The following is a 230087-nucleotide window of genomic DNA, read 5'->3' as shown; positions in this document are numbered from 1 at the left end:
AATCCATTCTATGGATCTTTCATGGTCGCTCAACAATGTTCACTCACCGCTGTGCAAGCTGATTTCCGCTGAAAGACTCTCGGCGGTACCGCCGCTCGTTCGAATACGTCATTCACAGGGTGGATTCATGCTTGTATCATGGCTAGGCGCGTGCAATCCATGGTTGCACTCGGTATACTTTTCCTCTTCATTTACTTTCACGTCTAAGGCCCGACTCGCACTACCGTGACGAGCACCGCTGTGATACCGTTGTCACGCGAAACCGGCCCTTAACGACCGCGGATCCGCCGCTTTCGAGGGTACCATTTGATGGCGATTCGAGCAATAAACATTATTTACGGCCAACTAGTTTCTCTACTAGCAAGAAACGCGAAAGGAAAGAAAAATAAAAGAAACGGAGAGATGTCTCGCCTACGTCGATCTACAGGATCTACTACGAAAGGCGTAAGCTCTTGAAAAGGATGACTCCTTTAATCCTTTGAAATAGCGTTTTCCTTAATGAAAATCATCTTCGCAGCTCTGTTTACGAGTTATTGAGGAAAAACAGGAACCAATCAGGGAGCGAGTACGATCTGCAAATTCTGACGCGATGGTGGACTACGGCTAGCACAGTGTTCTTAGCTATACTTTCTGTTATTTTTAGCTTCACCGACAATATTCATTTTACAAATCATGATTCATCTCGGCAGATCCATGGCAATAAATATTGTCCACCATAGTTAAACGCGGAGCGAGAAATTTATGTGAAGCGTATGTGTATTTCGAATATTTGTAAACTATATTTTTAAATAAAACATTTGAAATACACTTATATGTCGAAATAATTGTTCACTCCACTCCTGTGATGAAAATCGGAAATAAAAGTAGTCAAGTGAACACTTATTATGGCTTTGAGTGTATTTCAGGTATATAGATTTCTAAGTTTTATGAATACAAAATTGTGGTTCTCATAACATATTTCTTACTGTTTTTCATTTTTTAAATCCGCTTGCTTATAGTCCCGCCATTTTTTAAATCGTATCGCACGCGGGACTTTTAATTTAATTCATGTAGATATAAATATTTACGTTCTGTAAATTGTGTAATGAAAGAAACTTTATGTCTTGTAACTGTCAATTATCTTGTATGTAATTGTTTGTACTTGTGTAATTAGTAAAGATTTTGTAATGATTAAACATATAAAAAATCTGTAACAAGTACCTACATACATTTTGATAAAATGCTAGCAAATAATTTCTCCAATGTTTCGCATACTAAAATAACAAGTAAAAATATCAATTGCACAGACATTGAAATTAAAAACTAAACTCTTAGAATTACTGAAAAATAGAAAATAATAATTATCATATTACGATATTTCATTCAGTACAAATTTATTGGTTCATATAAATAAACATATAAATAAGAATAACAATTTATGAATACTATTGTAATACCTGATGCGTTAATACTTTTTGAATTTAACAGTTTATGATGAAAATTTCGATAGTTTTCATAAGGAATGTAATCAAATTTATATGTTCTGCGTAAACATTTCTTTGCATCAACTGAAATCAATAGTGATGGAAAATGTTTTTGTTAGTTAAATAATACGTTTTAAAAACAGTCTTAAATTAATTAAAAGCAGTAAGTTATACTTCCTTTGATCTTAATAAGCTAACTTGTAATATGAGCAGATCAACTGATACGTCTAATAAACTTTAAAAGAGAGAACTTTATCGAGATAAATGTATCTCAATAAGACTCTTTTTAACATTCCTACACTGCAGGCAATGTAAAACCAGAAATGTACTTTTGTGTAAAACTCATGTTTGGTCTATCCATTGACCAACACAAAATAATGACTAATGTAATCTTGATTTGAGATCTGTTATAAACAGTATAATAATTGCCTTGACACCCATGTTATATGTTTGCTTATGTCATATTTACAGAAGTGGAATGATAAATGAACATAATGAAAAATACAAAAAATTTCACACAAGCAACACTTATAAATCCAATTTTCAAACAAAAAGGAAGGGAAATTATAATACATTCAACTATACAGATATAAAACTAACAATAAAAAAAGAACACAAAATGTAATCGAAAATTATCACTTTGGTCACTAGGAATTTATCATGATCTGCATAACACTCATCTGCTTAAATGAAATCTTATAATTAAAAATCACAACATAATCGACTTATACAGTAGTAATGACTGTGAATCAAACCATACTTCATATGAAATCAATTATGGTCAAATTTACAAATGAACAATTTCGAAATCAGACTTATTGGATGTGAGTAATCATTAAATTAACTTATTATAAAATTTTACTTATGGAAGTTTTGTTAATAAAAGATAAACTTGTCTATAGTTTAAATCTTAAAAACTATTGTCACAATTTTAGTTTGATTATTAAAATTTTCGATACTGGAAGTTAAACCGCTACACATTCGTAAATAATGTTCGCAGATTTTGTCATGATATGGAGGCGTCAAACATTTAAGTGGGTTATTATATACGTCGTACATTCGCATAATAACAGAGCAGGAAAAGTCAGATACCATATTAACAAGAGTAAATGCTACCGCTTCTTCTTCATGCCTTTGCGATATCCTTTACCGAACCATCCTGGATTTTTGGGTGGTGCAATTGGAGAGTCAGTCTCAATCACCAATGTTTCCGAATCTTTTATCTGTTTACTATCAGGTTCTATTAAAAGATTATCTGTATCTCGTTGATAATAAAGACACGTGAGAGAACCCTCGTTCTCCATACAAAAAGTACAAGCTGGCTTCGGTTTTGGCATATTTATGGCCATATCCGGTATTTGTATAAACGGATAATAAAACAGTGGTGTTAATTGAGGGCACATATACATTGGTGGAAATGGTAAACCCATGGATAAAAATGGTAATGCGGTGAAAAAAGGTGCTGAATAAGAAGACATGGATTCGGTTAGTTTTTTAGGAGAGATGCAATCCTTTTCCTCTTTGGTTTCGGGTTCCATATCTTTTTGAAAGTTATCGTTCGTAATTTCAGTCAACTCTTTATGAGCAACGATAGAAGGTTCTTCCAAACAGGGCTGACTTGTTGTACATTGTTCATTACTCTTGAGTCGCACAGCGTGAAAAAATATTGGATCCTTAGCACGATTATACTGCGGTATCTCCAGCCCAAGATGAGCCATGATTCTTCTCATCACTTCGTCGCATTTTCCATTTATTTTTAAAACTGCGTTCTCGTCTTTCGGAGTCCACTGCAAGTTTACAATATACAGGGAAGGACGTTTGTTAATCGGCCTGTCCATCTGCCACAACCACGGATACTTTTTTAGAACTTTTAAACTGGAACCTAAACATAATATAACGTCCGCTTGTTTCGCTGCTCTTGTCGCACCGTTCCAATTAATCGGCCACGGGAGATTTCCTCTTTCACCGAAATGAACGATCGAGTCTTGCAAAACAGTGTTACATCTATCACAAAATCTACCAGTACCGTGTGAATACCGAGCAGTCTTTTCTGTAACATCAAACAGTCTCCAATATTCTCTATATGGTTTGCATGTCCTACAAACTTCCACATACATATTCCCATGAACTTCAGACAAAAGCGTACGAGGTATCCCACTGCGTAAATGAAGTCCGTCACAATTTTGAGACACTACGTGTTTCAAAACACGTGCCTTATACAAGGCATAAAGAGCCATATGCGTTAATGTCGGTTCTGCCAAACTTAAATCATGATTTCTGTAAACATATATTTATTAAATGAGAATATTAAGAACAATAACAAATCATTAAGAAATACAGTTGAATCTCAGTAATCAATTGATTACAGTTTAAAGCTCAAAAGCTCAATAAAACATAACAACTGAAAGATTTTAACTGTTCTTTTTAGGTTTGAGTTACTGAACTTCAACTGTATTAGTAATTCTAATGTTACCCAATATCTTTTCCTTGCTGTAAACGAGTCCAAACGCCATTGGTACCTCTATAATCAGGAATAGAAGCAGCTGTACTAATACCAGCACCAGTATAAACAGCTAACGATGATGCTCTGCTGATTGCCGCAGCCAACCGTATACACTTCTCTTCCAATATTTCTGGTGCATCTTCTACTTCCTCTAATCTGGCCTTTACCCTATGCCTTTTCTCTTGTCTAGTGAACCAGTTGAAAAGACTTAATTAGTAACACATTATGATTAATAATATACTGTTAACAAAATTTATATGAACTTTATTTATCGTGACCATTTATTTATAGTATCAATGGCTCACGTTTGACTACTAGTAACACAAAATAAATGAATACACTCATAAATGTAGATTCAATGATTTTCAAAATGGCTATACCTCAAATTAACCTCTTTTACTACGTCACTGCAGGAAAGAAGTATTCCGTTTTCTTCTGCAGTTCTGTCTGTTACACATTTTTGTAAAATTGCTGTAACCTGGAAAAATCAAACGCTGCAGTATTCTATGGGTGTTGTTTATGCTACATCAATTTTAACACCGGGAAAAATATAGAAAAATGTTGGTTAATGATCGTTTTGAAGCGATTACGATTAAGCAGTATATATTAAAATTACGTGTGTACTTTCTTAAACGTTGCCACTCGTTCATCTTTAACTTTGAATGCTTTAAGTGCAGCAGAACGCCTTCTCGATAGGAACTTCTCGTTACCAGCCTCCTCCATGTTTAATCAAAACGGCTGTAACACAGAATCGTTCGAGTGTTGCTAAAATAACACAAATGTCATAATAATGTATTATAACAGTCTGTCTCATAAATTTCAAAGAAAATTAAATTTACAGTATACATAAGATATGTGGATTGATTGATAGAATTTATTTGATTAAAACATAAAAATATTATATTCAATCCACTAAATCTTATGTATTAAATATTAAATTTATATAATCTAAAACTTAATACATAGTTTATTTCATGTTTACAATATTCCTATAATATTAATGCGATTTCATTGTAAGATTACAACTATCTTAATATTAATTTATCAGCATGACATTTATTATTTTATCAGTATAATGATTCTATTGGAAAATCGATTTTAATAGATTTATATAGAGAACTGCAAATAGTATATTCCAGTATTTAGAAAATGATTTCATGTTTGACATTAAATAATTTCGAATAAATTTTATATAAAAAAAAATTATTATAAATATATTATTAGCTTAAAAATATTGTGCCATACATTAATGCATTATATAGTTTTATCTATAATATACTATGTCATTTTACAGTAACTTAATATAGTATGTACCTAATAAAATCTAATAGTAAATAATTATACAAAAAGTTATTGAAAGCAACAATTTATACCAGCGTTTTTTTTAAGTTCGTTAGATATCGCATTAACATTGGCTAATATGTATACAGTTGTACATAATTATAAATAAGTTGCAAAAATTGAAATATAAAATATTTAATTGATAAATATTATATTTATAAGCATATTAGTAATGAAACATATTCGAGTACAAAGAATAGAACTTTTTGATAAATAGTTCCCGCCATTTCATAATTTAAATATGGTCTAAATGTTAGCATTTTCTATTGTTTGGCGTGTACCGACGACAACTCTGGACAAAATAGTGATTATATTTTTCATCTTGTATTAATTTGTAAACGATGAAAACCATTCAATTCATGGTTTCCATTTCAGACTTAATAATTCTGACTAAAATAAAAATGTATTAGACGAAATGCTTTGAAAGTTAGTCATGCCAGGTTTAGAAGAAAGTATTTTACACGATAGCAGTTCACCCACAGAGAGCCTAATGTCCGATGGAATTGTCTCTGAGCAAGTGAAAAAATTTTTATTCACCTCTCGTAAAACTCACGATAACGTAGAGTGTAACGAGAGCTTAGAGATTTATATCCCAGAGGTAATCAAATTGTTTTATACATTTTCTATTAATGGTTAAATCAGTGGTTTGTTCTATTTTCGTGTGTGCTACCGGTGTTACGTAGTTTTTGGTTATGCATCTCTGCGAAAGAAATTTTTATACTTTTTAGCAAACATTAATGTGCTAGTTTTCATACGAATTCTGTTTATAACGAGTTTTGATCAATGTGTTGCCGAAAAAATATTAATACATATTACGTTGACCTGTTAGCTCTTACATGTTTAGTTTCTTAACATATTTTTTTATTACAGTTACTTCAAGCTAGTTATAGTTTTTATACGTGGCCTTCTGCACCTGTACTTGCTTGGTTTCTTTGGGAACATAAAGAAGAACTCATCGGAAAGAGAGTTTTAGAACTTGGATCTGGTACAGCGCTTCCTGGAATTTTAGCTAGTAAATGTGGTGCTATAGTAACTTTAAGTGATTCTGCTAGTCTGCCCAGAAGTCTACAACATATAAGAAGAAGTTGTGAACTAAATGGAATTTTATCTGAAGTTCAAATTGTTGGTATAACATGGGGACTATTTTTATCTAGTTTATTTTCCCTTGGACCATTGGATTTAATTCTGGGGTCTGACTGTTTTTATGAGCCAGCTGTATTTGAAGACATAGTTGTTACAATTGCATTTTTACTAGAAAGGAACCCGCATGCAAAATTTCTCTGTACCTATCAAGAACGAAGCGCAGATTGGTCCATAGAACATTTACTGAATAAATGGCATCTTACTTGTACCCATATATCATTGGCTGGACTTGGTACAGATTCTGATGTAAATATATATGATTTAATGCAGGACCATACTATTCACTTATTAAGTATACAACGTGCAAGTTAATAAGTTTGTCATGGCTATACGATACTTACTTCATGTATCTAAAATTCCTTGGACTGTTTCTCCTTCCGAATTTGAAGCTTACTTTTCAGTGTTTGGTAAAGTAAAGAGAGCAAAAATTATATTCGACATAAATGGTATTAGCACAGGCATTGGTACTGTTGAATATTATGATAAAATTACAATGAAAACTGTACTTTCTAGACATCATGTTTTAGACAATTCTAAATTATCTGTGAGCACTGAAAAGCACCAATGGTTGTGAATTTCATTTTCTATGGACTAAAATAAAAGAAATCTTCACAATGAGTCTCGAGCAAACATTTAATAAAGCTGCAAGCTACTTGCAAACCTTAGCATCAGAATTAAATTCTACTGAACTTCTCAAATTCTATGCTTTGTATAAACAGGCGACAATTGGAGCCTGTAACATTCCACAACCTAATTGGTACCAAATGAAAGCTAGACAAAAATGGGAAGCTTGGAAAAATTTGAATGACATGAGCTGCGATGCTGCTATGATTACTTATATAGAAGAGTTGACAACATTATCTCCTAGTTGGGAGAAAGATGTAGAATCTGAACCACAGAAATGGGTTGCTGTTAGTCGTTTACTGAATGCAGAAGAACAAATAAGCGACACAGACAAAACCTTTTTGGATTGGATAAAAGAAGGCCATGAGGAAAAGGTGCAGGAAGTAGTGGAAAAAGAACAAAGACTTGTAAATCTAATGGACACAGATGGCTTGCTACCAATACATTGGGCTGCAGATCGTGGTCATCTAAGAATCATAGAACTCTTAATTAAAGAAGGAGCAAATGTGAATTCACAGGATTCTGATGGACAAACTCCGTTGCATTATGCAGCTTACTGCGGTCACGTTGACGTTGTAAAATATTTACTTTCCATTGGTGCAGAATCTATAGAAGATAACGATGGTATGAAACCCAAAGATGTTGCTGATGTTAATACATTGCCATATTTACTCAGCATGGGATAGTAACTAGCTAAATTTATTCGTAAAATCATGGTACTTTCTTGCCAAGTATCGTTGTTTTCATAAATTCTTTATTTATGTACAATTAGATTCTGTAACAGTTTTCATTACATTCACAGCCTAAGCACTCCTTAGGTAAATGCACAACTTGTCACAATGGTAATTTAAAAGATTTTGTTTACATATCATTCTGTTGTTTATCGCGGAACATAAATAATAATCTGTTAATCATAACAGAATACAGAAAGAATGCTATATTCTTTTTATAATTTTTAAATTGACAAATGCAGAATATAAAAGGTTTGTAATTTTCCTCATAACAATAAGAAATGCAAATGTATTTAAATCATTTGTAAAAATAAAACTTAAACAAAATAAACAAATATTTTTCGTATTAATTAATTGCTTATTACAAGAAACCACTTATAAGTTCGTATATGACTCGAAAAAAGTTCATAGAAGATATCTCGAAAATATTTATTTCGTTCGTCTAGATACTTGGTGATGTAAAAATTAATTAACAACTTATTCAATAAATTCGTTAATATAAAAAATATAAATAATTTAATGAATTTCAAATTTACTAGTAAACTCAGCAAAAGATGTAATTCAGTTGTAGAGATTAACAAATATAATAAAGATTTTATCGTTCTCAGTTAACGAATATAATTTTCTTTCAGTTACATTGTAACTACAAATTTAACAAATTTCATACACACTAAGTGGTTCAATCTAACTAGAACATAAAAATAGAAGTAATTTAAAATTGTAATATTGCACAACTGATTGGGATGAATTAAATTTATGTAAGATAATTTTTATCACCAAGCAAACAGACATTTAGTTACTTATGTAACATTCCTGTTATTAATAGATTTTATTTAAACTGTTTTTATGAACAGTTTTGTTTTATCTTGTAATAGATCAAGTAAAAGAAAAATTATAACATAAATGAGAGTGAAAGTATTTTTCTTTTACATAACATTTTCATTACAATACATGATTTACCATCATATGAATCTAAATCTTATTGGGAAAAGTTCATTTTCTGAAGATTGTTGTTACTAAAATTTCTAAAAATAGTTACATAATTTATTCCGATAGACATAAGTTTAATAAACATTTACTAAAAATCAATATTTCTTATTTCCTTTTCCTTTTTTTATTATTATTGAATATATGGATGGTGAATAATGTATTAAATAAAAATACCAGATCATTATATTTGGTTTAATCATTTTGCAAATTAGCCATATCTTCAATGTTGGTAAATACTGGCAATCATTTGTTGCAAAATGAATCGGACGCAAATTTATTGTATAATATTTAAAAATGGGAAAATATTACGATACTTTACAAGAATTGGCTATTTCTTTTTTACCAGAAATGATTGGCTATAAATGATTGGCTTCTCTGTATACTATTTTTTATATTAAAAACTGTAAAATTTTTTAGTTACATAATGGTATTCACTAAATTGTAATATAAACAATTAGGTGACTCTATTGTGAGCGCTAATATTGAATCTGTTAGAATCTTTACAAATAAAACAATTTACAAACTTCAATGTTTACAATTATACTTCCATGGAAAAAAGATTAAGAATTAAAATGATGACAAATACTCATCTATGTGACCCTGATACATTGAAATATGCTAGAAAAATATTACAAGAAATATGAAATCAATATCAAAATTTTAAACGTCTTCTTTCATTGAATCACCTTTTCGTTGGTTATAACATTATTTAGCAAAGATCTTGTATGTACGGACAAATCCGTACTACAAATAAATATAAATTTGCTAAAGTCTGTACCAAATAAAATGTTTCTTATTTTGTATTACACTATGAGCAGGGACGCCCTTAAAAAGTTAAAATTATCTTTTATAGTCCTTCAAACGTGTACAAATAGAAAAACAAAATTTACGAAGTAAATTCGTGCATTTGGATACATACACTGGTGGAACAAATACACAGCATAATAAGGTAGTAGTTTTGCCGTAATATATGAAGTAATTATACAAATCGTATTATCTCTTTGTTATTAATAAAAAAAAATGAAATTTTATGTGAACGAAATGATAAAGCACTTTGAATGTGAAATAACGAAAGCATTAAAATGAAATAAAATTACGTAATTTATTTAAATTTGAGTAGTGTGTGGATTGTCCGTTATGGTGTACCATGTTAATCATTCTTCTTGGTAAACTTCTATACAGATTTATATATTTTTTATCTAAGCTTACCCAAATTTCTAAAATTGCAGATTTTAATTCGGACACTATTATACTGCTTTCCACCTTCATATAATATTCGTTTGAGATTTACCCAAACATTCTCGATAATGCTTAGGTCAGACCTTGTTGAATAATTTAAAATCTTTACATTTTCCGTTTTAAAATCATTTTCTTACTATGTGAGCGATACGCACAGCTGCATTATATTGTTAAAATATATATTTTGCCCCAGCAATTCTACGAACGTAAGTCTCTATCTGTTCCTTGATTAAATTTAACTAGACAGCATTATTTATACGACATTGAATAAATTTCATTTCCTTTGCCCCTTTCTTAAATCGTGGAAATATTATTTACATTAATTATATATTATTTACATCTGGACATAACAAATCTCAGATTTTTTTAAGGGTTTCTTAAAGAGTATTTTAATGTTCTCTTTTTCGTTTAACGCTTTCCCTCACCCCATAATTCAATTTTGGGTTAAGTAGTATTGATACACTTATAAACTAAGTAATTAACAAGTGATTTCTATAAAATGGACACTGCCTTACCATTTAGTCCACACAAATTTTCATTTTTGTTTATATATAGTAAATAGATAGAACACAATTTATTTAATTTCTTCATATATTACGTCAAAACTACTACCTTATTATATTGTATACTCATTTTCCACATGTTCCAAAAATCTTGAGATGTCTTATCATTTTATCCATCATAGTCGATTGTACACTCGATCACATAATTTTAAAAGGCACTAAGAAATAGAGGAACAAACATTTTCTTTGAATTAGAACCTTATACTAAATATAATTTAAACAGTAGTTTCCTACCTTGTTAATTATGTAAAAATATAGTATTGTCATAATAGACCTTTGTCATAGAAAACCTAAGGGCGGCTCTGATCATAAGTATATAAAAAATTTCAAACTTAAATTGTATGTCTGGCTAGAGATCAATTATCAAATTACATCCTTAGTTTTATAATACTTCTTTTGTCATTATTGTGGTAGGTATAAAAACTGATAAATTGCAAAAATATTAGAGTTAAGTATGAAAATTAGATATAACTTCTTAATTTTTAAGATACAGTTAGAAATGCTTATAGATTTGAAGAACTTGAAGACAAGTTTCCTTCTTTTACTATTTCATCGGTAATAGCTTAGAAACGTAAAAAGAGACGCCCTCTACAAAAAAAATCAATTGAAAATAGTATTTTGACAGTGGTATCGATTTAATTAAAATTTTCATAATAGTCAAGATATTAAAACACCTCGACGTCCATCGAAATGAGAAAATTTACAAAACTTACATTGCAGTCATTTTCCTTAATGCCATATGTCGTCGCTTGTCATAAGAACCCTTCGATCTTTGAACGTTCGTTTACGATTATGGTAATCACATTTTATACAACTGATCTCATAGATTAGTACTTTCTTGATCCGTTTTAAGCCGCGCGGTCGGTGGAGGTGGCGGGGGTGGCTGTGGCCTTGGAGGTCTTTGATGGAACCTTGGCGAGGCCGGAACAGTTTGTTGCGGTGATTTAATAACTACTACTGTTTCAGTCTGTGTTTGAACATCAATGATATTCCCTTCGGATCTGGTCCGTACGTGTGCTTTCGTTTGTTCTGGCGCACTTAATTTTGCAGGCTTTTCCGATCGTTCACCGTACAAGGACATAGATGACGGTCGACTACCTACACTCGGGCTTCTCTGCAAGTTCGAAGCCATGTTGCCATTGTTGTCGCCCGTTGTGCAGAACACATTGCCATTGCCACGCACTTGTATTATACTGACCTGTTGTTTGTCGACTGAGTACACATGAGCTCTTTCTAATGTTAAAGGCTGTAGGTTTTATGAAAAAAGAAAACAGATTAACAGCACTGTGAAAATCATTGCTACTGTGGAAAATTACATTCACACTTTCAGCAAAATTAATATATACATTATTAACAGAATTGTTCTCCACTTTCAATATAGCTTACGTTATTGTATTTCAATAATGTAATATCCGGGCAGTGATATTTGTTGTGTCCACTGGCAGTAACTACATTTATTAAGGGTTATCTGATATGTAAAACTGAGGTCGAATAACACTCAAAATTGCCTGATACTCACCCCTGTTTCAATGTCTAAATTTTCATTACTGTGACGTGGATGTTGTCTGATAAGGCTCGGAGGTCGACATAATCCAGCAGGCCGTTCTGGTATGGCTGGTTTACTACTTCTGTCCAGCGTGCTTGTATTCGTAGAACTAGTGTTATCTGTCTTTTTTCGTAACTCAACTGGTTCCTCTATAATTTTTAACAATATTAAAATTGTAGCATGAAATGATAACTTCTTCACCGACTCTTTAACTTCTCTAAACTAAAATGTTGTAACAAAATTAGTAATTATATTTACCTGTGTTATGTATTACATTAGTTATATTTCTTGGAGCTGCGACTGATCTCCGTCTTTCTAATGTGGATGGATGTGGTTTCTCCGTGACTACTGGTTTTATCCTTTGTACTAAGGTTTCCGAATTTTCCGTTTCTGACTTATTTGATGAATTTTCAATAATGGATTTTTCTGTGTTTACGAGTGTATTCAATTTCCTTTCTGGCTTTTGTAATTCTTGATTTCTTTTTTCTACCTCAGCGTGGATATTACGTAATTCGTCTATCACTTCGTTAATGTGTTCTGGGCAATAACCTGAGGACGGTATGTCTACAGCTACGTTCGTATCATGGCTTTGTTGCTTGACTTCTGTTTCTGTATTTATGTCTTGTTTTTCTATGTTGTTATCATGTTTGATTGGTAACTCTGTATTTATCACATCTTGTTTATGAGCTTTATTCATTGTACGATTAAGGGTTGCAGTTGTCAAAGGCCTAGGCGGTTTGTCAGGTGTAGGTGGTGGTTTGTCATCGGGCTTTCTATCATGTTTGTCAGGTGTCGTGCTACTCGGTGGTATTGGAGCTGGTTTGTTTTTTCTACGAGCTGCCGGTTTAGGACTACCTTGTGGAGGACTTTCACCGTGATCACTGAGATTGCTATTCGAGACACAACGACGCATGCCCGTGATTTGATTTTCTATACCATTTATAATGCCAACGTCCAAATCACGGACAAAATCTATGTCACCAGGAAAAAACCAATTTGCGTATGTAATCAACTGATCCACTATAAGACTAGAATTATTAGCTGCACTCATATTCATTCTGAAATGACAATAGAGATTGTACAAATAGAAAATTATCAGGCTGTAAGTGATCTTACAATAACTAAAGTAGGACATCTTATACAACTGATATAGGAGGAAACTGTTCTTACACCATTGTATTGACATCCTCTTCTGGACTCCATATTAAATTTGGCGCAATAACAATAGCAATGTTTTGTGGTGACATTTTATTTATGTCTTGATTTTTCGTGAGTACAGCCAAAAATTTGATTAGGAACCGTAAATTTTCTAGATTTGCAGGAGGTAGTTTGTATAGCACCTCCCAAAGAGCTCTCAATCTTGTCTCGTTATTTGTTATCTTTACAGCTGCCATCCATTCAGGATATAATCTTTAAATTAATCAAATTTGTGCATACAATCTTATTATTTTCTCTTGTTTGTACATTTATTATACTTACTTGTATGTTAAAAGAGGCTCTGGAAGTTCTCTTAAATAGGACTTTAATGCGCCAGCAATCACATGGGGATCTTTATATTCCAGAGCAATTGGTAACGTAAGGCAGCAAGCATCTAAACTTAACTTAATTCGTCGCGACTTCGATGCAGCCCCAGCTATTCTAAAAAGGCCTTCTTCTTCCATACCCAGTTGTAATAAAGCAGATACACATAATTGGATAGGCAAAGCAATCTTTCTATTAGTCACCCTAAGGTGCTCTTCAAGTGGATAACCATAAACTGGTTTCATTCCATTGTCATCTGAAATTAGAGAAGTGTTTTAAACAAATGTACTCGAATATTATTTATTTCTGACTCTAAATATTTCCATTCTATATATTAATAAGGTAATGATATTCTTGTAAATAAAAAATAGCTTCCAAAAATTAATGAATATTGAAATATTTACTTATGTAACTTTCTAATCCTGGAATAAGATCTTCCAAACAATGAAGTGCACTTTCATGGTAAGCCCTTTGAAGTTTTACGTATTGAATAATAATATGTGCTAATTCAGTTTCCCTGGACATAAGTTGAAACATTTCTGCAGCTAACTGGTCTCTACATTGCTCAACCTTAGCTTCAGCTTCTTCTAATTCTTCTCTTAAACTATCTACCTTGGCTGCACCTGTTCCTTTTCAACAAAAATATTATTCAGAAAATTTCAACCAAAACTTTCAGATGAGTAATTGCTTTATAAATCATTTGTTACCAGCACTATGTTTGCTAGCTTGCAGATATCTTGTTCTTACACTATCCATATCCAATATTAATCGTGCTAAATTTCTTTTATGCTTTAATATATTTGGTACATCTGTATCTAAAATATGTTGTAGAGGGATTGTTACATATTGTTCAACTTTTGCTTCGTGTTCGATTATTTCATTTGCTAAAGAAATTTGTGCGCGGCCACATTCTGTAAGCGTAAAACCCATGAGGCCATCCTCACGAGCATTTTCTTGCATTGTTTGCCCTAATATGTATTCTGGGCATTTTTTCTAAAAATTAGGCACATATTAAATAAAACTTCTACATTAAGAAAATTGCAAATGTTTAATTACAATTACACAACACTGCGTCTTTTCTTTAATTACTATTTTAATTTGCATTAGAATATTTGTCTATAAAACAGTTTAGTAACAAGTTTTTATTATTAAATATTACCAGCCGCTTTTCTATACTTGCAACATCCTGTGCTGTAGCTTGATTTGGAGGATTAGCAAGTCTTTTGCTTAATCCAGTGAGAGCCAACCTAATTTGCTCAATATGTTTGTCTACAGATTGTAAATCGTCAGTCAGTACTTCTGTCTTACCAGCTCTATAAAAAAGAATGTTTGAAACAGTTTTAAAAACCAGTAAATTTACATTAAACAGAGATTCAAAGCGGTGTAAAGTCAATCCATTTTAAGATTGTCTGATTCATAAGTTATTTTGGTGTACTGTGCCTGCTATTATTGGTTGTGTATCATTAAAACTTTCATATTTAAAAATGCAAAAATGGAACTTGAAGTAGGTTTCGCTCTTATCTTTACGTTATCAAATGCTAAGATATCAAATAAATTGTTTGCTTTTCTTGCTTTACAATGTATTTCTAAATGATTTCAATGTTACCATAAACATTTTACTTTCCATGAAACATACAAAGAGGATTTTGTGAGTTGTTGAAGAAATAAACAGAACGGAAGTGTTTAAAAGAATTATTACCTAGAAAACGTTTGATCTGCGAGCTGTTTAACTCTGAAAAACTGTTTCTTCATGATTGATAAGCATTTAACACTTCTTACATAAATAAACTTCTATTTTACTCAACTATATCAGTCACGTAAACACTTGTCACTTGTTGACTTTAATGTTCACAGGTATGCATTTTTAATGCGATCATGCGACACTAAAAATATACAGGCTTGACAGAAAAAGAAGGAAGACTCCTTTGCATTACACTTCGGCAACGACAATTCGTCATAGTGTTTGTACAGTGATTTCATATCCTTTATAAGCGAGTTCCACTTCTTGAATCGGCCTATCTTGTTGTACCATTGATAAGTTACCACTTTCAAAGAACCTTTGCAAAATTTAACACCGAAATTATCAAGTTTGTAAACGTGTCAAACCGTCGCAAATTTTAGTCACGGCATTTTATACCCTTGCTTGCCAGGTGACCGTATCAAAATGTATATAAAACTGTATAAACCTTCCACACCTTACATACTCCCTCACCACGTCGATTTCTTATCGTTTCACAATTTTTTGCATTAGCTTCTTGAATTCTATCAGAGCATCCGATAACGGGATAGTCAACGACTTTTTACTGGAAATGGTACGCCATTTTCGTTCGTCTCTAAAGTTTAGAATGAATAATCATCCTCCTGGCGGCAAAACTTAAATGAACATTTCTATTGCAGATAATCAACGATTACACCAATTGAATTACCCTATTTCCTTAAAATCAATTAAATATTTTTCATATTTGTATTGTCTTAAAGATTTTTAAATGTGTCTTCTAATATAAACTACAGCAACATAAATAACTACAAACAAATTTCATTCATATATTTAATTAATTTAATAGTAAATTATTTTGCTGGATTGATATGAATCGATATTATATTTACATTAAAGGCTCTAGATTTATTAATATTTGTTCATTATATCGTACAAAGAAAGAGTTCGGTTATGCCACCTATGGAAAAGTGACAAGATTATAAATATGATTGACAGCTAACAACTCGGACAGTTTGCTGCAGATGACACTACGGGTTATGTCGATTGCATGCATATGTACATATGTATGCACATATTTTGATTTAAAAAAATGTCAAATCATAATTTCTATAAATTGTCATACTTTAGCAAATAAACTACAATACTTCGTAATCATCAATGCGCAAGAATTCCTTGTTACAATACTTTACATTTAACGGTGCATTGCATAATCAATGCATATATGTATAGATCTATGTATGATGGTGTGTGAGTACGTATAGATGTATTATGTTCCGGCGATGACTTCAAATCGTGTAACAGAAGAAAGGACAGTACACATTGTTACACACCGTAGACACGACACTATCCCTCGTGGTTTTCTTTTGCTGTCACGCAGCCACCATCTGTTAACTAAAAATATATGGTTTTCAACTGTGAAACTTCAAAACGTGTGCGCGAAAAACGACTAAAATTTTTCATTTCTTTCTCAATTTGAAATATTTTATTTAACGTGATCAATATGACTATAAATAGGAATTTTATAAATGTGATGATACTGAGTTGGGGTTTCATGTTAGTATTTACCGCATTTCAAACGATGGGAAACATTGAGGTGAGTGCGAAGGCAACGTTGACATATGCTTTTGACAAGTAAATCAGGTCAACTGTTTTAAACAGATGTATTTACTTATTTCTGTGACTTCCGCAGTAAACGTATACTTTTTAAAATTTTATTCACGTTGAATTATATACATGGACACTGACGTGCGTAGTGTGCGAAATTTAAATACAGACACGCATTGTAATCTTTTACTTTTTTCGCGACATTTCAATGTGTTTTATCACATCATCCGTGTATAGCACATACATGACGGATCTCGTCTGAACAATGTTTAGGCATGAACACTGGTTTAAAAACACGAGAAATTGGTTCAAATTTTTAATTTAAATGATTGATTGTTGCAATATATATGCCACTTTTCTATAGTAAATTTAAAAGTGTGAAAGCTCAAAGGATGATCATATAATGTTACAAATGTTGACATTTCATAGTTCCTCTGTACTCTTTGAAATTGTTAATATATTCTAATTATATCAAACAATTTTAAACAAAAAATACTATTTGTGTGTACCAATTCATTTTAAACAAAATTGTTGAATATAACTCGTATATGTAATGAGACATACAATGCATTTAATAGTATTTCAATAATTATCAAATACATATACATACTGTTGATAAATGTACCATGACAAATTATTTATTTAATTATTTTGTAAATAGAAAATATTTACCAGAGAAACTGTAAACAGCACAGAAATGTACTTTACAGCTTTCAGTTCTTAATGACAGCTTTATATGACTGATTTCAAGGTGATTCACACATAACAAATATAAAATTGATATACCTATATGATAATATTTTTAGATATTACAGAATTTCATTTATAAGTTCAAGACTATAAAAATGCAATATTTTATGTAAATGATAATATTTATACATTATTTTATTACTGTATATATCAATGCATCTTGGAATGAATATTGTTATCAAATAATCAGTTGATCATGGAATTTTTTATACTTATCTATCAGTGAAAATTTTTTATGAATTCTTTGATATGATTAATCTGTGTGCTTAAGATTCATTGGAATGTAGGGCACTAAAACTTGATCAAGGATCCATTCTTATCAGCTAAATAACAAACACTTAGAACTTCTTAAAAAATCACGTTTAAGAAAAGCTTGTGATAAATTATTATCGATCATTTTTTAAGATGTAAGATAAGAAAAAGAACTATGGTATACTTGTTTTATTGAAAAGCATATCTCACTTATTCTTTTCTAAGTCTTCACATACATATTAAATTGTGTTTATTTTCTATATAGAAAACCGTGTTGCAAAGTATTACGGATGAAGACCCAAGTTTCACTGGCAATGCCTACACGAGCTTGTCCATTATTTATGCAGTCCTCGCCACTTGCAACTGGTTAGCTCCATCGTACATCTCTATGTCAGGGCCACGAGTTGCTATAATAACTGGCGCTTGCTGTTACGTCCTTTTCATAGCATCGTTCCTGTGGCCACGAGATGAACTACTCTATAGTGCCTCCTGCATCCTTGGTCTTGGAGCTGCTTTGATATGGACAGGACATGGACAGTACCTAACAGAGAACAGCAATGCCGAAACCATGTCCAGAAATGCAGGAGTGTTCTGGGCAATCTTCCAATCGTCGATGTTCATCGGCAACCTGTTTGTGTACTTCATGTTCACAAAGCCAAAAATTGACAGCTCGACGAGGGTAATCGTTTTTAGCGTGCTAACCGGGATATCCATTGCTGGCACCTGTCTCTTGGCTACTCTGAGGAGTTCATCACAGAGGCTGGTTCTGGGTGAAGCTGAAGGGGTTTCCAGCGCTGACAGGGAACTTCAAATGACAGAGCCTGCAAGAGAAAGGCCATGGGTAGCAGCCTGGGATGCGTTTATAGATGCGTCCAGTCTTTTCTTAACGCCAAAGATGCTTATGCTGTGCTTGACTTTTGTATACACTGGTCTTGTATTAACGTTCTATTCAGGTGTTTACTCGTCAAGCATTGGATTCACCAAAGCAATTGGCGAGTCGCGTAAAAGCCTTGTAGGCCTCTCCGGAATTTTCATTGGAATCGGTGAGGTCATTGGTGGAGCCATCTTTGGTATTTTTGCATCAAAGCTGACTCGCAACTGCGGTGGGTGGTTGGTTGTAATTACGGGATTTTGTGTACATCTATTTGCTTTTATCACCATTTTCTTAAACTTGCCAAACGACTCACCGTTTATGGACACCGACGAAGTAGGGTTCATCAAACCGTCACCAACCTTGGCTATGGCTGGAAGCCTTGCATTGGGTTTTGGTGATGCTTGCTTCAACACTCAAATATACTCATTACTCGGTACTCTTTTTACGAGACAAAGTGCATCAGCCTTCGCGCTATTCAAATTTTGCCAATCTGCCGCGGCTGCAATCAGTTTTGGCTATAGCAGTAGTGTCAGCCTTTACATACAACTTCTTATATTAGCGATAACGATCGTCATCGGTACCGTTGCCTTCTGTTACGTCGAACGCGTTTCCAGAAGAGAAGCCGATAATGCCGCGACTGATACAAACCCTACTCTCGTTGAATAGAAAAAAAGTTGTCAATATGCTCAACTAATAAGTTGTAGTGATTGTAACGCTCTGTTTGCTCAACAACATTATTAGAATGTACCACTTATGTCACTTAGTTTAGCTTTTATAGTCAGCGAGATCCATTTGGGGATCTTTCTTGATGTAGATACTCTGGTCTCACATGAGCCACAATAGCGATCCTGCAACATTGAATAATTTCATTAATCACTTGCGCTACCAATAAACTCACAGTTGCGGTGTGCTGTGCGCTATAGTATAACCATGCAGTGAGTCACTTTGACGCTTTTAAGCAATGCCCCAGCGCGTTGATAGGGTCTTACATAAAGAATTTTATACGGATGTCTTATGGTGGATTTCTTCTTCTGTATGGCGGATTTCAAAACATTTTGGAATATCTACGTGAATGAACAAAAGTATCTCGACGTGCGTGGCAAGCACGTTATAGTGCAAGTGATTAAGTAATGACTACACTGAGGAGCATTTTTTGAGGAGAAAAGACTTCTGGTTGGCAATGATGATGATTTTGGATGAGCTTTTAAAAGTTTCCTCACAGATATCATTTTCTTTCTTTTTTTCATGAAGAGTGCGTTTGCGTACGTGCATTTCATGCGCTGCGTACGCCAGCCATAAATGTTTGGTCACGTGTGTGGAACTCCCCAAATGTAGTGCAATTCGCGTATACTTACTAAATCCCTTCTTAAGTTTTAGCCTATTCTTTCATTCCTTTCATACGTTTCCACGTCATATAATCGACGCTTTTATAGTTATGCTTCTCAGAGTAAAGCTTTTACTGCTACCAGATTCTGCAACATTTTTACTCTAGTTTTTGATACTATATTAAATATGATGCTGAATACGTTGTGTGTCAGAGCCTAAGCTAGTCATCTGGCAAGGGATATGATGATCAATGAGAACCTGAAAGACAGAACACAAAATAACTGTAACTTTTGAACAACAAGATTTACGAATTTTCAATAGTATAACTTGTTTTATACCTTATTGGGACATAATGTTTTAAATATTAGATTTGTTATTATTGTACATATGTTGTTGTTATTTAAGAAAAGTTATATCAAAGCATTGCCAGATCATAGCAATGATCCGTTCTTCTTGGTAACGCCGCATAATTTGTGAGATGCTCCAGAGCAGTGAAAGTTATTTTGTATTCGTTTTCACTGCCAACCGAAAGCGACGTTACGGAAGAAAAACTATATACTTTAGAAGCTGCGTCTTCGAGGATAAATTTTTATATCCACAAAAAAGGAGATTGTTCCTTCAATTATATTGGATACGCGTTAAGAACAGCATGGGATGAGTTCATATTGTTATACAAGATTTTTTATAATGAAAATTTATAATATATAATCACCGATTTTATAATCAATGTGCAATAATGTGCAACTGTACTGCAGTGAACATAAAACTTCGTGTATGGTCCGTTCAAAGAATAGGATCAGTAGATGTGAACGATTGTTAATGTTCTGTTTGCGTGTGCTGACTTGCCTCTTTGAACGGACTTTATGTAAGCATTCCTCTATACAGAATAACTATGAAAACAGTAATGAATTGTTATATATTTTTACCATTATAAAAAAATGATGTATATTTATAATTATCACTGTAAAAAAATGGATTATTTAATATTTCTTAGGATTAGCATGGAATTTGTGATTTCTATATGCCATCTAGAAATAGAATTAATTTAAAAACTATACAAAAGTCATCACGAATTGTTCTTGAGAATGTCTCTATAATCGAAATTCAAATATTTGATTTTTCAAATGACTGGCAGCAAGTAGGAATCAGTATTAATTTAATAATTCAAGCTAAATTGTTATACACATTTCAACATGTGAAAATCAACTGTTATACTCATTGTAATAAATTGTTGTAAAAGTTTTTATTGTATATATACTTGACTATACGTAAGTGAAAAGAAATATCAATATTATACAGCAATGTCATACTGATTGACACACTGATGTTGACTGTCTATTCTTATGGAAATTTCGTTGAATAAATAATTTTCTCATATGTATAAGTGCATTTAATTATATATTTCCTCACGTAAGAGATATAAAATTAAATTCTAAACGAACTACCTCGAATTAGAGAGGGACAGTAAGAGGGACAATAAGTAGTTCATAAGATTAATCCACTATTCAAATGTTACAATATCAATTATATCACTTGACAAATTTGTATTGTATTTCTGTATTTATTTGCCTCTCCTTGATTTTCATATAAATATAGAGTTATCAGTCGTCAAGTTGACATAAAGATGCTGCTCCTCTTTTAATCCAGTGAGATTCACTAACCATTGTCAAAAGTAAAATGTATAAAACAAAGTTGGATGAATGACCAGTGGTAGCTAGAACGCCACGTCTTGCGCTTGTCTTATATACCGGACAGTGATATACAGGTTTAACAACAAATTTAGCTTTTTCACCAGGCTGAAGCCATATTATTGGTAAAACATCAAACATTATTTTGGGCTTTGATTCATCTATTGTTTTTGCTTCTCTATTCCATCTAGCACCTTCTAAAAATAAGCCCTGAAGAAAAGCAGAGAAATCAGTAATGTACTCAAAACATGTATTAACATCTCTTCATCAAACCTACCTTTATATATACTCCATAGGATGGAGCAGAGCTCGCTCTATTTTCGAATGTAGTCACTTCAAATTCGAAGTCCACCCTGTCGATTGGAATTTGATTTTTACGTGCGAAGTTCTGTAAGACGCCTGTGAGGAATGATTGAGTGAAGAAGAAACCGGATATCCAGAATACATTTGGCGCATCAAAGTCTATCCAGTTTTGAAAGAATTCTAATCTCTCAATTAAATCATTTATGTAGCTTCCGAGCGGTTTTAAGGACGGATAGGACCTTTTATTCCAAGCTCCAGGCACTTTACCGATGCTCATGCTCGTGAAAACCTCTTCCAATTCCACTGACATTAGAACCAAACCTTTGATAGCTTTTTGTACGTCTACCAGGGTGCTTCTAATTACAAACAGCAAGTTGTTGAACCTGATCAGCTCCTGCCGAAGAACCGTGTTCATGCTGTTCATGTAAAGCACTGGGTACTTTTTAGCCACTTCCACAACATCAAAGGGTAATCTTATTTTGGATAGGATGTCGTCGCATAAATTGAAAACCATAGTGTCCACGTCCCGCTCGACTCCAACACCAGTGATCTGGGGTTGTGTTAGTAAAGCTCCATCGAGCAATTGCATAGACTCCTGATTATCTTTCGTTATATCTGCATTCTCGTGTAGACCATAGACCTCAGGCTGCTGATCAATTGGCAAAGTTCGAATGTATGCTATACAAGCCTGATGCTCAGTATTTAAAGGCATACGGTACATACAACTTGGCGAAAAGCAGAATCTGAAAGAAATAACAACAAATAATTAGTAGCGGGAATTGTTTAAAATCAAGATCTAGAACATCATTGTTTAAACTAACTTACTCTTGCTGAGTGATAACTGCAGAATTGTAGAATCCTTGAAGTAAGGAATTCAATAAACGTCTGTCTTTGTCATCTGTAACTCGTCCACCATAATTACATTCGCCAGTAAGATAGAGAAGCGCGTCTAAAGGTACTTTTTCATAATCATTTAAGAAGAGCTGAAGAAGTTCATCAATTAACTTGTCTTATATTATAAGATCAATTAAATTTTCTCTAAATAAATTGAAATTCTTTTTTACCTGCAATTGTAGAATACTAATTCGTAGATCCGACTCATTGAACTCATAAGGGATGTTCCAACCTAATGGTCCAAAATTACGTCTTTCTTGGACAACAGCGTGAAAGAAGCACAAAGAAAATAGAAGGTGTCTCCACTCTACTACCTTTCTGCAACTACCATAGTATTTCGGATCTGATATGGGATCATTAAGGTAACTCCTAAGTAGATTGTTCTTCAATCCTTTGGGAGGCTCATTGGTCATCTTCACGCCGTTTTGTAAAATGGAGATCGGAAAGTCTTCGGATGGATAACTAGTCAGCCACAATCTAAACTTGGCGTTCGTGTTCTCAGGCGTGATTACTTCATCACAAATTCTATCCAGATCTTTCATCCATGAAACCGCCAAATGGCAATTTTGGAGTACCACCCATTCTCCGGTTTTAATACCAACATTTATCATGTTTGCGGCTATGGGACCCTGACCTTGACCTAGAGATATTGTCATAAGATTCTTCTTGGATATCCCATAATTCTCTGCAAACCTTATAAGGCCAGCCATTGGATCGGATCCAGGGGATAAGATGAAAAGAAGTGGGGTCACATTACTGGAATCGTTGTAGGACCCTTGAAGATCAAATGGTGGAGGTTCTACAAAGGACTGTCCCATGTGGTGTATAATGAAGGACCGCACAGCAGCTACGATTTTATCTGGCCTTACACACCTAAGAATCACCAGCTTGATCAAGCCCTCAGTCACCTGATCAAATGGTTGTGGAAAAGCGTTATCCTGGGGATTAGACAAATCGTAGAAAGTTTTCCATTGGTGCGTGTTCTTTTGGAAGGAATCCTTCAGCATCTCAAGTCCTTGCAAATTTGTAGCCCTGACTACCTCAGACCAAGATCTATCAGTCAACCAAGACGAATCCGGATTAGGGAAAGGGTTATCTAATGCTACTCCACCAGTTAACAAGAACGTCCAAAGACTTTCGTCCAATTCATGGGCAGCACGCATTAGACCAACACAGAGGACAAAGGAAAATATTAACTTGTCCTTCTCGAATAAGGACCGACACACGTTCCTGTAGATGCTGGCCGTGAAGTACGTGTTCATGCTTTTTATCCGGGCAGTCAAGTCCGAGGTCTGTTCGCTATTGGCTATCGCCATGACATACAGATGGATAAACCACACTAGAGAATATTGGTACATCGGGTCGATGTTCGTCAGCTCTGAGATGCAAAAGAAGAGGACGGATCCATGCTCTGAAACGGGCATATATCCGTTACGAGCGTTATCAATCTCTATCGCAGTTTTAGCAGCTATCGTCTGCTTTGCTTGAATATCCTCTGACAGCACTTTTGAAGAGGATAGTATTTGAATCGCTGTCTCATCCTCAAGTATATTGCCCTCCGAGAGGGACAACACTTCCAGAATCTTGTTCTCTACCTCTTCCAAGATCTTCCTGTTGTTCGCACCTTCCACAATCAGCTGGTTTTTACGTTCTTCGAGAACAGGCAAGTCTTTGGCAACAACGATGCCCAGCAGCTGATCCTGCAGCCCCTGTGGCGTGATCATGAAATTCAACAAGGTCACCTTGACAACTACCTCTGGTAAGTAATGAGGATTCCGCAGTCGCGTGGTGATATAAAATTTGAAGTCGGTGTTGTATTCGATAACGTTCTCACCAAACTTCATGTACAAAACGCCACGCTCTCTATATATATTCTTTAACAGTACTGGTTCAAGTATAGCGTCGATCTCCTCCAGAATATTCTCCAACAGAACTGGTGTTCCAAGTTGTATACAAGTTTCAACCACCTTCACGTAATTCGGATCAGTAAGCTTGATAACTACTAGCTTGTTCTCCTTCTCCATGTTCTTCACCCATTTGTTCGCTTGGTTTTGCGGATCAATCAAAAGTGGCCAACGGTCTGCATTCTTCACAATTATGCCATTCTCTACAGAATAATTGTCCGCTGGGAGACCGAAGATCGTCCACGCCCTTATTTCCACTTGTTTGCCTAGTACATCAACCAAACTGAATTTGTCACTGCAAGGAATTTTGATTTTCTTGCAGGATGAATACCACTGAGCGATCAGGCTAGTTCTGTAGTCTATCGTGAAGGCTCCTAAGTAAGCTATCACCCCACAACAAAGAAGTACATCACCAATGACATTGTGGAGGCTCTGACCTAACGCGATCGCGTTTTCATTCCATCTGTTCTTTTCTCCGCTCAATCCACCCAGCAACTTCTCGGCTCTGTCAAGTTTCTGCATACAAAAGTTGATCTGGTCCTCAAGTTTTTTCTTCTCACGCATACATTCAGCAAATTCGTCGTTCAAAGCTTGCAGTTTCTGACTAACTTCCTGTAGAAGCGCTCTCTTGGCATTCAAAGCCTCCATCTGCGAAGCTAGAGCAGCTTCTGCTTCAGCCAGCATTTCCTGCTTTGGTTTCACCACTTTGATGACTCTGTCGTAAACCTCCATGGCTCGTACCCACTTGCAGAGACCCTCGCAAGCGGTCGAGACCTTCTTAATTGCTTCAGGCTGAAAGCTCCTATCGTTGATGAACTTATCGCGGATCTTTTTCATATACGCAGGCGGCACGTTATCCTTGTCGAAATTCTTCAGGCTCTCGAGGAATCTCATATCACCGAGTACTTTTATGGATGCTGGCCAGTAGTCCTCGACTGTTTGACCGGTGGCTGAATCCGTGACCTTTTCTGGCTTTACACCCTTCAGCACGCATACAGCTTCCATCACTAATCTCACGCCTGCCGGCGGACTCTTCATGGACCGTACAATAGTGATGTCCGCAGGTTTGAGGGTATCTAAAGCAGCTAAAGCGGCTTCTAGGGCTGGAGTTGCTTCGGCCAGATCGCCTTCACAATCGTCTTTGATGGCCTGAGCTGCTGCTGCAGCTTCGTTCGCTAAGGCTTCCTCAGCTGCCACCACCTCTTTTCTCGCCTCTATGTTGATCGTGTCTTGTTCTATCTTGATCATAAGTTTGTTACTTAAATCGGATTGAGCCATCAACTTCGGCTGCAGCTCCTGCAGCTCCACCTTCATTACCGCTATCTCGCCAGCTGCAAAGTCTAATTTTTCCAATCCAGTTTCATAACGATTTTGTCCCAACACTATCTCCTGAGTTTTCTGGTTATATAGCTTACCCAGCAAATTGATCAACTGAAGAAAACTGGTGGGGGTCGTATAGTACCTTCTACCTTGCGTTCTAAAATAGTCCTCGCTGGCTTTGGTAATACTTGTGTGGAATTCCTTGGAGATTTGTACACACTTTTCCCGCAGATCTTCGCCGATCTCCACGTCCTGTAAGGACATCCGAGCTACCTTCTCCAAAGCGTCCTCCGGCCAAATAGTAAACCAGTCGATAGTGCAACAGTTGATGAGGGACGGGAACATTCTGAGACGATTCCTGAATGCGTTTCCAATCGGAGACATGGTCAAGATCAGATGAAGACACTTCATAATTCTTTCTAGGAACATGCTGTAGAGTGTCATCGGCGTGGTCTCCCCTTTTTTTCCGCCGGCATCCTGGGGCAAGCTCGACATCTTGTCCATGATCTCGGCTTTCTCCTCGGAACTGTATAAATTTGGTATATCTGCCGTGTTCAGTATCATGTTTATGTCCTCCACGAATGACTCCGTTTTAATCTGATGATCGCCGAAGAGAAAACTAGTGGATTTCCCGTCGCAGCCTACGCGAAGCAAAAGATTCTTCATGTCCTCTCGCCATTCCGTAACCCCGTACGTTCTGGTCATTTCCACCTGGTATATCAGGTATTCGCATATACTGGTTGCAAGTTTAGCGCAGGAGCTTCTACCAGATCCACCGATCCCAACCAGAAGAGCATGACCGTTCTCTTGTAGAAGTATCCGTGAGATGCGAGAAATGTGGTCGATGGCATACCTAAATAAGACTAGGTTCATTTGAGTTTTGGAAAGCATGTTGTATTCTACTAAATAAAAGTCCATTTTGTTCTGTAAGTCATTCAAATCCACCACTTCATCATATACCTTGGGAATGGCATCGGGTTCAATGTAGTTGCCAAAGAAAAGATCGCGGATATGTGAACTTTTAATTACCTTCTCATTGTTTCTCAAAAATCTATCGAGCACCTTTTCCATAGGCTGCCGAAGCTGTTCGTAACAAGTGTGATTGACAATCTTAAACAGAATCTCTTCATCATTGATATCCACCAATCTATCATTGAATACCCTGTACACTTCGTGAATCCATAATCTGATGAGTTTGTCCGGATCCTGCATTCTGGTGGCGGGCACCAGAAGTATGCCCTTGATGACTCGACTGAAGTCACGCAGATTGAATGTGTAGTGACTCTTAGCTGGTGTTGGCAAGAACTTCTGAATAGCTGCGAAATACACATCCGTGGTGGCACTGACAACCATCTTCCCTAATCTTGCAACTTCAGGGAGGAATCCCTTTGCGAAATGATTCTCTAGGATCGTGGAGAAAATTTTCGAAATGGTTGCCTCCTCAAACACATCGATGCCAATTATCTGCATGTGGCGAGTTAATCTGGACGTCACTAAGTTAGAACTTCCACCTGGTGGTAACATTGCAGCGATCATGAACATGTCTACCAAGTACATCATCGTTGTATCTTTTACGTCGAACCAATGCCCATGATCTATCCATTGACGAATTAGTTCAATAGGTGGCTGGGCACCGTAAATTTCCATTTGTGGCACGCTCATGTCATCCACGAAGAGAATACATTTCTTTCCCATTGGTGGACCGAAGACACCTTTTCTTCGTCGATCTAGCTTGGACATCACCATTTCTTGAGTTTGAAAAGCAGTGGTGCAGGCACTGAAGTTTATCACATTTTCCATGTATTTGTCTCGGTTTAAGGAAACCAAGTAGTCCAAAATTACTGCAGACTTGCCGGTACCAGTTGGTCCAACAAACAAGAGAGGTATTGACCTGTATAGCAGGTTCGTTAAGAAGAAGTTTTGGATTACTACTTCGGATGTTGGTACTATCAGTTGACTGGATTTTGGCTCTGATAATAGTGTAGCCTAAAACATGAAAGTAAAGATCGTGAACGAAGATATGAAGTTAACAAGATTAAAACTTTTATTACCATTAACGTTGGGTCCATCCAAGATATCCAACTGCCATTATTTCTTTTATCGTATATCCAATCAAAAATAGTGCCTTTATCAGGAAATAGCTGCTGCTTCGATAATTTAAATGATTTTGGTCTCGGACATTCATCGTCATTACCCAATAATATTTTTCTTAAATAAACATCCAGAGACTTTCTGCTCTCACTGATCAGCGTTGAACACATGCCCCAAATCATAGTGAACAATAATATGCATTGCAGCCAGACAGTACTGACTTGCGTCTCTTCGTCCAGTAACGACGTAAATAATCTTGTGAAAGACTGAAATAATAAGTATTATTTTCATACCAACGATTGTTACCAGAATACTTACCAGAAACATGTGAAGCTCTGATACTGGTATAAACGTTTTACAGTATCTATTTACGAAGCTCAGAATCGGTTCTGTTAACCAATCCACCAATTCCACGACAAGTTCAAACTGTTCAAGGAGCAGTTTTTCTCTCAGATACTTCTTGTATGACTCAAACAGTGCATTCCAACCGAGCTGAGACGGCTCCATGTAGATCATTCCACATCGACTAACAGTAGCCGGCGAAGCATGTTCCAGATCTTCGGGTTCAAACATCATGTTCATCTTATTCGACATCGTTACGATTTCCCCAGACATCAGGCAGAGCTTTTTATTATCGTCAAGCACCGTGTTCATGCTCTCTATCCAAACGGCGTCAACAGGGCCGTCAAATACGATCCATTTACGATCAACCGAGAATGATTGGGCAAACTCTCTGAACATATTCGCTAGAACACCATCGCTCCATTCGTGGGACACCGGATCAAAGCTACCATACAGTTGGTCGAGAGTGATGGCCTTCGGGTTGATAATTTTATAAATAGTTTGGTACTCCCTCATAGCAGCCCGCCTTTTACCGGATAAATCACCTAAAGCTTCTGCTAAGCTCTGGTATGCCTTTGTTTTCCCACTAAGCGTGCGTCCAACAATCATCAAGCCATGACGCACTAGAATCATCTCATAAATCTGCACTATCTTCTCCATATACCAGGGTGTGGCTTGTAGATTTCGTTTCTCCAAGATCACCTTCACTAGTTCAATCAGCTCATCCCTGTCTGCCTGGGGTAGGTCAACGCCCGGGAATAGATCTTTATAAATACCATTGAACAAAGGAACATCCTGAGCCAAGAACTTTGGAAGATTTACGTCTATAATAGCTCGAAGGACCAGCATAGACTCGTTTTCCATTGGGTACTTTAACTTCAGATTCCCTGCAGCGACGAGAACTGTCTTCACGGCTCGCATGCCGTAGTCATAATGATTCTGCGAGCTCAGTTGCTCAGAGCAAAGTTTATACGTATGAACGATCTTCTCCGCTTGATTCTTGGCATCTATGAAACCAAAAGAGTACAACGTGATCTCGCCGATCATGGCGTAATCTGGTACCATCATAGCCACCGAACGAAACAGGACCTTCAAGTTGTCCGGAAGCTCTTGGCGACCGGCGTAACCAGGATTCATTGTTATTATAATATAACATGTAGGGTTCAACTTAAGCTCTGTGCCTTCAAACATGAACGTTTCCAGCTTCATGCTTATGGCCATTTGTATGGACAGAATCTGCTGTGCAATCACTGAAAGTACTTCCAGCTCAATTCTATTGAATTCGTCGAAACAGGCCCAAGCTCCAGATTGGGCTAGTCCTTTGAAGAATTTCCCCATCGCCTTGTAGTCCAGGCCATCTGAGCAATTAAATACCACGCATTGTTTGGCCACAGCTTTCGCTAGATCCTTAGCCGTCTCAGTTTTACCAGTTCCTGCTGGCCCCTCTGGCGAGCCACCGAAATTTAATTTCAATGCACCCATCAGTGTTCTGTAACATCTATCGGTCAACGGTGTGATCACCAACCTAGCGGTATTACCTAGATATTCAAAAGCATATGCCACGCTGGTTGTGATCATTGCAACTGTAACGGTATTGTTCAGCCAGTAGTATCGCAGCTGCGATATCCAGTCAAAGTCCATCGCGTCCTTCACTTGCTTTTCGACAAGTAACTTGACCACGTCCCGCGCATGAACGTCTATGACGATTAACGCGTTGATCGTTATCCTAGCTCCTGCGTCTAGCTTGCCTCTGACCAAGGTCACAGTCTCCTCAATTTGAGAGTTGCACGTATACAAATAGCTTTCTGTACTTTGATTATCGAATGATTCGCAAACCTCACTGGTCCAATGCACTTGGCTAGCACAGATCACTATCTGACCTGGCCAAGAAAATATCCACTCGGCCCTGGGGGTGTCGAAGTACGAGATTATGCTCTCTTCAGTAATATCGCGAAGAGAAACCACCATGAGCTTCTCAACCTGACTCAGCCACCTCTCAACCATACCTTTCGCATCTGCAGGGTATATCTTTCCGCTCAAGGGAACGTATTCCTCTTGATCAGACAACATCCCAATAATCTCTTCTTCCTTAGTGAACCGTAACTTACTGATGCCTTCAAAACATTTCTTCAAGTGCGGTTGCACCCTCTGCGGATCCTTGGTTTCGGAGAGTATTTCTAGCAATTCGTCGTTTGACAAGAAGAAAAACCTCGGGAAGAACAAACGCTTTCTCTCGAGATAGTCGTTCAAGCCCTTTTGTATCTCGTCGAGGAGCATGTTACAGAGCTTGAACTCGTTCAGCATCTTGGGCATGGCGGTTGCCTCTAACACAAGTCTATTAGCACCTACGTATTTCATGATTGCCCGCCAGATCTTGTCCATCCGCCGGAAGTTCTTCGCTTCGGTGGGCATTTGCCGCATAATGTCCTCACTGCTGAAAATCGGTTCCAAGTACATCCAAGTCGCCTGACATACCAACCACTGATCGATGATGTCCTGCATCAATAGCAGTTTATCCTCCCATTCCTGCATCTCATACTCAAACGCCTTTACGAAGGGCGAGCTGCGCATTGTCTGTGCCTTCAGAATATGGTCGTCCAATAGCACTTGTATGTCGTCTACCGCTGTTAGAATTTCCACACCTGTTTCCCGATATGCAGTCAGCTCGAAGAATATATTGCTCCATTCGTCTTTCATCTTTTGCAAGCTTTGCTGCAGCCCGTGTTCCTTCACGGCAGCGGAAGCAATCTCCTCAAGCTTGGTGATATGGACCAGCAATCCCAAGTCTATCATGTCCGACAGACTGCTGGTTTCCGTGGGCTCGATCTTTACATTCACTATTTCGCTCATCTGATCCCAGTGACGCTTCTGCATACCTGGTGTACAAATAATCTGTAGAACGGGAAGCAGTTGTTTAAACTTCTCTACCTTGCCGCGGACGGTATCCACAACTCGTCTAGCACCAGGTACGTCCGTCAGAATACGTGCCAATCTGTACAATGTCCGCCAAATGTTTTCTACGTCATCTGTGATCACATCAGCGTTCAATCCCTCAAATGGACCGTAGTACCACTTGTCGTAGTTCACGTGGAAACTTAACGTGGTGTGCCAGACAGTGTCTAATGTATTCACAAGGTTTGCCATCGCCGGCAGCGTCATATACGGACTCAATTCCATGTCCAAAAGGGATTCCTCTTCATTGATTTCCTCAGCTTCCTTTTTGATTGCCTCCATCCCGGCGGAGAGATGCTCCACCTCTTTAACTGCGTCCTCCATTTCAGACATTGACAGCATTGGAGGATCTTTCCGTTTGAACTGGTCAATACTATTCTCCATGCTCTTGATCGTATGTTCGAAAGTCTCTTTTCTTATGCGCAGCACCTCTTCCAGGAACTCCCTTCTCATGTTCAGTCTAGAATTCGCTAATTCCATCACCGTGTCCATTTCCTTTGGCCAGGTGATGGCGCGGGAACTTAGTTGGATGTCTTCCGTTGTCGGAGGTTGATAGTCAAATAGGAACAACAGTAATTCGATGGAACGAGCCAGTTGTCTTTTTAAGTTGAACAAGGTCGAGTCTCGGCTTTCGCATAGGTAATTGTAAAGTTCGACCACTTCGCGTGTCTTCTCAGGCATCTTTGAGATGATCTCTGCTATCGTATCGAAGGTGGTACATAGATCACGGTTATTGGCCCGTAGTTCGTCGGCGAAGTAGTCGCAGATCTGACTGCGAAGATCATGCAGTATTCTCCTCAAGGTGTCATTGACCAATGAACAATCAATCTCGATCATATTCAGAGGGATCTGAAAGAATCTAGTATTTATAGCGCAATTTCTCCCATGAAAAATTGCTCTTACCTTAGAACGAAATAAGGTTATCTCATTTCGGAGATTATCGTAGTCCTTTATTCGATTCTCGAATTCACGCAAAAATGGAAATGGATCTATTGCAAAGAAATTGTCCAAATTTTGTTTAGCTTGCCCGTCCAAGAGGTACAGCAAATCATTGTAACACTTCAAGTAAAGTCCTGGTCCTGTGGCATGCTCATTGAGGACATATAGTGTATCGGCTATTATTTTCGAAACCTACAACACCAAAAGTTAATGTTTTTAGTTATTGAAGTTTAAGTCATATGGAGCTTTCAATAAATACATTATTCTTACCTCCTCCTCGTATCTCGATACAGGGAACAAATAATCGCGACACTCTAGTTCAGGAAATAGAAGAGTTTCGATTTTTGGAACATATGCTGCTACTCTAAGGATGTTATCGATACATTGTAAGATCATTGATTGTACTTCCAGAATATTTGGTTTACAATGCAAAAATGGAGTGCCAAGTTCTGGTTCAATTATTACAGTTATGAAGGGTGGTCTGGAAGATACCTAAATATTATTTGGAAAATATATGAGGTCTATGAGAAGTGGAAAGGTTTTCTACTTGCAAAACATCAGGTCCTCATAATCACCCTTAAAGTAGTTTCCATTGCTGTATTCTATAAAAAATTCTTTGATATGCTCCAACGTTTTCATTACTATCATCCGTAATTGGTTAGATAGTAGGGTGTTCACACTTAAAAAATAATTTTGTATCATCACAGTAGAGGTTTTATGGTGTTCTTCTACCAGACAAGACCAGATGTGCTTCTTTTCTAGAAAAATTTCAGCGATATTTGCCAACCATTCTTTTGTGAGTTTATTCATTGTTTCATTGCATAATGAGTTTACTCTGCCCTCTAATTCAAAAGCCAAGATAGGAAAGTCCCCTAGATCTTGAAGTTTTAGTATCATCATATCTTGATACCTGATAAAGTAATCATTAAATATGTTTACTAGATGCTTTTCATACCATTATTTAACTTAAAACATTATCCGTACATAGATTTTAAAAAGTATAAAACTATAAAATACTAACTATAAGATCTTATCTTACTTGGAGAAATAAAGATCTTGAATATCTTTGAGTATTTCATTTCCAATGAACAAATTGTACTGCATATGATGTTCAGCAATTAATTTAGACATATGCCAAGGAACAGGTGCTCGTATTGTAATAAGTGGATACTCAATAGGAGATTTGTCAAAGCGTAATCTTCTTCTTTCAGAGGTATCCAAGAGAATGCAATCAGCAATAGTATATTGGAGACGTTGTTTGTAATCTTCAATAATCTCCGATTTTAAAAATTCTAGTAATTCGTTGAAACTAAAGAAGATCTCTCATTAACGAAATAGTATCAACACATGTAGTCTCAAAATAATTTAGAGCTTACTCTTCCCGTTTCCGCAATTTACCAGTAATATATTTCTTTGCCTCTTCAAAGTTACTATAATCATAACTGTCTAATTCTGGAAACATATTTCCACGACTACTCAAAACAATTATTTCATTATCTTCTACTTCTGCATATCTCCTCTGTTCCTCATTAATTTCTTTTAATAAACTATCTATTTGGTCCTCTATTGACCTTGGCATTTCAGCCTCATATTGTTGGAAATTCTACAATTTTCAATAATCAATAAAATATTTGCAAATTCGTATTTATACAAATAGAGAACATATTTTACCTCCATTTTTGATGAGATCTTTTGCTTAGCATCTTTGAACTTCTTAATCTTACCAACCCTTTTAAATATTTTAGAAACCTGTTTCTCAACATAATTTGAAGGCACCCAAGTACCATCAGCTAGATCTTCCAAACTAATAATATTATTTGGTAGATGATGCACATATTTCTTTACAGGTCCTTGTATCTCATCTTTATACTTTCTCTGAAACTCCAACGGAGGATATGCAAGTTTTTGTCCAAACACCTCAGGATTTGCTTTAAACTGCTCTTTATCTTTCAATAATCTCTTATTATGAAGTTGGTACACAGTTGATGTAAATATGTTACCAAAATCTTCTGATAATTTTATATATCTATTTAAATGTTCTTTGGATGTGATTTTTGACCAAGAATGACCTGGTAATGTCTGCTTTCCAGCATGCTGTTGGCACAATGACCAGTCAATAGATTCAACAGATTTGACTGCTGGTACCCATGGTATTTGAGTAAAATCATTTTTAAACTTTTTTTTGTTCATTGTCCTAGAATCAATATTAAGATGTACATATACTAATTACAACATTTATTATGTTATACTGTGTATAACATAACACATAGACATAGTATAGATATACTAGGCATAGTATACATATACTATGTCTAGAACACAACAATTTCTTTGGATATAAATTTTAGCATAGTTGTTAAATTTTCAAGTATTTGGATTTTACTACTGAAAAGTGTATACATATTTACTATCATCATAGATCATTTTCTGATATTTCCCACTTTCCATATAAAAACTTTATAATCATAATTTTAAAAAGTAATTGTAGATTATTATCTATATATGTTATTTATATATACAAATTTTGTTACCATTACAAATGGTTTTACATTTTGAATTTTAAATCCTTTACATAACTATAAGCAATTCAAACTTATACGTCATTAACATTACCTTCATTTAAAATTGCACTAAATTGTTAAAATAGAAAGTTGAAGTGAAAAGTGTAGTAATAATAAACAATGACGTTGCCATGACGATACTTAATAGCAAAACGAGAAGATCATATGTGACTAATTATATTCCCTTCATAAGTCTAAAGTAAAAGTGCACATCGAAAGCGTGTAACAATTTTGTTAAATCGAATTAAATACATTTCTTACCTGAAGGATGCTTCACGATTTTCGGTGACTGCACATTAAGTTGTAAATTGTTTTTAAAATATGCAATTTACTTGTTCGAATGGTTGTCCCGTTTCTTTGCATCGTCTCCATTTCTTCTCAATCAAAAGTATTATTTTTACAAGTAATTAAACAAAACTCGTGGTAACAATGTTCTTCTGCGAGGCGGGATAATTCAAAAGAACACTTTTTTCTACAATGTATATATGTATGTATTTACTATTATGTACAGTGGGGGAAACTATGGGAAATTCAGGAAACCATGTATGTATAGTGTTACGTTATCACGTTTCATGAGCGACGCGAACATAGTCACTAGTTTATATTACGACCGCGCTATTAAACTATACGCTTTCAATTAATGGCGACAGGAGGGAAGTTCGAATGTAAATACAGATTTATATTGTATATTTATATAGAGATACAGTATCGGCCGAGGGGAATAACTGAGAATATGTAAGGAGATAATGAGAGAGTTCCCACGAAATTCTTCGTTGAGCCTTTTTTTATCTAGTGAGACTAATCGAGGAATGTAGAGAAAGTCACGTAGCCTCTTGTAAGACCCTCTCCAATTTCACATGAACTAGACGAGTCACAAAAGAAAACTCTGACCTCTCTCTCTCTCTCTTACTCAATCCTCGAGCCGAAATCTTCGCGCACGGCACACCCCCACAATGTTCGTTTCGGCGGGCTTTTTACCCCTGCGCGCTCGACTCTCGCGCATCTCCATCCGCACGCGCACCGTCGAACCACCAATCACCACCAATCTGCAACCGGAAGACGGGTCATCCGACGAATCAGCACCCACCTAGTGGATCCCAATTTTCCTATTGGACAAGGAAGGAAAAAGAAGAAGGAACGCAGGAACAAAACTCGATTCCTCGGGAAAATACGCGGCTTTATTTTTTGGAGCCTTGGAGATAACATCTTTATCCAGGAAATAAAGTTTTAAAGACGGTTTCTGTGTAACTAGTTAATTTTTACAAGTCCTACACAAGCAGAACACTTTTGTGTTTCACGGGCATCCGAACCAGCCAAACTTCCTTAAATCCCACCCAAAGCTACGCAACACGTGTGTGCGCACTGAACCACGGTTGAGAATAATCCCACAAAGTCATAACAGCCAAAGCTATCTTTTGAAAACGGACAGAACTAATTTGTGCTCCCAATATATGATTCAGTACATTGTCAATCATTTCGAAATTCAAGAACGTGCCTTTAAATGTAACACAGTGCCTCTAACGGTCGCTTGGACTACTACGCATTTTGAATTCTTTTTCCGTTTAAATCGTAACAGAAGAATGTGTCGTGTTTAGGATAGAGCACAAACTTTTATACGGTTTAATTGATGTGTCAAAAATCAGTGCTGCTAATATAAAGGAAACATGCTCAATTCACGAGTTGCGAAGAAAGAGAAATCACAAAACATACAAGTCTTCGTTCGCGTCAGGTGAAAAACTATCAATCTATTTACTTGTTCAACTCCAAATATTTTTTTCAGCTGTACATGCTAAAACAATACGTACTATTTTTCTTGTAGGCCTATAAATGAAGCCGAGAAGAACAGTAAATCGTCAACAATAGTAGTTGTCCCAAATAGCAAAGAAGTAGTAGTGCATGAATTTCCAAAGGATAATTCTACAAAGAGATATAAATTTGATCATGTATTTGGACCTTCTTCAAAACAGGTATACATATAAGTTCTCTTACAATTTTGTTTTGCTCTTTCTAATGCACCATTCCATTCTTTTATATTCGTCCCTTTTTTCAATATTCATATTTAAAACCCTCATATGCTTTATTAATTATTAGATTGATGTCTACACTGCTGTTGTCAGTCCATTATTGGAGCAAGTTTTGGCTGGATATAATTGTACAGTATTCGCATATGGGCAGACTGGTACTGGAAAGACTTTTACAATGGAGGGCATCAATAAGGATCCAACTCTACATTGGCGAAGTGTAAATTGTTCATATAATAAATTTGAAATACATATTTTTATTATCATTGTTAAGGATATTTATTTCTTGCTACAATATTTATATAAATTATTTATTGTAGGATTCATCTGCTGGCATGATTCCACGGTCTTTAAGCCACTTATTTGACGAGTTACAATTATTAGAAACACAGGAGTACACAATTAGAGTTAGTTTCCTGGAATTATATAATGAGGATTTATTTGATCTTCTGTCAGTTTCGGATGATGGCTTTAAAATAAAGTATACAGTCCAAAATTATATGAATTTTTTAGTTTCATTATATATTTCAATAAACTAAGAGCTTGAATGTTTAAATAGATTGTATGAAGACACATCGAAGAAAGGTGCAGTTATTATTCATGGATTAGAAGAAATAACAATACATAGTAAAAGTGAAGTTTACAAGATTCTTGAGAAAGGATTAGAAAGAAGACAAACTGCTCCAACATTAATGAATGCTCAATCCAGGTGAATATTTTATTTTGTATACTATTTCTATACATATACTTTTTGAAATATATTATTATAAATATTAATTTATAATGCTAAAATGATTGCAGTCGATCACATACAGTATTTTCAATTACGGTACACATGAAAGAAAACAGTATCGATGGTGATGAGGTTTTGAAAACTGGTAAATTAAATTTGGTAGATCTAGCAGGTAGTGAAAATGTGGGTAGATCTGGTGCTGTTGATAGGAGGGCAAGAGAAGCTGGTAGTGTTAATCAATCGTTATTAACACTTGGTAGAGTCATAACAGCCCTTGTCGAAAGGGCACCACATATACCTTATAGGTAATACAATTCTATATTTTGTCTTTTTATAGAAGTAAAGTTATTTTTAATGCATTTATTCGTTGTTCCTACAGAGAATCTAAGCTCACAAGATTGTTACAAGAGTCATTAGGTGGACGCACAAAGACATCAATTATTGCAACCGTATCTCCTGCTTGTATAAATCATGAGGAAACCCTGTCCACGTTAGATTATGCTCGTCGAGCAAAAAATATTACCAATCGCCCCGAGATAAACCAGAAACTATCAAAAAAAGAATTTCTCAAACAATATACTTCAGAAATCGAAAGACTGCGGCGTGATTTATTGGCTACACGTGAAAGAAACGGTGTTTATCTTGCAGATGATAATTACAATAATATGGTAACATTAATCGCTCAACAAAGGAAAGAAATAGAGGACAAAATTAATCACATAAAAGCTTTGGAGAAAACTATGTATGATAAGGAGGTAATTTGGTAACTTTGTGATTACATCATTTGTACCATTCATTTTAACTTTTTTTTTTTCTTTTTCAGAAAATATATAATGAACTTGATGTACAAAATAACGCACAAATGCAAGAATTACACAATACTAAAGACAAATTAGTTAATACTGCAGAAGCTTTACAGTCGATGCATCAAAAATTAAAACTCACAGTACAAGAAAGAGACGAACAAAAATATTTACTAGAAAAACATATTAACACAGAACAAGCTTTACTATCTCAAGCTCAAGCATTGGTAAATATTGCAGATACAGCAACTGTAGATTCTCAAAAACTTCATGAAAAAATTGATCGTAAAAAGTAAGTTAATTATAAATCACATATCAATATGTTATTGCCATTATTATAGTACAAACGATAAATAAGATATAATCAAAATACGTTTTTAGATATGCAGAACAAAGGTTTGAAGATCTTGGGGAACAATTTAGAGATAGTATTCGTCACTGTTTCGAAGGTATTGAAAGTGACATCAATAAATACGGACAAAACTTAAAGAAATTTTGTACATCGATTCGAAATAATATCGGTAAACCACTAATCTATCAAGTGAAAATATTTTTTTAATAAGTATGGGCAATTTAAATGTATAACATTTTCTTAGATACTGAAACTATTATGAAGCCGGAAGCTACTGGTCCAGAGGTGCATCTAATTAAATCAGATTTAATAATTGACAATTTAAAAGGGAAGATAAATGAATCCGTATGTATTTAATGAATTTTGTAAAATTACTTTTTGTTCATATATTTTTGTGCTTAGTTATTATAGTCATTTCATATACATTTCAGTATTCAAGTTTTCAAAATTGGAAGAAAGATAAGATGTGGAGTGCAGCAGAATCGATAGACAAGGACCATAAACTTTTCAATGCCGCTTGTTTAACATCGGCAGATAAAATTAATAGAATAATTGAAACCGAAATTATTAGAAATTTGCAATTTGTAAAACAGAATGTAATAGATAAAGTAAAAGAAACTGCAACTCAGGTAAATGAAATGATAAATTCTCTTTGCAACGAAGAAAAGAATGCTTATGACAGTGTGCTTCGAAATATTGAAGTTATTAAAAAAGATGCAGATGAAATATGTAAGCAGCAAGAGTTTACGGAGAAATACCGTTCATTTGCAAAGGTATATTTTATTTTACTTTATTACATGATTTTGCGGACTTTACTGTATATTAATTTAAAATGTACTCAAATAGTATTATTTTTAAGATAATGGAGAATGTAACTTCCGAGTTCAATCTTTTAAAAAAGGATAAAAATGAACATTTTTCTATGGTAACTAGTAAATGTAATTACGTTTGTGACGTTTGTGATCAAGTAAATAATCACTCTATGGATACTTGTAGTTACAATATAAAATTAAAAAATACTCTACGAGAACAAGTACAAACCCATTTTGAAGACATTGCATGTAATGTAACTACTGTATTAGAAAAGGTAATTTCGATACAAATATTGATATCATAAGGAAGTCATGCTTAGAATGGTCATGTGTATTTTGTTTTATTGGTAGAATGAAAACCTAGCAAACACAACTGTAACAGAAGGGAAAAATATGATACACGAATTACAATCTAATATTAATGCCAGCTCTGATGTCTTGAAACAGTATAAAAATCTTATAGAATGCAATGAAGAAGAACTGCAGCAGAAAATGAATGATGATAAGAATAAAGATTTTGATTTATTGGATGTAAGTTTGTAAAAATAATGTGTGCAACAAACAGAGCAGATATGATTAAATATTCGAAACTGTGATTGTTACAGGATGCTTTTAAAATATTCGATAATGCAAATAAAAATTATGAGAGTGTGATAAAGAACGAGGAAAGCGAACTTATTAATATATGTGAAAACATATCGAGTATAACCGAAAAACTAATCACAGAATCAACAGAACGTTGCAACGGAAATATTGAACAATTGCATGCAGCTGCTAGGGAAGTTAATCAATTCTTTGATGTCGAAATACAACATGATGTACCCACAGGTAATGTATATCATCATGCATAACGCAGAAAGATTGGAATTAATCAAGATTTTTCTTGCATTTATAGGAACAACTCCTGCTAGAAAAGAATTTTCTTATCCTCGACAATTTACTGTAACATCGCCGCATGAACGAATTCTTAAAAAATTTAGGGAAACCAGAAAATTAGTTGAGACATCAGAAGACGACGTAAGTAATCATTTGTGTTACTAAAGGCATCTTAACACTTCATTATCTTTATACGTATATCTATAGGATGACTTGGATGGTGAAATAACACTAAAACAAATTGCAAACTCGACCGCTATATCTGACGTTACGTTGATATCGTTAACACTAGACAATACAAGATATTCTACATCCTCAACGAACAGTGAATTATTATCGAAGAATTCCAACTCGTGCAATTCTTTAGACTCCAATGAACATTCCAGATCAACATTAAATATATCAGAAGTGCCCGTCCAATCTCACTTTTTATCTGTACCAACAAATTTAAATTGTAAGTATTCGATTATGCTGCCTAATGTTTTATGTTCCAATTATCAATGAATGAGTCTTGTAAAATTAAAAAATGTATAACGTTAAGCTCATTTAACGTTAAACTAAAACACATGTTTGTTTTCTACAGATTTACAGAGTGAAGATGAGGAGAATCGTAGTTATAATTCTCTTCCTTATCAAAAAATAGAAGATACACAACCATTGAAACCTAAAAAGATAAATTGAACAACATTAAAAGAATCAAACATATATTTCTCTTTTCTTGAAATTTTTCAAGAATTCGATGCTCAAGAATATTCAAATATTAAACTTAATCTACTACTATTTGTCGTATCTACTTCGTAGATTTAAAAGAAATTCATGAATTCGTGAACGCTTTCTTCTGTGTTATGCGCTCTCTTCATTCATTTATTCAGAGTTATCTCTGTGCTAACAGCCTCATACTTTATAATCATTTGCATTCTAACAAAAACATATAAAATTTAAATCATTATTTGTGCAAGATCATGTTTTATTGCGGACTCTATATTTTATCAATACAATTTTCTATTAATGTACAAAACAGTGTAAATAATAACTATTGTGTATGGATTTTATAATTAAATTGTAACAAAAAATATAGGTGGTATTTAAGTAAAGAATTACAAATCTATGTCATGTGTACAGTTCTGTTACTACTATATATAAGTTAATATTTCATTTATTATTCATATATATACAATTAGTACAATTAAATTTACGTTACAATAGTCGCTTCATAAGCAATGAAATTTAGGGTTCTGGAAGAGTAAGGTTTTCTACACTTATCGAATTACTTTTTCACATGAAAAATATACAGGGTAAGTCTTTTATATCAATTGAGTTGATTATTTTAAACATTTTTAAGGGTGCCTGAAGTTTTGAAAATTTATATATTGTATCAATTTATATTTACATATTACATATATTGATTCTTTAAAATATTTTGTGTATTGAAATATCGCACGTTAGAATTTAACTCTCCAATTCCCAATCTAAAAGTGATTATGCCGGACACTTTCGATTTGACCCATATCATGTCAATTATGTTACTACTTTAACACGTTGACGCCGGCGCCGATATTCGCGATTTTCTCTGCGAGTCGGCGCCCGAAATTTACAAAAATTAAATAATTATGTTAAGTTTATAATATTGAATTTCTGTGTTTTTACTATTGAATATCTGTTTATAATGTTCAGATAAAATAACATAAACCTATTTTTGTAGTATCTATTTTGTGAAATGCAAGCAAAATAAACAAATGTACGCAACCCACGGGTCTGACACATATGACCCACCCGGTGGGTCAAGCCGTCGTCAACGTGTTAGTCCTGTCAAAAAACATAGAAAAGCAGAAATGATTTAGCTTGGCTGGGTGAGAGTTAAAACTTTTCATAAACATTGTATGTACCATAATAGTTATGCAGAATATGGCAAAGAATGAACGGATGGACAAATGTATGCTATTCTATTAATAAAAATAAAATTTGAGTGTAAGACATTATAATAATATAACAACTTTTACCCGTTGCAGAAAGAATGCGCGCGCATACAGTTCTACAATGGTGTGAGTGAAGAGCGTTCCTAATTCTCCTATAAAGGGCTTCTACTTATCGAGCGGTTACAGTAGTTATGTGAGTTCACGTCAAATGATCAAACAGGTTGGTTCAACTACATACTCAAGTTTTTTTATAAAGTATATATTATTAAATTATGTTAGCATAAAGTGCAATACAATAGATTTCTTATATTATAGAAAAAAAGTTATTTTAAGAGTCAGTAAATATATGAAAATGGAATTTAGTCATCCAAATACAAGCAGCATAAATGTCAAGGAACAGAAAACATATAAAAATTGGACATTGCAAGACAAACTGAAAGCAGTAAAAAAGAGGGATGCAGGTGCTTCTATAAAAGAAATAGCAGTTGAGTATAGCGTTCATGAACGGGTAGTAAGAAGGTGGATTCACGATAGGGAAATATTGGAGAAGCACAATACTTCCCCCTACTCAAAACGTGTGCGCTTATCTTCTGTTGAGAAAGTTAATGAAGCCTTAACTGTTTGGTTTTATGATGAAAAGAAAAGTAACAATCCAATCAGTGTTATACAAGTAAAAGGTATTGTCTTAGTATTTTCAATAAACACATTTAAAGTAATATTGCTTTTCATTGTTACATTATTTTGGTAGCAAAAGCCTTGGAACTTTTTAGGGAATTTGGTGGCATAGAAAAATTTAAAGCAAGTGATGGATGGTTTCGTCATTGGAAACAGAGGAACGGTATTCATTGTATAACATCTGCAGGGGAACAATTATCTTCTAATTCTGAAGCAGCTAACAAGTTTAAGAATGAAATATTAGAGTTAATAGAAACAGAAAAATTAACTTCAGATCAAATATTTAACGCCGTTGAAACTGGTCTTTATTATAAAATGATGCCAAAGGAAACTACAGATTTCAACTTCGAGCATGTATCACTGGCGTTTAAAAGGATCAAGGATAGATTGACTGTATTGATGTGCTGTAATGTTAATGGTTCATTAAAAATGCCATTACTAGTCATTGGAAGATATAAAAAACCACGAGCACTGAAAAATTTGGCACCACAATTGTTGCCTGTAACTTATACAAGTGAACAGAGTGCCTGTATGAACACCACTATTTTTGAAAGATGGTTTAAAGAAGAATTTGTACCTAGCACTTGTAGTTTTTTAAAATGGAGAGGATTACCTGAAAAAGCTATATTATTGCTCGATAATACTAAATCACATTCATTAGCAGATGTTTTATCTATTGGTGGAATTAAAGCAGTATTTTTCCCATCTAATGTGGCAACATTTATTCAACCTCTTGATCAAGGTATTATTGACACTATGAAACGGCGATATAAAGCAAAATTGTTAACATTTGTATTAAATGCTCAAACTGATGGAATGAATTTTCACAAAGCAATTAACTCATTTAATATCAGAAACGCTGTTGCTTTAATCAACGAATCTTGGAATGATATTACAGAAATAACAATTTCTAACTGTTGGAAACCATTATTAAATATGCCAATTGAGGTAGATGATAGTTCTGATCATTTCACTTCCGAACGTATTTACGAAATGTGTACAAAAATTCAACACCATGAAGATATTGAATTGGATCATATCAATGAATGGATCCATGCTGGTAGCCAATTTAATTTTACTGATGAAGAAAGTGAAATCATGGGGGATTGCAACAGTAATAAGAATGGTACGTCCAATAATAAAAATTTGAGACTTGTATTCTAGCTAGAAAGAAAACAAGATGACGTGCATGTATTATTAATACCTATGTGCGCGAGGTGTTCCTCATAGTCACTTAAAGGGTTCCTATCTATTGAGCAGCTATAATTGTTGTGCAAATGTTAAGAAACAGAGAACATATAAAAATTGGTCACTGCAAGACAAATTGGAAGCAGTAAACAAAATTGATGCAGGTGCTTCTATAAGAGCAATAGCTATTGAATATAATGTTCATGAAAGTGTCGTAAGAAAGTGGATTCGTGACAGGGAAACATTAGAAAAGCATAGTCTGTCCACTTATTCAAAACGTGTACGTCTGTCTCCTGTTGAAAAAGTAAACAAAGCGTTGACCGTTTGGTTTTATGATGAAAAGAAACGAAAGAACTCAATCAGTATTTCAGATGTGAAAGGTACATTTTAATTTTCCCTTTACAGCTTGTCATTAAATCTTTTTTGCATAGAATTGTGTAGCTTTAATTGTAAAAACTTTCCTTAGCGAAAGCTCTAGAATTGTTTAAAGAATTTGGTGGCATGGAAACCTTCAAAGCAAGTGATGGATGGTTTCGACACTGGAAACAGAAGAATGGTATCCGTTTTGTAGCAACTTCAGAGGGACACTTATCCAAAAATTCAGAAGAAGTTGATCAATTTAAGAAAGAAATAGCAAAATTAATAAAAACTGAACAAGTAACCTTAGATCAGATATTTAATGCTGATATAACTGAACTCTATTTCAAAATGATGCCAGATGAGACTTCAGTTATCAAGACAGAGCACTCATTTCCAAGGTATAACAAAATTAAGGAGAGGTTGACTTTACTAACATGCTGTAATGCTAATGGTTCATTGAAAATTCCATTATTAGTTATTGGACACTATCCCAAACCAAGAGTACGAAAAGATTTAGCATCCCGACTATCACCTGTAATTTATATAAATGAAACAAATGCCTGTTTGAGTACTACAATTTTTGAAAGATGGTTTAACCACTTCGCTCTCACGGACGTGTTTTCACGCGACGTCGATACCGTTCGTATAAGGTCACAGACGCGTTATCACGCGACGAATTGCCGCTTCCGCGGTGCCACGGACGTGTATACACGCGACACAATGCCGTTCGTGCGGTGCCACGGACGTGTAAACACGCGGGATTGACTTTGCTCCGTCTGAGGACACCGCTTATTTCTATATCGTTTCAGTTAGTTCCTGTTTAATTGTTCACGGGAGTAGACCATCATGCGGAGAATTAGAAATCGTATCGTAAGTGACAGCGATAGTGATAGCGAAAGTAGTGTAAGTGACGATAACGTTTCATTGTCCGAAAGATGGAAAAATTTAATTACTAAAAGAAAATGGAATATTCCCAGTTCTACAACAAACTTTGAACCACAAGTTTTTAGTTATACCGACATACATAGCGGTGTACTACAGTCATCCGGTATATCGGAAAACAGTTCTCCTCTTTCCATTTTTGAATTTTTCTTTTGTAAAGAACTTGTAGATCTAATTGTAGAGGAGAGTAACAAGTATATACGGCAACAAGGTTTTTCGAGATCCTATTTTCATATTTCCAATCAAGATTTGTATTGTTTTTTTGCCATTATTGTACATATGGGTATAGTTCGGTTACCGAAACTATCTATGTACTGGAATACAAATCCAATATACAATTTTGTGTTTACAAGACAAATTATGTCAAAAAAAAAGTTTTTAAATATTCTGCGATTTCTGCATTTTGCTAGTGCAGATCAGAATAATAATGAAAATCAAAAAGCAAAAAAAATACAGCCAGTGATTGACATGTTAATACACCGTTTCCAAATGGCATATCGGCCAAGACAGCACATAGCTGTTGACGAAAGTTTACTACTATGGAAAGGCAGACTTTCTTTCAAACAATATATATGTAGTAAACGTGCAAGATTCGGTTTAAAATCATTTATTTTAGCCGAATCAGAGACGGGATATGTTTATAATTTGAAATTATATAGTGGACGCGAATTAGACGGAAGAAAATCCACATTATTAGGAAAGTCTGGCGCTATCGTAATGGATTTGTCAAGAAATTTATTAAATGAAGGGCGAATCATTTATCTTGACAACTGGTATACTTCTCCAGCTTTATTTGAAAAATTATGTCAATACAAGACACATGCTTGTGGCACCGTTCGAATGAACAGAAAAGGCTTGCCGTGCGACGAAAAAGTTAAAAATATAAAAAGTTTGAACAAGAGTGAGATGTTGGTGCGTTACAATAGATTTATGGTATTTTGTGTGTGGAAAGACAAAAGACCGGTATCGGTTCTCAGCACCTTACATACCCCACAGTTGGTAACCACTGAAAAAATTGATTATAGTACAGGACAATACATTAAAAAACCAAATATAATTTTAGATTATAATATACACATGGGTGCGGTTAACTATACAGACCAAATTTTACATGGGTATGAGTCATATAGGAAAACTTTAAAATGGTATAAAAAATATTTCTTTTATCTACTAGATATCGCAATTTGTAATTCCCTTGCCATATGGAACTGTCTTCATGAAAAGAAAAAAAGTATCCATGAAGTAAAAGAAGATTTAATATTGGGATTACTGGAAAAGTACCACAATCCAAAGAAAAATTGTTATCAAAAAGGGAAAAGAAATTATTTGCATCCACTTCGTCTGCACTCCAGATGTTTCCTGAAAAAATTACCACCAACAAATACAAAAAATCATCCCATGAGGCGTTGCGTATGGTGCAAAATAAAATGTATCCGTAAAGAAACACGATACCATTGTGTAAATTGTGATGTTGCGTTATGTGCAGTTCCATGTTTCGAATTGTATCACACACAGAAACAATAAATTTAAATTATCCTGAAATCAATGTTTTTCTTTAACTATACCGTTTCCAGAATTAATAATTTTTCGAATTAAAGTACTTAATCAAATATAGAAACACGCGAGATATGTCGTGTGCAGCATCGCACGAACGGCATTGTGTCGCGTGTATACACGTCCGTGGCACCGCACGAACGGCATTGCGTCGCGTGTATACACGTCCGTGGCACCGCGGAAGCAGCAATTCGTCGCGTGATAACGCGTCTGTGACCTTATACGAACGGTATCGACGTCGCGTGAAAACACGTCCGTGAGAGCGAAGGGGTTAAAGAACAGTTTATACCTAATGTTCGGACTTTTTTAAATTCGAGAGGTTTACCGAAAAAAGCAATTATATTACTGGATAATACCAAATCACATTCATTAACAGATGTCTTAACTGTAAATGGAATTCGAGCAATTTTTTTCCCATCCAATGTGATACCAATTATTCCACCTCTTCATCAAGGCATAATCGAAGCTATAAAACGGAGATATAAAACAAAATTATTGGCATTTGTGATAAATGCCCAAGCTGAGGGAATTGAATACAATGGAGCAATACGCTCATTTAATATTAAACATGCCATTGATTTGATCAGTGAATCTTGGGATGATATCACGGAAGAAATAATTTATAATTGTTGGAAACCATTATTAAACATGCCAGTTAAGATTGATGATAGTATTGATCATTTCAATTCCGAATATATCCATGAAATATGTAAAAAGATTTCATATTATGAAAATATTACATTGGAGCAAATCAACAAGTGGATTCATGCTGATAGCCAACCAATTCTTACTGATAAAAAAATCATTGAAACCATAGAAAATCCATTCAATGATGAAATTGGTATGTATTTCTGAACAATGTACTTTGTTGTACATATTATAAAATATATACATTCAGTTATTTTCTTTACAGTAGACATGAAGAACGATCAACAAATACAAAATGAAATTTCACCTTTAAAAGCAGTGGAAAGTCTGGACTGTGTTATTTCATTTTTGAAGAAAAATGAAGAAATCTCACCCTCTGACATGGAAACATTAAAAAGGATAAAAGAAAGACTATTAAAAATGAGGAATAATATTTAATTTCAAGCATTGTGGTTTATTCAAGATTTATTATTTATGAATAGTATCTTGCAAAATTTAAGTTTTGGTATTTCACAAACATTATAAGTAGCTTTAATTTAGACTTAAAGTTTTATATTAAATTGACTGTGATATTAGAATATAAAACATTATAGATAAAATAATATATTTTGTAATATATAAATAAAGTAATTACATTTCTTTTTAATTGTCGTTATACATATTTTAACGTAATTATTTGTGTTTTAAAAAGCTGAAAAAATAATATAATGATTGGAAGAAAATATGCGCGAAAATAGTAAATTAATTACAAAGTGTAATTACATAATAATCACACATGCGATCACAGCGTTGTAATTCGATCATAGAATATGATGATATAGTAGTACGTGCTTTCATTTTGTTACAGAGGATACTTGCGAAAGCAAAATCCCGCCATTTTTCAAGAAATAATTTCTACAACGCATGCGTTTGCAAGTACATTCATTTGAATGACTTGGAACTACTTATATCTACTACGCATGCGTACACAAGTTCCAACACCATGAACACAACTTCAAAATGTACTAACATAAATTGGAATTAAATTTCTTAACATCTATAAAATAAATATATGATTCTTGTTAAATCTGTAAAAACATTTAATTATATATATGACAAAACAAAAATGCTTTCCATAAATTACCACGTTTTTTAACTTTTTTAAATATTTTTTCATCTTTAATTAATCTAGAGAAAATGACAAAAATTTGGGAACACAAGTATCACCAATCCCAACAGGAGTTTCGCTTCTAATATATGCTATAGTTTTGGTTAGTGTATTTGGGGAAATTGGAATAAAGTGGACAACTATTTCGTCTATTCGTGTATGCGCTATTGATTGTGCCATCTATGAATTCAATGTCTGTTCGTCTCTGCTACACTCACGGTTGAATTATATAGTCAATTGGTGTTTTTCAGATTTGCGATTCCAGTGTTTTGTTCGCAGTGCCTCACTTTTATCAGAATTAGTACACGCGTGTGTGTGTATAGGTTATATATCTGATGATTCTGAGATTCCCGAGAGACGTTACAGAAAATTTATTACACCTCACAACATGTCAGAAGTCGGGAATCATTTTTGTATGTTCTCCATGAAAATACGTTTGTCGCTTGCAGAATTTGAATTTACTCATTTTGTAGTGAGTACTTGTTAATAGGTAATAATTGCACATTTATTCTTGTTTTTACTTATTCCAAAGTAACTTACCGTGATCTTTCACATAATTTTAATATATTCGTAATTAGCTGATGTTCAACATTTCATTGTATTGTATACCTAATTCTACTAACCTATTGTGACAAAAAGAGACTATTTGTCTGCATTTGATGTGGTCTTACTATGCTTGCTTTGTATACGTATTTCATTCAGTTTATACGTTGACTTTCTTTTGAAAGATTTGAGAGTTTTATGTACAAATGTTTAACACATTTTGAAACAGTTATACACAAAAAAATTTAGTAATATACATAGTGGTATGTGTGTGTGCGTGTATGCGAATATTGTGTAAAATATAAAGTAGATTCAGTTAGCATTCTTTTAGTAAAAACACATGAAAGTAAACAAGAATGTTATATATTATAAATGAGAATCAAACTTCTCTATTTCAGAACATTGATAAATTAATGATAACTATATATTTTCAGAGTAATAAATTTTGTATACAACAATATTAAATACCATAAATTCTTATTATAATGTAATTTAACATATTATTCATTTTGATACGTTATTGGTATTTTACTTTATATCACATATTTTACCATAAAATATTAAGAGTAAAATTGATAGTACAAAAGTTTTCTTTTCAACTTAAATAATATTAGAAATATAGTGAAATAATTAAAAAATGATGTTATTTACTCTCATCATTCAGGAAGGAAATATTTCATTATTTGTTCACAGGATATATAAATAACAAAAATGTCAGTACATTATAAATTTAAGTCCACTTTGGACTATGACACTGTGTCCTTTGATGGATTACATATTTCTGTAGCGGATTTGAAGAAAGCTATTTTCCATCAGAAACGTATAGGAAAAAATACAGATTTTGATTTACAAATAACAAATGCGCAAACAAAAGAAGGTAAATATATCATACATGTTTTTATCACACGAAATGTTGAAGTTGACACAATGTTATATTAAATTTTTAGATTACACAGATGATAATGCCTTGATTGCAAAGAATACTAGCCTTATTGTTGCCAGAGTCCCATTGACTGTACAACAAAAACGATCATGGGATAGAAATGAAACTCCTTCATTTAGTAATTTAAAGGATGAAGCAAATCTTGGTCGAACTGTAGATCTTACACGACTTGATGGCTCTGAAGAGGACAAAATTCGTGCCATGATGACTCAGTCAACCCAAGACTACGATCCGTCAAAGTATACGAATTAACCAATAGAATTACTTATTACTTATTTTTAGTTTATTTGGTCAACTTTCCCATTATATTTTTCTTAAATTCTTTGTATTCATTTGCTAATATATAATAACAACGTTTTTCACAGTTACATGAAAATACGTGGAGCCAATCAGACTGGTGATGTGCCCGCAAATTATCGTTGTTATAAATGCCATCAACCTGGTCATTGGATAAAGAATTGTCCACTAGGAACAAATCAGGAACCCATAGAAATTAAGAAGAGCACAGGCATTCCTAGAAGTTTTATGGTTCCAGTAGAGGGACCAAGAGTTCCTGGTGCTATGATGACTCCTACTGGCCAATATGCTGTTCCAGCCATTGATCAGTAAGTTTTAATATTTCAATATTTAACAAAATCGTTATATTACCAACATTTACAATATTTTATATTTCTATAGTCAAGCGTACAAAGAAGGTAAAAAGGAGCGACCACCATTTTCACAAGATCCAGAGCCTGCCGTGGAAAAACCTGAAATTCCAGAAGATCTGTTATGCAACATTTGCAAAGATCTTCTGACTGATACAGTAATGATACCATGCTGTGGGAATTCATTTTGTGACGAATGTAATTTTTTTTTTATTTAACGATTATACTTTATCTTGTATGTTTTTATCATTTCTGTATATTGTGCGATAGGTATCCGTACATTCTTATTAGAATCTGAAGAACACGAATGTCCAGATTGCAATGAGAAAGATGTGTCACCAGAAACTCTTATACCCAACCGATTTTTACGAACTTCTGTAATGAATTTTAAGAATGAAACTGGATATGCAAAACGACAAACGTATAGACAGCCTACTCAAATAAATAGACAGGTAGATCAACAAAAAGCTGAACACATTGCAAGTCAAACATTGAATCAAAACAAACCTGTCCAAGCTTCAGTTGGAGCAAGTGCGCCTTCTCAAGAAAATACGGAATTACAATCAACAAATTTTGATTCTGCTCCTCAACAATTTCCATCTAGCACTGCGCCACAACCACAAGTTCCAAGTAAGTTACTTTCATAAGTAATTTCTATGTTTTGTATTAATGTAAAATTTCTATGTTTACGGATCAATTATTAAATTTAAATATTTATTAAGAAAATTTTTGAAATTAGAGAATATGATGATATAGCAGAGTTAAATAGAATATTCATAATTTTCCTTCAATCCAATAAATAAATGGTAAATATTTAGCAAAAATAAACTACTTATAAATATGTCTATAATTATAATACCAGTCACAAGAAATTAATTATGATGAAAACTAAAGGTCTTCTAGAATACTGTTCATTATTATTTGATGTATTTATTTATAAAAACAATAATAAACATATAAATTAATATTTTATTTAGTCACACATTTTTAAAAATCGGAGGAAGGAATTTCAATAAAAAGACAGATTAAATAAATTTTGTAACATGAATTCTTGATATAAAATCACTTTCTTTTTTTGAAGTTGCCGGGTAGACGCCGCCATTAAAGACATATACGATAAATCCGGTTTAAATGTTTTTCTCTTTATGTAGCAGTGCATATTGTGGTTATTTTATAACATTTGGATGAGTTCAATTTCCTTGCATAAACTTGTTTTGTTATATAGTGTTTAAGTTACATTTATTTTTATGAACTAGCTGATATCATCTGCACTTAACCTCAAATAGAAAGACAAAATACCAAGTTTTACAATTTTGTGAAGAGAAAGCATTGAAAATTATTTAATACAATAATATTTGTTAATAAATTCCGAGCATTATGTTAAATATTACTTGTATGTAATAGCTCTCCCTGAATCAACATCAGAATCTGATTTGCAAAGTGATTCTGTAACAAAGTTAACTACAGACGAGGAAACAGAGGTACCACCACCTCCAGGAACGGAACCTTTGCTTCCAATACCTGCTATTGGCAGTTCACCAGAAAGAGACAGAGAGAGAAGTGATCCTCCAAGCCGGGAAAAGAAAGATCGTGAGAATGAGTACTTGGGAGAAAGACAATCAAGAGAACGAAGGCGAAGTTTTAGCAGAGATGGTCACCGTGATAGGTAACACAGTTTAATTAGTAGAATTTCAACATTATTAATTTCCATGTGTTATTAAGTTTATATTGTACAATTTAGAAGTGGAGAACGTGGTCGTAGAATTGAAAATTTGCGACCATTGAGTAGAAGACGATCCTTGTCTCCTAGACATTCTCAACATAGTGATTATAGTTCTCAAGGAGCACCATTACCACATTTAATGAACCCACCTCCTTCAAAAGGTTATCAAGGACTACCCCCAGATGATGGACATTATCCTCCTAGTATGCATTATGATAGTGCCATACGTAGATCAACTGAAGATCGTCCAGGCACTCCAACAGTATGTGTAACATATTTCACATTAGCACTGTGCAATAAAATATATTGATGCAAAATGAGGTTTTATTATCATATTAGTAACACATATGTACAAATATTTCAGGTTGATGAACCACATTTACATGTGCCGACTTCTGGCAATCAACCACCTCTTTTACCGTTTCCACCAGGAGAGGATCGTATTCCACAACCAAGTTATAACCAACCACCACCTAATGTACCGCCACATAATGCACCATTACTACCAGATCCATATATGAGTCATCGGATACCAATGTATCCTCATCAACAAGGATCTCACTATGGACCTCCTCGATATGAAAGGCCTCCTTATCAACAACAAGGATACAGACCGTCGCAACCACCTAGAAACTACAATGGGCCGCCACGACCGATCAGAGGAATGCACCACAGTAAGTAATTATTTAAATTTTATGAATTTGTACAAATATATTAATTACTACTTTTCTCTTTCAGTCAGCTATCGAGGATTACAACCCCCACCACCAGGTTTAAGTAGAAATATACATAATGGCAATCCACCTGGGTGAGTTAGTAGTTTTCAAAAGAATATCATACTGGATACAGTTTCATAAATATTTCTTCTCCAGAAAGCTAAGAAAATTGTAATAAAGCAAATTGCCGAACATGATACATAATCTATATAATTTTTGGTTTTGAGTATAATTGATTTATTTACTTTTTTTAGTATAATTGACGATCCTCTAGAAGCATTTGAACGAATGCTAAGAGAGAAAGACGAACGGGATAGAAGGCTTGGAAAACATAGAAGGAGAAGCAGAACAAGATCGAGATCTCGCAGTTATACTAGATCTAGATCACGATCGTTTGGTCGTAGATCGCCATTTCCGGCTCGATTAAGTCGATCAAGAAGCCCTCCTTCGAAAAGAAGATCTTCGAGATCGCCTTTGCCTTTACGAGCACGAAGTCGCACTCCGAAACGTAGGTCAAGAAGCGGAAGTTTCTCGATTAGCAGGTACATCAAATTACCACCACATTTCGAATTCATATAAATGTGTATTGACATTCATTGCATAAAACATGTGACTTTGCAGATCTAGATCGTATTCGCGTAGTCAGTCCCCTAGATTATCTTTGTCACGAGATAGAGAAAGGGACAGAGAAAGAGATCGAGAACGCGATCGAGATCGTGATCGTGATCGTGACCGTGACCGTGACCGTGACCGTGACCGTGATCGTGAACGTGATCGAGAGCGAGATCGGGATCGAGATCGAGATCGAGAACGCGATCGTGATCGCGACCGTGATCGTGATCGTGACAGAGAAGTACTTTCTAGATATCGTTCACCAGCTAGATCTCCTCTAAGGTATGTGTATTAAACAAGACTGTTAAAAATATTTTCAAATTCGACACTAAAAATTTAATTAACTATCTAATAATTAAATCTAAATGGTTTTAGATTTCAAAGAGAGAGGGATCGTGATAGAGAACGACCGAGATCACGCGAGCCCAGGGAAGGCTATAATAGTTATTACAATGATTCGCCGGCACACGATTATCAATTTCGTGATCGAGAGCGTGATTTACCTCCTAGAGACAGGCCAATACAGAGATATCCGATAAGGAACCAACCGACACAACATAATATACCACCTTTGTTGCCGCATCTAGTCACTGGTCACCCACCGCCGCTTATGTCTTTGGGACCTCCGCCTACGGACAGGAAAGACTATTATGATTCCTACAACAGGTATTTCCGCCTCAATAGTACTTTAATTCATGTACACGCTAAGCAGACAGTCTACCGTACCTTATGCCGCTGTCCCGGTTTAAGACCAATACCGTCCGGAATCATGATATATATGTAATATGAGTGAGGTGATTAATTTTATGATGTCTGAAGACAATGTGTATGGAAATACGTTTCTTACATAGTACACGAATGTATGTATATATATGTATGAGCATACATATACATATTTATTTATAAAAATATGCAAACACATACACATGCACGCACAAAGAAATAGTTGTATAAATTGACAGTCGGATACATACTATGTTGATGTATATATATATATATATATATATATATATATGTATATATACAGTAGGTGCTTGACAAGTAGCTGCGCTAAGGCCTCAAGGAGGGCTCTTCGTTTTTCCGCTGTGATATATAGGGTGGGCCACTACATGTGATCACTGTAATCATCTCCATTATTTTTAGCGATATAAAATAAAATTGTTTGGTATCCGTGTAGGGACCCATAACGTAGTAATAATAACTTTTACCTAGTTAGAAGATCTTCAGAGGAATAGAATGTATGAGATATTTTGTACATAGTTTAAAATATCTCATGAATTATGGCTTTGTTGACTATGTGAAAAAATTGTAGTTTTATTTCAAGAACATACTTAATTTTAAAATCTCTGAAGAACCTCCATCAACAAAAAGATTGTTCTTGCTACATTGTGACTCCTTTGGTACCATAGAGTTTTTATTTCAATCATTTTGATAAAACAATATCATAGGCGTTAGATTAGAGTGCGTGCGCAAGTGTGTGTGTAACAGCTATTTATTGAACACCTATTGTATGTATATTATTTAATTATATATAAAAATAGATTGCGATACTTCAAGATTTGAGTATATTATATGAAGTATACGTTGTTAATCTCAAAATGAGTTCTGCATCGTTACTCTAATATATTTTGAAAAAGTTATGAATGTAAAGAACAGCAGATTTATACAACTATTTATGTAAGGAAAATTTCGTGCCAACGTCGATGTGATATGTTAATGGTAGTGTGCGGTGAGATTTCCTATTTCCGATCATATATCGCGTTGATACAGTTATTAGAATGTAAAAACATTTTGTCTTCCCTTCCGTGAATTTTGGTTTCATGATTTTCATGAATTATTTTATTATTTAATAATAATAATAATATATTATTACGCATTTCTAATGCAAGAAATTACCATACGTAAATAATTATGACTGTAATGGATTAATCGAAGTATCAATTATAAATTGAAAAATTGGGAATTAGTTTGTATATAATGTAACGACTGTTTTGTAGGTAAATAATTAGTTTGAAAGCAGTCATTACTTTATTTACAACTTAATTTATAAAATATTCTTCTTAAAAGAACTAAAAAATACGTAAATTAGTTATGTACTGCAAAACAATCTCACTGAAGTACAATATTAATAATCGTTGATATTATTTATTACCGTACGTTATTATCTTTCCACTTGATTATGAAAGGAAGAACATATTTATGCAAGTTAATACATGGTTGTGTGAATTGGATGTGTGTATCTTATACATATAGTATGTGTATTTTCTGTTGTATTCTTTTGCTGTATTTTTATTCAGAGACACTGCGCACATTACGGAAACATATTTCGTAAAGGATATTTTGATGGATCTTGAAAATTACTTTTAATTTGTTTGAGCAATTGATAGGTTTTTTGACTTTTACATCAAATTTAGTCTAGCAATCTTGATTATCCAGATTATATTTTACATATAAACAATAGTTTACACATTTAATAAAGTTTAAAGTAACGAAAGTATATTTTGATGATAGTGAAATCTTGGATAATCGAGATTCTAACAACATATTATTGATATATAATATTACTATACATGAATTATAAATAGGGATATATTTATTTTTTTATTAATATCTTCCCTTTCTCTGGATCGTTAGTATCTTAGATAATGTATGCAAACTGTTATTTTGCTGAAATTCCTTTAAACGTTATTTTTAGGTACTATTGTACCAGTACTATAATTAATCTTTTAATATCCCTTTCATATAAAGAATTGCTAAAAAAAAATTTCAGAGATGAACATTTCGGAAATGTTGCAATTAATGCTGACAAGGCTAGTGATATTGATCTTAAAGTAATATATGCCGTTTTAGTAACAACTCAGATTTTATGTGTAAATTGGAAAACATCTACATGAAAGGATTTAATAGTTAGTATAAAATTGTAACAAAACAGTCATTTATCTTTCATTGTATATGCACATTTAATGAGTTATAAATTAATTTTTGACCGTATAGGTAACAAAAATTTAGACAAAAAATTGGTTGCAAAAAACACGATCTCTACTTTTAAAAATCCTTTCTAGTCGCATGTTCTTCAATATAAATTCTGCTACTGTTATTAAAATTACGCTATGTTGAATGTATTGGTTTGCACTAAGGTAATTTAGAAAACTGATACAATCTAGAGTTAAACTAAGCATTGTACTGCCTGTGATAACTTATCAACCCTTATTTGCATAATTGAGCAATTAATTTGAACAATTATATGCTATATAAATTATATATACATAGATGATGATCGCATATAATTTGTTAACTCTGGTTCATAGAATAGTATCGGTAAAATTATAAGAGTTGAAAATTATTTATGAATTCTTTTATATGATCTTGTTTAAAATGTCAGAAAAAAGAAATATGTGATAGGAGTGCACATGCGAAAAGACATTTTTGTCTCGCATAGCTCAGAAAATGTTCCAGTACCTTATATCTTCTCTGTGATATTAGTATCTAAATTTTTGTCAAAAGCTAGCATATTTAGACATATTTTTCAAATTATGAACTTGAATCGTTACGTTTTATGATAAATATCGGTTTTATTTACATAAGCTCATAATATCATAATATCAAAACATAAATTACACTTCGACTCGGATCCATATGTAAACGCTGAGTCTTATACATATTTGTAGCAGCATAAGTATTTTTAATACTGTATCTCATAATATTACGTTTTCTTTTAATACCATTATAGCGGTATAATTGTATTTGCTTACAAAGAATGTAATTTCTGTGTACGCGTCACAAGGAAATATTTTTTGAAAATAACACAAGTATCTATGTTCACTTTCTTTTTTTTTAATTCGTTTTATTTCTATATTGTTGGGTGAATAATTTTATCATTTGCATGCATATAAAATATTATTTGTATGTACATAATGCTATTACGTTATGAAATATACAAATAATCAAAAAAAAAGTGAGAGAAGAAGAGAGAAGCAAGGAAAAGTGTATACAACAAGGACCTGCTCGGAGATTCTGGAAGCTACCCAGCTGATTGACAGATCTGCATGGTTTCTGAATCAGGTGAATTCAGGGCCAAATCAACATTTGTAACATAAAAAAATACATTTTCTTTTGTCTATTTTTCAGTACTTGATGTGTAAAGTGTAACAGTATACGCTTCCCAGACCAAAGAAACTATTCAAACGAAAGAGATCAAAATTTAGAATTACGTTATATACTGTATTTATTTATTTAATAGTATTTGTATGGTTTAATAACATTTTCGGTGAGTAAATCTATGTACTTTTAATATTTGAGAGAGAGTACAATCAACGTAATTACATATTTTCCATTGTATTCAGAATATAACTGAAGTTATAAATGTTGATTTATTTATTTTTCGTTTTTATGACATTATAGACAGTACATTTAATCTATTTGGTACTAAGTAATTTTATCTGTTCATCTTTTCAGCTTTAGTGTAATTTTCTCTCGCAATGGTCTCAATTTTCCATGGCAGTGTTTTAGTAAGAAAACAACAGTAGCTAAATTTTGTTCAAGGATGTCTATTTAAAAAAAAAAGTGAAAGCTGTACTTTGATCCATGTTCGAAGTATACATGTACCATTAAACATTAAAAACATGTTTTCATAAATACTTTTATAGAAACAAAGTACAGTTCTACATATTGTAAATTTGAATGAACTCAATACAAATTTATAGGATACACAGTACAATTGTATAACAAATTTTATTTTTATTTGAATTTTAGTATTTTGTACATTAAGCAACTTATTACAACATATTTATTTTGATAGTGAAAGAGTCTTCTGTAATACCTTTTTTTGGTGGGTCAACATTAATATAAACGTCCTTTTGTGAATTTTTTGTCAACAGGTATCCTGGACCATCTACGCAACGTTTTGGCAGTCCCATACGGGACACCCCTCACAAGAGATTCGACGACGTTGCTCCTCCTGGAACTGAGGGTTACTATGATCTCTCACCACCAGGGGTTGAGCATTCTGATAGATCGTCGCGCGATGATCGAGATCGTCGTTTAATAAGAGATCAAGAAGATCGTGAACACTCCCTTAAAGACCATGATGTTGAAGAGCGAGACAGACTAAGAGAGGACAGGTAATTAAATGGTTTTCACGGTAAAGTAATCTTAAATTTGTTGTAAAATAGATATTTATATTTGCTTTATATAAATTTTGTTTATTAATACTTGTCTTTTGCAGGGGACGAGAACGTGACGATCGTTTACGTGAGAGAGACGACAGAGATCGTAGAGTTTTAAATCGAGATCGAGAGGATCGTGACAGACAAGTTTTACCTAGAGATCATGATGACAGACCACGTGAGAAAGACGAACGTGACAGGAGAGAAAAAGAAAAAGAACGGGACGACAGGCATACACGTGACCGTCGTGATGATGATAGACATGTTGAGAAAAAAGATTATGACAAGGATCGGTGAGTATTTCTTTCCATGTTTATGATAGGATAGTATAGCTGAAACAAATATATGATTGGGTGCAACAACTTGTAAATTTCTGTCAAATTTATTTCACGAATATTACTCTAAAACTTGTTCAGTTACAGGGATGAAAGAGATCGTCACAGACAAGATGATAAGAACCGTAATCGTGAGAAAGACAGACGTGAACGAGATTACGAGTCCGAGAAGGACAGGGACCGACACGAACGTTATGAGAGACGATCTATAGAAAGAAAAAAGAATAGGAAGAGTCCTACGCCATACTCACAAAAGTCCAGAACAGATGCTAAAGACTTGTCGCCTGAACGTATAAAGAAAAAGGAGAAGGACCATGAAGAGAAGAACGAAGAAAAGAAAAAAGAGAAAAAGATCAAAGAGAAGAAAAAGAAGAAAGACGAAGATAAGGAAAAGAAAAAGAAAAAGAAGAAGGAGAAGAAAGCAGGTCAGAAAGAAGTAGCGAAAGACGAACCTATCAAATCATCTGAACAAGAGGATTCGCTAGCAGAAACTAGACAGGAGACTATGTCGCCTGTTAAACCTGATACTATGAAACCTATTAATGAAGAAGAAAATATTGAGACTAGAATAGAATGCATTCCTACAGAAGTTCTGATGGAGGAGTCAATTAAAGAAGAGTTTGAGGACAAGTCGTTAGCTATGAATCCAGAGCCGCCAGAATTTAACGAACCCAGTCCAGAGAGGATTGATCACACGGAATTCGGAACAAATCCTCCGAACCCCAATTTCAAGCCAATTCCGGAATTAAAATCTGAAATTAAACCTATTGATAGTCTTTACAGTGGATTAGACGATGCCGAAATAAATACTGTCATCACGGAGAAGTATTCTTTACTATCTGAGAACGAAACGGAAGAGAAAAGCACTTTACTGGAAGACAAATCACCTAAGAAGGATGAGTTTTTGGCTCCCTTGCCTGAGCTGTCCAAATGGGAGAGGGACGACACCATAGAGAAATCAGACGAGGTATGCGAGTCTTCTATAGAAAAAATACAACTAGACGAACCGAAGTCTACTAAAGTAGTTACATCGGAAGTATTAAAACGAGCAGAAAACGCGATTTTCCAGAAAGCCATCAACGCCATTAGACCCATCGAGATTAAGAAGATCAGCGAAAGTAGGAAAGTACTGTACCAGAATCCGGAGCCTAAAGTGCTCGAAGCTGAAGTCAACAGAGAGCCAAGGAAGAGCGTAAACGTGACCATAAACGTCGGACGCAACGAACGGAACGTTGAAATCACAGAACCGGTAAAGAAAGCAAAATTAGACAGAACAAAATTCAAGCCGGTTCCAGAGACCTACTCTCCCACGAGACTATCTGCTAAAGAGAGATTAGGGGAGAAAGTGGAAGAAGGTAAAGAAAGAAAGATCAGCCCTATCAAAAACTTCTTAGAGAGACGCGAGACAAAGAGTGAAACGCAATCTAGAAGTCGATCGCCTAGAAACAGAGATAAAAGAATTTCACCCCTTCTGGATAGGCGCATCGATTCCTCGTTGACATTGCCAGGTAATGAGCGAAAGGTGTTTCTCGACGACAGGAAACGGGACAACAAAGATAGAGGGGATCGTTCAAAAGACAGAAATGACTTCAGAAGTGAGCGTCACGATATGAGATCCGAGAGAGACCCGAGGATGGATTCCAGAGGCGATTTCAGGTCGAATCGAAACGATTCTAAAGGTGATCGAATGGATAAAGATAGGGAGAAGGAAAGGGATAGAGAAAGAAGAGGAAAAACGCCCACTTGCACTTTCAAAAGGAACGAGATGCCAAAGGTGGGTCTTCTGAAAGGTAAGGAGGACGAGGAAGACAGGAGAAGAGACAAAAAGTCAAAGGAAGACAAGAAGAGAAAAAAAGAGCATCGAAGCAGAAGTAAGTCCAAAGAGCATAAAAAGCGAAAGGAGAAAAAGCATAAGAAAGATAAAGAAAAGAACTTGGAGAAGAAGCAGAAGCATAAAGATAGTCTTCTGATGAAAGAGAAACCGGAGACCAGTGAGGCGAAGATAAGTTATGAAAATCCTGAGCCGCCGGTTACAGAGACCATTAAGAAACAACGAAAGAATCCGAGACTTGTTTCCGATCGCAAACGTAGCATGCTTGATGAAGCTAGCTTCGAGCCTGACTATAGCGCTTCGGACTCCGAATCTGACGGCGAAGACGGCAAAATAATATCATTACCTACCAAGAAGTTAAAACTCGACGAGCCGGATATAGAGAAGGAGATGGATTTGAAGTCTCTTAAAAAACGATCAAAATCTACAAGCAGTGAGGATTCGTCTAGTAGCTCGGACACTTCCAGCACGGATTCGGACAGTTCGGATGAATCGCATAAGAAAAAAAAGAAAAAACACAAGAAGCACAAGAAAAAGAAGTCCACCAAGAGGGAAAGCAGCTCGGATTCGGACTCGTACTCGGATTCGTCTGACACGAGCAGCGATGAAGAGAAACACAAAAAGAAATCAAAGAAATCAAAGAGTAGAAATAAACAGTCGAAGAAAAAGAAAAAGTCAAAGCACAAATGATATCGCTAGATAAACTTACTATTTTAAAATTGAATTCTGACAAGAACTTTTTCTTTGTGAATGCTTTTTAATATAAGGGATTCTCAATCAGAATTATTTAGAATTCTATGCACCGAAATACGATGATTCTCCGATGCAAAACAAAGTAGAAAATTTCTTCTCTATTTATAATACTATAACAGTGTTCAAAGTTAATTTGAAACAGTCATTATTGATTTATTACTTGCTACGAATAGTTAACACATTTTGGGAATGAAACATTTAATGAAATAACGAGTGGGTAAATAAAGTATGACGTTTAATTTCATATATTTCATTTTTTCGAAATGTTATTAAGGCCTTTACATGTAATTGTCCACATTTCAATTTCAAGAATAAAATGATGTAAGTAAATTCATTACAATAAGTGATGTATATTATAGCATTCAGTAGATAATGATATCACTAAGAAATCCGGTACAATACTTTAGAAAGTAACAGCAATTATATTTAAGATCTCCAATATCTCAGCATTATATTGTACTTTCGTAATGTACTGTCAATATGTAAAAGACGTCATAAAATAAAAAGACGAGATTCTTTTAATTTATCTTTCTTCTTGTTAAATAAAATATTGTGCACGTATAAAAGACGAACATTTAATTACGTTTCCAGCATTGTAATTAATTAAAAAAATAACTATCTTGATTTAGATTAACTTTGTCAAGAAATAATTTATCATATTCTTCACTCGTTTCTCATAGTCTTTAGTGTATCCAAAATACTGCAAAGCAATGGTAATTCTGTACCATTCTCACTTTCTGTTACTCCTAAATTCTGGGCAAGTAAAAATCTGTCCGGGGGATGCTTTGATAAGTTACATTCTGAAAAATATTATTTCTTTAAACGTCCTAGTTTATAAATATTGATTTGTATTATTGTACATTACACGGAATATATGTTTTAATACCTGATATGAAAACAGTAGAGCTGTATTTGTATCCCATCCAGTCTAAATACTCCCGTATAAGTTCATTCAAAAGTGCAATATCTTGAGTTGGCTTTGGTAATTTTTGTTTACTTCCATTACTTGAATTATCCAATATCTGTATGATCTTTGTATGCATTTCAGCTTTTATACGAGATAGTTCTCCATGGTTCATCAGTGATTCCCTTACAGCTTTAGTAATAAAACAAATCATTCTTTAAATTAAAATGACTCCTATAATATATGTAAATTATATTATCTTTTATGTAATTTATATCAACATTATAAATTATAGATTGGGACTTTAATATGTCTTCTAAGTGTTTTACTTGTCACTTGATTTATCAATAAATAAATATGTACAAGTTTATACATAAATATATATTTCATATAACTTAACTTCTACTGCATATGAAATCTATGTTATTTGAATATGTTATGTATATAAAAAATTTTGTTTTAATGTCAGCGAATACCGTTAATACAATTAAAGGGTACCGTTAATTAAATCCTTTTCCGTTGCCATTTCCTTTTAACCGATGGATGAAAGTAAAGCTAGAAAAAGGAAAAATTGTACGTCAATTTATTTTTATTATTTAAGTTTATTTAAGCCGGCATTACATACACGTATCTACAATTCAAAGCAATATTCAAATTTACAATTGTCTGAGAATATTGTGCATTGTTTATATTAAAATCTTATGTCAAAATTATTGAAAAATATGAGTTACTTCTTATTTAAAGTAACCAAATTAAAATTACATTATCCAGAATGACTCGTCATATCGTGTAAAGCTGATTAACGTTCAGGAAAAATAATACTATACGATGGCCAATTAATACAAATTAACTGAAACACGTCATGTTAATTGGATGCATAAGTTTTTTTGAACGTCGGTAAATAACGAACAGTTACGCATGAATGAAGATGCAGGTTGATCGCTCATTCATATTTGTATAAACTTTGAATTTCAAAGAAAACGCGTGGGGGGTTTTGTTACTTTTGATTAGCCATCTTATACATTTCCAGTCTATAGTTAATCTGTTGCAGCATAAGAACTATGTGGTCTGTAATTTTTCGCGTGTCATGTTAGTTTTTGCTAGTCAATTTTCGAACGAACCTTAAATTAGGGGCCGCGTGGCCTATTTTATCCCCTTTCTGCTTCCCAGTTCTCCACACCGTTGCCTGTACTTGTCCTTGCTAGAGTAACGTCTTTCTGCTAGTTTGACGTTCATTAGATAAGCAAGTTTGTTTCGTTTTCGTGTACGAGTTCAGTTTATTTCAACTATCATATCACTCGACGTCACTGTTGATTTTTTCATCTGTATGCCTTGCGTACGCTCTCATCTTTTCAAATTTTCCATGAGTAAGTTATTTATTGATTTCGATACGATACTTTGCAACGTGCTTTAATATATCCGAAAACGAATTTGATTGTAATAAATCGTTGTATAACCGTGTATATTATGAAATTTTAGTCTTTAACAGTTCAGATATTTGTAAGTGACGTTGAAATTTGTATTCTCTTGTTTGATCGTGCGATATCTTTGGTTAACAATTCTGTCATGTCAATAAAAAGTACCGATGTAACCGATCAGATAATCTTCTTGTTAAAAGCAACTTCCTTATTATTTGAGATATTAAATTCAAATGTTTACAATTTGCTTCAAGCAAACGATATAAAGAATATTTATAAAGGGACCATGTGTCATGTTGTGTGTATTTGGATTGCAGATGTTTCTATAGTCTTCCCGCAGCTGCTGGTAATGCAAATACCCTTCCTCAATTTGATATCTACAAGATGGTATTTGTCTTCAAGCTCTAATTTTAGCTGAGAGTAGAATGTGAACAATGATAGGACATTCGCGAGTGGCACATAGCATTCAATTTAATATCTTCTATGAATAAGTATGCAACGATCAGTTTATATATACTGTTTATATATCAGTGCAACGAGTTAAATGCAGTTCATTGTATTTTCAGAATTGAAAAACATTTACTTTGATGTTACAGAGTAAGACGAAATTGATTTAGTTTGGTGGTGATGCTGGGATGTGGATCTGTTTTGATCCTATAGGAAGCCGAGAAGGCTGGCGTACTTCTATTTTATTCCTTATATTCTTCTCTGGGACATATTTTGGTATTGATGCCAGCTTAACGAATGCAGCTGCATCTAATGTTCCTCATAATACTGTCACATCAGAAGTATCACTACCAATTTCAACACATCATGAAAACGACGAATGTAGGAATGTGACCACTGATAATAGAGCGGGTATGTATATTTATATGTTAAGAATGATATTTTAACACTTTATCCTTCTGCAGTGATTTAATAGTATCTTTAAAAAATCAAACATAAAACTAATGTGTGTATGTATAAAAATATGTTGCAGCTACTGGTCTATCAGTGGTCAGTCATGAATCTGGTTCTCCACATTCGCCGATAGTGCCTCCAACTTTTCTGTACGGAGTTCTTACCTGCCAACCTTATCAAGGAATTTCTGTGAACCACATCTACTTTCAACTAGCAAATGCCTTCTTCCTATTGTCACACCTTGCACCAAGTGGCATACACGGTGTACTCTATTTAAGGTGCACTCTACTCGTGGGCTGTGCCTTTCTTGCTTTGTGGGGCTGGACAATAGCTTGCTGGCTGGACGCTGCTCTCTGGAATGTTCTGTTTGTTGCCATCAACTTCGTCCATGTATGCACGCTTCTTTACAAGCTCAGGCCTATCAAGTTTCCCAGGGAAGTTGAAGAGGTAAGCTGAGAGAAGAACAAAAGAAAGATTCTTTAAATTGGTATCACAGAACGTTCTTACTTTTATCTATTATGTATACTTAATTGTGCAATTGATTTAGGCATTAATGTGAACCATGTTTGGTATTAGATGTATCGGATGGTATATTCAATTTTCTCATAAATAACACAGTCTTTCCAAGATCTACAATGAAGTGATAGACATGGACATAATGTGCACCTATTCATTAAGTTGAAATATTTTTTTTATTTTCTAATAGTGATATAAATTAAATTGTTTCCATTAAAATTGTACAAAAGTAGTGATTACTTATAACTTATAAAGTAGTGATTACTATCTACTTCTGAACATTTTTTAATGACTATATAATTATGTATCTTTTTTTCTCTAAAAATAGTTAATATAAAAAATATTTCAAAGACTAAGAATGATTGAAATAGGCACTGTGCTAGTCAATGTAATGAATACCATTACAAAATAGAAATGAGTAATTCCAGGTATTGAGTTGTCTACTTATCTTTAAAGCAACATTTGATATATGTACCTTGCAAAAAATTATACTTTATTGTCACATTTTACCATATTATTTGTAGCTTAACATTGTGTATTTTAGGTAGTATAATGTTATTATCTTAGACCTTCTAGATAGATATATTAGAAATAGTTATCATTGTAAATTGCTTGTACGTTTGGCTATTGCATCTGCATTATGCTGGAATTTTTTATATACTATCCTTTATTTGCATCTTCATACATGTAACGCGAGCAATTTCTTTATAGAATATGCTTTCTGTATTAAGATGATTGTATTTGATTAGTAAAAAATTGAACAATCAATTACCAAAAAAGTATTACAAATAAAATTGTATTATTTTAATATACATAAGTTACTCTAATACGAATGACAAATAATAATTTTGGCAGAAGTAATATGCAAAACATTCATAAGGAGTATTGTTTTTACACTAATATTTTATTTGATCTGATACTATGTAAATTTAATATATTATTTTTGTTTTTCTTCATACAGGTATATATTGCAGTGTTCCAGCCGTTAAGGGTATCACGTCAACAGTTTAAAAAAGTATTAAATTGTATGAAGGTTATACGACAGTTGAAATATCAAGAAGTTTATGCCCAAGAAAAAGTGACAAAAGTTGATTCTTTATCTTTGGTACTTTCTGGAAAGTAAGTATATGATACATAACTTCAGTCAAACTAGAATAAACATTTAAAAATTATCTTGTATGATAAACTTATTTGTTTCTAAATTACATAAGTGTTTCATTTAAATCATTTCAGATTAGTAGTATCACAAAATGGAAGAGCATTACACATTGTCTTCCCACATCAGTTCCTGGATTCTCCAGAATGGTTTGGTGTCTCCACGGACGATTACTTTCAGGTTTCTAAAATTCTTCTCTAATTTATCTGTTGAAGATATATTGTTAAAATACCTTATGAAATTTTTTCTATAGGTATCAATAACAGCTATGGTAGAATCAAGAATATTATTATGGCATAGAGACAAGTTAAAGTTAAGCATAATTAGTGATCAATTTCTGCAGGCAGTGTTTGATCATATTTTGGGAAGGGATGTAGTAAAAAAATTGATGCAGGTATATGAATTTCAATTATAAGGTTTATGTATTGATTCACTTAACAAGATATTATGTCTTTTTAAGTCGTATGCATTTGTATAAATATTATAATCGTAGGTCAGTGAAACAATGGCTGCTAGTAGTCACCAACAACAAAATGGGCAAGTAATTGGTTTGAGTGGTATTGGAGCCTTAGAAAACGATCCTGATACCAAACTTTTCGTTGTGAAAAAAACTGGTGACAGTCAAGGTATCACTGCTCTCATCAGTCGTCAACTTCAAGGTAAGTATTAATAAAGTCTTCTATAAGATAGGATTATAATCCAGAAAGGGCATTAAATATTTGTTAATTAATACCTCTATTTAAATATTTCGTTATGATAGCTACATTTATGAAAATGAAATTTTTAACACATACTTTCATAGTGAAATTTGTTCTTTAGTTTTCTATTCTTTTTTTACTTGTGTAATTATCTACGTGTCTTGGGTAGTTTTGGTAGTTGATATTGATACTTGACCAAATAAAAAAATAACATTGTAATATATGTACAATGACACATTTTAAATATGTATAACACAGTATACATATGTCATACACAATGGTTGACAATACCCATGTTTATAAAATGAATTTATCTGTATCTAAAAAATTGTTTAGTATTTACTGTTATAATAATGAGATAAGTTTTTATACACATATATGTATATATTCTGATATAATTCTACTTTTCAATTATAAGATTTTCATTAAACATGGTTCTCTAACTTATAAAAATAATACTAAAAGCTTATCTTCTGCCTATAACGGGTATTCAAAATTCCTCTCCTTCTTTCATACACAAATGTTCACATAAGTTCCCACAAAAAAACAATAGTACATACACAAAACAAACGTACAAAAAAAGAACAAACAGGAACAAGATTATTGTAAAATGGAGCTTGAAATGAAAAAGTTTAAAAAGTTAGAGGTTTTTTGATCTTCCCTAAGGAACAAACGCTTTTTCACTTTAAACATACTTTTCTTTCACAATAGTCTTGTACCACGTTTGTTTGTTTTTTATGTATTTGTATTTTTGTATTGCAGAACATTAGTATATTTTTAGTAGTTTTATTTTCCTTGTGTTTTATGCGGAAAGTTATTTGGATGTATGAATACAGAAGGGGGGAGGAACTTTGAACATCGGTTGAGGCCGAAGGTAAGTTTTTGGTATTGTATGTGAGAAAATTAGGTCAACTAATCCTAGTTATTTTTTTAAACTTTTTTAAGCACATAAGTTCATTACAGATAAGAGTCATTCTACAAATTCGAAGTTCTTTTAATGTTTGTAAAAAATACAAACAATTATTATTTCGTTTGAATTAAATAAAATGTACTTTGAATTTTATAAAGATTCTTATCCATTCAATTATCTACGTAACATATGCATGGGCATGTATTTTGCTGAATCTTAAAGGTTTTCTGTTTTATAATTATTTGCAGTGATTATAGTTTATTGTTCGTTGATATGTGTTTTCTAATTATTTTCCGATCTAATAAGATTAAAATAAATAAAAATAAACTGATATAACATTCTGAAAAAATGTTGGAGTAGCAACATGCAATAAACTATTTAAATTTTTTATCTATTGTAACTTCTAAGATATTTTAAGTTCTGTTCTAGTTATATAAACAATATTATACTTTTATCAGCGCAGTTACATTTGCACATGCTCCACTCTTTGCATGAAAACTAAGCTGTTTTGTTTGTTTTAATGAAATGTATTCCAAATATTTTTTAAATTAAATAATCACATATATGTACATAGTAAGCAAGAAACAATATAATTTTTCAAATGTTCAATGGGATTCATCTTCCAAGTTTTATACTATCAACATATATTTATTAGATAGTCCTTTATCAGGTATTTTTACATTAATATATTAAAAATACACAAAAATTTCTTTCTATTATCTTATAAGATAAACCTACACTTATAATGATAATTGTATTATGAATTCAGTATAATCGTTTAGAAGGTGTAGTTGAAAATTGTGGGTTGCATGGCAAATTCTGCATGTGTTTGCGATTTAGTAATGACACAAATAACATACATTTATATATTTGTTACTACACTCTTTATAATTGTGCATCAATTTTGATTTTGCTTTGGATAGAAGAGAGAATGCCGCTGCTGTACACGACTCAGGAAGTGCTGAACAACACTTTGCATCATATCAATCACCTACGTACACCTCCCTTAGATCCTGTGCAACACAATAATGTTCAGTCTTCCTTGTAATATCCCTGTGCCACAGGCTGTGCAATTACCCTAGCACAAATTTGTACGTGATGTATATGTATTATGTTTCTACAATGGATATCCCATATATTATACAAATATCATCGGGTAACTTCATTTGTTATTTTCTTCTGGTTATAGTATTCAGGTGAGTTGTCCTCGTGCTTACGTAATTTTGTTTTATATTTTATTCATATTAACTATTCCCAGGTTAGAATTCGATTGATACTAGACTTTTTTAAGCTCACTCTCTGTAAATCAAAATACAAATTCTGACAGCAACATGCTATCTTGTGTACATTTGCGTTTATTTCCTCTCTTTCTCAATGCTGTTTTTAAAGATTTAATCCAGTTATTGGTTTTTCTTTTGCTCATACAAATTGCTTTAGGTGTATTACAGTTGATAAATTTATATCGTGGAGAAAGAAAACTTTGCTATAATTGTACATAAACACTGTTTACGTGTTACATATACATATATCGTTATTTTAAATATCGTGACACCCATTGGATCAAATAAGTGAAAGATTGTTTGCATTGTTACTTTGCAGCAGCTGGAGATCCAAATGCATGGAGATTGGGAAGAATTGAAGAGACTGATCATGAAACTCCTGTTTAATGAAATGATTGTTAGATGAATGTCATCCTCGACAGTCAATATAAAAAAAGCAACATCGGTCTTTTTACATAACGATGAAATGTATTCGACATCATTGAAAAACATGGCATGGTATGCTATGCGTGGAACAATTCAACATTCTCTTGCCAATTAATAATTTCTCCCACAACTAGTCAAGTATTATTAATAACTGAAAAAGAAACAAACAAGAGCATTTCATCGTTTATAGAGCATAATGGTTCCATCCTAGTTTATAAAAACAACGTACGATAAAAGGAAAGATATTACTTTATGCTTCCAATGTATTATTGAATACCACCAAGTTGATTTAAGAGTAGCTGTTTCTAATTTATACTAATTTTCCTCTTGATATACGTATGTTTAGTACCAAACGAAATAAGACTTTATATGTGTAATAGAATGGAAGTTGTTCGATCGCAACGGCGTAACTTCTTTACTGAGAGAACTGTGATTTACTGGAAGTATATGGTATAGAAGAAAAAACAAACAAATTAGAGAGGCCTAAATACCTGATTGTTTCCCACACCCAGATATAGTGCCTTTTTACTTGCATTTCATTTATTAATTTTTTAAGAAAATTATATATACAATATTACCGTCTACGTCTACTAATTTACATATTCATTCAATATCTTTTAAGAAAGTTGCCGACGGTAACCATATTATATAATCTATACAATCGGTTACAAAAGTCTATGTACATTTGATAGAATTCAAATATTTGAAAACACTCAAGATTTCGCATATTTTACAAAATCATGAAAATTTGCTATATTATTAAAACTAAGTACATTATAATTAATACAATTAGTTATTATATTATTATTATCGTAGTAATATATTAAAGGTAACTTTATTTAGATTTTTATATTCTGTTTATTTATATCTCCTTGTTTCTTGATTGAAAATATTTGAAACTTGATAAGTGTATGTAGATTTTTGTGATTAACTGTATATATGTGAAAGGATGTATATACATATATGTATATACATGTAAGAATCCCAATAAACTAAATGATGATTTCTTTTATGTATAGCCTAGAATGGGACCATTTACACTGGTCTTTGTTTGAGAAGAGATGATGCAAATAACATTCATCTGTAGTACACTTTGAATATTGTTACCAGTGATATAATTGTCGAAAAATATACACTTTGAAAACATAATTACGTTAATCTGATTAAGAATCTATCTAATAATCAATATATGTATGCATTCAGAAAATCTAATGTTATACGTTGAAACGTAAAGTTACTTTAAAGAAATAATCGTACGCTTATAACAAAATGAAGTTCTGTATTTCATTGCATGGAGTAAATTAATTTTTAACTTCAGATTAAATTGAATTTCATATAAAATGGTTAAATTCTTAATAAATATTATAATATATTGTGTAGTATTTTATTCTATTGTATTATAAATATTACAATTCTTTTTTGCTTATTGCCTTTTCTACTTAAAAGAAACTGATTTTGATGTACAATACTTCTAATTTATCTACAGTTTCCGCCGGCAACTGATCGTTTCCATCATCAAAACTATTTTAAAGTAGTTTTGGAGGAATTATTATACGAATCATAATATTTCATAATATCATTGGATGATGGCGTTAAGAATAGAGAATGAAGCAGGAAGTTACGCCAAGAAGCGCAGAATGATAATAAGATTGCAACGTAAGCTACATTGATGGAATATTTATATTGATATACATTGCAGATAGAGAAATAAAAATGCATATAACTTTTAACGGTTAATAATGGTAAAATTATTGAAAATCGTTACGATAATATTGTAGTCACGATTATCATTCTCCTTTTGTTTGGAAAACAATATTAGTGTTAACTCTAATTTTACTTACCAACAGTAATCATGATTAGAATCAATTACAATTATAAATGATATGAGCAAAAAAGAAAAATCAATACGCACAGAGAAACAAATGTTTCATACTTGTGTGCAACATTTCTATGTAAATTTTTTATTTGCTTCTGAAGGAAAGCAAAATATATGGAACATAATTTTCATAATTCATAATTCACTTTGAATGGAAATATAGTGAAAGTATTACGTACTGAAATTTAATATAAAAGTCTCAGGTTTTGATGATTGGATACAGTTTTAGAAAATGAAAATATAAAGGAACAAAGAAAATCTTTGAAGGCAGTTTTGTCTAGTCTTTAGTAAAAAGCATTAAAAAAAATTTAAAATGTTGCTAATTATCTAATTCTTGCCCAGTTAAGGTTGTAATACATACTATTAAGAAGACTTTTTATATGTAAAATTATAGTTCTGAGAATATTGTATTCCAAATATTGTAACTAGTTTAAAAGTTGGATAATAAGTATTCTATCATATGTGTAAGTACATTTTATAATTTTCCTTTCTCTTTATGTTTATGATTATAAGACATGTTCAATAAGTTGCTTTGTTATATAATCAGACTGTTTTCCCATACACCACAAAATTTGGGAATAAAGCGAGAATCCTATAATTTTATTATTTTACTCTAATACTATTCATGTATGTACGAGAAGTGTAAATGTTTATTCAATGAATGTAAATTATTCGTTATTAATCTTTGTTTTTCGTTGTTTCTTATTGTTATAATCATATATGGTGTCTTTTTAGTATATAGTCAGATAACACAAAGAGATATGGATGAAGTGAAAGACATTGAATCACATTGAATACAATGATGAAAAATTTAACGATGAAAGGAATAAAGAAAGTTAGTTTTAGACAAAAACATACAAAAAATGAATCTTTGTATCTGCACCCATATCTTCCTTCTTCCATGTTTAATTATAATTGTATAAAAACATCAATTACAGAATTTATTTACTTCTATCTTTATTTTGCTACATAATATTATTTACATAAGGACACATTAAACGAAAATAAGAAGTTAGAAACAAATTAATTTTACTTTTAATAGCGTTATCGAAGGTAATCCGTAATAATACATTTGAATTGTTCCTTTTTTTATACAGATGATAGTGCGAAATTGCGCCGAATTCAAATTTTATATTTTTTTTTTCAATTACATACTTCCAGAGGTCGCCAAATTATTTACGTTATATAGCGGTTTATTTAAATTGATTACTAGAGGAAAAGTAATAATACTTATTGACAAGACTACAAAGTAGAGCTTTGTAGTCATTGTTATATTTAACATTTTCAAGTTTACATTTATAACCGAATTAATATTTATTAACAGATGAAGCCCTCTTGTGGTTATGTGTTTGCAGTAAGTCCAACAGTTCAACAAACTGTGGTGTCGTGATGGTTATTGATGGTTGATATATGTACATACAGTAGTACATACCTCACTATATTGTGCCTTGCCAGGGGCAAAGGGTTCAGAAATTTGAGGTATGGTACAGAAACTGCTTTTCTCCGATTGGTTGACGCTCCACAGCTAAACAATGCTTTCCTCACAGTTTTAGACAAAGAGAAAAAATGACGAGTGAGCAAGAGAGGACGACATTACATAATCTCAAGCGATGGATACGAAGCACCGAGCAAATGGTGCGCGAAAAGAGTGAGTTCGAAAGCAGGGATGAGTGAGACGGTCTAAGTTTCTTGTCCGTGCGGACACTCACTCATAAAGCCCGCTGCTTTCATTCTTTCTCTCTCGATCATCTCCCGTTCTGTTCTAAACTAACTGCGTAAAGCTGGGTGCGCATTAAAATGGTGGGGTTAAAAAGGTGCAATATGGTGATGTAGAAATGGCTTAATATGATGAGGCATCACTGTACATCTATATGTACATATACCTTTTCCTGTCAATATGTGAAGTAATTTATGATGCCTTATTTAAACCCATATCATACATTGACGAACTTAATAACTATTTATTGAATTGATTAATTTTATTTCGATTAATGATTCGTATTATCGTTGCATTTTACTAATCATAAATCTGAGCACAGTAACGCGTTCTTCATGCAACCGTGGTGCATCGGATAATTACTGTGTTATCAGTGTCCTCGTTGGTACTATCTAATAAAAACAGTCCACGTAGCAATGATAGAATCGACAACATGGAATTCGAAAAAGGACGAAACAGTATACAAAGCAGCAGGTTCGATACATTTACGAAAATATGGACAGTTTTTTGAACAGCTGGCGGAGAAAACGTGGAAGCCGGACTCCACGTTAGAATATTTTGTAGAAGGCCCATTGCGATTGGTATTCAAACCCGTTGAAGATGTCAGTCTTATTTTTTTAATTGAAATGGAAAATAAATTTTTGACCAAATTACTTGCTGCTGTTGCTGCCACTTGCAGAGAAATCAGACTGCTTGACATAGAAGCCAAGAGCTTCTATAAGAAACTATTTACGCATGGGGAAAGAGATATTGAGAATAATCAGAAAAGCATTACGTCTCTCCTTTCTGACTTACAAGATTTATTTGTTTTTATGAACAGGATATGGACTGTTGTACATTTGACAACAGAGCAACTGTCCAGCTTATCTGGGAATACTAATGAAGTTTATTTACCTGTGTTAATAGAACATTTCATCGATCTCTTTACAATTGCCTTAACATTGGATGAAATCATAGAGTCCCAACCATCACTATTAGAACAATGGAAGAAATATAGAATGCATGTACGTTCTATTATCCATGATCCATCACAGTTTGGTATAATGGAATCAAAACTTCACACATTCGATAAGTTGCTAAAGGACTTGCAAGAATGTTTATTAAAAAAAGGAATTTTTTCTAAAACAATTGAACGAGTTATGGATGTGAGTAAAGGTCCTATGCTGAGTGAACAAATTACTAGTTATCTAAAGAATATAATGACAGATATTGAAAACAAATCTAACAACAGCACAACATTGAGCAAAAACTGGATCAGAGTAAATATTGGTCTTGTTGTAATGATGAAATTATTCGGTACCTGTGATAAAAAATTAATTAAACGAGTACTTGAGAATAATAAGAAATTTTATGCTGTTACACTGATTGGAAATGTTATATGGATACCAAGTCAATTTTTAAGTGATTTCTTACCAAAGGAAGCTGGCAATGCTATTAGTCCACAAATTGGGGAAAAACTGTTGACCTCCAGAACACAAAGATTATCTCAGACTGTGAACAACTTAATTTATAGAGCTGTTACGTGGTCTACAGAAGTACAAGCTGTTTCAGTAAAGAATACTCTTCAAGTTTCAGACATATGGCAGAAACAGTCTTTGTTGATAGATTTAATTATTTTGTTATCCCAAATTAAGGAAACTGTATCATTCATAATGAATATGCACGCAGCACTTATCAAACCAATGAATCGTAATACCGTTCAGTTGATTTGCAGGCTAATAGAAATACAAAAGTCTTTACAGAACACATTTTACATATTGGGACCAGTCATAGTGCAATCACAGAATCAAGTATTACAGTATCTAAGTTATTACATTTTAGCCATGTTAGAAAATACACGAAAAAGTTTGGTTCAGAAAGACAAAGGCTATAGCAAAGAAAGATTGGACACTTTGTCACTTATAAGTTTGAGTATGAAATTATTAAATGGACCAGCAAGTGCAGATAGGAGATTAATAGTGAGATGTGCTTTAGCATGTGCTAGTCAGTTAACAGATACATTCAAAGAGGAAGATATGCTGAAATTAAGATTGCTATTAGATAATTATGATACTGTAGCAGAGTTGCACAATGTTATCAATGAAATTTGCGATTATTCTATATTGCTGCATCATCAGAATATAATTCCAGCTTACTTCTCTTTTGTAGCTGATAGTAATTTAAACATAAGTCATGTTATACATTTGTTTGGAGCATTTAATAGTACCATAAACGAACAAGAAGGTTCGGATTTAAAGACAAAGAGGATTCTACAGTTAAAAGAGATGTTAACGAAAAATATATTAGAACCTGTGTGCCATGAGATCGAAACAAACCTGAGACTTCATGTTCATGCACATTTAAAATTGGATTCTACGAATCCATTCAATATGGAAACAAAAGATGGTGGAAGAGTAGTACAATCTTTACCATTACCTTTGGCAAATAGTATGATATATGCTAAAAGGTTTATTGAACATTATCTTGATAATATGTTTTATAATCTTACTACAGTGGCTCTGCATGACTGGAGAACTTACCGAATGATGCATGCTCTTGCCCACTATAAATTGAATCTTAATACTGTACAGAATCATCTACCTACGCAAACCTTAGAGCAAGGTTTGGATGCATTAGAGATTATGCGAAATATTCATGTATTTGTTTCAAAATATTTATATAATTTAAATACTCAAACGTTCATCGAACATACTAGCAACAATAAGCATTTAAATACCATTGGAATTCGACATATAGCCAATTCCATTAGGACTCATGGAACTGGTATTATGAGCACAACAGTCAACTTTGTGTATCAATTTCTTCGTGTGAAGTTGCACACGTTTTCACAATTCCTTTTTGATGAGCATATAAAATCAAGACTAATGCGAGACATAAGATTTATCAAAGCTCAAAGAGAAAATGGTGCAACACCTTACACATATGAAAGAGCAGAGAAATTTCAGAAGGGAATTAGAAAGTTGGGTATGACGTCTGACGGTTTAAGTTATTTAGATCAATTTCGACAATTAATAACTCAAATTGGAAACGCATTGGGATACGTACGATTAATCAGATCGGGTGGATTACACGCAAGTTCGAACGCTATCTCATTTTTGCCGGATATTAATTCATCCACGTCTTTCGAATTAATATGCAAAGACTTAAATTACAGTACAATAACTCAAGCTGCAGCAAGGTGCTTGGAGAATGATATTGCTAGTTTGGTACAAAATTTTACCAAGGGTATACAATATTTCAAGCTTCTCGTTGACGTGTTTTCTTCTGCATTTAGGGACACTAAATCGCATCACTTACAGCAATTTTATGCGATTGTGCCTCCATTAACATTAAGCTTTGTGGATAATTCAATATCAAATAAAGAAAAAATGTTTAAAAAGAACCAGACAGGTGCAGCTTTCACTGACGACGGTTTTGCGATGGGAATCGCTTATATAAATGCTCTCTTAAATCAGTCAGCGGAATTAGACAGTTTACACTGGTTCAAAACAGTTGAGCAGCATTTAAGTACAGAGAAGCAAGGAGCAGAAAATAAAAATGATCATGGAGACGAAAAGTTACAACAAACAAGGGCATTAACGTCGAAACGCTTAAAAGAGAGAAGTGCAGAATTTCAGTTACTCTATTATAGTTTATCTGGGGCCAGAGTATTTTTTAAATAGTCTGATACATAGTAACGAAACTCAAGCGACGCTGAAAATTTGATAAAATGGGCCAGGATGTATATTAATCATGGAAATAAATTCTATTCCGCATTGTACATTATTACTATTTTAAAAAAAACATAAAATTGTGCAATACATATTACAATTGTGTGCTTTACAAAAACAGCTTTAAAACGTTTTGTACGCCATAAGTTTTATTTTATTTTTATAATCCTTTTGTAACTTGTATTATGCATTAAATGGTAATGAGTAAATAAAGATACAAGTTAATGAATCGAACAGGTTTGATTTATCAGAGGGTCACTGAAAACAATATAGTTTGCTTTTTATGTCAGTATATTTGAGCTCAATATCTTTAATTTATTTTCATGCCTGCGGCGTGTACCATTATATTTGTAAATATTCTACCTATGCTCAATTATTATATAAATGTTTCCTAGACCAACAATATTGCAATGCTTGATACTTGTCGTTAATTAAGTAATGACTAGATAAACGAACTAGAATGTATTACACTTATAATTACAACTGCGATGTAAATAAGTATTTTAAATAATATGTGCTCGCGCATTTAACGTTATTATGATGCACCAAATAATGTCGAACCAAGTTTCCTTTTTTACATTAACAGATTAAAAACATCGTCCGTAATACTCTTTTATTATAAGTAGACAAATTTTGAATTGCCAATAGGTTCAACATAAAATCACAAATTTGTTGCAGTTATTTTTCTTTTAAATATTTGCATTATATTTTTTTACTACGTTCATTCAGTATTTGTGAACATTATTTACCTTATGGATGAACAACATTTGCTAATCACTACAAATGGTAATGCCCTAAATGAAAGTAAATTACTTAACGCCTCTATAAAAAACATTCATAAAATTTTAAAAATATTATCAACATTAAAATCACTCATTTCGAAAAGTAATATTCCAGTTATAAAAAAGGAGTAAAATTCATTATTTTATGATAAATCAAATTTTTTAAAAAAAGTTTCACAAATTCTTAGTTTAACAATATAATGGCAGTAATTATTGTACTGTTACTATGTAGACTGTGTACTTATCTGTACTAAGTTATTAAAATACGAAATATTCTGCAGATTTGAATTTCTCGTATAGCGTCTATAGATATTACCTTTATAATTCGCATTTTGATCTTTCCGAGCTTGTGGGTGAAATTATATCCAAGCAGTGTAATAAATACATTATTATAATAATACATTAATTACTGCATGTGATATTACAACCAAAAACAAATTTCTAATTGTTTTCTAATTGGTACAATTTTTAAAAGCAAATTAATTTCTATGCAAGTCTGCCTTGTAGTTTCCTGTTTAAGTGCATTAATATAGATATGCTTTTTCCACATTTTTGGACGACATATGACTATAGTTACGAGTTGCTGTAGTTCTCTTTTCTTTTAAATAAAGTAAGGAATATCAATAAGACTTCTAAGATTGAGATCTAGACGACTCTTCAGGATTCAATAAGTCATCACAAGAAGCTGTTGGTGTTAGTAATTGCCTACCTCCACGTTTTTTACTGCGTGTAAATACTTTGGTAAGTTGCGCAAACTTACGTCGAGACACTATAAGTATAATTTTGTTTTATATAGTAATATGTATTATATAATGTATTATACATATAATGTTTCCATTAAGTGATCAATTTTCTCACCTTTGCCCATATGTTTTAGTCTTTCTTTAAAAAGATCTTCATCGTCATGACCAGCTTGACCATATTTTTCGAGATTCGCTCCTGGTACTTTTGAGTCTGAAGTAAAACAAAATAATTAATAATAGTTTTTTAAAAAAAGGATATCACTTTTCTAGTAATAAATAATCTAAATGATTTAAATAATGAAATAACTTTGTACAATCATAATATACCAACATTTGTAGATTATAGAGTTCACTTTGAAATAAAAAACTCAGAGATCATTTTAAATCTTAGAAATAGTTCCATTTAACCAATACAGATCTCCACAAAATAAAGGAAGTTCTGTTTGAAATATTTCTCCAAATGGAATATCTTGTTAATTACCATTTTTTTATGAATATTGCATACCACTTTCCAATGTTGACAAAAAATCTTCATTCCAACGTAATTCAGCCATAAATTCTTCATTCTGAAGGAACATAAAGATTCTTTCATCCTCCAACATGGAACTTTCTTTTGAATATGAATCATGATTGTCTTCTGGAACTTGGGTGAGTCTTAGAAATGTTTCTGGTAATGGTCCTAGTAGAGCAGGCTGCCATTTACGTATACTTTTTAAGGCTACACTTGAATCAGCTTTTGGAGACTTGGAGGTACTCGGTGATTTTTCATTTTGTTCTAATTCACTTCTAATCTTTTCATTTTCATTGTCTGTACTCATAGTAAGTAACTGATCGATTGTAGTATCCACTGCCCCTTGATTAGATCTTAACACAGCCTAAAGATTGTGTATAATATAAAATATTTTAAAACTATACATCAACAAGAATATGAGATTAAATACAATATTATTTGAACAGAGAACATTTATAAAATGATTTGTTTTACATTAAAATTATTTAATGAATTTTACCTCTATCACATCGTCATCCATTTGTGGGAACATGTTTTTAAAATCAGCCATTGCCTGGTAAAATTCCAGGGTGGTCTGCTGCTGTTGTTGTTGTTGTTGCTGCTGTTGTTGCTCCATGGCTGAGGCCATTACGTGAATTCTCATAAATTTGCTAATTACCTAAATTAGACGGTCGCATATAACTAAAAAATCCTGCAGAAATTATCACAGATATTCTAATACAATGTTAATTGGACTCACCTTAATAAGGTAATACAATTAAAATATATTAAAAACGTAAGTATACAAGTTTTCCATTACGCTGTTGTTGTTTGATTATTAAATCAATGCAACGTTACTTACAGAAAAAAATTACATTTTACTATGGTATTTCAATCGAGAAATTCTATTACGATATACCGTAATTAATGAAATTTATTATGAATCGGTAAGCTGTACGAAATATCTATGCACATAACTGATATGAAATAACATGCAACATTATTAGCACTTCACACACGCAAGAGAAGACTTGTCAGCTGTCATAGTTCGTTCATTTCAGTACAGTTTAGTGCAGTTCAATGGTTTAGTGTTCAGTCTCAGTTCTCAATTTCTCAGACTCTTCTCATTTGTGTTGTAGAACCAAACTCACTACATATGTATGTACATATATATATATATATATATATGCTTTGTCTTTGAATTCTAACAAAACCACGGCACATTATGTATTACAGAGTTGGATCTTCTGTCAAAATTTTTGATTATTAACGATTCTGAAATTTATTATCCACAAGCAGGCAGTGTTGCCGCTTTTGAAAGTTAATGTAATTGAGAGACTGATATGTAATTGTGAGAGAAAAATGTATTTACTATATGTACATGATGTCATGAACTGAACATTAGTTAAATATTATTTTTATCAGGTCAGATATGGAATTGAATGTTCTTACATATTTTGAAGCTATATGTATATATTAATTGTACGCATGCGCATATGAGTATAAACTTACATATGTATTTACGAACGTTTGCTCGCTGGAAATTGGTTACGAGAAAAAAAAGTACGAGTTTCACCTCTACAAGAATTCTGCGCATAGTGATGACATTGTTATCACTATACCTCACCAATCACAGTCATCGTTGGTCATTGCGGTCATTGACTATAACTATGATTATGCATTGATAATCATCATGAAGTTCAGTTGAATCCAGTGATGGCATATCGCATGCTATAATTTTCGTTTGATTAGCTCATTTTGGACAACTTGATTCTAGTTATTCTTACCATACTTATATCACATAAATCTAATGACGGTAACAGAGTACATAATATACATCGATTATTGCAATGTAACAATATTATAAAAATTTACAAAAATACATGTGATAATAAAATACTTATGTACATATTCGAAGAATTCCATATAGACTTACAAGTTTAAATATGAATTTTTATTACACTTTGTTCCCTTTGCTTTTTTAAATAACCTCAATTTGGATTCATTCAGTTGTTACGGTTTGAATTGTCTGGATGTAGGGAATTTGATGTGGTTCGGTTGCCCGTGGAGCGCTGAACCGCTCTGCTCGTGAAAGGTTGTAGAGAGTTGTACAACTTTGAATATTTTAAGCAAAAACTGGTACTTTATTGATAGAGCTCTATGATCTACTTTCTTTGACTGTCGAATAAAGTCTGTCCGTATTTTCCCGAGGAAAGCAAGTTTTATTCCTGCGTTCCTTCTGGTTCTTCCTTCCTTGTCCAATAGGAAAATTGGGGTCCTCTAGCTGGATGCTGATTCGTCGGATGGCTCATCTTCTGGTTGCAGATTGGTGGTGATTGGTGGTTCGGCGGTGCGCGTGCGGCTGGGAGTGCGCGACGGTCGAGCGCGCAGGGGCAAAAAGCCCGCCGAAACGAACGGAGTGGGGTATGCCGCGCGCGAAGACCTCGGTTCAAGGACAGCGTGAAAGAGAGAGAGAGAGGTCAGGGAGAGTTCCGAGAAGTCCCTAACTAACGGTTTTCGACGTGCAACACTTTAGCGGTCTGGATTTGTTACTGTGACTCGTTTAGTTTGTGCAACATTGTAGAGGGTCTTGCGAGAGCCGACGTGACATTGTCTATACTCCTCGATTAGTCTTGCTAAAGAAAGCAAAGGTTTGACGATGAACTTCGTGGGAACTCTCTCATTGTCTCTTTACATATTCTTAGTTATTCCTCTCGGGCGATACAATGTCTCTATATAAATATGCGATATAAATTCGTATATACATTCGAACTTCCCTCCTGCCGCCATAAATTGAAACGTATAGTCCGTAATATAAACAAGTGCCTATGTTCGCGTCGCTCATGAAACGTGATAACGTAACACAGTATATATTATTGTATGTATCTACATAACGTATGTACAACACGATGGAATGATAGATAGAATATTTCTGTTCTGTGTATGACACGTGGATTTGATCAAAGACAATTTGTATGTACTAAAATTTTAATAAAATGAACGGAGACTTAACAAACACATCTAATTTTACCAATTCGACAAATTTACTGAATGCGAATTTATTTAATAAAGAGTGTTCAATAAATGAAAGCAACAAGTGTTTATTTTATATGACCACTGTAAGGGTCCAATTTCTTTGCTGTACACCACTGCACAAAATTGTTATATTTGTATGTAAATTCTCATTTGTTGTTTTAAATAAATCTTTCAACTTTATTATTTATTTACGCATAAATTTTAGGATTCTGAGCAAAATGTTTGCAGAAAACAAAAAGAGATTTTAAAGCATACAGTAGATAATGATTTACTAAAGAAATATCCTGTTAAACGGTCGTATCAGCGAGCATTCTTAAAATTACTTATGAACAAGGTACAAAAATATGAATTATGTAACTATTCATGTGTGCAATTTTTTATTCATACTGCCTTTTAATTAGATTGAACAAGGGGGTGGTAAAGTTCATGATGACTTGTATACTGCATATTGTGATTTGATATCTACCCCGCAAAATGAATTAATCCATTATAGACACTTTTTCATAAACTGTAATGATTCATATGATCGTATAACACTTCAAGAGAGTACAAATATTATATCAGAAGGTACAACAGGACTATGTTGTTGGCAGGTTGTTTATTATTGGAAGGAAAAATGATTCTATTTTTATTACAAAATTGCAGTACCAATTGTAATAATATTCATTATTCATAGGGTGCACTGGAACTAGGTAAATGGTGTATCGAGAACAAACCTGAATTTCGCAACAAAGTCATTTTAGAACTTGGTTGTGGAGTTGGATTGACAGGGCTGTCTGTTATCAAAAATTGTTCTCCAAATAGATATATTTTCACAGATTGCCACAAATCAGTCTTAGAAATGGTCTGTACAAATGTAAAACTTAATTTATTAGACAATGAAAAGATTGCAGAAATAGACAGATTAGGATTACAAACAAAATATAATAATACAGACATAGAAATAGTAAAATTAAATTGGGAACATATAAATGAATATTTGAATGAACACAGGATTGTACCAGATGTAATAATTGGAGCTGATATTTTATATGAACCGTATTCTTTTAATGCATTAGTGTTGGCATTAAAGGCTTTTCTATTCTTTAACAATAGATATGCCATTATTGCAGGAACAATTCGTAATGCGGACACATTTTCACTGTTTTTACATACCCTAGGTACTTAATTTCATCCAATGAAAACTAGACATATTATGATAATACATCATAACATTAACGTTTCTGTCTTTTTTTTTCTTCAGAAATACATGATCTCTCTTATGAAGAATGCAATACACCGAAACAAACAGTAGTTATACAGGCAACAGACGGACCTATTAAAATACTAAGAATTTTCCAGAAGCGGTAGTAATAATTACAATGTAATATATTACCATAATACAATAAATAATAATAGATACTTAATAAGGATATAAGAAGTAATTATTTTATCATTCTGCGAACCATTTCATTGAACATATATGTTTCATACTAACATTCTATTATTAATAGTGTCGTGCTTATCCCATTTAATTGTAATTTTGTTTGCAGTAACTTGCATTGAGCACATTTTTTTTTTAATATAATACATTCGGTATACACTGTAAAAACGAGCAATGTTGAGTGTTTAAATAAAGAAGTGAAAATAATTCGTGCAAAAGATTTACGTTGTATTTTTGCATTTCTTATTGAGTCGCAAAAATTTCATTATTTGGAAATAAATATCAATCACTTTGGTCTAGCCTGGTAGGTTTCAGCTGTAACCTTTGTATAACATACTCTGGCATACAAAATGTTGGATTGATCCTTTTCAGTGGATAATCAGCTTTTAAAAGAGAAAGTGCAGTTAATCCAAACAAGGTGTGAAAAGGATCAGCAACATCTCCAGGACGATCACTAAAGCCTCCTGATTCTGTGTCTTGACATGCTAATATAAATTTTACCTATAAATTAATGTAAAACAGTTAATAACAAATTTACTTACAAATATTATTTGCAAATTAAATAATTATGTTGTAAAAATTTAAATTTTCTGTGAGCATTCATACCAGTTGTTCCTTATCAACCCAATGAAGTCGTCCAAGAATTGTAAGCGAAGATAGAACCCACCAAGAGTAACAAACATCGGGTAATTTTTCTGGTCTACCATTTAATCCTCCAGATGGAAGTTGCCTCTCACAAAGCCACCAACTTAATTGATCTGCATCTACTAAATTAAGGCAACCTGCAACAGTTATATTATGAGTATAATGAACGTAAAGTTGTACTAAAAACAAACTGCTACTAGAAACAGGCAATGGGAAGAATTACCAGTTATTGACAGTAAACCCACGCTACAGTAAATCATGCCAGCATGACTTTCACCACCAGGCTTTGACCCAAAACCACCATCGAAGTTCATAGATTTCATCACATATTCAACTGCCTTATTAACGTCAATGGCATCCAGTTGATTCTAAAATAATAATATTACATTTCCTCTCAATTTCATTTATATGTATAACACTATTATTCAATTTCATTTTAACAGAGTACTAACCAGAAGTGCTAAAGTTGCTACAGCACAGAAAGAAAATCTGATATCAACATCGCCCCAAATATCACCTGTAAAACTTCCATCTGGTTGTTGTCTTTCTTTCACATATTTTACAACTTTCTCTACATCAATAACATCAAGAGCATCATAGATACAGAGTATTTGTATCGCACTTAAAGTGTGAAGAATGTGAGGATCATGTTGCAAACTTGCTGCTATGCCGCCACTTTCTGTTTGACATTGAGCTATGAATTCTAAAACCTCATTGCGATTAATGTGTTCAAGTTTGCCCATAAGATCTAATGCAGTTAGACCCCAGTACATGCCAGACATTCGCATGTGTTCTGTTATGCAATACATCTGAAATAATTACATATTCTTGTACACGCATTGTCATAATAATGTTTATAATTGTCATATATTTAATGAAGTTAATATAGTAACTCAACTATCATTTTAAACATTGCAACTATGAATAATTATTTGTTCGTATTGTAAATTGCTTACGATTAATAAGTCGATTATAACTACTTACATATTCATCTTTGTCTGTGCCATATGAAAGTAAAAAATTCGCATGCTTTTCCAACAGCAAATCAGGAACTGGTGATGGAAGTTCAATGTCATGTTTTAACATTGGCTAAAAAATGAATTACACGTATATTTGAATTTTAACAACTCTGTAAATTGTTGTAATAATTACAATAAAGTATCATTATTATATTAAAATCACGAATTATAACCTCCCTGCTAAAGTGGAGTTCACATTTCGAAAGAAATCAGAATATAACTTTGATTATTAAAATTATAAATTGTATTAAATAAACATACTTGTAAAAAAAAACTGAAAACCAAAAAGTTCTTATATTTATGTTAAATTAATAAATGAGTTTACGACCTATGATAAATAATAACCTATACTATAGTTAGTCTTAAAGTGTTCTTTCTCTTACCATATTACAATAAAGATTTTAAAAAATGCCAGGTCACTATGTTTTACTAAGCCAGATACATTTAAAAAATTTGCAAAATTGTTCACACTCCTCGAGTTTTCTATATAAATTTTCAAGCAACATATAAATGATCAATGCTTATCTAACCTTAAAACTTTAATCATGTCCTAGGTTAACACCCCTTGTGACAGGTGGCAGAAGGCGCAAGCGTTTAAGAATGATATATACACATTCTTTAATGGTTTTTAATACTTTTAATATAATACATTAATTTGTGAGATGATAAAAATTATAAATATTTTATTATTTTCGTTTCTGTCTTTAGTTAAAATTTTTAATTGAATCATTTTAAAAGAAAATAGAAATTTTACTATATGATATTAAAATTTGATTAGTCTTATATAAACGCAATGATAATAAAACTAAATAATTGATATAGAAAAACGTAATTTATTTATTATTTCGTGTTCATTTCTTTCCCACATTTGTTACACCCAGGAACTTGAATATTTACTGGAACAAAATAAAAAAATTATTACAACGTTTCATATTAAAATAATGTAGATTTTAACAGCATTTTTATTAGAAAAATTACATTTTCAAAACTGTTTAATGTAAAAGTTGTACCTAAATTAATATTTAGCTGGATATAGACTCATCATCCTGGTTTTCATTCACGTCTTCTTCATCAGAGTTTGTATTCCTGATATCTTGTTCATTCTGTTCATCTTGTTCATCCTGATTAGACAGTTCCTCCCAATTTTCATCGGATTCACTCTCTAAATCTTCATCTTCGATTCCACCATCTTCTTCCGAAGAATCTGTTTAAATTCACTTTTATTAAATTTAGTTGAACGACTGGGGAAAACAAGTTTGAGGTTTTAAAAAGATCGAATTGCAATTTATTAATTTTACGTGAACTTTCAGAAAATACGTTGGATAATATTAGTGTTAGATTATCAAATTGCATTTCAAGGTGGAATTTTCTATACAAACCTGAATCTTGATACACAAAACAAGTTTCTTCTTCTTTATTTTGTTCTGCAACCGTTTGTGAAATCTGGCCAGTGATAAGGGAAACACGACCCTTTAGCTTCGAAATGTCTGTCAGGAGTGCCAGTTTTGCATCGATTAAACTTAGAATCGGTCCAAACGATTGCATGAGATCTGCTTGCGATAGTAAATGACCCGCATGAGCCACCAACAATGCTTCCAGCCATCTCACAGCCATTTTACTTCTATAATGGTTCAATAATGAAAATAAATAAATATTTATAAAATCAATTATTATTTGATTTGTTATTAGTTTAACTAGAACATATACAGAAATAATAAGAGAACTAATTAACAGGTGAAAATCTTACGCGAAAGTTTTACCCTGGAGCAAGATGGTTAGTTCTTTAATTAGTGGACCAATTGCCTGTACTGGTAATTTGGCTATAGTATTCCTAATAATAGATTCGTTTTTTGTAACGAATACAGTGCTCAAAATAGTCTTATCTTTACTATTTAATCCTTGAAGCAAAAGTTGTGCCCTATTACTACCTGAACTGGTACTTTTTCCTACATTACTGGGTTCAGTATTTAGGCTTAGGTTTTCCAATCTGTCTTTTAACAACAACTGCGATCCAGAATTGCTTCTATTTCTTTTTGGAGCAGTCTCGATTAATCCTGTGTATGAAACAACGTATAATAACACAATTAAATAATAATGCTATAAAAATGGAAGACAGATATTCACCTGGTGCAAGGTATTCTACATTATCTTCAATTATAGTAGCTTTAATCTTGGAAATTTCCTCCTTCTTCTCTTTAGTTTTTTTATTTTCAGAACGCACCAAACATTGTACTTTCTCAGAGAAATCTGGGATCACCCTCTCAAACATGGGATTAAGATATGCACCATATGCCAAGAGTAGTTTTTGGTCATCCATTAACTTCGCATCTAAGATAGGAATTTGTTGGACACTATCTTTTTGACTTATGTCAGAAGCTACTGCAATACTCAAGCTAGGTTTCAGTGGCTTTGCACGACCGTTTTGTTGGCATTGAAACAGGTGTGCCTGGCCTGACCTAGTTACTACCAATACAATCACCTGAGACTCCTTAGATATGTTTACAGAGACACTTACTGCATCATCTTGTAGGGCTAAGTTTGCCACAGCTGTTCTATCAGTTTTGTTCTGGAAATATTATATGATTTATTATACTCATCACGCGAACTGAAATTGTTAATTGGTAAATGAAAACGCATCTCTTACTTCATCTAAAGCCCAAACGCTAAGGCAACCATCGCCACAAGCACCACTAATTACATAATTACTTCCAGATGGTGTTTTTACAATAGAAAGACATGTCACTTGATTAGCATGGCCTGTAAATGTTTTTATTAACTGTTTTGAAGCTAGATCCCACCACTTGACTACTCTTTCCCCTGACAATATGCTTTTTCCATCCTCTGAAACTGCCAGGGACGTTGTCTTTCCCTTTCCAGATTTCCATTTGCATTTCACTCCATTTTCTTTAAGGTTCCAGTGAATAATGTGATGATCGTCTGCTGCACTGAACAGACCAACATTCTCAGACCAGGTCAAAGCTGTAACTGTACCACTGTGACCTTCCAATTGATTAGTAACTAACGATGAGGCTGTGTCATAAAGAGTAATTTTTCCATTTGTAGATCCCATAGCAATAACACCTTTGGGAGCTGACTCCTCTGAAATTGACTTCCTTCTGCGCTTTTTCCATGGTGAAGGCTAGAAAATTACATAAAAATGTTTATTATTTAGTGTGTACTATTGGGAAAGGGAAATAATAAATTAAAGTTCTATTTAACTGGAAATCTAAGAACATAAAATAGTCAGCTTACTGAAGTTCTCTAATAAAAGAGTGTTATTTTAAAATGATTGAAAGTACGAAAATGACCAGAGATATTGCGAATAATAAATGTGTTAATGATTTCCTAAATACTTATACCAAAACATGGTTTTAGATATTATTTCTTGAGATATTCACAGTATATTACAAACCACATTTGCTAGATAACCTACGAATCTGTTATGAAAAGCTTTTAATTTATGCAAGAAAAAGAACATGTTGATCTTTGTAATCAAACTCGTAAAGACTTTTAATTTATGTATGCTGGTAGGGTACGCAAATGAAAGGAATAATAAGCTGACACTTTAAATAAATGTGAAATAAAAAAGCACATGGCTCACCGTGGTATTTGTTGACGAAGAGTTGACATAAAGCCAAGTCAAAACACAACAGGGAGAAGAGAGATGGAAATTAGAAATATATTCTTGTTTCAAGCGACTAGTGAATGTGTCCCAAATTTTTAACTTCCCGTCATTTCCACAATTAGCGAAATATTCACCATCGAAAGAAAAAGCGGAACAATTAACGGCGGCCGCCATGCTTGAACCGTGGGTGCTATGAGGTGAAGTTGTGAACATGTATGTGAATCTGTAAGAATATGTATATAACTTCAATTCATATTTAAAATTACACGAATTAGAGTAAATCCTTATAAAATTGTTAAGCTATTTATAATAGTTATATATTATTATTATTCATGTAAATAATATAGCAACAATTCTCTCTTTGGGGTAATAGGAATTAATTTTCGCTATTAAATAATTTAGTAGGAAAGTGGCATGATAATATTAGCGATATAATCGTCAATTAACAAAAAGCATTATATTCGCTCCAGAATATTTTTAAAATATTATATTGAATTCCTTTCAATATCATTTATAATGAAATGCATGTGGTGTCATCTAGTAGATGATGCAGTATTATTAGTAGTAGTAGCTTCAATATTACATTGTAGATGATGCCATAGATATGTTTGAACTGTACTGGTGGAGATAAATTCTACTTTGTTGACAACGCTAGATCTTTATTTTATCAATTAATTACACGTATGTATGTATTTATAACAGGAATTATATATACAAAGTTTATTTTTTAATTCTAAAATTAGTAAATGTAGTTCTGTGATAAGATTGAGAAGACTATTTGATTTGCTTACTGCGTTGAAATTGAATTTTATTATTGTTGCATATTCTAATCTGTTTTTACAGCAAATCCATTTTTCAGTAAGAAAAAGATTTCAGCTACAAATACATGAACCCTAGAACGTGAAACTCAAGAGAAAGATATAATATAAATCTGTTCTTTTATAATTTGATCACAAATTACCCAAAACTGTAAAAGAAATAAATATTTGGATTAAAATGAAACTTAGAATACGGGTAAATTGATTGCATGTACGTGTTGTATTAAATTTTATAGTGAAATCCTACTATAAGAATATCATAGGGAAATAATATAAGAAAAATCTCTAGGTTCTTGCTACATAAATTTCTGAGACGTATGTTTTCTTATAGAATCGTACGCGTTTCTGTTTGTACATACAACATACACCATACAAATCAGATTGTAGTCACTATACGTAGTGTCTACGTTTACATATGTGTATGTATACGTATTACTCAAATACTCGATAAAGGGTTTTGTTTACCAATTACTCCGGCAACCGAAGGAAATTATAATGAGTGACGATGATCGAGACATCGACATTGAGAGCGATGTAAGTCCATAAAAGTGCCCTTTCAATGAGTCTTATTAAAGACGTCGTTTTTCAGGAAGGTGACGACTCCGACTCTAGACAGAGGCATTCGAATAACACCCAATATTATTCTCAAGTAAGACCCCTGATTATTCTCGATTTCGTTACTACTTTCTTATTTTGTGTTTTTGATTGCAAATCGATCGCTAATATAAGCTTAATCGATCTGTAAAGTGTCAGATTTAAATATTTTTGAGGTTAGTTTGACGTCTTCTATCTAAACAACCACAGAGCACAGAAAAAATTTATTATCCGTGCATTGAATAAATGAATTTCATTTAACTATAATTTAAGAATTTAATGAATTTGCGATTAATTTACAAGTGTAACCTCTATGTTCTTCAAGCTATCTGTACATACATGAAGTTGTTTGTAAACAAACTGAGAATTTAAGAACAAAGCTAAGGAGACTGTTGTCGAACTGATAACTTGGGTTGCATTGTTCTTTTTTATGCAATATACATGTATCAAACTGTATTCTGTCATAATTTTTGTTTTACTAATTAATTTTTTTACAAAAAGGTTAAATCTTACACAATGCTATTGAAGTTCAATACTTGTCTTGGTAAAAAGAATATTAATCAATATTGAGATGTAATATACTGTAATGTAGTGTTTCATAAGAATCTTTTCTTCTACTTTTAGGCAGAAAAACGAGCACACCATAATGCATTAGAACGTAAGCGTAGAGATCATATTAAGGATAGTTTCTCAAGTTTACGAGATTCTGTACCAGCGTTACAGAGTGAGAAGGTTGTAAGTAGAGCACAAATACTGAAAAAGGCTGCTGAATATATACAATTCATGCGCCGTAAGAATTCATCTCATCAACAAGACATAGATGACCTGAAAAGACAAAACAGTCTTCTAGAGTCCCAAAGTAAATATTTTATTTTTATTGTCAAAACTATCGAGTACCCAATAGAACTGAATGCAAAACCTATTGAATTTTGTATCAACTGGATTGTTTACAGTTCGAGCTCTGGAGAAAGCAAAAATTACAGGCAACTTCGCAGCTGAAACTTGCGAAGTTACAAAGTCAGAAGGTGTACCAATGTCAGGATATAACGATACAGAATCTGAGTCTTCAGACAGTGAAGCAAGCAGAACCATACGCCAATCAAAAAAGCTGAAAGTTGGAGGTCTCCATCATTGACCAATGGTTTGACCCAAGCTTTGTTGTCTTAAAAACTTATTTTCTCATGACAACCGAATTCTATATAAATATTTATTCCCCCTGCCCCTATAAAAAGATTATGAAACACAAGGACATTTGTTCACTGAAAATCGAAGGGTAGATCAATGTTTCAGTGAAGTATTGAATGTCTTAGAGCCAGTGTACAAAAGCGTACAAAGTATAGGTAGCGTTATGCTTATTCAAAGATTGATATAAAAGAAGAATACATTTGTGAATCACACTTTGGGACAGCCTTTTAAAGTATTGAATTTATAAATTTGTAGAACGTTTAGCATTGGTTTGTCGAGACCGATTAATCATTTCCTAGAATTACTATTGTATAATAATATTATCAGATTCTGTTATATTTTAGATTATTGGTAATATAATGTTATTTTTGTAATTCCGTTTCAAGTGACTGTATCGATTCCATAATATTCCGACGGTTACTATATTCAAAGAAAGCTTCTTAGTTTATCTTTTACAGTTATACATTCGACTACATAACTAGTGTTTGTCACAAATCTTTCAACATAATAATTATTTCGTCGACTAAAAATATGTGCTCAATTGCAATACGAAATTTTTGAATTTATTTTATCGTTTAAATAAGAGTTTAATTATATTAATAAAAATTTTAATATTATTGTAAGAATAATAAAAATTTAAAAAAGGGTTTACGTAGTTATTTTCACTTGTGTTCATCCTAACGAATGATAAAAAATAATATATAATTTCAAGTATCCATAAAATATCTAATTTTTACTATTTTTGATTAAATTAATGATATGATTAAATATATTAAGGAATCTTGATATAGTAATAAATATTTGAACATACGTAATTTTGTTACATTTTTACGCCAGTTCGTTGAATAGCTGACAGTTGACGAAGCTCTTAAAATGATATTTTCGTTTGAATCGTTTTAGGATTATTATGTACTTATTCTAGCGCTAGTGTCAATGCGCATGCATCAATAAATTTGAATTCTGAGCTAGTATTTCGTACATCGTTTTAATAAAATTAATTAAAACATGAAAACTGATGTAGCAATTTGTCTATTTTCTGAATTTTCTATTAATACGATCCACATACTTTAGCTATCTCGGTCTGTTTGCACTTATTTGTTTTAACAAAACCAGTAGTTCGTTTTGTAGGTATTGTGCGCGTGAGATCATCGAATTTGTTGTCTGGTAATGTAATGTTGTATTTTGGCAATCTAATCTCACTATCATACCGTCTAATTGGCGATCGAAAAATGTACACATAATCATGGTATTCCGCGAATACGCCAAACGCTGTAATCTTTTAATGAAATATTAAACGTTTACATAGCTACTGATAGGAAGATTTTAATTCGAAAAAATAGAAACTTACTCGAGTAAGAAGATTTACTTCTTTTAAGTATTTCAGTAGCTCGGTTAACCATAAGTCGAATTGCTTAATAAAATCCACATTAGAAATACTACCAGTTGTAGTAAATATTCTTTCTGGTGGTTTTAAATGACTAGCTTTGTAATCGTGCACTTTTTTTCTTAAATTATTTGTCCCAATTCTTGACTTTGTAAGAAAATCAGCGAACTCGGACATTGCCATAAGTAAATCAGCTTCCTGAAGGGTGCCCATGTATCCTGATCTGGGCATTTCACTTTTCAAAATTTCGACAGTAACTAATTATATAACAGTTTGAATTAAAAGATAGCTTTATGCAACCACCATTCGTATTTTTGTTAATTCGTTAGGTAAATTTTTCTAAATCTTAAAAAATTTACAAAATAATGATTAGACATCAGTTGTTGGTTACCATAAAAATGGTTCTTGAAACATTAATTATGATGAAATGATTGCAACTATCTTCATGTTATTGAGTACATAATTATAAATTACATTTTTTAATACTATAAAATGACACATAAAAACATTGTAAATTACATAATAATTACTCTTTTTAATTATTTGCACAAAAAAATTATAGCATAGAAAAATTTTGAATAAGAATTAATCAACTTTGACTCCGCGATAGATCATCGTAGGATGATGACAGTTTTTTAAATTAAAACTTGAAAGATAATGTTTCTGGATTTTACATATGTAAGAGTAATGACAGAAAATTGTCGAACGCTAAAAATCCATGCTTAATCTAATTAAACAATTCGTACACAAAACAATTAAATTTAAAGACAAATTGTTTGTCGACAAACCCATAAAACAATTTATGCCTAATTAAAGAATCGAATATAAAAAGTTGTAGAAACAATTATTGTCATTACAAGTTCTAATAATTCAGAAAGCAGTCTAAAATATTTTCAGGCATAAAAAGAGTTTGTAAAGTAAGCGACAAGATTTGTTACGCATTCAAATAGAGTCTGTGGAAGATATTAGAAAACATGGCGAACCATTGTAAAGCGATTAGAGTGAAATTGACCGCGGCCAATGACCCAACAATTGTACCCCTTATCAGTGAGACGATTAGAATTTATTTGAGAATTTTGTTGTCTTATTTCGCATGGTCCATAAACGTGGAAATTTACATGCTGCATGTTGGAATCTATTCACCCCGTTCACGCAAATATCTAGAAAGAGATTTACGAGCTTGTCTTCATTATGAAAGTCTCCTGTGAGCCATTATCAACGCGATAATAGGTTTAAGTCATATTTTCACGAATATTAATTATAATTTACACCAAAATTATCTTGGGGCCAATCTTTTTCGATTCACCCCAATATTTCTTTCCCCGACCGATTTCAGGCAGAAAAACACACGTTTCTATTTATAGTATTATTGCTTAATTGCACCTTTTGACTGCATTACATTTCTCTTGTAACATTATTTGTTTTTCATCCCGCTAACTACTAAACTAGATCCAATTAAAATATTATATGTAATGTTTTAATATCATATGAAATAATATTTTTAGTAGAAAATATTTATAATAACTTCCTGCGATGTGTATCAAATTAAATATTTAAAAGATAAAATATTCGAAGTGAACTATACTATAATATTAAAATGTATCAAAGTAAATATTTCTAAAACAGTATACGTTCATGTATATTGAACGAACTCTTTATAAAATTAGAATACATTAAATTAAATATTTAAAAAATGAAATATATTTGATGAACTACTTATATGATTAGAATGTATCAACGTGAATATTTATAAAATAGGATATATTCAACGAACTGTTTATGAAATAAGAATATATTAAATTAAATATTTACGAAATTAAAAGAAAGATGTGTTATACAATTAGGATGTTGTAAAGTGTATATTTACAAGTTCGGGGTGTCTCGAATTTAATTGTAATTTTGTAATGTTCTAAATTATAATTTTTAATGTTCCTGCAAAATGGTTTCAATTCAAACCAGAGGTCAATGGATAGCAAAATGTTGTAATATCGGTTGGCAAATTCCACCGTGTGGTTGACAGTGTCAACAGTCGAGCAATTTGGTTGATTACGGAAAGGCGAGGGAAGTTGATGAATCGAGAAGAATAACAAAAACAGAGATAAAACTGAGGATTCTGTATGTATATGTGTGCTTGTAATTCGATAGATTATGCGATAGTTAGACAGTATTCATAAAAATTTAGCGACATTATTAACTTTTTACTAACTTTCAGTAGTCAAAATTATTGAATATTCAATTAGAAATGATCCCCCATTCATTTTGTACATTTTTAGAGATACTAATGTGAAGGAGAATAAATGAAAGCAATTTAATTAAAAGACAATAACAGATAATAAAATCTGATCTTATTGCTATACAAAAACGTAGCCTGCAGCTTTTCTTTCCCATTCGTTGAAATGAAAATGTTACGAAATTGTGGAGTTATTCGTTCATTTCGATACTCTAGTTTTTGGAGTCTTTGATTACTGGTTGCCAGTTTTTGAAAATTAAATCAATTTCGCGATTTCTTTCAACGGTTTCTAGAGGAAGGGCATCCTCTGTTGCGTGATGTAATTAAATTCTCCTCGAATCCTTAATTGTTGAAATAAATTCAAAAGTGTCGAACGAAGTTGCCTAGTTAAAATTACGGGTTTCAGTTCCGTTTTAATATTGCTTGAACATGGACAAATGTTCATAATATCATTTTTATTCCCTTTTATTCTCTATTATTCCCGCATAGAAGAGAATATAAGAATATAATAAGTATTCATCTCTAAAGCTCTCTCGGTTGCATCGGAAAAAAAATTCAGAAAGTCGAAAACATGCACCGCAAGAGGCGAAAGAGTTAGGCAGTGTTATGCGATTGACTGTATCCCTGTAGAAGAATCGATGGCATTATAATCAGTTGTTATCGGTGAAGCAGTGTGTGCCAATAAATTGTTTTTGACCCACTGTATTTTGCAATGAACTATCAGAGAAGTACGTAACAATAAAATAATCAAACGTAATAACACACGCGACGTTCCTTCGAACGGAGTGACACGTGTACACATATATCAACATTGTTGAATGCAAGAGAGAAAGATTAGGGGGTCTCAAGCGATTGCATTATTAGAAATAAGTATAAAAGCTGCCCGTGCCGGTGGAGCCAGCGCACAACGTTCGTCTGACTTCGTGAACGACTGGCTTCGCCGAGAAAATCGAGGGGATGTTGAAGATTGCGTTGCTGTTGGCGCTTGGCGCTTTTTGCGCCGTCCAAGCATCAGGATCGGACAGTCGCACCGCCAATGTTGAGTTCCTGCAGAAACAGAAGAAAATATTCGAAATTTTGCTTTATGTCAGCCAGAATGATCTGAACGACGCCGAGTACTACAACATTGGCAGAAGTTACAATGTGGAGAGCAACATCGACATGTACAACAACAAGGTGAATTGGACATTTCAACGCCTAATTAAATTAAAATCAAACGGAAAAATAAAGCAGCAACATTTAGGATTGTTAGTAATTAATATTTAAAAGCTTTTCTTATTTGAGAGCGAAATGAAGGAACGATATTTTAAATATGTAGTAATAAACATTAATATTTCTCTCTCTCTATGCAATATATATCCGATTGTAGTTTATCGAATACATTTGTAAATTGCATTTTTTATTGAAATTCCATTATATGAAGTTTGTTTAATAAATGTGTACAGTAAATTCTTCCAAATAGTTCTCCAGCTTGGAAACAAAAATGTGAGGACAATGAGAGAAATTACTGTACATTCCACATAGCGATCGAGCAAAATGACGAACAACACGCTTTCTTTTCTTATCTAGCGAGATATTTATTGCAATTGCTAAATGTTCCTAAACATTCTTCGGCATGCTTTGTACTTTCAGGATGCTGTGAAGCAATTCATATGGTGGTACAAGCAGGGATCGTTGCTAGACAAGAACGCCCTGTTCAGCGTGTACAACCCGGAGAATGCGTACGAGATGAAACAGTTGTTCGAGATGTTCTACTCGGCAAAGGATTTCCAGACATTCTATAAAACAGCTTGTTGGGCCCGTATCAACGTGAACGATGGCGTATTCGTAGCAGCTTTCACGAGCGCGGTGTTCTACAGAAACGACTGCAAGTACATGAGACTGCCGGCTATGTACGAGATCTACCCGAATATGTACAACAACCTGTTCGTGATTCAACAGGCGCAGAACTTCAAGATGTCGAAAGGTAATGTTGATAAGCAGACTGCGGAGTTTTATGCGAAATAAAAATTGTCTGCACCGATTGAAAGATGTATGAACTAAATAGTGAGTTCGTTCTTCCTTTAATCATTTTGAAATCAAGATGTTAACATATTCAAATTCTTTAAATCTTTTTGCTATTTTAAATTTTCATATTCGATGTAAGGTGTTTCACGCAGCTGGACCTAGTCGTATCTCTTCAATGACTGAAGATTTACGTTTAAATAGAAAAGGTACTATTTAAAAATGATGCAAGTGATCTGAAAATTATTTAAATTACACCGTTTAAGTTTGTCTAACAAATCTGTTATTTATTCTGAAACGTTTGAGAACGTGAAACACCCCGAATCGTTAAAACATTATTTGACTAACAAATAATCTGTTTTCAGGCTGTGGAGCAAACTTTGGGCTCGACAACAACGATTCGTTCATGATTTACACGAATTACTCCAGCGCCTACATCCCTTATGACGAATCTGAGTACAAGATGGACTATTTCATGGAGGATCCTAGCATGAACGCATTCTACTACTACTTCCGACAGGTGTTGCCGTTCTGGTTGTCCAGCGACTACGTCGGCATGTCCAAGGAGCTGCGCGGAAATCTGTACTACTATTATCACCAGCAACTAATGGCCAAATACTATTTGGAACGTTTCTCGAACGGCCTAGGCGACGTCGATGACCTCAACTGGTACAAGCCCATCCAACCAGGATTCTTCTCTCAAATGCTCTACTCGAATGGCGTGCCTATGCCATACAGAAACCAGTATTCGGCCATTCCGTTTTACAAGAACAAGTATTTGAATGTACGTATAATACAGTGTCAAAGAGGCATTCTTTCTGGATGTTGTTACTATGGTCGAAACAGTTCTTTCACGAGTAAAATATCGATTAATATTTCAGGCTATCACCGGGTTCGAGTATCGTATTATGGAGGCCATTGACTCTGGCTTCTTGCAAGACGAACAAGGAAACAAGGTGAACATATATTCTCCGCAAGGTCTGTACTTGTTGGCCAACGTGATCGAAGGCAATTACGACTCGTGCAACAAGAAATTCTACGGAATGTACGATGCTTATGCTCGCGACATCCTCGGATTCAGCTACGACTATCAGAACAGGAACAAGATGATCCCCAGCGCCCTTCAGTGCCACTCGACCAGCATGAGGGATCCTTCCTTCTATATGCTGTACAAGAAGATCATGAACTACTTCTTCAGGTGCAGTAACGTTCATTCGATGATTCTCGTTAATATCAGTCGTTCCGAAAGTTTCCCCGAATATTTAGAACCGACACAAATCTACAAAATTGATTACAAGAATCTAAAACTAGACCGAGACGTATTTCTTGCGTCGCGAATTTTAAGCGACCTAGTAGTCCTGGCGTGTTTAAATTACTCTCCTGTTTTACATTTTAAAATCCCATTTTACGTTCCAAATCGAGGATGTTCAAATTATAAAATATTGCAATAATCTTTACAGATACAAGAAGAACCTGCCAATGTACAAACAGTCTGAATTGCAATTCCAAGGAGTGAAGATTGAGTCCGTGGACATCGACAGGCTGAACACCTACTTCGATTACTGCGACACTGTCATCAACAACGCTATTTCGGTGGAGAACTTCAACCATGGAAAATCACTGAAAATGAAGGCACGCCGTCCGTGTCTGAACTATCAGCCATTCTCTTACAAGTTCAACATAAACTCTGACAAAGAGGAGACTGCTCTCGTGAAGATCTTCTTGGGTCCTTACTTCGAGGGCGAAAGCCAAGACTATTACTATTTGCAGAAGTACTACAAATATTTCTTCGAGATGGACAGATTCACCGTGAAGCGTAAGTTTCTTTGTTTCTCCAAGAAATTACAAGTGATCTAACCGCATTTTAAACAATATCTTAGACCGTGCAACAACAATTAAACAATCGTATAACTTTGCAGTTTCCGCCGGTGCCAACAACTTGGTCAGAAAGAGCTCCGACTCGATGTTAACAATGCCGGACATGATGCCGATGGACCAGTTTATGGAGAAATTGAACAGAGCAATCAGCGGCAATGAACCCTTCAAGTACTCCGAGAGACAGTTCGGCTTCAGTTCACGTTTCACTCTTCCTAAGGGTAGTCCTAAAGGAATAAAGTACAAGATGTTCTTCTTCGTAAGCCCCTACCAAGAGAACAAACAATCCTACTACGAACTACCGTACTTCGGCAAATTTTTCTACGACGGCAAGGCTCCAGGGTTCCCGCTGGACCGTCCTCTCTACGCCTGGAACTACACCATTCCGAACATGTTCTTCAAGAACGTCATGATCTACAACACATCTAAATAGTCGGCGATGGATCAAGAATCCCCAGAACAAGCGTTTTCATTTTTGCTTTTAATCTGTGACGCGAGACTCGCTGAATAAAGAATTTGATTTTAAATTTGTTTTCAATTTTAACAAGCCTGTCGTTCATTGTCGTACAACATTTAAACCTAAATTGTCTCCATTCCTTCGGCATCATAGTACAAGAAACTGACTGACACGATGAAAGAAAACAATTGGATTAATACGAGGGAAGATACTTTTCCCAAGGTCGTTAATATTTTCCCGTGGATAAGCTTTACCTTTTACAGGATGTTCTGAAGTCCAAATGCCCTTCGAAAGTCGAAAATATAGGGTTTAGATAAGCGGAAGATTATTAAGAAACAAACAGCAAGCGTAATCGCTTTTTCTGTCCCGTAGAGACGGTATCGTAGCTTTAAACAACGACCATGAGTTTTTCTTGACGATTTGTCAAATTAAGCCATGCAATACACCCCGACGGAAGATACCGTATCGATAATTACTTATGTCTCGATAGAATGTCGTGGGGGATCATTAGTAAATGATAGGAACGTTTAAAAACAGTTTTGCGGTAATAAGAGATGGTTCGCTGAACAAAGGTGCGGCATTTTGCATAAATCATGAAATTATCGGGTATCGTTAATGAAACATATGCTAATGGAATGAAGAAAGCTTTATGTTATAATAGCGTGCGGATAGATAAAAGGTATCTGTCTCAGCTGTGATACCGTGTTTTCATGTATAATTATGTCGCTCGTATTCCAAGCGTTACCGATATTACTCTTGATTAGAAATGTATCGACACCGATGCACGTTAATCGCGACTGTGCAGAATATGTTCCCTAATCACCCTGTGTTTGTATAGAGATTAATTTCTCATCTTCGTTTTACGATCATAGCTGGACGCTTTGGAGGACTTGTTTAAAGAATTGCGTTTTTTTCAGACGAATTTCTCGACGGTGATTTTTAATTATATTTGCGATAATGTTTGAAACACTTTAGGTTACTTGATTTTTAAATACTGATTCACAGTAAATATTGTTGTGCCACTTATACTTGTATTCTGTTTCTTTCTGATTTTATAGTTCTAAGTAACATGTTCTAAGTACCATTGTATTATTAAGTATTTAATTAAATGTTACGTAACGATTACATTGCATTCATGTAATTGGTGCATGATACGTTTATATTACATAAAGATATAAATATTGATATATACGAAAGATTGTTGTGGTTCTGTTGGACTTTTATCAGTTTGTTTAAATGACCAGACTTAAATCATATTTCGTTTGACCTCGATGTCACTCGATGTCATTCGATGTCAAAATGTCAAACGGATATCGATAACCAGCTTATTTACGGCGATTTTGTTTTTACGATAAAAATGTTGCCGTTACGTAATACTGAAAACAAGGACTCTGTCGAATTAATCAATTAGATGTTTCATTATAAGTAATAGTTTCATAATATTTGTGTAACTTGCTCTTTCATTCATCAATGATATTGAAACTGCATCATCGCCGACCGCTTAGTTGGACATTTCATTATCTAGATATCGAAACTTCGAATTCTATGTTAAGAATTTTTTAGAATAAAAATTCAAAATTTAATTCACTAAAAATTAACTGTTCTTACTTAAACAAAATCGGAAGCCGTAATTTCTCTATTTAATAGACAATAATAAAAAGGGGAACAAAGAAATAATGTTTAGGTTTATTTCGTGAATGTCTTATTAACATTATGTACTAAATTAGACTGTTTAAACAAAGTAAGATCTATTTAGAAACGTAATGGATTTGCACTTTAAGACTTTTAAAATTGCGTTTATGAAATATTTATTAATCCACCGCTATATAGAAAATAGCATATGTAATAGGATGCATGAATCCACGTCACAAGTAAACCTTTGAGATTTGTGAGATATTACTGCGCTATGCTTTTATCATTAAATAATGGATTTTTACATGCTACTTTCAGTACTTGATAACAAATTTTCGAATTTTGCAAATTCACTCATAGTCCTAGGGTCCTGCTGTACCAGTATTCAAAATTTTATACAGTAGTACTTTGATTATCCGAATTCAAATATCGATAGTTGATTTCTTTACATTTTAGATAAATTATTACTAGAATAATAGAAGGTAAGAGATGAGTACAAGGATATTACACTACATTATTCTTAACTGATTACGATTATTAAACATTGGAAAGAAATTTTATTTTAACTCGGATTATTTATTTTTCTTTTTATTGAACGCTGTTTCGTAACCCAATACAATTTAAAGAAATAAATTTATATCATGCGATTTTTAATTTTGACTTTAATATTTTTACAATCTATTCAGTTTCATATCTTGTAAACAATCACGAAGAAATATTAACAGAATAGTATAGAATGATGGATCGAGGTTTGATCGAGATCGTTCGATAATTCCATCGTTATTACTTCGAATAATTAAAAATCGAAATGACTAATTCGGTCAATCAAGGTTCTGCTGTACATACACATATATGCACATTGTGTAACACAGATTAGCCAAAACGAGCAACATTTAGGGACGCCAATGATAAACGTAAAACGAAAAATCGCGGAGAAGCGATTACTTGATTACAACCGGGGAACAGGCAAATAATACCACAACTTTTTCCTCTTAAAACGATAAATCGATCAAGGTGGGGATGATTCATGGTGTATAAAAACGGCGGGGCACGTACGGATCCGCAATTCTCGACCGCGGAGTTTTACACAAACATGCTGCGACTGTGGTTATTGAGTCTGTTCGCAGTCTCGTTCATCGGGGCTGGTTGGGGCCACGAATTGTTCCAGGCCAATCAAGAATACCTGTCGAACCAGGCGAAGATCTACCAGCTCCTGTTCCGTGTAACCCACCCCGAAATCGCAAACACACGGCTTCACGAGCAAAGCGAGAAAGCCAATCCCCTGTTCTGCTATCCAAACTGCCATCAGTTCAAGGACCCGGTAAGTATCCTTTTTCTATCTCCTCAACAATGGAATCCCTTCGCTACTGGAAGAGAATCAGACCCTTGCCATTAAAATGTCTACAACTAAATTTGTCATCGCGTAACCACGCAGGCCACTGTAACCAGGGCCGTGTAATTAATTGTTGCTCGTTTCTTTGCAGAATGTCGTATGGACATTCGAGAAGCTCAGAGTGCGCGGAACTCTACCGCGAAATGTAATCTTCTCCATCTACCAAGACTCTCACCTGGCCCAATTGAAGGCCCTGACCGAGCTGTTCTTGTCTGCGGACAGCTTCGACACCTTCTACCACACCGCCGAGTGGGCAAGCGTTAATGAGAACGAGGGTCTTTTCGTTTTTGCCGTGTACACTGCTGTGATTCACAGACCGGATACCAAATACCTGAGACTGCCGCCATTGTACGAGTTGTACCCCTACGCCTTCTACAGCGCAGATGTCATCAAGGCTATCAACGACCACAAGATCTCCTATCTATTCAGTAATGGTCCTCTTTATCTATAGAAAATCTTCTTGTTATCAGACGCGCGATATCTCATTGCAGTATATTGTGCCTTTCGGAGGAACTTTTTCCTATTAATGCACGATGAGGGTTCAGAAATACGTCGCTTAAAGAACTGCCTAATGCAGAAGACTTAATTAACTATCAAAATTTATAATCTTTATAATTATTGGAGCGGAATGCCGGCTCTTCTCAAATTGTCTATTTTTTTTTTCTTTAGAAGCTGAGAATTTATCGTACATCCTTTTTCTCTGAACCTTGTAATCTGTCCGGTGTCCTGTATACGAATACGTTTTTAACTTGAAATTTTGAATTATTCCAGGCAGAACCAGACCCGAAACAGAACCGTTCGTTGTCAATTATACCGACAAGAACGTAAACAATCAGAACAATCTGGAAGACAAGTTGAACTACTTCGTCAATGATATTGGCCTGAACGCGTACTACGTGTTCCTGCGTTTGAACAACCCGTTCTGGTTGAACAGCACTCTCCTCGACAGCTCAGGTTACCGCGGTGAAGAATTCCTGTACGGTCACAGTCAATTGTTGAAGAGGTACAACCTCGAGAGGGTTGCGAACGAATTGCCGTTCGTCGAGAACTTCTTATGGACCGAACCGTTCCCCGTCGGTTACGAGCCGTCTTTGACATTCCACAATGGATTGCCGTGGCCCCAGAGGCAGCCGTACAGCAAACTCTCTAAGACTTCCTACAAAGACATCATTGTAAGTATTCGAAAATGGGTCGACAAATGTGGATAGCCATTAGCATACGTAATAATCAGTAGATAATGTGCAGTTTCTTTAGGGACAATGTCAAACAGAATTCAGTAACTTCTGCCACATTGTTTCTCAGCTTCGTGTCGAGAAATAGATAACTTCGGAAGAGGAGATACGATTATACTTATGTAGTGTTAACATCAACAGTTAATTTCACAACTATTAACATCAACTACAGTAATCGCGTACCTCTTCTTGCCAAGTTGATAATATTTTTGTTTTCAAGCTTAGTTCTCTGACAAGGATTGCTGCTTACTCAAGTTGCTGGTCCATGTTTTTATTACGTAACTGACTTGTTCATTGCAGGACATTGTAGACATTGAAGCGAGAATAAGGACCGCCATCGACTCCGGTTTCGCCCTCAACGAGCAGAACAAGTGGGTCAACGTTTACAACTTGACACACGGTTTGAACACCCTTGGAAACCTGATCGAAGGTAACGTAGACTCCATCAACAAGAACGTTTACGGCAGCATTGATAAGCTCAGTAGAAAGATCTTGGGACGCGGCAAAATACCGGTGACCGACACCACCGTCATCCCCAGCGCTTTGGAAACATTCACTGGCTGTTTGAGGGATCCCGCATTCTACAGAATCCTCGTCAAAATTAACGACCTCTACGAAAGGTAATCTCATCTGTGAAACCATCGATTCATTCTAAATCAGATCCGTGCAGTTTCAAGTCTGATTAGGCCTGATGCTGAGAATCGTAGGGGAATCATTGAAATTAATGGTTACAGATACAAGCTCCGCCAAAATGGCTACAGCAAGGGCGAGACCTTGACTCCATTCAAGTACGAGGATAAGCACCACAAAAAGGTCGAAGCAGCACAGCATTTGACACTCAAGAGCGTCAACGTTACCGAGTTGATCACATTCTTTGACGTATACGAGTCATCCGTTATTATCAACAATCCATTATTTAAAACCGTCAAGATTGCGCAAAACCGTCTGAACCACAACAACTTCAAGTTCTCTATCAAGGTTTCCAGCGAGGTACAGACCAAGGCAGTCGTTAAGATTTTCCTGGGACCGAAAACCGACGTGTACAACAATCCCATCGAGCTGCCACGTGACTACAATTACTTCTATGAAATCGACAACTGGCTAGTCGCTCGTAAGTTTCGAACAATCCTTGAATCGTGATCGAAAAATATTTTTCGTAGCTATTTATTAATTCTATATTTGTCATATTATGTAATAGGACAATTTGTAAAGAGGAGATACGATCGTTCGAACCTAGCGGCTCGTTCTTATACACGTATCAGCTCTTTCAAAGTTGTCCAATTTTTGTTTATAAGTTGAGACACAATTTGAGAGAATTTATTGCGAACACTCTTCGTCGTGCTGTTCCGCTAGCTTTCAGTGGGTTTCATTCTGCTTCCTTGCACCAACTCTTTGAATAGGATGCTTTTTAGAGTCATCGTATACAGGGTCTTCCAAAATTCACTTACAATTGGGAAATAAGAGGTCCTTACGGTGATCTTAAACAACTTCATCCTTAGTGCGAATGCAATCCGCGGTTTTGTTTACGAGTTATCAACGAGAAAACATTTACCAATGTGAGACGAGATCATCTGACGCGAGGCGGCCGAGCCAATGAGCGGAACTGTCCGTGCGGATTCGTCCGCTTATTGACTCGGCTGCCTCGCGCCAGTCGAGCTCGCCTCTCATTGGTCATTCTTTTTTGTTAATAACTCGTAAACGAGGCCGGAAATTGCGTTTGCGTTACAGAAAAAGTTGTTTCAAATGACCTCAGGAACCCCCATATTCTGATCGTAAGTGACTTTTGGAACACCCCGTATTCTTACTACCGCGGCTACGTTAGATACGCTGACATATTTGATTGTATAACATTCGAACACATTTTCCACAGTGCAAAGAGGAAACAACTACATCGAACACTACAGCAACGACAGCTCCTTCTACTACCCCGACTTTGAGCCAAGCGATGTTTACTACAGAAAAGTATTATCCACGGATACTCCCTTGTACCTCGAGAAGAGGATCGCTGGTTTCCCACAAAGATTACTGTTGCCGAAGGGTGACGTTGCCGGAAAACAGTACCAACTGTTCGTGTACATCAACCCAATTAACGAAGAAGACGAAGTCACGTACCATTCCAGAGTGTTCGGTAGCACCCTGTTCGACAAGTACTCGTTAGGTTTCCCTCTGGACAAGCTTCTCAGTGGATGGACACAGAAACAACAACAGAACTGGATCTTGCAGGACGTGACCATCTACCACTGTGGCGAAACTCCCCTCGACAAACACCATCCAAATTGCCAGTTGCCGCATTATAAGCGACATTTAATTAGTAGCGATACCTATTGAATATGATTTTATATGTTTCTAGGGGTTCTACTTAATTTTTGACTGTTTATGATACAATTATTTCGTTATATTCTACGAGTTAAACGGTACTTTTAAATTATGGTACAATAAACGACACGATTTGGCGTCTTCTTGTTAATAAAACAAAATTTAGTTCGACAATGATACTATGTAGTTACTTATTGCTGGTCCAGCCTGATGTTATTTTCGACACGTTATATGCGGGACAGATATTAAATATTTACCTTTCCAAAAATTCACTTTCATTGGTTTTATATCCGAATGAAATATTGAAGACCGAAGATTCTAGAACAGAATCTTGGCTAATTTCATACCGCGGTTTTTCATTGGTTTTATTTCTATTTAATTTGTTGTAATACGCGCAGCGTCTTTCTTATCCTGCGCATTGAAATATCTTCGTTATCGTTTGCTGATACAAACAAATCTGTTAGGGAAACTTTGTCTGGTTCAAAGCTAAGAGTATTATGATTTACGTTCTTCTCTTTTTGGTCTTTTCTGAAGGTCATTTTTGTTCAATTATTATAAGTCATCGTTGTGTTCTGTACTGCGGCGCACATCAAGACGAATTTAACTACTGCTGATACAGTGACCTTTAAGTGACCTTAAATGAAAAAGATTCAATGATTTCTCGACGTGACAAGATGTTGTGGAATAATTTTGATAAGAAAACTTGAATTTACACGTGCCAAGTATCCTCCAATGGAATAAAACTATGCAATTTATTTGTTATGCTACTTTAGAGGATGTAGTTTACAATTTTGATGTTACCGCAAGTGGTACATGGTTCGAACACAATGGAACGAAATATTGTTTGCCACTTTTCGTTTAACAATTGAGAAAGTCTCGATTATGGTACTCACCGTAGACAACGGTCTACGTAGATTATGTAATAGCGTTTAGATCCTCGAATTCTTCTTTAAACAGTTGTTGCGTAACGGAAGAAATGAATGAAGCATGAAATGCTATTTCTTTGCGTGTAATAAACAACGGTTTCTCCCCAATTTCTTCATGCGTCATTCACGGTTATACCATGACGATTATGGGAAAATTTTAAATAAATTGCAATCGCAATTTCTAGGTCGTCGACAATTGTAAATATCATTTGAACAATTAAATGAAGCATAGTATGAAATGTTTGAACGGAACAGTGTAAATAAATTAATTAAAAATAAAGTATGAAAATAAAAATAAATTATTGAAACAATTAAACGAAATTACGGGACGCGTGGTGAAAAATATAAAGTGTAAGATACGAAGATAATTAAAGAGAATACAATATTTGTATGATTAAACTGGAGTAAATTTTGAAATACTCGAGCGATTAAAACAAGTATAAGATATTTGAGCAGTTGCAAAAATTAAGTATGAAATATTCGAGCTACTAAAAGAAGTAGGCGTGAAACGTGTGACGAATTAAAATAGACACGATGTTAAATATTTAAACAATTAAAAGCAGTATAGACATGACTAAATATGGCTGTAAAACACTCGAGTGTACAAATTACATCGCCAGCAGTTTCTAGCAAACTGGTTTGGTTCACTGAACAGAAATTTCGTAATTATTTATTGAAATTTTCTCATTATTATTTTGCGGCTCATTACCAGAACTTTTCAGCAAATCAGTTGCAGCCAGCGATGACGTTCCCACGACTGCACATTGCGCATCCCGCGTTGTATATACCAAGAATGGCCCAAAAAATGCAAGTGAACGTACTATACCGGGTGATTCGACCGCGTAGAGGACTATCGTCAGAGATATTAGACCGCAAATAAACAGAAAAAAACTGCTATGAATGTTTACAAAAATTTGTGGTTGCTTCAATAAAGCATCGCAAACAAACTATTATCTTTAATAAGGAGTTGATCGAAGCACGATTAATTCCTTCACGAAAGTTTCTCGAACGAAGTTTCCAAATTGAAACAAGGATATTTGGAAAGTGTTGACACAAACTTACAAATGTTAATTTTCAAAATGTTACAAGTCCATAAGAAAGACATTTTTATGTTTAACGATACAATAGCGAACACTAAATATTATTAAATGAAGTTCGATATTTTTAATGTATGCAACGATAGATAAGAATTTAAAGGAACAAAATTACAAAACTGGCAGTTAATTTACAATCGGGTATAAAAGGATTTAAGATAATTGAACAAAATTGTGCCGTATTCTCGAATGTATTGTTACTCGCTACTTTAATCTATTTTTCAAATCGATCGCAATTGTTACTCTAAATTAGTTACTGGCGCAACGGATGTAATTCGGAGCACCCTGTATAAGTCGTATATAAAGATGAGCTGGATGCTGTTGTCCTATTCTTCGGAGGACAGTCGCGAAGGTTCCGCTCGATACCCTTCAAATTTCGTTCGGTGCGAAAGTGTACACGTGCACAATATCGGTGACAGAGAACTATAAAAAAAAAACCCTAACCAACTGAATGAAACACAGTTTCTACGCAACAATAAAATGTGATTGGTTTCGCATAACTATTACTCATACGTGACGCTGAAGAATCTCTGGTATCTCTCGAATCGACTGTGATCATTTATTATTCCAATAAAATGAAGCCCGGTTGTTCGAAACATTTCGCTAACAAGGTCAGTATTGTATTAACAACGCGTATCATTCCTAGGAGCTCGACTTCTATGAATAAATACTTTTCTTAAGAACTTTTCTTAAGAATTCGGCACTTTCAGATAAGTATAATGTCAGTGTCGTCCTAATTTTAAAACATTAAATTTCATTTTGTAAATTTCAATTATAATTTTTCGGACAGTCTACTTTTTTAATTCGAATTTCGCTATAATATTTTCTGTAATGTTCAGTTGTTTGTATTAAAGTTTGGATGTTTCATTTTTACGATATCAAAGAAGCGACGAGGTGAATATATTGTTTACGCCGAAATAAATAATATCAATTTCAGCAATCATAGGTTCAATAGAAGCTTCACCAACAGTTTTAATGAGTTTCAAATAACGCGTGGACAATGTTAAATTTTCAAAATTTGACTACCTTTTGCAATGAAATGCATAACATCCGCGGTCTGTTAATAAATATTATGTATTAAAGATTGAGCGGTAAACGTTCTGGTTAAGGCTAACAGTTGCAAAACTATTGAACGAATGCATCTGATCTTTCTCTAAATGCACTGATCACTTTTTATATTGCACGACCATTTAAGATCGCTCGTTGAAAGTACGATTGCCTAATATAGTGGTTTGCAATTAAAGTAGGAGACATCAACATCTGTCTCCGTGTACACCGCAATTTTTTAAACTGCTTCATTCGTTCTCCGTTGCGAGTGGAAGCGCATTGCGCGCATAGGGTTGCCTCATCACTCTGCAGAATTAGCATGGCACGCAAACGGTTCAAAGTTACTTAAATCTTCAAATTACAATACTTGATTATTAACATTGTGAATTATTCTACGAATTTGAGATCCATATTTTGTTGAAAATTCCGATCGGAGTTCTACCGGATTTATATCGAATTTATCGTGATACTATTATAAAAAAATCGACAGGTATTTATAGTTAAACAAAATCACATTATCGCGAACCACCATGTGCTCGAGAACCGCTGATCCAGCTTCATCTGTGTTAGTGAAGAATTTATACTGGCACTCCCATGCAGCTCGAGCTGCAACACATTGTGCAACGAGTATCTGGTACACGCATGCGCGATAGATCGAGCTTTCGCGTTAACTTTGCTTCTGTATCGAACAATAAGATTCGAGGATTATTAAAAATCCATCATAAAAAGATTCCAAATATTCTGCTATCAATTTTTCGTTAACGATCTGATAAAACTTTTATTCATTTATTTGTGAAAGCTTCAAACGAAACGGCTTCTATAGTGCAATAACAGTATTGTTACACATTTATATTTTTCTAATTGGATAATTTTATAACTAACTTTTCATAACTAGATCTACAATTGTTTACGTAATTTTCATTTGAGACTAACAATTCTTTTTTTGGTGTTTAGATGGTAATTCTTTGCTGCTTCATGGACACTATCATCGCCGGTGTTCTACAAAAGTAAGGCCACAATAATTCACAAAGCTCAGCATCTAAATTTACAAAAAAAAACCTATGAACGTTAATAAATGATTGCGACAAAAAATATTTACAAATCAACGTCATGACTGTAAAAAAGAACTATCCATTTATTTTAATTCCGTTGGTATTTGAATTTCAGCAGATTCCCCTGCGCTCCAATCGATGCGATTCCCGTGGATGGAGCTGCAGTTCCCGTAGCCTGTACACTTCAAACCGGAAACAAGGCTCCTCTGCCAACTTATGTGAAAGTAGCCACGCCAATTTCTTACAGGCTACTTCCAAAAACCTCATCGTTGGTTTATATCGCGCCCGCCATCTTTAAAACAGCGTCCGCCGTCGTCGCAAGGGACACGAAAAGCGAGAAGGAAGTCGAGTATTCGGTAAATTGCACAAATCATTTCTCAAAACATTGTAAAACTCTATATCGGTATTTTTATAAATTGTTTTACGCATTACTTATTTACTTCTGAATGAATAAAAATATTTTTAAAGGCTTCCTTTAGCTTGCGGCACCGCCATTTTGAATTTATCTCGACAACTGACTGCTTAGAATCTTCGAACATTTATTTCAAGACTAATTTCTGGGTTTCCCGGAGTTAATTATTTATTCGTCATCTTCAGAATATCTATGATATGTTGTAATAGAATAGTTTTAATAATTATTACGACTGTTATAATGTTTTTAGTTTCAAATGTCCGCCATTTTCGTAATTTCAAGAGAAATTATAACATATCTTGCCTAAGGTTGCACAAATTTAATAATTAACGAACACTATAGTTTCTATAAAATTTTATTTATTGGTGTGTACTTCGAACGAGTATAAACAACCACATTTATCTGCAGGCTTACCCGAAATATTCGTTCAACTATGGTGTCCTAGACGGCTACACAGGTGATTCGAAGTCTGCGTGGGAGGAAAGAGATGGTGACACGGTAAAAGGGGAATATTCGGTTGTCGAAGCTGATGGATCGATTAGGACAGTTACTTATACGGCGGACAATCATAATGGATTCAATGCAGTCGTCACTAGGAACGAGCCGCCGAAAAATTTGAAACCGGAAGCAAACTTGAAGACGTTCTTGCCAGCCGCGCTTCTTCCCCGTCCCCGCGGAATCAATTAATGATTATCTATTTATCCTTTGAACAAAAAACTGCGGCTAAAAAATTAGAGGATCACGTTAAACTTTAAAAGAATCAAAAACTGTTTCCTTATAACAACCTTTTATTAACAAAAACATTATTGTAACACTATTTTCTTCAATAATTTTCAGTTCTCATTTCATAAATTATTTTTTTAGTATTAATTTAACATCAACAACACATTGTGATAAAAATAGAAAAATTACGTAACACAAAACAATGTACAATAGTAAATATCAAAATATATTTTTATTTATTGCTTTAATGCTTCTTTTCTATTCAATAACATTTCAGTGGGAGAGAGGATAGAGTAAACAAGTGAATGCGTTAAATTAGTTTATATATTAACATAAAAATATTATATTCTTCAGTACATATCTTTCATTTTTAACGTGATTCCCTAATTTTTTTAGGCAGTATGTAGTCCCTGTTAGTAGAGTTTAGTGGTTCGTTTACGTTGTATTAACATTATTGAACATACATATTTAGGCGATTTACAGCCATAATTAAAATTATTTCGTCGCCCAAAGTCATTGAATCCGCTGCCATTGCGTTTCGTTCTGACCGCCATTTTGTTTCACAAAAGCCAACAGATATTTTTATTACTTTTTACAATGACAAGTTATGTTAATAATTTCATTCGAAATAAATTATCTTTGGTCCAAGCCAAATTGCTTCTTTTTCCTGTTTCTAAATTTATTCATAAATCCTGTTTTTTCTTGTTAAGAATATTCAATTTACGATATCAGAACTGAAATTAAAAAAGCTAATGAATAACAAGAAAGCTCAATAAGCATTCGATTACTCCCGAATAATTTATTTATAACACTATAAACACTCGAATATGCTAGTTACAAAAAAATATTTTTTCGAATTTTTATAGATTTTTTCTTAAAATTTCGATCTTTTTAGGTTGAATAGTAATATGAAAAAACATACATAATACTACTTAACATTCAGGACACGATAATTGGGCAAAGATTTATTTTGAAAGATTCTAAAAATGTTTGAGAATCAAACGATTTCAATGGTTATAATAACAAAGAAATGTTGAAAATCTAACGTTAGTTCTTTGTGCAATCAAATGTTTCGTCTTAATTGTACACTACAACTACAATTACGATACTGTATTTGCATGTGTATGAGTGTGTATTACAAAATGATTATTAAAAAATATCAAAAGCGGTGTCTCTTGTACTCACATTTGTTACTTATAAAATACCACGAATTATAACCGTTTGAAAAAAAACAGGCTGTCTATGTATGAAACGCTAAAAGAAACGCTAAAAAGTACAAGAGACAAGAATTAAAAAAATATCAGGTCGTGACCTGCACTATTTTTCAATCTTAAACCTAACAAATACTGTTCGTCTGACTATAAAACCAAAGAAAATCCTTCGTCTTTCATTTTGATTTTCATTGTTTTCAATTCCAATTCGATTTCACACTGTGCCACAATCGCTGCACTATGAACAAACCCCACTTCATAATAGAGACCAGAAAAATAATTTTATTTTCAAACCGAAAGCTCAACATCCAGCAAAGAAGTTAGAAACTTTAATTCATGTTACTGCCTTTCAAATTCATCCTACTAAATTGCATCTGTTCCCGGTATCAGTTTCTAGAAAAATAATATATCTCCCGCATGATAATTAATCAACAATAAACAATGAAAATAATTTTACATTAATCGTTTCTCATTTTTAAAATAAGATTTTATGAATTTACTTTGCGATGTTGCCAATTCGATACCAAAGAACAAACGAAGTTAAGAAAATAAGGATGGTAACCACAGACCAAATTCTTGTCCGTCCATCTCTCTCAACCAGAAGATCAAAGTATCTTCTTAAGAGCTCAAGCAAAGATGAAATATTTATATTTAGCATATATAAACCAATTTAAATAGCTACAGAAGGTGTTGAAACACTCGTTTACTGGATACGGAGCCTCAAAGGTTCTCAAATTCCTCCATTTCCGGTCCACCGATCCCACATCGCACCACTTACTCTGGTTATCCTCTATTCAAAAGCGTCGTCGACGCTTCTCACAGTTCAGTACAAGTTCAAAATTCGTAGTGCATTTATTATAAAATAGAGTGTGATTTCGGTACATCGATAAAACCGTGTGAGCAAAATGAAACTGTGATTCACAGAAGAGAATGTTCGTTCGATTCGCGGCGAAAACCGTCGAAAGAAGATGCCGGCAATGCGGGGTTCTACCTATTCCTAGATCGTTTATTGCTATTCTTTTTCGCGCTATTCGCGGCTTTGCTTTTCGCTGCTTCTTTTCCTGTGTTCTCTTTCAGGGAGGCGTGCTCGAGGCTACCGTTGCTCGCGTGGCCGTTCGCGAACTGTCCCGACATCTCGTTGGAAGATGATAGTGACCCGTTTTGGTTATACTGCCCGGTCAGGGAGTGGTTCTTTCCCGAGGACTCCTTGTTCCCATTGCTGGTGGCTGTGTTCCCGCTGGTCCCATGGGAATTCACCAGGCTGCAATTGTCCTCGCTACCGCTGTTCCCGATCTGTGACTCCGATTCGCTGTACCGGTCAACTGCAAGCAGGTTGAACATAGGAGAATCGGGATCCTTGGTCGACTCGAGGCTCAGTTTCAAGGAAACACCGCTTTCCAAAGGCGATACGGTCTCAGGCATGATAGCAATTTGCAATTTCACTAAGTGTTCGCGGTTCTTTTAGACCTGGAACTTAATTTTGACATCGCTCTGGCCCCATTGGACAAAAACAGCGAATACTTTATGAGCGTTTACTAGTTTTTTAATATTCGCGTTGCAGAGAATAATAATTATAGGTCACCCGATACCCGTTTGGTGTCGAAGACCACCTGTGCCAGAGATGGAACTTGTATACAACTCATATTTACTGTAAACATAAGCATTCTTTGATTTAAACTAATTTTATAATAAGGGAAATTTTCTCCAATTCTTTCTAACACGAAATGACAGTCTACTTAAATTGAATCAAATTATTCTTTACAACATTGTATATCTATTGTAATTTAATTTTTGCTGAAACTCATATTAAATAACACTCAGTTGAATACGATATATTATCGTATTATAACCAAATGTACTGCAAAAACATGCTTTAAGTAAGAAAACCATCATGTAAATATATTTAGAGTTCGGAGTTGCTATAGAAAGTAAAATAATACTGCTCATCTAACCCTCACTACACTTTCAACAGATTTATAAAGAAAAAGCAAAGTTTTCTATCGACATTCGCGTACAGCAAAGCAATGTAGCAGATAGAGACTGTAAACTAAAGAATAATAAATGATAAAACTACGAAAGAAATAGGAAATGGATTTGAATTTTATTCATAATCAAGATACAGAAAAAAAGATGAATATAGATGAAAAACAGACAAAGGAAATCAATTTTGTGAAGTTCTACCTGAAGACTACAAGAAAAGACGTGAACGAAACAGATTAATTGAAAAAAAATAGATAGGTAATAAGTAAAAATTTATTTATAACTTAAATACAGAAGAAAATAAAAGTTGTATAGTCAAATTCAAAGTAATGGTACGAAAACAATCCTTCAAACGTTTAATCATTAATTTATCTATCTAAGTTGCATAACAATCCAGCTTTATTACTATTTTCTTGTTTATGGAAGACAGTATGGTCGATACAATAAAAAGAAAAAGGAATACAATCAAGGACAAACTTAACAACTAAAAAGAATCACTTTCGAGGATAGGATAAAAAGAAAAGTTGGAAGGGATGGTAGGATGAAAAATAAAGATGTACTCATTTTTCGCATTGAAAAATTAACTATCTCAGGAATATCCATTGAGGTCCTTACTTTTTTCCTGTGTATTTTCCACAAGTCCGCTAACCGCCTGCAAAAATACAATCTTCATAATTTATATAAATTGTGTATCTTTTCACTATTTACAGAATAATGTTCCATTTAAAATAAAGTGAACATTTATGTATTATCGGCGTTTTACATATTTTAATCTTTTATATATCGAAATTAAGAAACGTGTAAATATTTTTTTATTTTTCCACTTTCCAGACATGCAAGATGCAAAGAAATATACATGTGTTTAATTGTTTAAATATTTACAGTCGGTCACATATGTATTATTTTTTTATGCATTCCTACTGCAATGGCTTTTGCATTATAACATTGCATTTTCATATTTTAATTTTAGTACTTCTTATGATTAGTGATATACAATATAATAATCTGTATTAGTTTTTAAATCCATTGAAAGCTGTTAAAAACGTTGGAGTGTTGACTTCATTAAATAACATTCCAAAATAGAACGCTAAGTACTCACAGCCATGGACGTGATAGAAGATTTTGAGAAAAGCCTTTCAGCTTCTTTGAACTTCCTGTTACGCTTGTCTGCTTTGCTGTTAGTGTTTTTATTGCTTGCTAAATATCTGTCCCAACCACGTATTATGTTGCCATATAATTGTGTATCTTCCAAATAACTACCCTCGAATGCATAGATTTGACGTTCTAAGTTGGCAAGGGTATCCTATAAAATTAGAAAACTTTTTCACTATATAAAATATAATTAATTGACAAAGTGAAATCAATCTCAGTCATCATAATGATTAAATATTACAATTTACAACCATAAATATTATTTCTTTTCATTCATATTTAAGTGACCTCAGACTATTGATATTTAATATCCTTACCTAGCAGAAATTATTTATTATAGCAATTACATTATTCGTAAAATTATATTTTACATGAAATATTATTGCAATCATGATTGCTTTCAGTATCCATTACCAAATATTTGTCATTTCTGAACCCATAAGTAAAATCAATTACACTTTCTTGGTCAATATCAATGATCAAAACAAACTAACAAGGTTATAAAATATCTTGAAATGTCAATAAATCTTTTTTAACATATTTCACATTTTCATTTGAAAATCTTTCTATTGCATGAAAGTGGGAAGTAACAGGTTGAAGAATTGAGGTCAATATAAAAGGAGACTAATAAGAAAAACATTACCAGAAGGTTATGTTAATGTAACCTTAAAAATTCTGTGATGATCGAAAGTGCGCGTAAAAATTTTAATGTCGTGTGAAAATAATTGATAATTCGGAATAATTGTTAACTCCTCACGTAAGGTATTCAATTATTTAGCGAATTAGAGATACGATTTACATGAAGGAAAGAGAATTGAAAAAACAGACCAATTTGACAGTTTGGCAATACTCACAGCTATTTCTGCTTTTCGTTTCACTAACTCCGCAAGTTCCGCCCGTAAATCGACGGAAGACTTTGTCGACATTGTTTATTTATATATATTTCTATAACACTAACAATAACTTGTACAATTTTGCTCGAAAACTGATTTCTTTATTCTTGAGAGACACCAGATTTCGTTTTACAATGAAAACTGTCCAGAGTGCCCTGAAGTTGGAACTAATTGAAGTTAGACACACAAAACATTAATATTAAAATCAGGAAGTAATTTTACTGTAATCATTTTTACATAAAACTGTTAAAAATCTCTATCTTTATAAAAATTCTATCACCGGTAACAATATATCGAGAAATATAATTGAATGTTTCGATTAAATTCTTTACAACGACTGTTACAAACAATTCTAAAATTGTGCAATTGATTGTATTAATTAATACAATTTATAAAATTTTGATCAATCGTGTAATATAAATATTATCAATAGTTAATATATTTCATTGTGATTTATTTTAAATATAATCAGAATGCTGGTATTTGATTCATTTAGTTTTATTTATCGTATGCTGTTTTATATAATAAAAGTCAAACATGATTTATAGATAATTGATAAATTAAATAGTACTTTATGCTACTAAGAACATATTCGCGAACAAAATTACTAATTAGTATTTCTACTTTTGGACAGATTTTAATTATCTTCCGCCATTTTGTCGGATACCGATAGCGCCATCTTATCATTTTTTACTCAACTATTACCCCTGATATTATACAAATCTCTGAATCTCCTTGTCAGGCACATAATCATTTTTTCGAAATGTATGTATATGTACATAGATAAAGAATATTCAATAATTTTAAAGCTCGATTAACATAACAACTCAAATATAGCGAATTTCCTATCTTGGTGTACAAAATTAAATTTTCCAATAATTTTATGTTGTAAAGAATTACTATAAAAGAATTTTGTTATAGGGTTTTATACATTTTTATTTTATAACTAACAGTGTTAGAAATATTTTCCTTAACGATATGTGAACCAGATCTTTAGTTATACAAGGACAATATATAAGAATATAAATTAAAGAAATTCTATTAAATTTATAATTTAAAAAAATTAGAAATTATAAAAATTCTAGTGTAAACGTTAAAAAGCTATTATGAAATTCCTTTCTTTCTACCTATATCGGTTACCATAACCGTGGAGCGATAATAACACATAATGGTAGCTGTCGGTAAGCTTCGTGATGCAAACAATGACAGTAACATCTCGAAAAAAAGGAATATTGTAACAATTAATAGTTAAACAATCGTTACATGTAAGTTGAACGTGTAAGAAATTTATAACTTCACTCCATCACTTGATCCAATTCATTTTAATTCAACGTTAAACGTGAAAATTGCTACAAAGAAAATAAAATTTCAAAATTAATAATTCCTTCGTTATATAACATTCGTTATTTTAATATTTTCTTTTTGATACTATCAATGTTATAATATGGAGTAATAATAGCATTATTCGGAACAGAAAGCTAAAACAGGAAAATTATTTAAACGGGAAGATAGAATAATAAAAGCAAAAAACAATTAGACAATAAAATTGAAAAAGTAAGTGTCAATCATTCTTCTTTTAATTACTTTAACGCAATTCTTTTCAACTCCAATTCGATCGTAAAATCGAGGAAGAAATAAATTCTTAAATATAGAAGATCGAGGTTGTAAATTAAGTAGATCTATACAGAAAGATAAAATAATGTTCGAAATGTTAGAAACATAATGCTAAATTACAAAATAGGGAACAGTAAGTATTTACTAAGTTATTAGAAGATCAATCTAGATCAAGGATAAATCATTCCACAAGATAAGACAAGGCGATACAAAATTGAAAATAAAAAGAACTAGAAACTGGAGAACCGACTTCCGGTTTGATTTTCGTTCCGCGAATATTAAAATAGGCCAACACAGGCGTTGCTGCACTAAATTGCAAATTTCACTGTTATGTGTCCTCGAGTTTTTCATCGGCGTTCGGTTTTTTCTATTTCCAGGGCCGCCGTTCAAGAAAACGAGTAAGAGAGAGAGAGAGAAACAAAGACAGAGAGAGAGAGAGAGAGAAAGAGAGGGAAAGTGTGCAATTTCTCCCCTCCTGAAGGAAAAGACGTCTTTGTAACCCTTCGCGGCAATATATGAATGAACACGTGTCTCCAGTTACTCAGTCTTTCCATGAAGATCATTATTGTTTAGAAGCCGAGCTACCAATTGGGCGTCAATCAATTAAAAGCAATGATTCGTAAAAAGGACGGTCGACTGTTTGATAGAGAATATAATCATGTGAGTTTCAAATAATTCCATAATTTTTGTGCGTGCTTAACCAGTTCCAAATAATCCTCCCATCTCCACTTATTGTTTAGCTGATTCCAAATAATTCTCCCATCTTCATGCAATATTCAGATTGTGTTAACTTGAACAATTTATCTTGAATTACAATTATTTTTAGATACTTTCTAAAAAAAAGTCTTTCTTAGAAACTTTCTATTCGAGTATGCATTTTCGAGTGTATTTTATTTGAGCAACAAAAATATTTTATTTTCATTTTTCTTTAAATCTGACGATGTTTTGGACTTTATGTTTTGATTAACAAATTTTGTTCTATAGTAACTAATACAATTCGTTTAAAATAACTCCTTCATAGTAAATGTTAAAATTTCTTGTGTTGCAATGTACTTTAACTTGATAGCGATACTATAATCAACACATTAGAAATTATTGTAAAACAGTAATAATAATAGTTAATAATTAATTAATCATGTGATAACAAAGCAACGAAATTGTTTAGTTGATAATATCGTTACATCTGAGTTTCGTTAACTTTCTTGTTACAATTTATGTTCATTCAATTTTTCACCTTTTTGTATTAAAGTCGAGAGAAATATTCGAAGAAAACCTACATGTGTAGATGTGTACGTGAACAAATTAAATGGTCAATTCTCGGTCAACGAAACTCCTTTTTCGAAACGCGGCTAAAATACGCTCGTTTCGTTCTCATGAAACTAGATCACGGATTATTATCAGTCTCGTGTTCCCATTTTCTTTTCTCATCTAACAAGAACAATTATGCACTGCTACGCATGTGAAGCAATTGACAAAAAGTTTCTCCGAAACGTTTTCGTCACGATATTGTAACAAAAATAGGATCAAAACTGTAGATTTTCTAGTAAACGTGATTTTAGAACAACAGGAAAGAAAATGTAACTTTAAATAATATTTATTTATTATAATGATATATTTGTTCTTGATCCAACGTATTATTAATTCAATTCAAGTAATGCGAAACGAATAATTTATTTTCCAAGTTGTTCAAACCAATATAAATATTCTTTTTATTTAATTATATACTGGGTGGTTCTATTTAACTCGTTGAGCGCGGCGCCGATATTGCCGTCCTTACGGCTGCGCCGGCAGCGAGCGAGCGTTCTGCGAATTCACATTGTCGGCCACCAACACACGGGCCCCGCCTTACGCGCACTGGTGCCCGTGATCGCGAAAAAAAAGAAAAAAGAAAAAAGAAAAAAGAGAAAGAAGAGAAAAGAAAAATCCAAAGATACAAAAAGCGCTCAAAATTATTTGAGCGCTAGATAAACGGAAAGACCAAGAAAGTTGTGATATGTGTAAATCCAAGACACATTTTTGTTTACAATGCTTTAATAAATCTCATTGAAACTACATTTGACTACATTTATTTTTTATTTTCAATACTGTCGGTCCCCAGGGACCGACGTCGCGGTCAACGTGTTAAATAACGAAATGGCTGACAATAAGAGACACATGTTTGTAAAGGTGGTCGCATACTTACAGGCGCCATCATTAGCCTTCATTGATGAAAATTACTAAAGTATTTGTTGCAATTATCGAGCCGAGTAAATTCAATTGTTATAAATAATTTTTGAAACAATATAAAATAGTTATATTACGATAATTTACCAGCTTAATAATAAATTAAAAGAAATTTAATGATTTAATAAAAAAATTTCTGTTTATTCTTTTATTGAACTTTCGTTGAAAAGTCTACTTTTAACTTTACTAATAATATAATTATATAAATAATATAAATATACCACTAAAATATATGATATACCATAAGCTCATTTTTCAAATTTTCAAATTTTTGTCGGAGACGTTTTAATTTGCAATACTTTCGATAACAAATTTTATTTCAATTTCTCTATTACTGTACAAGTAAATGCATAATGAATTGACATGGAAAACAAAGAAAATAAATGATGAATTACGAATTCAGAGATTTCGAGATTTGAAATAAGTCGAGATTTATTGACGTATGGTTTTTAGAAAAATCATGGAATCTTTAACCGAGACACCCTGTACGTTTTATGTTTCCGATTAACGTTTAATAAATAGTACAGAGGGTCCAGCAACATTTGTATTACGTTCCATATCGCATCTATCAGCCCACGATTTCCTTGTTGTTGGCATTCGAGGAATCTCATGGAATTTTTCGATCCCACTGCCGAGCTCGTTTAACTTTCGTTTAACTTTCTCGCTCGACAGTGCCTCGGATCTTCACCAGTCGAGTGCGAGCCATGTGTCCGAGTAGTATACTTTCTTTATCGTGTTTATCCAGTGTGTCATTAAGGAAAGAACTCTAAAACTACCTGGCTCCGCATCTGTTCACCTTCACGTTGAAAATAACCATTCGGTTCGCTTGAGGGAAACAAGGGAAAGCTTTCGCTTGTCTATGCTGAAACCGTTGTCAAAATTATAGTTAAGAAGCTGCAGTCGTGTGGAATTAAACTGAGAAATAAGCGTGAGAAGTAAACTGGAGGATTAAATTGAAAAATCGAAAATGTGTAGAAAGTAAATTAATAGGATCAAATTGAAAAATTCGAATCGTGTGAAAAGTAAATTATAATTGTGACGAAAAAGTAAAATTGTAATTGCGTAAAAATAAAATCGTAGATATTGTAATTGTGTCGTGTTATTTAGAAAGTCGGTAAAAGAAGTTGTATTTGCATAAAAAATTCGACTGGACTACGACGTGCAAAAATTACGTTCAACAATTATAACTGCAGAATTGTTTTCGAAATGGGCATGTACTTGAACTCGTTCGTGGAAGACCGATCCGCATGCAGGAAAAGCGATAAGGTATTATTACACGACGAGATTATGTAATTATGAGTTTAGAAGATTGTTGAGAAATTAATAGAAGCTGTAGCTTCGACGCGGCAACTGATGAATTATTATTATCATAGAACAATAACAAGTCCTCGTTTCTTCAGATTTTTGTTATTGTTTTTACTTTATGGTGCGCATATACAAATATTCAAAAATATTTTAAAAAATAGCAAACATAGCATATTTTATTTTTCATTAGATATCAAAGATCACTAGAGTTTTATTACTTCGAACACTATTTGTTAGTAATGATTGTTGTTGATTTAAAAATAAAGGGAACAAAGTTGTACTAGGCTTACTTCAGATGTTATTTATTACCAATTATTTTTGCCCATTTATATTACTAATTTTATTTATTAATTATCACTAATTTTTGTTAGCAATTCGTCAGATATTAAGGCGAATTATTCGCTTTAAAAATGATTTTATAAATGTGTGAAACACGCCGTTAGAATTTAATATTTCCAGATTAATAATTGTCGCAAAAGCAACAGAAAAATATTGTAAATTGTAGATATTTGTACCACGTGATTCCAGATCGTCGCATCGAACGTGACACAACAGCTTCATCAAGTGTCGCGTGAGAAACGAGGAGAGTCTTATGGGAGGTTCAAGGGATTCCGCGGCTGCACCGTATGGTTAACGGGACTTTCCGGTGCTGGGAAGACTTCGATCTCTTTCCAACTCGAGTACTACCTCATTTCTCAGGCGAGTTAATGACAGCCAGTAACGGACCGACAGTCGAACTCCCATCCGAATGAAACTTAACAGCTGGTCCACTCAACAGCTGATTCCAGTTTGATTCGAATAAATGTTGAGAAAAATAGTTCTCAAACATATTCGAACATTATCATTTTCACGGGAATACACCATTGTACTTGACACAGCCAAATCGTTCTATACCAGAAACATGTTCGTAACTTCCGCGGTTAACTTTCTAATGCAGGAGTCGCATCCATTTTCTAAATAATTAGACGTCTCAGGAACTCGATAGTCGACACGTTTAAATATTACAAACAAAATACGCCATTGCACTTAATCGAATCTGCGAGTAGGTTCTACCCAATTTTTATAACTGCAATAGTTAAAGCACTAAACATTTCTGAAGCTGATAGTTTCTTCTTTTCTCCTGAAGTTAGACACCTCAAGAACTGTATATCCGACAGGCACTTTCTCATAAAAAATTGATCGATCTTCAAGTGAACGGCTTCCTGGTTGCAGGGGATACCAGCGTACAGTCTGGACGGTGACAACATCCGGCAAGGATTAAACAGGAACTTAGGTTTCACGAAAGAGGATCGCGAGGAGAACGTTCGCAGAGCGGCAGAGGTTGCAAAGATGTTTTCTGACTGCGGCGTGATAACTATTTGCAGCTTTGTTTCACCGTTCGAAGATGACAGAAGATTGGCCCGAAAGATCCTCGAGGAGTACGATCTGAAGTTCTTCGAGATTTATGTGGAAGCTTCGTTGGCCATCTGCGAAGCAAGGGATGTTAAAGGATTGTACAAAAAAGCGCGGGAAGGAATGATTCGAAGTTTCACCGGAGTTGGACAGCAGTATGAAGTGCCGAGGCAGCCAGATTTGATAGTGAACACGGAGGTTCGTAATGTGGAGAAGTCGATGAGAATGGTGATTGATTTGTTGGAGAGGGAAGGAATTATTCCCAGGATTCCTAAGATTGTTGAGGAGCTTTTCGTCGCCAGTGAGAGGGCTGAAGTAGTTAAACTGGAAGCAGAGAATTTTCCGAGTATGTTTCCGTTCTTTATCATTGTAATGTTTCGTATTCTGGTTGCAGGAAAATATTTGTTGAATCGGTGTCCAATAATTGTTATAGAGAAATAATCTTCGATATTTTCAGGCATTGAAATTAATAATGTCGACTTACAATGGGTCCAAGTGCTGGCTGAGGGTTGGGCGAGTCCCTTAAAAGGTTTTATGAGAGAATATGAATATTTGCAGGTGGGAAAAGTTTGTTTGAACCACGGGCAATTGAGAATCGAAGAAGAAAAGTTCTATAATATATTGAATATTTTAGTGTCAACATTTCAAAACTCTCGAACAAAATGGTGGCGTTATTAATCAGTCGATACCTATCGTACTTCCGATCACCGTAACGGATAAGGAACGATGCAACGATGCACCAGCCTTGACTTTGAAACATCAAGGTCGTTCTGTGGCGATTCTACGGAGTCCCGAATTTTTTGCACACCGGAAGGATGAAAGGTCCTAATGCAATCTATTTAAGTTGCCAATCAATCTTTTCAGTTTTCGTAAATGGAAGCAAATGACGTTAACCGATCTAATTGTAATATAAGAATTTAATGCATCCGTATAATTTGTTTTATAATTGTAGGTGTTCCAGGGAATTTGGAACAAGCGATCCAAATCATCCGCATATTAGAATGATTCAAAACTCGGGTGATTGGCTGGTTGGCGGGGAGCTTGAAGTTTTTGAGAGAATCAGATGGAACGATGGCCTCGATGATTATAGGCTCACTCCCAACGAGATACGGAGGAAGTGCAAAGACATGGGTGCTGATGTTGTTTTCGCATTTCAATTGAGGAATCCAGTGCATAATGGCCATGCACTGTTAATGCAGGTATTTCGAAATATAATTCTGGATCGTTGCCATCAGATTAAACTGTGTCAGATTTACAAAGTCTACATATGAAAAATTCTCTGCAATGATAACCAGGACACAAGAAAGTATCTCGTGGAGGAAAGAGGCTTCAAAAAACCAGTCCTTCTGCTGCATCCGCTAGGAGGATGGACGAAGGAGGACGACGTACCATTGCCAATAAGAATAAAACAACACCAGTGTGTCTTGGAAGAAGGAGTTCTACATAAGGACACAATTCTCGCCATTTTCCCAAGTCCGATGTTGTACGCTGGACCTACTGAGGTATTAATACCAATTTGTTCCGCGATTTAATGACTTAGAAACGAGCTCAACACTATAATTGTTATTGCTATTTTTGTTATAAACAATTAATGGAGTTACGGTAAATAAATCGCTTTGTTACAGGTGCAGTGGCACGCTAAGGCAAGGATGGTGGCCGGTGCTAATTTTTATATTGTTGGGCGCGATCCTGCAGGTTTGCCTCATCCTGACAAATCCAAAACCCTGGATGGTAAAGCGAAACCATGCTACATCGATTGGAAAATCTAGATACGATTTTATGAATTAAATAAATTATGTTTGTGACGTTAGGTAACTTGTACGACCCGACACATGGATCCAAGGTATTGTCAATGGCGCCAGGTCTCCAAAATTTGGAGATAATCCCATTCAGGGTGGCGGCATATGACACAAAGTCGAAGAAAATGGCATTCTTCGAGCCCCAGCGATCTCAGGACTTCGCTTTCATATCAGGGACTAAGATGCGAGGTCAGTTACATTTGTCAAAATAAATTGAAGTTCAGAAATGAACCTAAAATATGGAGTTTCAAGGATTCAATAGAAGGACACCAATACGGTTGCCGAACGATGAATGAGTAGAACAACGTTAATCTTAATATTGGAAATAAAACTTTCAATTTAATATAAATGTACAAAATTGATATTAATATCGAATGTTTGAATTCAAGATTGACATTAATACTAAACATTGATAGACAACATGTGCATTAACAGTACATATCAACGTCGGAAAGTAACAAATCTGAAATCAGCTTCACACCAACATGGACGCTGAAGGAATTAACATTCATACCAACTGTAGAAATTCAAAATTAATATCAATATTAAATATCAATATAGAAAATACGTATGCGCAGTACACTTTGACATTAATGGGTTAAAAATAATCTACCGATATGGCCATTGAATAATAAATTAATATTATACTATTCGCACTGACATCGAAACTTAAAGCAACAATTTAATATAAATGTACAAAATCGATATGGTAGAAATCTTACAATTAAAAATATTAACGTTACGTTAAATTAATGAATTAATTACAGAATTGGCATTAGAGTAATGATGATTCAGTTAATTGTGTGAAAAATAGGAAGTTCTCTTTTTTAAAATTATTTAACGAGCAAACAAATAAATATCTAAAGTTATTCTTAATTTAAACTTAACAAATCAACATTTTTTTTATTGTAGAACTGGCAAAATCCGGAGAAAATCCGCCAGAAGGATTTATGGCGCCGCGGGCATGGCGGGTAATGGCGGACTATTACGCAGATCAACCGAAATTTTAAGTAGACACTAGACTGCAGCTCTTTATGCAAATATAAATATTTATGTAAAGTTTCTTTTACAAGATTGCACTATACTCCAACAAAAATGACAATCTTACTCAACCTACTGAAATATTTTCAGTAACAAGTAATTTCTTCGTAACATCTGCAGTCTAGTAAACATACATAGCAATTTGTAAATGATTATTTTTGTAAGCGTAAAATATTTGTATCTTGCCCGTTAATTAACACTTTACCTGTCAAAAGTGACTTTAAAAATTCTAAGAAAATTTGCCAACAAGGTCAACGAATCTATTTATACATCAATATATTATTTCAAGTTTTCACCGATACAGAATATTCATTGGAACGTGCATTGGTTCCAGTAGGTAAAGTGTTAATAACGATTATATATATATAAATAAGAATATATAATATATACATGTTATTTCTGCGAAATAAAGTCGCTAGAAACTTCATTGCAAAACAAGTTTTGTTGATAAACTAACACTATCGAACGAAAAGAATAATTGTTCGTGAGTAGATAGGCGACGGACGATGAAAATAAACCACTTCAATTTATTTCTCTTTAAATATCGATATTACGTGTGCGGATGTATATTCCATACGCACACGTTTATTGCATCGGACACGAGAATATTTCGTAACTTAGAGCATCACTGCGGGGGACATACTTTTGTATTTTTTTTCTTTTCCTATTTGTTCCATTATTTGTTCCTCCATTGTTCCTCTATGAGGCCGAATGGAGAAGAAGGTACGATGATTAGGATCTTCCAGAGATTAGACTCTCAGGATTTGGTTTCCAATGAGACTATGCCTTAAGCCGGTAGACCTAAAACAGAAACTTGTCATTAGATTATAATAGTCTCTAGATCACAAACTATCAGAAAAATGTTGCCTTCTTTGACCAGAAGTTGCTTTTTGGTTGGAAATAAAAAAGCAGATTAGCCTAACAATGTTGGATACATAAAAAGCTGATTATGTACTTTATTTGTGTACGCTTTATGTTTGAAATATGTATATATATCTAGAAATAGACGAGTTGGTTCGAAGGAATCAAAAAGAATATAGTACACCACTTAATCAACAATATGGCTGAGGTATAGTCAAGGTTATTTATGAACTCTTTCTGGAGAGAAGGTACTGACCTTCCTCCTCAGAGTCGGAGATCCGTGTGGCCTGCAGGGAACTCTGCTTGGACAGGGTTCTACCATGCGATCGTGACCTGGATGGCGGTGACTGTATGTTCCAAAGCGCTTCTAATTGGTCAAAATGTTGTGATTGGGCAAGAGCAGCTTGTTCCGGTCCCAGTCCCGACGGGCTGCTGGTTAATCCCACTTTGCTGATCTCGTCCATGGAGGTGCTCACACTGAAACGTCTCTGGAGATTCTCCACCGATGACGCTGACATTCCTGTTAAGATTGATCTCTCCAATCAATTTTCAATTTGCATAAAATATTTTTCAAACAAAATAAAATATTGACTGCTCTACCTGAAGTGAGATGGCCGTACTTCCTGCGCCAAGTGTCGCTGTCCAATGACACCTCCTTTTTCAGCAACCTCTTGGTGGGTCTCTTTGGACCCGCTGGCCTCATATCTCTAACGTCGCACCAAGGTGCAACATAGTCGGGCAATTTAACATACTGGGCCGGGGTGTTGTGCAAACAGAGTATAGGCATGCACTTGTGCTCCAGCAGGTGTAGAGCCAGTCTGGACATGTCCATGGCCACCTCGAGACCTACCACCGGCACGTGCAGCATGATGCTGCTCAGAGAACAGCCCTTCTTCGTGTCCCAAACAATCAAACTCTTGTCCTCGCTACCGGACGCTGCTAAAGTACCATCGCCCGATAATCTCACACAGGTTATGAAGCCCAGATGTCCTTTTAAGGTGTGCACATCGGCGCCGGTGTTGATGTCCCAAACGATTAGGTTCGCGTCCCTGGAACCGGACACCACGATGGCCTTGTCCAGAACGGCAACTGCTACACAGGTCACGTGGTCCGTATGGCCAACTAGGACCTGCATTCAAACTCGTGATGTCATTAATGTTATCGACTAATGTTAATTTAGTAATTTTAATTAGAGAAAAACAGAACCAAGTTAGACGGTTGTAGACTTTTGAAAATGCACCTGCGACAATTTCCCACCAGCGAGCTGCCAAACCTTTAGACTCATATCCATGGAACCTGTGATCAGAGATTGAGAGTCTGGGGTGACCACGAGGCAGGTGATATCCTGGGAATGCGACACTTGGTACTTTTCTTCCGGACCGGTCCCTAAGCTTACTATTCGTACTTGATTGTCCCCTGTATCGCATACTGCAAACCTACAATAATTTTTATTATTATCGATTAATAAAAATGTAATTATGTGGAATAAAACGATTGGTAAGTACTTCATATCGGTGGAAACCGTAATGCAACGACCGCGTCCGCTAACGGATTGGATCAAAGTGCCAGAATCAGCTGCCCAAACTCGAATGGCGCCTCCCCTGTCCGAGCTGACGATTCTTCGACCATCGAACATAGCTGTTACTGAAGTAACAGGAGCCTGATGCCGGAATGTTGCCACCATCAGACCCAAAGTTAGTCCCCAGACTCGAACAGTCTTGTCCTCGGACCCTGAAATAAATGCAAATCATTTAATCGTATACAGGTTGTACGCGTTACGTTTTGTCATCAATTTTGTAGGCATTCCCAGTAGTGAGATTCAAAATTGTTTCAAGCAGAATTTCATCGGTGTATAGTGGTCTACGTGTTACCAAATTCTTAAATCTCAAAACACGTTTCTTCACGTGTCATCGTGAGATTGTTGCTGACGTCGTGACGAACTCAACAGTGTATTGTACTATGAATAACGCGCTTACCAGATGCAACAAACAATCCAGAAGCAGAGAAAGCGATGCATGTCACGCTGGCGATGTGTCCCTCGAAAGTGGATAGCAGCTCGTGAGTGTTCAACTGCCAGAGATTCACCAGGGAATCGACACCGCCAGTAACCGCCATTGCTCCGTCCCTGGAAATGTCCAAACAAGAGATCGACGCTGTGTGGGGGTGCAGGGACTCCTGTTTTCCAGACTTTAGAGTCTTCAAGAAAGCCTCTTCGCCCCGGAAACTCCAATATGTAACTCTGTCCCCTGCCGCCGTGATTAAGAAGTCGTCCTTCTCTGTCACCTGTTCGGCGTTTCATCCGTATATTGTAAATAATGCCTGGCTTGAAAAGCTACATAGTCGACAGCGGGATCTACCTTGACAGCGGAGACATCGGCAGAGGGATTGGCAGGCAACGTTCTGGTCAGTCTACCACTGTGCATATCGAAGACAGAGACTTTGCCCTTGGCCCCGCCTACGACAGCTCTCCTGCAGTCCTTGGCCAAGCAGATGCTCTTCACGTCACCTTGATGGCCCCTCAAGGTGTGAATCTCCGTGCCGGTAGCCAGAGATCTCAGGTACAGCTTCTGGTCCTCGCAGGCGGCCAGCAGGAATAACGAATCGGCGGACACGTCCAGCATCATTACTGCCGTGGGCAAAGTTATGCTCTTCAGCAACGTGAACCTCTCCAGACACCAGAGGCAAACGGTGCAGTCCGAGGAACCGGAGACCAGGATCTCGCCGGCGGAATTCACGCGAACGGAGTTCACTGGACCTCTATGGTGGTCGACCTTGATCAGGACGTAGCCGGTCAGCAGGCTTGTGATGATGATCCTCGAGTCCTCGCCGCCGCTGCGATGAAGAAAAGAAAGATCGATGTGGATCGTGAAAGGATATTCTTCGAGCTAAGAGAAATTTAATTGTAGAAATCTATACTGGTTCAGATCTAATAGCAATGTATGTAATTCGTGTATAATTCTGAACTAAATAACGCTATTAAGTTGAGCAGTAAGTCATTGCGTTTTCTTCCTTTTCTGCCGTAGATAGCCATACAGAGAAACGTAGTAACTTATTGGCTAACATAATAGTAATGACTTTCGAACTGCATTGTCCGTACGTATAAATGTTTGGACAGATTAACAAGTAACTGAATATCAAATTGTAAACCTGACAATCACAGTGTTCTTGAGCGCAGTGGTCAAGCACAGAACGGGAGCGATATGTTCTCGGATTCTTAGCTTTAAACTGAATTCTTTCATGTCCCAAACGATGATGGAAGTGTCCTCGGAGCCTGTCAGCAAGTATTGCGAGTGTTGTGTCACAGCTAAGCATGATATTGGGTTCGAGTGGCCTAAAATAATTTTATGGACACGGTTACAACGCAGACCGGTAATTAAATATATATGATCATGGCGATTTCAGTATCAGTGTTTTGTATTTAATGGTCAAATTAGGGTGCAGACGGTTTTATTTACCTGTGAACGTGTGAACCAACTGGGCAGACATAACGTGCCAGAGTTGAGCATCCCCTTGAAAGGGCACAACGATAACGTGTTGCCCAGAGGGAGCAACCTCGACCAGTTTAACCCCCTGCGGACAAGAGAGTGTGCGAATTTGTAGGGGCAAGGGTGGCTGCAGCCATCCATTCAATGGCACTAATAGCGGTGCAGTGTAGCCGTCGCACCATGCCATCGCCGCTGTTACCATTCGGCTCACCTTGAACCAGAAACAGTTCCACATACAACAAATTTGTTTTACAAACGTTATTCTTACAAATTACAGCAAATTTTCTAAAATAAACTTGGAATCGAAAACATTCTCAGTTTGGGAATACCAAACAAGATTCTTCGAGCTTCGACTTTATTTAATGTAATCAAAAATATTTTTACAAACTATATCATGTTTGGTCTCATTTTAACCAATAAATTACAAACAATAAGTTAAAAAAAATCAGTTTTAAAATGTTCGAATTGAAAAAATTATTGAAAGTCTAGTTAAAGGAGTCGTGCCATCACGTGTTGCATTATATGCTTGACTTATTACGTTCAATTTTAACGTAGGCGTAGGAACAACGTGTATACAGTAGAAATAGCATAGGGACATTGTAGGAGAATTTTCTGTACTTGTTATAGATCGTCAATGGCAGTGTTTTTGCAGAAAGGGAACCATTTCCTACCAAGTCTCCGCAATCTTCAGCAACAGGTCTCAGCCAGCAGATGAGTTGGGCTCCCAGTTGCAGGGGATCTCTCGTCAAAATATCACTGCATTTTCTAACGGTGTAATAGACCAGTTCCAAGTCTCTCTCCAGCAAGTATCTCCGTGAATGCTCCAAAACGCACCTCAGATAGCTAACTGAAACCATTTGTACCGCAGCAAGCAGGAAATCAAAGGCGCAGACGGCCAGCTTCTTCAGTTTCTCGACGTCCCCGGCCCTCAGGAGATGCAACCAAGCCTCCTCCACGTGTCTCAAGTTGTATGCAGTGTCATTGGTCCTTGGTCTACTCTGAAACGGCGTCTTCTTTGGCGTTTCTTCTTCCGGTGACGACTTGTCGTCCTTTTCCTCAAACTCCTCTGAGAAGAAGAGGTTCGCCAGCTCGTCGTGATAGGTCTTCAGAATCTCCTGATTAGCAAAGTACCGTTTCCTTGCCAGATCTCGGATTGGATAGCGCCAGGAGAACAACAGCCTTCCGCTCATCACGCAAACCTTTAACGGTTCAAAATAGCTTTCATAAAATATGTCAGGGTGTACAATTATTTGTAAAATATTTTCAAAGAGCACCTTCAAGTAATCGCCGAACGTTCGTCTGACCAACGTCCACGTCGAGAAGTTGTATTTGCCATCTTTGAGATACAGCGGACCGTCTTCGATCGTCGGCATGATTACCTCGAGGACCTCGGTTTCAGAGAGACCATACTCCGAGGAAGCCAGGATGGCGCCGAGCCTGTCTGCAGCGCACCGACCCACCAGCCTCTCTAATTGATCGAACACACTTTCCGTATCCTGTGGATCTGCCGGCGGATCTTGAAGTTCAACCAGGATCTGAGAACTTCGGAGTCGATCCTTCTGCGTTGGCGTTAACCGCAGCATTTCTGGTGGAATGGCTGTCGTTACCACCAGATGCACCCCTAAAATACGTACAGTAATGGTACATATATTATACGTACACAGTTTCGTCTGTAGAAACATAATGATTATAACAAAAACGACTAACAATAAATTCTTTCCAATTGTTCCTCATCTTGCAAACAAAAGCGGACAATTCGGGAGGAGAGGATACGATCATTTGAACCTCGCGGCTCGTTTTTACAATTGTCGATTGTCAACAACTATAAAACAGAGTAGCGGGGCTTGAACAATCCTAAATTATATATATTTTTGTTTACAAGCTATTTTTACTGTCGATCGAATACAAAATAGGAAACACATTTAAAGAACCTAAAGCTGCCATTGTGTTTCTTGGATCTTGTTAAAATTTTGTTAAAAAACGAAATAAATGCCTGTATAGTTCCCGTAGCTAACAATAGATGCAGGCAATTTGAACTCAACATAAAAATCCTCAGTCTGGTAATAATTATGTAACAGTTGCTATTTATACAACAGTTATATGGCATGCGCATAGCTTCTCCACACAGAACGATTCTTATTTGATCGTCTCCTGTCTCACCTGCAGGTAAATTTAAAGGCAGCCACGATAGAGCAGCGATGATGTCGCATTCTAAGGGGTGCAGTCGGTGCAGGTCGTCGATCAGGATCAACAGCTGTTCCTTCAAAGGCTCCTCCTCTATTTTCCTCATGATCTGGCCGAACCAGTTGTTCAGATATAACGGGTCGAAGGAAGCATCTTTCGGCAGGGTACCGTCCAATTGGCCCGAGAGGAATCCGATATGTTGGCATAGTACTCGAAGCAGCTCTAAACTATAAGCGGACCGGGGGGTGGAGGAGCAGAGACGAACTACTGTGAAAGTCGTACAACCCAGCCAGGAACTCGTTTCCATATAAATCCTCGACAGCAGAGACGATTTTCCGGAATATTTTCCGCCCCTCACTAGTATCGGACCATGCTTCTGGGATTTACCTGTGTGCGATAGATTACGTATTATGTCAAGGGTAGTATGCCAAGGCTCGGAAATATTACATATTCCTCGCAGATAATTTTCAACTTCAGTTACTGAAAAAATATACTGAACTATTATATTCACTTCGTTGAATAAATGAAATTAAATTAGTCGGATCAGTGGAATTAGAAGCGTTCGATGTGGAATCAAGTATTTGGAATTAAGAGTATTTTAACGAGCGAGTGGAATCGGAAGCATTTAGTCAATTAAGTGGAATCAGCAGCGTTTAGTCGGACAAGTGGAATCAGAAGCATTTCGTCAAACAAATGGTATTGGAGGCGCTTGGTAAGACAAGTGGAATAAAGTGCGCTCGATCAGGCGAATGTAAAAACTGTTTCTAGTCTGGACAAGTAAAATAGTACATATCTAATCAGATAAATGGAGTGAAGTTTGTCTAGTCGAACAAACGAAGCAAAGCATATTTGATCGGACAAATAGAATAAAGTCTTCTTGCATAGGCAAGTGGAGCAAAGTTTTCCTAGTCAGACAAGCGGGACAAAGTCATTTAAAAAAAGGGGAATCAAGTCTGTTTAATCAGACAAATAGAGTAAAATTCATTTTATCAGGCAAGAGTAATCAAATCCACTTTGTTAAACAAGATTAGTAAAATCTACGTTGTCAGACGAGGAGAGTGAATTATTTAATCAGACGTCTAGAATAAAGTCTCTCTGATCAATCAAATAGAATAAAATTTTTCTAGTCAGACCAGTGAAACAAGTTTTATTTGATCAGACAAGTAAAATAAACTCTCTTCACTCAAACAAGTCGAAGATCTTTCTAGTCAGACAAGCGAAACAAAATCTATTTCCTCAGGAAATGTAAATAACATTTGCCTATCCAGTGAAATAAAACTTGCCTAACTTTTCCTATTCCAACATGCTCCTGACACATATTCGCATCCCAAACCAAGTACCATATCCCAGAAGCTAAAGTAGAAAGACGTTCGCAGAGTACCGCGCAACGGAAAGTGCTAGCCATTTCACGGATATGAAAGCCATTTTTACCGGATATTAAAAGCTCCTTAATCCGTCGTATGTGTTCGTTGGTCTCCTCGCAAGGTTTCACGTTCCTGAGAAGAGCGAGGTGCATCAGACTCTCGGCGTAAACCTCTTGTACCATTTTCTTTTTACTTTTCATCTCAGGGTCGGCCTCGATGGACGCATTAACCAGAGTCTGTACCCGGTTCACCAGCAAACGGCACACGTGGGATAGGTAGACCTTGTGCGACCTGTGGTTCGGATTAATTCCGCCGGGCTCCTGTTCTACTTCCACGTTTATTATGTTGTCCGACGGTAGATTATCCGACGCCAGAGTTTTCAATGACGCCACCGACCTTGGACTTTTCTTCCCCTTCCATGTTCGCACCACCGTTATGATCCCCTCTCGGGTTTCGTCCAACGCTGTCACATAAATTCCAAACGTCACACTGTTTAATAAGCTGCACCACACGACTCGTCATATTATTAATTACGCCGCCCCCCATAAATTAGAGACGTCGAGAAAGTTTATACAAAGCTGCGGTACACAATCAATTATATGTAGTACAATCCGCGTCGTCTCTTTGAAACTTACTACTATATCTCAAATTTCTTTAAAACCGAGTGTCCGTTGCTATGACAATCGACACAGTATGTGTGAACATCTTCGTGGAGAAGGTCAGTTTCGTTCGAGATTTCGTCCCTAAAACTTCACCGTTCTTTAAAAAGTATTTGAAATTACTTAATAACTTCTCCGTATTTGAAATTAATCGACCCTTTTCAGGGCCACACAAAATAACGCTGAAAACTTCGGACATGTGTTAATTGTTGAATAATTCGTGATCAGTGTGAAATAATAGTGCAGTGAAAGTGAAAACCTAAGTGAAAGTTAGTGTAATCTGTGCCGTTCTACATACGTGGATTACATACGTGGATTACAACATTTACAACTGCATTGGTAAGTTTTGCATTAATAACATTTGTGGAATTCATGAAATTCTTATTTGATGATCGAACGCGGCTCAGAGGCGATACGTGGCCGTGGCTCCTGTCACCGAGACGGGCTTGAGTCGTCCCTGAATCGTTCGCGCTCATGTGCGCAGCAGCACGAAAACTCGTCGGTGCGCAGCCAACTTTAATTGTTAATAACTCGTTAACAAAGCCGCGGATTGCATTTCGGCAAACGAAAAAGTTACTTGAAATAGCCTCAGCTACCCCCCATTTCCCGGAGTTACAATAATTTAGAAACACCCTGTATATATGTCTTCTAATTATGTTTCTTAATACGGTTGTGCTATACTTTTCTTTTATTATCGATTCTCTTAATTCCCTTTCACATTATTTACATACATTTGGAAATTATTATTGTTATTATTTACAATTTCGATTAGAACTTCGTATTGGATATTTCAGTAGTTTCTACTGTCGTGTTAATCGTCGCTAATGTCATAAAATTAGAGTAAAATGGATTGAAATGCGGGAAGTTCTAATTGAAACTGTAGCGAGTGAAAACTAAGCTCGCAGGAAAATGGTGATTCGTAATTGGAAAAGGTTTGAGTACGTTCAATTGAAGAAGTAGTTCTTTCAAATTGTTACTCACATAAAGCGTACTCCAACTGCCTCTCTGCAGTGCTCTTCAATATTTGTCTAATTTCCTCATTGTCACGTTTCTCTGAAACAACGGCTTCTGCAGCTTTTCTCAAAGCTTCCCTCATCGTTGGCTCTTTGCTCTGCCAACTGTCTTCTACTGTACCGTATCTGACAGAAGAAATAATGCCGCGAAATTAACAATAAATTATCAACACGAAACTAACGGCTTAAATCATAAATAAATAATAATATACTGATTCTAGTGCGGTACGTTCAAACAATAAATTAAACGTAGCAACGAACAAACAATTGTGCATAAACAATGATAAATAAAAATCGACATTGCAGTTACACGACATACAATTTTATTAAAAATTGCAGTTGCATGGCATACAATTTTATTAAAGATTGAAATTGCAGATGCATGGCATGCAATATTATTAAAAATTGCTGGAACGAACTAGTTGGTAACGAAAAACAACAATAAAATTAAGGGTGTAAAAAACGGTCGAACGAGTTTGAAAAGCGTCGAAAGAGAAACGTGAAATAGCGCAGGAAGCAGGGACCGTAAAAAAATTACGGATTTTCCAGATTACAGTTGCACCGGCATTTTATTTTTTTGTTATTACTTTCGAACGCCATTTCCATTTCCCTCATATACAACCTCGATAATAAAACTTAACTCACCTGCCAGCCTTCAGGATGTAGCAATTATTACTGTCGCGTTCGTAATATTCTTCCATCATTGAGCACTGGCTTGAAAGAATCCCATAAGTATCTTCGGTGAGCTTTGTTGGCAGCCATCCTGCATTGTATTCGTCGCCGACCAATACCTTTAACAATACGATCCGATTTTCCTGCTGTGCAAATTGTTTTAATCGTTGCTGCTTTCGAATGTTACACGTGAGATGGTACGCGTTTTATTTTTATAACAGTAATTGTGGTGTATCGTATTGCGAAATTATTAAAAAACGTAACTGAATGGTAACATTGTATTATTATTATATTATATTCAAATAATATTGCGAAATACTAATAGCAAAATTGCAGTGAAATGTTTTAAAGTGATATCGTAGAATACTATTATAAAATGATATTGTAAAGTGATATCGTAGAATACTATTATAAAATGATATTGTAAAATGATATCGTAGAATACTATTATAAAATGATATTGTAAAATAATATTGTAGGATATTGTTTTAAAATCATAAAGCAATATTGTAAAATTACGAGTAAAACTGGGAAGTAATATTGTAAAATTGTAAGTAAAACTGTCAAATAATTCTGCGAAGTAATAATTAATATTGGAAAGTAATATTGTAAAACAGTATTGTAAAATAACATCATAAAATTGTAAAAGTTCGAATAAAAGTTGAGAAACCATTACGGTTTCCGGATCGAAAATAAAAATATGAATGAAAGTGTACTAAACACTTCCTAAATTATGCTTGCGAAGTTTCCTTCGGAGTAGTCGAGTTATAAATTGAGCGATCAAGTTATCGCATACGAGACGACGCATCGTATTAACTAACTTACGACGGCATTTGCATGTTTATCAGCCGCGAACTTACCAAAAAGAAACAGCCTCTCGAATGTTGATGGGCAGCACGTATTTCATCGAGGAACTGTTCGGCTAGAAATGGATTTCGATCGGGATTCACGTTCGTTGCATAATGCATGTCCACTAATAACACCTGCGTAATGTTTCATTTGTTAAAAGCTTGCGACGAATGCGTAAATCGATAGATTATTAAACATTAAGTTTTACATCGTGCGATCGGTTTGGTCATTATCGAAGCGTTCGCGCGAGCATTTCTCGCACGACAAATAGTTCGCCGGCGGATAAAAATAGCGAAGCGAATCCGACTGCGTACAATTACTTGGAACTTTTTAATGGCAATTTTTTGTTCTCCTACCTCGATACCCATGTCGTCATACATCGATTGCAGTTCCGGCCCGACGAGTTCCAAAAATTGTTTCCTTTCCGAGGCGAACTCTGCGGAATATTTTTCCAAAATTATCATTTCACGTCGACTTCATATTTGAAATTTGACGTCGCATGCTCCGAATACTTTTTCAAACGTAGTCCGTTTTTAATACCGTGCCCGGTGTTCAAGTTCTCCAACGAAATTCCAACGAACTTCGAAGTTTAAAACATTCCTGCGCTATCAAGTATGCAAACACAGAAAATTTAATTACCAATTTGAAGTTTGTTCGTCAAAAATTCTGCCGATCAAATATCCACGAGTCCACTAAAAAATAAAGTAGTTCAACCCTTCGTATGGCCGGCAGATCACGTAAAAATTTAACGCTCTTATTAAAGTCGATGTTTCCCGTGAATCATACTCCAAGCAAGCATCTCTCGAGGACGCATTTATTGGAACTATGTTACGTGGAATTGAATTTCTCGCCGCCGGGAAAATGAAATTGAAATGAACGAACATAAGAAACGGTTGTTGCGTTCCCGATTCTTCAAATATTAATCGTCGGACAGAAAATGAGAAAATCTCAAAGGAAATGATGCTTCTTTTGTCAGTGATTCTAATAATAATAACAATAAGTTCGTCATTATTAAGTTTTTCAAATGATAGAATGATAGAAATGCATTTTGACGTTTTTCTCAAAATGTGTCATACATAATCATATAATACGATGAATATAAACGTTATAGAGTCCTGTAATTTACGACCTTATTACATAAATAAATACAAGCATACACGATAATTGATCGAAGACGATTAGATAGGTGGAACAATAAATAAACGATTAGAAGCCTTCTTAAACAATCAACAAATTAGTTTATTAAATGGCTGACAACTGTTTTTTTCATCGAACAAACGTGTTCATTACTTTTTGCTATTAACTTTATTGTTTTTGATAATTCCGCTTTATTTTTGTTAATTAATTTAAATTATTATCGCATGCCTATTTTAACAGTTTTCCTAACTTAATAGACGTTAGTCCATTCTCGAAGTTTATGTAGATAAGAACATTTCAATAACTAATTATGTACAATTTTTGAAGACTGAAAAATTTGTATTTTTTCGTAACATTTCTTCTCTGATAAAAATTTATATTAAAGAATAAAACAATTATTCATACGTGGAATATTTCAGAATTTTCAGAAAAATTTCTACAAAGTATTAATGAATTAATGTCTGTATAAACTAATTGTTATAAATTGCAAACTGAAAGTAATCATCGTTTTATGTTCGACGTTTGTTTCAAAACTGCCACTATTAAATCAGGAAAACTTGCTTATACAAACATATCTAGAGAACCATGCTATTCACACATACACTTCGATAAATAGTCCAAGCAATAGCGAAAATCGACGTCTAGAGACACATACGAAAAGATTCGACGAACACATGGCTACGCAGGCACGTGAAGATTTAAACAAACATTCATTTACAATTCCATAGTGCACGAACAGTGTATTAATTAATCATGTAAAAATAGATAGATAGAGACAGAGATAGAGATAGAGAAATATATAGATAGATAAATGGATAGACAGACAGAGAGAGAGAGAGGGGGGGGGGGGGGGGAGGGAGGGGGGAGGGGGGGGGGGGGGAGAGAAAGCGAATCAAATAGTTCAACAAATTATTTTTCTTATATCCTGTGGAGAGAAGAACCGACAATTATAAAGTAAATTACGTTTCAATGGCAGCCATGGAATAAATTAATTAAACTTCCATTAACAAACTCAAGAGGAATTCCGAATTATTAAAACGTTTATAAAACTTTAACCAATCAGTTTATATTATCATCCCAGCTAATATAATACAATATATTAAAAACAATTTCAAATATATTTCTGTTAATGTGGTTGAACATCACTTTGCTTGTTACATACAATCCCCCCCTTCCACAGACGAACAAGAGCAGAACAATTGTCAAAAATCGTGAATAATTTTAATAGCCGAACGATAGAAAAGAAATGAAAGAAAATGAAACAAATTGTGCAACGGTACACATCGATGGATCGTTTGAGAAAGCGACAGTGGTGTGTATGCAGAGAACGTGTCGTTCACAGAGGACATCTAAACACGCATACGTACACACACAGAGCGACATGTACACAACTAAGAGTATTAATAATAAACGGACAGCGGATGTTATTCCGTTAATTAAAAGCCTCGGGAGTACTTGGAATTTTAATGGAGTTTCTGTTTGTTCTGGTCACGAGGAGAGAAACTCGACTGACAAAGAGGACGAGGGTAAGAGAGAGGGGGGGGGCGAGAGAGAGAGAGAGAGAGAGAGGAGAGAGTGGATGAAAAGTTTTCGTTTTCAGGCCAATTAATTGCTGAATAAATGGATCCGCATAAACATCCGCTGGCCGGCATGATAAAAGAAGGATTAGAGGATTAGAGACCGTTCCATTCTCCAGCGATGAAAATTTTAATCAGCCTCGGCGCTGGCAAGTTTTTAGGGGGTGGTCCGCCCTTAATCACCCCCGCGATCAGCTCCACTTCCAGATTCATCCCGACGATCCTTAAGTCCTCGGCTTCAATGTAACATTCTCCCCCTCTCACGAAAATATTCTGCAGTCCGCTCTGTGTCGACATGAAATTAAACAACAACAACAACTTGTGATTAATGTTTCTCCGTCTTTGAGTTCGTTGTATCCAGTTTCGGAGAATTAAATTGCATCAACTTGAAATTAATGTTTATCCACTTCTGATTTTGTTATACTCATTTTTGGGGAAATGAAATATAGCACCAACTTGGAATTAATGTTTATCCATTTTTGATTTGGTTATATTCAATTCTGAAGTATTAAATGTCATGGTGTCAGTGGTTATTTCTGTTTGTTTGCAGTATGTAATGTAAAATAATATTATAATATTATTGATCAATATTCTAAAATGATGTTGTAAAGTTGCGGTGTTACATTGTAAGAAGATATTGTGAAATAGCAGTGCGATATTATAAAATAATATCGTAAAGTGACAGTTAATACTGCGAAGCAATATCATAAAATCGCAAAAGCTTAACCGAGAGTCAAAAAACTAATTTTCGACACACTCAAAAGTATTTCCATAGACTCTAAAGAAACGTTCGTCTCTCTGGTGGTCAGATTCGTGGTTCTGCTGAATCGATCATACTACTACTTCAATAGATATATTATAAAATTCTTAGTAGCCACGTTGTGTCTAAGAAAACTTCTAATAATAAAATCTGATCGATTTATCAATCTTAAAGTACTCTTACTATAAATAATCGAGTCAATTCTAAGAAATTCGTAACTTGACTAATCGGGTCCATAAACTCTTACTGAAATAAGCTAATCTACCTTGTAATTGATAATTCTTCTTCGACCTTTTCCTTGTTTTCTTCTTTCGATAATGTTTCTCTTCTCTTTAAATAGCAACAATAAAAACGATCTTATTTTCTCTAGATAATCTCTTTAAACATGGACCCCATGGACACAAACTATCCTATATAATTCTCTGTCTCTCTTTTTCTATATATATGTATTTCTATATATATATTTATATATCATCGCACAAGTTTTAACACCTATATATACTTTCTTAAATCTCTAATCATAATAATCGAGTTCTCGTTTCTCGGTAATGATTGTATCTCTGTGCAACAGCAATCAAAATATTTCGTTTCTCCGATGTCCGTCGTCGTCGGTGTCTCTCTCCCTTTAAAACAGCAACTATCTCTTAACATTAACAATAATTAAATCGCGACGATGACAATATACGACGATAAACAACCTCTCGTTATTATCGTTAACTTTCAATACATTTACAAACGAATCAGAGATCTCTCGTCAGGAAAAATTTGAATTTCGATCGATCCCGTCCGATTAAGTAATTAATTAGGTAACTTTGGTGAAGATTGTCCTCGCTTCCGGCCCTCTTTGTTTCCCTTCGCCTCGCTCCTATTTCTCTCGTTGTATCGTCGAGAATCTATCGTCGTCTCTTCTCATTCGCGAATTTCTTGATTTCACTTTTCCATCAGTATTGTTTCGTTAACTTGATTCATTTCTTTCTTTCTTGTTTCTTTTGGAATCGTTTTTACTTTGTACTGAATTTTTTATATTGCTGATCGACGGGGCGTTGGTCAAATAACGTAACACATCATCTTCGACGGTCGTGTTTCCAGCGAATCTTCCGCACGCGCGAACTAGGTTGTGCCCATTTTTATTAATATCCCGGTGAATCTGGAACAGAAATATTCGACAAGCTCGTTAGCGAAAATTTTAGAGCAATTTGCGAAGAGCTCTTCCTCTCTCCCTCCCTCTTTCTCTCTCTCTCTCTCTCTCTCTCTCTCTCTCTTCCTTCGGTCGAGAAACAGAATCGATTCCACGCGACAATCGTTTCCGGTGCCTGCGTGATTTCGAGCTTCTAAAAATAAATGCGATGCCGTTCTTCTGTGCACGCTCCCGCCACAAGTCATGTACCAGGAAACATTAATATCCCTTAAAAATGCTGGACAATAATTTTTTTTCAACCCGTCCAATCTACAGTTTTCAAGGACTCGTTCTTAGAACTTCGATCTGCGAGAACCATGCTTCTATATTTCGTTCGGAGAATTGATTGGTCGTTAGAGTTTAAGTCGACGAACTTTTTGGAGAACATCGGCACGTGTTTTATTTATTCGTGACGACGAACATTCGAAGATTGGTGTTCGAATATTTGACATTTGAATCTTGGACGCTTTTTATTAGTTGTAAAGTCTATTGAGATCTAAATAATTTAGGTAATTTTTGTTGACTCGGGACTTGAAGATTTAAACATTTCGGACAATTTTCGTTGCCTCTGAACTGTTGACAGTTTAAACAATTTAGGCAGATTCGATTGGCTCCAAGAGTTTTAAGATTTAAACAGAGTGTCTAATTAAAAGGGTCGACCACGCTGCAAATGATTAAAAAGCGAAATTAAAACTGTTGTCAAGAAAGCAGAGAAAGAATAAATAAAATGTTAGAAGTAACAGAATCATTTCAATTAATTATTCGAAATTGCTAAGACAATTTATTTAGAACGTGTTTCAATATTACAGTATTAATCAAATTCGTGGGAAAAATCATGATTGCTAAGAAGGGATTCAAATTATGGTTTAGACTATAGTTCAGACTAACAAACAATATAACTATAGCTGTATATATAAAGTGACCAAATTATAGTTGAATAATTCGCTCTTATTATAATAAACGAAGTGTTCAGATTATAGTTAAACACAGTGGTAAAGTTATACATAAATAAGCTATCCAAATTATAATTAATCAAAGTGAATGAAAAGAAACGTCATAAAATGAAAATGTGTATGATAAAATAAAAACGTGCATCTTAAACTAAAAACGTGGATGATAAACTAAAAACGTGGATGATAAAATAAAAATGTGTATGATAAAATAGAAATGTGCATCGTAAGATAAGAGCATACGTCATAAACAAGGGTTTACCGGGAGATACGATAGTGTGTCATAAAAGGGAGCATCGGAAGGAATTCCCTGAACATTACAAAGTGAAAGACGCGGTTTTCTATATTTGTATAAAATTGATTTTTCCACGGTATACGGAAGAGCAACGTGAATGCTCTGGCCTCTGAATAGAAATTGTAGTTGGGTGTTCGCTGTGTGTACAGTGTCAGGGCCGCTTTATTGACGTGAAATGCATTATGCAACTTTGATGCAACCCGGTTGCAGAAAATGCACTCTCCGCTCCCGGAGAACGAATTTCTCGCGATATCGATTACCTCTCAAAATTAACCCTTTGTTCTGAACAATCAGCTCTGCTCAAAGCATCCGCCGTGCTAGCCGAAATTGCTATGTTACAGTAGAGTAATTCCTGATCTGGCAGACGCGCGAAAGCCCGCGTCCAAAAATGATTAAAAATGCAACGCTTTCGAAGTCGCCCTTTGATTTTTCTCATGATACATTTTCACCGCACGCGATATACATACATTATTAGCATTTAGATCGAAGTTAGTTCGTAAATTGAAATCACTCGCGGTAAATGATTTTGTGTACTGATATTATAACATTTCTGAAATCGGATATTTCACAAGCAAATTTTTAAAATCTGCATACACAAATTGATTTTCGGTACAAGTTTAATAAAAATTTGTACGTTTTAGTCTTAGGAACAGTTACAATAAATTGAAACGTTAATAATAAAGGACAACAAACAATGTAGATGTAACGTAATATATAAATTAATTGCAAGGATATTATTTATTATCAAGTAAAGTATTAACTTGTTTCTCAATTATTTTATCCGAAAACCATCGCAACGAATTTTGTTGGGAACACAACCGCGCGTAAATATTTTAATGCTGTAATTAAATTTCGAGGATCCATTAAACCCGGCAACATTTTCAGTAAATAACAATATTTATAATTAGCGTGTAAAGGCACGATTTGGTACACCGGTAAATATAGAATATCGGAAGATCTGTGCGAGAGATAAAGATTTCACGAGCGTGCTTGATCCGAGTGGAAAAGAGGCACGTCTGTTTGTCCGATGTAGTAGAGAGTATAAATAAAAATGGCGGATCGATCTTGTTCACTGTTTAATTGAATGTCAGCTGACGCTACTGGGACATCAACTGATTCCGCTAACAAGTTCAATCCACAACGGGGAATACATTCTCGATTTCAATAATTGGAATAATTGGATTGCTTGCGCAACGATGGTCGAGAGGAAACGATGATTGAACGATCCGACGAATAACCGATTGTAAAACCGATTTTATCGGACGCCATTTTTCATTTAGCCGCCGGCCACGGACAAACTTTTTTTGAGAAATCGGTGGAAATTATATTATTTCATATGATAGATTGCGCGCTATTCGTCAAAATGTTATCGATTCTAACGATAAACAAATTTTTAAACTTTGGCTGTCATAAAACGTTCAACAAATGATCTGTAAAAGTTGTTGGTATCGTTATTAATAAAAGCATCCCTCGTAATACGTTTTTCTCTATAATGTAACAATATTTATCGTATACTTCTCTCTATAGTAAGATTATACTATATATTCTAAAATACTGTATCGAATTTTCACAGAATTTTTTGGCGGATCCTGAACGTACCAAACTTATGCCAAATGGTGAACTTCCTAGAGGAGAATGTTTGTCGACTCGTGGAGGCTTTAGATCGGCAGTAGAATCGCCAGAAGTTGTTCACCTTCGATCGAGCATGAAAATTCATGTAGCATTCAACTAAATTTTCGAAAGTACTACACTGAATTTTTGTAGAATTTCCCGCGGATCGCGAACATCGGTAGAGCCGCGACAGCCACTGTAGGTACGTGAAACCAGGAAAGATTCCAGTGGCACAATTTTGTCATTCCTTCGAGTGCAATCCCGTGCGGGAATTAAAGTGCATCCGCGGGAGCATGCCAACTATAAACCGAGAAGAACCACGACAAATGAGAACGTCTTTACCTTTGGCTGCCGATATTGCCACGAAGGAAAAGGCGGTAAAGTAAAGCGTACAACACTCGACGGTGAAGCAAATGGGGCGCGGATATGTCCTCTCGAGGAACGCGACGCCCGGCAATTATCGAGACTCCCGCGGATAAGTGTCGGTAAACAGAGTGACGAGCGTTCATCGAAACCCGGGGACCTGCTAGCCCCCGTCGCACCATGGAGTGCGGGGCGCACTCGTTGTCAGCGGCAGCGACGCGAATGCCACCCCCGTCGTTAAGAGGGGCGTCCATTTTAGCCGGATCCACCGGAAATTTTCACGGAGACGGGGTTCCATTAAAACGAAAGTGGATAAAGCGGAAACGGGCGAGTTCGCCAAGAGGAACTGGACCGAACGAAGACGAAGCAGCCTCGACCCCCAACCGTAGAACGTGGCGGAAAAAAAAAGAAGGAAGATCGTAATTCGAATCGATCGTAAGCGACGATTGGCGGAAGGTTCGCGGTGACTCCAATTATAATGGCGGCGGTTCCTTCTCGGTGCTCAAGGGGGATATCTCCAGCTTTTTTCTGCCTACCCGCGAAATCATTAATTCGTCCTCTCTTTGGATTATTTTTTACAAGCAACGACGTTCGGCGTTGCTCGATGCGATCTGTTCGAAAAACGCGTACGAAGATCTGTGTTAGGTCCGGATTAGGATTTAATCAGGTATGAGACATTATTTTCCCGTTAATAGAATGTGCGGAAAATTCTGTAAAAATTCTGTATAATATTTTTGAATACGCAGCTAAACGTTGCATGATTTAAATATTCTTATACTTATTCTTATTCTATACTTTGTGACTCCGTGCTTATGACTTGACTGCGTTATGTCTAACACTTTCTATGTTCGACACAGTTTTCTCGCGTTTAGAATGTACGAAAAATTCTTTAAATAAATTGTATAATACTTTCGAGTGTGAAGTTCAAGACTGTAATATTTGAAAAATTGGAAAGAAGTTGCAGAAGTTTTGCATAGTGTATTGCAATGTACGGCATCCTCGGAGTCGTAAAACTCACCCTTGGCAAGCTTTTTACGACTTAACGCAAGCTTCTTCTATTCGGGATGATTGGAAAACTCTGGAGAAAGCTTCCTAAAACACTGCCAACAGTTCGAGTGTACGAAATTTAAACACTCGAGAAAATTTAAATAATCTGATTTCCCCGACGTTTATTTAATTCACCGCCGCGTCCGACCTCTAGAGAGCAAAGTCTGCGCAAGACTGCGCGAAGATTTTGCTTCCATTGCGAAACAACAAATTGGAAAAAGGGCGACGCTTCTTTCCATTGATCCAGGGTCTGAAACACCACGCCCCAAGGATCTTCATGCAAATAAAAGAAGCCTTTTGCGGCGCACGCGGTGGGGCGGCGGTCGAAAAGTTGTAACATCGCTCGCAGATGGAATACCGGAGGGGTTCCGCTGAAACACGGTTGCGGTTCCCGAAGCGAGATTTGAAAAGGAAATTTTTCTTCGTCGGGAAATGTTCCTGGCGATATAACCGGGTCGCAGCTGCCTGGTATACACTCTTAGACCGCGGCCCGCTTTCAATAGGGAAAGTTGCGACGATGAAGAAAGTTTTATCGATATGCGAACAACTCACCGCAAGCGGACGATCCCGATGATAAGAAACTCGTCCGTGACAATTAACTGGCGTTGTTTAATGACTATTGTGCCCGTGCGGCACTGCGATCGAAATCGATACACCTGTGGATCTCATTCGCAAAACAAATCACAGATACCTGATTTTACGGCGAAACCGGAAACTTTCTTTTGTTATGAGTCTGTTTATATTCTGTGTATTAATAATCTCTGTACTAAAAATATTTTCTGTTAATTATTCTTTCATTGAACAATTTAATATCACATACTCTAAGCACTCAACACGATTAACCCTTTGCACTATAATAACGAGTCAGACTCGTGATGAAGATTTTATGCAAGCTCTACTGAATATGAACATTATTAATTTCTTCTACATCGAAATAAGAGTAAATTCTTCTGTTATTAAAGTATAAATAAAGACAATACAGGAAACAGAAATTGTCTGGTCCTATTAGGTAAATTATTAAGTACGAATGTGTGTTAATTGTCACAGCATGAAAGGAGCGATAGTACAAGGGATTAATGTGGTATCGTTTTAAAACAATGACATAGGTAGACGAATTATTTTATAATTAATATACATTTTTATCATTTCAGTGTCTGAAAGAAATAATTAGCAACCAACTATTTTGACTGGTTTGATAGATCACAGCACATTAACAATGAAGAGATTGAATCAAATTTTTTATTTCCCTTTATCTATAAATAATTTTTTATAACTATATAAAACATAATATAAACATTGTGTACGAATTAGATTATTATTTTACATCTAAATAGATTGCGCACTTTTGATTTATTTAGGATTATGTTATTGTAACTGAATGTAACAATTATGCGAATTATATGCATAATCGTTTTTCTAACACCGATAAATGCGTCGATGACGATTGAATTGATAAGTATGTTTTTTCACGATTAAATTGTAAATTACGTGTAATTGTTAATATTCGTGGAATAATGAGCTTTCCTAAGTGAATATTCAAACGCCTAGCCGCGTCAAAACGGCCATCGTACGGTTACGAAAGTTGCAGAAGGGGAGGAGTCGCTTAATGAGTACCGGTCACCTAAATTGCGCTTAATTGTGATATTATAATTGTGTCACAGGTCGTACAATTACGCTTAATTGCTGTATCGAGAATTGTATGCCAGTACCGAGATTCGTTAACAAAAGGTTGGCATATTTCTCTGAAATTACCTAGAACCATCGAGACATTTACTTAACAAAGTAAGAAAGAATAATTACGATTTAACGATGAAATTATCTAGATTAATTAATAAAATCGAGCATTTTATATATATTTTTCCCAAAATTTACCGTCATCGTCCATACTTAATTGAAAATTTGTACTTTTACAATACATTGCGATTATTTATTTAATTATTTTCCTTTTGCTTGTACAGTTACCTAAATATAATACTTAAGCTAAGAAATGAATAATAATGATTTACGTACGGTATTAAATTGTCTGATATATATATATATATATTATTTCTTATCTATATATATATATATATATATATATAGATATATATATATTATTTGATATAAATGATATTACGATAGATTATTTTGTTCAATCCACATGTACAATAATAAATTGTTTAATAAACACGTTTAATTACTAATTTCTTATATATCATGTATGTTAATAAGTCGCTTAATATTTATAACAAGTTAAGTCCGCATAGTTTTTCTCTCTTACGTACGAATTCATTAATAACAAATAAGTGCTGATCAACATAATTACGAAATCAGTCACAGTACAAGAGGTCGATTCATTTTAAATTTACAAAGGATAGAGGCGAACAAGTGATTCGATATTAAAATTTGAACCGATTTGGTTTGTAAACGAGTGAATTATTTATTACGTTGGTGGAAAGCGTACAAAGAAACTGGCGAGTCACTGTCAAGTCTCAGCCCCCGGTGAACCCCTGAACTTTTGACCCGACCAGCAAAACACAGGCATGCATAGAACATACAGCGTACAGTGTAGGTTCGCGACGTAACGCGGTCGAGAATCGACTGATCTTGAGAGAGCAACCACGCCGCACCAATTAGTCCCTTGAAACGAATAAACGAGCGTTCGGCAGCCCGTACAGCTTAATCGAGCGATCGGACCGCGACAGATCGAAAACGGGTCGAACACAACGGAATCCGATCGCTGATAACTACCCAATTTCCATCGTGAACCCATTTAGCCTCTTAATGGTAATTCTCTACCCCAACGATTCCCTCGACTCCCTCTTTTTTCGGAAAAGGTCTCTGCAATCGCTAAATTCGAAGCTTTGGAAAATTAATTTTTTTGTTAATATTTTTCTAGTCTGATCCTCGATATTTAATTAGACTCGATTTGCGCACCCGTTTATTTATTATTTTAGGATTAGTGAAATTATTAAATTATTATTATTATTAGTGAAATTTGTTGATTTGTTATTGAAGAATTCGTTTACTTAATTTTCAAAGTTTTGTTTATTTCGAAGTGAAGAATTCGTCTAATCTAGCTATTTGTCTTGTTAATGATTGGCAATTTATCTGTTTAGTATTTTACAATTTATCTAGTTATTATTTAACAATTTACTTAATTGTTAACAATTTTTATTTAATTCTTATAAGAAATTTTTAACTTATTATTTAATAGGTTAAGTATTTGATATTTACCAATTCGGTTTCCGATAATTCATTCATGTATTTAATTAGTAGATACTTATTACTTATATTTCTTATTTATATTTATCACCTCCAAATATTTTTTACCTCTAGTATGCAACAATTTAACACACGTAACTTGAATAACAATTTTCACGCAAGAACGTTAACTGAATTGAAGTTGAGAAGGAAACTTTTTTGCGAACAAGGTAAATCTGTTTTCCCTCCGTATTTGATCGCGTTGGAACAATACTTCACAGGTCACATGATCTAGTGTCACTAGTGTTTTAATGACGGCCATTGTTTCTATTTGCTTGATTCGTTTCTTTTGTTCCTTACACGTTCCTAGTTTCTTTTGCCTACCTCGTGCGGAACGACACACTTCAAACATTCCTTACAGGTCATTGAATTTTTAAATTGAACAAATATATGGCACGACCTGAAAATCTCCTTTTTACTTCGACAATTCGTAGAGCGAGAAATTTATTGTTTATCCAAGTCATTCGCAGATTTCGAAATCTAAATCTTATTTGCAATCAAATTTACAGATACGGCGATCGGTTCAGTAATTAATTTGTTCGTCTGTTAACATGAACATTGATTTGTGCGATGTTTTTCGTTAATTATTGATAGATAAATTTAATAGTTCTCTACAAACGACAGTACCTATTTTTCTAAATCGATATTGTTCAAATATTTGTAACATAGGAATGACGAAACTTTCAACAATTTCTGAAATGCAAATTGCAACAATAAATATTTGATATCTCGTTCGAATAAGTTATAGCGCAATCGTTGTCGTTCAGAAATTGTTTACACGATTTCCATGAGAATTAGCAGTCTGGTGATAGTTTTTCTGACATGATACATTTTAAGTGGCCCAGCATATGGGTCCATAAAATTCATGCATTTGTTTGTAGAGCATAAGCTTCCTAGGTACGCGGAGAGGTTTATTTGCTAGTGGTTGATCAAATAAACAGTTTGGAACACGATCGTTGTTTACGTTGGAAAGACAGGCAGCATTTTTCTCAGCGCGAGACAAAGATTTGCGTGAAACTTTTGAAAGCGAACGATCAACATAATTAATGAAATGATTAGAATTATTATCGAATTCTTAATGTTGAAACTTTTAATACACCCGGTGCACAGAGTCCACGTTAGAGTTTACTCGAGGAAATATTTATAGCGATCGACAGGATCTAGGAAGACCTAAAAATAATAATGCCGATAGCAACAACAGCTGAGGCTCGGTTAGAAATAGGTGGGAGAGTAAATAATGCAGATCAACGCTAAATAAAATGGATAACTATAGAAGCGGATACCATGGAACTATACTAAACGTGGAACAGAATCTATTTAAAACCCGGGCAACAGCGTAGGTGGTGTTAAATGAAAACACGAGCGATAACCAATTAATTGATCACTGCTCCATTAATTATTCGTCAAAACATTAATCTGAATAGATATTCTATCAGCGCGCCACAATCATTTTCTATTATCTTTTGCAATGGAAATTATTTTCTATTTTCCATTGTATTGATAAGTACGAACGTGTGAAATTGTTTAGAATCGTTTTGCAAAGATAAAAACAACTCCGAATTTGGAAACGAGAGATAAGAGGAATCGCGTGACGTGTTATAAAGCGCACGTAAAAATACTCCATGAACGCTCTGCCTAGCGAAACCTGAAACTCTGCGTATCTAGTAACATCGTAAACAAATCGCATGAAAACGTACGGCACAGATAGCGGAACCGAATTAAAAGATGTAACACGAGGGAAATATACGTGCGAGGCACACCTCTGGGAAATATTTAATGTAACAAGAGGAGCGTTCCGCGTTCATTTTTGTCCAAATTTGTAATAGACCAGGTAAATGCTAATTAATTTTAGCACGACTTGGTTTCATAATTTAATCCTATCTCCGAATGTTACCTCGAATACTTATCCAATTAAACGAAATCTGCAAAAGCATGTCGTTATACCTTTCAACAAATTTTTCATTTATATATACATATATACTAACCTACATTCCAATCCAATATTTTGATTATCCAATCAGTTTAATCAAAACCCATCACCAATCTGTTTTACTGCTTTAAAATAATTATATCTCAAAATTTACTAATTTTATTTAATTAAGTACAATGATATTTTAATATAAATATAGATTCATTCTCATTTAATTTAAAACAACTATACCTCAAAATTTATCATTTTCTAAAGTAATGTTGTCAGTTCTTATAAAATTATTCCACAGACTGAGAAGATTTTGAACGTTTTGTAATATATTTTCTATGAACCTATAAAATTGATAATGGTAAATAAGAAACGGTAATAATGACAAGCATTATCCATTCGGTGTATTCGTTTCCCACGTCCCATAAAAATGGTAAAACGGAAATATGAATGTAACGCTGGAGATTGACTATGGAAATATCGGTAACGGAACGTTTCCGCGGCAAAAGTGTCGTTTTATCCGAGATTTGCCCACGGTACGGGAAATTCCATCATAGCCGCAACTGATCCCTATATGCATGTAAGAATCCTATGTAAATAATATCAGTGGGTTGCGGTTTATGTCAATTGCCCTCTAGTGGTATATGTTGGAAACCCAACACCTATGCTACCCCAAGCCACCGACGATTTTTCTTTTGCTTTTGCTAACGATAACATAGCAACAACCCGTAATGAATCTTAAACAATTATAAATGTTCAATTGCACAAACTCGTGCAAATTAACTACCTGACACCAATTGTTTCTAATATTTATCAAACTATCCTTTCCGCAAGAATTACATTTCCCTATACTGCAAATAATAATGCCGTGACCCATATAACAATTATTAAAATGCATCTTTCACAACTACTTGCGAAGCGAGCGGTGAAACACCTTGCATATTCAAGTAACTACTTTGTAGATTATATCAGAAGTAGTACAGCTGCATGTGATGATATACGTGTGGCATATTTTATAGAAACGTGAAATAAAAACTTATTCTGCGTTATGGAATTACTGCAGCAATTTTAATAAATAGACCGTCGATTTTTATGAAAAATAAAAATTGTCTAAATTAATGGCAAGGAACGTAAGTCTGATTAAAATGTCTTTCCACTTTCAGCCATTTTAATAATATAAAGATATCTGTAAATTTTGTCTCATGTCTTCACAGTGTTGTATTTGATGTAGTTATTTGTGTAAAATCCACAGTCATTTAACAAAAGAACAAAGGTAGAGTGAACGAGTTACATTTATACGAGAAATTGCTTTTCAAAAATGGCTGATTTGAAAATCATCTTACAGAACCAACGGATCCGTTTCTACTTTAAACAAGCCTGATCTATTCTTCATAATGCTCGTCACTTTCAAATATTATTCCTGCATGCCGTTTAACCTGTCAATTGATCCCGCGCAAACAAGCGCAGCGAGAAAACAAATGGACGGTGATCAGGACGGCGGTGGTTGTATTTAAAATGTAAATAGAGTTAAGATGGTTGAACAAGTGGGGCGAGAAGACACGGAAAAGAAAGGGAGAATACAAGGATTAAAAAGGAACAACAGAGAGCACTCCCTGAAGAGTGTGGAGCGCCACCTGTCCATCGATAAGCGATAATAATTAGTTCTTTTTTTAATTCGTCAAGCCGAGAGAAACAATCGGCCGCGTCGGTAATATTTCCAATTATCTTCTTCCTATCGATCGGTAAGGACGAGCCAAAATGGCGAGGGCTAGGGGTAGGGGAGATATGTTTATCGAGCTAAGGGACTGTGAAAAAAGCCCCCACACACGCAGGATTACTACACGCACGTACGGAGAAACAAGCGATCTTGAATTAAACTCGATAATAAAGGGTGACACCGGCGCGCGAGAAATGCGAGAAATTCAAACTGTCATTTGCCGGTGCGCTTCGTCTCGCGCGATTATATGAAAGACAATGATTGATGATGAATTCGTAGTTATAGCAATACGAAAGATGAAAAGGCGCTCACCGGTCTGTTGTCTCGGTTGCGATGAAAAACACCAACCCTCACCACAGGCGCCGCACCAGTACTGACGCCAAGGGCCGAGCGTGGCTCAAGCGAGGCAATGGGTCGCACGCGTGCGCCGTATGCCGACTCACCTGGGCACGATTTCACCTGGTGCCATCTTCAAGGGGGTTGGTGCAATCCATGTTGTTGTTCTGCATTACCGATCATATATTTTGACAGGTAACATTCCGACGAATTTCAATTTCACAGCGTACGCGAGCTGTAAATTCCAATCATTGTCTTAAATACTCGTCACAGGTGTAATAGTAATTAAGTTGTTTGACTTAATAACTTGATCCACTTAATCATTTACAATATAATCGGCAGCTCTTACGGTATTCAATGTGTCGACAATAACTTCGATCGATTCACCTTTCACTTTACGATTAATTGTTAGTAAGTCTTTTATACGTTACCTAATAGAACTACTTTTACTATCGACCACAAGAATAGGTAATCCATTACTTTTGATTATTTTCCACGTTTACTTGTAAACGCTGGTTTCAAATGTTCTAATCTAATTTACTTGTTCATCTGTTTAGCGCCACCTTCAAACAAGGAACGCGCGGGAAATGATTTTTAATTTAAAGTAGCAAATAATTATTACTTATTACCAATTTATTAGATGAATAAGGCGAATTGTTAATTTATATTGATAAACAATCATATAAATGAATACTTATCTCAAATAATCTCGTTTACACGTTCACTGCTCAACGACATGTTGAAAGAAGGGACGGGCGGGAAATCATTTTGAATTTGAACTAGTGTTAGATCTGTTAACAGTTTATTAGAAGAATAAGGCGCATAGTTCATTAGTACGAATAATTAAGAGAATGGAGTTACAGCTTGACAGAGGAAAATTTTCAAAGTAAAACGACACAAAGAAAGAAAACTGAGAAAATATTCTTGCGGTATTAAGTATTTTATTTTTGCACTATTCATAGTGCGGTTCAATGTGGTGAACGATTTACATCATCCAACTATCCCTGGTCTTCTTTCATAACGATTCGTTCGCATCTACGAAAAGATGTCTGCTTCGAGTGATTTTTTGTTTTGGCAGCATTGGTGGTTTGAGACATGGAGTTTTATAAATCTTTTCTGTGCACAGACCTATCTCGAATTAACGAGATATAATATTCATATGCATATACATACATACATATACATATATATATATATATTTATTTATTTATTCATTATATCCAACAACGTATGTAGATTATAAATTTTGCCTTTGAAGACACTATTTTGTGGTCGTACACAATTTTCTTTTAAACGCGTTTGTATAGTTTGTGTTCTGTATGTTGATGTGAAAAGATAATAAGGAGTCTGAAACTACGCGAAAGTATTGACAAGTTACAGATGATAATCTATTTACTTTTTTAGGAGCAATTTTGCTTGTGTCAGCAAAATACAGTTAAAATATTTTCGTTCTTGATTCTAATCTAGTCATTTCTGTAACATATTCTGCACGATCTAGAAAATATTGTGTATCAGTTGATGTATAATGTTCAAAAAGTAATATACACAGCAATAAGTAACATGAAACATTTAATCAATTTTGTAGAGTAAACGAAAACAATATTCTATATTTGTGTACCTTATGGTGTTTGTTTTCTAATATAATATTACTTATACAATTTCTCTATTTATTCGTTTCATGTGTTCTGTATGTCCATGTAAAATCCTTATATTTGTACATTTCTACATATCGTATTCATAAAAAAAATTATTCTTTGTAAATATCTTGGATGTCTTGTTAATTCGAGACCAGTCTATACATATACATATATACATCAACATTATACACACATGTATACATAAGTACGTACCCACATACATACATACATACACAGCGTGTGTTATAAAAAAATTATAAGCAAGTATAACTGTTCTGCCAATAGTGTTCCTAAAAATGAATATAATAAAAACTTACTGATGCGTGTAATGCATATGCCTCGAAACAAACTTAAAATCTACAGTTTCAATTAAATTGATTCTCCATTAGTGTCTGTGAATTCCATTCTACTTTCTAAAAGGCACCCTGCATATTAATATAACATACTAATTATACTAATTGTTAGTAACAATACAGGGATTATTTCATCAGTAAGTAATTTCTCTGTATGATCATTCAGAAAATTGTATATATATGTACTTCCATACCACATTTAGAAGGGAAAATTCTGCACATAGCACGTGTACAAAATGTTTAATAAAAGGGACGAGTATTTGAAGGATATCAGATATTACGAAAAAAATAAGATGATGATTGATATTCTAAATTGTTCACATATGTGTTTATTTGATCGCTGTATCTTTTGCATTAGTCTGTATGTAATTATTTCATGAAAGGTATGTCATTATTGAGACGAATGAATAAAGACGAGTTCAAAAACATCATCAATTCATCAATATTCATCTTATTTTGGGTGTTAGCTGATGAAATACTCTGTATGTATATCCATATATGTATTGCTTCATATTATCAGGCCGACACGTTAATGTTTCAATTTATTGTAAAATCGTTTGTCCCAGACACAGAAAAATAGAATTATTTACAAAAGTATTCGCAAGTCAAAAAAAAAAATTTGGCTACCTAGTTATATCGAAAAAGTATATTACACTTAAAACGTACAGATTATGCATAAAATAATTAATTTAAACAGAAAGAGACGGTATCTTTTACAACAGTTTCATAAAATGCCTCTCTCAGTGCGGGAACTCTTCGAATTTGAAAACACTAGTACAAGAAAATTCTGTATGCCGTAAAAAATTCAATTCACAATTTAATTTCTAGAATAGAAAAGCATTTACAGAAAAAGGAGACCGGACTGTCTAGAAAAAGTACTGGAACTAATCAAGGTAACAATAATCATTGTGATGTTAAAATAATAATAATAATTACAGTTAAATTATATTTAAATGCTTCAACACCTCTTAAAACAATAGTAACATTCATTCCTACATACGTATACGTACATAAATGTATACATGTATATATCCATCAGTATACATACATGCATATGAACATATACATATAAATGTGTGTATACCTTTTATACAGAGTATTCCATTTCAACCTTTCCACGTAATTATCTTCCAAATTATTCGTAATTAGAAAAGGTTCTTTTTAATAAAACTTACTTTGCATGTAAATTGCATAACTTAAATTATTGTAATCGAACTTGACGGACATTATAAGATGTCAAAGGTCAATGACTACGTATCGGAATGATCTACGTGTCTTAAACAAAAATTCAAATTATAACAGGTACCCCCTAGAACGCAGCGAGCTTTATTAAAAATATTTTGTCGAATATGGTATAATTTGGGAGATAACCGCGTGGGAAGATTAGAATGGGAAACCTTGTACTTGCATGTATATGTATATGTATATACACGCGTATATACATATATATATTGTATATTTATATAATGGGTTTTATATTCCTAAGTGTTCCATTCTAATCAACCGATTAAACAATCATTTCATGAAGTTCAGATTCTTTAACACAGTTCACGATTGCTAAACACTTTCACTGTAATCAACAATGGCTTTTACATGTAGAGTTTCATTTTTCTGTTTCTCAACCAAAATCCGAGCTCATTTATCATTATTTCACTTGAGTCTTGAGATGTTGCACAAACTCGTAGTAACTCAACGCGGATTCGAAGCGGTCCTCAACTAATCGTTCAATAAAGAGCGTCCGGAAGGGGCTATCGTCTCTGAAAACGGAAGATAGTATCAGCGATCATTCATAGAGTAATAGGTGAAATGTTTCTTCGTTCTCTAACTTGTGAATAACTATAACTCATTGAATAAAATTTTAAATTCAATTATGGAAACTGGTGAAACTTACCGAATAATTTGTACAGCAACAGGATAAGGTTTCTCCTCTTGCAAACTAAATACAAAATTACGCAGCAATTCGTTCTCTGGTGTGTCGATCTCTGGTAACTCATACTGAAACAAATATTTGATTTATTACAATGCCTTTTGATTGCCTTTTTACAAGAATGTTATGATGTTTTGACATGAATAAGTTATAATTTGTTTAGATACTCACAATTTCATCCGGTATCGAAGCAAAAGCAGTGACCCCAAGTACATTGCAGCAAAACGTAGGGTGAATGTTTTTGCCAATCAGAATGAATATCCGGTCACCGGCGTCCATGAGAAAAGCGCCCCTTGAATGTATCTTTTCAGCAGAAAGATGCAGTCTAGCCGGTTGAGGGCAGAGTTTTCCGTCGATATCTTTCGCATTTCGATCTTCCAACGCATGAACCGCGTATAGATCCGGATATATCATCTGGATCAATTGGAACAACGGTAGAGTTTTCAACTGGCACATTGCGAACACTCGGTCATCGAGTCTTGTACTCATTCCTGACCTGAAGGCAATCTAGAAAACAGATCATATCGAATCAGTAACGTTTCAAACAATGTTATCATTTGTTATTAGCACTTACACATTTGAGCAGAGCAATAATATAAAGAGGCAGTAGTTTCAAACTTCCTGGAACCATAAGACCACCAGACATGGCTGGTTGAGATAACTTGTAAGCTGACAGCACATCTATGGCCACGTTTATCAAAGCGTCTCTCGCGTCTGATAGAGAGGACTGCTGAGACCTGTCCACAGCTGTGAAAATATTAATAAAAAATATATACGTTAATTATGATTACATTCACAGATTACATTCCACGATAAAAAGACTTACCCATTTTAGAAAGTAGGCCTACTATGCACTGCTGATCAGCGGAATGGAGAACGTCTGATAAATTAGTAGCGACTGGCAAACTCAACGTGTGTACCCTGATTCTTCTTTCACCTGGAAGACAATTTGTTCATTGATGTTTTATTTTTAAAAATTTCGGCTCCCACTTAAAGTTTGACTTAAAATAAATACCTTTACTCGACGTATAAAGCAAAGCTGCCTGGAAACATACATTCTGGACGTCCGAAAGATTCTCCTCAATGGAGATTTGCATTCCAAAACCGGCATCTGGATTTACATTAGGCAAACTTAGGAGATCCGTGGATCTAACGAAGAAGTTTCCGTGGAAAGTGTGAATGCTCAAGCCGCGAGTGCATCGTATTCTCATTACCGCTTCGAAACCAATTTTTCTCGTGAGATAGCGTCTGAGTATTCTATCGAGAGATTCTGCGTTCTGTGGTTTCGACCCTCGGAACAACGGAAGGTGATATATGCAACCCCCAGAAAATTTACACATACCAGCTACGACAGAAAATGTTCTTTTGTGATACCACTCTTACAAAATCCGTTGCAAATAGACTGCAGATCTTTATGCACATTCCTATTTCCAGAAGTTTTCTTTTGTATGAAAGTAAAATACAAATCGTTTTTTGAATGCATAAAAATCCGCCGTAAATGAAATTAAATATATGCATACAAAGTGTGGCTAAATCACAATATTGGCTATTTAATAGGAATAAGTCGACTGCTATCTGCTGTCCACTACAGTCCAGTGCTAATCTCTTGTAGAAATCTGTAGCTGGATTCAAGTGTGGCACGTCCTTGCTTGCTCTGCTATTAGGATCTTCTCTGGCTTGTAATAGTCCCGGACCCACGTTTGGCAAACAAGTTTGGAAGACGGTCACGCGTCCACCGGTCGATGACTAAAATGCAGGTTAAATTCAACATACTCAACTTCTAGTTATAAATATTCATAGTTTGTTTTCACGACCTTACCATAAGTTTATACGCAGCTTGCAGTGCCGCGCCCAAAGCACTGTTCGTATCGTGTGTTCCTTGGAATTTGGTTGGTAACTGAGCCAACAAATCTCTGACTAATTCCTCGCGTTCCTTTAAATTGACTATTAAATTTTCCGGACATGGCAGGAAAACATCTACAGAATAATTTTTTATTTTTAAATTCAACAGAAATGATTGATAAATTATTAATTGCTACACATTGTAGAATGTATTACTATGAGTTATTTGTGTGAATTTATGCATTACCATCTATATCTAGCATAATCATTTCTTGAGGCTGTGATACGTTGTCAGGTATGCTGAAGAAATGAATTGCAGAATCAACTGCCAAAAATCCGATCTGTGTTCTACTATCTCCTGGCAATCGTGACAATTCTTCTGATATTGCATTGCACACTATATTCAAATAACCACTTTCCACTGCCAATCTCGAAACGTCCAAGACAAACAGATATACAGCTGGCTGAGGTGGGCGAAGCTGTAACATGTTCATTATTTTAACTACTCCACTATCTTGATAACAACCATTATTAAAATAAAAAAATATGCCACCATGTATTCGCTAGGCGCAATAAATTCAATTGTGCTCGTTTTCACTTCTGGTCGTCTTGACGGGTCACCATAGGTATTCGTTACAGGATCAAACTGAAATTCTTCTGGTACTGAAAGTACAATTTATATGTAGTTGAATTTATCAGAAAGCCATTATAAAGTAATATACAATATATTAGCGATAATTTCATAGATTTATAGTTACATTCATTTATTCTGAAGCAGAGACAGCACTTCCATCTCTTTGAGTCACTGAAGTATACAAATGGATTGATATAGGTTCTGCAGGCACGACATCGCACGATTGTGCTGCACTGTATTACTGGTAAATGCTAAAATTAAAAAGAAGATAATAGATCAATTTAGATTAATGAATATATAAAAATGTTAAAATTGCAAAGTCTGCACATACATTTAAATCTTTAAACGGATGAATTAAAATTCCCAGAGGCAACCTAGATTTTTGTAGTAATCCATTGGATTCTGGAATCTTCGTGAGTGTACAGCGAAAAATACTAAGAAATAATGAATATGATAGTGAAAAATATCATTATTTAACAAATACGAGCTCGTATTTTTCTAAACTACTTTATAAGCGTAACAAATATACTTTTCGAGAAAATTACTTACTCTGGACTACAATTAATACTTTCTAGATATTCTTGGTGAAGCTTAATTTTTGGTGGATCTACTTTTTCCGCAGGCAAAACATTTCTGCACTGCAGAAGATCAATATTCTCCATTCCCTAAAAAACATAAACATTACTTTATCAAAAAAATTCCATATCTCAACTTATCAATCAATATTAATGCAATTCAATTTTACCTACCCATAATTTATTATAACCAACTTGTGCAACAGACATCATATTCATTTGGTTATTCAACTGATTCATTTGATCAGGATATTGTTGCGGGTATTGTTTATTCATTGGATCAAGCTGCATGGCTATTGGATTTGGTTGTTGAATTGGATACTGAAATGAAAGTTCCAGTTGTTTATCTTATACAAATTCTAAATAAGTAATACAAACAATATAATCGATTCATAAATGATTTCTGTGAGAATAAATTATAACAATGCTCTTGACATATGAATGATTCATCATACGCAAACTATCTGATAAACGGTATTAAGTTATCATTGATTGTTGTTCACTTTACTGATAAATCAAATTGATATACGTATATAAAATTATTTATGACTCGACCTAATATTTTGGAAAATCACGCTAAAACGTAATTCTCATTATCATAATTTTTTTTCTAACGAATTGTATCGGTATACCGTCCGCTGTGGAGGATATCCAATTGCTGTAGTTTGTGGAGGAGGCATTGCTTGTATCTGAGTTCCACTTCCAGCTGGTCCATAAGACATTGTATTTGGTGCTGTAGCAGCATGATGCATAACATGTGCATTCTTTGCATACATTCTTTGTCCTCCGAAATTTTGTTGATAAAGGGGCTGTGTTGGAGCTCTGGGTGGTTGCATAGGGTTCGGAAATTTATTCTGTTCTTGTGAATAGACCTGTGCTCCTTGTACCATATTATCTTGACTATCAACTTTATAAGGTGTCGCTTCTAACGCCGGATTCGGCGGTAAATTCTGATCGAATCCAGCAATTGGTGGTTTTGGTGGTTCCATTTGTGGATTTACTATGTCATCTCTTGAAGGCGGCGGATGCTGCGTCGCAGGCACTTGAAATTGATTCTGAACATTATACATTGGTGGTTGTTGTTGATTCTGTAGTGGCCTTGCTGGTGGTGGCATTATAGGATTCATTGAGTTTTGTTGGCCATTAATTAAGGGGGACATTTGTGGACGAGGCAATGGTGATCTGTATTGATTGTAAAGGTATGGTGTTGGTGATGGATCTCTTGATGTCTCTCTGGATGGATCTCGTGATGATTGTGAAGATGGAACACCTGAAAATAAAATATTTCATTAGTATAGTAGATGGTGACAGCATTCTTTATAAATTTCAAAATGGCATAGAGGAGTATAGCCATTCATAAGCATAATTTGGTGCAAGAGTTCCAGATTACACTGCATATATTGAAAAATAATAAGATATCATTACTCATGGAATATTTATTTCAAAACATACCTGTGAAATTATAATTTGTGGATTGCATGCCATTATGGTGAGTCGCGCTTGCCTGCCCATTTACCATCTGTGGAGGATCACTCTTCAAGTTACTATCATTGCCATATGTACGATATTGATAGTCTGTTGGTTGAGACATGTTGATGATTTCCAAACGTCGCTAAACATATTAAAAAACAATAATAGTTTGTTACATAAATAAAAGTGCAGTTGCACTTCTATAACATCGGAAAAATTTTTAGATAAACACATAGCTATGGTAAAATAAATTTCAATAGATACACATTTTTACTAAACTATAAAAATGTGTCTAAATTTATATAAATACTTATAATTAATTCATTATAATTTGTAACATAATTTGATACAACCTACTTAATATCATGCCAGTGAACATCATATGAATGAGAAGTATGCATATGTATTTCATTCTTTACTGTTCACCTATAATTAGATAACTCAGCAAATAGTAGTTAGATAAAATGGTATGGAATTGTTTGACTTGATCATAACTCTATATGTATAAATTTTACTAACAACATTTTAAAACCATTAAAATGTTTCACAATACAATAATGTTACATTGATATGAACAAAGTTGCAGATAAAACAAATTATGTTATATGTCAAGGTTAAAAGAAATGAGGATATCAAAATAGGATGAAGAAATAGCTGAATAATTACAAAGTGAAAGGTTATAAAACGGTGATGAAATTGAAGCAACCATGCGGATTTATTAATTCAATCAAAAATGAATGAATAACATGTATGATAAAGACTCTACAAGTTTCAATTAAGTTTCGCAAAAAAGATAAAGTAGGATATAATGGATTAAATTAACAGCGCAGTAAAAAAATAAACTTGATTACTAACAACGAGTCAATGCAATCAGAAATGACAAAAACAAAATAACAGAACCATTATATATAATCAAATAAAATAACGATGACATAAAGCAAGTTCGTGATCGAGGGATAAAATCATGATTTCCATTTAACCAGAGACTCGTGAGAGATTGAATTCTAAAAATTTGCAATTCATAGTCCAGAATACGTTGAGAAGAAAAAAGAGTATGGACAATATAATTTTGAAAGATTAAGACAAGGGGAAACGTGCGAAAGGTTAAAACGTCACGTCGATGTTGGGGTACTCTGCACACTAAGTTTTGTCGTCAGATTTTTGCGCGATTAATGATATTTCTTACCTTCTCGACGAGGTTATCACGGCAAGAAGAAACAAAAGTTTAGATTTCACTGCACCAAGTGACGTGCATTGCACTTTTTACGGTGTAATTCGCCGTTAATTGTCCGAGAGACGTACCTCGTCAAGGGGACACACAACATTACGTGGCAGCCCAGTCGATCGAGGCGCCATTTTCTCTTCTGTGGATTAAATTTGTACCACACAGTTGAAATTATTAATGCCTAAATCAGTTCCACGTCAAATTAAACAATGTTTGCATCATAAACTGCTGATTCTGTTTCACTCTTTAATTTCAGAATACGATTTGGTAACTGTAAATTAATAGTTGGATGATTGTTGAGGCTCAAAATATTGAAATTGGAAATCTGAAGATATCTCTGCTTACTATTTCATTTTTAATATTTACAATACTTTATCAGAGTTTAACAATATTTAATGCAATGAACGGTTGAAATATTTCAATGTCAGTTACTGAATCAATCTATTTAATCAACGACTAATGATCAGAGATTAATAATTACTGTTAATAACTGCCTATTAATTTTATCAATCGATTAAATCAATCGCGATTTCTAAAGATAAGTACTTCCAATCTTAAGTATTAATTAAATTGAATACTACCTTAAAAGAACATGTGATACTGTTTCTTTTACATAAAATATTTTCAAATTTTCGTGTAATTAAAAGTTACACCTTACGCACTTTTTATGTTTACACTGAAAAGTTATTTATGGTTTGATTTACCAATGTTCGAATAATTATAATAATGATTCAATAGAAGGTAACTTTACAAATATATTCCATTTATAAAAATGCTATAAAATAGTCCTATTTGTTAAGTTTTATTAGTTTAACAATAAATTAAATAAAAAATTGTTCGATTGTCCGAAGTTATCGTATATAGATTTATTATAATATTAATCTCACAATTGGTCGCACGAATGTTACAATTTGGTCGGTCTCCTAAAAGTACACACATGTTTTTTCCTTTTTTTTTTTTAAAGAACTTACGTTATCTCACGAATATTTAGTACCTTTTTCCATAATCAATTGACAAATTTCATTTATGTTAAATCGTGGAAAAATTACCCATCTACTACATATATAATTATATTCAAATGTGATTGTAATGACTTGGTAACTAATTATTTATAAACAGACAACCGATGTTTATGTATATGTATATTTTTTATAGAATACAGTCACGAAAACAGGACTTGGACAAAAAATCATTTTTCGTCTCTTGAGGATTCCCGCGACATGCATTTTATTTTGCATAAATACATACCCCCTCCGTATTTTCTGCATACTTTCTGTACACGTGCATAAACATCTGCGGTCTAATTAGAACCATGTAATAAAACAGTAAAACAAAAAGAAATCTGAATGCTGACTTTAATTAAGAAAATGCTCAAGTAACGTCAACGTTACTCTTTTTGTTGTTGTTGCTCATGACGATTTTACAAAAATATTGCTTCTGATATGAGACAGTTATATGTTTGTCACATTGAAGTACGAAGACTTATTTTCAAACAGGAAGAAAGATTTGCGATTCGGGTACTTGTACATCCTCAAAGAATAGTAGTAAGTACATGTTTATATATCTGTTTACTCAATTTAGCTTTTCACAAATTCTTTTCATTTTATTTCCGATGATCGATTCTCCATCGCTATCCAATATATTTTGACACAACGATTTTAAATTACTTTTCGCAATATTTTCTTTTAATGTTTCTGAAATGTAAATTAGATTTTAAAACGAAAATTCAACGTGACACTTTATATATTTTAAGATAAGAAAGTGAATATATCGTGATACCTGAATTAACAATATTATCCAATAGGGACACAGCATTATGCATGATTGGTTTCTCCAAACTCTTCGCAACCTCAAAAAATTTGCAAAGTTTGTCCACTATGTCTGCCTCCAGAAGAAATTGTACACATTGCGATAAACAACTCGTTGTCAGTATCATTAAACTAATTAGAGCTTCATTTTGCATTAAAACGTGTTGCGAGGTTAACATCTTAACTAAATGCGGAACCGCACCATGTTCTACCATCAAACCTACAATTTCCTTATCCCTGAAGACAACATATTATTCATTAATTACGGTAAAATATGTAGTCCACGATACTTCATGTACGGTAACATTGTACTACATATACATTTAGTTAAAAGATCAGTCAACCTGCTATTATTAATTAGCCAAGCAATTAGGCGATTCGCTTCGCTTTGGACACCAGAATGTTCTTCGACTTCGCACCATTCAATAGTTTTCGTCAATAAATCGGTTTTCTTCCCTAACTCTACAGCAGCTTCACCTGTATCCAAAAACAAATTCAATACTTAAGTTTATATAAACATGTTATGTTATGGAAATCTTACATTGTCCATCAATAACGATCCTCAATGTTCCCAATAATTTAAAGACTACCGGGTAAGATGGAATATGCAACATCGAGTATAAAACGTCTATCAAACCATCTTGCAATATTACAGGTTTATTATCTGCAGGAATAACAAGATTTCGTAAAGCACTGAGTAGTGCATGCTGAAATCTAATGTCAGCTGCGTCCGTGTTATTATCTTGTAGAAGTTTAAGTAGACTCCTGTGAACACCTTGAGCAACCATAAGTTTGCAGTGGGTGTCAGAGCGAGCGAAATTTCCCATTGCCAACACTGCTGTGATTTGCAAATCTTTGTCTCCACTATCAAGCCAATCAACCAATTTTTTATACACAACACCATCACTGTTATCGTACAAATTGTTCATACTCTGATCTAGTTTAAAAAGAAGAGCATTTTAGTTATGCTCATACTACTACTGATAAATTAATTGGAAATCTATTTATTGACATACCTCCAGTTAACACAAGGATGATTAGATTGCAAGCAATTTTCAATACTGACCTAGCCTCATCATCTGTACAATATGGACTATGTTTCTCCAACAGTTTCAGCAGCAGTTCACAGACGCCTGCCTTTGCAAGCAACAGTTTTGCATTCTCTAAAATTTAAACATGTATTAAACTATTAGAAATTGATATAAAGCAGTCAATTAATAATGAATGTACCGCTTTCTGCTTGCCCATGCAGAAGTTCTAAACACATCTCAGAAAGTTCTGATGATGTATCACTCGCCAAAATATCCACCAGAATTTTTGTAAGTCTTTCATCTAGAAATTCTACGTCAGCATCATTCAATATTCCTAATATTAGCAGAGAGTGCATTGCAGATTCTCCACCTGCAGTACCATCAATCTCCAAAAGACTGCATATAATAGGTACAATTTCCTGTTGCAATGCCTAAGAAAGTTTTCCTACAGATTAACATATTAATTACCACTAATGCACTAGTATGTTATTTTAATTAACTACTATGAATACATAATACAAAATGTATTAGTATGTCTTCATAATTTTTCTAAACAATTTCTTTTCCATACTCAAACTTAAGACCTCAAACTGTTCTTAATAATGTTGATACATAGTAACACATTGGTAGTATACATATAATGCCAGTTTTTTACAACAACATACTAGGATATCTGTGATAATTTAATCATTAATGATTTATGTTGCAATTAATGAAAATGAAGAAAATTGTTACCTCTGTGTTAACAGATGATCGGTCAATAAGAAAATTTAAAAGAAGACCTGCTGCAACATTACGAAGAAATGGTGCCCCTTCCACATTATTCAATGTAACACTTTTTTCCAACACTGCCAAGATTGATTTCAATCCATTTTGATCTTCAACGAACTTTTTACCATTTTCTATAACAATTGTTTACAAAAAAAAATTTTAAATCATTAAGATGACTTCACAGATTTGGGAAAATAAAACCTATAAAAAATATTGAAATTTGATAGACAAAAGGTGTTCAAAATTATTAGATAATAATAATGATGACTTTAATAGCAGCTACATACATGAACAAAATTTGAGTCATTAGGGATTAAAGATCCCTACCATTCTCGTAACAAATGTTTCCTAAAGCTCTGGAAGTTTGTGTCAACACGTCAACGCGATCATCTTTTAACAGATTTATCAATGCATTTACTATATCTGTAGTAGTACACTTTTCTCTTCCCCTTTCACTTTTGGCAATTTCTGCAATTGCCTTAGCAGTTTTTGCAATGATTTCTTTGGACTCATGTTGCAATAAAGTTAGAAAAACATCATCCACTGTGAATTCAGTAGATTCTGAAAAATAAATACACGTAAAATTCGGAAATTCTATAACATTAAATTACAAAACTACGAATCAATTAGTCATTGACCAAAAATCTGAGAGAAAATATTTTGTTGAAAAAAAACGAATAATTACTCAACATAAAAGTTAATAAATACCTCCAATAGATGTTTTGCTAACATTTACAATAGAATCTAACACCTGAATAATATCTTCAATCTCTTTCTCTGACTTTACAACAAATCGTAATTCTTCCAGCAGCTTTGCAATATTGTGCTTTAATTCCCCTAAAATGTGATATTGTTTAAACATTGATATTATAACGACATTTCTTATCAAATTTCGGCGAATTTATTTTTTAAATAAAACTACGTAATAGGAAATGGATGATCTGTCATTAGATATTTTGACATCGAGTACTTCAAACAAACAATGAGATTTATTAAATCATACTTTTCGTAATACAATTACAAAGCTACTGCAATACCTTCCATTTTTTCTTTTCTTTCAATTTCAAATGTTAAACAAACTAATTTCTTTCAAAATCAATTGTAATAAAATTTATTTAATACTGAACAGCATCTTTGAAGAATATGCCATAAACTGTAAATCATTAGATGAAGAAAATCTTGTCGAAGAAAATATATACGTATTGTCACCTTTACCAAATAAAATAACTATGAATAATCAAATGCAATTACATATTCATTATTAAATAATTACAGTATTTTTTTAAATTCACAATAAATCTTTTACTTTCATAAACATGGCATATATATACATGCATGCAGAAGTAGGACATTTTTCTATTTAAATCTAGTTACTTTTGAAGGTATCTAATATGTGGTACTGTTATACCTCTATTTATCAAGTAGTCTACGGTTCTCATGAAGCCGCTAATCATGGCTACAGTTCTGTAAACCAAATAAATTTTCTTCGAAGAAACTTCGAAGATTTTTCACAATTCATAATTGATATCACAGCTATTAGATATATTTTAATTATATATTTAATATTATATTATAAAACCATAACAATGTCTGACAAAAAGACTGATAAAAAGAAAGAAAACCTCTATGGTAGGTGCATGTTAGAAAAATAATTTATTAAATTGAATTGTATTTCTATATTAAATAGTACGTAGCAAATTAAATTTATATAGAATAGAATAAAATGAAACGATGTTCTCTCATGAAAAATGTTATATTGTTTAGAACATATAACAAACTTCAAGTATTAAGATGTTTACAAGATCATAGCTTTACATAATACCTTTAAGAATTAATTAAGTTATTTAATGCCATCGATGTATCACTTATTGTTTAATAAATAAATAAGCATCTCAATGTATAGAATTGAACTGCATTTTTATGTTGCAGCTACGGTCTTCTTAGGCAGCATAGCAGGAGTTTCTGCTCTAATTGGTTTCTCTGGTGCACTAGCAGCAGCTAAAAAACAGGACACAAAAGGCTTTGATATGGGTGTTATGGGAGGAAAAGGACTACCAGAGTCAGGGACAGCTCTTGCTATGAGAGCACTGTTTTGGGGCTCTGTATGGGCAATTGGCGGTTGTGGACTGCTCTTTTACAGTATTTGGAAAATAACTGGTGCAACCAATGCACAAGAATTTCGAATGAAAGTTGGATCCATTTTACCTCGAATACCAAAGAATGATCCTCCGCAGAGTAGAACGGAATTTGAAAATCTTACAGATCTACTTAGGTATGTTTCTGAAGATTGGGGCAAAGAAAATAATCTTATACATAAAACACAACAAAAAGAGGAAGAATAATTATTGGAAGAAGTTTCTTTATATTTACAAAACTATTAAAGAAAGGAAAAGTAGGAAGCGAAGACACAATACTGAAATGTTTACATATATAAATACTACATTCTGTAATTAAAGATAATATTCAATAGTTACATAAAAACATCATTTTTTACTGAATACAGTAATTTTTAGATTTCTAATACTGAAAAATACTGCCAAGTACAAAATCTGTATATGCATATTATGTTTTTATTTATAATTATACTTCTTATCTTCTTAACTATAAAAATGTTCATTATACTATATTACATTCAGAAGTTATAATGTGACATTTTTTTCTGTATTCATGTATATATGTAGAGTGCTTTAAAATATAGAAATTATATTTTGGCACTCTAATCATACCAATGATCTTTTCTTTCGTGACAATATAGTTTTATATTATATAAATAAAATCATATAATTTTATTTAATATAAAATCGCATAAAAAGGAAGAATAACAGTTATAATTTAAACACACTATATACATGATGCTGTAAATATTGTACAGATTGAGAATTATATTTGCTATAATAATATGAAGAAATATAAAAAAAGTGTGTCTGACAAAGTTATCACAGTGGAAAGATTTGTATTTTTGTGACGAATGTTTAATATTATTTCAAATAATAATTTTTAAATTATTTTTAATAATGTGTATGTAATTATGTAAATAATAGAGACAAATTGTTATTGTCAAATAATTAATAAAATGAATACACAATTTGTATGTTCGTTCAACTACTTAAAACTCATACTGTAGTAATATTTCCTAATACCTTTTAATTTATACATTAATATTTCACATATTATATTTTTTTACATATTATATTTCATATTTTCTATTACATTACAAAAATGTATGTTCACTTACATTTGACAATCGTTAAATACGTAAAATCTCGAGTGGAAGCAAACAGTAGGCAATTGAATGTTTTATAGCTATGAGGTAGAGATACTGAAAGGTTTGACGACACATTTACCGACCCTAGGGTTTCCATTTGTTTTTAAAATCTTTGGCTTCTACACAATTAATAATAAAATTAGAGGACCCCCATTAGGGAACCTTGTTGCAAGATTTAACTTCAATGCTATATAAGCTGTTATAAAAAGTAAGTTATCACATGATGAGTAAACTTGTTTTGAATACTTTACGTTTGTTGTTACAAATAAAAAATGAATTTATGCAAAATCCATGAGAATTAGAATCAATATATGCGCATACTAATGAGTTAATTTGTAAACCAAAAAATAGCTATTTCACCTTCGAATTTCATTTGAAAGTACAGATTGAACAATCGATCGTTTGAATATTTATTAAATGTTAATTTCAATGATCAGATTCCGTAAATGCATCTTTTAATAAAAGCATTATAGATACATAAATTATAAAATGAGATGTGCCCTGAGAATGTCAATCAGCTACACAATAATGTAAAATCGGGTATTCAAAAATTATTTAGACCCAACACCGCGCCTTTAGACTTCTACAAGGTTTCTGACTCGTATAGATCCCTTCTTTATTCAGACAAAATTGAATTATTCCTCTTATAGTAATATTATAAATGTTCTGTAAAATTCTCCATATCCTTACATTTAAAATTAAAATGGATGACGAAAAATAGAAAGGTTACAAGTAACAGAAATTTGTCCGGGCTGTCTTACGAAGAATAAAATAGAAATTTATTTTCGGTCAACGAAAAAGTATGTACACACAAAACAATTAAACAACACAAGGAGTTACATAATCAGAGGGTTTGCCATTCCGTCTCTTCCTTTTTTTTCAAATTGTATTTTATTAGTCCAAAATTTACACGATTTACGACAATTTCAATTACAAACTTCTGAACAAAAAACAATGTCCAGTAGAGATATAATTAATAGACTGCGGGGTTTTATGCATTCGAAAAGCGCTCTAACAATTAAATCGAAACCTTTGACAAACACTTTCGATTTTCGTTTAATGAAGAAATTTCGCTCGACATCGCGCAATTAGTCGTAGAGTGACAGTAGAACACTATACAAGCGATAATAAAATACAATATGATATGAATTTTTAATCCTCTAAATTGTCGCAAACCAGGTGATAGGGATGCAAACTAGCGTAAACGACCGCAGTCTAATAATAGTTGTTCGCAAATACCAAAACGATTTGGTACATCTTGAACCATTCAAACATGGCGTCCAACAACGGCATTGTAAAGAGCCCCGAGAAGAAAATCGAAGATAATTAATCGTCCTCGATTTCGGTACAAAAGTAATCGAAATGAGGGTATCAAAAAACGGCCTGCAACCAGGAAAATTGAGTAAACGATGATCGAAGCCAAACGATTTAGGGGAGACCGGGGCCAAAAGTAACAGGGAGTGGAAGTAACATTGTGAGTATACGAAGTATGTACATTCATGTTGGGACGATATAAACAGACAATTAATATGCAATAAAGAGTCTTCCATTCAAAGATTTGCATTCAGTTATCTCATAAACTGTAGTTTGTTTCAAATGAAGCTTACCCTGTTACCCAAGGGGGACATCCTGTAACGATTCCAAATTTTTGCTAGATGGGTATGCTTTCGAGATTTTACAAAGACCTTGGTTTCTTTTTTAACGGAACCATATATTTTCTTTTTGTTTGTGTGGATAATGCATTTCAAGATGAATTCACTGACCTATAATACTTTCGTCTTTAAAGGTCGTTCTATATCATTTAACCCTTTCGCGACGGCCCACCTGTACTATTCTTCGCTACTTTTCGCAACAGCGCGACTGACCATACTTAACCATTTTTCGCGACGGCGCGACTGACCATACTTTGTCGTCGTTCACGAAAGTGCAAGTGAACCATACTTTGCCACCAATGTATTTATAGCTTTATTTTGAGTTCGCTATTGAAATAAAATAATAATATAATTATGATTATATAAGCGACGTCAGTCTGTGGACGAAAAAGTGGCTGCCGTATATACGGCACCCGTTGCTAAAGGGTTAATATCTTTTAAAGTTTACCCTTGTTGTAGACTCAGAAATTATAGGTGAAATTTAACAACCCTCAAAGACCAAAGTATTATAAGTCAATAAATTCACCCCGAAACTCCTTGTCCACTTATATATAAGTACGTCTACTTAGCAAAAATCTGTGACACTTATGATATGTTCCCCCTCGAAACAGGATTAGTTTTATTTGATAAAACTAATAGAGTTCGAAACTTCAAATATACTCAAAGTTTGAAACTTTAAACACCCAGTACAGCGAAAAAAATAACTTTATTACTTCCTGAAGTTATTTTTTTAGTGCTTTGAAATTACGATATAAATATTCCTTACAAAGGTGCTTTTTCTTTTTTAATCCCTTTTGAGTAATACTGATCGTTACATAACATTTTTAAATGTCATGTTGGTGAAAATTTACAATCCGTAATAGCTGTTCATCCCGCTCTTGTTACTTCACTGTCGAAACGTAAGAGTGGGGTGGACATTTATTGCGACTTCGGGTCCGTTGAATATGGCTAATGACTAATGAATAATAATAACCGGAGACAATTGATATACTACAATATGGTACATGTAATTCAAAGTATATCGTGTTTGGTCTCGTTTTAATCAGCGAAATTTAAGGAATGTGTTTATTAAAGTACAATTTCAAAAATTTAATAAACCTTTTAATTAGTATTGTCTTGTAGATGTTTGACTTCTGTTTTCTTTTCGACTGTACAAATATTGTGTTACTAGTGACCTTGTGGCTTGGATATTTGAAATGCAACAGATAGGCGTAATACTTTCCGCCCCTGGTTTCCGCTAAACCGATAGAATTAAACAATGTTTTCTGTTGTCTCACAACATAAATTATTAGTATGTATTATCAACATAAAATATCCATATGTAGCAAATAAAATAAAACAAACAGTGTAGGTAAACAACGTACGAAAGTCATACTAGAAAAAAAACCATACAAATTTCTCTCTCGTTCGTCGAAACGTTTCTCTCACACGCACGCAAAACTATACATACAGCATTATTTTTATTTTTTTTTCCTGGTCTCGCTTTGGTTACGTTCACCCGTGTCTAACGCGCGATTCACAATTAATTCGCAGTCACCGTAAACGAAAAATTAAAAGAACAGAAGTGCGAGAAATTAAAAAAAAAATAGAAGACTATATAAAATAAAAAATTCGAATCTTATCCCACTTTTATTTTATTTACTTTTTGCTTTATTTTAATCAGCGTCGATTTCATGCACCTCTAAAATCGCGAATCGTAATTTTCTCGCTAGAATTTAGGCAGTTCGGTTTCTGCTTCGTATTTCGTTGTGTTACTCGGAGCTTCTCCGCTATTTTGTTTTAAATACAACTGAATCTTAAGTTCCGCTATTTATTTTTCCTCGTTTTGCTTTTATCAACTAAACAACCGTTCGGAAATATTACACTCTAGAAAACTAGTAGTGTTTGTTCAAGAAAGAATTTTATAACCTTGAACTGTTCGCATAACTCTATGTTCTCCATCGCCGAGACTGCGTAACAACTCGACCAACAATTCGTTCTCAGTGCTGAGGAACGAATTGCTTTTTTTTTCTTTGAGAGAAGCATCACTCAGTTAGTGAATTTTCGTTTTATTCTCACAATGGCTTCGTAATGGCAATTAACGGTATATCGGCATAGAAGGCAGTTGATCGACCGATTCAACGATCGGCGGAGACTTAGGAAAATCCTCACGGGTTCAATAATCGTGAACAGAGTATTTGCAATAATAGTTTCCGCGACCATAGTTGTATTTAAATTCCAAGGAGTATCGAAATTTGTCTTCCTTTTATGTCGCCAGTTCGTTGTTTGCATTGAATACCCTTAAAGTTACCTTGACATAGTCACCTCACCTTGCGCAAAAAGGGTTGGGTGTGCCCATACAATATCAATTTCCGTGGAGTCGTTAACAGATGAAGAAATAAAGAGCACATAAGCCGAAGATCCGTCCCGGTAATTATAAAAAAAAGTTATCCACGTTTATTGCAAATACTGTATTACTTTTATTTGTCCCGTATCATATTTTTTGTTCACCAGCTGTCCTCGCATCGGCCCTTCATCGTACAAAGAAATTCACAACGATCATTATAAGTTTATCGGCCTGAAAAGGTACCCTATATAAAATCCTAATTTTCCCCATAATTACTCGAACGTTCTTTTTGTTCTCCTCTACGTGGATAATAATAAAATTGTACATGTTTCGTATCGGTAACGACAGTCACCCATCGAACGAAACCCGCGCGTTCGACTGCGCACGGTTTATTGACAATCATCATTATTTAATCATAAATAAATAGACAAGTTTGACTATTAGTAAGGTTCAACGTGTCAGGGATCTGACAACGCTCCCTCTGGTTGGTTTATTCGTCGTTGGACCGACTGTCCGTCTCGGTATCGCTATCGAAGGTTTCGCATAAATATAAACGAAAAGAGCACTCAGGTTTCCGGATGTGACGTTCCCAATCGGGATCAGTTACAACGTTTCCACCGTAGGCGCCGCCCATTATCCCTTCCAGCGCGCGCTTCAACCAATCACAAGGCTGCTTGCGCGCCGCTGGCCAATTGGAGCCATGGGAAAAGCTCCGCCTAGTGTCAAGGTCGAGCGACGCCACGTAGATGACGCTGTACTTGCAAATGCATCGGGTGATTACTAGACTAAAGGACCTTCATGCAAAATAAAATTTCTTTGGTGTAATACTGAAATTATTTCACAACTTAGTCGAACTTTCTACTTTCTTCGCAAGCTGTCTTCACGTATTCTAGTAAATATCAACACTTTCTTTACCGAATTCAGTATACGCTATGGAACTTTTAAAAAGACAGCTTAACAATATCGTAAATTATTAGACTATGGTATAGAAAGTGGCTTCTTGTTGTTAATATAGAAAAATTTATTCCCACCATACACACCAGGAATTTATTAATGATTGTATTAAAAAGAAGCTTAGAAATATTTAAATTATTGAATTTTGCTAATGGAAGTGGTTTCTTCAAAGTTCAATTAAAATTGTACCTATTGGAAGCTTATTAATAACATTCTCTGTACATAAAAAAAGGAGCAAAAAATCTCCTCCTTTTAAATGCTATTGAAAAGTCGATTAAAAAATTCTCAGCTGTGGATCACAGATTTTTAAAAACTATTAAGTAATTATCACGCTATACAACAACCATTTAACAAATCATAAATAATTACACGGCCAAGCAAATGCTTAGCTGGTAGCCCATTCATCACACACTCTATAATACAATAATATAATGCAATTTCGTACTAATAAAATTTCCATGTTTGTAAAATATTTCAAATGGTATTCTATATTTTAGATTTGAGGCTTTTATGGATGCATGAAGGTTCATAGTCCGTTAATCGTTTTAGGATTAATCATAAACCGTTTCTAAACTTAAATAAGCGACAGAACTATGTATAAACAGTGTTTAAATTATAAATACAAGCACGCGTACAGGCTGGCTTCACTGAACGTTTCCATCGTTAAAAGATTTGTGCGAATCAGGAGGCGATCGGGAATTTCGCGAGAATAAATATGTTTTCTTGTGTGTGTATGCTGTGTGTTCGATCGAATTCGGCTTCGGATCGGTGAAACACGTTTAGAGGAAGATACAATAAAATCATTTTTCTTTCCAGTATGTAAGTGCGCGTCGATCAGCGGCGTGGACAAACGTTATTTTTCGTTTCCGCTTCATTCTTGCTTCTTTACAATTATTTAATTATAACGCTCCTGTTTCAGCTAACAAATGCTCTCTGTTGTTCTCTGACCATGCGACTAGAATATCGATCTGGTCCGTTTCTTAATCTTCTTTATTTTTCGTTTGTTTAAATTTTTTCGTCATTTTCGAGGGGCGACCAGCCCCACAAAGATATCGACCAAACACGAATTCGAAAAAAAGAGAATTATTGTTAAACTAATTGTTAAAACGGTTTCGCTTGCTTCTCTGTTGTAAATTTATTTCGCCTCACAGTCTCTTTGCAAAATCACTCATCTCTTTCCTTCTCTCTCATTTTATTTCTTGCATTTTCACTCAAACGACACATAAGAAACCTACCGAATAAGTTTAGTATGTTGTACGCACCTCGATGAGTTAAATAAACGTATAAATAAATAACATAATTTGTACAAAAAAAACGACGTTTCCCTATGAACAAATTATGCGATAGAAAAATTTGCAAACAGAATAAACGTCCCTGCAAAGCTGATTGCACCTTTGACGCCAGTGAGCGGTCAGTGACGAAAAAGTGTCAGTGAGCAGCTCATATTCTTTTTATCATCACCATCACCATCATCATTATCATCACCATCACCATCACCATCATCATTATCATCATCATCGTCGTCGTCGTCATCGTCGTCGTCGTTTTCTTCTTTTTTCTCTTTATTTATACTAGCGACACAAAATAGTCGTGATAGAAAATAGTAAATGTAAATACTTCTCCGCGTTCTCTCATTCTCCCGTCATTCTCCAAAACTCAACAATTCAGGATTATAATTTAATTCTTCGACCTCTACCATCTCGTCTTTACTATTTTCTACGAAGAATATTTCTTAGCTCGTTTCGGAGGTAGACCTAATGGATTTTCGGTGGACTTATGTTTCCCTTTTCCTCTCCCTCAAATCGGCTAGAACGAGGCTTATTTTTTTTTCATTTCGTTAAATCGTTTACAAAATATTTCTAGTATAAATTTTATACTAACCATGAACTAAGCAATTGAAAGAACACTTTTCCCGAACCTCATCGTGCTAAACTGTTTAATTCTATTATTCTGCTTATGCTCGACAATCATTGTCAAGCATAATCTCGAATTTAGTAAAAAATACATTCTGCTGTTGAATGATTCAACGTGAAACAATGGTATCGCTCTAATCACACTATTATCATTACATTTGTTATTTAAATCTGATATTTCCGCTCTGCCCTCGTTCTACCAAAAAATAAACGCAATGTAAACGAACCGTGTTATAATCAACAGACACGAGCTCAGTTGTAAAACAAATTACACCCGCGAAAAATAGTCGGGCTAGACGCATCGTTTCTAAAACGTAAATATAGTTTCTTCTTCTCTTCCCCACCCATCCCAAGGAGTGCCTCTAAGAAGCTCGTTACTGGCTCGATAACGCGTTCAACGCTACCATCATTAAATTCATTACTAAATTCAGTGTGCAACATGTAACATTATCATAAAATTCAGTGTGCTATATTCATCAAGTAACGCATCATCGTCTCCTCCCCATTTTCCCCTCTGTCCACACGCTACTGTTCCCTTCGTGTTCAACAGAGAGTGAGAGAGGGTTTTCTCTCGAACAGAAAAATGGGAAAACAAAGGATAGAACATTTTCGAGGAGCGTTTTTTGAAAAGCATTCCCAAAATACGTCTTAAAAAAAAAAACATTCGCAGAAAGCGTTTTCACGAAATCCCTTCATAAAAGCATCTCTAGAAAATGTTTCGAAAAATTTGTCTTTACTGTGGCGTCCCGCGTCTGTGTCTTCTTCGTGTTGCTATGTCACTGTCTGTATAGGAGTGTGTACATGGGTTATCCTCGGAGGGCGGTACTTAATTAGCCTTGAGCTTCTCGTATTCCACGGATCCGTTGGCGTAGTCTTTCTTTGCCGTTTTGGCTCCGCGAGCGCCGCTACCCAGATAGGCTTTGTGGAAGAATTTAGCAAATAGCACGAAATAACTGAAGTACATGGCCAGGCTGAACTGGACGTTAACGGGAGTGATGCCGCACTTGATCTGTCCACTTTGCAGGTATTGGTGAGCCGTAATATTGATCACGCAGCCGATTATCATTTGTGCTAGCTGCAGCGTGGTGATCACCATCGCGATCCCCTTAGGCGGTCTGTAGCGCATTGCTTTCAGCGCGTAGTAAGAGTACATTATGGAGTGGACGAAGTAGTTCATCACAACGAACCACCTGGCTGATGCTGTGTATTCCTTGTACGAGAACCAGGAATATAGGAGCACTGTTATATGATGATACCAATGCAGGAAGATCAGGGGCTGCTTCCGCAGCACGATGAAGATTGTATCGCCCAGCTCTGGAAGCTTCGACAGCACGAACATCCATGTCCAGAATCCTGACACGCAGTCTTGCTCGATGAAGCTGAAACATGATCCATTCTCAGTCGATTGTTCTCTGACCGATTACTATATTAAAGTTTATCTTGTTATGGTATAAGGTTCCATAGTATATTTTTCAATTGGGTTCTGGTGTATGACGTCAAGATATGTAGTATGATCCTATTTGTAGCAAGGAATCTGATTTATCACTTGTAGAATTGAATGAGGTAATAGGATCCTGATAATCCATTAGAGAAAAGTGAATTAAATAGAGTAAAAGTAAACTTTGAGAAGCCATGAAAGGCGAAGTGAAAAGCCTGGAAGTAGAAGTGAAAAACGACGAAGGATATTGTTAAGTAAAAATGAGAGTTACGTTTATGAATACATATTTGAACAGTAACGGCATGCCGATCAGTGGATAAATATGAAAGAAGTGTGTAGTTACCTAGGTATACAAACACTATGGTAAAACCCATAATTCTTGAGTACATGGATCAATTCTGGTGCTGTTCTAGTAAATCCAATAATGGAGAATGTTGCAAGCAGCGTGTTCCAAAGTGAAAGCATGCCTCTTAGCTCGTACTTTGGCCTGGTAGACATATAATGCTGTCCACCAAATATTAAAATCATATAAATGCCACAGTAGTAGAAACCATTTGTCCAGTTATTTGTCATCCATATTTTTGTGTCTAAGTGACGGAAGGTTTCTTCAAAATTGAAGACGTATGAATAGTTGGGCACAGTGACCTCCATATACTCCACTTTGTTCATCTTGGAGTGTGTCTCGTTTGTACTTTTCCCAGCAAATGTTACTATATAGCTTGCTTACGGCTCACCTTCCAACTGAAACGAGAAAAGAAAACAACGATGTTAGAAATTCCCAACGAAATGTTCAAACCATTAGAAGGCTCGTCTTCCTTTGCAACTATCATAATTGAAGTAAATAGTAACAATTATCTTATGGGGCCAAAACTAATATTTCTACTAAGTTGACTCTGAAAGTTCTCGACTATATTCAAGTCAGGAGAACATCGAGGAACGATTTTTATTAAATACTATTATATCTTCCGCTATTTAAAGTGCATGGACCATGCCATTTTCTTGCTGGAATATAAAGTTGCTGTCAACAAATATGTACCACGCATTTGCTAATTTGACAACTTTCATTCGGTTGTCAATAAAAACGATTTCGCTTTTCCACCGTAGCCACTGCCTGCACAAATCATGACATTACCCATCCCATTTGACGTCACACTTTTGACAATTCTTCTTTTCGTGCATGTGTACTCACAGCCGAGAAATGATACTATTCGGACGGTTCAGGCCGTTTCGACTGTTATTATTGCTATGGACATATATCGTTCATAAAATATCATAACTTAGCAATACGAACGATTTCAGTGAGTTTCGAATTATATAGTTTTTTCATTGTTATTTCTATGCGATCAGCGAACTTAATGTGTGCAATCGAAACGTTATCGCGATCGTTATCACTATTCCCGACGGTATCAAAAGTGGGCAATCGTAGTAGATTATGTGATTTCGACAGCATTCCAACAAATCATCCGGTTCCGCGGTGATTTCACTATGAACGACACACTTCGGTGTTTGAACAGAAAATGTTTTTTTTTTTTGGACGTTCAAGGTCTAGTCAGGGTCACGGGGTCGTGGATCGCCGATTTCGTGCTCGACGACAACCAACAGAACAGGAATCATGAACAATGGATGGTGCTGTGGAAGAGATCGATCGTCGGAGATCTTCGAACTTCGGACAAACTTCAAGGTCATTGACGACGAACGTTCTTTTATTTTTTCTCAACGGAATACGACAGTCGTACTTTCTGATTTTGCCTACCATTGGAAATGATTCTGTAAGTATCATGAAAACTACAAATATAAATGTAAGTAAGAATTTAGTTAACAGAATATCTTGTTTACGATTCACAATAGTTTTCGTAATTAAATTTTTTAACAATTGGTCGTCTCTACATATTTTATGTTTTTTTTTTTAAATGACCGTGAACATGTAATGACACCAATGAAAATAATTCCGTACCTATCATCGCAGTTGCAAACATAATTTGGAAATGACAATTTCCAGCAATTTTTTATAATATCATTTATAAGGATCCACAAAGTTAAGTTGCCACAATATTTTGTTTACTATTTACAACAATTTTTATAATTTTATTATTAAGAATCCATTACCATCGAATATTTCGTATATTTTGCTTGGGCAGAGCAGATGCGAGAAAATGTTTATAATCAAATGTGAGTGACCCAATTCGAAAGCAAACAATTACCGTATCAAGAGACTGACTCGTCCGAATTTATATATTAACAGAGACCCAATTCTTAATTCGTCGAATTGTCACGGAAGTATCGGTACTGCGAACGTACTGCAAACAATCGGTTCCGCGCAATCGTTAAATGAAATCGAAACGAATTCTACACCTGGAAATGTCGTCGGAATAATTATTGTCGAAATGGAATGCAGCACGGAAGAGAAATCCCGGATGCAAAACCATATTACAAATACGGTCGGCCACGAAAATCTACATACAGTCGGTCGCAAAAGTCTACACGCGCCGAGATACGCGGCTCGAAATATTCAAGGGAATCGAAGATATAGCAACGCTGAGACTGTTGACTGACATATCAATTCCAAGTTAAATAGACTCTAATAAATGACACTGCTCCGACGGTTTTTTTTTTACCTGGTAGTACGAATATAATAATGCTAAGCTGTGTAGAATGTGTGTCATGTTCGCTGGCATTAAACTGTGACCTGTATTTTGCAAGCAAAAACATTTTGTGAATCACTCGCAACAAGATGAAGTACGTAACAGCATCGGAAAAAGATCGAATAATAGAGTAGAAGAAGTAGGTAAACAAAACTAGATCTGATAATGTTCCACAATTAATGGAATAGTTGAACTGCGAGCAATTAATGACTCAAATTAATGAAAACCAACAAAAAGTACAGAAGTGAGATGGTCGAATGGGAACGAAGAAAAGGAAAGATATACATTATTACAAATCATATTTAGGTGCAGATGAACAGCCTGTTGTTAACAACAAACTTCCGGTTTGAACACGCCTATCTCCTGTTTTTTGCAGGCGCCTCATTTTATACCAGGAAACGCAGTAATCATCGCACATATTAACGATTTGTTAATCAAAGAAGATCGTGATAAAACATATTTATGCAAAAGAAACAGTCGACAACACTGTTTCTTGCAGCGTTACACACTGTTTTATTGACAGTCACGCTCTTCGTAATCTGAAAAAAACTCGGAACTTGATGCGCGGTGAAAAAAAATACACTATTGCAACTCATAATTTGTTACGTTGCGACGTGACATTTAGTAAAATTAGTGTCCGCACGGCCGTTTTCAATTATTACACACGCAAAAGGAAGTCCTGCCACTTTTTAATTTGAACTACAATACAATCAATAATATGTGTACTGTACTCTAGTAATTACGTTGGTTTACTGACTCGCATTATTGTTACTGAAAACGTAATTTGTATTACATATATTACTGATAACACGTAGTTTTATGGCTACGCGACGATTAGCGAGGTCAGCGTGGTCGTTTCGAATCATAATCATTCAAATATTTTCTATCACGTACAAGCGCCACCAAAATATTTTCTTCGATGTGCAGGCGTTCGAAAAATATTTTCGGCGATGTTCGAACACGTTCGAATATTTTATGTAATATAGGATCATTTGAAAAATATTTTCTGCGACGCTCAAGCATGTCCAAATAATTTCTGAGACGTTCAAACAACACCAAATATTTCAAATAACCGCGTCCAAATATCTTCGACAAACGTAGGATCGGGTTGCACAACATTTGGTAAGAATCGTAGACTATGCCGAAAGAAATTGCGTTGACCGGGGATTGGGTAACTGGGACTTTCGCTAATGGGGGACGTCCAGCTTTAATTGATACCCCCCCCCCCCCCCGGCCTCACTGGCTCCGACACAAACCGAACGGAAGTCGAACAGCTGAACTGCGACCTCCTTATACAACCGATGCGGCCTTATTATATTAACCCTTTGCACTCGAAGCCGTTTTAACTGCAAATCAAAAATCATTTTTCTGACTTTTAATATTTCCATCTTATATAACAAAATTTATTCTATGCGTGTGAAATTGAGTCTCGTGACTCATATAACAGTTATACTTTCAACAATCTTTTCAATCTATGTTTCGGCGATATTTATAAAAATAATTTTGGAACGTGTTATAACAATTTTAATGGCGCCGCAGAGGCGCCGCTCGAGTGCAAAGGGTTAATAGAGGGGGCCCTTTGCTCTTCCCTGAACCAGACTAAACAAGAGAAATTTGCATGGTTCAAGTCCCGGAATGATAGGTCAAAAAGAAATGTAAGACGCACAAGTATCAACGCGTTTCTGGTTGATTCATTGCGTCCGCAACTACAGTATCATTGCGAACACTTCGAAATTACCGTTCATGCGATGTTCAATAATTACCCTTGCCGCAGTCCGCAGGTCTTTATGCATATTCCCATTTGAACAGACGACTTTCTCGTAATGATATGTCGCGTGGAAAATGTCTCGTGGTAAAAAAAACTGTTTTATTCTTCATTTTTGTGTCCCCTTCTGTTGTATCGTAATTTAACCCTTTGCACTCGAAGCCATTTTAACTGTAATTCTAAAGTAACATTTCCGACATGTAGCATCTCAATTTTACAAGGTAAAGAGGTTATGTCCAATTGAAATTGAATCTTGTAACTTATACAAAAACAGTAACACTTTTAATAATTTTTTAAATGTAAGTTTTTATAATAAAAATATTATTTTGGAACGTGATGTAACAATTAGCAGTGGTGCCTCAGAGTCACCACTCGAGTGCAAAGGGTTAAATTACTGTAATAGTTACCAGTAAATTTCAGATTCTATGTGCTCGAAACTCGTCCGCCCAGCAAGGAAAGTTTTTACTCTGCAGAAAAATTTACGATTTAGTTGTCATTGCGTTTTGTCGTGTTGATAGTCCGAACCAATGCCAAACTTTGAATTTCTAAAATTCATTTTATGCCACGTAGAAACATTAATGTATCTGCAACACTAAATGAACGAAACTATAATCGTTATCGCCGCTAAAATTCCTTTTACGTACTTGAGTCTTTTGATACATATAATACAAAACTAGCATTGTTAACATTTAGTTTAACAACTAATATCGGTGTTTCTTCTCTGAGAACTTCCTGTTACCATACTGTCGCTTCTCTTCACGATATTAATTCTTTCAGTACTGTTATGCCGTGAGGAGAAGGAAAAGGATCTCTTGAGACTCCATAGTCTTCCCTGCTGGACGGTTAGAGTTTTTATTCGGAATAAGCCACAAACGGGGTTTTACAAAGAACTTTATTATAAAGTGAAGATCACGCGGAACTACATACTGTCAAAACTGAGCCCGAGCATGGCGAAGCGTGCCCTTTTATACCTTCGCACAGTGGGAGTCACCGAACTTTGGTCACCTAGACCCGATGCAGTTTCTAGGCTGAAAAGGGGGTAAAGTATGACCCATGCTTTTGGTGACGCAGTGTTTTGGCAAAAGCGACACACAGGTCAACCTAATCGGTGACTCACGGTAAATGTTTGGGGTACCGCATAACAGTACGTCACTCGACTGTCATTAGTTGTTCCAAACGACCGATATCTTCATTTTCACTAATTTTATTCAAACCGAATGCACCTCGTTACAATACGACCTCATTCCAATGTCAACCGTTTTCGCAACATCGGCTTCATTATGCAAGGTGTTCCAGGTACGAAATATTCAAAATTTCTCGTTATATCCTCTAGCAACTATGTAATAAAAACGATGTTATATAAACGTAGGACAATCAGAGCTTTAATGGAAAGTTATAACGACATTATGAAATACGAGTGGAATAGTGATTGACTTATTTTTCATGCATAATTTATAAAACCAAATGAATAATATTATGTTAAGGCATGCTAAATTAACTTTTTCATAACCTATCCGATTTGAATTGAACTTGTGTATGAAATTGTAAAACTGTACAAGGAATGTTTATAAAATCTGATGATTGTTATAATATAAAGATACCGTTTCAGTCGACTGAAATTAAACTATTTGAAGTTATGATTATTTCGCATAAATTCGATTTTTTAAGCATATCGGTAAGCAAAAGTTTTAATAATTTTTGTGAAGCTTGAAATATAGTAATGTAGAACTTATAAGTAATCTTATTCTCCTAGTATAATTCTTGGTCGTGTTGCTGTGACTATCGTTAAAATAAATGAAAGTGTACGTTACCCCGAGCAACCTCGGTAATTGGGATCCCTACCTTACAATTAGTTCGTTCTAAAGTTTTCATTTTATGACTGTTACATAACAATACTGGAGTTAATAGTTTCTCTATGAGAAGGTGAGAAAGTCGAGCGGAAAACGTTACGATATAACGTATCACTCATCTACCGTTGCATAATAATTACAATGGCAATGGGATCATTGTAATTCGTGTCATATGAATTCATGATCGTTATATGTTCTGTTTCGTTTCATCTACCGAGTTGAAAAAGGCGTTCATACTTTCACAATTAATAACGTTAACTAATGTCACTAGCAACTGAATAAACTCAAAAAAGGCCTTCGAAACATTCTTAAATTTGTTGAATCATCGCAGCGAAACATACTTCTATGTTCATTTTTGTCGTAAATGCATGTACCACCTACAATTTTGATTATTTTCCATAGAAAAAATTTGTAAATACTGTTTCAAGATTGACAAATGTTTATAAGAGATGCCGATGCAAGAAGAGGAAAAAGAAATTGCCAAATGAATAATAGGACTAGATTACACCGTGGAGGGATGAATGGGCAAGACTGAACAGACCCGGCGACAGGCGGAACCGCGCGTAGCTTTTCAAAATTTATACTAACGCACGTTGCGCGCTGCTTGTTCGGATATGAACATAGTGACGTTGCACATAAATTCCCACAGTTTTTGCTGGGTTCCAAGGTTATGCGGAACACATTGTTGCGACACGTATCGAATGCACGCGTTTTCCTCATGTGTACATTAGAGCTTTTTGCTTGACGCAATTACTATTACGTTTATACGCTGTGAAAAAAACAACGTAAACTGACGGACGGGTGGACTGGTTCGACACTTGGTATGTAGTGATTTTGCAAGTGGAGCTAAGTCGAAGAAAGGAAAATAGAAGTAAGTCGAATTTTACCATTTGATGCTTCGTTCACGAGAAAACCGAATTTGAAAACGAGACAATAGGTTTGTTATAATTATCAAACGCAAAAATGTTATTCTTTATCTGTCAACTTATTTTCAAACGTAGAATTACTGCATGTCCAATGATGCGCGTGGTCCAATTATATAATACATATATAAAGTAATAAAGCTGCGAATAAATATTAGATAATTCCAGCTCGAGAACAATAACTAAAACAATATTGGAGCTATTATCTAGTAATATCGATTCAGATGCAAACCAGCTCATACGTACACATATGGGTCATACGTACGTAAATGATACCTACGTAATGTCTCAAATGAGCAAATACACTGTTGCGGTTACTTGCGAACGAGTATTACAAATAAAAGTGTCGAAGTGATCATAAGAAATTATTACTATGTATTGCGAAAAGCGATGGTTTTTCCTTGTGTTGTTTAGAATTAGGATGAACTGATCTGCGAGTAAAAACCCAATTGGTAGACTATAGGATTGTAGAGAGATAGACCAGCGACTTCGAAACGATATTATGGTGTCGATATTTCAGTGACAAGGTGATCATAACTCATACTTTACCCTCGCGATAATTTTACTTATATTTAAAAACAACATTGTTAAATTAACACATTCGCAACCGGTAATTTTTTCCGCTTCTAATACTAAGAATCGGCGAAAATAATGGATTTCTGATTAGATAAAGATGATCAAATTTTTTTTTAAATACAAATGTTGCAATTATGTGTTCTTTAAAATAAAAAGTTATTTGTTATTTGTATACTTGCTATATTTTTTTTAATAGAATTTAAAAAGACGTGAATTACATTAGCGAAAACCAGAAATAGGACTTAAAATGACGTCAATTCATGTCAACGGTTGCAAATCTATTGACGACATCGAATTTCATAAAGTACTAGCAAACCGGGCGAACTTCGTTTCGCCACCAGATGGCTTCGTTTTTTGTAATATTTCGTTTGGGGATTAAAAGATGAAGAAAAGTTATTTTTTTTGTTTTATAAACCATATTGGTTTGTAGTACATGCTATGTATCAGAGATGGCGCTGTATGTGAAAAATGATTTTCCCTGTTTTCCTGCTTTTCTGTTGAAATTTTTCCAGAATTTTGGTTGCTATAAACCTCACGGAGCCCGAGACCTTTCCAACGAATGCAAAACCGTGGAAATCGGTTCGTGCGTTCTGGAGTTATAGCGTCAGGAAGGAAAACTCGACTTATTTTTATATAATAGATAAATCTTGTTGTGATGAATTTACCTAATCGAATGAACGCTTCAACTTCCTTACTGCCTATGAAATGTGGGAGCTATTTCTAATAATGTTTAATGTATTCTTCTTATTTTTAAAGGCACGTGTATCCGCTAGAAAAACTATACTGTATATTTTGTTAAATATAAAATATAAGTAGAAAAGATGGATACAAGTAGAAAAATCGATTTCATCTGATAAAAATTTGCAAACGTCGCTTTGATGGATAGATTTTAAGTAATACTTTTATAAACCTTGCGAACTTTAATTATAAAAATATCAATATAATGTTATACCATAATACAAAAGTATTAGGTAATATTAGGTACAATACTGATACTTTACATTTCATTAGAAATCCTCGAAGATAGACACGGAACAGACTGTATGTAGACCAATGTAGACACGCGGCAAGATATAAAAGAACTGCATAAATGGATAGTTGGGTAGATCGAGGACAAGTTAGAGTACAAGGTAGATTGCGAATATGATTGGACAGTTGCGAGTTAGGTGATACAGCGAAAGAAAAGTTAGCTATCACGATACAAAGAACTATGTATATAATTGAAAAATAAGATTAACGGCCCCTGCAATAGACTCTAGAGCGAAGATAAACTGTCTATGAGTCGAAGCAAGGTAGATAGATAACAGGATTAATAGAATGTGTGGATAACGTAGCAGATAAATGGTACGACGCAAATAAACTGCATACAAAATGGAGAGTAAGGAAGATTGAGTATGATTAAAAGGGTGCATGATACATTGACAAACAAAATTGAAAGGGTCCAAGACAGATTTGAAACAAGATTGACAGAATGCAGAGTAGATTGAAAAAAAGATTAAAAGAGTACAGAATAGATTAACACGTTGACGACGGCGCCGATTTTCAGAATTCTCTCCGTGGGGCGGCGCTCGAATTCACGGTCTGCTCCGTGGGACGGCGCGCGCCTCAGATTACGCTGTTCGATACGATTTCTGCGCTGTAATAATCACTACGCGATGTTTATAGATTTCGACGAGCTAAAAACGAATTTGAAATCAGATTTTGTCTATCATCCTCAGTATTTTGAGGAAATCGATTTTGAAAAAAATCGTAATCTTTCAACTTTGACCTCAATTTATAACAAAACTACGAAAGCTATACGATTTCTGTTAGATTCCGTGAATTCCGTAGACTTCAACTAATACATTGATATGCTATAGTTTCCAAGATCAATTTGATTATACCTGTAAATGATAAATAAACCTGACGGGACCAGTTTTAGCCCTAATTTTGGAATACTTTATTTAATTTTACTCAAATAGTAGAGGTCTGAGTTGAAGTCTCACCATCGCACGCAATTCTGTGAACATTTGTGATACAATAAAAATTAATAAAAAATTTCTCCCACTACAGGCAAAACGGAAACTGCAACGGGTTGTATTCATGTGTTTTCAAAATTGGAGCGGCGTTAGATTTTTAAAGTGAACGGATAAAAGGCCGGTATGCATGCTAGGCACTTCCGAAAACCACAAATGTGTTATTGTCCAGGGTAGAAATAATAAATTAAAGCCGGACATAGTATTCCTTTATAGCGAAGCTAAGAAGGGGGCTGACCTATCGGATCAGATATCTTCTTATTATAGTTGCCTACGAAGAACGGTGAAGTGGTATAGAAAAATAGTAATCGAATTAGTATGCGGGACTTGTCTCGTCAATGCTTGGTACATGCATAGAAAACGGGGTACCAAATGTATGAAAATTTTTAAATTCCGCGAAAAAACGATCGATTACCACCTCAGTAAAGTAGAACCCCTAAATGTACAATCTGAAACTGAAGCAATGCCCAAACAACGTAGACATTTTCTACAGACGTTTCAAGGACCCGCGAGAAAAACGAGACAGCAATGTAAAGAATGCTATAAACGTATGTCTAGAATAAAAGGTAGGCAGTATGCCGCGAATAAGGGGAAAAATGTAAAAACCTATTGTAACCGATGTAAGGGTCAACCGGTACCCTGCCCATCATGTTTTCAATAATTACATGAAAAAAATTAAATAATTATTTTATGTTTATAATATTGAATTGTTATGTTTTCATATTGAATTGTTATGTTTTTATATTGACTTGTTATGTTTTTTATATTGAATTGTTATGTTTTTAATATTAAATGTCTGTTTATAATGTTGAGAATTGAGAAATAAACCTATTTTGTACGGTGATGCACGCCGCCCCACGGAACGAACGCGTGTGACCCACCGGTGATGCATGCCGTCGGCAACTTGTTAAGAAGTAAAATTGAAAGAGTACAAGATACATGATGCGATGTGAAAATGTTGAATAGAGCATTCGTTTAATTTTTATGAGAGCTAATTAGTTGTGGACGAACCGAAGCCTGTTTGGAGACAGAAGAATAAGCTAGATTTCAAATCAAAGGAGTGGGGGTAGGTCACTTGCGTTTAGCGGAGTGGAAGATTCTACCGATATAATACCGTCGTGTTTAAAATACAGTCTTTTCTGCTGTACGGAAATCTTGTCGTCGCGCTATGTAAACTACCCTCACCCTCTCGATTTGTAATCTAATTCATTGTAGAATGTCCGAAGAATATTTGATAATTTTTCGGACCCGAAATAATAAGTAGTTTCCACCGCGCGGAGGGGGGGTAATTTGCTGGAATCCACAGTCCATGTGTACCATATGCAAATTTTATGCGGTGCGTACAGTGATGATTAACCCTTTATACCGGACAAATGACTCTAAGACACCACTAAATATGGTTTCATCACGTCCTAAAATAATTCTCAAATCACCGAAATTGTTTAGATTTAAAAAGCTATTGTATGCGTCAAAAGACTCATACTGATCATAAATCACAGTGAATGGAAATGGCGTAGTTCTTAGAAACTTTTGGATTTTTTAAATGTCCCCGATCGCGAGGGATTTATAAGTAATCTTGCCGAAGTGCGCAAAAGATATTTTTATTTCAATTATTCTGTATCCGAATGAAAAATTAATTTAATATTATAGTTTCTTAAAAGCGTCGTATAAACAGCAGCAGTGTTTCACGAAAGGGCTACCCCGTTCTCTTAGCTACCCTTCGTAAGTACTCCACATGTCTTCCAGAGGAGTCCGAAAGCCTGCGTAAAAATTCAAAGCGGGCAAGAGCCATAAAATAGGTGGACAGCGAGAAAATCTCACATCTCAATAACAAGGATCTCATTATCCTCTGACACCGATTAAACCGTTAACCTCGAGACGAATGCAAGATACTGTTCGAGTAAAGACCGTCTGCCATGCACAATCTACATTATGCAATTAGTTCGATTAACCTTCAGTGGGACCGGTACGTAAAGTCGCAAGCGATATTTCCGCATTTTAATTGCCTGATTTAGTCAGACTTTCATACCCTTATCACCTCCAGCTGCAAGTTATCGTTTTCTCCAACGTGCTTGAATGAAACGGATCACACATATGCACTTATTTATATAAACTTGCAGTTATCAGTCATTTTTCAAAGAGTTGTGATAGGTACTGTTTATTTATTTGCAACATGTTTATTTGTTCACTATTAGAGCACCCGCATGACCACCGGTTGGGGGTCGGTGTCTGCATAGTTTGGTTTAGCAATCAGTTACGCGGTCGTTCACTAGAGAAAGTCTTTCACTTGTATCTCCGGACGTCAGGTGCAATTTATCGCACTGTTGAAAGTGGTACTCCGAGGTAGCGGCCGCGGCAAAGCCACTGATAGAAGAAGACGCTCCTTCTATTGGACGTCCTCTAGACAGAATGAATCCTCGGCGGTAGTTGAACAAAACATCCTGCTCTGCTTAATGGAGATGACGTATGTGTCCACAACTTATGTTAGCTAACTGCCGTCTTAGTCACAGCACCGCTGCCTACACCTACTCTTGGAACACCATTTCACAAGTGACCTCGGTTGGAGCCATCATTGTAGGATCAAGATTTAAAGGCAGAAGAGCGTCTTGACCCGTTTGGTTGGAAAGATTATTGATCGATTATAAGACCCATTAGCCGTCGCAAGGCTGCACCTGGAGCGTTCTTCGACTGTCAATAATTAGTCACTGACTTTCCCGGGTCTTTCTATGTCCGAACAGAGAAGTTGGGAATCACGAGCAATTGTAGACATCTTATATGCTACCGTTAATCGACGTAGGGGCGCAATGAATGTTCTTTATAAAAGGTGTTTATGTTTTAGCATCACTTTTAAATGTCGCGTCATTTAAATTTGTCGTACTAGATCGTCATATATTTTATTTAACATTTGACTACTGGCGTTTTTCCACTGGCAATAGAAAATTATGAAACATTCGATTCAACGACGCCTGTTCGTTATCAAAAAATATTATTCAATCATTAAAAACAATTTTCATCAGAACGAACAGCACGATGATGTCGTTTACTCACTTCATCTGCATTCAACCACTCACTTCGAATTTTTTAATCTACTTGTCAAATGTCAGACAATAATATGACAACCTGGTACAACAAGTTTGAATGCCACGAAATTTAAAAGTAACGCTAAATTCCTTAGTTTTATTCGGAAAAACGAAATTTAATTTAACAGTACGTTATAATTACGTATAATTAAACAACACTCAAAAATAGATATCCTTTATGACAGAAAAACTAAATTTATTTTCACAACCTATTACAGTTACGTATAACTATATTATAGATTCTTACAAACTACAGCGTTGTAGCATTATTATATAACTCACAGCTCTTTTTACTTCAGACTCTAATAATAAATAGTGTTTTCCTTCCTGTTCCTTTTCAACGATTTTCCTAGACAGTATAGAATAAAATAATTCAACGACTGAAAATTCCAATAAAATTTGATACTTTTGCTGTCAATAAATTAAGTACGTATACGGTTTCAATTTAAAAGAGAAAATTGGAACGCAAATAATCTAAACAGCTTATCATGTGTGTTAACATGATAGATAGTAGAAAATAAAATAATTCAATGCCTGTCAATTTTAATAAAATTTGATATTTTTACTGTCAATATGAACACGTGTAAAGGACCAATTTAATATTAACTGAATATGTTAAGTACGTATGGAGTTCCAGTCGCATACAGTTAGGCCGCGTGTTTTTCAAAATGAAGGAAATTCGAATGCAAACAATTTAGCCACGTGTGATAACACAAGAAAAATAGGTTAAAACGATTCAGCTAGAAGACAAGGAATACCGTGTCAACCGTGCCCCCCCCCCCCCCCAGCCTGGAAGCAGTTTCAGCTCTGCCTGTACGGCCTCAACTGAGTTTTAGTCTTCTAACGAGTGAAAGTTACTTCTATGCAATATCCCTGACAACTTCGAGATCCCAAGCTACTTTCTATCCTGAAACCTCATCCGTGATGACACCTGTTGGACCCTGCACAAGCAATTACGTTCTTCGTCATTGCGTGGATTCATCTCCTGGAAGAACTACCGAAGCAATCTATCCGGGTCCTAGACTTTTTAGAACACCGTCGCTTTCATTCACTTTAACGCTAATAGTGTAACAATGTGACGGAGAATTATAAACAAGAAAATTCGATTAGAACGTTTGATAATGATGAATTTGTGTTTCAAAATTCTAGAAATGATAAGGATTTTTCCATAGGAAATAATCAAGTCGACCTCTTAAAACAAGTATTCACTTCAATAAAAATTGTGAAAAGTCTAAATAAATTCAGCCGTACCGCTCTTACAGAGCAACGCACATTCATCACTTTTAATGCTCGGTAGGATTAACGTGTTAAAAGCATGAAACTGTTTATTAGTATAGCGTATGATCTGAGGCAATTGTTGAAAGGTACTATGTAGTTGCGTGTTTGACGCGAACGGTACCTTTCGTTTGACGATATCGCTAACGATATCATTAAAGTTACCAAGACCTAAAAATATCTAACTTGTGACGCTTCATAACAATGCAAAAACTGTATTTATTTAAACCGTTCGTCATTTTCGTGAAGCAGGTCTCAAAACTGCAAAATTTCGAACTTTGACCGTCGATGGTTCAGTAATAAATTTAAATAGTTAGACTCTCCCGAAGACTCTCTTATCAGATAATTTAATTTTCTAATATTTTGATATCCGCACGTTCGATTGTCTAAGCATTGCGTTATTTACACACGTTATCGCCTAGCAAAGAACTTGAAAGAAAATTTTAAATAATAGTATAATTTGCTGTCAGGTATTTACAAAATTAACGTTCAGATAAGAGTGGTTGAAAGCTCTTTCAAAAATTGTAAGTTAAAAATGGTCTTTTCTTCAACTTTCCTATACGTATGCTTGATAATTTTGTGGAAATCAGTTGACTCGGAGACAAGCCACAGATTTCTTGTAGTTATCAGTCGAAAGTTGTGAAAAATTACGATTATCGTTATCTTCAACTGTTTTTAACTCAAAACAACGTTAGCCGATTTCGATGAAATCTTCAGCAGGCGGGATCTAAAAAAAACATTAACTTTTCGCTATAGGTTCAGATAAAAAAGTTAGAAAGCGCGAGCTATTTATCATTCTTTTTATCTTTGTTATTCCAACCAATTGCAATTTTTGTAAACAACCTTTTCGTCATTGTCTAATAAAGTAATCTCGTGATCTCTTAAAAAAATGAATTTAGGTCGCTCGGTATTACAAAAAATTGTTTCATTTTCTCAGCTCGTTTTCGTAGTTATTAACAATCGGAAATGATAAAAACGAACCGCGATACTCGAATAGTCGTATTTCATCTTCCCAAATTGTCCATTTTTGTTTAGAAGCTAAAGGACAATTAGGGAAAATTACTGTACTATAAATTCTGTCACATTGTCTCTCGATTTCGATTTCAAAATGGACAACTTGATAAGAGGAGATACAATAATGATACGATTATAATTGGCGATTATCAACAATTAATATCAATAATAATAATCGCATCTCTTTTACCCAAGTAATCCATTTTTTATGCCAAGTTAAGGGCCAATGTGAAAGAATTTACTATACTTTTCTGTTTCGATGAAAGCCAGAACCGATATTTCTTAACACTAAACATACTTAGCCCTACAAGTAACTAAAATATAGTTTTATAACGATGAAAAGATCATGTCTATTCAGACCTATCGTCATTTTTATTCAAATTAACGCTTGTATGAAGAAATTTATTCGATCACTTTCTACGAAAGAATCTTTCCAATTTCAACAAGATTAAAAGAAACAAGTCTGAATGCGGTCATCTCGACCGGCTCGATAAATCTAGAGTTAACTCTGTGTGGTTGTATGTCACTTCTCACCCACCAAAACTATTTATTTATTCCTTTTTATTTTTACAATAAAATTAAAACATATCATTGTGTTACGTATATGTAAACATTAAAAAAGAATTAATAAATTTTGTTTTCCATACTTAATCTTACATATTGCTGTGCGTTCAATGAAAATTAATTCCGACGAGCGTACAAACTCAACACCTATGTATAAACTTAATACGACCGCAAACGGTTAAAACAGCTACGGAACTTTCCCCATCACCCATTGTTTCAAGAACCAAAACCGATATCATAACTGTTTCCAATCCCTAAGTGGAACGATGTTTCCCAAAAGCGATCTGTTCGAAAAAAGCGCATATCGCGGGCAGTTTCACGGAAAGGGTCCCGAGAAAGACTGTTTGGTCAGAAATTAGCAAGCGCAGCGATTTTTGTAAGTACGGACGCACCGAGGACTCGTGACGCAGAGAAGCACATTACAATTCAGAATCGCTTGTTATATTATATCCAACCAATGCGACATCGCGATTATTTATTCGTTTCTTTCAGCGATTAAAAAAAATAAGAATAAAATGAATACGTAAATTATCCACAATCGGTCGGACGTTGGGAAAAACATTCTTTTCATGAAACTAGTTTTAGACAAGAAAAAGATTTTAAAGATAATATGTAAATAATCGAGCCACGCTGAGATACGGATTTTCTTGCGACGCCATGAATTTTCAGTAATTGCAGATTTCAATCGCAATTACTAAATAAACATTTTAAAAGCAATTGCGCGAAAACTTAATTTGAAAAATCGCCGTCTTAATTCGAATTAATTAGAAAAAGAAAATCCAATTATATCATCAAGCAATCATTACTATTATTATTTCTCCTTTCCTTAGCTTTTTGTTTTGTATGCGCTGTGCCATTTTCTTGACAGAATTTATATTTATTTATATAAAATTGCCCCGTACGTGCGGTAACTCCGCAAATGTCTGTACGCTGCACAGGCATCGTCCTTGAGGGGTTAAAACTTAAATCTGATCTAACTTCATATCATAACGTGCCGTACAAAAAAAGAGTCCTCCTCAGATTATGATTGTACGTATTATTTATATTATATTCGTTGGCCGGCCGACTGTTTGGAAACACTAATTTCTGAATTATCCCTGCTCGAAATCTACCATTTAAAACGCGGCTTTTCTTATCTTCAGTTTTCAGTCCTTATCACCGGCAATGTCGTTCGTAGTCAACCGTATTATAATTGAAACTGATACATCTGGCGTGACAAGTTTACGTACACAAACTTGCGCAATGAGTAAGTTTTTTTTGGCGACATTAACGTCATCTAGTAGACTTCTACTAAACACTCTCATAATTATGCACGAAGGTCGATGCCGTCTCACCCATCAGATTTTTCATACAATCTTTTTTCTTGAACATAGTACAATATTCTTATCACTAATGTTCGATGATATTTTTTTTAACGAATTGTTATCATCCCTTACCTAATTCAATATTTAAAAATGTGTAAATAAAAGATGACATGACTTGGAGACATTCTAATACTTCATAGTGAACAGTATTACATGGATAACACAATACTGACGAATCTTTAAATATATAAAGAAAAAGCAGTAAAGATGTTGACATTCATTAGTCAAAAATTCGGTGAAAATCATATTTAATTATTTTCTAAAGTTAAATTATCATTGAGAAAATAAAGCTTCAAATGCCTTTTTCCTGTAAACTTCATTATTTAGAGCAATGATATATTTGAAATCGAATTATCCCCCTACGATGAAAGCGGATATATAAAGCACAACTGATTTGTGCAATAATTATAAAATCTGCTTCAACCAGAATTTCTTAATTGTGCCCATAATTATTAAAGTGGTCTAAGTCAAAATTTTTAAAAAATGAGTTTATCAGTTATTTTACACCACATTATTTCAAACTAAATTTATTCAATGTAATTTTTACGATATCGTCAAAAATGAACCGTTACATGGTGGATGTAATTTCAACATTATATGGAATGCATTCAGTGTTAATTATGAAAGTGGTCTAAGTCAAAAATTTAAGGAAATTATATAAACATAACTTGGTCCTTTCTACCGAATGACCGTGATTTTGGGTTGACAAAAATGAAAATAAAAAAAACAAATTACTTATACAACCCTGAGCACTATTATGAACTGATAGAAAAGTGTAGAAGAAGAAATACATTTTCGATAAAACGAATGTCGCAGACGGATTTTATTTTAACAAAATCACTAGAAGAGTCAACAACAAGGAGACGAAAAAATACCGCGGGTGAATTTGTCTCTTGGCTGCAAATACAATGGACGAGATTCGTGAAAAATGAACCACATAAAATGTTCTATAAAACTTCTTTAGATGCTCCTGAATTCCACGTTTTGGATCTTTTACCTAAAAGAGAAAGTCCCAAAATATACGGAAATATTAAGTTACTTCCTTTATACACCACCACTAGACCAGTATCGGAAGAAAAACAACAAGATATTATTGTGTTTTCTACCATACATTCCTCTAGTTTTTCAGGAACATTTTAAAAATCTTAAAAACTCGAAATGATAAAAATGCATTACTTTTTTAGAATCATTAATAAATGTGCACGAATTATTTCATTAAAGTTATTGTTTCAAATGAAACTCATAGTTCGTTATTGCTTTATGTCATTTATAGGACATTGAGTTGATTTTGAAAATCGTCTAAGTCAATTCAAACTTTAAAAACATTTTCGTATGAAATTCACACAAAATTTCATATTCATAATAAATTTCCATTAATCAAGACTAGTAAAATTCTACATGAAAAGATCGCAAATGATCGAAACAAGAAATATATTACTTAGACCAGTTTCATAATTATGAGCACAATTATCAAATCAATTTGTGTTCAATGGAACATTGATTAAGTCTGATAAAAAATAACAACGTTTATTTGCGCGCTCTCTCTCTCTCTCTCTCTCTCTCTCTCTCTCTCTCTCTCTCTCTCTCATACAATCTTTCACACTGCGTCTTATTGTTGCTCATTCGCTTTCTTTCTTTCCTTATCTCTTTCTCACTCGCTGACGCTTTACCTTTCGACCACGCAGGACTTCAAGGAACTGATACAATGATCTCAGATCACCAGAAGCCGCCCAAGCACTCTATAAACATCTGTCTCGTTCATTCTGCCTTTCGTACTCGGAAAAAACCCTACAAATTATGTTTTCTACAATGCGGTTTTATACAACTGTAATTCCTATCCAACACCAATCAGCGACAAACACTTTATTCTGAATCGCAATGATCCCCTACAATCGTCACCCTCGACCATCAAAAATCATTCGTCTTCAAAAGATTAACAAATTACGCGATAAAATTTTTAGAATAAATCGGTATCACTTTGCGGTCAAAAGAGATAATGAAAAATAATATTTGCGTCATCTCGCAAACAACAGTTACCGTAAATACAATAACAAATGATATCTATTTAAATTTTCGTATAATTAAATAATTATCGAACGATATCTTAAATTATCAACCATTTTGAGACGAAATTTGTCTATCTGAATTTATAAGATACAAGGTACAAGTTAAAACGTTAAAAGATTTTAAAAGCTGCGGATTTCTCACACATATCGATCGAAATTGTCAGAAATCAAGCGAAAACTTATTCCTTTTATCATTCGAAAATTTGGAAGGAATATTCTAATCTCTCTGTCGTCTGAAAAAATTATTCGAGTCATTCAAAGTCCAGTTTTAAGAAAGCATTCTAAAGGTTGTCAATACATCAACGGAAGTAACTGTGGTTATTCATTCTTATTATATAGTAGCGTTTAGTAGTTTATTATAGTGGTTATTCATTACTATTACATAGCAACAACTGTATAAAATCTATAGCCTAGTAATTATACGATTAAAATGTGTAATACGGCGGCAAAATCAACGGTGAATGAATGTCTTCGGTCCGTTGCGCGTGCCCCCCTCAGATTTCCGTCGCGTGTCCGAGAAAAATCGCGGCCGAACAAATTGCGTAATTTCTATAGATCATGTGCACGCGTCCACGTGCCATGATCCCATGTCATCACGCCATTCCCATTAGAAAATATGTGTACGTACGAATGAACTCGTTCTTGGTCGTACGGTACAATGTGTGATCGCGTCGAGGAAAAATAAAAAAGATCTCGATCAGCCGACATTTGTTTACATAAATCACTCAGCTAAGTAAACAGACTTGGATCGAGCGTTTTCTCTCGCGGAAGTTGGTTTATCACTTATCCGCGTATCGTTTATGCATTAGATTACACACGAAGAGCGGCACACGACTCTCGAACAGTAGAACGGACTTTGTTCCTATCGGATGTCTTTTCCAACAGACACGTAACATCGTTTAATCAGTTGCACTAATCGATCATCGAAAATTTAACGATCCACCGGCGATAGGAAAATGTACCCAAAAATAATAAAACGACGACCTCGTCCTTTGGACACGTTTCATTAAGTATACCTAACCGTCAACCAATAAATCTCGCGACTTCTTTCCTACAAAAACAGTTTTGCGAAATTATGCATGCAAATTTTAATTAAAGAAGCATTTAATACCTTATAAACTGAGGATAAGATTTTGTAAGAGAAGAAGAAAAGAAGTTCTTTCAAATATCTAACAGAATTAAAAGAGAAATTAAATTTTTTAAAAAGATATTAATGTTTTTTTTTGAGATGTTTAACGTATCGATGTTCACTAAAGCAATTAGTGATCACAAATGCTACGTACATCCGATGAATTCATAATTACCATATCAATTTATTCCAAAATGGATGTTGACTATTATTAGCAACTGTTCTCTCTATTGTCGAAACTGTTTTCCTTATCTCCGACAGTTTGAGCCAGACAGTATGTCACTTAATCAACCTGTCCGCTCTCTACAGCCAAGGTGTTCCATACAGTGGCTGGGAGTAAAAACTCATTTTCAAATTTGCACAGACAATTCCGTCATCGATGTTCACGTGCGTATGCTCGACGCGTGCGGTCGACCTGCTAACAGAGATGGGGTGATCGTCATTGTTTCGCGGAAACGATCGACAATCTCGTTAAAGTATTACGTGTCATCGGTAAAGTAGCCAGAATCGGTTGTTATTCGGACCGGCTGCCGGCTGGCAATTTTCATAAGCACTGCAACTACTTTATGCTTTGGTAGAAGCAATCAAAACGGTCGGATGACTAATGACGATCGTGTGATACACGGGGCTCCACAGATAAGCAAACATTGCACGATAGATCAGCAAAGGAACCGACAGATGCTTTCCAAATGGATGAAAAAAAAATCCGTTCGTTGCGTGTCCGAAAATCGTGCGTTTTTATTTCTCGAGGGAAAGAAGGTGATTAATTGTCCCCGTTACGAAACACGATTTTCAAGCTAGAAATCTCACTCGAGGTAGATGTCGTAAATTCCAAAGTCCAAAGATTGGAACGCGCGTTAAGTTTCTAAATGATTCGGAAATGATTTCGAAAACGTATTTCGGAAACGTATTTTGACGAAAAGTGCTACGTACGTTCGGCTAAACGAAATTCAAATTGCGTTTGAAATGTTTTCCGAGGTGTCCCAGCATCGCGCGACTGGAACCGGTCCGAACTGTGCGCAATAGCTCAAACACTGTGGAGATCGTGGAATGTAAAACATCTCGTCTTAACGATTCCGGCTACGTCAGTCGAGGTCCAATCCATATATTCAAATCAGTTTTTGTCCGAAAAACAAGAATCCAACACGTGAAACGTGTATGTGTCGCGGAGCGAGGGATCTCTCACGGTTCGAAGCGATAGGTTACATACGACACTCGATGTACGAAGAACTCCGCGGAATTCGAACGTCGACGGCCACAAAGTTTATCGTGTCGTAATAAATAAAGCTTGCATCGAAGCACCTGCTGATACGTGGACGACAGACAGTTCACGGTCACAGATTTATGAGAAGCAAAGTTTAAATTAAAATTTTCGTACGCGACACTTTTCATACGCACTGCAAAGAATAATTATACGAGATGGTCCAATAACGATGTCGCAAGACACTTTTTCTGTACAAAATGTGGCTGGTATAGAGAGACAAATAGGATGCAAACAGCACGCAGTTCTTTTCTTAAGGTCATTCTTTTCGGAGACCTTGAGTCATCGATGTCGATTCGCACGTACATTTGCTTCTATTGACGTTAAAATACATTCAAAGCGTGTGTGATGGCTTGATCTTGGAATGACTTTACCCAGACACGTGGAAATGGACCCTGAAATTATATTGTTTATAATAATACGCAATGCTGCCCACTGCAATCGATGCATTGGTTTTTGCATCGTATTCGTTTCTTAATACTAATCAAATTATAATGCTGACTTAAAGTGATCATACTCTACGTTTTTTCGTTCGAACGGCTCGACGTCTAAAAAACGAAACACGCGCAAGCTTTTTGCGCGTAAGGGTTCAGTCATGTAACACGACACCGTCGACGGCAACCTGTCCGTCACGAAATCTGTTTATTTTCGATAATGCCGTTTAGCAAGTCTAGCAATCCGGTCGAACAACCCTCTCGTTGTCAAATATTTCGACACGAGTACTTTGCTTTTCTTATTCCCCTTGTTCATGGTGCAATCATGATAAAACATAATGCAGAAAAACGATAATTAAGTTGATCGCACGGGTTATTCAAATTCGTGGAATTATGCAGCTAATTGTGAATTCTATTGAATTTGAAGCTTAAATATGCATAGACAAGCGTCATTTAACTCTGTTGTAATCTAACATTACCATTTCGCAGAAAAGACTTCGTTTTAATTTCGTACCAAAAACATCTAATTTAAGAACTTATTCCTCAAATCCGCGGGAATTTTGTATACGCTGCTCGTGGACTTGGACAAGTACAGTCCACGATATCGTCATTCTGAAATTTAATGATTTAATGCCAAACTTTATACAATAGTAACCGCATACGTGTTTTTCGCCAGTTAATCTCTACACACGTGCGTTCTCAATGTTTTAACAGACTTGTGGAGGGGATAATACCGCGTAACATCGATAAAAAGTATTAAACGGAAAGATAGAGAAACGAGCCAGATAAAATATAAAATGCGACGTACGAATTAATTTGTTACGGCACCGATCTTTAACAGAAAAATCATCACGCCGCGTAATACCGGAATGCGATATCAAAGGAATGACAAATGAACCGTGAACATTTTCGCGTCGCAACATTGTTGGCCGCCGCGTGAAACGAATACGATCAGGATTATAATTTCGTGTGTAATTCGCATTCTCCGATTTACAGGGAAATTAGATACGAACCGGTAACTTGCGGTGGTGTCGGTACACGATGAAATAGTTCACGGTTGTAGATTGCCACCCACGTGAACGCTACACTACATATATCGTGTCAACGTGCTCTATCGTGTAGTACGATAAGAGGAACGGTTAATCGGATTTTAAAAAGTTTCATTCACCTGATTGTATTCGTTCATGGTATCGCAGATTTAAAAACAAATGTGCGTACAAACGTTTCAGAACATGTTCAATCAACCGTGTGTCCGCGGGTTTCGCGTCTACAACGATGTGCAAACGATGAAAGATGTCGATCAAAGCGAGCGGTGTAAAAAGAAATCAAACGCTAATGGTTAAAGGCACGGTTCCGGTGGCGTGATCGGAAGTCACCGTGGTCTCTCGTTCGAATTAGCGCAAGGTAAGGTGGCAACCGCCTAATTGCGAACGACGGTGTAAGGTTAAGGGAAAGGAAGAGTTTCGGTGCTACGACGGGTAATATTAAACGTGAAAGTAACATGTCAGCGACACGAAGCGGTCAGACGACGTGCTAAACTTCGTTGACGCGGGTAAGAACCATAGTCGAATTGTTTTTGCGGCGAGTTCCTACACGGGCGAACAAAACTCACGAGTATCCCTCGTGCCAATGCGTAAGCTTAAGGTAGAAAGTTGTAAGATCGTTAAATCGCGGCCCGGAAAATGTCGTCCGCACGTTAACACCGAAAGGAATGAATGAAATTTCACTCGAATGTGTGAAACGTCCGGCGGAGAGGCGGCGATGTTGCGCGAGATGTTCAAATCGTGAATACGTACCAGCAAAGTGGGCCGAGAAACTGCTGGTTGCAGAACGAGTCGATCGGAGAAAAGTAGACACCAGGTGGATCACAGAGGACCGTTGTTTTACTTGGTTTGTGCACACGGAAAGACAAAGACTCGCACTAACATGCGGGCAGTCGCGGCTGCCAGCTTTAAGTAGGCATATTCGTTGAACACGACGGAACAAGGCTGACTCTCAGTGGTAATAGCTTTCACGCACGCCGGCGGCCCAGCAAAATGCAAATGGTAGAACACCGCAGTCGCCATTTTTAGTTAGATGGCACGCAAGTGCGGCCCAACAACGCCCCCATACTAACCAATGCCAAACCCGCACCTAGGAATACATAAAAGCGTAGAAGGTCAGATTATAGCGATGTGATAGCGATACGTCCGAAGTGTGCCGATATTTATTATTGATGACATATTCAGTATCGGTATTATCAATGTCGATACGTGTCGTTAAATAAAAATTTATATATAAGTTAAGCATAAAGGAAAATTATGCCCTCTAAAAGAAGTTAATAAATAATATAATTGTAAAATAATAAACACAATTATAAAAAATAATATTTTATTTATTATTAATTGCTTATTTGGAGATTTATTTCGTTGACGTTATTTCTAACGGATTTCGATATCATGAGCTGCGTATCGATAGTGGAATATATCGTTATATTAAATATCGATGCCTGATAAATAAACTTGAAAAATATCGATACCGTATCGGTATCACTAGTCCACGTTCGGAACATTTCACAGGGTGTCTCGAAAAATTGTCAACAACATCGTTTTATTTATGATTTTCATTTAATTTATACTATACATCAATTGTTGGCTAAGTGTACTTTCCGATGTTTTCCATATGATAAAATCGGTTGACTGTAATTAAGATACCATTTATCTTAAGATGGAACAATTCAGTTAGTAGCTAATTAGTGCCACATCATTGTTACTAAATGATTTTAAAATACTTTCACAGATAAAATTTTAGTAGATAATTCAGAATAAATGTACTGTTGCGTAGCTTTGGGTGGGATTTAGGAAAGTTTTGCTGGTTCGGATGCCCGTGGAACACAAAAGTGTTCTGCTTGTGAAGGACTTGTAAAAATTAACTAGTTACACAAAAATCGTCTTTAAAACTTTATTTCCTGGATAATGATGTTATCTCCAAGCCTTGAAAATAAAGTCGGTCCGTATTTTCCCGAGGAATCGAGTTTTCTCCCTGCTTTTCCTCTGGTTTTTCATCCCTTGTCTAATAAGAAAATTGGGGTCCTTTAGCTGGATGCTGATTCGTCGGATGGCTCGTCTTCCGGTTGCAGATTGGTGGTTCGACGGTGCGCGTGCGGATGGGAGCGCGCGGTAGTCGAGCACGCAGGGGTAAAAAGCCCGCCGAAACGAACGGTGTGGAGGTGTGCCGCGCGCGAATATTTCGGCTCGAGGACTGAGTAAGAGAGAAAGAGGTCAGAGAGGGTTCCGAGAACTTTTTGTCTAAAGATTTACGACGCCCTGTACTTGAGAGATCCGGGTTTGTTATTGTGGCTCGTCTAGTTCATGTGAAATTGGAGAGGATCTTACGAGAGGCTACGTGACTTTCTCTACATACCTCGATTGGTCTCGCTAAATAAAAAAAGGCTCAACAAAGAATTTCGTGGGAACTCTCTCATTATCTCTTTACATATTCTCAGTTATTCTTCTCGGCCGATACTGTATCTCTATATAAATATACGGTATAAGTCTGTACTTATATTCGAATTTCTCTCTTTTCACGAGCAGAGCGGTTCAGCGCTCCACGAGCATTCGAACTATTCTGAATCCCCTACATTGAACAATAAAAACCGTAACACCTTATTGGTTTATAATATCTCTAGATCTAGTTCTTCTCTTTAGCTAGGTACATTTGGAACCGATAAAACAGATTACACTTCTACGAACCTAATTAATGTTTCAGCTCTATGAATCACATTAACACGAAATTATACACAAAACACATGTTTGTCACCTTAACCTCTCATAACCTATCGTACACTAATTTGAAAATATAATATTGTGTTAACTAACACTGAATAGAACTTATGTGAGTCGTAATATTTTATGCAATACAATTTCTCGGGTGACCTTCTGTCTCAATATTGTGTATATTTTATGTTTACAAACGTGTTTACGTACACAGTGAAAAGACAACAGAAAAATGAAACGTTTAACCGAAGAGAAAACGAAATTAGTTTTAGAAAAATTGACAAAGTAGTAAGTATATTCATAAATTATAATGTATTAGAAATTTAAATTCGTTTGATGAAACGATCGAATGCAGAAATAAATTTGAAAATTCAAAGTTTTATACTTGCGGGTTTACTTTGTAATTTCTCATATAAAAATCATTTTTCAGTATTGGAGATAACGTAAAAGTATTAATTGACCGACCTGATGGTATTTATTGCTTTCGGGAAAGGAAAGGAAGAGTATACTACGTTTCTGAAAAAATCCTACCATTGGCAAGCATGGTTAATCCTGATCGATTAGCAAGTTTTGGTACCTGTTTTGGAAAATTTACGAAATCGGGAAAATTTAGGCTGCATATAACTGCATTGTATCATTTGGCTCCATATGCACAAGTAAGTGTATTACTCTGTTGCAACATCACAAATACTCTTATAAATTTATGGTTGCATTTTTAGCATAAAATATGGCTTAAATCGTCTGCTGAACAGCAATTTTTATACGGACATCATATTTCTAAATCAGGTTTAAGTAGGATAACAGAAAATACATCTCAGTATCAAGGAGTGGTTATATTTTCAACAAATGATGTTCCATTGGTAAGATAATTGGTAGCGTTCTTGAATTATATAATTCTTTATTGATCCTAATTAAACGAATTTTAACTATCGTAGGGTTTTGGTGTAACAGCAAAAAGTACAATGGATTGCAAGTATGCAGACCCAATGGCAACAGTATGTTTTCATCAAGCTGATGTAGGTGAATATATTCGATCAGAGGATACATTAATTTAATAACACTGTTAACAGATGTTTTTTGTACTGTTTAAGTTTTAGATAATAAAGCTGTAATTATATATTCTAAAAAATTTTATTTTTTATAATTCAGGAATTTGTATATTTTATTTACTAAACAATTCTTGTAAATTATACAAAATGTCAACTTTATTTACAACCATCGTACAACATGGTAAGATTTTTTCCCTACTCTGATCAATGTAACATTATTTTGCAATATATGTATTCCTGGTACAAGGACTTCATCTTTGTTTGTGATTCTTTGATAGTTAATGTAAAAACCACCAGCAGCAATAATTCTTTTTGCATCGTGATCTTTTTGAAAACATTTTGCTTTCATTGCCAAGTCATAGACAGTAAGACCATGCTCAGAAAACATGTCTACTACTTTAGCTCCTTCTAGCAACTGTGCCAATTCATCTGCATTTATTTTTGACAGATTGTCAATTGAGGTGTCATACAAGATAGCGGATGTTTTTTTCGCTGATACCAATTCTGCCTCTGCAAGTTATTTTTAATAGAAGTGTAATACATATAGCCCTTTGGTTATTGAATTATCTTACTATCCTCATGTACTCACCTCCATGAACTAGTAATGTAACGTTTTCTGCAAGAATTTTCTGTGCTATCCTAAACTCTGGGTTTTTAAAGTGACTTTCAACAATCTCTTGAATACGTTTTAAAGGCAAAAACGTGAAAAAGCGAAGAAATTTTTCTACATCTGCATCCTCTGTTCTAATAAAAAACTGATACAGTTGGAAACTAGAAGATCTGTTAGATGAAAGGAAAACAGCATTGCCTGTAGATTTTCCAAATTTTTTTCCACCTTCAGCCGTGATAAGCGGTAACGTCAATCCATAAACTTCTTTATGGAGACACTTGGTAACTAACTCATAACCAGACATTATATTACCCATCTGATCATGACCTCCAATTTGAAACTTGCAATTATATGTGCGGTATAAATGCAGCCAATCATATCCTTGGAATACAGGGTAGCTAAACTCTTGAAAGCTCATTCCATTCTCTGATTGCAATCTAGCCTGTACAGAACTACGACCTAGCATTGTGCCCATTCTAAAATATTTGCCAATTTCTCTAATAAATGAGATTATATTTTTATCACTATACCATTCCAGGTTATTTAATATTTTTACAGGAAGTATTTTGGTACGCAGATTCTTAGAAAAATATTTTTCATGATTTTTAAATATATTCAATATGTCTTGCTGAATAGATTTCACATTCTCGTGAGCTACAATATCATCCATTTCAACACGTTCCGAAGTTCTAAAGCTTGGGTCACCTATTAAACCAGTTGCACCTCCTACAAGAGCTATCACTTGATGACCACAACGTTGCCAATGTAAAAGATTCATTAGAATCAATAAATTTCCTATGTGTAAACTTTCTGCAGTAGGATCGAACCCTGCATACACACATTGTGGTGGTTTTCTCCATAATTTCTTTATTTTGTCTCTGAAAAGAAGTTTTAATAAGTAATCTGAATTAAATATTATACGTCAAAATTTATATATTTACATATATAAACAATAAATAGAAATAATTAATTCTAGACGAATAATGTAGGATGATGAAACAAATAGATAATATTCAACAATTTGATACGAATGGACTTTCAGAACGGTAACGAAACCTACGGATTAACTTACTCATGAATATATGGAAAGATATCTTCATACAATTGTCTATTGTCGGCATCCAGCGTATACTTTATCGTGTTCAAATGACGAAAACCTAAGGGTCTTCTAATTAAACATAGCCTAACTAAATTGTTCATTGTTAGTTAACTATTTATTTACATTAGTTAAATTATTTATAAACAAAAAATGTTTTATTCAAAGACAACCGACTGTACATGTAATTATTTAATTATACAGCTTCTATCGGTAGAAATAACAACATACTAGGAAATATAACCTTTTCGAATTTCCATTTAAAGGCAGCAATGAGAATGTTTTACAGCAAATAATTCATGTCGTGTTTCTTGTAGAAAGTCATACAATATTCGGCACGAATTTTCTGCTACTTTTAAACATCCGAATAGCGCCAATCCATACAGTGCCAAATTTTCAAACTGTAGGCCAAAATCGACTGTTGATAATTCGGCTAACAGTTTAAGCGTTTTGCCACTGCAGGGAGTGGCGCTATTCGAATGTTTGAAAGTAGCAGAAAATTCGAGCCGAATTTTGTATTACTTCTTATGGGAAACGCAACACGAATCATCTGTGACAAAATTTAATAGCGGAACATATAACTGACAATAGTTTGTAATACATTTCTCGTTCGAATTTTCGGACATATGAGGACTTAAATTAAAGCTGAAAGAATTAACTGTATAATAGATTGTCAAAACTATAAGTTTTTATTTATTATCCCTATATTCATATACCTTTACACATTCCCTTAAGTAATTCATAATTGCCAAGATGAATATCTTTGGACCACGAATCTCTGTAAAATATTACATCTTCCCATTCGTGTTTAAATATTGCTTTTCTAAAATATTAATTTAAATTAATTTGTATAGTTTTTCATAGTGAATCATTCTTTAGTTAGATGGCAGTACAGTGTCCACTTATGTGGCGATGTTCTTTGTAGAAAAATCTATTTTATCTGGAGAACCTGAAGAACCAGTATGAACAAATTAATTAATGTAAAATCATTCAATTTTGATTGAATTATATTTGCGTCAGTTATACAAATGAATATACAATTCAACTACATTGTATTCAATTAGTAATACGAATCTCGTAATATTAACTTTCATAGCAATGTTGGGAAGTTTACTGTTGCAAAAATTATGAATTATTATAAATCGTAAAATATTACTATAATTTTATGATAAGGTATCATAGGGTAGAAAATAAAATTTCAAAATGCAGTTACTGAGACCAAAATGAAAGTAATTCCTTAATTACTATCATGCGTTATTGTTGTTAGGCTGAGAATATTTTGAAATCTCGACTTTTACATTAATGTGGTTTTTGTCTTTATTATATGTCATAGTATCATCTGTCGGGTCCGACTTATGTCGACTATCATCTAGTAGTGTTTAGTAGAAAGTTTGTCGTTAATAGCTCGCCACGTTTAATAGTTACTTTCTATTCAAATTATGACAAACATTGAATTTTAATACTTGTTTATTATCGAAATCGGAGACAATTTTCTTGACGACATTGGCAAAGCTTTGCTTTTAAAATCTCCTTAGATTTCATTCGGATCATTACTATCAAAAATATCAATTTTACTAAAAAAAAAAAAAAAGTATGACAAACATCTCGATCAAGTAATAAAGCAATTATATTTGAATTAAAATGAGTTTTTCGATAAATTCAATATGTGACAAGCAATTAATACCATAAATGGGCTTACAAACTACATCTACGAAACCAATAAATTCGCATACTTGTTTCAGAGTTATTCGCGCGACGCCCAGCATAAAGTATCGCAACGATTCGTCTCAATTAGTTGCGTAATATATTATTGCAGTGATTCATTAAGCAAAAAAAAGCTGGCCACTTCTGTGGCCAGGTTCCTTCTTCTTTTTTATCGCAGGTGCGCGTGCTCCTAATAACGCGGTAACCACGAAACAGGTGCGCCGGGTTAATCGAGGCGCAGTTTAACTCCACGGTACAACGCTTTCCGTGTTTCTTTTATACGTGTCGCTTCGCATTCGCCTCCAAATAATCGGTCAACAGCTTTTTAATTGCATAAAAATGTCTTGCGGCGCGTTAAACGAACCGAGAGTTCTATAGTGAACCGCTGCCGAGTATTTATGGCATTCCGGAAATATTTTTCACTGAGCCTCTCCTTTACAGCAATTACGCTTTGGATGGGTTGGAGTTGGTTCAACTTTTTTTAGATAGCATAAATAACTGTTAAACATTTTTAGAATCGGTCTAAATTTCTTTTTTTTGGAAATTAGTGTCACTCGAAATTACGAAATACAGCGAACATTGTAGTGTAATTTTTAAAATCATTCTCTGCCAATTTACGGGATCTTCAACAATAAAAAATATCAAAATCCTATACTAAACTTTTGAATCTATTTTGAACCGGTATAAAATGTTTTGAATTTCACTTAGAACATTCGTACATAAAATGTAACGATTGATATCAAATGATGAACAACATTTTAAGCAGTGAATATCTGTAATAAATTATTATAAATTTTTGGCAAAGTATTCTATCTTGTGCACCTGTCTTCGTCGCTCTCGTTGACAATCCGTCAACGAATCGGAATCGTACGAAGCGCGAACGATCTACTATAAAAATAAATATGCGTCGACGTGGTCGAGTGGACCCAACAGGAAAAGGCGTCCGCAGGATTTGGGTCACGAGGACGAAGACGGCCACGGACCTCCTCGACCTATTCATTTTTCAGCGAAAGTCCGTTTCAAACGCTGTCTGCCGGTATCGACGACGATGCGACGAAAGACGAAAAAGAAAGAGGAATAGAACAAGCAGCAACACTGTGCCAAACTCATGCTCGCCGCCGCTACTCGATCTTGCGGTAGCGCGAGTCGTTTATTCTGCTCAAACAGACGCTCGCTATTTGCTCTGTCAAATTTGCTAGCTTATGATAATTACACAGACTTCTGTAGATGGCGAAGGCTGTTCTATCTTGCATTTCGTTTTTAAATGCCAATTTCGTAGCGCATCTCTGTTAATTTTATTATGAAACGACTGTTTACCACGGTGGAAAGTAAAATCATCCAAAAGGTAAAAGTTGTAAAGAGTAAAAATTGTTCCGAAAGTATTGCAATCGAAAACGTACGATCATTTAACACAAAAACACTAATTACGTTCCAGTAAAAAATCTGTTTCTACATTTAGTAGAGGACGAGTTTTAATGACAATACAGGGAAGTAGCAAGGAAATAAAGCGAAGCAAAATGACTAAGAAATTATATAGTAAAACATATTAAAAAGAGCGAAGAGTCGAAGTAAAGTGTCATATGAACAAAGTAGCAATATGCTGAAATAACTATAATAGAAACAAGACAGTAAGAAACAATAGCAAAATAAAGCAGCAAGAAACGAGAACAAGTTGCAACGAAACGAACTGTGGCGTATGGAGTAGCAAAAAATCAGAATATAAAAAAAAAAAGTAACAATGAAATCAAATTAAAAAAGAAAGCAGTTTAAAGAAAATTCGGGGATTCAGCGTCGAACGGCTTTCGCGAGGCACGTTATACTATTTTCCGAGTAAACTCGCGCGAAAATCGAATTCGTCCGCGCGAGAGGGACATCGGTTGCGAGCCACTGGCAATAAGGAATCGCGAAGGAAGAGTGAACGATTTAATCGCGAGCCTCGGATGGGACATCACGAGCAGATACCGCGAGAGGAGTAACAACGGGGCGAGCACGTAACCAGCCGCGTAAGTTCCCCCGGTGAATGGGAAAAGTAGCAGTTTTGGTCTGTGTGTGCGTTTAGCTACGTTTCTGTTGTATCTGTCCCTGTCTTACATGCCCGTTTCTGTTCTATGCCTGTTCACCGCGAGCCCGTATCACTCGACGCCGGACGTCCCACTAGGAGAACGGACTCGACCGCTCCGAGGTAGAAAGGTTGGCGGATTCTTTCGACCGACCGAAATGCGGAACGGCCATGGGAACATGGCGTAGAATCCCAAAGAGAGTATACACGACTATCTACGAGCTACGGCCACGTATTAGAAAGGGAATTTTTCACCAGTCCGAATTCGACGAACGCCGTCCGCGCGTTGACACCAGGCCATTGTTCGGCCACTATTCCCAATCCGATTCCCAGAAATTCTACTCGCGTTCGTTGTCATTGTTCGATATAATTAGGGATCCGGAATGGAGATTCTACAGTGTTTTTAGAGGGATAATTGTTATCTGGACATTTTTTCGGAAACAAGCTTTTCGGACAGGCAATTGCGTCATTCTCTACAGTCTACTTAAAAAACTTCGTTTCTATCGATATTCGGGAATTTTTTTCTGAGAAACTCTACGGGATTTGTTGCGAAAAATTATCTCGCATAAAAGTACATACATTGGACTAGTTATAGCAATTTTTTGACTGCGATATCTGTAAAAATGTAGCAGTGACAGTCTATCTATCAGAAACTGAAACTGTAAATGTATTGAGGAGTTACTCCTGTGTTAAACGATCGCTATTTTGGCAAAATTAAATTGTTTCCAAAATCCTTCAATTCTCTACTAGTTAAGATCATATGATAACGGAATTTGTGCTATGACGCGCGAAATTTTCATTTTGAACGATTGAGCAACAAGAAAATCATACTCATCGTGCAACACCCTAAACACTTTCTACGACAAGAGGGCTATTACTCGGACAATTCTGAAAATTGATCATAAGAAGAACGACTAAAATTGTCTATTTTAAAGCGAGGTGTACGCCCGAAAGTGATCCTGATTTTCCCAGAGAAAAAGACGCGTTTCCCTCAAGAGATCGTCGGCTCTCGTTAACTTTTAAAAAATGGCCGATGAGTAACGACGTGTTAACGACTGCAACGAGATCAGGATTCCGCGCCAAGTCCATCTTCGCGAAGATACATTAAACGTCGAGGATCCGGGACAGTGTAGAAACCGAGCGCGCTGAAAAAAAATCGTCTGAAATGGAACTTCGTATTAGAAACACGCCGTGGAAGACGTATGTGGAATTATGATGGCGCGCGGGTTCGTTCTCGATGGAGCAGCATTTTTTTCTTTTTTTATCAGGCTGATCTGTATGTGAAACGGTCATGGGAAAACGGAGCGGAGTCTCATAAAGCGGGAAGCCTTACAAAAGAACCGTGTATACAGAGCGTGCGCGCGCGCCCGCGCGATGGAAAGGAAGCTTTGTAGAACTGGAACTCGCAAAACGTGGATATATGCTCACTCAGACACGCGTCACGAACGCATAAGACAAGCTGTCCATTAATAATCTCAGCGGAATTAATACCGGCGTGCTCCGAAAATAATTGCTCATTCATAATAATTCATGGTTCCGAGGGAATATGATAAAATTAACCAGCTCCCCCCATTCTACCATCTCCTTTCCCTTTCTTAATTGAACGATCGTGCAATTTTCATCGCTTCTATCCTTTTTTTTACTTTTCATTTATCAGACATGTTTCATGAATATTTCATTATACCTTATGTCTACGCTTCTTTTAGATTATACTATCACTGTGAATTTCTTTCTAACATATATACTTCCTCACGTATTTTATAAATAATCTGTTGTTTCGTGATCAAGATTGTTTGTAATGAATTTATTTTGTTCTATTCGTTTTATAAATATTTTGTCGTAGCACGTTTACGATTATTGTTTTACCTTGTACTGTTTTAAACGAATCTTATTTTATTGGTTTTATCAATGTTTTGCTGTAATATAGGTGTAATTTGCAACTGTTTATCGTCACAATTATTATATAGGTCGTACGATTTTAGAAGATTCGTATTTTGTTTTATATTTTGTAATGGTTCTATCATTATCAAAAACGACTACGGAGATCGAATTTTCCTTTATTAGAATAAGAAGAATGTTTTGTTTGGAATTGTGTAGAAATTATTTATTCGAACGTAAGGGGAAAAAGATTGGAAATTGTTGAACAATGTTGCGAAATGTTTTCGATCGGTTTCGTTGGACGGATAGAGCAAGTTACGCCGACACGTCCCGATTTGTTGGGAGTTTTAAGTCTCGTCGTAGTTGCGATTTCGTAATGTTCGGTCTCATTAGCCTGACGCGATCAAGTGCGGTCTTATTAGCAAATAGGAAATTTTCAAGAAATTTAATTAGCCCCCTTTCGCGTCGCAATTACGCTGCCGGGCTTTCCTTCGCGATTGTTTTCTCGTTTTTTTTTACCGTTTTTTAACGGCTTTCACCAGTTTCTGCAAACTTCCAATCAAATTTCGCAGTTTTATTTTTCAAAACCTGAACTGAATAAGAATACACAGTTTCTTTTAACAATTTTCTTAAATTGGAAACCGTGCAACGAATATTATCCTTCTTACGGGTTTATAATAGTACGTTTTAATTGTTCTACTATTTTTGCTATGTGAACAATTTCCAAAACTGTGAGAATCAGCAGAGTTTACGAGATCGTACATCATTCGCACCGGAAATGTTAACATAATTCATTATACATGACGTGGTTCACTGTTTTATCGCCCATAACGACATTTTAATTAACATAACCAATCACTTTGGTCGGATTAAAACAGAATCGTTCACGTCGAATAATATAAATATTCTTATCGCGAGTAACCCGTTTCTCGTGCGACGCGAACAACGAAAGTGTCTCTCAGGTGTAAATCATGTTCCAGGCGAGACTCGTCCTATAATGATCGCTGTATCGTTGCGACACGATTCTATTAGTGCGGCACGTCATGATGTGATTTCATTAGGGGGACAATTAGGCGAGGAGAAAAAGGGGGAAACAAAGAATTAAATGAATCGTATCATTCGTGCCGAGAATTGAATTGCCAACACTCAGATCTTGGGCGATGGCGAACTATGGCAACGCAATCGCCATGATCCCTTCAGTCTGAGGTAATCAGCGGGAGATCCATTTGTCCTTTAATGGTCTTGGCAATCGGGGTTTCCACGTTTATGACATACTCGAGCCGGTCATGATGTTACATTAATCATGTTTAACCACTTCTTTCAGTTATCTAATCCTTATGTGGATATCCAGTCTGTGATTTATTATAGCTCCTTTAACAAGAGTGCATTTATTATGAACTATATTCTACACTATATGTTGTGTTAATATAGTGATTTTATAATGTTCTATAGTAACATGTTGTGTTATTATAGTAATTCTATAGTGTCCTACAGTAATATGTTGTGTTTTCTATTTTTAGAATATAGTTACGAATATGCAGTTCACACAGCTTATATTTTACACATTTTATTGCTAAAGATGGATTAAGTTGTACTATATATTTAATTCCTCTGTGTATTATATTTTAGAATATATTCTATTCCCAAAGTTAGATTAAGTGGTACATTATAATCAATTTTATATTTAATTTATCTATGGTCACTATATATCAGGTATTTTATATTTAAAGTTAGATTAGGTGGTACATTATAGTATACTTTATATTTAATTTATCTGTGTCCATTATGTTTTACATATTCTATACTCAAAGTTAGATAAGTGGTACATTATAATATATTTTATATTTGCTTTGTCTTATATTTTAAAAACTACATATATGTATAATATACATATATAATACAATAATAATATATACAATCTACTAATAATATATGTTCACAATAAATTAGTTTTTTCAAATTTAATACCATCGAATGGATATAACAGATTGTTTATAAAAAATCGTAAGACACTTGAACATCCCAATTATTTTTGAAATTACTATACACGCTGAATTAAATGCATACAAACCATTAACGGATTGAATTTCATTACGTACTCAGTTAATTATAATTTTATCAGTTGAGAAACGTTGTTAATGTACTCGATTCTGCTTTGATCACTTTCTGATGACCATCTCTATTTAATTAGAGACTGTTATGATTGCACTCTTATCGAAGATTAGTAGAAAGATCCATACAACTTTCAGAAAACGAAACAGAAAAACCGTATTCCTGTACATTTTTATCGCATTCCCGCGGCTGTCCTGCTTCCATCAGCAAAATTGCATCACTTTTTTTTTATCGATCCGATGACTTAACCCTTTCACCGTGTATTAAACACCATCGAACTTCCCTTTCCAATTAATCGACCACGGTCGATTTCTTAGAACAGAAATTCTGCTTCCCCGACTTTTAGATTGCCGTGCCATCATGGTAATTATAAAATTCAAACATACAGTTCTACGATAATTTCTATTCGCCGCAACGATTTATTTAAATACACGCTCCGAAATATGATACTGTTACAATATAATAGTTCTGATGCCATTTAATTGTTTAACAGTGAAACTTTCGAACTCGGACCGCTCTCACGCTGCCGTAAGCTGATTAACGATGATTACACGTGGAATCGACGTGTATGAATCATTCTAATCATCAACACTAATTTCTTCTACTGCGGCTACAAAAATAATAATAAGAACGACAAGTAAAACTACCAACGAACATAATCATCCACTTTCTGTTAACATTGAATTGATTGTTTTATTGTAATAAAATCAACAGGAAATTAAGCGTATTTTCTCAAATGAAGCATGTTTAAACAATTTGATACGTTTGCGGCAGATTCGCAATAAAATGCTCTTATAATTAAAACGCAATTACGCAGCTCTACAGAAATCAATTATCCGGAAATCACGGTACATTAAATTATAATTTATTACCAACGTTATATTGATCGATTATGGTTGTTGTAAAATTATGCTGGTGCTTGCGAGAAGTTTTCGAGAAATTCGTGCGATGCGATTATACAGCTTTGGAATCTTTGTTTGTCGGTAATAAAATAATTAACTTTCGCAAAGAGAGCAATTTTTTAAAATTTCTGGTACACGAAATTATAATTCTGCGATTATAGCGATCGATTGAGCGGTCGTAGCATTGTTGTTAAGAAAGTGAAAAGCCTAACAAAAAATGGACAATCGAATAAAAGAACAAACAGATCGGCGAACATTATGATCGGGCTGCAGGAGAAGGGTATAACGCGCATCTCCTGGTTGCGAAACCGAAAGTCTTCTCCACTTCCTGCGAGGAAGTCTCGTCCTCCAACAGAGAAAGGGAACCTCGAAAACCAATTTGACCCAAATCATTTTTTCGTGGCTACGCCATACACGACTTTCCATTTTTGCTTCTTTTTCATCCGATGCTGTTATACGCCTACGCGCGCCGTCGCGGCGGGACCTTCGAATCGATGATCACCAGCTGATTGCGCAGACCGTTTCTATTATCTAATGTGCTTGCTATTGAAACAAAAATTTAATGCACCGATAAATGTCATGAACGTTAAAGCCACCCGAGGCATCTAGGAAAATAGTTTACTGTTCGTATTCTAGTCAGATTCTACAAAAAAATATCGAGTTAATTTTCAAATGATATCCGAAACAGAAATTAGTTTAAAATAGAATAAAATAGAGTGATATTGTGTATTTATATATTTTTTAAATATTTTTATATTGTATTATGTAGAAATGTATATCGTACAAACTGTTAAAGTAACGGGAAAGGTATATAGTAATAATGTTTCATTGAAGATCACAAAATTAAACCGCCAGAATTGACCGCCATTTGGATATTCTTGGGATTTACAAATTTTTGGGAATTTATGGTGATTGAAAATTTAAAGACAACTGGATTCAATTTTTAATATTAAATGAACAGCCATATTTCGTTTTCGTAAAGTTTACGAATTCCTGAGCATGTATTGTGTTTGGTAATTTGACGATAATTAGGTTAGGTTATTTAATAACTAGGTTAAATTACTTATTTAATAATTACGTTACATTTGGTAATGTTTATGAATTTTTGAGAATTAATTGTGTTTAAAATACGATGCCGTATTGCTTGAGTTTTGTTAGCTTGGCGAATTATAATGTTTACAATAGAAAATAGTAAACATGACTTAATTTGCTGTGACATACATATATATATAACTCTGCAAAACATTTCGAAAAAGCAATCCTTTCCAAATTTGCATGATTAAAAACGTCACATTAAAAATTGATTTGCTTTGAAATGTACTGAATTATAAATATAGAAATAACATGTTGAAACAATAACGACTTGAAAAATTAGACCATCTTTCCAAATTTACATCAAAATTATGTGTAAATTTCTCCAGAAAAGAATATGCAATTCCTTAAACAAAAAGAGTTTTCTAGAACAAAGAAACGTCACTTTCCACCTACCGCCATTTCGGTAATTATAGATTTATCTTCGCTCATAATTCTATCTAGGCTGTTCAAAACTAGTCACAACAAGTTATTCTAATAGATTTTGAATTTCGTTTTCTAAGACTTTCTCTTTCTCTAAGCTAGTTTTCTGTATATTCATTTTTGCATGTGATCTCACACGATTCGAATACATTTTTTCTCTTTTGATCGCTGTGCCTAATTTTTTCAATGAGAACAACAATTTTTCCGACGAAGTACAATTTACTTGATATTTTTAACATTTTCCTTCTGTATCGCTGATGCAATATATAATTGCAATAGTTATTATTAGACGGTATATCAACTTAAGCAATTATAGTTTGTTCAACTTGTGTGCAGTATCTATAATAATGTTAAGTCACTCTTAGCTACTAAACTATTTACACGATCAGATTTTGCAATCGTCTGCTTTTTAAAAAATGTTAAAATAGCGCGACTAATCTTCTCGAAATATAAACAATTATAGGAAAAAACTTTCAACTGCAGATTGCAAACTAAAATATTTAAAACTTAAAATTATGTAATCGTATATTTCTTTTTAAACATTGAAATTGTATGACAAACATCATCGCAACTTAATCAAAATCTCTTACATCTCGTGCAAGGCACGGGTTCCAACCACAGGTTTTCTTCTTCTGTAAACAATTTTAATCTATTCAAAACAATACATCAACGTTCTTAGAGTCCTTTAACTACTCCGCTATACCAAATTAATACCTACTCGGCATAAACGCATAAAATGTTATATCATTCTAATAAATAGATCCCCTGGAGCATCTCTGGCACCTACTTGCCAGCCGGACGTTTCAAAATCGAATTTATAAAATAAAAGACCATTATTCACGAGGCTTATGCAACGAGAAGGTGTCAATTACCGATATTCCTCTAAAAACACGTTGCTACGTCGGTCGCATTCAACAGCGAGCGTCATCCTCGCATTTTCTCCGGTGCGTACGCGCAAGGTCTCATGTCGGTCATTACGCAAACGCGTAAATTCGTGGACTCCGTTCCGCGAACGCGCGAGCATTAGAGGCCGTTTAGAAAGTTGCGCGTTTGCCAAAAACGCCGCGCGCCGTGGCCTGCACTTCCGGTCTCTGTGGCCGGCGACATCCCCCGCGGACTCGGTAGTCCACGGCGTCAAGGACGTCGGGCGGACCGGGTGGCCGTTTCCGCGCGATCTTTTTTCCGCGGATTTCCCGACGAGCGAAGAGCGTCGCTCGGAAGACGAGGAAAAAAGAAACCACGTTGCCGGGGCCAGGAACGGCTCTCGTCGAGGAATCGGTGACAGCGGGCCCGGGAGAAAGAGGGAAAGAGAGAAAGAGATTCGCGACGGAGTCTCATCAGCATAGGTGATGGGTCGAGATGCGAGTGGGGCCAGGGCCGGTATAAAAGGGGCACCGTGGCATCCACGGAGCATCAGTCCTCACAATCCAAGGAACAGCAGCAACCATGAGGGCATTCATGGTGAGTCGTACACCTACGTTCTCCGACCGCTGTTCCCCGTCTATCAGCTGTCTCTCGCTGATCGAGTCGCTTCCGCTTTAACCTCGTGACCTCTCCTCCGTTCGACTTCCCGCCGGTTTCTTCTTTTCCCTCTTTCTATTCAACCTGATTGTTACGTCGTGTGCCACAGTGGGGAATATTTGTTCGGAAATTGGGGAGGAAGCAGACCAAAGAGGATTTTCTCTCATTTTTTCTCTTTTTCCTATGTTTCGTCGGGGGTGCAGGAGGCATTCTTAGACGCTAGTATTATTTATTTATTCGTTTAATTCTTAGCTTTCGATGATTCTAAAATCTATACTGAATTAACTATAGTACAAAAATAACGATAAAAATAGAATATAACTATTAATGGATATGACCAAGATAATCGTACTTAGACTTACTCTTTGATTCCTAGATTCTGGTATAAAAAGTACGCTAGAGGCTACGCTATAACACTTTTCTGTTATTTCCATTTTATTCTTCTTGTTCTTTATTGCATTATATTATCTTGTTCTTTAGTGTATTAATTTATTCTATACTAGAACATACTAGAAAATAGAAGAAAACTTTTCCTTCTGTTGTACCTCTTCTTCAAATTTGATTGGTTTTGACGAGAACTATCCTATGAATCTATCCTAGTAACTTGTATTGTTGTAAAAGTTCTTCAAAAAATATCGAAAATGTATACTAGAATATAAAATCTTATATTAGTATCAATTCTTTTTTTTTATTATTTCTGTTCTTAAGAATTTTATTGGTTTTTAAAGATTTTTATCCTTTAGTATTTTATTGTTGTGTACAGCAAGGGACAATTCGCGAAATACCGAACAAAAGTTATACTACAGTATCCCAGAACGTATAAGCATACTGTTCTATATTTTAGCCCTTTGTTATTACTTCTCTCGTCGATTATGCAATTTTAGTGGGTTCTCGGGATTTAGCCTAATGGATTACATCGTCGATTTTATTACTATTTCCTACTTGTTACTCAATTTTCATTTGTCTAGAGGATTTTACTGTCAAATACACAATGAATTAACATTGATTAAAATTCATAATTTTGTTATAATTATTATAAATAATTTTATTAATTATTACTTGCTTCTGGTTGCTAAATTTTTATTTATGTGCTAATGTCAATGTATTTCTCATTGTTTATTTTAAAATTGTTAGAAATGTAAAGAATTTACTGCGGGCAACAATTAAACGAATTAAGCATACGTTCGAAACAAAATGGCGAAAAGTCTAAAGAAATTCTTGTCGTTATCATAAAATCGAGCGTGGTAGATTTTAACATCAATTGTTACACAAATAACGGGGAAGAGTAGAACCAGAAAAGTGTATCTACCATCGTTCCATTGTTACAAAACGACGTCTTAACGAGAGCACGTAGAATTCCGCCGGGAAGATTCGCTCGAACGGCTAGAAGAACGAAAAAAGAAAGAGACTCGACAAAGAGATCGCGCGATAATCGTGTCTCCGTGTGAAAGTGCACCGTGAGACCCGGAGGAGCGAGAGAGACGGAGTGAGAAAAAGAGAGAGAGACAGAGAGAGAGAGAGAGAAAAGGAACGTCGGGAGGCAGACGCAAACGACGAGAACTTCTTGAGGGAATAGAAAGGGAGACGCTATGGGAGAAAGTGGCGAGAGAGAGGGAGGAACGCGGACCGATGACGACCTAGAAGACGAGACAGATGCAACTACCGCGATGTCAATGCACTCGATCATCATATCGTCATCGGCGATTACGAAAGACTGATCGAAAACGCGGAAAACTTCACCACTGACTGCGATCCCCCCGCTTTCTTCTGATCAGACTCTCTAACTTCTGTTTGTTTCCCATTCCGTCGCGGTCAGATTTAATTCACACGGCCTCTTTGCCGGAAGCAAGACCAGTTGAACGCAACTTGCATAACGTTATTATAATCTTCATTCAAATAAATCATTTATTTATTTGATAGAATCCCCGTCTCTTGGATGACCTCCGGCTTTTACAGTTTTCTTTCTGTTACTACACGAAGCTTGATGCTTTACCCTCCTGGCTCCAGTCGAAGCCATTTTACATGTGACATAACAATTTTTAGTGGCGTCACTTAAATGCAAAGGATTAATACTAAATCACGTTCACTTGAACTAAACCACATTACCTTTCTATAACACTATAAATCTATTTATTTCTTCCCCTTTACTGTATGTCTACGCCACGACACTGTTCTTTGGTTTTGAACCCGACAGTGTTCTACCTAAAAGTTTGCTTATTATTAAAGTAGCCATTGAATCGAAACAAAAGGCAATTGGAAGACGAATTCATCAACTACGAACCGCTCTATCGTTTTTCACAATCATTCTTTATGTAACGTTTTCCTCGGTCAGAATATTAGAAGTCTCAATTGCTCGATCCTCATCGAGCGGAGTTCGCTTAAATCGGTGCCACTTAAAACTGCCTCGAGCAAGCTAAACGGCCTTTGCCAAGCCTAAAAAGGATGTCAAGAGCTACGTGTAGAGCTCTCAATCGTCATTTTATCTCATTCCGTTCGTCCGTAGATAAAACTTTTCCGCTGATCCAAAAATGAATCTCCTTCGTCTCGACCTTAGCGCGGCCTAACCCAAAATCCCAGGGTTAAATCTGAATATGTGGGGCTGAAGAGTCTACAATGGTCTAGAATGGTCTTGTTTGTTTGCTTGTAGATCGTGGTGCTCGCCGCATCGGCGATGGCGCGACCGGAAGCCGGCTACTCGTACTCCCAGCCCAGCTCTAGCTACGGTGCACCTAGCGGGGGTGGATCCACTGGAATTGGCGGTGGATTGGGCGGAGGTTTCGGCGGTGGATTCGGCGGCGGACTTGGAGGAGGTGGTGGAGGCGGCGGCGGATTCGGAGGCGGATTCGGCGGCGGCCTCGGCGGTGGTCTCGGCGGTGGTCTTGGCGGCGGACTTGGAGGAGGTGGTGGAGGCGGCGGCGGATTCGGTGGCGGATTCGGCGGTGGCGGCGGCGGCGGTGGTGGATTCGGAGGTGGTTCTCTGATCCAGAAGCACATCTACGTCCACGTGCCGCCTCCAGAGGCCCCCGAGGACAGGCCCAGCAGACCCATCGCTCCTCCGGCACCGGCCCAGAAGCACTACAAGATCATCTTCATCAAGGCCCCGACGCCGCCCACGCCGACCGCACCGGTCATCCCGGCGCTGCCACAACAGGATGAACAGAAGACGTTGATCTACGTGTTGGTCAAGAAACCGGAAGAAGCGCCCGAGATCAATCTGCCGACCATCGCACCCACGCAACCCAGCAAGCCCGAAGTTTACTTCATCAAGTACAAGACCCAGGTATGTGTACTGTTTTTGTCATTTCGGGGAGAGGAACCTGGAAGTCTTTAATTTGTTTAGAGATTTTGGGATTTCTCGTAGTCTTTTTCTCGTAGCCTTCAGGGATTTTTGGGACTTCAAGATGTTGATATATTAGGTTGTCAAAGTCCATTTTCCACCCTTTGACACCTGGTAATAAACTAGTAAAGTTGCACAAATTTAAGGCAGTTGTCCGGATAAATTTTGAGATACGTTCTCGTGGGGCGATTTCTGTCCAATTTAGCTTAAATGAAAGCCGAAAGTGTCTACTTTGAGACATGGTAAATTAAATTACAGTAGAACAATGAAACCATTTTGAAAAATTTAAAGGAATTGACTTCTGACATCATGGGATTTCCAAGATTTGAAAGGAAAAGTTTAAATGGAATTTAAGATAGGTTCCTGTAGAGTTATTTCTATCCAACTTAGTTGAAATGAAAGGTTGAAGTGTTCACTTTATGATAGCGTAGATTAGGCTGAAATTGTATAATATATCCGTTCGAGTTACTATATTTTCTTACAAGAAAACGATTTATTACGCAACTTAATAGAATCAGCAAAATTGAAGAACAAGAAAGAGTAGATGATTTCTCTTCAGGAAGGTTCAACATTAAATTGTTTCATGTTCAAGTGTTTCTGTTGGTGACAACTTTGCAGCTGTAGCAAATGTGGTAGATTTATAGTTGGTAATATTCACGTTGAAGAAGGAAGAGGTTATGATGATAGATAAAGATAATAGATAATACTGAAAATAATTTAGATGAGAAGATCAATCCGATTTGAAGAATACTTTTCGTAGAGATAGCGTTTATAAAAATATTCTTGTTCATTGTAGATTCTGACATTATTAATAGTCTTTTTTTCAAGTAACGAAGTTTTCTCCTAATCTTTTTATTATTTCCAATTGCATATATTCAATTTTACCACGAATAGTAAAGATTCACCAGTTTTAACGAACAGAAAATCTTAACCGGATTAACTCCAATTACCATCAGCTTCAACAAATAAATTACCCCAAGCAGATTATCTTCAACTACGCGCAGAGTCAACAAACAGAAATCCCTAATCGCATTAACTGAAAACTACTACGCCTGAACCCAATTTAACGATTAGAAAACCCTAAACAGAATAGATCTGTGTTACACTTCGGCTGATCTTCATCGCATAACTAGTCTTATACCTAACCCAGACCTAACAAAGCCCCTATTTTCCTAATTGCAGAAGGAGGTCACCGGCGGAGGCGGCGGTGGCGGCGGAATCGGCGGAGGAATCGGCGGAGGAATCGGCGGAGGAATTGGAGGAGGAATTGGAGGAGGAATCGGTGGAGGAATCGGAGGAGGAATCGGCGGAGGAATCGGCGGAGGAATCGGTGGCGGTTTGGACGGCCACGGAGGCGGCGGCGGAATCGGCGTTGGAATCGGTGGCGGCAGCGGCCCAAGTGGACCCAGCTCTAGCTACGGGGCGCCCGGCGGCGGCTCGGGGCCCTACTAGTCAGCCTATCTATCCCCGCAGATCATCCTCCTCCACCCGCAATCGGCCTAACTCCCACGCTCCGCGACACGCACGCATTCACGACTTCGGCCACGGCTCCGGAACCGGCTCCGAGCCTGGCTCAACGGCGATCCTTTCGGACGCGACACACTGTGATCCCACGTGGACGACCGTGGTGACGAGCAGGGGGATCGAGGACTCGCTCGATCATGGATCGACCACTACAGATCGGCCGGTTTACAGGAAAACCGCCGACACCGCGGGTCCTCGCCTGCTCACGATTCTGATTACGACTTACGCGAGAACGACCACGATCACCAGCGCGATGATGACCGTGATGATTACCACGACGATGACCACGATCATGATGATTATGATGATTATGATGATAACGATGATGATAATGATGATGTTGATGACGACGACAATGATGATGATGATGATGATGATGATGATGATGATGATGACCCGAACGATGGTTATTAGAAGCGAGACGACGACGACGACTAGGTTTACAAGTTTTTTATACGTTACTTTTTGCAAGAAAACGGTGGCGAAATAAAGCTTTTTTTATGTATTTTTACATAAAATCGACAGACGCTCTCTTTTCATTTATTCCCCAGATCCTGGGCGGGGTGGGTTGCGTTTTGCATGTGCGACAAGGCCATGTAGGTCTTTGGAAATCATTTTTAGAATGATTGTGGTACTTTTGGTTTCTGCTTTTCTTGGTGAAGACAATTTTGCGTGCAGATCCTGTGTTAATAGTCATTGACGAATAGTTAGAGTTGTGAGAGTTTGTGAGAGTTGACTTCGATGACGGCGGCTCAATTCTGATCCAAAGGTATCACCTGTTTACTTGGGACCTGGAGATTAAGTCCATCTGGTTGCAGTGTAATGAAAATATGGAGGCTATTGTAGATAATGGCTAGATGAAATATCTTAAGAAATTAATAAAATTATAGATTGACCAACGTACAAAAATAGTGAATGACAATGAAATGATAGAAGTGGTTTTATAGTGGAACAGTAGAATTATTTTATAATTGAACAATAGAAATAATTCTATGTCGGCATCATACAAGTAATTCTGTAGTGGAATAGTAGAAGCAGTTTTACAATGAAACAGTAGATGTAGCTTTATAATGGAACAATACGAACAATTATATAATGAAACAATACATTTGGTCTTATAATGGAACAGTGCAAACAGTTATGTAATGAAATATTAGAAGCAGTTTTATAATAGTACAGTACAAGTAATTATATAATGAAGCAGTAGAAGTGGTTTTATAATGAAACTTTAAAAGAGATTTTATAATGAAATTGTAGAATTGCTTGAGTTAAGCCAGGTTGAAGTGTTTGAAATAATATGACAGCTGTAACAAGGGAGAAACGGTAAAATCAATTGTCTTTTCAAGAAACGAAACTAATGACAATATACAAATAAAAATGATTCAGCCTGCGCATTACAAATCTATGAATTTCATGATATTTTATAAAACCCATTGCAAACAATTTAACAATGTGAACAGTGACAGCATCACCATCTTCTTTAACGTCACATTTCTAATAAACGCAATAATATTTGCACAAACATACAATGTCTATTAAATATAACTACCGGACACAACAATTCCAAAGACATTCTGTTAAAAATGAAATATCCACAATTCGAATCATTTGTCAAGACTCGCACTTTTATAGTCGCTTTTACCATTCATCCACGAGAGGAATTAATAAATATAGAGAACTCGGGACTCTGACAAATTAATAGACGATAGCTATCCATTCAGGTCAGTCTCGGAACTGGTCTTCGCATTAACAAACGATTCTATCGCTAACGATAGTCTTGTCTTCGAGAAGCAATTATTCTCGTCGTCAAAACCAATTATTTTCTCTCCTGTTTCGTTCGACGGTGAACAGGTAGACGTTATATCGCTGGGTACACATCAGTCAGCTTCCGATTTCTACTGTTTGCGCATCTTCTCCCGGTGTTTGACCGGGAGAAAGTCTGACTCCCGATGCGACTCCGTTCGATGATACTTCCTCATAGAAACGATGCTTCTTAAACAATTATTTTCACCGGTTTAATTGAACAACCGCGATGTCTTTTTTTCACCTCGACGCTTCTTCCTTCTTAATTGAACGACGGTAAGCTTATGCGCGCAGATCCATTGTTCTGTTGCCGGCACAGTCTGCAGAATTGTCTTGTGAAACAGTTTTTTTCTTATTTTCGTAGAAAATTGCAACGATTTCGCTTCTACATGAATCTAAGGAGATCTTCCAAAACATCAGCTTTGTGCAACAATTACGTTCACTATTACATCGTTGTTAGTTTTCAGAATTTCCTTCCACAACAATGTTCTTCCACTTCATATAAAATCGCGACGTGTTTCACTTTTATGCAATTCTAAACGGAGATTTTCCATAACATCGGCTTCGTCGTTAGGAACTGAGCACCTATTACATCGTTTCTACAGCCTTCAGAATCTCCTTGTGCAACAATGTTCCATGAAACAGCAGAAAATTTTAGTCCGTCCAACAAATTACGATTCCTAAACTTATTTTTTTCCAGAACATTAGCCCCGGTCGTTCAATTAGCTAAGTTTTACATTCACCGCGATACTGTTTCTACGATGTTCTCGACAATGTTCATCGTGTTCGTTCGCTTCGCATAAAATACCAATGCTCCTCGTCTATACGAAATTCTAGATTGATCTTTCCGAAACATTAGCTCCATCAACGGAGAAAATGCAATTTCTCCGGGGGGGGGGGGGGGGGGGCGCACGCATTGTTGCAAAACGAGGGACGCGAAGCCCGGCGAGCAATTAGCATGTCCATCAGATACGACCGCATCTTGTTGCAATATTTTAATGAGTCCCGCCACCGTTACACGTGTTTCGCGAATAGAAAGGAAAATCGAGGCGCGGAGTTTAGTTTATAGTATCGTTAAATTCCGCTCTCGGCGAGATAAACCGGGGTAAAACGTCGCATTGTGTAACCCTGCGGCTAAGGAAACGGCGTTGTCCCGGAGCGATGGGATCCTGTGGGAATCCCCATATAGCTTGGTCCATCGTCCGCGTGAACCTGTTACCGTTGCGTTACACGCGCCTTCGCGTAGATTCCAATCAGCCGCATTCAATGTTTCTTTATTAACGCTATAACGCAGCCGCGTTCGCTATACACGCGGATGAGAGACACCGGTTCTGTGGAAATCACTCTTATTTCATGCGTTTCCATAGTGAATCTTCCGCGCACTTAAGGTGATATTCTACTACAGCAACGTGAAAATTAAACGTTGTTCTTTAAATTTTTTTTATACAGAACTAAAAGTTACGATGTTCTAGAATTATGACCGGCGGAAGGAGTAACCTTTAAACTGCACCAACAACCTTTTCAGTTCAGTTTTTAAACTATCCAGTATTTAAACTGTTTTAAATCGTCGCTGTAATCATGATACATATTTCTTCATCGAACGATTTCAATGTGATCCGTTAACGAGCAAAGTAATATTCATAGAAAGGAAACGCCTCCCTTTATCTCCTTTATGAATTTTAGATTAATTTTAGATAACATTAAAAGCATACCAATGGTATTAAATATCATAAAGCTAGCTCGAAGTTTTCGACGAATTATCGCCGGGCATACTTTCTCCTCCATAAACAATATGGGACGTATTAATTACGATCTTCTCTGGTCGTCCATTTTGCCGGGCGAACAACGACGAATTTAACCGAGTCGCTAGCAACTTTCTTGCCGGACGGTAGTGACAACGGTACTTCGGGACGAAAGCTAAGTCAATAAACGTTCATTGGAGACGATCGTTAACCAATAGTTTTCGCTAAATTCGCGCGACAAGTTGTCTTATAATAGCTCATCAATCAATTCTAATCAAATCACAGGTGTCAAATACGGTTGTTGAAACGGTTATCTCGAGTCTTGCCACTTCGCAGCTACTATAAAGGCGGAAAGACTAACAGTGATTACTAGACTGCGAATGTTTATGCAAATGTTCTGTATCAATTGCAAGACGAAGGATGCCATGCACGAGTTTGTTTCCCTGTTTAATAACGTAAATAAGTCGAAATTAATACTTCAAGATTCTTAGTTACGTTGAATCTTTTCGCTGTTTGAAATTACTCCTGCTCGTTTTTTGCAAAAAATCCATAAACATTAGCAGTTCACTGATTACAGTGCGATTAACTTTTACGCAACAAGCCGAAAAAAGAAGGAAACGGAAGCGATTACACAGAAGCGAAAAAGTGCGGACTGACGTGAACCAAAATGGCGGCCGCTGGGATACGGAGACGTGAGTGATAACCGCGGAAAAGATCGATCGTCCGTGTAAGAGGAAGGCGTCGATTTCCGCGTCGTCTTCGGGAAAGGCGTCGTGACGCAAGCCCGAGAAACTTTCACTATTCTTAAACAGCCACTAATCAAGATGAGGACGACTGTCAAATGCCCTCTCTCTCTCTCTTTCTCTCTCTCCCTCTCACTCTCACTCGCCTCCTCCAACTTCTGTCGCCGAGCCACCTTTCTTCAAGAACGTCCCCGAGGTCGAGAGCTTCTTCAGCCTTCAGAATTTACTTTCATGAAAACAAGAGTCAGCAATTACTCTTACTAACAAACCAGCTGGCGTTCCGTGTACCATATAGCCGCGTTTATGAATCAGAAAAACAAACGTTGATTTCCCCTGAAGAGGTTCCTCTTAGCGTTGAAGTTCATTGTGCTATTTTAAATCGACCAAGACCGAGATTCGCTGAGGAAGATTTTCTAAAAATAGTAACTACGAACATCGCATCTGAAACGAATACATCAAATTCGCGAAAAGAGTATTTGTATGAAGCAGTGGCAATATAGTCTCAAATGCTGATCCTTTACAATTTAGTAAACAGCAACTACCATAGGACGGCTCAAGGACTGTGGCCATTTCCAAGGTCCCTTCTGTCATGGGCTCGTTGACCATTTCCAAATGAGTGGTCGGATAAGGAACACTTTCAGAGACTGGTGACTGTGGGGGCGCCGCATCTAAAATAAAGACATATCATTTCAGTGAAAATGGTTTCTCATAAAATATACTGCGGATTTTATACATTTATATTGAAAATGGGTCAGTGAAATTTGAAACAGTCAGAATATTAAAAGAATTTAAGGACATCTACGTGTTGTTTTCAACTTGCTGAAATTATGAAAGAAAGAGGACAATTTTTATTTCGCTCACCTCCGTGGCAACTGACGAAAATAAGTTTCATTTCGCACAAAGATCCGCAGTCTAATAATTACTTATTCACTCTTATTCATTAGTGGAAGAAATATTGCAAGAGAAATTATAAAAACGAAATGCTTTTAATACACATGCCGTTTAAAGTAAGAACAATTGATTTTAATTTTTCATTTAACGCTTTTGAATCAATAAAAACGCAATAAACATTGGCGGTCTGTGAGACCGCGATGTTACGTGATTTTTAATAAGCTTAATAATCATTAGAAATTAGGAGAAAGCAATCACTATCTACTAGTTTACTAATTGTCCCTAACTTGCTGATTACTTGGATTGATAAGATGAAAATCGAGAATTTAAAGGGTGATTCAAAGAAAATGGTATCATGGAACTATTGAAAAGTGCTTCAATAATATCTCAGGGAACGAATGCTTTTAAAGAAGATTGTCAATCGCAGTAGCGAACCAGCTGATGAGAGGACCTGACGAAAGCGTAATACGCGTTGTTAAATAGCTGTAATGTCTTCCTGGACAGGTGAGCAGAAAAAGAGGCCGATGAGTCAAGGGTAAAGCGTCGGCGAAGGTTCACCGACCTCCTAGTCGGCTGGAAAGCAAAATGGCGGAGGTGGGGGCCGCGGTGGCGACCGAAATTCGTTCCGATTTTTCGAAGGAGGTCGAGGAATGACCTTTCGAGCGTCGCATCATACCCTTAATCTTCCGGTGGTCGTTGCAGGAAGCCGAAAAATCGCTCCGCGTGAAAGTTGCCTCCTGGCAGACGTTCTCCTCGCTTCTCTGCCTTTCATTCTCGCTCTTTCTCTGTTTCTCTCTCTCTCTCTCTCTCTCTCTTTCTCTCTATCTTTGTCTCGCTCGTCACTTCTCCCCTTCTCGTTCCCTCCCGGCTGTTAGTTTTCCAGGGTTTCTCAGGTAAGATTTCTTACGAGAGCATCTTCTCAGCTGCGTAAGAACGTGAGAGAGAGCTCGCTTTCGTTTCCTCCTTCTTCCTTTCCCGACGCTACTCATTCCGCTTTCCCCACGATTCATGCTCATCGAACGAATCATCCTTGGCCTCTTCCCTTTTTTTTTCTCTCTCCCTTTCGTCGCAATTCTCTCCATTGATCCTACCGATCAGTGGTTTCGTTTTCTTT

The 230087-nt window shown here is 35.0% G+C and overlaps 32 protein-coding genes across 53 annotated transcripts in view; 16 read left to right on the top strand and 16 right to left on the bottom strand.

Annotated features, from left to right (window-relative positions):
• The window catches only part of Ckn (CRK like proto-oncogene, adaptor protein), a 33242-nt gene extending 33042 nt beyond the window's left edge, over nt 1-200 (bottom strand). The window contains exon 1 of the mRNA XM_078185989.1: nt 48-200. The gene's annotated coding sequence lies outside the window, so the exon portion shown is untranslated. The remainder of the gene's footprint in view (nt 1-47) is intronic.
• Nucleotides 201-1330: 1130 nt separating this feature from the next.
• Sirt7 (sirtuin 7) lies at nt 1331-4697 on the bottom strand. Its single transcript, XM_078186974.1, has 4 exons — nt 4591-4697; nt 4347-4444; nt 3937-4152; nt 1331-3740 (listed from the first exon to the last, which is right to left on the bottom strand). The coding sequence occupies exons 1-4, from the start codon at nt 4687-4689 to the stop codon at nt 2576-2578; spliced, it is 1578 nt and encodes a 525-aa protein (XP_078043100.1). The 5' UTR covers nt 4690-4697; the 3' UTR covers nt 1331-2575.
• Nucleotides 4698-5587: 890 nt separating this feature from the next.
• Nucleotides 5588-6763, top strand: LOC144472205 (histone-arginine methyltransferase METTL23). The gene is made up of 2 exons (XM_078185088.1): nt 5588-5905; nt 6178-6763. Exons 1-2 carry the CDS (start codon nt 5741-5743, stop codon nt 6760-6762), a joined length of 750 nt encoding a protein of 249 aa, XP_078041214.1. The 5' UTR covers nt 5588-5740; the 3' UTR covers nt 6763.
• Nucleotides 6764-7056: 293 nt separating this feature from the next.
• LOC144472206 (acyl-CoA-binding domain-containing protein 6) lies at nt 7057-7760 on the top strand. Its single transcript, XM_078185089.1, has one exon. It carries the CDS (start codon nt 7065-7067, stop codon nt 7758-7760), a length of 696 nt encoding a protein of 231 aa, XP_078041215.1. The 5' UTR covers nt 7057-7064.
• A 1750-nt stretch (nt 7761-9510) lies between these two features.
• Nucleotides 9511-16072, bottom strand: LOC144472204 (rho GTPase-activating protein 17). Of its 6 annotated transcripts, none has more exons than XR_013494400.1 (10): nt 15364-16025; nt 14824-14977; nt 14372-14657; nt 14069-14293; nt 13623-13920; nt 13314-13553; nt 12402-13201; nt 12117-12292; nt 11311-11843; nt 9511-11185 (listed from the first exon to the last, which is right to left on the bottom strand). XR_013494400.1 is itself a non-coding variant. In XM_078185085.1 (10 exons), the coding sequence occupies exons 1-10, from the start codon at nt 15414-15416 to the stop codon at nt 11418-11420; spliced, it is 2574 nt and encodes an 857-aa protein (XP_078041211.1). In that variant the 5' UTR covers nt 15417-16025; the 3' UTR covers nt 9511-11417. The 6 variants fall into 6 exon arrangements, 5 of the variants coding, with proteins under 5 accessions (XP_078041211.1, XP_078041209.1, XP_078041208.1 ...); XM_078185085.1 differs by having other exon boundaries at nt 9511-11711; nt 11796-11843; XM_078185083.1 differs by having other exon boundaries at nt 9511-11843; nt 15364-15721; nt 15860-16025.
• A 578-nt stretch (nt 16073-16650) lies between these two features.
• On the top strand, nt 16651-21565 carry LOC144472195 (UNC93-like protein MFSD11). 2 transcript variants are annotated; one of them, XM_078185046.1, is made up of 3 exons: nt 16652-16975; nt 18254-18354; nt 18435-21565. In XM_078185046.1, the coding sequence occupies exons 2-3, from the start codon at nt 18279-18281 to the stop codon at nt 19526-19528; spliced, it is 1170 nt and encodes a 389-aa protein (XP_078041172.1). In that variant the 5' UTR covers nt 16652-16975; nt 18254-18278; the 3' UTR covers nt 19529-21565. The 2 variants fall into 2 exon arrangements, with proteins under 2 accessions (XP_078041171.1, XP_078041172.1); XM_078185045.1 differs by having other exon boundaries at nt 16651-16975; nt 18254-21565.
• On the bottom strand, nt 20027-35674 carry Dnah3 (dynein heavy chain 3, axonemal). 3 transcript variants are annotated; one of them, XR_013494398.1, is made up of 14 exons: nt 35444-35674; nt 34293-34815; nt 33998-34224; nt 33661-33930; nt 33169-33531; nt 32892-33102; nt 32586-32813; nt 28707-32531; nt 28349-28654; nt 23244-28283; nt 23005-23162; nt 22154-22922; nt 20527-22086; nt 20027-20446 (listed from the first exon to the last, which is right to left on the bottom strand). XR_013494398.1 is itself a non-coding variant. In XM_078185044.1 (13 exons), exons 2-13 carry the CDS (start codon nt 34809-34811, stop codon nt 21790-21792), a joined length of 12213 nt encoding a protein of 4070 aa, XP_078041170.1. In that variant the 5' UTR covers nt 34812-34815; nt 35444-35674; the 3' UTR covers nt 20027-21789. The 3 variants fall into 3 exon arrangements, 1 of the variants encoding a protein (XP_078041170.1); XR_013494399.1 differs by having other exon boundaries at nt 20027-20804; nt 20901-22086; XM_078185044.1 differs by having other exon boundaries at nt 20027-22086.
• A 945-nt stretch (nt 35675-36619) lies between these two features.
• On the top strand, nt 36620-41873 carry LOC144472643 (kinesin-like protein Klp61F). Its single transcript, XM_078185927.1, has 17 exons — nt 36620-36911; nt 37002-37149; nt 37274-37423; nt 37524-37684; nt 37763-37912; nt 38005-38241; nt 38316-38691; nt 38760-39031; nt 39121-39260; nt 39336-39436; nt 39523-39864; nt 39951-40178; nt 40255-40434; nt 40509-40731; nt 40799-40920; nt 40987-41233; nt 41363-41873. The coding sequence occupies exons 1-17, from the start codon at nt 36847-36849 to the stop codon at nt 41458-41460; spliced, it is 3240 nt and encodes a 1079-aa protein (XP_078042053.1). The 5' UTR covers nt 36620-36846; the 3' UTR covers nt 41461-41873.
• A 2701-nt stretch (nt 41874-44574) lies between these two features.
• LOC144473774 (uncharacterized) lies at nt 44575-48644 on the top strand (the record flags this gene model as incomplete). Its single annotated transcript, XM_078187968.1, has 5 exons — nt 44575-44938; nt 45025-45676; nt 46271-47270; nt 47676-48255; nt 48313-48644. Coding segments are annotated over 5 exons (2784 nt in total), but the record flags the coding sequence as incomplete, so codon positions are not given.
• A 744-nt stretch (nt 48645-49388) lies between these two features.
• On the top strand, nt 49389-63367 carry LOC144472723 (uncharacterized). 4 transcript variants are annotated; one of them, XM_078186046.1, is made up of 17 exons: nt 49389-49699; nt 50446-50629; nt 50700-50934; nt 51061-51300; nt 51374-51540; nt 51613-51972; nt 52747-53008; nt 53084-53327; nt 53430-53739; nt 53804-53873; nt 54036-54323; nt 54403-54675; nt 54769-55059; nt 59271-59513; nt 59618-59851; nt 59975-60860; nt 60963-63367. In XM_078186046.1, exons 2-17 carry the CDS (start codon nt 50464-50466, stop codon nt 62412-62414), a joined length of 5721 nt encoding a protein of 1906 aa, XP_078042172.1. In that variant the 5' UTR covers nt 49389-49699; nt 50446-50463; the 3' UTR covers nt 62415-63367. The 4 variants fall into 4 exon arrangements, with proteins under 4 accessions (XP_078042172.1, XP_078042170.1, XP_078042171.1 ...); XM_078186044.1 differs by having other exon boundaries at nt 49389-49681; nt 59975-63367; XM_078186045.1 differs by having other exon boundaries at nt 59981-63367.
• LOC144472730 (centrosomal protein 20) lies at nt 62696-64644 on the bottom strand. Of its 3 annotated transcripts, none has more exons than XM_078186052.1 (4): nt 64503-64637; nt 63880-63936; nt 63364-63573; nt 62696-63277 (listed from the first exon to the last, which is right to left on the bottom strand). In XM_078186052.1, the coding sequence occupies exons 2-4, from the start codon at nt 63905-63907 to the stop codon at nt 63141-63143; spliced, it is 375 nt and encodes a 124-aa protein (XP_078042178.1). In that variant the 5' UTR covers nt 63908-63936; nt 64503-64637; the 3' UTR covers nt 62696-63140. The 3 variants fall into 3 exon arrangements, with proteins under 3 accessions (XP_078042178.1, XP_078042179.1, XP_078042180.1); XM_078186053.1 differs by lacking the exon at nt 64503-64637 and adding an exon at nt 64007-64305; XM_078186054.1 differs by lacking the exon at nt 63880-63936 and having other exon boundaries at nt 64503-64644.
• Nucleotides 64608-71269, top strand: LOC144472726 (popeye domain-containing protein 3). Of its 3 annotated transcripts, none has more exons than XR_013494457.1 (10): nt 64608-64748; nt 65117-65290; nt 65396-65657; nt 65779-66146; nt 67177-67334; nt 67449-67551; nt 67625-67765; nt 67865-68030; nt 69903-70175; nt 70579-71269. XR_013494457.1 is itself a non-coding variant. In XM_078186048.1 (9 exons), exons 3-9 carry the CDS (start codon nt 65435-65437, stop codon nt 70644-70646), a joined length of 1227 nt encoding a protein of 408 aa, XP_078042174.1. In that variant the 5' UTR covers nt 64608-64748; nt 65117-65290; nt 65396-65434; the 3' UTR covers nt 70647-71269. The 3 variants fall into 3 exon arrangements, 1 of the variants encoding a protein (XP_078042174.1); XR_013494458.1 differs by lacking the exon at nt 64608-64748 and adding an exon at nt 64762-64881; XM_078186048.1 differs by lacking the exon at nt 69903-70175.
• Nucleotides 71270-74511: 3242 nt separating this feature from the next.
• On the top strand, nt 74512-78038 carry Swip (strumpellin and WASH-interacting protein). Its single transcript, XM_078186047.1, has one exon. The coding sequence runs from the start codon at nt 74695-74697 to the stop codon at nt 77938-77940; it is 3246 nt and encodes a 1081-aa protein (XP_078042173.1). The 5' UTR covers nt 74512-74694; the 3' UTR covers nt 77941-78038.
• On the bottom strand, nt 77979-80901 carry LOC144472729 (CUE domain-containing protein 1). Its single transcript, XM_078186051.1, has 5 exons — nt 80764-80901; nt 80524-80682; nt 80019-80388; nt 79629-79724; nt 77979-79539 (listed from the first exon to the last, which is right to left on the bottom strand). Exons 2-5 carry the CDS (start codon nt 80665-80667, stop codon nt 79403-79405), a joined length of 747 nt encoding a protein of 248 aa, XP_078042177.1. The 5' UTR covers nt 80668-80682; nt 80764-80901; the 3' UTR covers nt 77979-79402.
• Nucleotides 80902-82782: 1881 nt separating this feature from the next.
• LOC144472727 (protein-lysine N-methyltransferase EEF2KMT) lies at nt 82783-84548 on the top strand. Its single transcript, XM_078186049.1, has 5 exons — nt 82783-83173; nt 83245-83373; nt 83441-83632; nt 83716-84199; nt 84283-84548. The coding sequence occupies exons 1-5, from the start codon at nt 83000-83002 to the stop codon at nt 84387-84389; spliced, it is 1086 nt and encodes a 361-aa protein (XP_078042175.1). The 5' UTR covers nt 82783-82999; the 3' UTR covers nt 84390-84548.
• Betaggt-ii (geranylgeranyl transferase type-2 subunit beta) lies at nt 83829-86685 on the bottom strand. The gene is made up of 6 exons (XM_078186050.1): nt 86510-86685; nt 86092-86196; nt 85560-85916; nt 85331-85475; nt 85069-85244; nt 83829-84963 (listed from the first exon to the last, which is right to left on the bottom strand). The coding sequence occupies exons 1-6, from the start codon at nt 86510-86512 to the stop codon at nt 84745-84747; spliced, it is 1005 nt and encodes a 334-aa protein (XP_078042176.1). The 5' UTR covers nt 86513-86685; the 3' UTR covers nt 83829-84744.
• A 128-nt stretch (nt 86686-86813) lies between these two features.
• Nucleotides 86814-89959, bottom strand: LOC144472089 (WD repeat-containing protein 43). The gene is made up of 7 exons (XM_078184795.1): nt 89728-89959; nt 88771-89265; nt 88251-88692; nt 87874-88180; nt 87506-87747; nt 87137-87330; nt 86814-87022 (listed from the first exon to the last, which is right to left on the bottom strand). Exons 1-6 carry the CDS (start codon nt 89923-89925, stop codon nt 87149-87151), a joined length of 1866 nt encoding a protein of 621 aa, XP_078040921.1. The 5' UTR covers nt 89926-89959; the 3' UTR covers nt 86814-87022; nt 87137-87148.
• A 971-nt stretch (nt 89960-90930) lies between these two features.
• On the top strand, nt 90931-92995 carry Max (MYC associated factor X). Its single transcript, XM_078184796.1, has 4 exons — nt 90931-91103; nt 91159-91218; nt 91788-92022; nt 92117-92995. The coding sequence occupies exons 1-4, from the start codon at nt 91065-91067 to the stop codon at nt 92296-92298; spliced, it is 516 nt and encodes a 171-aa protein (XP_078040922.1). The 5' UTR covers nt 90931-91064; the 3' UTR covers nt 92299-92995.
• A 401-nt stretch (nt 92996-93396) lies between these two features.
• LOC144472091 (uncharacterized) lies at nt 93397-93963 on the bottom strand. Its single transcript, XM_078184797.1, has 2 exons — nt 93697-93963; nt 93397-93624 (listed from the first exon to the last, which is right to left on the bottom strand). Exons 1-2 carry the CDS (start codon nt 93961-93963, stop codon nt 93397-93399), a joined length of 495 nt encoding a protein of 164 aa, XP_078040923.1.
• A 2956-nt stretch (nt 93964-96919) lies between these two features.
• On the top strand, nt 96920-106941 carry Hex70c (hexamerin 70c). The gene is made up of 13 exons (XM_078187966.1): nt 96920-97138; nt 97595-97928; nt 98332-98750; nt 98848-99164; nt 99427-99782; nt 99886-100273; nt 100390-100405; nt 103012-103251; nt 103415-103751; nt 104095-104495; nt 104856-105175; nt 105290-105666; nt 106426-106941. The coding sequence occupies exons 1-13, from the start codon at nt 96920-96922 to the stop codon at nt 106881-106883; spliced, it is 4182 nt and encodes a 1393-aa protein (XP_078044092.1). The 3' UTR covers nt 106884-106941.
• A 2525-nt stretch (nt 106942-109466) lies between these two features.
• Nucleotides 109467-112089, top strand: LOC144473772 (uncharacterized). The gene is made up of 4 exons (XM_078187965.1): nt 109467-109502; nt 110893-110945; nt 111106-111346; nt 111811-112089. Exons 1-4 carry the CDS (start codon nt 109467-109469, stop codon nt 112087-112089), a joined length of 609 nt encoding a protein of 202 aa, XP_078044091.1.
• Eaf6 (chromatin modification-related protein EAF6/MEAF6) lies at nt 111836-117516 on the bottom strand. The gene is made up of 4 exons (XM_078186483.1): nt 117323-117516; nt 116416-116619; nt 115932-115968; nt 111836-114658 (listed from the first exon to the last, which is right to left on the bottom strand). Exons 1-4 carry the CDS (start codon nt 117392-117394, stop codon nt 114324-114326), a joined length of 648 nt encoding a protein of 215 aa, XP_078042609.1. The 5' UTR covers nt 117395-117516; the 3' UTR covers nt 111836-114323.
• A 4383-nt stretch (nt 117517-121899) lies between these two features.
• On the top strand, nt 121900-126735 carry LOC144472468 (bifunctional 3'-phosphoadenosine 5'-phosphosulfate synthase 2). The gene is made up of 10 exons (XM_078185589.1): nt 121900-122464; nt 123032-123202; nt 123716-124241; nt 124353-124453; nt 124530-124717; nt 124848-125094; nt 125191-125397; nt 125521-125626; nt 125707-125883; nt 126607-126735. The coding sequence occupies exons 1-10, from the start codon at nt 122405-122407 to the stop codon at nt 126702-126704; spliced, it is 1881 nt and encodes a 626-aa protein (XP_078041715.1). The 5' UTR covers nt 121900-122404; the 3' UTR covers nt 126705-126735.
• Nucleotides 126736-127163: 428 nt separating this feature from the next.
• Nucleotides 127164-153992, bottom strand: LOC144472467 (NACHT domain- and WD repeat-containing protein 1). Of its 4 annotated transcripts, none has more exons than XM_078185584.1 (20): nt 153930-153992; nt 141562-142443; nt 140641-140821; nt 138179-138258; nt 137834-137956; nt 136947-137092; nt 136270-136427; nt 134697-135092; nt 133242-133652; nt 132356-132702; nt 131753-132280; nt 131052-131292; nt 130744-130927; nt 129954-130428; nt 129573-129879; nt 129102-129327; nt 128837-129032; nt 128197-128725; nt 127853-128116; nt 127164-127536 (listed from the first exon to the last, which is right to left on the bottom strand). In XM_078185584.1, exons 3-20 carry the CDS (start codon nt 140747-140749, stop codon nt 127523-127525), a joined length of 4734 nt encoding a protein of 1577 aa, XP_078041710.1. In that variant the 5' UTR covers nt 140750-140821; nt 141562-142443; nt 153930-153992; the 3' UTR covers nt 127164-127522. The 4 variants fall into 4 exon arrangements, with proteins under 4 accessions (XP_078041710.1, XP_078041712.1, XP_078041713.1 ...); XM_078185586.1 differs by lacking the exon at nt 153930-153992 and adding an exon at nt 147292-147369; XM_078185587.1 differs by lacking the exon at nt 153930-153992 and adding an exon at nt 146711-146749.
• Nucleotides 153993-154936: 944 nt separating this feature from the next.
• Nucleotides 154937-163724, bottom strand: Sec24ab (Protein transport protein Sec24AB). Its single transcript, XM_078186021.1, has 17 exons — nt 163578-163724; nt 162374-162533; nt 161554-162191; nt 161096-161242; nt 160896-161011; nt 160678-160780; nt 160471-160597; nt 160266-160375; nt 159960-160191; nt 159690-159847; nt 159391-159616; nt 158886-159215; nt 158697-158807; nt 158445-158617; nt 158042-158377; nt 157835-157938; nt 154937-157700 (listed from the first exon to the last, which is right to left on the bottom strand). The coding sequence occupies exons 2-17, from the start codon at nt 162510-162512 to the stop codon at nt 157589-157591; spliced, it is 3162 nt and encodes a 1053-aa protein (XP_078042147.1). The 5' UTR covers nt 162513-162533; nt 163578-163724; the 3' UTR covers nt 154937-157588.
• Nucleotides 163725-164358: 634 nt separating this feature from the next.
• Vimar (visceral mesodermal armadillo-repeats) lies at nt 164359-168374 on the bottom strand. The gene is made up of 10 exons (XM_078186830.1): nt 168264-168374; nt 167935-168063; nt 167554-167787; nt 167191-167357; nt 166655-166886; nt 166441-166587; nt 165966-166361; nt 165769-165901; nt 165396-165661; nt 164359-165310 (listed from the first exon to the last, which is right to left on the bottom strand). The coding sequence occupies exons 1-10, from the start codon at nt 168268-168270 to the stop codon at nt 165189-165191; spliced, it is 1833 nt and encodes a 610-aa protein (XP_078042956.1). The 5' UTR covers nt 168271-168374; the 3' UTR covers nt 164359-165188.
• A 300-nt stretch (nt 168375-168674) lies between these two features.
• LOC144472509 (transmembrane protein 242) lies at nt 168675-170282 on the top strand. The gene is made up of 2 exons (XM_078185669.1): nt 168675-168855; nt 169156-170282. Exons 1-2 carry the CDS (start codon nt 168813-168815, stop codon nt 169566-169568), a joined length of 456 nt encoding a protein of 151 aa, XP_078041795.1. The 5' UTR covers nt 168675-168812; the 3' UTR covers nt 169569-170282.
• A 3122-nt stretch (nt 170283-173404) lies between these two features.
• Nucleotides 173405-202806, bottom strand: LOC144473585 (very long chain fatty acid elongase 6-like). Of its 4 annotated transcripts, XM_078187557.1 has the most exons (4): nt 199971-200114; nt 199213-199452; nt 179118-179515; nt 173405-178715 (listed from the first exon to the last, which is right to left on the bottom strand). In XM_078187557.1, exons 3-4 carry the CDS (start codon nt 179441-179443, stop codon nt 178163-178165), a joined length of 879 nt encoding a protein of 292 aa, XP_078043683.1. In that variant the 5' UTR covers nt 179444-179515; nt 199213-199452; nt 199971-200114; the 3' UTR covers nt 173405-178162. The 4 variants fall into 4 exon arrangements, with proteins under 4 accessions (XP_078043683.1, XP_078043682.1, XP_078043684.1 ...); XM_078187556.1 differs by lacking the exons at nt 199213-199452; nt 199971-200114 and adding an exon at nt 202529-202806; XM_078187558.1 differs by lacking the exon at nt 199213-199452 and having other exon boundaries at nt 199971-200085.
• A 1699-nt stretch (nt 202807-204505) lies between these two features.
• On the top strand, nt 204506-205672 carry LOC144473174 (60S ribosome subunit biogenesis protein NIP7 homolog). The gene is made up of 4 exons (XM_078186801.1): nt 204506-204775; nt 204918-205143; nt 205207-205347; nt 205423-205672. Exons 1-4 carry the CDS (start codon nt 204720-204722, stop codon nt 205540-205542), a joined length of 543 nt encoding a protein of 180 aa, XP_078042927.1. The 5' UTR covers nt 204506-204719; the 3' UTR covers nt 205543-205672.
• Tyrrs-m (Tyrosine--tRNA ligase, mitochondrial) lies at nt 205566-207610 on the bottom strand. Its single transcript, XM_078186800.1, has 3 exons — nt 207219-207610; nt 206126-207024; nt 205566-206046 (listed from the first exon to the last, which is right to left on the bottom strand). Exons 1-3 carry the CDS (start codon nt 207344-207346, stop codon nt 205697-205699), a joined length of 1377 nt encoding a protein of 458 aa, XP_078042926.1. The 5' UTR covers nt 207347-207610; the 3' UTR covers nt 205566-205696.
• Nucleotides 207611-218761: 11151 nt separating this feature from the next.
• Nucleotides 218762-224318, top strand: Twdlt (TweedleT). The gene is given in 4 exon segments (XM_078187555.1): nt 218762-218836; nt 218838-218873; nt 221581-222213; nt 223453-224318. Coding segments are annotated over 4 exon segments (1014 nt in total). The 3' UTR covers nt 223723-224318.
• A 2542-nt stretch (nt 224319-226860) lies between these two features.
• LOC144473771 (uncharacterized) lies at nt 226861-227600 on the bottom strand. Its single transcript, XM_078187964.1, is given in 3 exon segments — nt 226861-226979; nt 227371-227552; nt 227554-227600. Coding segments are annotated over 3 exon segments (348 nt in total).
• Between the last annotated feature and the right edge of the window lie 2487 nt (nt 227601-230087).

Source organism: Augochlora pura, chromosome 7 (assembly GCF_028453695.1).
Source record: "Augochlora pura isolate Apur16 chromosome 7, APUR_v2.2.1, whole genome shotgun sequence".
Classification (NCBI taxonomy): domain Eukaryota; kingdom Metazoa; phylum Arthropoda; class Insecta; order Hymenoptera; family Halictidae; genus Augochlora; species Augochlora pura.
The sequence above is the reverse complement of the archived record's forward strand: the minus strand, read 5'-3'. Positions and strand labels throughout refer to the sequence as shown.

What these genes read in the sequence shown, in the direction of transcription:
- Hex70c (XM_078187966.1), top strand. Translation starts at nt 96,920, where the DNA reads ATGTTGAAGATTGCGTTGCTGTTGGCGCTTGGCGCTTTTTGCGCCGTC. An exon ending in TCGACATGTACAACAACAAG is followed by an intron (nt 97,139 to 97,594) that starts GTGAATTGGACA and finishes TTGTACTTTCAG; the next exon opens with GATGCTGTGAAGCAATTCAT. An exon ending in ATTAACGACCTCTACGAAAG is followed by an intron (nt 105,176 to 105,289) that starts GTAATCTCATCT and finishes TAATGGTTACAG; the next exon opens with ATACAAGCTCCGCCAAAATG.
- LOC144472205 (XM_078185088.1), top strand. Translation starts at nt 5,741, where the DNA reads ATGCCAGGTTTAGAAGAAAGTATTTTACACGATAGCAGTTCACCCACA. An exon ending in TAGAGATTTATATCCCAGAG is followed by an intron (nt 5,906 to 6,177) that starts GTAATCAAATTG and finishes TTTTTATTACAG; the next exon opens with TTACTTCAAGCTAGTTATAG.
- LOC144472195 (XM_078185045.1), top strand. Translation starts at nt 16,883, where the DNA reads ATGACTATAAATAGGAATTTTATAAATGTGATGATACTGAGTTGGGGT. An exon ending in AAACGATGGGAAACATTGAG is followed by an intron (nt 16,976 to 18,253) that starts GTGAGTGCGAAG and finishes TTTTCTATATAG; the next exon opens with AAAACCGTGTTGCAAAGTAT.
- Betaggt-ii (XM_078186050.1), bottom strand. An exon ending in GCACAGACAAAGATGAATAT is followed by an intron (nt 85,917 to 86,091) that starts GTAAGTAGTTAT and finishes TAATTATTTCAG; the next exon opens with ATGTATTGCATAACAGAACA. An exon ending in TAGCAACTTTAGCACTTCTG is followed by an intron (nt 85,476 to 85,559) that starts GTTAGTACTCTG and finishes TTATTATTTTAG; the next exon opens with AATCAACTGGATGCCATTGA.
- Swip (XM_078186047.1), top strand. Translation starts at nt 74,695, where the DNA reads ATGATAGAATCGACAACATGGAATTCGAAAAAGGACGAAACAGTATAC.
- LOC144472723 (XM_078186044.1), top strand. Translation starts at nt 50,464, where the DNA reads ATGTCAGTACATTATAAATTTAAGTCCACTTTGGACTATGACACTGTG. An exon ending in TATTATGATTCCTACAACAG is followed by an intron (nt 55,060 to 59,270) that starts GTATTTCCGCCT and finishes TTTTGTCAACAG; the next exon opens with GTATCCTGGACCATCTACGC. An exon ending in AAAGATTATGACAAGGATCG is followed by an intron (nt 59,852 to 59,974) that starts GTGAGTATTTCT and finishes AAACTTGTTCAG; the next exon opens with TTACAGGGATGAAAGAGATC.
- LOC144472206 (XM_078185089.1), top strand. Translation starts at nt 7,065, where the DNA reads ATGAGTCTCGAGCAAACATTTAATAAAGCTGCAAGCTACTTGCAAACC.
- LOC144472468 (XM_078185589.1), top strand. Translation starts at nt 122,405, where the DNA reads ATGGGCATGTACTTGAACTCGTTCGTGGAAGACCGATCCGCATGCAGG. An exon ending in GGAAGCAGAGAATTTTCCGA is followed by an intron (nt 124,242 to 124,352) that starts GTATGTTTCCGT and finishes CGATATTTTCAG; the next exon opens with GCATTGAAATTAATAATGTC. An exon ending in GCCATGCACTGTTAATGCAG is followed by an intron (nt 125,095 to 125,190) that starts GTATTTCGAAAT and finishes AATGATAACCAG; the next exon opens with GACACAAGAAAGTATCTCGT.
- LOC144472089 (XM_078184795.1), bottom strand. Translation starts at nt 89,925, where the DNA reads ATGGCGGCCGCCGTTAATTGTTCCGCTTTTTCTTTCGATGGTGAATAT. An exon ending in CTTCGTCAACAAATACCACG is followed by an intron (nt 89,266 to 89,727) that starts GTGAGCCATGTG and finishes GTAATTTTCTAG; the next exon opens with CCTTCACCATGGAAAAAGCG. An exon ending in GCGTTTGGGCTTTAGATGAA is followed by an intron (nt 88,693 to 88,770) that starts GTAAGAGATGCG and finishes TAATATTTCCAG; the next exon opens with AACAAAACTGATAGAACAGC.
- Sec24ab (XM_078186021.1), bottom strand. Translation starts at nt 162,512, where the DNA reads ATGTCTCAACCAACAGACTATCAATATCGTACATATGGCAATGATAGT. An exon ending in TTGGTTATAATAAATTATGG is followed by an intron (nt 161,012 to 161,095) that starts GTAGGTAAAATT and finishes TATGTTTTTTAG; the next exon opens with GGAATGGAGAATATTGATCT. An exon ending in ATCCGTTTAAAGATTTAAAT is followed by an intron (nt 160,598 to 160,677) that starts GTATGTGCAGAC and finishes TTTTAATTTTAG; the next exon opens with CATTTACCAGTAATACAGTG.
- Vimar (XM_078186830.1), bottom strand. An exon ending in GCATGGGCAAGCAGAAAGCG is followed by an intron (nt 166,588 to 166,654) that starts GTACATTCATTA and finishes TTTAAATTTTAG; the next exon opens with AGAATGCAAAACTGTTGCTT. An exon ending in GATCGTTATTGATGGACAAT is followed by an intron (nt 165,902 to 165,965) that starts GTAAGATTTCCA and finishes TTTTGGATACAG; the next exon opens with GTGAAGCTGCTGTAGAGTTA.
- LOC144472643 (XM_078185927.1), top strand. Translation starts at nt 36,847, where the DNA reads ATGCTCAATTCACGAGTTGCGAAGAAAGAGAAATCACAAAACATACAA. An exon ending in AAACTATGTATGATAAGGAG is followed by an intron (nt 38,692 to 38,759) that starts GTAATTTGGTAA and finishes TTTCTTTTTCAG; the next exon opens with AAAATATATAATGAACTTGA. An exon ending in TTGAGACATCAGAAGACGAC is followed by an intron (nt 40,921 to 40,986) that starts GTAAGTAATCAT and finishes GTATATCTATAG; the next exon opens with GATGACTTGGATGGTGAAAT.
- Tyrrs-m (XM_078186800.1), bottom strand. Translation starts at nt 207,346, where the DNA reads ATGAACAATTTAGTTAGGCTATGTTTAATTAGAAGACCCTTAGGTTTT. An exon ending in ATCTTTCCATATATTCATGA is followed by an intron (nt 207,025 to 207,218) that starts GTAAGTTAATCC and finishes ACTTCTTTTCAG; the next exon opens with AGACAAAATAAAGAAATTAT. An exon ending in TACATTACTAGTTCATGGAG is followed by an intron (nt 206,047 to 206,125) that starts GTGAGTACATGA and finishes AATAACTTGCAG; the next exon opens with AGGCAGAATTGGTATCAGCG.
- Dnah3 (XM_078185044.1), bottom strand. Translation starts at nt 34,811, where the DNA reads ATGAACAAAAAAAAGTTTAAAAATGATTTTACTCAAATACCATGGGTA. An exon ending in AAATTGCGGAAACGGGAAGA is followed by an intron (nt 33,931 to 33,997) that starts GTAAGCTCTAAA and finishes GATCTTCTTTAG; the next exon opens with TTTCAACGAATTACTAGAAT. An exon ending in TAACCTTATTTCGTTCTAAG is followed by an intron (nt 32,532 to 32,585) that starts GTAAGAGCAATT and finishes AGATTCTTTCAG; the next exon opens with ATCCCTCTGAATATGATCGA.
- LOC144472727 (XM_078186049.1), top strand. Translation starts at nt 83,000, where the DNA reads ATGAACGGAGACTTAACAAACACATCTAATTTTACCAATTCGACAAAT. An exon ending in TAAAATTACTTATGAACAAG is followed by an intron (nt 83,374 to 83,440) that starts GTACAAAAATAT and finishes CCTTTTAATTAG; the next exon opens with ATTGAACAAGGGGGTGGTAA. An exon ending in ACTGTTTTTACATACCCTAG is followed by an intron (nt 84,200 to 84,282) that starts GTACTTAATTTC and finishes TTTTTTCTTCAG; the next exon opens with AAATACATGATCTCTCTTAT.
- LOC144473772 (XM_078187965.1), top strand. Translation starts at nt 109,467, where the DNA reads ATGAAGCCCGGTTGTTCGAAACATTTCGCTAACAAG. An exon ending in CGAAACATTTCGCTAACAAG is followed by an intron (nt 109,503 to 110,892) that starts GTCAGTATTGTA and finishes TTTGGTGTTTAG; the next exon opens with ATGGTAATTCTTTGCTGCTT. An exon ending in AGAAGGAAGTCGAGTATTCG is followed by an intron (nt 111,347 to 111,810) that starts GTAAATTGCACA and finishes ATTTATCTGCAG; the next exon opens with GCTTACCCGAAATATTCGTT.
- LOC144472091 (XM_078184797.1), bottom strand. Translation starts at nt 93,963, where the DNA reads ATGCCCAGATCAGGATACATGGGCACCCTTCAGGAAGCTGATTTACTT. An exon ending in AAGTAAATCTTCTTACTCGA is followed by an intron (nt 93,625 to 93,696) that starts GTAAGTTTCTAT and finishes TTTCATTAAAAG; the next exon opens with ATTACAGCGTTTGGCGTATT.
- LOC144472204 (XM_078185082.1), bottom strand. Translation starts at nt 15,416, where the DNA reads ATGAAGAAACAGTTTTTCAGAGTTAAACAGCTCGCAGATCAAACGTTT. An exon ending in GAGCCTCTTTTAACATACAA is followed by an intron (nt 13,554 to 13,622) that starts GTAAGTATAATA and finishes ATTAATTTAAAG; the next exon opens with ATTATATCCTGAATGGATGG. An exon ending in GAGGATGTCAATACAATGGT is followed by an intron (nt 13,202 to 13,313) that starts GTAAGAACAGTT and finishes TTGTCATTTCAG; the next exon opens with AATGAATATGAGTGCAGCTA.
- Max (XM_078184796.1), top strand. Translation starts at nt 91,065, where the DNA reads ATGAGTGACGATGATCGAGACATCGACATTGAGAGCGAT. An exon ending in ACATCGACATTGAGAGCGAT is followed by an intron (nt 91,104 to 91,158) that starts GTAAGTCCATAA and finishes GTCGTTTTTCAG; the next exon opens with GAAGGTGACGACTCCGACTC. An exon ending in ACACCCAATATTATTCTCAA is followed by an intron (nt 91,219 to 91,787) that starts GTAAGACCCCTG and finishes TTCTACTTTTAG; the next exon opens with GCAGAAAAACGAGCACACCA.
- LOC144472467 (XM_078185584.1), bottom strand. Translation starts at nt 140,749, where the DNA reads ATGAATCTGGAAGTGGAGCTGATCGCGGGGGTGATTAAGGGCGGACCA. An exon ending in TACATCCTGAAGGCTGGCAG is followed by an intron (nt 136,428 to 136,946) that starts GTGAGTTAAGTT and finishes TTCTTCTGTCAG; the next exon opens with ATACGGTACAGTAGAAGACA. An exon ending in GTACGGCCATCTCACTTCAG is followed by an intron (nt 128,117 to 128,196) that starts GTAGAGCAGTCA and finishes CAATCTTAACAG; the next exon opens with GAATGTCAGCGTCATCGGTG.
- Eaf6 (XM_078186483.1), bottom strand. Translation starts at nt 117,394, where the DNA reads ATGTCGACAAAGTCTTCCGTCGATTTACGGGCGGAACTTGCGGAGTTA. An exon ending in AACGAAAAGCAGAAATAGCT is followed by an intron (nt 116,620 to 117,322) that starts GTGAGTATTGCC and finishes CTAATTTTATAG; the next exon opens with GATACCCTTGCCAACTTAGA. An exon ending in GGAAAATACACAGGAAAAAA is followed by an intron (nt 114,659 to 115,931) that starts GTAAGGACCTCA and finishes ACCTGCTTGCAG; the next exon opens with TTGACCGGTACAGCGAATCG.
- LOC144472730 (XM_078186052.1), bottom strand. Translation starts at nt 63,907, where the DNA reads ATGGCAACGGAAAAGGATTTAATTAACG. An exon ending in GGAAAAGGATTTAATTAACG is followed by an intron (nt 63,574 to 63,879) that starts GTACCCTTTAAT and finishes TTATTACTAAAG; the next exon opens with CTGTAAGGGAATCACTGATG. An exon ending in CTCTACTGTTTTCATATCAG is followed by an intron (nt 63,278 to 63,363) that starts GTATTAAAACAT and finishes AATATTTTTCAG; the next exon opens with AATGTAACTTATCAAAGCAT.
- LOC144472509 (XM_078185669.1), top strand. Translation starts at nt 168,813, where the DNA reads ATGTCTGACAAAAAGACTGATAAAAAGAAAGAAAACCTCTATG. An exon ending in AAAGAAAGAAAACCTCTATG is followed by an intron (nt 168,856 to 169,155) that starts GTAGGTGCATGT and finishes TTTATGTTGCAG; the next exon opens with CTACGGTCTTCTTAGGCAGC.
- LOC144473585 (XM_078187556.1), bottom strand. Translation starts at nt 179,443, where the DNA reads ATGAACAAAGTGGAGTATATGGAGGTCACTGTGCCCAACTATTCATAC. An exon ending in CATAGTGTTTGTATACCTAG is followed by an intron (nt 178,716 to 179,117) that starts GTAACTACACAC and finishes ATCATGTTTCAG; the next exon opens with CTTCATCGAGCAAGACTGCG.
- LOC144473174 (XM_078186801.1), top strand. Translation starts at nt 204,720, where the DNA reads ATGAAACGTTTAACCGAAGAGAAAACGAAATTAGTTTTAGAAAAATTG. An exon ending in ATTTGGCTCCATATGCACAA is followed by an intron (nt 205,144 to 205,206) that starts GTAAGTGTATTA and finishes TTGCATTTTTAG; the next exon opens with CATAAAATATGGCTTAAATC. An exon ending in CAACAAATGATGTTCCATTG is followed by an intron (nt 205,348 to 205,422) that starts GTAAGATAATTG and finishes TAACTATCGTAG; the next exon opens with GGTTTTGGTGTAACAGCAAA.
- LOC144472726 (XM_078186048.1), top strand. Translation starts at nt 65,435, where the DNA reads ATGTGGATCTGTTTTGATCCTATAGGAAGCCGAGAAGGCTGGCGTACT. An exon ending in TCTTTGGTACTTTCTGGAAA is followed by an intron (nt 67,335 to 67,448) that starts GTAAGTATATGA and finishes AAATCATTTCAG; the next exon opens with ATTAGTAGTATCACAAAATG. An exon ending in TAGTAAAAAAATTGATGCAG is followed by an intron (nt 67,766 to 67,864) that starts GTATATGAATTT and finishes TTATAATCGTAG; the next exon opens with GTCAGTGAAACAATGGCTGC.
- LOC144472729 (XM_078186051.1), bottom strand. Translation starts at nt 80,667, where the DNA reads ATGAGAATTCACGTAATGGCCTCAGCCATGGAGCAACAACAGCAGCAA. An exon ending in TGGATGACGATGTGATAGAG is followed by an intron (nt 80,389 to 80,523) that starts GTAAAATTCATT and finishes CACAATCTTTAG; the next exon opens with GCTGTGTTAAGATCTAATCA. An exon ending in ACTAAAACATATGGGCAAAG is followed by an intron (nt 79,540 to 79,628) that starts GTGAGAAAATTG and finishes TTATACTTATAG; the next exon opens with TGTCTCGACGTAAGTTTGCG.
- Sirt7 (XM_078186974.1), bottom strand. Translation starts at nt 4,689, where the DNA reads ATGGAGGAGGCTGGTAACGAGAAGTTCCTATCGAGAAGGCGTTCTGCT. An exon ending in GAGTGGCAACGTTTAAGAAA is followed by an intron (nt 4,445 to 4,590) that starts GTACACACGTAA and finishes TGATTTTTCCAG; the next exon opens with GTTACAGCAATTTTACAAAA. An exon ending in GTAAAAGAGGTTAATTTGAG is followed by an intron (nt 4,153 to 4,346) that starts GTATAGCCATTT and finishes CTGGTTCACTAG; the next exon opens with ACAAGAGAAAAGGCATAGGG.